This window comes from Schistocerca americana, chromosome 8 (assembly GCF_021461395.2).
Source record: "Schistocerca americana isolate TAMUIC-IGC-003095 chromosome 8, iqSchAmer2.1, whole genome shotgun sequence".
In the NCBI taxonomy this organism is placed as follows: Eukaryota; Metazoa; Arthropoda; class Insecta; order Orthoptera; family Acrididae; genus Schistocerca; species Schistocerca americana.
This window is the reverse complement of record NC_060126.1, coordinates 114187536-114462648: the sequence shown is the minus strand read 5'-3', so window position 1 is coordinate 114462648 and position 275113 is coordinate 114187536. Positions and strand designations below refer to the sequence as shown.

The 275113-nt window shown below is 41.5% G+C and overlaps 1 protein-coding gene across 2 annotated transcripts; it reads left to right on the top strand.

The window, feature by feature from the left end:
* Positions 1-119434: 119434 nt before the first annotated feature.
* Positions 119435-274137, top strand: LOC124544745 (anoctamin-1-like). 2 transcript variants are annotated; one of them, XM_047123405.1, is made up of 17 exons: positions 119435-119851; positions 125139-125271; positions 126185-126306; positions 139949-140020; positions 153320-153480; positions 162987-163155; positions 186048-186280; positions 208464-208624; positions 225501-225733; positions 225851-226030; positions 226257-226460; positions 230506-230603; positions 230851-230996; positions 236177-236382; positions 237222-237397; positions 261002-261107; positions 272829-274137. In XM_047123405.1, the coding sequence occupies exons 1-17, from the start codon at positions 119648-119650 to the stop codon at positions 273165-273167; spliced, it is 2943 nt and encodes a 980-aa protein (XP_046979361.1). In that variant the 5' UTR covers positions 119435-119647; the 3' UTR covers positions 273168-274137. The 2 variants fall into 2 exon arrangements, with proteins under 2 accessions (XP_046979361.1, XP_046979362.1); XM_047123406.1 differs by lacking the exon at positions 139949-140020.
* Positions 274138-275113: the final 976 nt, after the last annotated feature.

Genomic DNA, 275113 nt, shown 5'->3' with positions numbered 1-275113 from the left:
CAAACTGTACATTTGACAGCAAATTATGTGAATTTAAATGCTGCAGTAACCTTGTATATACAACCCTCTCGATAACTTTAGCAAACACCGATGGCATAGAAATAGGTCTATAATTGTCAACATTATCCATGTCTCCCTTTTTATAAAGTGGCTTCACTACCGAGTACTTTAATCGGTCAGGAAACCGACCACTCCTAAAGGAAAAGTTACAGATATGGCTAAGTACTGAGCTAACATACGTGGAACAATACTTCAGTATTCTGCTAGATACCCCATCATATCCATGAGAGTTCTTGGTCTTTAGTGATTTAATAATTAACTCAATCTCCCTCTTGTCAGTATCATGGAGGAGCATTTCAGGTAACAGTCTCGGAACACATTTTTCTAAGAGCGCTATATGATTCCCTGTTGGGACTAGGTTTCTATTTAGTTCACCTGCTATATTCAGAAAGTGATTATTAAGTACTGTACATATATGCGAATTATCAGTAACACGGACATCCCCACTACGCACTGATTCTATATTCTCGACCTGTCTCTGCAGACCAGCCACTTCCTTTGCGACTGACCATATGGTTTTAATTTTATCCTGAGACTTAGCTATTCTATCTGCATACCACATACTTTTTGCCTTCCTAATAACTTTTTTGAGCACCTTACAGTACTGTTTGTAATGAGCTGCTGCATTTAGATTTTGATTGTTTCTAACGTTTTGATATAATTGCCACTTTGTTCTACAAGATAATTTCTTCCTACCCAATACGACATATATTCTTTCTTTTATTTCCAGCCGCATGGGATTAGCCGAGCGGTCTGGGGCGCTGCAGTCATGGACTGTGCGGCTGGTCCCGGCGGAGGTTCGAGTCCTCCCTCGGGCATGGGTGTGTGTGTTTGTCCTTAGGATAATTTAGGTTAAGTAGTGTGTAAGCTTAGGGACTGACGACCCTAGCAGTTAAGTCCCACAAGATTTCACACACATCTGAACATTTTTATTACCATTCTCCTTATTATTTCGGTGTTCCTTATCTTTTGTTTCCTGGAGATTCTTGCCGATCTTCTCCAGAAGTCCATCTCCAGAGCTTGTAATTTTTTAATGTGCTTCAGGTTAGTTGTCCAGGTCTCCGTTCCATACAGAACCACACTCTCTAATAAGGATTTGTATATTAATCTTTTAGTTCTGCTCAGTACATTCCTGCTCCATAAGACTGAGTTAAGCATCCCAATGACCTTCCGTCCGCTACTAATTCTTTTATTGATTTCTGCCTCTGATTTTCCCTCGATTTCTAAAATGGATCCCAAATAACAGAAAGTGTTTATCTTTTTGATTTTATTTCCTTCAATGTATAGCTCATCTGAATCATCAGTCAAGTATTCTGTTTTTTGGTAATTAATCTTCAAACCCCAAGTTTTGTATGCTACTGCTAGTTGATTGCACATGTAGTTAGCATCCTCCCCATCTTGTGCTACTCCTATTTGATCATCAGCAAACAACGGATAATCAAACTAACACTTTCCGAAAAAATTAACTCATATTTAAACTCGTATTAGAAGTTGACATACATTACGTAATAGCAGAATTCAGGAATCACTCACTCGAAGACTCGTAATTGTCTCCCACTGCGACGCAGAAGTTTCAAATGTGGCTTAAACACGTCTGCAAATTTCCTCTGTAATGGTGAAAAAGTATGGCGCCCTGCGATGTCACCCACCGTGTCGCCGACGCTTCAGACAGCAAGATGTCGACACATGAGAAAAAAAGGCCACAGCGCAGAAGTTCATGAGAGGGGAGGTGGGATAATAATGTCACAATGACACCGAATTTCATCATAATTCTGCCCAACGCCGTTGTCGACGTGTCACACTATGGTAAGGTTGCCACACTCCCGCTTTCCAATATATCACACATTCGTTTGACGCCTCTGCAGTGGAGCTCAGAACTGCGACGCACAGCCTTGAGATCACGCGGTTGTGGGCGGCTAAGAAAAATATTTCGTACATACCGCCGCTCAGAATCGACATGAAAAGGCCTTACAGGATGGCATAAACGTTGTCATTGAATGGTTTCGGTACACTGAACAAGCTGTGAAGGAAACGAGAGAGAGTTCTTGGAGCGTTGATTTCCACACATTGCGCCGGCCGTTGTGGCCGAGCGGTTCTAGGCGCTTCAGTCTGGAACCGCGCGCCCGCTACGGTCGCAGGTTCGAATCCTGCCTCGGGCATGGATGAGTGTGATGTTCTTAAGTTAGTTAGGTTTAAGTAGTTCTAAGTTCTACGGGACTGATAACCTCAGATGTTAAGTTCCATAGTGTTTAGAGCCATTTTTTTCCACACATTTCGCCATCGACAACGACAGGTCGCAGTGTGATGAACAACAGGACGAATTCTTGTCAATCTTTGTCACTGATGACACCCTCTAGACGATTAAGCTTTTCTCTGAGGACATGATGGACCAGCAAGCGCAGAGAAAGTGATCACGCCGCTTTGGAGTGCAATGTGACCAAAATTTTTGCTCTGGTGTAAGGGTGAAACCACTAGGGACCGTTCAAACCTTTGGACGCAATCTCAACGCAATAGGAAGCAGAAAAGGGTGGGTCAGACGGTTCAAATAGCTCTGAGCACTGTGGGACTTAACATCTGAGTTCATCAGTCACCTAGAACTTAGAACTATTTAAACCTAACTAAGCTAAGGACATCACACACATCCATGCCCGAGGCAGGATTCGAACCTGCGACCGTAGCAGTCGCGCGGTTCCGGACTGAAGAGCATAGAACTGCTCTGCCACAACGGCCGGTCAGAAAAGGGTGCTTATGCTTTTCAGCACTATTGTAGTGTGATCATGGAGACCTACAACTTTGGCACATGCGTAAATAGAAAGGCAAAGGATCTCTCTGTGATCCTCCCCCTCCCCCCTCCCCCCACTCCCTAGCCTAGTTCGGCAACACCCTTGGTGCCACACGTCTACAATTGCGTCAGGAAGAATTGTGGTGAAATTTGGTGCCAATTTGACATCGTTAACTCACCTTACACCTCACATGAACTTCTAAGCTCCGGCCTTTTCCCGCATGTCTCGACACCTTGCTGTCTGAAGAGTTGCCTAGCCCATGGTTGACGTCGCAGTGCACCACGCTTTTCCACCATTACAGAGGAAGATTGTAGACACCTTTAAACCAGATTTCAAACTTATGCATCTTGACGGTAGAAAGCTACGGGGTTTTGAAAAAGTAATCCTTTAATTGTGTTTCGCAGTGTATTTCTCATTTTCTGATAGAAACTGTCGGCCGTCAACATTTTATATCCTCTTTACTTCTGTCGTTGTTAGTTATTTGGCTCCTCAAATAGCAAAACGTGTTTAGTACTTTGTACATCTCATTTCCTAATCAAAATTCCTGTAGCATCACCTGACATAATTTGATTACCGTCCATTTCCCATGCTTTACGTCCGTTGACGTCCAACTTACATTTTTTCAACATGTTGTCGTCCGCCCCTGGTAACTGAGTGGTCAGCGAGACAGAATGTCAACCCTAAGGGCCCGTGTTCGATTACCGGCTGGGTCAGAGATTTTCTCCGCTCAGGGACCGGGTGTTGTATTGTCCTAATCATCATCATTTCATCCCCATCGACGCGCAAATCGACGAAGTGGCGTCAAATCGAAAGACTTGCACCAGCGAGCGGTCTACCCGAGGGGAGGCCATAGGCACACGACATTTACATTTAACATATTGTCCATTGAAAACGCTGCTTTCTTCTGCTTTGTGTGGTATTGAAATTAGTATGGTCTTTTTGAAATCTTAGGGTGTAGAACAAGTGTTGCCGAAAAAGATACACAGAGCTAATAGTTGACATTTGTACTGTTGCGCAGACATCTTCTGTGCAATGCGGAAACAAAAGTAAATTAGGACAAGAAACCAAACTAAATGCTATTACTATGTAACGAGACACCGAAGATCATGGGTCCCTTACACCAAAATACTCTAAGAATACCCTGAACAACCTCCCAAATTTTATCGGTGCAGCTTTGGTTCATTCTGTATATTAGTTTCACCTTTCAGCCTTCCCTTCTTTGCTTAGTTCCTCCTTGCCATCTCTGCTCCTGGCTGTCATACGGCTGTTTTCTGCAAATATGTCTTTAATCTTCCAGTAAGTAGCATCTACCTTTTCTATAACCGTGAATACTTCTGCAGCATTGGATTTCTCCTCTACTTACTCCTGTTTTGCTTTGTTGCACTTAAGGTCAATCTAATCTTTGATGCGAATGTATTACCTTTTGTCACGTCTCTGCAACACTTTTATATTTTTCGTTCCAGTATATACCAGCAAATAGGATTGAATTGCTTCCATAACAGTGAGGGCACGCGTCACTGTTGATGGTGATCCGTTCGACGGATGCGAACGTTAAGCCCTGCGGCCCCTAGGTATTGTTCGTGAGTAGTACGCCATGTGCCGGAAGCGGCTTTCACCCACTCGCTTTCACCCTCTCCCTTCCCTCACCGTCATACGACACAAATATAAAACCACACGGCACAAAAGCCGATTGCAGTCACACTCAACACACATCTCTCACACTTCGCTAAGTCTTGCCAATCTAGTCCTCGTGATCCCTCAACTAATCTGCTACACGACTTTACTTTACCAGACTGTCATGATAGTTACTGAAAACAATTGTGTTTGTCCAGTATTGATTCATAAATTTTCCGTCCATTGTTCGACTTACTGCGGCAGGCTAAGGGCAGATGAGAGCTATTAACACAAAACAGTATTACGTCATGTCAGCTGCTCATACCATCACGTTCATCATCTCAGTATAGTTGCTCTTGTTGTTCGCTACATTTTAACTTCCCTTTGTAATACGATTTCTCAGCAAATAAAAAATTAGAAAGCAGGATGAAACAAGGGGGCGAACAGCGGGAAAGTTTTCAATTAGGATTATAATTTAAACCCCTATGAAAAACGTGAACCCGATGTTGTCGGCGTATTGATTTTCATACTTTCGGTAGTATTTTGGATGAAGGTAAGCATCATCAAACGCGGTAATCGCATACTTTTGTAGATCAACAGCTTCAAGAGCTGTACTGACAAAACATTTCAGTGGAACTTCGACAAGATTGCGGATAAAAATTTCCGATCATGCTAGTGTAATAAAGGGAAATTTAAAATTGCCAGATATGCAGGGTAGAAATTGTTTAAATCTACAAACTCTGTGATACTGCACAGAAAACCAAAACAAATGTTTTCTCTAATTTCATAATTTCCAGATATCATTACTTAATCCGATAGAGAGCGTATTCACTCTTCAGTTGTAATGACTGGTTTGTTATTATAATGGGTCCTGTTGTACCGATATAGGGCATACTTCGCTCCGTTGTAAAAGCTGTTTCACATTCCCATTTAGTTCCACGTCTTGACCCAGCACAGTAATTGTCTGCTGATGGAACGATACACCTGGAGTGAGTACAATGATATGAATGGTGCTTACTGCACAGCGATGGGGGTCTTCAAAATTCACAGATCACGTGATTGGAGTGAGTTTAATCCGGCTGCCAAATTTACTCGCTCTCATCAAGTGCGGTTCTGTGCGAATGTAAATGCAGGTGTTGCCGGTGACTTTAAATTGGCCATACCTCCTAGCTAGGCCGTTAAATGGCATGTACTGTTACAGTTCCCTCGCTAGAGCATTGCCAGAATTGCTGGATGACGTGCCGCTCGCTACAAGACACCGCATGTGGTTCCAGTATGATGGGATGCCGGCACAAAAAAAAGAAAAAAAATGGAAAATTGTGGTAAGGTCTTATGGGACCAAACTGCTGAGGTCATCGGTCCCTAAGCTTACAAAAAAATGGTTCAAATGGCTCTGAGCGCTATGGGACGTAACATCTATGGTCATCAGTCCCCTATAACTTAGAACTACTTAAACCTAACTAATCTAAGGACAGCACACAACACCCAGTCATCACGAGGCAGAGAGAATCCCCGACCCCGCCGAGAATCGAACCCGGGAACCCGGGCGTGGGAAGCGAGAACGCTACCACACGACCACGCGCTGCGGATCCCTAAGCTTACACACTACTTAATCTAACTTAAACTAACTTACACTAAGGACGAGACACACACACACACCCATGCCCGAGGGAGGACTCGAACCTCCAATGGGGGAGCCGCGATGCCTGCACATTTCAGTTGTCCAGTGCGTAGTTCCTTGAACCGACATTTTCTAGAAAAGTGAAGTGGCAGACGTGGTCCTGTACCAGGGCCGTCTCGGTCCACTGATTTTACCCTTATGAGTGTTTTTATATGGGGAGAGATGCACAACATTGTTTTCAAAACTTTTTAAATCAGAAGAGGGTCTTGTTGCTCCAATATTAGCAGCCGCAGAAGAAATTAATGACAATGTTGCAGTCGTTCTAACCTTTGTTTGCAAGTCAATGGAGGCATTTTTGAATCTCTATTGTGACTGAAGTGATTGGGTTGTGTTAATATTGTTGTCTCTTGGTAATACAGAATTAAAACTTTTTTGTGTTACTTTTTGTCTACTGTAAGTAAGATTTGAGGTCGTCGTAAAATGGTCCCCATAGGAAAACACATTTTTAATGTCCCATGAAACTTTGCAGAGTTTGTTGCTTGATTAATTGTCATCCAGTGAGAAATCGTACCGGCTTAGAAGATCCACACAGGAAAATATCACCTAAGAGAAAAATACTGGTTCGGTGTCCCATGCAAACTCCCAAAGTTTGTGAGCTCAGATAATTTTCACCCTGTAGTAAGAGGATCTCGATATTAAAATTGATGTAAGAGAGCGATATGCTTATGAAATTGTTCTGAACTTTTTTCTGGTAATTAGTTCGAGCAGTTTGCTAAAAAAGCAGTACCTGAAAGCAACGTTTTAATTCCCCAAGACCAGAACTATTCGTATCGTAGAAGACATAACCAGTACCCATAAGTATTTTTTAACGTTAATGACTGTTTTTGTGGTCTTCAGTGCGATGACTGATGTAGCTCTCCATGGTACTCGATCCTGTGCAAGCGTCGTCACACCGAGTAACTACTACAACCTACATCCTTGTGAATCTGCTTTCTGTAGTCGTCTCTTGGTCTCTCTCTACGACTTTTAAAGAATAAATTGGTGAACCCTCGATGTCGCAGAATGTGTCCTGTCAACCGGTCCCTTCTTCCAGTCACGGGGTGCCATAAATTCCTTTTCTTCCCAGTTTGTTCATCCCCCATTAGACGGCTAAACTTCGATATTTTTCTCTAGCCCCTCGTTTTAAACGCTTCTATTCTTTTCCTGTCTAAACTGTTTATCGGCCGGGTTTCACTTCCATACACCACTACGCTCCACCAAATCCATTCAGAAATGGCCCTTAAATCTATACTCGACGTTAACCAATTTCTCATCTTCGGAAACGTGTTTCTTGCCATTGCCAGTCTACATTTTGGATCCTCTCTATTTCGGCCAACGTAAGTTATTTTGCAGCCCAAATAGCAAAACACATCTACTACTTGAAGTGCCTCGCTTCCTAATCTAATTGCCTCAGCATCATCTGATTTAATTCAACTACATTCCATTATCCTTGTTTTGCTTTTGTTGATGTTCATCTTACATTCTCCATTCTGTTCAACTGCTCTTCCAAGTATTTCGCTGCCCCTGATAGAATTACAGTGTCATCAGCAAATCTCCCTGCTCTTTTAATTCCTATTCCAAATTTTGCTTTGGTTTCGTTTGCTGCTTGCTCAACGTACAGTTTGAACAACGTCGGGAATAGGCTACAATGTCTCAATCCCTTCTCAACCACTTCTTCCCTTTCATACCTTTCACCTCTTATAACAGACGTCTGGTTTCTGGACAACTTTAAATAGCCTTTCGCTCCCTGTATTTTACCCCTGCTACCTTTAGAATTTGAAAGAGAATATTTCAGTAACCATTATCAGAAGCATCCTTTAAATATGCAAATTCCATAAACGTAGGTTTGCCTTTTCTTAACCTATCTTCCAAGAGAAATCGTAGTGTCAATATTGCGTCACATGTTCCTTCATTTCTTCGGAATCCAAATTGATCTTCCCCGATGTCCGCTTCTACCAGTTTTTCCAGTCATCTGTAAGGAATTCGTATTAGTATATTGTAAGCACGACTTTTTAAACTGATAGGTCGGTAATATTCACACCTGTCATCACCTGCTTCCTTTGGAATTGAATTTATCATATTCTTCTTGAAGTTTCAGGTATTTCGTCTGTATCACACATGTTGCACACCAGATGAAAGACTTTCGTCATGGTTTGTTCTCCCAAGGCTATCAGTAGTTCTGACGGAATATCATCCACTCGCGTTGCCTTGTTTCGACTTAGGTCTTTCAATGCTTTGTCAAATTCTCCCGGCAGTATCATGTCTCCCATGTCACATTCATCTCTCTTCCATTTCTATAATACTGCCCTCAACTACGTCTCCCTTGTATAGACGCTCTAAATACTCTTTCCACCTTCCATATTTCCCTTCTTTGCTTCAGACTTTCATCTGACCTCTTAACGTTCTTACAGTTGCTTCTCTTTTCTCCAAAGTACTCTGTAATTTTCCTGTAGAGGAGATCTATCTTTCCGCTAGTGATTTACGCTTTTGTGTCGTTACATTGTCCTCAGACATTCCTACTTAGCCATTTTACACTTTTTGTCAATCAGTTCCCTTTCACTCGCTCCACTTACTGCATTATTATATTTTCCTCTTTCATCACTTAAATTCAGTATCTCCTGTGCTATCCAAGGATTTTTACTATGCGTTTTCTTTTTACCCCTTTGATCTTCTGAGTTTACTGTTTCAACTCTCAAAGATACCCATTCGTCTTCTGCTGTTTCCCTTTCCTCGATTCTTGTCAATCGTTGGCTAATGGTCCCTCTGAAACTCTCAACAACCTCTCGTTCTTTCAACTTATCCAGCTCTCATTTCCTTAATTTCCTACCTTTTTGCAGTTCCTTTAGTTTTAATATAAAGTTCATAATCAGTAAACTGTGGTCAGAGTCCACATCTGCCCCTGGAAGTACTTTACTATTTAAAATCTGGTTTCGAAATCTCTTACAAGGGGAGGCCGCCAATTGTGAAATTCAGAATCGATTCATACTGCGCATAATAAAAGCTCATGGCCAGAGGTGTAATGTGGCAAAGCACCAAGATGCACTTCTCAGCCGTTGTCGAGAAAATCGACAGTTAAGATAAACCGTTGTGGTGAAACACTTTCTACAATCAATAGATTTTTGTAGCGTCGTGGCGCAGCGGTAAGCTCCCGGGTTCGTAATCCGAAGGTCGCCGGATCGAATCTCGCGCCATGCAACCTTTTTTTTTTAGTATTTTTTTTTGTAATTCAAATATATATATATATATATATATATATATATATATATATATATATATAATTCCCGACAATCAGTTGCAACAATTATGCATATAATAAGTTGTTGAAAGTCGTTTGTCGTCGAAAAACTGGCGACTTCGAACATCATTATGTTTTCCGCAAACTAAGTTGTATTTCACAAATGTTATTAATTGTCTTCATAATGTTAATCACGTATAGTTAACGGAAGACGTAGAAACGATATTCCGAAACGAATACGTATAGCGTAAGTCAAACGTTCGAATTAGAATAGAAACCCCACGAACACAAATTTGCTGTGGTAGGTATGAAATATAAATTCCGTTACTCGCTCGTTACACTTGAAGGACAGATGTTGAATGGGCTGAAACGAGCCGCCGCATAACAGCGTAGTTGCCTGCTAACTTCGAAAGAAGGTAGATGCGGTCCCTAGCGCAACTTATAACATCGTCGAAAATCAGTGCGGACGTGAGAGCTTTGGTACACCATGTTAAACAAACGGAAAAATGGAGGCGGTACAATTGAAGAGCGATCCGCCTTCACCAACATGCATAAGCAATTCATTAATAGTTTATATATATCTGAATTACAAAAAAGTAATAATAAAAAATATTGCATGGCGCGAGATTCGATCCGGCGACCTTCGGATTACGAACCCGAGCGCTTACCGCTGCGCCATGACGCTATATAAAATTATTAATCGTAGAGAGCATTTCACCGCAACGGTTTCTTTTAACTGTCGATTCTCTCGACAACGGCTGAGAAGTGCATCTTGGTGCTTTGCCACATTACACCTCTGGCCATGAGCTTTTATTATGCGCAGTATGAATCGAATCTGAATTTCACAATTGGCGGCCTCCCCTTGTTAGTGTTATACAAGCAATGTGAAACCTTCTGGTGTCTCCAGGTCTCTTTCACGTGTACAACCATGTCTCATGATTCTTAAATCAAGTGTGAGTGATGATTAAATTATTCCATTAGCAAAATTCTACCAAGTGGCTTCCTCTTTTATTTCTTTTCCCACTTCCATATTCATCTACAGTCTTTCCTTCTCTTCCTTTACCTACTTTCGAATTCCAGTCCCTAAACACTATAAAATTTTCGTCTCCCTTCACTGTTTGAATAATTTCTTCTGCCTCATCAATGACAACAGTTTGTAACATTAATATTAAGAATGGCAAGGAAAAAATTTACTTATCAAATGTGAGGGGAAAATGGTTGCCAATTATCGCAGCAGTCAACATTCGATGATGTAGAGGCTTAATCATAAAATTCAGAACTATTGCAAATTCGCTTTAGACGTATGTACCGGGATACAGAAGGATGGAACAGAACCATTGTGACTCAGTAGCAATGCTAGAAAGTTGGTACGAAAGCAAAGAAAGCATCGTCAATGACTTAAACGATTAGTTGACGAATAAAGGCGTAATATGTCAAAATGAGAGTAAGGAAACCAATGCGAGAAGCATTCAATGAATTCCAAATTAAAATTTTGGCTATCGATCTCATATACTATCCTGTGAAGCTTCGGTGGTACGTAAAATCAGTAAATAGATTAAAAACATTTGTTCCGTCACTCAGTGATCATAGGTCTATTGACACCGAAACGGAAAATTTCGTAGAGAAGTGAGAAATTCAAAATTGGTTCTTGTGAAAATGTTTCATTTCGGAAGATGGTGACATAGTTCCTCGTCGCACAAATGCCGAAATGGCAGATATTTACGTAAGTGTTTGTGGGAACATAAAATCATCTGAAATCGTCCAAGGGAGGAAAGGCAGCAGGATCTGATGATATACCTGCACTTGTCTATACAAACTATGGAAAGAACTGTTTATCGTAGGTCACTGAACCAACAAAGATTTCCAACACCCAAAGTACCGCAAAAGTCGCAGGTCATCCCCGTTTTCAAGAAGCATCGTCGAGACAGATGCACATCGCTGTAGACCTGTAGTGTGAAGACTAGAGCACTCCTTTATACAGCAGAGAGTCATAAATGGCTGATGATGATGATATTGATTATTATTATTATTATTATCATTATTATTGCTGCTGTTGTTACGATCACTGACGTCATTCTACTGTAGAAGTAAGAGTCGCGTCTGATGCACGCGTATTGTTATTTCTAGGGAGAACGAAAGTCTCCATCAACAATCCGTAATGCTATTTCCAAAGTACGCTCTCTTCATCTTTGAGATCGAGAGGATGGTAGAAAACGCCGCCAAAATTGATACTGTGGTCCTTAATTTGTGGAAGACATCCGATACATTTCATTTTAACCATAACAGATATAAAGTTGTGGTTGTCGAAAGGTCGGCTCAACCACGTATTTACAGTGAAAAATAAAAATTCACGCGTTTCTAAGTTCAAGCCCCCATCATCATAATTGTCGTACAAGAACATCTAAAAGCGATCAGAATAAAATATAAATAAAGATAGTAAAATAACGTGGTCACTTCCCTTGCAACCGCATCTTCTTAATATTTACCTCAAAATCGTCATCTACTGATAAAATAGAGTAAAATGATATGGTTGTACTGAGTATTGGTTGTGTCACAGTAATAGGTATCTATGTGCACGGCCCATATATCTCCAAGAAAGCCACACTCGTAAGACAAACACAGAAGTAACGTGAGTGAGCACTTCGTGATAGCAAACACGAAATCAATGACATACAAAAGAACGAAGATGATAGATAACTTTCCCGGGCATCCCGGAAGTTCAAATACCGTTAAGAACAAAACGTCAGCGTTATAACTAATTAAAGTCGCTAAACAGACGGATATTTAAAAAAGAACACAAAGTTTTTACTTCAAATATTTTACTGTTTTCTGCACTGTAAGTAGGTGATTGAGATGACATTTTAACTTTGCGTACGATACAGTTTCGGACTGTCGCATAATGAACAACGTACAAACTTAGGCGCGTTTTCCCGAGCGACTTTCTGGTCAAAATCGACTAGCCGAAGTGCGTGCCCCTTTTCGTGCTAGCGTGTAAATCAGCAACCAATCACTACACGAGTGTTTCTATGACGTCAATGATCTGTAGATTGTGTCGAAGTGTGGAGTTCTATATTTGCGAGTACGCTGCACGCTGCGCATGCGCAAAGACAAGAGACTATGGCGGCGTCTGCTAACATCGTAAGTTACAACCTATTGTGGTCGATCTCGCTCCTGTTATAGAAATGGATTTTGTGCTTTCGGGTCTTCTTAATCTATATTATGATGTTTGCTTTGTTTTCCTGGCACAGTGAAAAGTTACGCAAGGTACTGGTATTTCTTCCTACTAGTATTCTCCTACAAGAAAGGCAAATATCAGAAAGCAAAAAGTATTTGCGTTTTACTGAGAAAAAATTTACAGTACACATTAATAATAACCTAAATAGGTAAACGTGTTTTAATGAAAATTATTCTAACAGGAAAAAACGAGAAAAATAATTTTCGTTTTAAAATAAAGAATAACCAAAATGTAGACTTGTCATGTCCATTATAATTACCCGGGCTGTTATGCCGTGGTCGGTTGATGAATTCTGTGTCAATTCCCAACGTCAGTCAGTAGCGAGCCAGTGGGTGTGTTTGGACCTTCCATCGAGCTACACACCCCCTTGAATATGTCTTCCGCAGACGGGGACGATACGTTGGGAATTGGCACAGAATTCATCAAACGACCACGGCATAACAGCCCGGATAATTATAATGGACATGATAAAAAATAACCACCTTCAGTCACAATCGTGATTTTATTTCATTGCACGATATATTTCGACCTACGGGCCCTCATCTTCAGGTGCTTTAGTACTCTACATCATTTTTTTCTGCTTTCCTCAGATTTAGGTTAATTCTGGTTCTGATAATATTGCGATAATATATTACAAAGTGGTACACAACTAAAACAGAAAATAATAATTAACCTAAATCTGCGAAAAAAACTCCCGAAGCACCTGAAGTCGATCCCCAGGATCCGAAACCCATCGTGCACTGAAATAAAATAACGATTGTGACTAGAGGCTGCTGTTTTTTATTTTACGGAAGTAATACAGTCACTAAAGGAACAATGACTACCTTGGAGCCCGCATCTCGTGGTCGTGCGGTAGCGTTCTCGCTTCCCACGCCCGGGTTCCCGGGTTCGATTCCCGGCGGGGTCAGGGATTTTCTCTGCCTCGTGATGGCTGGGTGTTGTGTGATGTCCTTAGGTTAGTTAGGTTTAAGTAGTTCTAAGTTCTAGGGGACTGATGACCTAAGATGTTAAGTCCCATAGTGCTCAGAGCCATTTTTGAACTACCTTGGACAAAATAAATTTCATTGATATTCGGCTCTTAGTAAGAAGACGAAATGCAAAAGATAAACGAAAAAGACGTTATTTACTACGACCTGATGTGTTTGCAAATATATATTTACTCGATCAAATACACGTATGTGTTCTTAAATGTTTGGATGAGACTTTTTCTATTTACTCAGTTCTCAGGGGTGTAGAGAATTTACCACACGACCTTTGACAAGAACATCTACTATGATTTCAGCATTGATCATTAATAAACACTATTGTCATTGCCTGTTCCTCCTTTTTACACTTTGTTTCGACACTTCGATTTTTTCGTAAAAAGAAAAGTCTATCATAACCTCACTTTCACCATTCAGATGCCAAACTGCAGAGCAAATGGTTCAAACGGCTCTGAGCACTATGGGACTTACTTATGAGGTCATCAGTCCCCTAGAACATAGAACTACTTAAACCTAACTAACCTAAGGACATCACACACATCCATGCCCGAGGCAGGATTCGGACCTGCGATCGTCGCGGTCCCAGACGGTCTATGCTTCATCATAGGTTTAAGAGTAGTCGAATCATAGCTGATAAGGAAAAGCTGAACGAAGCGAAAAAGAGCGTAAAGAGAGCAATGAGAGAAGCATTCAACGAATTCGAACATAAAACATTGGCAAACAATCTAAACAAGAACCCTAAAAAGTTTTGGTCATATGTAAAATCGGTAAGCGGATCTAAATCCCCTATTCAGTCACTCGTTGACCACGATGGCACCGAAACAGAGGACGACCGAAGAAAGGCAGAAATACTGAATTCAGTGTTCCGAAACTGTTTCACTGCGGAAAATCGTAACACGGTCCCTGACTTCAGCCGTCGCACGGACGCCAAAATGGAAAATATTGAAATAAACGATATCGGAATTGAAAAACAACTGCTATCACTTAGTAGCGGAAAAGCATCCGGACCAGACGAGATACCCTTAAGATTCTACAGTGATTATGCTAAAGAACTTGCCCCCTTTCTATCAGCAATTTATCGTAGATCGCTGGAAGAACGTAAAGTACCTAGCGACTGGAAGAAAGCGCAGGTCGTTCCCATTTTCAAGAAGGGTCATAAATCAGATGCGAATAATTATAGGCCTATTTCGCTTACGTCAATCTGTTGTAGAATAATGGAACGTGTTTTGTGTTCTCGTATTATGACGTTCTTAGATAATACAAATCTCCTTCATCATAACCAACATGGATTCCGCAAACAGAGATCATGTGAAACTCAGCTCGCCCTATTTGCCCAAGAAATTCACAGTGCCGTAGACACTGGCGAGCAGATTGATGCCGTATTCCTGGACTTCAGGAAGGCATTTGATACGGTTCCGCACTTACGTTTAGTGAAAAAAATACGAGCTTACGGAATATCGGACCAGGTTTGTGGTTGGATTCAGGATTTCCTAGAAGAAAGAACACAACATGTCATTCTTAACGGTTCAAAATCTGCAGATGTAGAGGTAATTTCGGGAGTACCGCAGGGAAGCGTGATAGGACCTTTATTGTTTACAATATACATAAATGACTTAGTTGACAACATCGGTAGCTCCGTGAGGCTATTTGCAGATGACACGGTTGTCTACAAGAAAGTAGCAACATCAGAAGACTCGTACGTACTCCAGGAGGACCTGCAGAGGATTAATGCATGGTGCGACAGCTGGCAGCTTTCCCTAAACGTAGATAAATGTAATATAATGCGCATACATAGGGGCAGAAATCCATTCCAGTACGATTATGCCATAGGTGGTAAATCATTGGAAGCGGTAACGACCGTAAAATACTTAGGAGTTACTATCCGGAGCGATCTGAAGTGGAATGATCACATAAAACAAATAGTGGGAAAAGCAGGCGCCAGGTTGAGATTCATAGGAAGAATTCTAAGAAAATGTGACTCATCGACGAAAGAAGTAGCTTACAAAACGCTTGTTCGTCCGATTCTTGAGTATTGCTCATCAGTATGGGACCCTTACCAGGTTGGATTAATAGAAGAGATAGACATGATCCAGCGAAAAGCAGCGCGATTCGTCATGGGGACATTTAGTCAGCGCGAGAGCGTTACGGAGATGCTGAACAAGCTCCAGTGGCGGACACTTCAAGAAAGGCGTTACGCAATACGGAGAGGTTTATTATCGAAATTACGAGAGAGCACATTCCGGGAAGAGATGGGCAACATATTACTACCGCCCACATATATCTCGCGTAATGATCACAACGAAAAGATCCGAGAAATTAGAGCAAATACGGAGACTTACAAGCAGTCGTTCTTCCCACGCACAATTCGTGAATGGAACAGGGAAGGGGGATCAGATAGTGGTACAATAAGTACCCTCCGCCACACACCGTAAGGTGGCTCGCGGAGTATAGATGTAGATGTAGATGCCTAGAACCGCTCGACCACACGGCCAGCAAACTGCAGAGCAGACAGCTCTCATACCACCTGCAGTTTTGGAGCTGACGTGTAAAAGAAAATGACTACTCAAGGCAGACAAGACTCAGTAAGGGAATAAAACGCCATGGGCACTTTAGTACACGCACTCGTCTCGAGTAGTGAATTGAGTCGAGAAAGTCGATCGTGTAAAAGGGGCTTCACGGAACATAGGACAGGATTTGTGATTGGATCTGGAATTTTCTCACAGAAAAGACTCAATTCGTAGTTCGTAACGGAAGAAATGGTCAGATGTAAAAGTAATTTCGGAAGTACCCCAACCACTGTTATGGGGCCGTTATTGTTTTCTATCCATGTAAATGATCTAATGGATATCGTAAGTCGTTCAGTGATGCTGTATGCTGATGTTGCGCTTGTATATAGGAACCTGCAACTGCAGGAAACTGTAGCGATTTGTCGGAAGACCTGAGGATAATCGAGACTTGGTGCAGGAACTGGCAGTCGACGCCAACGAAAATAAATTTATTTACTACACATAATTACACATAAAGACCCGTTATTGTTCGATTACACTATTAGAAATCAGCACACTAACAATCGTGAAATGTCTAGGAGTATCCTGCCCGCGTCCAAAGGTGGAACCACCACGTTAAACGAATTGCAAGAAAAGCGAGATATCATACTGAGATTATTCGGAGTTATCCTAAATAAAAGTGCGAGGGTGCTTCAAAAAGTAAGTTACGCATTACTATGGGAGGTCAAGTAACCTTCATTGAAGCCCGCCCAGCTAGCCGTGAAGTCTAATGCACCGCTTTCCGGAGTGGAAAGGAGCGCCTGGTCCCCGGCACGAATCCGCCCGGCGGACTTGTGTCGAGTTCCGGTTACCCGGCCAGTCTGTGGATGGTTTCTAGGCGGTTTTCCATCTGCCTCGGCGAATACGGGCTGGTACCCCTTATTCCGCCTCAGCTACGCTATGTCGGCGATTGCTGCGCAAACAAGTTCTCCACGTATGCGTACACCACCATTAATCTACCACGCAAACATAAGGGTTACACTCGTCTGGTATGAGACGTTCCCAGGGGGATCCACCGGGGGCCGAACAGCACAATAACCCTGAAAGAGTGGTTCGGTGTGGGGCGGCAGAGGGGTGAAATGGACTGCGGTAGTCGTCGCGGGGTTGTGGACCACTGCGGCTGCGACGGGGACGGAGCCTCTCCGTCGTTTTTAGGTCCCCGGTTAACATACAATACAACACAACGTTTATTGAATGCTGTACTACACTTCAAAGTGACACTCATACATGACAATATTTTTCAACATAGTCATCAAGTCGATGAAAACATCTGTCGAAAAATTCTACGAAATGATTAATTCCTCGATGATAGAAATTCACTGCCAGATTACGAAGCCATTCAAGAACCTATGTGTGGGAGCGCGCAATGTTGGAAAACCTCTTCCTTTACAGATGTTCCTCCAACTTGCCGAAAAGATGAAAATTCTATGGTGCAAGAGCTGGACTTCCTGATCAATATCACCCACGTTTTGCCGCCATGGTCAAATTTTTGGCAGTATTTACTGACGCCTGGGCGCGAAATTGCATTTGGTCCACGTTCCGTCAGAATTTCACAGTGAATCTCTGTGCAGCTTAGACGTTTTGCCCACAAGAATCGTAATGTCCAGCGTACTTTAACTTTGGAGTACGTTTCCAGTTACTGTGCCGTTTCAGTCATATGCTGTGATGCACCTGTTATCCGTAGCGCAGCACAACTGTCTCTGCAGGAAACACGAAACATGGACTCTTTTCTGACAATGCGCCAGACCCGTCAAGCAATTGTCTTAGCAGAGGACGAGCTCTGTAACTTATTTTCCGGTGTCCCTGCGTAATTCATTCACGAGAGAAATATACAATACATGCATTCAAACGATTCTTGCGCGTTGTTCGCAAGTCTGGCATCCTTACCACGTATAATTAATAGAGTAGATAATCACGTTTCGTCTCCGGTTAGTTTCATAAGTACGAGAACGTTACTGAGACTCTACAAGAGAGGCGTTGTGAATCAAACAGAGGTTTACTCTTAAAATATCGAGAGCAGAAATTTCAAGAAGAATCAGGCAAAGATATCACTTCCTCCCAGATACATCTTGCCAAATAAAAAAGGCGTGAGCTTCAGAGGTTTACCGACTGTCTTTTTTGCAAGCATTGTTCGCGAATGGGATGTAAAAGTTGGGGATATGGTGGAAGTGCCAGAAATATCTTCTGCCACATACCGTAAGATGATTTGCGAGGTAAAAATGTACATGAAGACATTGCAGATGTTGAGTGCTTGTCCGCGCGCCTGTTTTGAAATGTGAGCGCCAGATACGTCGGTAGCATTTATTGTGCTAAGGTCGGCCGTGCTGACAGCTGTTCGTTTGACACACGTTGAGCTGTCCACTTTGTGACGCCTGTCCTCGTCGTATCTCACTTAACGCGCCTGCGCTCGCCCGTTCTCGGTAAGACAAATGACTCGAAGGTTAACCGCGAGTTGTCCGATTACATCACGTGCCGCTGTGCCAATCTACTGCAGAAGACGGTATGGACCGATCAAAGGCTTATTCTGAGGGGCAATCCTCTTGCAAACTCTCAGCTGCATACAGTGTGCTATTTTCAAAGTTTAGTGACGAAGAATTGGCTAGGAACAATTATCACTCTCTAAGAACATTTCAACCAGTAGCTGTTTTTACTAGTGCAGTAAGCCAGAATTATCTAGCCTTTCCTAAAACTTCCCACCCCCCACCCCCAAAAAAATAGAGAGCGATAGAAAAGTTGCTGCTGTGACACCTGTAACCACTAGCATTTGCCACTGATGACAATGGTGTTTGTCCCTCCCCCTTTGTCAGCCCCTCTCTCCTTTAGGCTTTCTGTGACTAGCCCAGCTCTTTCTTGCTCAGGAGAAGGCCATGCCTAGTATAGTCCCATCTAATGACCAAATAAAAAGGAGCCACACCAACGTGTGACCCTGCATCCTACACAAGCAGACACTCCAACACCGAATTAACACTCCTGGCAGAAGAATTCAAACCAGGTAGGTCATGGCGTGTCAGAACAACTACAAACGTTGTTAGGACTCGATACTGACGCTGTTTTCACTAATTCACTCCCTACATTGCACACAGGATTCCTGTCAGTGCTGTTTTCCGACTCGCCCACTATAACCTCGCCGTCTTCCTTGGTGAAGTCAATACGAAGTGATCATCAATCCTTTCTCACCTGACCCGGACTAGCACCTGGTTTAAAAAAGTTGGTAGCCTGGTAACCTCAACCTAGTACAACCTACAAAAATTGACCTACATCTCTAACGTAAGAACTAACTTTCTTTCTTTTTACCAACTTCGTATATTCTTATTGCTGAAGTTTTGCTGTACCCTGGCTACAACCGCCTGGAGCTCATCGGCTCATTTGTTTCCCACTAAAGCATCAGGTCAAACTCAGTGCTCACATTCACCACAAAGCTTGATGGAATACTGTCTGATTTCTTATATGCTTACTGTTTGATTATTATTCAGTGACAGACGTGCTCCGTTTCCTACTGCGCGTTATGTTCCATGATCCATAGCTCTTCTTTCATTACTTTCATGAAAATGTCCAATAATCTGTCTAGCACACTGCTCAACGTAACGCTAATAGAAACTGCTGTTGAAATCAGTTAAGAATGCAATGAGTAACGCAAGGCTGGCAAGTTACCACGGAACACCAAGTACAGCAAATGGAGCATATACCTCTTCTTTTTATAATCATTAATTAATTCTTTTGCTTTCTGAGACTATCTGATTTCCCTGTTAAAACAGCAGTTACTATGCGGGTCAATTATTGTCTCAGGATTAATATTTAATGGGAAAGTGGCAGTGAAATAGGAACTATTTCATAAAATTTATATTTATTTTGACATAATCAAGAAGAATACATTTACATTAAACTGACAATAAGGCTGAGTGTTCAAATCCACTGCGCCAGTAGTAATGACATGAATGAAATGAACGTTGTTCCCCCACCGCAAAAACTGACATTCTGACACGAACGGGATCTGCTTATTACACCCATCGACACAACACTGCCGTCTTACAGACACTCGCATGCAATTAGCGCGACACTGAGCGGGTACCCAGAAGTAGGCAGTGTCATGAGCAAGTTAAGCGAAATAATGTCCTCTAAGCACCTGTAAGAGACTGAGAAAGCAAACTTCGACTCTCTGTTTTGCTGGTCACAGACTCTGATAACCTGCATACAAATGTGCAACATGGAAATGAGTACATTTAGTTTATCATTTGATGTTAAAGCATACAGAATATTCTTCCGATTAACGAGCCACACACATCATGGGGGTGCATAGCTAATCTTTGGCCAGACGGGTTCATGAATGATACCGCTACAGTGGGAGTAGCCAGCCGAACTATGACAAACTACCTAAAATCATCGTGTGGGTTAGTATTAATTATCCTTCAGATTTTTACAGACAGATACTTCGTGTAAGAGGATTCACAGTAATCGCTCAATTAGTGCCAAGCAGATAACTGAAGGCCAATGGAGGAAATAACTGTTCGTAAAGCACTTACATTGAAAACCCCAAGCTAATAAAAGTTCTTACGTGAGAAGGGGTCACCTTCAGTAATGTTCACAGAATGGAGCTCTCAATGCAGGGAAGCTCAGTCAAACAATTCGTTTGTACTATGAAAGTCTGCCATACGGCAAATAACAAAGAAATCAATAAATTTCCCAAGCAAAATGGTCATAATCTCACTCATATTTACTTAAGCAAACTTGCAATGTAACAAGATCACACGAAAACATAATTTGGACAGAGTTAATCGAATACATGACTAATGGTGGACACAAGTGATTGAAAAATAATTACAAAGAAACCAACATAAATTCACTAAAATTCCCGCTCAAAAATGTTACAAACTCACTGACATTCAACTGAGAAAATTTTATCGTAAGAAAACCACTCGAAAGTAGAATCTGCAATTAATTAAGACAGTACAAAGCGACTGGCGGGGAAAATACGGTTGAGCAACACTACAAAGAAACCTCTATAAATTCATTAAGATTCTCACGGAAAACTGGTTTAGTAGCACTCATATTCAATTAATTAACCCTGCAATGTAATAAAAGTCACCGTAAAATGTGATTTGGATGTAATTAGGCTAAAACTCGACTAATGGCGGACCCATGTGGCCAAGCCTTAATTTTCACAGTGCACAATCAAAATGATACTATCCGAACGACATCATGAGATTTTACACATGATGGAACACTTAGCAAGTCCACTGCAGATGTAATTAGAGCGTAAACTGATGGTTGACAGTCGACTAGGATGCTTACGGCTAAGTCCATATTCTACAGTCTAAACCGCAAAAATAATAATGATTGAGAAATCTCCCGTCGATTTCCTGAATACTGTCCGGCTGAAAGACAAGTTATTAGCGTTTTATACGAATAAACGGCACATTCCAATACCTTCCTTTTTATCCTTATGTGAGGAACCCCGAAGGGACGTCCATTCCCTGCACAGACGGTCGATTAACTCCTGCAATATGACGAAACCATAGGGACGATCTCAATGGAGAAGGCTGGTTTATTATTGACTGTGACCAATCTGACATCTTCTATTCTAGTAACTTAGTTTATCTTCGGTGCTAACTTCCCTCTGCTGAATTTACCCACGTAAGTCAAGTCAGAACAACCTTTATTGTACTTCCATTATCTATGGTTAACGCTAAGCTTCCCTGTTTTCACCTCATCTCTCTCACGTAGAACATGGAAGTGGAAGGAAGGAAGAGGGGTGTGTCACAAAATAAACACAAGTTGGTCATTTTTCTCCCCTAAAGGCGTATTACGTCGGCATAAAGAGAAAATGGTCATTCATACACTCCTGGAAATTGAAATAAGAACACCGTGAATTCATTGTCCCAGGAAGGGGAAACTTTATTGACACATTCCTGGGGTCAGATACATCACATGATCACACTGACAGAACCACAGGCACATAGACACAGGCAACAGAGCATGCACAATGTCGGCACTAGTACAGTGTATATCCACCTTTCGCAGCAATGCAGGCTGCTATTCTCCCATGGAGACGATCGTAGAGATGCTGGATGTAGTCCTGTGGAACGGCTTGCCATGCCATTTCCACCTGGCGCCTGAGTTGGACCAGCGTTCGTGCTGGACGTGCAGACCGCGGGAGACGACGCTTCATCCAGTCCCAAACATGCTCAATGGGGGACAGATCCGGAGATCTTGCTGGCCAGGGTAGTTGACTTACACCTTCTAGAGCACGTTGGGTGGCACGGGATATATGCGGACGTGCATTGTCCTGTTGGAACAGCAAGTTCCCTTGCCGGTCTAGGAATGGTAGAACGATGGGTTCGATGACGGTTTGGATGTACCGTGCACTATTCAGTGTCCCCTCGACGATCACCAGTGGTATACGGCCAGTGTAGGAGATCGCTCCCCACACCATGATGCCGGGTGTTGGCCCTGTGTGCCTCGGTCGTATGCAGTCCTGATTGTGGCGCTCACCTGCACGGCGCCAAACACGCATACGACCATCATTGGCACCAAGGCAGAAGCGACTCTCATCGCTGAAGACGACACGTCTCCATTCGTCCCTCCATTCACGCCTGTCGCGACACCACTGGAGGCGGGCTGCACGATGTTGGGGCGTGAGCGGAAGACGGCCTAACGGTGTGCGGAACCGTAGCCCAGCTTCATGGAGACGGTTGCGAATGGTCCTCGCCGATACCCCAGGAGCAACAGTGTCCCTAATTTGCTGGGAAGTGGCGGTGCGGTCCCCTACGGCACTGCGTAGGATCCTACGGTCTTGGCGTGCATCCGTGCGTCGCTGCGGTCCGATCCCTGGTCGACGGGCACGTGCATCTTCCGCCGACCACTGGCGACAACATCGATGTACTGTGGAGACCTCACGCCCCACGTGTTGAGCAATTCGGCGGTACGTCCACCCGGTCTCCCGCATGCCCACTATACGCCCTCGCTCAAAGTCCGTCAACTGCACATACGGTTCACGTCCACGCTGTCGCGGCATGCTACCAGTGTTAAAGATTGCGATGGAGCTCCGTATGCCACGGCAAACTAGCTGACACTGACGGCGGCGGTGCACAAATGCTGCGCAGCTAGCGCCATTCGACGGCCAACACCGCGGTTCCTGGTGTGTCCGCTGGCCGTGCGTGTGATCATTGTTTGCACAGCCCTCTCGCAGTGTCCGGAGCAAGTATGGTGGGTCCGACACACCGGTGTCAATGTGTTCTTTTTTCCATTTCCAGGAGTGTATATCATCCAACGCCACCAAGCTAGGATCGTGTGAATACAGTAAATGCAGCTGAACTGACAGTGCAGTTTCCAGCCGTTAGAGGAAGTTCTATGCCTGTCCCTTGTATTACTTGTTTCCACCGACAACCTCTTAACCCTCTCTAATTCAGCCTGAAGGGCAGCAATTTTCATCTGCTGTCCCACATCTTCATATCTTTACCGCGTATCGTACAAAGCCACTGAAAAGCCTCTTGTACTTCCCTAGTTTCCACGCCTCTAGAGTCATCCGAATGGAAAAACCACAGCACCCATCACACCACACATCTTAATTAATTATTCTCCGGCAAGTCAGGCACATTTCACTCATGGTAAAGTAATAATTTAGAAGCAATCACCGAAAAATAAAAAAAAAAACGCGCTTGCAATATTTTTCCTATACGCAACCGTTTGTAAAAAAAAACTATTTCTGCAAAATTTCTGGACCACACCCTATAGCTGTCCTTCACAGAAGCCAATCCCTCGAACTTCTAGCAAATGAATTTAGACGACATTTCAAGATGCAGTCTTAAGACTAGTTGCTAACTTTTTGAAAAAGATAACTCGGTATCAACATTCGACTAACTCCCTGGTGTTTTTAATTTTATAACACATTTTCGAAAAATATATCTTTTGGAGCGACTCCGGCTTAGGGCATTCAAGAAAAATCAAGACACATTCATAGAATTTGTCAGCCTAGAAAAAACGTTCGACAGTAGAAAGTAATGTTATGAGGAAGTGACGTTGCAGGAAAATATGTACCAGCACCAAGAGGGAATAATAAGAATCGGAGACCAAGTAAGCAGTGATCGGGTTAGAAAGGGTATACGACAAGGACCCAGCTTTCACATCTGCTGTTCAGTCTATACATCGAAGACGCAATGACGGAAATAAAAGGAAGATTCAAGAGTGCAATTAAAATTCAAGGTGAAAGGATAACAATGATAAGATTCACTGACGATGTTGCCGTCCTCCGTGGAAGCGAGAAAGTATTGCAGGACCAGCTGAATGGAATGAACTGTCTAATCATGGCATGAGATTAAAACAAAAAAGGACCAAAATAATTAGTAGTACCATAAATGAGAAAAGTGATAAATTTTACATCCAAGTTGGGATTCACGAAGTAGATGATGCGCAGGACCTCTGCTGCTTTGGAAGCAAAATAACACATGATGGACGAAGCAAGAAGGACATAAAAGGCGGACTGGCACAGGCATAGAGGCCACTCATGGCTGAGAGAAATCTGCCGTCGTCAGACGTAAACCTTAATTTCTGAGAAGCTACTTTTTAATAAGAGAATTGTGTGATAGTGAACCACAAACTATGGGAAAAAAAGAGAATCAAAGCGCTTGAGATGTGGTGCTACAGGAGGACGTTGAAAATTTGGTGAACTGATAAGGAATGAGGAGGTTCTCCGCAGAATCGGTGACGAAAACACTAACGAGAGAAAAGGACATGTTGATAGATGTGTGAAGACAATAACCGCCGTAGTATTAAAGGGAGCTGTAGAGGGTAAAAACTGTATGGGAAGACAGAGATGAATCCAAACACACAAATGAAAACTTGCAAGTGCTACTCTGAAATGAAGAGACTGACTAGCAGAGAAATTCGTGGAGGGTCGCATCGAACTAGTCAAAAGACTGATGACGGAAACCGAGGGTATTCTCTAAATTCCCAGCTCTGCGATTGGAAGCCTTCTGGACTCACTGAGTAGTTTACTACACTCACGTGACAGAAGAAGCTTCATCTGCAAGTTGCTTAACACAACAGCAAAGCGCTGCTGCTGTGCCAGCAAGTGCTAATTTTAGCGTCCACTTTGTGGGAGAACGCAAGTCATTTCATTCAGGCGAGCGCGTCCGACTCTGCTGCTCACACGCCGCCGCACTGCCTGTTGTACTCTCAACAGCCCCTCTGAGCAGTTTATAAGAATTGCAGACTTCGCTAAATATACTGCCTGACAAAACCTTGAAGGACTCAGAAGGGAACCAGGAAAAGAAATTGAAACCTCACGTGGTGACTGGACACGCGACGTTATTTCAGTGATTACAATATCGAGTGAAATTTACAAATAATTTGGTAATATGGGTCTACTTATCAGTACGACGTTGAGCCTCCTATAGCCTGGATGCATGCAATGATTCGGTTGGGAAAGGTGTCAAAGTCTGGGGCAAGACCAAACAATTTGAATTCAAAATCGGCTGACATCCCAAGACTTAAACTCCATAACATTATTTTTTTTTAATACCAAGGGCCTTACGTGAAACAGTTCTTTAATATGGGCTGAAGGCCTAAAGGATCTTACGCCTCAAGGGCAAAAGAAGCTTAATTTAAAAAAAATCGGCTAGAAGGCATACAAGTACAAACAACAAGAACAAATAAAAAAAAGGCAGTGCACCCAAGGGAGCTCAGTTGTTCAAGGGTCGGCCTGGAATTCAAACACTAGCGCTCGCTTGGGTGAGACAGGCAGTCAGACCAACCATTCACGATCCGACGACAACCCAACCGACCGACAGTCAACGGACCCACTGACAAGATAACTTCCACTTCACCCTACCAAGGCACAACAGGGAGTACAACGGAACAACGTAGATGATATTGTCGCCGACAACCAATCATATATGGAGCTGTCAAACTACGCACCGTGCTCGACAGCAACAACACGATGAGGAAACTGCACTGCCTGAAATTTACGTCAATGGACAGGGCAGGTAACCGGAACATTAACGGCCACAAGGCAGAAAAAAATGGCTCTGAACACTATGGGACTTAACATCTGAGGTCATCAGTCCCCTAGAACTTAGAACTACTTAAACCTAACTAACCTAAGGACATCACACACACCCATGCCCGAGGCAGGATTCGAACCTGCGACCGTAGCACACAAGGCAGAAGATTCCGCTGGTGCACTTCAATTCAGATAACCGAACTCAGTGAAACTCAACTGGAGGATGACTAGAATTTTCCAACTTGAAAACCACGTTGTTGCTCGCGGGAATATCCCAACAGCCGACAACGAACTCCAAACGGCACAATGTGAACAGTCTTGACTTGCTGGTAGATTCAATCAAAACTCAACTTTCGTGTCCAGGGACGGTGAGCCACGGACCTCGTAGTAATGGGAACACATCCGCACACTCCGACACCGCATAGAGACCGCCAGCGGCCCCGACCAAACTACGCGCCGCGGAGATTTCCTCGCTGCTCCACGCCAAGCGACCGACTGCCCAGGCTCGGAAAAGGTGAAATGACCAAATATACATCGGCCGATGAGACGACTAACTGAACGACCAACCAACGGTCGTCCCGCTCCAATCTCCCTCCGTCGGACAGTTCATGTATGTCGCCAGCAGTCAGCGACTTCACTGCTGCTGCGTCCCGACTGGACTGCTGGTCCGTCCCGAACTGCCAGACACACGACGACCCGGAAATACTATCGGTCGCTCCAGCGATGGTACGACAGTGCACTTGTCGATATGCGCTGCTGCTGCCGCTTAGGGGCAAGTGAGGCTGGAAGTTAGTGACGGAAGCAAATGGAATAAGGAAACGAGGCAGCAGTACCGTAATAGAAGATGACAAACAATAAATGGGATAAACGCTAGCCGTGCACGGCTCACACAATTTTTGTAACGCTTGTTGATATCCTGGATACTGGCGCTGGGACGGAATTGACGTCCTAGTTGGTCCCAAACCTGTTTTATAGAGGACACATCTGGAGAGTTGACTGGTCACGGAAGTACTTCAACATAAGGCAGACAGTTCATGAAGGCACGTTCCTTCTGTGGACGAGCACTGTCCTGTTTGAAAATGGCACCACGATACTGCCATAAGAGAGGTAAAACGTCAGGACGCAGGATGTCCGTGACGAAGCGTTGTTTGCTCAATCCTATCAGCCGTCGCCTGAAGTCATCCCCTACGCTTCCCTACACGATAATAACAGGGGTAACACGGCTGTGCATTTCCAAAACATTGCAACTATTGAATCTCTCCGCACGTCACCGTCTTACACGACGGCGATGGTCACCCGGGGTAGCGCAGAACCGCGATTCGCGGTCGTGGCGCCACTCCAAACGCACCCGTTTGTTTTGTGGCGTTAACATCAGCCTATGCATCGGACGGTAATTATCTAGTACGGCTGATGTTCGCCTCCGGTCAATCGTGCGGAATGACACAGAATGTTACAGGGAATCCAGGACTTGTTCCCATACGGCAGGCGAAGATATGAGGGGTTACGATGCTCTTGATGCGCAATACAGCTATCATCCCTTGCGGCAGTCAGACGACAAGTACGCCTACCCTCACGTTCACTCCAGCATCGGGCCACTGGGACATCTGATGTTCCGCAAATCTGGATATCGGACGATCCGTAAGACCGACCAAAAGGAGAGACCAATAATGAGGTCCCTTTCAAACACCGTCAGGAGCCGATAACGCAATCCACATGAGTACGAAACAGTTCAGTGTCCTTCCTAGTGATTCTCAACTTTCACACCCCTTATACAGAGTGGTCCATTGATCGTGACCGGGCCAAATATCTCACGAAATAAGCGTCAAACGAAAAAACTACAAAGAACGAAACTTGTCTAGTCTGAAGGGGGAAACCAGATGGCGCTATAGTTGGCCAGCTCGATGGCGCTGCCATAGGTCAAAAGGATATCAGCTGCGTTTTTTATAATAGGAACCCCCATTTTTTATTACATATTCGTGAAGTACGTAAAGTAATATGAATGTTTTAGTTGGACCACTATTTTCGCTTTGTGATAGATGACGCTGTAATAGTCACAAACGTATGGCTCACTATTTTAGACGAACAGTTGGTAACAGGTAGGTTATTTAAATTAAAACACAGAACGTAGGTACGATTGAACATTTTATTTCGGTTCTTCCAATGTGATACATGTACGTCTGTGAACTTATCATTTCTGAGAACACATGCTGTTACAGTGTGATTACCTGTAAATACCCACATTAATGCAATAAATGCTCAAAATGATGTCCGTCAACCTCAGTGCATTTGGTAATACGTGTAACGACATTCCTCTCAACAGCGAGTATTTCGCCTTCCGTAATCTTCGCACATGCATTGACAATGCGCTGACGCATGTTGTCAGGCGTTGTCGGTGGATCACGTTAGCAAATATCCTTCAACTTTCCCCACAGAAAGAAATCCGGGGACGTCAGATCCGGTGAACGTGCGGGCCATGTTATGGTGCTTCGACGACCAATCCACCTGTCATGAAATATGCTATTCAGTACCGCTTCAACCGCACGCGAGCTATGTGCCGGACATGCATCATGTTGGAAGTACATCGCCATTCTGTCATGCAGTGAAAGATCTTGCAGTAACATCGGTAGAACATTATGTAGGAAATCAGCATACATTGCCCCATTTAGATTGCCATCGATAAAATGGGGGCCAATTATCCTTTCTGCCGGCCGCGGTGGTCTAGCGGTTCTAGGCGCTCAGTCCGGAACCGCGCGACTGCTGCGGTCGCAGGTTCGAATCCTGCCTCGGGCATGGATGTGTGTGATGTCCTTAGGTTAGTTAGGTTTAAGTAGTTCTAGGGGACTGATGACCACAGATGATAAGTCCCATAGTGCTCAGAGCCATATCCTTTCTCCCATAATGCCGCACCATACATTAACCCGCCAAGGTCGCTAATGTTCCACTTGTCGCAGCCATCGTGGATTTTCCGTTGCCCAATAGTGCATATTATGCCGGTTTACGTTACCGCTGTTGGTGAATGACGCTTCATCGCTAAACAGAACCCGCAAAATATCTGTCAACGTCCCGTAATTTTTCTTGTGCCCAGTAGCAGAACTGTACACGACGTTCAAAGTCGTCGCCATGCCTTTCCTGGTGCATAGAAATATGGTACGGGTGCAATCGATGATGATGTTGCATTCTCAACACCGACGTTTTTGAGATTCTCGATTCTCGCGCAATTTGTCTGCTACTGATGTGCGGATTAGCCACGACAGCAGCTAGGACACCTACTTGGGCATCATCATTTGTTGCAGGTCGTGGTTGACGTTTCACATGTGGCTGAACACTTCCTGTTGCCTTAAATAACGTAACTATCCGGCGAACGGTCCGGACACTTGGATAATGTCATCCAGGATACCGAGCAGCATACATAGCACACGCCCGTTGGGCATTTTATCACAATAGCCATACATCAACACGATATCGACCTTTTCCGCAATTGGTAAACGGTCCATTTTAACACGGGTTATGTACCACGAACCAAATACCGTCCGCACTGGTGAAATGTTACGTGATACCACGTACTTATACGTTTGTGACTATTACAGCGCCATCTATCACAAAGCGAAAAAAGTGGTCCAACTAAAACATTCATATTTCTTTACGTACTACCTGAATATGTAATAAAAAAGGGGGTTCCTATTTTAAAAAAAACAGTTGATATCCGTTTGAGCTATGGCAGATCCATATAGCGGGCCAACCATAGCGCCATCTGATTTCCCCCTTCAAGGTAGACAAGTTTCGTTCTTTGTAGTTTTTTCGTTTGACGCTTATTTCGTGAGATATTTGGCCCGGTCACGATCAATGGACCACCCTGTATACCCTACCACACCTGCTAACAACACGAACGACAATAATATACACTGACGGCCGTTCCACCTGTCACAGAGAACTGTAATCATTTACATTCGTGCCGACTACGTGTAGGAATGTACACTGAAATGCGGCCCTGTCCCCTATGTGTTCAAATGGCTCTGAGCACTATGGGACTTAACTTCTGAGGTCATCAGTACCCTAGAACTTAGAACTACTTAAACCTAACTAACCTAAGGACACCACACATCCATGACCGAGGCAGGCTTCGAACCTGCGATCGTAGAGGTCACGCGGTTCCAGACTGTAGCGCCTAGAACCGCTCGGCCACCCAGGCCGGCCCTCTATGTGTTTCACGGTTCTTGTCGGCCAGTGTAATAAAGCGTCTTCGTAATATGAACAGGTCCCAGTGTTCGCCCTAAGTTACTCACGGAATTTGCGGAAAATCTATATGAGGATGGGCTGATGAGAATTTTAACAGCGAACAATCCAAATGCAAGTCGAGCGTCGAAATTCTGCAGCACCTCGTTCCATATTTCACATGAGGGTAGAACGCAGGCGTACTGTGGGATACACGAGGATAACCTCAAGTTCAGTGTTTGACACTATACTAAAAACTGACTGACAAGAGGTCTTGACAATGTATACACCATGACAGCAATAGCTTGGAGTTTTCTTTACGACAGCTTGCTACTCGTAAGAAGTTATTTCTTCTGCAATAGTGATTTAGACATTGTGAAAAACGTTGCAATACATGGTCAGTAGAACGCTTTCCTCCATACGCCAGCCTTTCTACTTCTTCACATTCATCATTGTCTGTCTCTTCGGCAGTGTGAATAAAACCAAAGAGAAGGAATATGATAGAGAAGAAACACTGCAACCAGAGTGAAGCAAATTGAATAACCGCTCGCCACGTTTTCGGATGTCAAAACAAATGGAGGTGGTGATGACAGTCCGTAAGGAAATTACGAAGTCTTGGACAAAATAATAAATCCACATACTAAGGTAAAGTCAAACACCTGAAACTTCTATTTGTGCTGGTATATAAATCAAATAAAAAAAAGACTGAGATATAATATTTTTAAACAGTACACACATGAAATAAGGTGTACTCGTAGTTTTATTGCTTTTGTTCGTGCAATTATAGGCTGCACAAACGTTAAACATGACTTTGAAAAGAAATTCAGCAATAGATAACATGCAAGTTTCTACAAGTACCACTTTGTTTTCAAAACAACCACACAATTACTTCCGAAATTATGGCGCATAGTAACTGGGCGTGGCATCACTAGGAGCGCTAAATAACGTGCCACAGCATCTCTACGTACATTCTATCTCGTTTGGATTGAGCTAATACTCTTGTTTGCATGATGTCACGTTGTATTGCGTCTTGCTCTTTTCTCTGTTCCCCGTCAGAAATTTTTATTTGATTTTTAGTTGCTGCTTTTACGTACAGTCTTCATCCCAGAAGCAACTGCAGACCGTGTACTAAAGTTATTATTATTATTAATGTTATTATTTATGTTTCTGTTGCAATCCAAGGTGCATTTATAAAATTGTTTCGTCTTTTTACAAGTAGTTATGTGTTCAGCACCAAAATACCACATTAAAGTACATAAAAAAGGGGAAATAACAAATGGAAAGACAGTAATGCAGAGAATGAGGAAAGGTAGAGGGAAAGGAGATAAGAAGACTGAGGAAAGTAGGTTCTGGCGGATCTCTTTCCTAAAAATGAGACTTGAATTTACTTAAAAATTAATCAATGTCCTCACATACCAAGCTCTAAAGGTCAATTAAAGTTCATGTTTGTCTCGGATGAACCACTGCTACAAAACGCCTAAAATAAAAATGCCCTGGAAAATTTTAATTACCAGCTTAAGAATCGTAACTATGGAGCTAGGATTAGCATCAGACTGCCAACAATAATGTTGCACCGCCACAGGCGTCGCTAATGAAACCAAAGACCACAAAATGATGACAAAGGGCAAATATTTGTCTCACCTTCATGCAGTGATTTATAAACTTCACACTACACGAAACCAGTGGAAATCAGTAACCACAATGTACTTTGGATCATTAAAATAAATCAGTAATCACTGGACTAAAAACATTTTTATATTACCCTAATAAATTGCGGAGGCTTCGCCTCGTGATATGAACTTTTTAACAGTCTTTAAATAAATGTTATTATTCACTGCAGAACCCCAAGCTTGGCACAACTACAGAAACTTTAGTCTAAAACGAATACATTGCCGAGCGTCATGTTCTCTTCCTGCCTGAATATTAACATACGTGTGATTCTTGAATTTCTCCCGGCGTATTTGATAATCAAAATATCCACGGGTGTACTGCCGGTCTACAGTGTCCAACGGTCACAATATTTCGGCGATCATATATGTCGCCATCATCAGGTGAACTGACGGACTGAGCTCCTGTGAACGTGCCGGCACGGAGATCCGTACGCTATGCCTGCTCAGAGGAAACTGGATTCGGTCGCGGCGGTGTCCGATTTAAATACCCTCCGCCCGCGGCGCGCTCCCTCCGCTGTCCGCGCCCCGCGCCACGGTCGCGCGGTGGAACAGATTGCGACGGCGTCTGAGATGACGTCGGCGTGATGGCTCTGTCCGCCGTGGTCGTCACAACTATACGTTTGCTCGATTTACTCTTGACTAACCCAATCGCTGGCTCCCAAGCCTTGCTAAGATTATAGCCACAGTCACGGCTTATGAGGTCGTCATTGGTGCGAATTTCGATGGCCTCTCTAACAACGCTGTCCCAGTATCTCGACGTCTGTACCAGAATCCTCGTACGTTCGTACTCTATAGCGTGATTTTCCGACAAACAATGTTCAGCGACCGCCGACTTGCTCGGATACATCAGTCGAGTGTGCCTCTGGTGTTCACGGCATTGATCCTCGACGGTACGCATCGTCTGACCAATATACGACTTGCCACATTGTCACGGAATCTTGTACACGCCGGCCTTCCTCAAACCGAGGTCATCTTTGGTGCTCCTCACCAGTGCACGAGGTTTATTCGGAGGACAAAACACAGTTCCGACCGGGTGTTTCTTCAAAATGCAGGCGATTTTCCCCGAGAGTGCGCCTGTATATGGAATAAACGCAGTGCCTACCACTTCCCTCGTGATTTTATCCATCTCCACAGGTTGTGCTGTAGTAGTTGGGCGGAAAGCACGTTGAATCTGCCACTCTGAGTACCCATTTTTTTGGAAATACACTTCTCAGATGTTCCAATTCCTGGGTAGACTCTCTGCGTCAGAGATAGTGCGCGCCCTATGTACTAGAGTTTTAAGTACCCCATTCCTCTGTGAAGGGTGGTGGCAGCTGTCTGCGTGGAAATACAGATCCGTGTGCGTTGTCTTCCGATACACCCCATGACCTAGGGTGCTGTCAGCCCTTCTCTTGACCAAGACGTCAAGGAAAGATAATTTACCCTCCGTTTCAGTCTCCATAGTGAATTTGATGTTGGGGTGTATCGAATTTAGATGTGTAAGGAAGTCAAGTAGTTTATCCATACCATGTGGCCAGATGACGAACGTGTCGTCCACGTAACGGAAAAAGCAAGTAGGTTTCCATTCGGATGACGACAGGGCTTCCTCCTCGAAGTTCTCCAGGTACAAATTCGCTACCACCGGTGAGAGTGGGCTACCCATGGCGACTCCCTCCGTTTGTTCGTAGTATTCTCCATTAAAAAGAAAATACGTGGAAGTCAAGACATGCCTAAAAACAACTTTTGACTAATCAATTCTAGTGACTCTCGTAGGGGTACCGAAGGGTGACGATAAGAAATTGTTACCCCAAGGTCCGGTACCGCTTAGACTATATGGACTCCCGAAGGTTCACAAAGAGGGGGTACCATTACGCCCCATTGTCAGCAACATCTAGGCACCTACATATTTGTTGGCCAAATACCTGACGGGAATATTAAGTCCTTATGTGGGTAAATGCCCTCATCACATCCGTAATTCCGCGGATTTTGTTAAACGGCTGGATAGCTGCAGGGTGGATGAGTCAGATATCATGGTGAGTTTTGACGTCGTTTCCTTGTTTACGAGGGTACCCCTGCGAGAGTCACTAGAATTGATTAGTCAAAAGTTGTTTTTAGGCATGTCTTGACTACCACGTATTTTCTTTTTAATGGAGAATACCACGAACAAACGGAGGGAGTCGCCATGGGTAGCCCACTCTCACCAGTGGTAGCGAATTTGTACGTGGAGGACTTCGAGGAGGAAGCCCTGTCGTCATCCGAATGGAAACCTACTTGCTTTTTCCGTTACGTGGACGACACGTTCGTCATCTGGCTACATGGTATGGATAAACTACTTGACTTCCTTACACATCTAAACTCGATACACCCCAACATCAAATTCACTATGGAGACTGAAACGGAGGGTAAATTATCTTTCCTTGACGTCTTGGTCAAGAGACGGGCTGACGGCACCCTAGGTCATGGGGTGTATCGGAAGACAACGCACACGGATCTGTATTTCCACGCAGACAGCTGCCACCACCCTTCACAGAGGAATGGGGTACTTAAAACTCTAGTACATAGGGCGCGCACTATCTCTGACGCAGAGAGTCTACCCAGGAATTGGAACATCTGAGAAGTGTATTTCGAAAAAATGGGTACTCAGAGTGGCAGATTCAACGTGCTTTCCTCCCAACTACTACAGCACAACCTGTGGAGATGGATAAAATCACGAGGGAAGAGGTAGGCACTGCGTTTATTCCATATACAGGCGCACTCTCGGGGAAAATCGCCCGCATTTTGAAGAAACACCCGGTCGGAACTGTGTTTTGTCCTCCGAATAAACCTCGCGCACTGGTGGGGAGCGCCAAAGATGACCTCGGTTTGAGGAAGGCCGGCGTGTACAAGATTCCGTGACAATGTGGCAAATCGTATATTGGTCAGACGAAGCGTACCGTCGAGGATCGATGCCGTGAACACCAGAGGCACACTCGACCGATGTATCCGAGCAAGCCGGCGGTCGCTGAACATTGTTTGTCGGAAAATCACGCTATGGAGTACGAACGCACGAGGATTCAGGTACAGACGTCGAGATACTGGGACAGCGTTGTTAGAGAGGCCATCGAAATTCGCACCAATGACGACCTCATAAGCCGTGACTGTGGCTATAATCTTAGCAAGGCTTGGGAGCCAGCGATTGGGTTAGTCAAGAGTAAATCGAGCAAACGTATAGTTGTGACGACCACGGCGGACAGAGCCATCACGCCGACGTCATCTCAGACGCCGTCGCAATCTGTTCCACCGCGCGACCGTGGCGCGGGGCGCGGACAGCGGAGGGAGCGCGCCGCGGGCGGAGGGTATTTAAATCGGCCACCGCCGCGACCGAATCCAGTTTCCTCTGAGCAGGCATAGCGTACGGATCTCCGTGCCGGCACGTTCACAGGAGCTGAGTCCGTCAGTTCTCCTGATGATGGCGACTAGTATGATCGCCGAAATATTGTGCCCGTTGGACACTGTAGACCGGCAGTACACCCGTGGATATTTTGATTATCAACATACGTTTTTAGTTCGCTCCCGGGGGATGTATCCGATGGTTTAGTTAGAAGAGAACATTCTTCTCCGTGACGTACACTATCGCATAAACTACGTCTTCTTAAATTGTCTGTCTCTACATCAACTGATGGCCTTTAATCGAGGCACTTTCTCACTATATTTCCTGATGTTCCCGTTTATCCACAATCGCACCTGCGGCTGCTTTTTATATTCAGTCAGTGGAGATAATTTGGGTAAGTGCCATGTTTTGTTAGCAAAATGATCAACCCCTTCGAAGAAATTTCGCACTTCCGTAACGTCTGGTGGAATACATTCTGTTCAACAGGAATGACAAGATTTTCACCTTTAGAACAAAGTGGCATTTGTAGAATATCCTGAAATTTTTGTGGCATATTATATGTAGGTCAATCAAGTAGGATCATAACTATTAGATCGACCAAACCTTAAGGGAATTGGAGACTGAAAAAGAAAGAGGTCACCTTTGATGGACGTGCTCAGAATGAATGTCATACTTTTGGTATTACGAGGGGAAGTTCTCCATAGAGGAAATATAGGCAGAAAACTGTCAATAAACACCACTCACAGAATCCTGGATTATTCCTTAATACTCAAATACAGTTCCGTTACCCTAGCTGTAGAAGCAGCAGCCAATTAATTTTCTCTCACCCTAAGATAATATGCTTGTTGAAACTTCTTGCCATATTATAGCTGTATGCCGGACTGAAACTCGAACTTAGGAGCTTCGTCTTTCGCGGGTAAGAACTCTCTTGATTGAGCTACCCAAACGTGATTCAGGATCCCTGTACCTCGTCTCCTACCTTCCAAACTTCTGGTGGAAGTAAAGCATCGTGCCTGGGCAGCTCAGTCGGTAGAGCAGTTGCCCGCGAAAGTCGAATGTTCTGAGTTCGAGGCTCGGTCCACCACACCTTTCTAATTAGCCAGGAAGTGTCATATGAGCGCACGCTCCGTTGTAGAGATAAAATTTCGGTCTGGAATATGCTGGTTGTAAATAGTGTAACTGTCCCCCACCTACGTTCCATTGACTGCTGCTTCCCCTCTCCCCCTCCTTTTGGCGCACGCTGATCACATTCACTTGTGTACTGTTTTGGCATCTACATTCTTATACTTTTTAACCTTTGGATATAATGTAACATAAGGCTTCCTTGTTCATAGCTTCTTTGGTTGTTTCTGCAGGCTTGTGTTTTTGGTACAGATAAATACTCGTAGAATGTCATATACCTTGAAAAAACAGTCTTTGTACAGCTATAAACTCTCGCTGATGTTGTATGGACTATGTGTTAAGTTTTCTGAGGATGGCCTAGAAATCCGAAAGGCGGGTCGCAACGAAATATAAAATAAACACTGCGGAAAATCAGTACTGTGCACTCATATTTCAGTTTTTCATCATCATTTTCTTGTGCCATGGCCCCGCATAGGCGCAAGGTCGTCATGTTAATTAACGGATATGTCATGGTTAATTTAAGGGGTGCCTTCATGTCCTTCCTGTAACCACCTCGTACGGTATATGTGTTCCCCAATTGTCTGCGTTCAGTGTTATCTACGTGAAAATGAACGAAAGTTTTATAGAAGTTTGCTAATCGTGTAACTGAGGCGGGACTAGGGTACCAGCGCGGTATTCACCCACTGGGATGTGAGAAACCGCCTAAAAGCCACGCCCAGGCTGACCAGCATACTGACCCTCGTCGTTAATCCTGCGGGTGGATCCTGTCCGAGGTCGGCGTATCTCTCCGACCCGAAAGAGCGTATAACATGCACGGCTATGTGGGCAGGTCTTTCCTATAACGGTAGTGACCCAGATTCGCTGACATTCATCATCTGTCTTTCGAGCTCTTTCTTGTCAGTTACTAGTTCACCAGTCATGTGTCAGAAAGCTACGGAGTTTGTTGTATAGAACTGTGCGGCAGAACACAATAAACAAGACATCCAGTCGTCTCGTTTGTCCTTCAGTCGAGTGTGATGAAGCAAGGTTGAGAAGTTACATGAAGGCTTACAGCAGCATCAGCAAACACTCTTCCGGTTGTAGTTCCTTCAAGAGCCCTTCACTCCGGTTACTTCCGCTACTTTAAATTCTTTCACAATGCATTGAAACTGTGTACGATACTTATAGCATAAAGGCCACAGCCTTTTTAATGTTTGTTTCGGTTTCTCCATCAGTTAAGATATCTGTTTGTTATTGATCAGAATCCTCCATTTCACTCAGTACTTAAACTTTCGGCACCTGCCAACAACAACCCGCACAGAAGTGAAAGGACCAAAGTCTGGCTTATGATTGTGTTCTACAAGACAGGTTGACGATAAAGACTCAACAACTCAGTTTACACACAGAATGATCTATAGTAAAGGCCAATTACAACACGTCAGTAATCCACCAGACGCAATGAAAACAAATTCAGAGGGACAGTCGCTCAATAACGCTCTCTGTAAAGCCAGTAATTACATAAACGCAATCCACAACCCAGATTTGCACGAATGACGGGAACCTGACAGATGACATTGTCCACGTTGTACTTTAATTGAGCTTTCATGATTACCCATTCGGTTTCGTGATTCATTTGGAAAAAGTATTTTAGTACAAATTACTTTTTTGGTGCATTACTAATACCCAGTTACATTTCGTGGTTCCCATTTTTAAAGAATCAAGTTGCTTTCTGATCCACTGAGTCCTGGTTTATACCGGGGCGAACACAAGCGGGCATGCACAGCAAACGAGAATTCTGTCTGGCGTAAGCGGTAGGCGAGCGCGAGCAAACTGCATTCAGCCGTTTTCCGTTCGCAATCTCTAGTCTTCGCTCGTCTGCGCTGGTTGTCCGCCTTTTAGAGAAACATCAAAGGAAGTTCACGTCCTCTCAGCTTCGGTGCTAGCAGTGCAGAAAGCTTCTCATCTGCTACCTAGTTTAGTTCTGTTGTTTACATGATTTGCGTGAACGATGGAGTGATTTCAAGCAACTATATTGTTACTGACAGAAAAATGCAGAGATTATAGGTGTCTCTAGGATCCAAGAGGTCCACAGAGAAACTTCCGAAAAAAAAAGAAATATGAGAGGCAGAAAATTGCCGAAACACTCAAAGATCCACTTGAGGACAGGCGAACGACAATAAAATAATTTTATATTGAAAATGAAGAAATTCCTCCATCTGTATTTAAGGTGTCGATTTTATTTTGGCAACTAGTTTCAACGTTGTAACAACGTCATCTTCAGGCCCATACACTTGTTGACGTCAACTGCGTGCGGCTGATACTAGAAGTCAGTGGTGAGATACGGACCTTCCACACGGAGCACAACTGGAGGAATTTCTTAATTTTTAATATAAATTTATACCAGATGACGTCCCACTGTCCTCCATTTCAGCTATGGATGTACGAAGAATAAAATAATTAGATGCATCCATCACGTGAGAACTGAGTGAATAAGCACAAGATTTGAATTTTTTTTATTAAAAAGAAAAAGCGTAAACAAATTCCTTGAAAGTAAAAAGTGTGAATAAGTATCTGTTATATTCATTACAATTAAAATATACGAAAAAGCTAATCATTTGCTTACGTTCATGATAAACGTAATTACATCGAGGATATATCAGCGTTGTGTTGAATATTTTTGTCGATGAAAATGTTGTACCCAGGATCACGCTGTCTATCCTCTAAAGAGCAATGACGCAGTTTTAACAAGCTACACTCCTTATCTCGTATTGCCCTCCCCTCCCTCAAATGCAAACGTTTGTTCGCAGAGACAAGCGAATGTCACTGATCACTAGCGAATTTTCTGTCAATGTACGTTCGCTTGTGTTTGCCCCCATTCTCTACAGTGTCGACTAGGATTGACAAAAGCGCCATAGAGTAGAAAGTGGAAAGTCTCACCTATTACGTTCCCCTTTCTTAGCACGAATTTAGTCTCTACCGTTTTCTTGCCGGATGCATAGTTCTCAAGCCATTTTGAGATCTGAATTTAAATGTTGTTTTTGTTATGGACCATCAAGTCGTCTCCAATTTCTGGTAACATGATGAAAACGTCCCTCCATGCACACCTAGTCGTTGTTTTGGTCTTCAGTTCTCCAAGGTATAGTATGACCATTCAGCATGTATGTATGAGAGAATTTGTTAATTGTGGTAAGTATGTGTATTGGCCAGCAGTAGTCGAGCAACGATTGTATACCTATTCCAAATATAGAAGACTCTCTGTGTACGTTGGTTACTCTACAAATGTTGAATCGCATTGTGGACATGTACGGAAAGTGGTCGATACTGAACTGGGAAGAGAAAAAGCAATAAAATTCGATCTTGTCATCACGATAGCGCTGGTGCGACTCCAGTTCAGTTACACCATCTACTTATTTTATTAATCAGAAAGCGAATTTTGAGGTGGTACTGATTCCATTTAGGACGTTAGATGTTGCGGATGAGCCTGCAGCACGGTCGACGCTATTTCACACCTACGCTACGAAAGCCGTCCAGTTTCACTATCTGCGCCTGAATAGCACACCGCAGAGTCCCTCTGACCATAAATTAGAGTCTGTTTACAGGTTCTGCTGAAGCACCTGCAAATTCTGTGCAGCATTATCGACTGGACTGGAAGCTAAATCTAGTATTCGTAATAACAGGTAACATACTAAGAGGTAATTCACAGAGTCATTCCAGTGCATTCTTTGGTGATCATTATCTATTTTCTTCTTAGTTCTCCTTTACGTCTTTGTTTTTCCGGCATTACAGCTCTCCCTAGTGACATTTTTCTCTCATGATAACTCAAAGTACCTTATTGTCATCTGCAGTATTTTGGCCTCCAAAGATATTTTTGGTTTCATTTGTTCTAGGATTGTTTCATGAGTCCATTAAATCTTCTGGAATGAAAATTTAAATGAGTCGGCTTCATAAATAAAAAAAAGCTCTTCCAAATTATGGTCACACGGGCACAGGAGCAGTACTGGACTTAAATTGTTCTCATCTCGTGCGCGGCGAGTTTCAGATATCTGCTTGCACAACTGACAACACCGGTAATGTACTCACTTAGTGCCGACCTACAGCGACAGCGAGGTACCACAGTCTGGGCTGTAGCTGTGTGTGTTCGTCGCAGAACCAGGTTACGGATTACGACACAGTGACCGTTCAGTATCGCTCCGAATGATCTACAATTCATGTTATGCAGAAAGGAACCGGGGCATGTTTCCTTCAGTAGTTCAGTGGTCTGCAGCTATGGGCCGGTACACAGCTTCCGACATAGTTTCTCAGCTGCACTGAAGATCTCGGTCGTCAATAGAACACTGCACATTCCTTTAGTCTGAAAAAGAAAAAGCTTTGAAAATCCATATGCTGTTAGATTATGGCAAAATTACGCGCGTGCATGGGCCTTAGAGGAACTCTGGTGAGTATACTTAAAATAATTGTTGCTAGCGTGCACGTATTTGTTTAATGAGCTCGCCGAACATTTATTGTTTTTGTTGAGAAGACTGTTACAAACTGCTTCTTCTACAGGGTAGATCTATCTCGCCAGTTTCTATGTCTCTGACCAAAATCATTGATCAGTACATGGGAAGAAACAATTTCAATTCTATGATCATCTAATCCTGTGTATGATTCCCTAGTTAATTTCTGACAAAAATGGATACAGTTCCTTAAGAATCTCTAGGTCACTAACCTAGAGAGAGAGAGAGAAACGAGATAAAACACGATTAATGAAGACATGGGGAATGAAACTAGCGCGACTGAATGAGAAATGAAAAGGTCAAAATGTGTAAATAGGAGAAGGGAGAATATGTCTGACTGCTTGACACAAAGATAACTGACCATATACGTTAATTTTTGGGTAAATTTTATGACGGTGTTGGAAGTGTTTTAGCTTCCAATCTTAAAGGCACCGAGGCATTTAATTGCTTACAGAGTGCAGGACGGCTCATTCCAGAAGTGGAGGGCAACAACAACGAAGGAGTCCGCGAAGATGATTCAAATGGCTCTAAGCACTAAGGGACTTAATATCTGAGGTCATCAGTCCCCTAGACCTACAACTACTTAAACCTAACTAACCTAAGGACATCACACACATCCATGCCAGAGGCAGGATTCAAACCTGCGACCGTAGCAGCAGCGCGGCTCCAGACTGAAGCGCCTAGAACCGCTCAGCCACTGCGGCCGGCTGACTTTCGATCTTTCTTTATACAAAAATCTGAGCATTAGATTTTGTATTACTTTGTTTGTTTAACATTTAACAAATTATACACTATTATTGCAGATACTACAGCGTGGAGTTACAAAAGCTTACCAAAGTTGAAATTCTATCATACAAATTTTCATAAAACAGTTAATGACTAGCAGCAGCACAATAAGCTAACTTTAATAGCAGTGCAGCATATATCGATAAAGTCCTATACATGTGGAATGTTTCTGACTTAATCTGTAATAAACGTAAATTATAAACCTACTTAAAATAACAATAAAGAATGTTTTGTACCTCCTTAGTCCTTAACAACAAATATTCTGAGCAAGTAGGGAGCATCATGACGGATACAGGAATTAGTGATCACAAGGTCGTTGTAGCGAAACTGAATACCATAACATCTAAACTCACCAGAAGTGATTAAAAAAGAGATAGAAACTCGCTTGATGTCTTCCTAAGAGACAGTCTCCATTCCTTCCGAACTAACCATGTAAGCGTAGAGCAGATGTGGTTTTCATTCCAGGATATGCTATAGACGATAACTCAGAGATTTATACCAAATAAATTAATAACAGTCGAAATTGATCCCCATGGTACACAATGCAGGTCAGAGTGCTGTTGCAGAAGCAACGAAAAAAGCATGCCATATTTAAAAGAACGCAAAATTTCCAAGATTGGTGAAGTTTTCCAGAAGCTCGAAATTTAGTGCGCATTTCAATGAGAAATGCTTTTAATGATTCCGCAACAAAACCTTGTCTCAAAATCTGGCAGAAAATCCAAAAAGATTTTGGTCGTATGTAAAGTACACCAGCGGAGAGACACAATCAGTATCTTCGCTGTGTGATACCAGGTATAGTTATTGGTGATAGTGCAACAAAAGCGGAGTTACTAAACACGGTTTTCCGAAATTCTTTCGTCAGAGAAAGCCGCACGGGATGGTCGCGCGGCTTGAGGCGCCTTGTCATGGTCAGCGCGGCTCCCCACGTAGGAGGTTCGAGTCCTCCCTCGGGCAGGGTGTGTGTGTTGTCCATAGCGTAAGTTAGTTTAAGTTAGATCAAGTAGTGTGTAAGCTTAGGGACCGATGACCTCAACAGTTTGGTCGCATAACACCTTACCACAAATTTTCAATTTCATCAAAGAAGAGGAAGTAAATATTCTAGAATTGGAATCGAGAACATCTGCCAACATAAGAGATTTAGAAGGAAAGCAACTCAAATCATTTAATAAACGCAAGTTTTCTGGTCCTGATTTTATACCAATTAGATTCCAGTCGGAGTACGGTGATATAATAGTCCATACATAAGTCATATACAAACGCTCGTTCGACGAAAGATCCGTACCTAGCGATGGAAAGTTTCAAATGTCACACCAGTACTCAAGAAAGGAAATAGAAGTAATCTGATGAATTACAGACCCATATCACTGACGTCGATTTGCACCAGGGTTTCGGAACACGTACTGTTTTCGAGCATTATAAATTACGTCGAAGAAAACTATCTGCCAACACACAGCACGAATTCAAGAAAATATCGCTCTTGTGAACCACAAGCAGCTCTTTATCCTCACGAAGTAATGAGTGTTACCGACAGAGGATCTCAAACTGATTTCATTTGTCTAGATTTCCAGAAAGCTGTTGATACCGTTCCTCACGAGCGACTTCTAATCAAAATGCGTGCCTATAGGGTATCGTCTTAGTCCTGCGATTGGATTCGTGATTTGCTGTAGGAAAGATCACAGTTCGTACTAATTGACGGAAAGTCGTCGAGTAAAACAGAACAGCTGTCTGGCGTTCCCCAAGCTGTTCCAAAGCTGTGTAAAGGATTTAGGAGACAGTCTGAACAGAACTCTTAGATTGTTTGCAGCTGATGTCGTCGGCGTCTCGTAAAGTCATCAGATGATCGAAAACTAATGCAAAATGATCGAAACAAAATATCTGTACGGTACGAAAGGTAGCTATTGACTCCAAATAATGAAAAATGTGAAGTCGTACACACGAGTACTAAACGCAATTCCCTATATTTGGTAACATGATAAATCGCACAGATGTGAAGACTGTGAATCCAACTAAACACTTAAGGATTACAATTACAAATATCTTTAACTGGAACGGTCATATAGATAATGTTGTGGGGAAAGCGAGCCAAAGACAGCTACTTATTGGCAGAACATTGAGAACACGAATTAGGTTTACTGAAGAGACTGTCTACACTACGCTTGTCTGTCCTCTGCTGTAGTACTGCTGTGCGGTATGGGATTCTTACTGGATAAAACTGACGGAGAACATCGAAGAAGTTCAAAGAAGAGCGGCTGTTTTCGTACTATCACGAAACAAGGGAAGGAGTGTCATTAAAACAAAGGAGTTTTCGTGGCGATGATAAGTTTTCGCGAAATTTGAATTATCAAGTTTCTCCTACGAATGCGGAAATGATCTATTGACGACCACCTACATTGGGAGAAACGATCATCAAAATAAAATAGATAAATCAAAGATCGCACGGAAAGATTTAACTATTCGCTTTTCCCTCGCGCTGCTCGAGAGTGGAACGGTAGAGAGTGTGAAAGTATGGTTCGATGAACCCTCATCCAGGCACTTAAGTCTGCTTTCCAGATCAGTCATGTAGAGGAAGGACATCTACATCTACATGTATAGTAAACGTACATATCCTTCATCAGGTGGCACAAAATAGCTGAGGACAACAAATAAATTTGTTTGTCAGCACTTAGAGATCAATATTTTCAAAATATGACGTGAATATACGAATGTGATACTAAACTGTTTCAAACCTTATGACAAATATATACATCTTTAGGTCTGTACATGGGTGGAACACGTGTTTTCGAACATTTTGGGGCAAAAGCATTGCTTATAGTACTGTGTAAAATGTGATAAAAAACACAGTAAAAGTTTTCTCTAATTTGATCTTGATAAAATCTTTACGTAATTTTATTAGTTAGAGAAGACAGTTTCCTATGTTTGGGCTCATTAGAAAATCGTCTGGTAGTCTGGCGTTTCTACACTGTTAGAAGTTAACTGTGTTTGAAGAGACTGATAGTCAAACAACATAAGTTTACTTGCAAGTCTTTTTATATTATTCGTGCTCCTAACACGTCGTAGAAAGATGTAGTTTGGATCTTATTTTACTTGTAGAGCCAATCCTACGGACGTCTTCTTTGAACTTCTAAATTCAATCTTACAACAGCTGTTGTTTTTTTTTTTTTTTTTTTTTGTTGAATGTATTAGTGTGTGACTGCCTTGGAAATCAGATATTCACGGCAGTTGGTTGTCAAGTGCTTGCTTATTTGGAGTATCACACCTTCACAGGGATTTTATCATGTTTAAAAATAGCTTTTCCAGCTGACTGCTTTTCCGTTTCCAGAGATCCCAGTGTCGGTTTATCCACTCATACTTATGATGCTTTCTCTTCATCTAGAACACATCAATAATTACGTCAGTTACTGGATCTGTGTTACGATGGTTTCTAACAATATCTAACGTCCATACGTTATCATATTCTATGACCTGTTACTTCAGTCGTCATCTATGCAAATATCAAGGCTTCTAGTTCGACAACCAGCTTACCTGTCATGCGAGTAGCGTTTTGGTAAGGCTCATAAGCCTTGTCAGTTGCATTTGGGGGCCTATCAGCAGTTAGCGGTGCTAGCACTTGATTTGTATCCATCTGTGAACGCCACACATGCCCAGTTACAGTGAGAATTAAGTTCAACTTCGTTCTTGTTGCTGATCTGCTGAATTTCAACTCTTAAGCTCGTCTTAACGTCGGTTTGCATAGCAGATGTTTCGTATCGTTCACTTATTTCTATGAGAGTAGAGTTCATCATAATTTTTGCCTTAATGTCTTACATCCTCAAGTCGCACTGGTAGAAGCTGCTTATTTACGCAGTATGTTTCAGGCATACAGTAAAATGTCAATTCACTGATGAATTTGTCGCCGTAGTTCACTTTTCTCAAGAAAACTTGGAGTTTATTGCCTCTAACATATCCCCTCGTTGATTTTAAGCAGTCTTCATTTAGTATGCGGGATAGAAGTTCAACATTTACGGAGAAAAAATACATTATTTAAGTAAAACACTATTGGATTCAAGAGTTTCATTTCCGCCACGTCTGAAATACTATGCAGACATGTCCGCTCCGGCAAACGACAGCAAATTGTTGCTCAAGCTAAACCCCTACATGTAAAAATATACGACGAGAAATGTACAATACACAATCGCTTGGTATTTCCTTGTACATTATTTTCGTTGGGCGAAGAGCCGTAAAAAAAATGAAACCTTGAAAGCTGGCACCAGTATACAGCACTGACTTGAAACGTCGCATTATTAGCATATGAATACGTTTAAACTGCACGCGCGGATTGCCGAGCGAGTCTGCCTTTGGCGGGGCAGCAGAGCGGACACGTCAGTGTTTCCGTGTGCGGAGCGCGAGCTCGCCTTATTTACATTCTGACGCCGCTTACGTGCCGCTTTAGCGTCTGAGATACATGGCGAACCGTTACCGTAAGACTACACTCCGGTTTAATTTCTGCAACGATTATGCAAGACCCAAAGCACTCGAGGCAGAGCGTTTTCTGCGAGACGAAGAGAAGATCCCAGCGACCGATATTATCAGATCACATTTGTCTATCGTGAGCAGCACGGTCTATGTTAAAATTGTTAACGACGCGGCGTGCGAACGCATACTACGTGAGACCAAACGGGGGCTTCGTTTCTGTCATGCTGATGGAAATACCGGGCCGGTAACCGTCGACCACGCGGGCTAAGGTATGTGCATGATTCGCATTTTCAAACTGCCACTGGAACTTCCTGCGGAGGAAGTCGTCGCGGCAGTCCGACCATGCGGCACAGTCCATGGTCATATTGCGGAGAAGTGGACACAGTTGCCGACATATCATGTCCTAAACGATGTCCGACGGGTCACTATTGATCTCTGAACCCACGTTCTGTCCTACCTATAGATCGGCGGATGCTGTGCAATAATTATGCATGACTACCAGCCTCGGACCTGTTACAGGAGCGGCAAAAAGGTCAGTTATATCCGAATGCCCACAATGGCGTATTATGCAACTTTCGCCCGCCGACGTACCACCCACGTCGCTCGCAACCTACGGTGGTACCGGTGACTTACGCCGCTGCTCTTGCTTCACCTGCCGTGTCTCAACGCCGTCAGGATACCACAAATGAGCACGACCATACCTCGATCGAGAGCGCCTAGGACAGTCCACCGCCTCGGCCGGTGCCGACGCTGCCGGCCGCTGACCCAACCTTCGGCAACACGATGGAGATCGACTCGACGATTATCGTCTTTGCCGCGGCCTTCTTGCCAGGGAGATTCGACTCCTTTCCGTCGAAACTAGACCACCTGTAGACAAAATGGACGATACGCCAGTGTTCGCCTCCATGGCACAGCACGACGAGTAGGTCGAGGAGCAGGACCCGTTATAGGACGGCCCCGATCCACTAATCGTACTCCCCTCCCCCCCCCCTCCAGGGGGGTGAGGCGTACAGGATGACGTCCCATCTTGACACCTACCCACTCCCGCTGACGCCAGTGGATCAGCCTCAAGTGGTCCACCACCAGTCTTATCCGATAGCAACCATCAACCCCAACAATATCCATTCCAGGGTGAAAATCCGTCTTATGCAGGAAATTTTCTGGCCTTCTTATACTGATTTCACCCTCCTTCAGAAACAATTGACCATTCTTGTGGATGTCATTGTCTATACCACCCACGCCTCTGCGAGTGATCCCATGGGGCGCGGAGTAGCCATACACGTCTGCGACAGGATTCCTGTCCCGTTAGCTCGGGACATGGTACTCACTGCCATGAGGACACACTTCATTAATGTCTACGCCTCTTCAGCCACTGACCAACGACATGAACGGACCCAGTTTTATTCTGAGAACATCGCCCCCCTGTTTTAGGACGATGTGATCACGCCTGCTAGGAGGTGATTTTAACTACGTTCTGCACCCTAAAGATGATGATCCACACTCTACTACATGCAGGAACTACGTATAGTGCAGAACCTTCTGCCTAACGAAACATGGGAAGTTCAACATGGCGCCCCTTCTGGCCACGTCTTTCTTACCAGTCATTCCGCAAGGCGTCTAGACTGGATATATGTCTCACAGAATCCTGGATCTGCGATATAGGACGACGAACGCTGACCACTGGCCCTTTCCGACCATTGCGCTCACATCTGCACTGTCTTCCATCCACCCCAATCTTTATGGCACAGCCATGCGCCATGGAAACTAAATACTTCTCATCTGCATGACCTGACTTGTCGCCAGAAAGTCACGGAGACATGAGAAGCCTGCGAACTATGTCTTCCCAGCTACCGCTCGACATTGATGTTGTGGAAGGACTGCACCAAACCAGCGTTCCGGGGGACACTGGTGGGAGACAGGAAGGACGTGGACGACTGGCATTGCAACGCCATCGACTTCTTCTATGCGATTCTCCGAGATTTGGATACTCAGCCACCAACTCTAGAAAACTAGTTGGAACGCTCTACGACGAGTGCTTTGGGTCGTGCATAATCGTTGCAGAAATTAAACATGAGTGTAGACTTACGGTGACGGTTCGCCATGTATCGCAGACGGTAAGCCGGCACGTAAGCAACGGGCGTCAGAATGCAAATAAGGCGAGGATAACTGCGCCAGGACGCCGCAAATTGCAGGGAGTGGTGATACGGACGCAACTCCACGATCATGCGGGTTTATAAATTCCATCCATGTATCATATAGTGTCCGACGAACGACGGCGTCGTCGACAGCTCGTCCATGCTCTGGTCATGCCTCATGGCCTGCAGGTGACCAATCAGAATGACATTGTTCACGTTCAAACTTTGCCAAATGCCGGGCAATAACGAAATTGTATTCCCATTCAGCTTGAGTCCATGAGGCACCGTCCAACCAATCCCAAGTGAAATCAGACAATTCCGATGCAACCATTAAATGAAAACGTTTTCATCGCGCAGAGTCTGATGTTATATCTCGACGTTCTGTGATAAATCTCACATAGAAATCTTTTGACGACGCAATCTTATCCGTGCTTGGGAAGGGTTTAAATTTTGCGCCCACTCCGAAGAGTTTGCCGGTAGTTGATTTTATTAGATCAAGTGAACAGGCACTTTGTAAAATATCTTCCGACGCTGCAGAGGAGGTTAGGAGGGAGGCATGCCGTGTGTTGACTATGGCTCGTCCACCCAAGAGTAAAGTAACAGCAGCAGTGAGGGATGCTTTACGCTCTCTTAAAGTTGATCCTGAAATTGTTATTTTACCTGCGGACAAGGGCAATGCCACCGTTGTCTTAAATAAACAGGATTATGTACAAAAGCTGCAACGTTTACTGTCTGATTCAGCGTATAGCAGAATCGATGCTGACCCCACAAAAAGTGTTGAGAGAAAGACCTACAGCTTCCCGAAGAAAAGTGTTTGTCGTAGGACACTATCAAGAGTCTTAACACCTATAGTGCTGTTCCCCCTAGGTTATATGGCCTTCCGAAGGTTCATAAGGAAGGGGTTCCTTTCTGTCCTATAGTGAGTAACATCGGCTCTCCGACATATCGTGTAGCCAAGCATCTTGCTTCTCTGTGGAGTCCTCAAATAGGTCGGTGTGAACATCATATCAAGAATTCAGCTGATTTTTTACGTCGTTTGGAGGAACTGCGGTTGAATGACTCTGATATTTTAGTGAGTTTCGATGTGGCCTCTCTCTTCACTCGTGTTCCTCTGTCTGATTCGTTGCGGTTAATTAAGGCTAGGTTTGGTGCTGAATTAACTAATCTCTTTCGGCATGTGTTGACATCCACTTATATTTTATTCAGTGACCAGTATTACGAACGGACAGATGGAGTTGCGATGGATAGTCCGTTGTCTCCTGTGATCGCAAATTTGTTTATCAAAGACTTCGAGGAACGTGCATTGGAATCGGCGCCTTTGAAACCCGCCTGTTTCTTTAGATATGTTGACGATACCTTTGTTGTTTGGCCTCATGGTAGGGAGAATTCACATGCCTTTGTAGAACATCTGAACTCGATCCACCGGAATATTCGTTTTTCAATGGAGGTGGGAGAGGATGGTTGCCTTGCCTTTCTTGACGTGTTGGTTAGGAGGAAGGATGATGGATCATTGGGACATGCAGTCTGCAGGAAACGTACTCACACCGACTTGTACTTATAGGCTAATAGTTGTCACCCCCCGGCTCAGCTTGAATGGGTACTTCGTACCTTGGTAGACAGGGCACATGTCGTTTCTGACGCTGAGACTTTGCCAGCTGAGCTGTCCCATCTTGAAGTTACATTTCGTCAAAATGGTTATAGTGATAGACAGATTGAACATGCGTTGCGCTATCGACCTACTGTACATCGGGTGACCGATGATAATTTTGAGTCGACACCGAAGTCTACTGCCTTTTTGCCTTACGTAGGAAACAGTTCCAACAAGATCGGTCGTATTTTACGGAAATACGATGTGAAATGTGTTTTTCGACCTCCATCTAAAATTAGAGCGCTTTTGAGTTCTGTTAAGGATGATCTTGGTCTGCGTAAGGCTGGTGTATATCGCATTCCTTGTAGCTGCAGCATGGCGTATGTTGGTCAAACTATCAGGACCGCGGAGGACCGATGTACTGAGTATAAACGGCACACACGATTACAGCAGCCAAGTAGATCTGCTATTGCCGAACATTGATTGGATATTGGTCACCGCATGTTATATAATAACACCGAGATATTGGCATGCACATTCAGCTATTGGGATAGTGTTATTAAGGAGGCAGTTGAGATTAAATTAGCAAGCAATCTCGTTAACAGGGATGGAGGTTTTCGTTTAAATTCTGGAATTCGGCTCTCTCTCTTGTCAAAAAAACCGAGGGACAGAGTCAATGCTACCTCACCTGCGAGTTCGTAGTCTCACTATCGATAGCTCTGACTTTGGTCATCTTTGGTGGCACTTGTGTTCAGTGTGTGTCATCTTTCCTGCTTCAGTCCGAGAACCGAGGTTTACATTGGCTTGTACGTCGTCTGTCCGTTGCAGTTTGCCTTGAGAATGGCGGGGTGTTCTCCCGTCGAAATATCGGCGGTCGCTGAAAGTGTTACCTGGCTGAATTCCTGGAAGTTATTTGATGGTAGCAGAAAAGTTATTTATAAGCAAACCCAATGTTTTCGCACTCGCAGGATTTTACAAGACCATTTATACTGGACAAAATCAGAAAAGCGGGACGGAGACCATGGGTGGTGTTGCAATAAATTAAAATGTGTAGTGGTGAAGAACATCTAAGTTATAGAAACACGATTATTACTCTACTTGTGGTGTTTCTTCATTGAGCAGATGGAGAACTCTTTTATCATTTTGTGACTTTCTGGTATTTCGGAAAAGAAGCTTTCCATTGCAATACGAGAAGGGCAACAAGATCATGTGAAAATGAGAGGGAGCAATGAAAACTGAAGAAGCGTCTCATCAACTCACTTGCATCTGAGAGGTATGTGTGCGAAACACACGTATTAAAATTGACACTAGAAACTATCTGGGATCACATAAAAAGCTCCAAAAGTTTCAATAGTTTTAATTCTCGCTTAGGCAATCTTAAGGCCGGCCGCGGTGACCGAGCGGTTGCAGGCGCTTCAGTCTCCAACCGCGCGACCGCTAAGGTCGCAAGATCGAATCCTGCCTCGGGCATGGATGTATGTGATGTCGTCAAAAAAAGAAAAAATATATATATATTCAAATGGCTCTGAGCACTATGGGACTTAACATCTGAGGTCATCAGTCCCCTAGAACTTAGAACTACTTAAACCTAACTAACCTAAGGACATCACACACATCCATGCCCAAGGCAGGATTCGAACCTGCGACCACCGTAGCGATCGCGCGGTTACAGACTGAAGCGCCGAGAACCGCTCGGTCACACCGGCCGGCTAGCAATCCTAACAAAGTGTGTTTAAATATAGCGAAGTCTGTTGTTGGTGAGTATAGGTTATGTGGTGTCACCGCCAGACACCACACTTGCTAGGTGGTAGCTTAAATCGGCCGCGGTCCATTTAGTACATGTCGGACCCGCGTGTCGCCACTGTGAGATCGCAGACCGAGCGCCACCACAAGGCAGGTCTCGAGATACGGGCTAGCACTCGCCCCAGTTGTACGACGACTTTGCTAGCGACTACACTGACGAAGCCTTTCTCTCATTTGCCGAGAGACTGTTAGAATAGCCTTCAGCTAAGTCCGTGGCTACGACCTAGCAAGGCGCCATTAACCGTATCTGAAGAGAGTCTTATTTGTATTATCAACAGCGATGTACCACAACATGGAATAAAGTTAAGTATTTGAGGAGCTGCATACTTTTCTTATTAGAATTCACTACTTATCCTGTTCCAGAATTCACGCCCGTCTGCGTTAGATTTCGGCCTCCTCTATCTACAAGGTGTTGGCACATTTACCAACACATCAGGTTATAATCCATAATAATGAATGATATGGTTCAAATGGCTCTGAGCACTATGGGACTTAACTTCTTAGGTCATCAGTCGCCTAGAACTAGAACTAATTAAACCTAATTAGGGACATGACACACATCCATGCCCGAGGCAGGATTCGAACCTGCGACCGTAGCGGTCGCTCGGCTCCAGACTGTAGCGCCTAGAACCGCACGGCCACTCCGGCCGGCTGAATGCTATGAGTTAGGCTTAAACACTGCTTTGTAGTACTCATGTTTCAAACTCTTCATGCTAGACACAGTTTAGGCTCTCTTGAAAATATTCACATTGGATACAAAAAGTGAAGAGTACAAATACTGTATGCTAATATACAATTTGCAAGTGATTTCCACTCCTACGCTACCAACTGAGTAAACTCTGGTTATACAGTCTTGCCTTTCATGTCTGTGTGATCACAAAGTACAGCATCCAGAAGGTCATTTGAAATGGTATCCTTCGCGTACACAGTATTCTGCATCTATATCTGCGTACATAATTCGCAAGCTACCGTACGATGCATGGCGAAGGGTACATTGTACCACTGTTAGTCATTCTCTTTCCTGTTCCACTCGATAATGAAGCGAGAGAAAAATAACTATCTGTATGCTTCCGCACGATCGCTGGTTTCTCTTATCTTGTGTTTGTGGTCCTCGTGCGTGATGTATGTGCACCACAGTAGGATCGTTGTACAGTATGTCGCGAAGATCGGTTCTCCAAACTAGTGTTTCGCCGAAAGATCGTCTTCTTCCCTCCACTTGAGTTCACTTAGCATTTCCGTAACACTTCTCGCGTTGATCGGACCTACCGGAAACAAATCTAGCAGCACGCCCTCGAAGTACTTTGATGTCTTCCAATAATGTGATCTGGTCGGTTCCCAAACACTACAACAGTACTCAAGAATGGGTCACAAAAGAGTTCTGTACATGATGTCCTTCGTGAATGACCTACATTACAGAGCATAATCAACCAGTCGGCTTCCTCACAGTCGACCTTTCGTGCTCCTTCCATTTCATGTCGCTTTCGTATATTACGTATAGATATTTAACCGACTGACTGTTTGAATCAGCACTGCATTCGAACATTACAGACCTTTTTTTTCCTGCTCATCTGCATAACTCACATTTTCCACTCCCAGAGCAAGCTATCATTTATCATACCAAATATAAATTCCGTCCAAGTCGTCCTGTATCCACCTACAGCCCCTTAAAGCTTAAAGACGACAATGCCCGCTATACCATAACAAAAAAGTAAACTGTCGCAGATTGCAACTCCCTATCTGACAGATAGTTTACGTATGTAGAGAACACTTCCCTGAGACACTCCTGAAGATGCTTCTGCCTCCTATATTGTGTATGTGTGAGTGTGGGGGGAGGGGGGGGGGGGTTAATGATTTATTACTTTTTTATTTGTTTATATTTTTATTCATTGATATTGTTTGTATTCATTTTCCTCAATGACTTATCATCATCATCATTTATTGAATTAATGGGCCTCTAGAACCTACAGCAGAAAATCAAAAGAAATAGCCACACTACAAAAGATGAAAAAGAGCACACTATAAGAAATATAAAAGAACACATTACAAAAAAAACAACAACAAAATTTCAGATGGTCACAACGGAGGAGACGTCACTGCAGACGTAGTCCATCGTTGCTGGTTTCTAGCTTCACTTTCCACCGCTGTCTTCACTTGTTTAAGGATTGTTAATGCTCGATCCTTGCATCGCGCTCTTGGGTGTTTTCTAGTAGACTGAGAATGGAGGAGTTGGTACTGGTGGTATCCATATACTCGAAGAATGTGATCAAAAAGCTATAGCCTCTTGTGCCCTAATATCCGGCCAATGTTTGTCGTTCCATACTGCTGGTACAGATCTACTTTCGTTCTTCGTTCCCGTATACCTTCTATAGCATTGTAGATGGGTCCATACATATTTAGAAGTACCTTCCTCTAGAAAGCACAGGTTGCTTCTTCAGCTGTTGGGCTTGTCGTCCAGGATTGACAACATAAAAATGTATCGGCCGTACTAGTGTCATGTACTGCTGGATCTTATTATTCTGTGATATGAGCCGTTACGTGAATAAATTGTTCAGGCTAAAGAAAATACGATTAGCGTTTATTCTTCGTTTATGCATTTCTTTTGTCACTTCACTTATTAGTCAGTATGGATACCGGGTACCTGAGTTCTTGAACTCGTTCAAAGCTTTTTCAATCCGTATATTGAGCAAGCAGTAAAGGAAACGAAAGAAAAGTTCGGAGTAGGCATTAAAATCCATGGAGAAGAAATAAAAACTTTGGGGTTCGCCGATGAGATTGTAATTCCGTCAGAGACAGCAAAGGACTTGGGAGAGCAGTTGAACGGAATGGACAGTGTCTTGAAAGGAGGGTATAAGATGAACATCAACAAAAGCAAAACGAGGATCATGGAATGTACTCGAATTAAGTCGGGTGATGCTGAGGGAATTAGATTAGGAAATGAGACACTTAAAGTAGTAAAGGAGTTTTGCTATTTGGGGAGCAAAATAACTGATGATGGTCGAAGTAGAGAGGATATAAAATGTAGACTGGCAATAGCAAGGAACGCGTTTCTGAAGAAGAGAAATTTGTTAACATCGAGTATAGATTTAAATGTCAGGAAGTCGTTTCGGACAATATTTGTATGGAGTGTAGCCATGTATGTATGTGAAACGTGGACGATAAATAGTTTAGACAAGAAGAGAATAGAAGCTTTCGAAATGTGGTGCTACAGAAGAACGCTAAAGATTAGATGGGTAGACCGCATAACTAATGAGGAGGTAGGATTAAAAACAGCCGACCAGTTGCAAAGGATAAAGTAATCTTTACCTAGGTTTCGATAGATTTAAATCTATCTTCTTCAGAAAGCGGCAGTATTACATTAACATGGAGTGATATGTCATTGTCGTTTTTACAATGACAATGACAATGTCATTGTCGTTTTTACAATGACAATGACAATGACATATCACTCCATGTTAATGTAATACTGCCGCCTTCTGAAGAAGATAGATTTAAATCTATCGAAACCTAGGTAAAGATTACTTTATCCTTTGCAACTGGTCGGCTGTTTTTAATCCTATTACGTGGAACCGTTGCTGTTGCGCAGCTATGTTTAAAATAATGAGGAGGTGTTGAATAGAATTGGGGAGAAGAGGAATTTGTGGAAAAACTTGACTAGAAGAAGGGATCGATTGGTAGGGCATATTCTGAGGCGTCAAGGGATCACCAATTTAGTATTGGAGGGCAGCGTGAAGGGTAAAAATCATAGAGGGAGACCAAGAGATGTATACATTAAGCAACTTCAGAAGAATGTAGGCTGCAGTAGGTACTGGGAGATGAAGAAGCTTGCACAGGATAGAGTAGCATGGAGAGCTGCATCAAACCAGTCTCAGGACTGAAGACCACAACAACAACATTATAAGAAATTAATAAAAAAAATAAAAGTAAAATCTAAAGAAAGGCACACACGCATAGTCATACCACCAATTCCTACTCTATCTCCACATCAACACCCCATTCCACTCTCATCCTCTACGGCTCACAAGATCCATCTGTGAGCCCTACAACATGTGAGCGAGACCATGTACAGTGTGCAGCAGAATAGGTTATTGTGTAATCTAATGTTTAAATGGATCCTATCAATTGGAAACCTATGTTGTGTGCATCTAGTACCTATAGAAGAACACATTCATACATGAAAAGGACAAAAAAATGAATGTAAGTGAAAAGCAGCAACCATACATTTGTAAATACTTAAATAATGCAAATTATCTGCCAAGAATCATTACAGATCTCTAACAAAACCAGTATAATCAAATGATTTTCTTTTTATTATAAACTACTGCTGCCTAGTGAGAATAGGTGAAAAATTTTTGGTAAACAACATTAAAATAGTTACAAAAGACAGATATTTTTATCTACATGATAAAGGAAAATTATAGAGAGTATTATCATTTGACACTCATACGGATGCTCAACTGTTATATAAAGTCATATTTGGTACTATTTATGACTGTTGCGAAGTAACTAACCTATTTTTGCAATAATGCTGCTCCTCTGTAGTCATCATATGTATGTCCTCTGGCTGCAAATAACCCGAAACGTTTCATCCAGCTTCAACATTGTTTTTGTGACAAATTTCTATACTTATTTTCTACCAAAACTAATCGAGAGCTTCCCTTGTTGCCTGTGAGTGACCTTACGTAACATTGTACTACTTCACAGGCCATCTTTGGAGTTAAATAACGGTATTAACAGGATCATCATCTAAGTCACATATATTTTAGTTGTTGAGTACCTGTCTACTGATACGATATATCATTCATCATAGCCTTAGTTATACTGAAGGTTTTAGACTAATATAGTACTGTTCCTTTAGTGTCTGATACTGTGAATGTGTTGGGATCCATCGAGGTAAGTGGAAGAAAACGTTTTAGTTGATATATTTATTCTCGCACTGTCTCATCTGGAGCAGAAAATTTGACAATGACAAACAGAATTAGAGAGCAGCTCCAAATATCGGAAATGTTGTTTTTGAATAGATGCTACAAAACCTCGGTAATAAATAGGATAAGGAATAAAAATATAGAGTGAATAGTGGAAATATATTTTAACGTTGAGTCAATAGAAAGAAAGAAAGCATCAGGAATCGTATGCCTACATGGGACTTATGGATGGTAATAGTGGAAATATATTTTAACGTTGAGTCAATTGATAGAAAGAAAACAGCAGAAATCATATGGCTACGTTGGACTCATGGATGCTAACAGAACACACTGAGTTGGAAAAAGTCATGGGATACTTCCCGGCCGGCCGTTGTGACAGAGCGGTTCTAGGCGCTTCAGTCCAGAACCGCGCTGCTGCTACGGTCGCATATCCGAATCCTTCCTCGGGCATGGATGTGTGTGATGTCCTTAGGTTAGGTAGGATTAAGTAGTTCTGTCTAGACCACTGATGACCTCAGGTGTTAAGTCCCATAGTGCTTAGAGGTATTTGAACCATTTGACACTTCCCGACATCGTGTCGGATCTCCTTTGTCCGGCGTAATGCAGCAACTCAACATCGCATGAACTCAACACGTCGTTGGAGTTCCCCTGCGGAAATATTGATCCATACAGCCTCTGTAGCAGTCCATAATTGTGAAAGTGTTGCTGGCACAGGAGTTTGTGCACGAACTGACCTCTCAATTACATCCCATAAATTTTCGATGGTATTCATGTCGGGCGATCTTGTTGGCCACACCATTCGCTCTCATTATCCAGAATGTTCTTCAAACCAATCGCGAATAATTGTGTCCCGGTGACGTGGCGCATTCTTATCCATAAAAATCCCACCGTTGCTTGGGGACACGAAATCCATGAACGGCTGTAAATGGTCTCCACGTAGTCGAAGATAACAAAATTCCAACCAATGATCGGTTCCAATGGACCAGAGGTCCCAGTCCATTCCATGTAAACACCGCCCTCATTATTATGGAGCCACCACCAACTTGCACAGTGCCTTATTGACAACTTGGGTCCATGGGTTCGTGGGGTCTCCGCTACACTCGAACCCTACATCAGCCCTTACCAACTGAAATCGGGACTCATCCGACGAGCTACGGTTTTTCAGTCGCCTAGGGCCCAAACGATGTGGTCACGATCCCACTACAAGCGCTGCAGAGCTATTAGCAAAGGCACTAGTGTCGATCGTCCGCTGCCATAGTCCATTACCGCCATAAGATAACGTTCATCTTACGGTCCACATTGATTCCTCCGGTTATTCCGTGCAGTAACGCTTGTCTGTTAGCACTGACAACGCAATCGCCACTGCTGTACGCAAACGCCGCTGCACTCGGTCGTTAAGGGGACCACACTCTGCCTATCTAACCCATGTTAAATTAGGCAAGTATTTGATCCATTTCTGAAAAAAACTATTTTATGCAGGACCTTAATATTTTTACTGTATGTTACATGATGCTAATAGAGTCAACGGTACTAAAATCTACTTTATGCATTTCATAGTTTTAAGAAATACTTTTTTAAATTTATTAAAAAAATATTAAGTTCTTTTCTGCACAAAATATTTTTTGTGAATTTCCTTATGGGGTAATATTAATGAATGTAGTACCAGAGGTGTCTTTTTATGTTATGCAGAGTCCCTGAAAATTTCATTCATTAATCTATGATAGTTTCTGATATAATGGGGCATATGTTCTGAAAATTTTAGTTTGCGGGAAATTTAAAGAAAAAACTTTTGAAATTTGTTACTTACAGTTAATTTAAAACTGTCCTGCTGCATATTATGGCCCTTCTTTGGCCTCTAGCAGGTCTTCCTACCTTTTTTTGCCCTTCCTGGATGTTTGTCTTGCTTTCTTGGCCATATTAGATGCAGACCTGTCTGCGTCAGCTATCCTCATTTTATCGCAATGTTGCAGCCCAGTGATCATATTTTCACCTGGGTTAATTCCCAGCTTTTTCAGTACCCAACACTTTCCAGTATTACCACAATTGAATGTAACAACAGCATCATGAACTCCTAGTTTCACTGCAAACGTACGTATAACAACTACTCGCAATCACACTTGAACAAAACTAACTGCGCGTTTGAAAGCGTGTTGTTTACAAACAGCAGAAACAAAAGAATACCGACCGTTGCATTCTAAGGATAGCCAATACACTCGGGAGTAAAACAAAATCCCTAACGTGCAATGTAGGGGATATAAAGATCTAAAATATATGCAGAAAAGTGAGTGACAGAAAAGTGGCCGTGACACATAAACACATGTGGTAGGAAAATGCTCGAAAAAAAATTTTTTCATCAAAATCCTTCTCAGAGTACTTAAATAAAACCTTGATTTATCGAAATATGATGAAAACCGAAAATCGATTTTTTTCTACCTGAACCACGGTGTGTCCCCTTAAATGAAGACCGTCGGTCACTGCGTTTCCTAGGTGAGAGGCAATGCCTGAAATGTGATATTCTCGGCACAATCTTGACACTGTTGACTTCGGAATATGCATTACCTAACGACTTACGAAATAGAATGTCGCACGCATCTAGATGCAACTACCCTTCCGCCTTCAAAGTCTGTTAATCCCTGTTGTCCGGCCATAATCACGTCGGAAAACTTTTCACGTCAATGTCCTGAGTACAAATGACAGCTCTGCCAATGCACTGTTCTTTTATACCTTGCGTACGCGATACTACTCCATCTGTATATGTGCACATAGCTATCCCATAACTTTTGTCACCTTAGTGTATCTCAGAAAGTGCAGGAGTAGGGACGTTTAGGAAGACAGAAAGGAGGAAGACCTAGGAAGGACTGAAATACAGGAATTGCTGAGGTTATGGTGGGAAGACGGCTGACGAAAGATATTTATGAAGATAAGGGTATAGATTAGGTTACGGTGGACGACCAGCGATGTTTAACCCCTTGGTTTATAACCACGAGTGAAATTCGTAGTAACAAAGTTGGGCCGTAAACAGTGAGCACGAACCTGCCTCTTGGTACTCCTTGCGGACCACACGTAAACAAGACGAGCCTTGCTCGTGCTACATCATTCCGGACAAACGGCAACACGAGTGGGATTCGTGATTTAACTATTCTCTTTCTTCAGTTACGTATACTTCTTCGTTGTGTTCACACGAGTCGGTTATAATTCCATAAAAGAATTAAGCAACTAATGTACCTTCATGGCAGTAAAAAGAAAGTCTGATGCTGATGATAGTTGTGATATGTGTGTTATTATTGAAGGCAGTGATTCAGGAGATACTGCCATAGTGATAGTGATGGTAGCGGTATTGTGTTTTCTGTACGGAAACGTCCAGGAAGATTATTCACTGAAGAGGACACCGATGATGAAGACGTAATCAGTCAGCGAAGCAGTGGACTTGGAAAGAAGAAAATAACAAGTCAGATTCAGGAAGTATACGCAGACTCTGGCATAGAAGCAATTTTAGACTTATAGTGTGTTTAAAATTAGCTGCGATTTTTGACGTTTGGCGACGTGACGCCGTTGCCCAGGTAACATTAATGGCGAGCCGGCTTTTCCTAACACGCCGCCAGCTGATCGGCTGGTAACGAGCCCCTGTTGCCACACCATGAATAAACAGCACGCATTAGATGCATTAACGTTCGTCAGCTCTCTTTGTAACGTCGGATTTTCTGGCGTTGAAGTGCTCTATAGTCGTTTGTTGTCAACAGGCGTTTTGTGTTGGCGGTGCATTAGTAGCAACACTGCAGTGCATCCCAATATGAGATTTTCAATAAAAGTGTCGTCCGAGAACACGTTCATGGGCTGGGCAGATAACGTTCTGCTGCAAAATATTCGACAATAGTAATGGACAAAACGCCTTACTACTCTGTTGTGATGCATAAAGCACCAACAATGCAATGAATGAAAGCGGATATTTTGCAGGTACAAAGAAATGTTCCATGAGATTAAGGTGAACCTAGCATGTGTAAGGCGAAGGTAATGGAACTCGTAGTGCTGTACAAACCAAAACTTCGCGCTTTCAGGTCGACGAACTGGCTGACGGTAAAGTGAATAGTTTAATCAGGCTTTCTCCGTATCATGCTCAGTATATGGGCCTAGGTGAAAAGTAATTTGGCAGGAAACAACAAGAAGTTTACGCTGAGGTTGAAATGCTGACGAAAGGAGACACTCAAAATGTTGCGTGACATGACTGGTCTTGATATGTCGGCCATACCAAGAAGGCAGTTGATAATACACTGATTTATGAAGGACTGTGACGAGTTTTAACGAATACGTAATTTCTCTTGTTCCTGTGTTAAAATCTGCTTCTTTTGTCAAAACACAGCAGTTGAAATTGCGACAGAATCCTGAAATAACGTGTTATTAAACTAACGACTGAATGCTAGTCGGGACAGTGGTTTATAAAACAGCCCATTTTTAGTATAAAAATACACCTGCAACTTCTTCCCTTATATTGTCACAGAAACCACAGCAGTTCTCGTTTCACCAGCTTTCGATGGCTCTCAATAATTACAAGATTTCATGGAGAAAATCTGCTTCCTTTGAACATCGCGGTAGATATAGAAGTTTCGCGTATTAATCTCATGGCAAAACACTCTCGTCTTTGCACGCTATCATTTACCAAAATCTTATTTGGATACCTCAAACCATTTATGAGATACTAGGAAATTATGAAAATTTTATTCTAGTTTTTTCACTGAAGCGTACGAGTTCGTTACGGTGCGCTTTATACAGGGTGTTACAAAAAGGTAAGGCTAAACTTTCAGGAAACATTCCTCACACACAAATAAAGAAAAGATGTTATGTGGGAATGTGTAAGGAAACGCTTAATTTCCATGTTAGAGCTCACTTTAGTTTCGTCAGTATGTACTGTACTTCCTCGATTCACCGCCAGTTGGCACAATTGGAGGAAGGTAATGTTGACTTCGGTGCTTGTGTTGACATGCGACTCATTGCTCTACAGTACTAGCATCAAGCACATCAGTACGTAGCATCAACAAGTTAGTGTTCATCACGAACGTGGTTTTGCAGTCAGGGGAATGTTTACAAATGCGGAGTTGGCAGATGCCCATTTGATGTATGGATTAGCACGGGGCAATAGCCGTGTCGCGGCACGTTTGTATCGAGACAGATTTCGAGAACGAAGGTGTCCCGACAGGTAGAAGTTAGAAGCAATTGATCGGCGTCTTAGGGAGCACGGAACATTCCAGCCTATGACTCGCACTGGGGAAGACCTAGAACGAAGAGGACACCTGCAATGGACGAGGCAATTCTTCGTGCAGTTGACGATAACCCTAATGTCAGCGTCAGAGAAGTTGCTGCTGTACAAGGTAACGTTGACCACGTCACTGTATGGAGAGTGCTACGGGAGAACCAGTTGCTTCCGTACCATGTACAGCGTGTGCAGGCACTATCAGCTGCTGATTGGCCTCCACGGGTACACTTCTGCGAATGGTTCATCCAACAATGTACCAATCCTCATTTCAGTGCAAATGTTCTCTTTACGGATGAGGCTTCATTCCAACGTGATCAAATTGTAAATTTTCACAATCAACATGTGTGGGCTGACGAGAATCCGCACGCAATTGTGCAATCACGTCATCAACACAGATTTTCTGTGAATTTTTGGGCAGGCATTGTTGGTGATGTCTTGATTGGGCTCCATGTTCCTCCACCTACGCTCAATGGAGCACGTTATCATGATTTCATACGGGATACTCTACCTGTGCTGCTAGAACATGTGCCCTTACAAGTACGACACAACATGTGGTTCATGCAAGATGGAGCTCCTGCACATTTCAGTCGAAGTGTTCTTACGCTTCTCAACAACAGATTCGGTGACCGATGGATTGGTAGAGGCGGACGAATTCCATGGCCTCCACGCTCTCCTGACCTCAACCCTCTTGACTTTCATTTATGGGGGCATTTGAAAGCTCTTGTCTACGCAACCCCGGTACCAAATGTAGAGACTCTTCGTGCTCGTATTGTGGACGGCTGTGATACAATACGCCATTCTCCAGGACTGCGTCAGCGCATCAGGGATTCCATGCGGCGGGGGGTGGATGCACGTATCCTCGCTAACGGAGGACATTTTGAACATTTCCTGTAGCAAAGTGTTTGAAGTCACGCTGGTACGTTCTGTTGCTGTGTGTTTCCATTCCATGATTAATGTGATTTGAAGAGAATTAATAAAATGAGCTCTAACATGGAAAATAAGCGTTTCCGGACACATGTCCACATAACATATTTTCTTTCTTTGTGTGTGAGGAATGTTTCCTGAAAGTTTGGCCGTACCTTTTTGTGGCACCCTGTATACATTAAATTTTCTCCAAATTGGAAACAGCTGGCGATATCCTTACGAGTTTAGAGAGTCATTCAATATATTGTCTGCATTTAATACATAGTTACATGTAATCTGTCACGCACCCAACACAAATTCATAGCAATCGACACCTATTTCTCACTGAAAACTAGCCATTTCTTTTCTATCGAAATATCACAGTAACTATGACCATTAAAGAAATGATAGCTGGTTCAAAAACTTTTGAGAAAGATGGAAGATCGGCCGGCTTGCGCGGCTTGCTGTGCAGGCAGTCAAGCGAGCCCGACAGGTTCCACGCCGAATACACCTGGCATGTGCTGCGGTCACCTGTTGACGAGCCCAGCACACGCCGGCAACTACGCTTCCCTCCACTCGCTCCCTACTGAAATGTCAAATGTCGCAACATATTTTAAACGCACTGTTACTAGAAGTACAAAAAAGTTACGGCTTTTTTATGTAATGTTCGACGGTGTGTTTTGGGATAATACTGTCACAGAAACGAAAGCGTACGCAGACCAAGCAATGATCAATGAAAATTCAAGAAAGAAAACTGATGAGAACTGGATTATTGTCAAGTGTAACGAAATTAAAATGTACTCTGCATTATGCATAAGAATTGCTCAAATAAAAAAAGAGTTATTATAGGAACGCTGGTATTCAGGAAAACTACGCCACTGAAAAGATTATCCACACATCAAAAATTTTGCATCACCTTTGTTCCGAGAGTTCCGAACCTGGACAAAAAATTGGAATAGAAACCAACATAAACACCATTTATGCTCTTTTTATTGCTCATGAAAACCGCACATTATATGTTGTACCACCAAACAGTGAGACCTTTAGAGGTGGTGGTCCAGATTGCTGTACACATCGGTACCTCTAATACCCAGTAGCACGTTCTCTTGCATTGATGCATGACTGTATTCGTCGTGGCATACTGTCCACAAGTTCATCAAGGCACTGTTGGTCCAGTGTCCCACTTCTCAACGGCGATTCGGCTTAGACCCCTCAGAGTGGTTGGTGGGTCACGTCGTACATAAACAGCCATTTTCAATCTAACACAGGCATGTTCGATAGAGTTCACGTTTGAAGAATATGCTGGCCACTCTAGTCGAGCGATGCAGTTATCCTGAAGGAAGTCATTCACAGGATGTGCACGATGGAGGCGCGAACGGTCATCCATGAAGACGAATGCCTCGTCAATATGGTTGCATTATCGGTCGGAGGATGGCATTCACGTATCGTACAGCCGATAGGGCGTCTTCCATGACCACCAGTGGCGTACTTCGGCCCCGCATAATGCCACCCCAAAACAGCAGGGAACCTCCACCTAGCTGCATTCGCTGAACAGTGTGTCTAAGTCTTTCAGCTTGTCTGGGTTGCCTCCAAGCACGTCTCCGACGATTATCTGGTTGAAAGCGTATGCGACGCTCATTGTTGAAGAGAACGTGATGCCAATCCTGAGCGGTCCCTTCGGCATGTTGTTGGGCCCATCTGTACGCTGCATGGTGTCATGGTTGAAAAAGTGGACCTCGCCATGGACGTTGCGAATGAAATTGCATATAATGCAGCCTACTGCGCACAGTTAGAGTCGTAAAACTTCGTCCTGTGGCTGCACGAAAAGCATTATTCAACATGATGACGTTGCTGTCAAGGATCCTCCGAGCCACAATCCGTAGGTAGCGGTCATACACTGCAGTAGTAGCCCTTGGGCGGCCTGAGCGAGGCATGTCATCGACAGCTCCTGCCTCTCTGTATCTCCTCCATATCCGAACAACATCGCTTTGGTTCACTCTGTGCCGCCTCGATACACTTCCCTTGTCGAGAACCCTTCCTGGTACAAAGTAACAATGCGGACGCAATTTAACCGCAGTATTGACCGTCTAGGCATGGTTGAACTACAGACAACACGAGCCGCGGACCTCCTTCCTGGTGGAATGACTGGAACTGATCGGCCGTCGGACTCCCTCCGTCTAATAGGCGCTGCTCATCCAAGGTTGTTTACATCTTTGGGCGGGTTTAGAGACATCTCTGAACAGTCAAAGGGACTGTGTCTGTGTAACAATATCCACAGTCAACGTCTATCTTCAGGAGCTCTGGGAACCGGGGTAATGCAAAACTATTTTTGATGTGTGTATTTTTCACTTAACGATGTGACTCACAAGATATATAAATTACGTAAAGTAACATCTGTGGTAAACTATTTTAATAAAAAATTTAAAGAGGTACATGTAATGGAACATAACATCGCCATCAGTGACTTGTAAATAAAATTTAAGGGCCACATGACTTATAAACAATTTAATCCCTCGAAGAGGGCGAGATCTGGGATAACATTTTATAAGCTTCGTGATTCAGCATCGGGCTGTTTCTGTATGACCTTGACGTACAGTTGTGCCTTCAGGGTCCCCTCAATCACTACCATCTGTGACCTGAAGTCATATCCGATGGCTCTCTCTCTCTCTACACCATGATGCCAGGAGTAATATCGCCGTACCTCTTTAAAACATTTGCAGAATGGGACCAACTCCCAGGTCGCCGCCATAACGCCAACGATGGCTATCCAGAGTAGTGCAGAACCGCGAATCATCGTTGAACCTAATGCCATGCCAGTCATCAGCAGTCCATATTTCCCGGTCATAGAACCATTCCAAACGTAGACGTTTGAGTGTGGTGCTAACGGCAGCATACGCATGGGACTGTAATTCCCTATTCCGGCTGCTGCTAACCTTCTGCCAACGGAGCCGGAATGACACAGAATGTTGCAGGGAAGCTACTACTTGTTCTTGGATGGCAGGCGAAGATATCAGTTCCTTCAGAATGTTTCCCAGATCACCTTTTCTATCGAGAATTGAAGTTTCACTGGCATACGGAGTTTTAGGCGCAATAATAGTGCTGTAGTGTTTAACCTTTGAATATGTGTACATGCACTTTTTCGTTGAATGCATTCTTGTGTTCTGTAATCGGCTCTTTGTGCTTTCTTTTCCAGGCTTGTTGATTTTATCATCTCACCGAGACATTTGAAGTGACTCACTTCTTCATTTGCCGTACTTCGTGTCTAGCTTCTGAATGTTAACTTGCACGCAAATGAATTGACGGTGCGTTAAACACAGATGGGTTGGTGGGTCCTCCCACGACAAGCACAGCTTCTCTGAGGTTCTGCTCAGAGCCCACAACATTCGTTGCGTCGACACTGTTTGCTACTGTGTCCGAACCTCAAACAATCACAGCAATGTAAAACAGTTGGTACATAGACTTCCGCTGGGCAGCAAACTGCCTGAATATAAACGAACTGGGGCAGCCGCTGTGACCTGAACGCCAAAACACAAGCTGGTAACAGCGCCATTTATAAACAAAACTCCGCTCTGCGATGTTGGAAAGGAAAAGCGTTTACACACGAATACTTGCGTAGCCGTTGCGAAAACTAGCCGCTCAAACTAACTTGGTAACAGTTTTTATGCATCTTCCCGATTCATATTTTATTAAATCGCCAAAATTAAAATGACAGTGTCGTTGCTTCTGTTGTTTTCACTTGGAACTGGTTTGAAACAGCTCTCCACGCTTCTCAGTTCTGTGCAAACCACTTTACCCTTGCATAGCTACTCCAACTTCCATTTATTTGAAGTTGCTAACTGCAGTCAGGGCTTCGTCCACCACTACAATTTGTACCCTCCAGATTGACGATTCTTTGTTGTGACAGGTTGTATCCTCTCAACCGATCTCTTCTTCTAGTCAAATTGTACAATACCCTTCTTTTCTCCCCAGTTCGTTTCAGTACCTTCTCTTTCGTTATTCGATCTACCCATGTATATTCAGCATTCTTCTGTATTACTGCATTTCAAAACCTTCTATTCTCTTTTTGTTTGAACTGCTTATCGTTCACGTTTCACTTGCGTACAAGGCTATACAAATACCAACAGAAAAGACGCTCAACACTTAAAATTTATATTACGTATTAAGAAATTTCTCTTTTTCAGAAACGTTTTGTTGCTAATCCCATTCAACATTTCATATCTTTTCTACTTCGGTTATCACTACTTATTTTGCCGACCAAAAACAAAAAGTCTTCTACTACTTTTAGTATCTCATTTCCAAATCTAATTTCCTTAACAACGCCTTATGAAGGTCGACTACATTCCATTAACAATGCTTAACTTTTGTTTGTGCTTTTCCAAGTATACATTACTATGACATTGTTTAACTTTTGTTTATGCTCATCTCATAACCTGTTTCCAAGGCACTATCCATTCCATTCATCCGTTCTTCCGAGTATTTGTCGAGTCTGACAGAACTACAATGTCATCGGCAAACCCAAAAGCTATTATTTCTTCTCTCTGAGCTTTAATTTCTTTTCAAAATTTCTCTTTGGGTCCCTTTACTAATTTTTCAATGTACAGCTTGAATAACATCTGGAACAGGCAGCAATCTTGTCTCACTCCCTTCTCAACTCTCACTTTCCTTTTATGTCCTCCAACTCTTATAACTGCTGTCTAGTTTTCCTAGAACTTGCAAGTAACCTTTCACTTCCACTGTTTTATTCATACTATCTTCAGAATTTCAAAGTGTGAGTTCCAGTCAACACAAATTTTCTCTGATTCTACAAATGCTGTAAGCGTAGGTTTGACTTTTTTCAGTCTGTCTTTTAAGATAATTCATGGGATCAGTATTACCTGTCTTGTTCATACATTTCTGCGGAACCCAGATGGCCTTCTCTGAGGTCGGCAACATAATATTTTACTATTTTAGAGCTCTTTTCCGTACTGTGGCTTCCATCAATTGGTTGTTTTGTATACTATAGACGTTACCCAAATTAAGACCGTAATTTTACTACTATTACTATGTCTTCTAATTATTCCACTAAAACAAATGCAATTATCGATTTCCAGGTGCTGATGATCCAGATGTTACGCTCTAAAAAACTAATAACAGAGACAACAATCATAGTTTTCCACAAATGGCAGCGAGCGTCTTTAAATTAAGTAGAGTATATATGATTTATTACATCAGTACAAATAAAATATTGCAAACGATTGATGATAATATCGAGATTCCACCAGTTTCAAATAGAATTGCTTGTACATAAGAAGAAATTTTTAAAAGTTAAAGACTTACAGCTTGAGATTTTCTTGATTTCCAATGCGAATCACTAATATTTTCGTGCAGTTTGTGTTATATCAAGTCAGAAACAGCACATTTAAAGTCGGACTGTAAGCAGAAAAAAGGGATTAGCAATATCGTTCTACACGACTCGATCATTCGCTTGCAAAATCGCGAATATTGCACACAGGAATTTTCGCGCACAGTTCTAAATTCGGTACCAGCCGTCTGTGTGTTACGGGAACGTCCTCGGGCATTTTTTTTTTTTTTTTTTTTTACCTCGGTTATTCTACTATGAAAGAAACGCCCGTGGAAGAGAGCGAGTTATCTCGTAATTAGTGTTTGAAGAGGAGTTATCTAGACTTGCAGATAGCACGGCAGATTACTGTAGCATGTACAAAGGACCTCTCTGCCATTCCCATGCCTCCAAATAACCGCACAGCCATTCCTCGAGCGTATACATTTTGCCAGCTTACATGCTCAGTATTAGATATTATTTCACATCTGTAGAAGTCTGATATAAGTTAATCAAATACCGACTTCCTTCTCGTTTTCGTCCGTTAATTCACAGCTTCACCAGAGTATTCGTTGAAGCCAGATTTGCGAAAGTTCGAAATAAGTTTACTTTGCTATTTTATGAAGATTCTTATCCTTTTAGCACAGCCCTTCTGCGTAACGCTGAATAAATTAAGCAAAAGTGGGTTACTTAACTTCGGTTTATTATATCTCCGTTTTAGTTAACAATGATTCGTCGATTCTTAGTAAGATTCGAAAAGAAAGTGCCAGTAGGTTTCTTCATTCGAAAAAGTGGTAGAAATGACATTATGGCGGTGCCGTGACTGTATCATAAAATATGTTACAAAAGCCAGCCACTAACTTGACGAAATTTTTCTTCGGCACATTTTATGTTTCTTGCCGTTACTGATTTCGAATATTTTCTTCATCAGATAGCTGCATTGCATTTACAGGCAAACGGTTAATCAGTTGAATGCTGCGAATGCCATTGTGACATTGAATTTGTCTTAATTGCTTTGAAGGATTGCATTTATTTTGTGTTGCGTGAAATGTTCTATTGATAAACTTATCATTGCGTTGCGTGTTTTTGTAATCGCTATCACGAGTGTACATAGTTAAAAGAGGGTGCGCATTTGCACTTTTATACAACTTGATCGATCTTCGCCGGCCGGTGTGGCCGAGCGGTTCTATGCGCTTCAATCTGGAACCGCGCGACCGCTATTGTCGCAGGTTCGAATCCTGCCTCGGGCATGGATGTGTGTGATGTCCTTAGGTTAGTAAGGTTTAATTAGTTCCAAGTTCTAGGGGACTGATGACCTCAAATGGTAAGTCCCATAGTGTTTAGAGCCATTTGAACCATTTGATCGATCTTCAAAACGACTAGGGCGCGTTCGCTTGCACCCTGGCATTCAGAGCATTCAACAGCTGATTAAAAATTCGCCTGAAAATAAAATGCTGCCATCTGGTGAGAACAAAATGTTCGAAACCGGTATTGACAAAAAACAAAAATGGTTCAAATGGCTCTGAGCGCTATGGGACAACAAAACGTGTTAAAGAAAAAGGACATTAAGTTAGTGGTTGGCATAGTTCTTATAACATATTCTTTCAACGATAATACATCGCACAGTCCATAAGGGGTTTCTCAAACGAAAATGAGAAAGATGAGGAAAAAGTAAATAACCTGTTTCTTATTTTTTTTAACTATTCATTATTTCAAAAATAATCACCACAATTGTTAATACATTTATCCCATTGTGATACAAGACGGTCAGTGCCGTCATGGAAAACGTTTAGTGTTGTCTACGGAACCATGATATGCTCATGCGTGCACCTCTTCGTCCGAAGCACATCGACAGCCACCATTGTCTTTCTTCAGGGCTTCAAAAATATTCAAGTCGCATGGAGAGAGATCGGGACAGTATGGAGGATGTATAAGTTTTTCCAGAGACACTTCTGCAGGATAGTCGAAACAACCTTGGCAGCATATGGACTGGCATTAATCTGCAACATTCGATCACCATTCCTGGACGTTTGAACGTAATGGTGACCGCAGCTGTATTACGTGGATACTTTACAAAAATTGAAGCACACCGTTAAGTCCGAACGACCAGGAATGTTTATAGACGGCATCATTCTGTTGCAACATAATTTCATCCAAATGTTACCAAGGTTGTTTCGACTACGCTTTATAGATTCCGCTGCATTCTCCATCCACCATACAGTCCCGATCTCTCCCCATGCGATTTCCATATTTTTGGAGACTTGAAGAAAGACATGCGTGACCGACCATTTGCCTCGGACGAAGAGGTGAAGGCCTGGGTACAATCATCATTCCGTAAGCAACGAAAACATTTCCCATGACGGCATTGATCTCCTTGTATCACAGTTGGATAAATCAGTAACAATTATGGCGAATTATTTTGAAACAATAAACAGTTTACTGACTTTCTACCCATCTGTCTCGTTTTTATTTCACGGCCCCTAGTAGTTGCTCTGTGTACAGTATTCCGTATTTCTTGTTACGAGATCCATGTGATTACATGATAACAGTCTACGATATTTCGCTGTGTTCCTGACGTTCTCCCAGCGTGACTACCATTTTTATTTATCCATTTTTGAGTTTTAGGGGAAGCAGGATTGGGAGAGGGTAATTTAGTCACTAAGAACAAACCACCAGGTGTCAGACACTCACATCGTTACCAACTGCTGTATGTCGATAGAGTATCAACCAGAACTCCGATTTAGCTCGTACTATGCGCTGTCGTCCAGCAGAACCGGTGTAAACTTTAATTAATAGTAATACCAGAACTGCGGAGCACATGAAAAGCATGACTGTAAGTACCAAGTATAGCTTTCGTGGGGAAGTTTGTAGAGTGTTAGAGGGTCCTGGGTTTAAAACCCAATGATGACGATATTTTTTACTGTTTTATACGAAAAAGTGTTATATGGGACTTATAATACTTCCGCACGTGTGGTGCAGCTGTTTCTTTATTCTACTGTTCTGGTTGTTTGTGTTTATTCTGTTAAACTGCAAATGCACTAGCTGCTTCGTCACGACTGGTGTTTTTCCTGTCGCACATATCCGACAGAACACCACATCTGTCTATACAAATGTACTCTATACATTTGCCACTTTCAATTAAAGAAGTGCAAGTGGACTGCCGGAAGAACATTGCTGCAAACTCCGAAAAGTTGTTTCACACGTCAGGAAAATGCTCTCCCATACAACAGTTTCACCCGTAAACAGTTAAAAAAAGTTGTCATGGGTGGGGTTCGAACGCAGGTCCTCATCCTCCACGAACTCACCCACGCGAGATCAACAAAGCAATTATTCATAGATGCGCTTTCCCTTTCCTCCGTCGTTCTGTTGTTACTTTTAATTGCCGTTTCAGCATGTTGTTCTGGACGACGGCACGTAGCACGAACTAAACTGATGTTCTGGTTGATACTCTATCGACATAAAACGTTTGGTACCGATTTGAGCATCTCATATCTGGAGGTTTAGGTGTGAGCCATCACTCAAATTTTGAAATCTATCTGTCTTCAAATGCACAACATAGACAAGCACACAAAAACACACATTGTCACACACATTATGACAATTTATTTCCTTGTTTTTTATTTGTGTTCCATATCTCACTCGACGCTCAACACCATTGTGTATTCTGAATAATAGTTTGATAGGTACACGGGATTCACACACGGATCGAATCCGTCCGGCAGATTAACGACGAGGGACGGTGTGCCGGCCAGCCTGGATGTGGTTTTTAGGCGGTTTTCCACATCCCACTAGGTGAATACAGGGCTGGTCCCCACGTTCCGCTTCCGTTACACTTCCCGATTTACACTAGACGCAGACACAGTTGGGGTACACTGATTCTGTCCGGGGGGGGGGGGGGGGGTTCGGGGTGGCGGCAGGAAGGGTATCTGGCCATCCCTAAAACTAACATTGCCAAATCCGTTGTAACCACGCGGACCCTGCTATCGTTGCGGGACTATGGCGTAAGCGAAAGAAAGAAGAAAAGAAAGGTACACGGGATTCACACAGCAACACCACATTTAAATCCCACGTCTTTGCTCGAGGGGACTCAAACCTATGTTCACCACTTCAAAAAGCTGTTGAGGTACCCTGAGATCAATTAAGCCGTCATGTGTAAATAAGTTAGACTGACGTTAAACTACCCGTCGACGATGAAGTCTTTACAGACGGAACAAAATCTCGAATTAGAGAAAAGTAGAAAAGGTCATTGAGACCAGGTAATTAAGGAATGCAGGATTTACGATTGTGGAAGGGGCCCGAATCAATTACTATTGGTTTGCTTTAAAATTGAACTCATTTATTTTAATAAATAATTTTTGAAAACAAGCCAATGAGATCGAAATCAGACTTTTAAGGCCCGTAACCACAATCACGGCTGAAGGTCTTTAACGCCCAAAATGGCAATTATTAAAAAATTTAGCAAACATACATAAAATACAGACAACAAGCAGTTTTGGAAAACAATCCAATGGGGCCGCAATCAAATTTCAAAGCAAGTAACCACAATCCCGGCTAAAGGCCTTTAACGCCAAAATGGCAATTATATATGAAAAAAAATTTTGCCGGCCAGTGTGGCCAAGCGGTTCTAGGCGCTTCAGTCTGGAACCGCGCGACCGCTACGGTCGCAGGTTCGAATCGTGCCTCGGGCATGGTGTGTGTGATGTCCTTAGGTTTGTTAGGTTTAAGTAGTTCTAAGTTCTAAGGGACTGATGACCTCAGATGTTAAGTCCCATAGTGCTCAGAGCCACTTAAACCATAAAAAATTTAACAAATATACTGTCAAACGGCGAATGGCATAGCAAAAGTTAATTAAAAAAAAACAACAGATCACCAAACGGACGAGACAAATAATGTTAACTTAATAATGCAATAATAAAATAAAACTCAAGGGCCAGTGACAGACGGTGCTCCAGGAATCGACCTCTCAGTAGGTCACACCGAAAACACTTTCGCGGGCAAAGAGAAAGGCAGCCAAGAGTTGCATTCTGATCACAAGATGGTAACTCGGACTAGTGGCAGTCTAACGAGCGACTGACATCCAACATCCTGACATCCAACAAAACAAATGCAAGATGTAAAATTACCCCAAAGCCAGAACCGGCGGTCTGGGCTCTGCCCGCATAATACTGTGCTTAGAGCGCCCGGAACGAAAAGGAATGACAAAGGTAGAAGAACGCCACCCAACCTACAATCAAGAAGCTGTCAAACTTACACGCCTCACCGAACAGTGGCGGCAAGGCGAGGAAATGTTCACTGCCGTTACATACACTAACCCCCAGGGCACTTAACTGGGGCGTCAGCGGCCACAAGACAGAAAAATACCGCTGGTTGAACTTAACAAAGTAGTTGAAAATAGTAAATATTAATTAGAAGCTCAGGGAGGCTAATCAGATCCGCCTTCCCCAGGTACTCCACTCGCTGCTTTTCGCTTAGCCGACACTACGAGCAGCAACACTAATCCATGTCACTGGAGAATCGCGAGATTTCACAGTGGTGGAGGTTTCTCTACGCAAATCGCAGTGCACTCAACTTAAACATGCAGGATCCGGTTTCGACGAGGACCTGCACCCTCGTGACCACTGCCCTTCAATCCGGCAGTCCATACACCCCGCCAGCGGTCCCGGCGTGTTGTCGCTCTGTGCGGACCTCGCTGCTCCTCGTCCCCAACCAAACTCCCTACTCACACCACATGGAAGAAGAACGAGGTCGCCCCAAAGATAGGGCAACAGAACTACATATCGATAAGCGCCGCTGCTGCCACTAGCGGACGGGAAACGCTTACGAAACCGAGTGGCTCCAGTGAACACGAGAAGAAGACAAAACAACGCAACCATGCCAACTAAACGATACGGTCTGGCAGAAACCGACACACGGCCTCAACGCGAGCCGCAGCACAGCTCAGTCATGTGCTTTTCAAAGGAGATGAGCAGTGAATCGTTCTAGGGATGCTACAGTCCACAAATGGGGAAATCTACTGAGATAAACGACTTTAACAAAGGGCAGACTGTGATGGCTTAGCGTCTGGGAACGAGCGCCTTGGAAACGGCATAGTTGCTCGACGGTTCGCGACCTACTGTCGAGAGCAATTACGGAAAATGAACGTCCACGGCTCGTCACAAAACGTAGAGTTCGGAGGCTGCCCACTCTGTGAAACGGCATAAGCAACGGTCTGTGTCAGATTTGATGACAGGATGAAATGCTGGTGCAGGCACAAGTGTTACGGAACACACCGTTCAGCACAAGTTGTTGAATGTTGGGCTCTATAACAGACGACCCCGAAGTGGTCCCATGTTGACCCAACGACATCATCAGTTATGACTGACGGGTAAGGGATCGTCTAGATTGGCCCGTGGATCAATGGAAACGTGTCATCTTGTTGAATGAATCTCTTGTTACGCCAGGTCGTGTCTGCATATGGTGTGACCCAGGTGAAAGACTGTTCAAAGCACGCCTGGCACTTCTGACGCAGGCCAGTGGGAGTAGCATGACGCTGTGAGGCCATTCACCTGGGATTCCACGGGACCTGCGATAGTAACAGAAGGCACCAATGACAGCTGCGTACTATGTGAACATTATTGCATCCCCTCATGTTGGCTCTTCCCCGACGGCGATGGCGTCTTCCACCATCCTAACCGTGTCACCTAGCCAGATTTAAGCTAAAGTCCTTTGAAGAGCATGCCAGTGTACTCATGTTGATGTCTTCCCCACGGAATTCGCCTAATCTAAACACGATAGTGTAAATCTGAGACACTGTATGGCGCCAGCATCGTGCCCACGCATCACAGCCCGTCATTTACGGGAATCGCGCGACCTGTCCGTAGAATTTGGTGCCACATACGTGCGGTAGTGTACCAAGGACTTGACGAATACACATCTCCCAGAAACGCTGCTGTATAGCATTCCACAGGCGTACCTACATCCTATTAATCAGGTGGCCATCATATTTTGGCCCATCAATGTAGGAGATGCAGGTACAAAGCTACGTACTGAGCGTTCATAGTCGAATGTCAGCAGCAACTGTGATAGTATGAAGCCAGGGCGAAGCAGATTTACGTTCTTTCAGTTACCTCTACACCTCGTCCTCTTGATGCGACCGAGATAAACTTCTCAAAGTTTCCTCTCTATGGGTAATTTCTATATTATCTTTCCTAAAGACCCAAGTACACGATCAAACTTGTTTGTCAAATTCATTTTTATCCACAGGTTTGTCAAAGAAGACCATACACGTACCACCAAAGTTTGTCAGTTTAAATCTCACATTTGAAGTAGACGCCATTCCTGTCGTGAAGTATGTTGACACATGTGGGAATGAATACCAATGTAGATAGAGCATTTCTTGCATTGACCTTAGTGCTATGTTTAAGAAGAAAAATAAAAAACAAGACGCTGGTCCAGGGAATGGATGAAAACAGACAGAAATATACCGGTAAGAATCTGCTGAAGGAAAGATTACTCTCAGAATCCGATGATTACATCAACTTTCTCTGTATGGACAGTCAAACTTTTAATAAATTCGCACACACATTAAAAAATTAGACACAAGTATGCGAAAATTTATACTCTTATACTTGGCCCTCTACATAGGCATCTACACCAATACCTCGCAGACCAACTGACCATGTGTGGCGGGGGATACTTCTGGTACCATTAACTGATCCCATCTTCCCCGTTCCACTCGCGAATGGCGTGTGGGAAAAGCGATTGTCTGCAAGCCTCTATATTAGCTCTAATTTCTCTCATTTTCTCGTCGTGGTCATTTCACGAAACGCGTGAGGGAGGACGTAATATGTTGCCCGACTATTCCCGGAACGTACTCCCTCTGAAGTCCAACAATAAGCCTCTCCTTGATGCATAACGCTCATTTTGTAGCGTCAGCCGCTAGAGTTTGTTGAGCATTTCTGTAACGCCCTCGCCCCGACTAGACGATTCCTTGCCGTCCGCTGTGGCCGAGCGGTTCTAGGCGCTTCGGTCCGGAACCACTCGGATGCTACGGTCGCAGGTTCGAATTCTGCCTCGGGCATGGATGTGTGTGATGTCCTTAGGTTAGTTCGGTTTAAGCAGTTCTAAGTCTAGGGGGCTGACCACCTCAGATGTTAAGTCCCATAGTGCTTAGAGCCATTTGAACCATTTTAGACGGTCCCCCAACGAGACGCCCTGCATTTCGTTGGATCTTCTCTATACCTTCTGGCAGTCCTACCTGGTAAGGGTCGCAGAGTGGTGAACAAGAGAATCGGTCGAACAAGTACCTTGTAAGCCACTTCTTTCGTGGATGAGTTAAATTTCCTTAAGATCATTCCTGTGACTCTCAGTCTGGCATCTTCTTTTCTTAGCACTTGTTTTATGTTGCCATTCTGCTTACGGTCACTAAGAATGGTTGTTCCCAGATATTTTATGGTAGATGCTGTTTCCAGCAATTTGTCATCAATAGTGTAGTTGTACAGTAGTGTATTTCTTTTCCCTTGTATGCTCAATATGTTACGTATATTTACGTTCAGGGTCAACTACCGTAGCCTGCACCATTCGTCAATCGTCTGCAGGTGATTCTACAAATAGATACTGTCTTCCGTCGTTGCTACTTTCTTATAGACTGCTGCACCATCTACGATCAATCTAAAACGCCTTAAGACGTGTTCTGCTGGATAATTTCTGTACATTATAATAGTAACGGCCCTATCACACTTCCTTGGCGTACTACTGAAATTATCTTTACGTAACAACATTTCATTAAAATTCCACAACATAGGAACGTATATATCGTCCATGGAAGAACCGGAGAGCTTCGATTATTTTTATTTTACCGCTTGTCTGTTGTGCGTGGACTATTTATTTTCTTCTAAGGCTTTCCCAGCGTAATATATGGCTGGAAAACATGCTACATAACTAACATTGTGGTAACAGGCAGTTTTATTTTGTTTTCATACTTGGTCGCAGTTTCCACAGTTGTGAAAACCTACGATGCGGTAAGATACATTGCAATAAAACTTTTCTTCGATTACCATGAACGGACAAACAACAACAACAACTGTGTCCACCATCTTGTCAACTCAGATGTAATCAAAATTTCTCTCAAGCACGCCAACACTTCTATGCTTCAGAAACACGCCAAATCAGCGCCATCAACTGTAAAATATTTCACAAAACTAGAGAAGTTTGACAAATTGTTTGATTGCGTTGCTGTTGCATTTCACGACGAACGGTACGTGTGCAATGTTCTCAATACGTTTCAAGTGTCAATAGTGGTCAGAATAGCGTTCAGTGTAGTTGTGAGTGCATTACGTCGGATCTAATGGCAGATTGTTGGTGCTAGTGTGGTTGGTACGCCGAAGTGTTTGGCGTTTCAAGAAATACCGTATCGACAGGGAAAGCTGAAAAACATCATCGACTAAACATCCTGGCAGATTAAAACTGTGTGCCGGACCGAGACTCGAACTCGGGACCTTTGCCTTTTGCGGGCAAGTGCTCCCCTAGGCTGTGGCAAAGCCTTGTATCCGCATATCCTTTCTTCCAGGAGTGCTAGTTCTGCAAGTTTCGCAGGAGAGCTTCTGTGGAGTTTGGAAAGTAGCAGACGAGGTACTGGTGGAAGTAAAGCTGTGAGGCCGAGGCGTGAGTCGTGCTTGGGTAGCTCAGATGGTAGAGCACTTGCCTGCGAAAGGCAAAGGTCCCGATTTCGAGTCTCGGTCCTGCACACAGTTTTAATCTGCCATGAAGTTTCATATTAGCGCACACCCCGCTGCAGAGTGAAAATCTCATTCTGGATCTTCCACTAAGTCACAACAGGAGCGAAAGTGTCGAATATGTGTGCTGAGTGACCGTGACGGACGGTCAATGAAGGAGACTGCGACAGAAAACAAGAGAACGGCAGCTGCAAAAGTAATTGAAGAAGTGAATGTCGCACTCGCGAACATTTCATCGTCAAGAATGTCATGTGCTCGGGTGACTCTTGTTTCACATTGTTTCCAACTTCTGGCTGAGTTTACGTCCGAAGAGTGGAACATGATGGGGTTCGGTGATAATTTTGGCAACCATATCGCGGTATTCCATGGGGCCCATAGTTACTCTGCAAGTCTGCATTACTGTCAAGGATTGCGTGACTATTTTGGATGGTCAGGTCCTTCCCATATTACAGTCTTCGTGTGGTGCTGTGTTCAAAAACGACAGGGCCACCGTTCGTACAGGTCGCATCGTCCAGGACTGTTTTTTTGTGTACGAGAATGAATTTTCACATCTACTCTGGCCATCACAGTCACCAGATCTGAATATTATTGAGACTTTGTGGTCTACTTTGAAGAGAATGGTGCGTGGTCTCCAACCATATCCATCACCGCTACCTGATCTTGCCACTATTTTACAGGAAGAACGGTGCAAGACTGCCTTTGAAACCACACAGGACCTGTACCAATCCATTCAGACGATCGGAAGCTGTTTTGAATGGCGACGGGTCTGCTACACCTTATTAGGCATAGAAATAAATTGTATCTCCATATTTTTGTCCACCCCCTGTTTTAAGGATGTACATGGAAAACTCCAAGACCCTACTTTCAGCACACAGACCAGGAATGTTCTTCAACTCTACCCTGTAGAGATCGTCCAGAAAAAATTATGTGAATGGTAGCTTGCACACAGGCGCAGAAGCATTCATTATTGCCATGGTCGATACTTGAGTGGAGCAAGAACTGACTTTAGTGAAGTAACAATTATCTCTTGCCATGCAGATTACAATGAACCGCTAAATACAGATGAAGATGCGGATATGGTAGATATTCTGCGATCACAGGCCTTGCAGACCACACGCTGCTTCAACAAACTGCCTCCGTTTCTTCCTGTTTTTTGCCCGGTTCCTCCAGGTGTCTTCAATTCCCAGGGCTGCTAGGTCCTTCGTCAGGTCGTCCATCTAGCGCTGCCTTCGTCGTCCAATGGGGCGTTTGGTGTTTGGTTTCCCCGCTAGTGTTATCTTCGCCTGCCTTCCATCTGGCATACGGGCTACATGGCCCACCCATTGTATTCTTTTGCTCTTTATCTTCTGTAGGATAGTTGGTTGTCGCATCAGAAGGTAGATTTCCTCGTTTTTCCTCCTCCTCCATTCTCCGTTATCTAAAACTGGTCCCCATATCTTTCTCAGTACTCTTCTTTCAAAAATTAATAGTTTTTCCCTTTCTCACTTAGTCATGTTCCATGGTTCTGAACCGTACATTAATGCTGGGCATATCACTGTGTTGTAGATTTTCATCTTAATGTTCACTGAGATCGATTTAGAGCTGAGCGTCTCTCTGAGGGAATGCATGCATTTCATTCCCACTGCTATTCTTTCCTTGATGTCCATTTTTATGTTGTTGTCCGTGGCAAACCAAGATCCTAAGTATTTGAATTGGTGTACTCTCTTGAAGCTCTTGCCATCTATCTCAAGAAATTCTTCTTGCTTTTGTCTTCTTCGTAATTGCATGAACTCTGTTTTGTCTCGATTCACTTTGAGCCCTACCTTCTGTACATAATTGTCCATTTTCTGGTACATTTCTTTCAACTCGTGCTTTGATTCGCTTAGTAGTACTATGTCATCTACATATGCGAGATAACTGAAGTTACCGTCCATATCTACTCCAGCTCACTCCTGTTGCCTACACTCTTTTATTACTTTCTCTAAGATGACATTGAACAGAACTCATGAGAGAGCATCGCCTTGTCTGAGGCCTGTCTCAATCTCAAATGTTCCTGATGTGGCTCCTCGTAAACATACTGCTGCCTTTGACCCTTCCATACAAGCTTGCACCATTCTCACTAGCTTCTCAGGGATTCTGAAGTCAGGCATTGCATTGTATAGGCTATTCCTGTGGATGCTGTCATATGCACGCTGAAAATCGACGATAGATAGATATCTTTATCATATTCCCAGTGTTTTTCAAACATTTGTCTTAGTGTGATGCAGATATATGAAAACTAAATATTGATTTTTCTAGAATAATGGACCTAACTGCGTATATAACAACATCAATAAACAATTTCAGTAAGAAGAATTTAGATCACTGAGCAAATACATTCGTCAGCCATTTACATTTTTACGTGAATATTAAAACTTCAGTCCTTCTTTGAAATTGTTTATTTATTCCTTTTTGTCTTGCTGTACAGTATTAGGTATTAACACTTTTATGACATTCTTCAGTTTTTAATTAATTAGTTTTTTATATTTTTATTCTGTGCGTAAGAAAATTGTTTTACAAACTGCAAAATATTCTCATGCAAAAGAATTTTTTTTAATTAAAATATACTATGCATAGTGTTCAGTATTTGATATGTGTAATGGTAAAAGAATTTCACGTAAGGATAAATCGAGAAGGAGACATAAATCGAGAAGGAGACTGACTCGGGCAATGTGTACTGTAGTGTGGCTGGCTGAAAAGGACGACGTGTGATTGGCGTTACGTTGAGTTTGGAATGGGGTGAAGCCGATGTGTGAAGGGGATGGGTTCACCGCCCTCGTCTCTACACACCTGCCCCGATGCCCATAAGATCGCATTTACTCCTCTGTCTTAGCTAGCGATTAAACTTTCCGCAAGTTTTTAGCCTTCTCATTCTAACTTTCAGCTGCAAACCCATTTTGGTGTGTACTTTTCAGCTCGTAGTACAAGATGCTTAACCACTTCAGTAGCTCTCTGCGAAAGTTTAGAACTATCAGCATAACGAAGTTTGCTGTAAATGTTTCCTTGTGTCTTTACCTCCGTTTCTTCGTCGTACATCCCAACTTCTCCGACAATCTGTTCAGCACACACACACACACACACACACACACACACACACACACACACACACACTGAGAAGACAAAGTTAAAACAACTATACCCGTGTCGAACTTATTTTCCAGTCTCAAGTCATTCTTTATTCACTTATTCTGTTCACATATTTGTTTCTTGAACAATAGAAAAAAAATCTACGTAAAGAATGAAAGGCGCTATGACGACACCATAGTCATTAATAATTCTCGAAGTTTTTCGTGAATTACGCAAACGTAGCTTTCATTACAATCTGCGAAGCTTTTAGACCTTTCTAGCAACCCCCCTGCTAAGACATTTCTCATCCCTGTGCCTACCCTGAAGCCTGCCTAAAGATTAATCTTCCCTATTTCTATGTATAAGTGCAGTCTACACTAAATAGTTTGGAGTAGCAAAGTTATTTTATCAACAGATGACATGCCTTGAGAGTACCGCGGTCGCAATTTAAAATGACTAATCAAACAGCTTCCAGCCTCTAACTAGATTGTGTATTTAAATAATTTTTACTATTCCTTGCCATTTCAGGTTCAGAACTGAACGTTCATCACCAGATGGTTGCAGTATATTAATAAGACGAATTACCATGCAAATGTTGCATATTTTGAATGCAATTATTCTCTACAGTGACAAACTTACATGGATAGCATACACACTTATGTTGAAATCCACTTTTCTTCAGAATTTTACTTTTATCGTAGCACAAGACATCACCGAATCATCCGTCCTTTATTCCGCTAACTTAGTAACAGCGTGTTTCCTGTAGCTCTACAGCTGTATGTGAATCCTGTAGCAAATCACTTTTGGGTTTTTGTCAATTACTGATATTTTCATAGCTCTTTTAACTACTTGTTTAGTCATAAATGATTTCTGCTCAAAGTTAAACTGCCTTATCTCTCTCCTGCCACCAGCTGCTTTATGTTCTGAGCGTTCCTATTCTGCGTTGAAATTTACTCAGTAGTATATCGTATCACATTCTTATCTTCCTTTTCTCTTTCCCACCTTTGTTTCTATCATTTATTTTTGTTACATGTTCTTCCATGCAGCACACGAAAGTGGACGTGTCGTGTACGACTACTGTTTGTAGCAATGCTTACGACTAACGAATATATCCATACGGATACGTAACATGGGAATGTTCTCCAGAAGAACTGTATTTCCTCCACGTACCCATGTGTTGTCATAAATGACTAATCCTCCTTACGAGTATTTATAATTATTTTTGCCTTCAGACTGGTAGTACGTTACTAAAGTTCGTCAATGAATGGTGGCTAACCGAGTGATTCTGAGACTTTATAGCAACACGAAAATCGTCATAGATTGATTATCGCTTCTCGTCAGAGAAAGACACAAAGCAAGGAAATTTCCTTGTGGACTAAAACTGCGTACCGGACTGGAACCCGAACTCAGAATCTCACAGACAATGATCTTACCGATTGAGCAACACAGGCACGATTCACGACACACTCCCATACCTTCAATTGCGTCATGCCTCTCTCCCACATTCCATTACAAACCAAGGGTAGTGATCTAAGAGTGTGAAATAATATACTGCACTTTGCAGCTGCACAGTATGCCGATGGTATCATGTGTGCATGGTGATGAGAGAGCTTAGAAATCGGTTGAGATTAATAAACAATATTTAATACAGCTACGTCAAGTGGGTACCATAATAAATAGAATAATTAGTTCATCAAAAAGGAAAAGGAATTCAGCAATCACCCGCAGATTAACTCTTTATTCTCCACAACAAATGTATCTCAGTTGACGTCCTATATTCAGCAATCAGTCACAAATAAGTTCATTATTCTCCACAACGAGAGTACATCAGCTGTCGTTCCAGATTTCTTCCATCTAGATGGAAAGAAGAGAATAAACCAAAGAGGTATATGGGGATGCAGTAGGTCTTCGTCGCTATTTGTCATTCACAGATATGACTTGATAAGAACCTGGAAAAACAACGGTTTCTAATACACAGAAGGTTGCGATAAGTGAATACACAGAAAAACAGCACACCGCTCTTCACGCAGAGAAATCTTCGCACCTAAAAGTAGCTCCGGATGAGTCCAAAGGAAGCACCTTTTTTTTCCTTTGAGTCATTAGTCTACTGACTGGTTTGATGCGGCCCGTCACGAATTCCTCATTCCTCTCCTGTGTCAACCTAAGTGATCAACTATTTGCTGGATGTATTCCAGTCTTCCCCTACGGTCTTTGCCCTCCATAGCTGCTTCTAGTATCGTGGAAATAATTCCCCGATTTTTTTAATAGATGTCCTATCATCCTGTCCCTTCCCCTTGTCAGAGTTTTCCATATATTTCTTTCCTCTCCGATTCTGCCCAGAACCTCCTCATTCCCTACCCTATCAGTACACCTAATTTTCAACATTCGACTGTGGCACCACACCTCAAATGCTTCGATTCTCTTCTGCTCCGGTTTTCCCATAGTCCACGGTCCACTACCATACAATGTCGTGCTCCGGACGTACATTCTCAGAAATTTCTTACTCAAATTAAGGCCTATGCTTGATACTAGTAGCCGTTTATCGGCCAGGAATGCCCTTTTTGCCAGTGCTAGTCTGCTTTAGATGTCGTCCTTGCTCCGTGTGTCATGGGTTATTTTGCTGCCTAGGTAGTAGAATTCCTTAACTTCATCTACTTAGTGATCTCCAGTGCTGATGTTAAGTTTCTTGCTGTTCTCATTTCGGCTACTTCTCATTACTCTCGTCTTTCTTCGATTTACTCTGAGTCCATGTTCTCTACTCATTCATCGATTCAGCACATCCTGTATTCTTCTTCACTTTTACGCAGTATAGCAATGTCATCAGCGAATCGTACCATTGGTATTCTTTCACCTTGAATTTTAATTCTACTCCTGGACCTTTCTTTTATTTCTGTCATTGCTTCTTCGATGTACAGGTTGAACGAAAGAGTACGTCCTTGTCTTACACCCTTTTTAATCCGAGCACGTCGTTCTTGGTCGTCTGCTCTTATTATTCCTTCTTAGCTCTTGTACATATTGTGCATTACCCGTCTCTCCATATAGCTTATCCTTATTTTTCTCAGAATTTCGAACATCTTGCACCATTTTACATTGTCGAACGCTTTTTTCTGGTCGACAAATCGTATGAATGTGTCTTTGTGTGTTTTTCCTTAGTCTTGCTTTCATTATCAACCACAACGTCAGAATTGCCTCTCTTGTGCCTTTACCTTACCTAAAGCCAAACTGATCGTCATCTAACAAATCCTCAATTTTCTTTTCCATTCTTCATTATATATAATTCTTGTCAGCATCATGGATGCATGAGCTGTTAAGCTGACTACGCGATAATTATCGCACCTGTCGGCTCTTGCAGTCTTCGGAATTGTGTGGATGACATTTTTTCGAAAGTCAGATGATATGTTCCCAGATTCATACATTCTACACACCAACGTGTATACTGGTTTTGTTGTCACTTCTCCCATTAACTTTAGAAATTCTGACAGAATATTAGCGATCCCTTCTACCTTATTTATTCCTAAGTCCTCCAAAGCTGTCTTAAACACTGATTCTAATACTGGATCCCCTGTCTCCTCTGAATCGACTCCTGTATTTTCTTCTATCACATCAGGCAAATCTTTTCCCTCATAGAGCTCTTCAATGTATTCTTTCCACCTGTTCTTCTCTCCTCTGCATTTCACAGTGGAATTCTCGTTGCACTCTTAATGTTACCACCTTTGCTTTTAATTTCACCGAAGGCTGTTTTGACTTTCCTATATGCTGAGTCAGTCCTTCCGACAATCATTTCGTTTTCGATTTCTTCGCATTTTTCATGCAGCTTAGCCTCCCTGCATTTTCTATTAATTTCATTCCTCAGCGAATTGTATTTCTGAATTCCTGAATGTTCCTTCTGTTATGCATGTTTTTTCGCAGTTACCTTTTCTGTACCAACTTCTGTGATTGCTCTTCTTAGAGATGTCCATTCCTCTTCAAGTCTACAGCCAACTGAGCTATTCCTCATTGCTGTATCCATAGCCTTAGAGAACTTCAAATGTACCTCGTCATTCCTTAGTGCTTCTGTGTCCCACCTCATCGCGTATTGATTCTTCCTGACTAATCTCTTCAGTCTACTCTTCATCACTACTACATTGCGATCTGAGTCTATATCTGCTCCTGCTGCCTAAGTGCTACAGGACCACTAATTACTATTCACACACATACAGGCCGGCCGGAGTGTCGAGCGGTTCTAGGTGCTACAGTCTGGAACCGCGCGACCGCCATCGCCATTTCTTAAGTGGTTATCCCCCTTTGCCGTCTGAGATAGGCCATTTTAGCGAACGACGCCCGGACTGCCGGCCCGTTTTACTTTTTATCCGTCGTAGCAATATGGCGAAGGTCATTTAATCTTTAGTTCAGGATCTCTGTCGTGTCTATGGCGTATTTTATGGACTTTTCTACAAGTCGCTGTTTTTAGCTGTCTTTCTGTCTTTCGATTGGGCTTAACGTCTAGTCATTGTAACTCATTTTTCGTCTTCTTGTTCTACGGTTCTGACATGGGCGCTAATGACCCTAGTTGTTTCGCGCCCTAAAACAAATGTAAGTAGTCTGTTTAGGTTTTCTTGTTGGTAACGCCACGCAGCGCCCTGTATGAAAATCACTGGCTGTGCTGTGTGCAGTCTGTGGCTAGTTTTCATTGTTGTCTGCCATTGTAGTGTTGGGTAGCTGGATGTTAACAGCGCGTAGCGTTGCGCAGTTGGAGGTGAGCCGCCAGCAGTGGTGGATGTGGCGAAGTGAGATGGCAGATTTTTGAGAATGGATAATCTGGAGGTGTGTCCATCAGAAACAGTACATTTGTAAGAATGGATGTCATGAACTGCTATATATATTGTGACTATTAAGGTAAATACATTGTTATAGTGAACAGAGGACATGGTGTTATTGTGTGTGTACATTCTTGCTTGTTAATTGCACTATTACGTAATGACTATAAGGCTTACATACTTAGAACATATACTGCTAATGAGATTTTAATGCGACATTTTGGTTTACTTGAAAAGACATTCTTTATTTGAAATACTTTCTGTGAGATTAAAGATTACTTAGGATTTGGTTTCTTTGACAGTTACACGATTATATCACGATGCTACTAATGAGTGACACAATTTATATTATTGGTTTTGCACTGCATCTGTTTTATATCTGCACAGTTTTTCTGTATTATTCTGGAAAGTAAAACATGTTTTAGTAGTAACTTTTGTGGTATAGCTACAATGAGACAGCCTTTTCCGTAGCACAACAACACGTTGCATTATAGTACTTTCTTGATCATGGTAAGGTACGTAATAACTACAATATCTATACACAAAGCATTTCAATTTCGTTTATGATGAGGTAAGTACATTGATTTCAGCAGAACTTTGCTTACAGAGGACAATAACTACGACACTTCCACAGAATTATCTTACAACCAGACGCTCAATTTGGCGCTACAGTACACGTATTTGAGTGATTAACTTTGTACTTAAAACATTTATTTTTAAAGATTTTTAAATTACAAAGATACAAAGGTTTTCTGTGATACATTTCATTACATTTCTGTAATCTGTAACACCTGAGGGTATAATTACATTAATCCTCAGGGGGGTACACGCTTACTTTGTGTACCATGTGTTTGGCAAGCACAAGGAGCCCTAGCTAATATGGTATTTGCTTATACAACTTTACACACCGGTACCATATTTCTCTAACACATAAATTACACAGCTATCTGATCATTTAACTGGGAGAGACAAACATTTATTTTACTACATCAGTGACAGATGTTTACGTAATTACACAGTTGAATAACTACACACTTATGAAACTGTATTTTGTCTGTACTTTGTGAATTGTTCATATTTTTTCAGAACCATTGTGACACTATGAGAGCTTTGAATGATATATTTGGTATGGGATCACGATTTTTAAAGTACAATTGAGGTAGATGACACTATTGAAATGAGCAGAGAATTTTTTTAGGTTTTGAAATTATTGCAGAAAGCTACGACGTTTTTTAGATTTGGCTGAGTTTTTATGATGTTATTATTATGATGACAATGTGTATTATGCTGTTGAGGTATGTTTATGATCAATAAGCTGATGCTGTATGAGGAATTTGATTATGCTACGTATTTATTATGATGAAATATTGAAGTAGTGTCGACGAAGATGTATGTGTATAATAAGGTAAGGAATAATGAGTAGTGGTTAGGGACTCTGACTTGTGAAAAAGGATGTTGGAATCTAAGAATCGTACTTTAAGAGTTATGAAATGTGTGTAAATGCGTGAATGTATCACAATGCAGGCGAAAGTTTTTTGCACACTGTTATATTCATAGGATTTTGTTTCTACACATTTGCAACGCAAATTCTCGACCTGTGAAATTTTTTATATGAGACTGTCACTGTAGTGCAAACTGGTGTCGTAAATATTTCGGTAAGGAGGGTAGGTCACTGTAAGTACCCAGCTGCATGGCAGTCGCCTGGAAAAAAGCCATTACTGTGCGCCTTTCAGAGGCACAGGTGGAAAAAAAAGGCCATTATCCTCGCTATTGACATTTTTTTGTGGAAAGCATCGCAAAATATGACACTCCCAGACTTGAAAACATAAGATTACACTGTGGAGCTCTTAATTTATGACATTTGCTGAAATGCCTAATGAAATGACGAGAAATATTTTATGTCTTTACACCTGATTATGACTACTGTCTTTCTAGTTGAGAGATTGTTTTTACTACCTTATGAAATGCCATATGGCTAATGAATGATGTTTCATGCCTTCCTTTGTACATATTTCCTCATTTTGTTTAATATCTAGTTTCTAGCTGCACTGCAGCATTGGTTAAAATAAAATTTAATAGATGTACTAATATCACTATTTTCTGTCTACAGACCCAGTAAAGAATAATTTTATGATGTACTTTCGTAGAAAAGAGAGCACAAATAGACATTTCCCTTGACAGGAATTGCATAAATAATTTTTTTAATGACTTGGTAACTTTCTTGCAGAGTAAGTTTTTGTGATGCATCACTCTAGTGTTAAGATGTGACATAGGTATTAGACATGGCCATTTTTAGTGTAATATTTTTTCTGCTCGAGCTTTGTCATGTTTAGGTATAAGTTACTGCATTTGTTGCTGTGCTGCGGTGGTCTTGCGGTTCTAGGCGCTGCTGTCCGGAACGGCGGGACTGCTATAGTCGCAGGTTCAAATCCTGCCTTGGGCATGGATGTGTGTGATGTCTTTAGGTTAGTTAGGTTTAAGTAGTTCTAAGTTCTAGGGGACTGATGACCTAAGATGTTAAGTCCCATAGTGCTCAGAGCCATTTGAACCATTTGCTGCTGCTGTTTGTCAAGCATAGTGTTACTGATTTTGACTTTGTATTATTCTGTTAAGCCAGTTTTACTAATGATTTATTTTTATTGTTTGCTGCGCATTGCCTTATATTAGTTGTAATATTGCTGCTTGCTTTGCCAATTTGAATTTCTTGTCATTGCTGTTTGTGTTAATTGTTTTGTGCTGCTGCATTGCCTCGTCCCTTAGTTTAGCATCTGAGCTCAGTAGGTTTAAGTTAGCTAAGATGGGCTAGGCTATATGTGAGAACGAGTTGTGACGAATTGGAAGAAATGCATTCAGAAGGTGTAAGAAAATGGTTTGGCCAAAAAACAATTTTGAAAGAGGATGTGAACAGAATACAGAAAGCATGCTCGGATAGGATTTTTTTTGGTGGAAACAAATGTTGAAATAAGAGGAAAGATCTACAGAACAAAGTTTTGGGTTGGACTGCAGTACCAAATGTCACACTGAAAACGAACCCTGTCTTTCCTTTTGTATTATTCTGCTATGTGTTTATGTATCCTTGTGTATTTGTCTTTTTCCTGTCTTTATGTGTTTAGCTAATAAGATTTATGTTGTAGAATTTTTCAAATACTGTGTTATTTTCTTTGTAAAGATGTTTAGACATTATTTATTCTGTTCTGTTTTAATGCTCATGTGTGAAATTAATGTTTCGAAAACTATTCTCATCATTTTATATATTTACTTATGTCATAATTCCTGTAACACTGATGTATATGTTATTGCGATTCTTTTGTAAAGCCTGCATTACCACAAATGTTATCTTTATTGTTATGTTCTTCAATGATGTATTTTGTACCTTTGTTATTCTATTCTTATGTTATAAAATTATAATTGACACCAGTTCATCAAATTAAGTAACTTTCACTGCACACGTTTCTGTTGGTCGTAGTATATGGACAATATGTGAGAAGTAGGGACTGTTAGTGTTTGCACGTGTGTTAATAATTCAGCAATGGACTGGATAACAGCATTGCTGGTTCTAAGGACAATTCCAAAAACTTTGTGAGTGCACAAGTGGTGATTTATGGACTTGCTATATTGTCCGCAAGACTCTTCGATGGTGATTGTGCACCTGCACAGTCGCAACAGATGGCTGCTGGCCGTCTCTACAAGGACTGCAGTGGGTCTGCACCTTTGATGGCCCAGCAATACCATTATCTCTGCAATGACTGCAGTGGGTCTGCACCTTTGATGACCCACCAATACCATTACTTATACAAGGACTGCAGTGGGTCTGACCCTATGGTGGCCCACCAATACCATAATCTCTACCAGGACTACAGTGGGTCTACTCTGTGACGACCTACCTACCAATATTCTTCAAACCTTCGACTGACTCTGCAGTGGGTTTGCTCTGTTGTGGACCATTACCTGTCTGCATGTCAAGAGTCAGCACTGTCTATCCGTTGGAAGGACAACACTACTTCTTCAAGACTGCATGGAAATCCACTACTTCCGTGTGCATTTTCTTTTACTGCTCAGACTTTGAGAAAAACACTGCTATTTTACTGTGATGAACGATCAGGACTGTCTTTATGTACTGTGAGAAAATTTTAGCTTTTGACCAACATTGTATCAATAAGTGCGTTCATTTGATTTCTTTCTTATTGTAATTGTAAAAAAATTTTAACGAATATGTATTGGCCAGTGCCCAAAACAATTTGTAAAATTTTTTGTGGGGGGCATGGGGGCTATGTAAGTAGGCTCTTTTGGTTTTCTTGTTGGTAACGCCACGTAGCGCTCTGTATAGGCGGGTCCACACTGAGCGCGCCGCACCGCGCCGCGCTGCGCAAAACGGCTGTGCGCGGCTCTGCGCACTCAGTGTGGACGGCGAACCGCGCTGCGCCGCGTCGTGCCGCTCCGCGCCGCGCAGTTTTCCGGCTGTTGTCGGTGCATCAAAGGAAGTGGCGCGTTTGCGCGCGCTCAGGTTAGACGGGCCTTCGGCTCGCTCCGTCTTCACACCGTGCGCGCGCTCCAAGTGGAACACAGTGCGCGCCTCGGAGCGGCGAGGCGGGCCGCGGACTGCGCACTCCTCTCTGTTACAGCTGTGCGCGGGCTGCAGCAGCGCGGCGCAGCACTGCGCGGCGCGGCGCGCTCAGTGTGGACCCGCCTGATGAAAATCACTGGCTGTGCTGTGTGCAGTCTGTGGCTAGTTTTCATTGTTGTCTGCCATTGTAGTGTTGGGCAGCTGGATGTTAACAGCGCGTAGCGTTGCGCAGTTGGAGGCGAGCCGCCAGCAGTGGTGGATGTGGGGAAGTGAGATGGCGGATTTTTGAGAGCGGATGATCTGGATGTGTGTCCATCAGAAACAGTACATTTGTAAGAATGGATGCCATGAACTGCTATATATATTATGACTATTAAGGCAAATACATTGTTTGTTCTCTATTAAAATCTTTCATTTGCCAGCTATGCCTATCAGTAGTTAGTGCCTTCGGTAGTTTGAATCTTTTATTTAGCTGGCAGTAGTGGCGCTCACTGTATTGCAGTAGTTCGAGTAACGAAGATTTTTGTGAGGTAAGTGATTTGTGAAACGTATAGGTTAATTTAGTCAGGGCTATTCTCTTGTAGGGATTACTGAAAGTCGGATTGCGCTGCGCTAAAAAAATATTGTGTGTCAGTTTAAGCACAGTCATGTATAATTTTTCTAAGGGGACGTTTCACAAAATAAACATACAAACAGCGGCAAGGCCATTGGCAACATAATATCAGGATCACTAGGTTATCAGATATGTCGTTAAAGTAAGTGTAAAAGGAAAAAACATAAATATTGTGAATTACAGTGGTTCCAAAGAAAACTTCTTTTACATGCTGCACATTAAGTTTCTTTTTAGTTATCTTGTGTTCCCAGAAGTGTTTCAACTTAATTACAAGGCACCTTCAGTCGATGTCAGATCAGCGACTAATTCATTATTTCTAAGTCAAACAGCTTTCCCTCTAGTGGCAAACTCGTTGAAAGTTTGGTCTTTTCCTTTTTGTCATTGTTTTCAACACACAGCAATTTACCTGCCATGGTAGAAATCTATCTAACAGCACACAAAAGTAAATACAGTAATGAAGCAGAATGTCTTTATGGCTCAGAAACACTAATTTTGAACAGGAAAACAGACACTAAAAGGAACGCAAAATCTAAAGTAAAGTTGTAGACCCAAAACTTATAGACGAACAGTACCGCTTCAGGAACAATTAGGAAAACTGACAATACACAAACATCCATAGTGACCTCAGAAAACGCAGGATGAGATTCTGGGGACACATTAAAAGAATGTAACAAGACAGACTTACAACCGGCCGGAGTGGCCGAGCGGTTCTAGGCGCTTCAGTCTGGAACCGCGTGACCACTACGGTCGAAGGTTCGAATCCTCCCTCGAGCATGGATGTTTGTGATGTCCTAAGGTTAGTTAGGTTTAAGTTGTTCTAGGGGACTGATGACCTCAGATGTTAAGTCCCGTAGCGCTCAGAGCCATTTGAACCAACAGACTTACAAAACAAACAGTGCATTTTTATTGACAACATGAGCAAACACGAAAGAGACACGATGAAATGAGTTGGCGAATCAAAACTCATCTGAAATTGGCAAGAATTACTCCATTCCAACGGATGTCCACAACCGTTAAATCTTCAGGTCCAAAATTCACAAATGGCAAGTTGCCAGGAAGAGAAACCAAAGAATAAGACTGGAGCAACTTGGTCTGGCGAGAAAGGAAGGCCACAGCAAAAGAATGAAAGAAATATAGCCACAAAGGAAGAGAGGCAAGTGCCCCCTCTAAGTATTTTGAGTAGTCTTAAGGGGGTTATTTGCAAATAATAATGAGGATTAATTTATTTGAATCCTTTCAACATTGTTCTCAGTGGTCCTGTAGCCGTTTATAGACGAAAATAACGTTAATAATAACATTATTTCACTAGGGCGGTTTTCTACAAACGCCGACGAACCTCTGTGGCGTGCGGTTTCTTTGTAATTCTTCCGGGAAACTTCGCTAGTGGCTCACCGCCTCGCAGATATCTGACTCATCATCGCCAGGTGCTCCTACACATTGCTCCACAGACCTGGTAAACAGCTGTCATGCCTCGCAGCAAGAACTGCACACACCCGGCAGCTTTTATCACACTCAGATACGTTAAGAGCGCGACGCAACAGAGAAGTAAGACACTCAACCAACGCTACCAGGAACGTCACAAAGTATCTTCTAGGTCATGCGAATTCCTCTCTGGCCTCCGAAATTTCTCCAAGGCATCATTTTTTTTCCACCGTCCCATTAAAGCAATAATTCCGTGCCGCTCGACGGCCTGCCGCAAGTCTTTCTTTTGGACGCACTTCCTCTACCGGCGTTGGTCCACTGCTCCTTTTAAGTCCCTCTGTGTTCTTCTCACTGACTTCCTGCAGCACAATCTCTGTTCCGTAGGTTATCCGTAGAACAAGAAACTGTGTGTTGGGTCGCAAAGTGATTCTAAATTGCAACTATCCCCGAATCCACAACGAGATATGTTTACACTTTCTCATCCTGAATTTTACCTTACACCCGCTTATCTGATTCGCTGCTTATGTAGCGAAATAACAGATGACGGCAGAAGTAAATAGGATATAATACGTATACCAGAAGTAAGGACAACGGCTTCTCTTAGAAAAGATCCATATAAGCATCGAATATAAAATTCAGTGTGACGAAGCTATTAATGAAAGCGTTTAGCTTCAGTGTAGCCCTGTAGACTGAAATGTACAGAATAAGAACTACAACTAAGAAGCTTTACAAATGTGCTGTTACAGACTAACGCTGATGGTTATTACCTCGAAGAGGACGGTCTATTGACAACATAGTCAACAGGGATTTAGAAAACACGTCCTTGTGAAGCAGAGCAAGCTCTTTACTCACACGAAGAGTCTAGTGCTATTAACAAAGGATTTCCAATTGATTCCATATTTCTAGATTTCCATAAGGCTTTTGGCAACGTCCCTCACAAGCGGCTTGTAACCAAATTGCGTGCTTGTGGCATATCGTCTCACTTATGCGACTGGATTCGTCATTTCCTGTCAGAGAGGTCACAATTCGTAGTGACTGACGAAAGTCATCGAGTGAAACAGCAGTGATTTCTGGCTTTCCTCAGTGTAATGTTTAGGCATTCTGCTGTTCCTTATCTATATAAACGATTCAGGAGACAATCTGAGCAATCGTTGTTTGCAGATGATACTGTCGTTTGTCGTCAAGCAAAGTCATCAGAAGTTCAAAACAAATAGCATAACTATTTAGAAAATATGTCTGTGTGGTGCGAAAATTGGCAATTGACTCTAAATAATCAAAAATTTGAGGTCATCCTCATGAGAGCTAAAAGGAATACGTTAAATTTCGGTTACACGACAAATCAATCCAATCTAAAGGCCGTAAATTCATTTAAATATCTAGTAATTACAATTACGAACTACTTGCATTGGAAAGATCACATAGCAAATGTTGGGGGAAGGCGAACCAAAGACTGCTTTTTATAGGCAGAACACTTAGAAGATGCAACAGGTTTACTTAAGACACTGCCTACCCTACGCTTGTCCGTCCTCTTTCGGAGTACTGATGCGCGGAGTGGAATCCTTACCAGATATGATTAACAGATTACATCGAGAAAGTTCAAAGAAGGGCTGCACATTGTGTGTTATCGAGAAATAGGGGAGAGAGTATCACGGACGTGATACAGGATTTGGAGTGGACATCATTAAAACAAAGGCGTTTCTCGTTGCGGCGGGATCTTCTGATGAAATTTCAACCACCAACTATCTTCTCCGAATGCGAAGATATTTTTGTTGACGCCGATCTACATAGGGAGAAACGATCATCATAATAAAATAAGGGAAATCAGAGCTCAGACGGAAAGATGCGCGCTGTTCGACAGTTGAACAATATAGAATTATTGTAAAGGTGGTTCTGCCTCTGCCAGGCACGTAAGTGTGAATTACAGAGTAGCCATGCAGATATAGATGTAGACTTGCATACCTAATGAAGAGATTGTGAATGGAGTCGGGGAAGGAAGAACTTTATAAGAAAAAATAGGACACATACTGGAACATCAAGGAATAGTTTACTTGGTAATGAAAGAAAGTATGGAGTGAGGTGAAATATTGCACTGTTTCAGAATTGTGTAAAATATTTCACTGGTACTGTTGGCAGTACTACTGTGTTTTCTGCCTGGGCGACGACGGGTGCATTTGCAGAGATGACGAAACTTGCATAAGATGGACTAGCATTGAGAACAGCACAAACCAGCGTTGGTGCTGAGGACTGTAATAATAACACTTGAAGCAAAAGTGGTCGAATTTTTTGGATTATTTTAGCGTGATTAGCAGTCGTTGATGGTAACTCGAGATCCACAGGTTCGAGTCTTCTCGCGGCAACTGCGCTCATTGCTAACTCTATTGTCACAGAGAGAACAAAATTCCATTCGATGATATCTAAATGGACAACACACCAGACAAGAGAGGGAAAAATGAGATATATCGAACACAGGGATCTCCTCCATTCCCACCAGCCGGTTTCCGAAAACATCGGCCATGTGAAACCCAACTTGCACTTTTCTCACTTGACATTGTGAAAGCCGCGGATCGAAGAAGTCAGGAAGTGGCAGTATTTCTTGACTTCCCAAAACCATTTGACTCTGTGCGAGTTGGCTTACCAGGAATCCGGCTTTTTATGATCGTGCCTGGCAAAATATATAAAAGTCTCGCCTGCTCAGCTTTTATGGATGAAGCAGAGAACCCACAGCTGAGGCCTGTTCCAAGCTAATGAACTAAGCGCGAGAAATAAGGACGAATTAGGAGATATACCGCAATGAAATATAGATATACAAGCCAAGCTATTCTTATGCCTCTGCCCTATATTTTTCTTTGTGAACCGGAAGAGGCTAACACACAATGTCAGAACCACGCCACATGCAGAGCGGGAGAGGCAAAGTACAGTCGGTGTCAACCTGCCCTGTCCTACCACGTAAAAAGTGATCTCTGTTAATTGTAAATAAATGATATTGTCCTGATGTGTGTCCGCAGCTCGTGGTCGTGCGGTAGCGTTCTCGCTTCCCACGCCCGGGTTCCCGGGTTCGATTCCCGGCGGGGTCAGGGATTTTCTCTGCCTCGTGATGACTGGGTGTTGTGTGATGTCCTTAGGTTAGTTAGGTTTAAGTAGTTCTAAGTTCTAGGGGACTGATGACCATAGCTGTTAAGTCCCATAGTGCTCAGAGCCATTTGAACCATTTGTCCTGATGTGATTTTTTTTTTTTTAATCTAAATTCGAAGGATATTGCTCGAGTTGTGTAGTGCAAATAAATTTAACTTTATACTCGAGTATCAGTGTGACCAAAGCCTATCACAAACTGCACACTCATCAATGCTGAAACTGTCGTAACATTGGTTTAACTTCAGTCTTTGTGCCTTTCAATGGATTTATTATATTCTATTCGTAATGATTCTAATAAAATAACAGCAAGCGATCTTATGTAGTGTCAGCGTAGTTATTCTGCAGCGAATCTGAAATGAGCTAGTAGCAGAACATTAGTTTTGAGCACTTGCACTTAATTCAGCAGAGGGGAGTCCACACGTATACTAGTGCGACTCACTGCAAGGAGGTGGAAAGGGTAGCTGTAGTCAGTACTTAAAACTGAAATTCTAGTTAATTCATGATTTGACCAAGAGGGCAATGTCCGTGCTGCGGGTTCGATCTACCCGGTCATGCTGCACACATCCACACGACTTATAAAGACACTGATCATAACACATGAAATATTGAGGATCAGGTTAGTCAAATTAATTAGTTGAAATGTATTTTAATATAAATCCATATACTTTCTTCATTAATCAATATAAGTACTTTCTATCATTTGTAACAAGAATCTTTATCAAGCTCTTCCACAGGCGGACATGAAATTTGTTACTCACAAAATTAATACAATGTCCGTCGCAACAGCGAACGATTATGGCGGATCAAGACATCTAACGTATTTACAGATTTACGACTCGAACAAAAAGTGCATCACAAGGCTGTCTCATGCATTGAAAGTTTGAAACACGAAAAGTTCTGTCTGTCAGAGAGCGCATAGCGCTATTGCTTTCAATTCAGTGTTGTATCACACTGGCGCTTCGCCCGTACGCAACGTAATATGACGTTATTTAAAATTGTTTTCAAGTTTGTAGTAAAACGTACAATCTCATTCTTTCCTTAAAAACACACACAAGGGTATCAGAAGGTGATAATATACACTCCTGGAAATTTAAATAAGAACACCGTGAATTCATTGTCCCAGGAAGGGGAAACTTTATTGACACATTCCTGGGGTCAGATACATCACATGATCACACTGACAGAACCACAGGCACATAGACACAGGCAACAGAGCATGCACAATGTCGGCACTAGTACAGTGTATATCCACCTTTCGCAGCAATGCAGGCTGCTATTCTCCCATGGAGACGATCGTAGAGATGCTGGATGTAGTCCTGTGGAACGGCTTGCCATGCCATTTCCACCTGGCGCCTCAGTTGGACCAGCGTTCGTGCTGGACGTGCAGACCGCGTGAGACGACGCTTCATCGAGTCCCAAACATGCTCAATGGGGGACAGATCCGGAGATCTTGCGGGCCAGGGTAGTTGACTTATACCTTCTAGAGCACGTTGGGTGGCACGGGATACATGCGGACGTGCATTGTCCTGTTGGAACAGCAAGTTCCCTTGCCGGTCTAGGAATGGTAGAACGATGGGTTCGATGACGGTTTGGATGTACCGTGCACTATTCAGTGTCCCCTCGACGATCACCAGTGGTGTACGGCCAGTGTAGGAGATCGCTCCCCACACCATGATGCCGGGTGTTGGCCCTGTGTGCCTCGGTCGTATGCAGTCCTGATTGTGGCGCTCACCTGCACGGCGCCAAACACGCATACGACCATCATTGGCACCAAGGCAGAAGCGACTCTCATCGCTGAAGACGACACGTCTCGATTCGTCCCTCCATTCACGCCTGTCGCGACACCACTGGAGGCGGGCTGCACGATGTTGGGGCGTGAGCGGAAGACGGCCTAACGGTGTGCGGGACCGTAGCCCAGATTCATGGAGACGGTTGCGAATGGTCCTCGCCGATACCCCAGGAGCGACAGTGTCCCTAATTTGCTGGGAAGTGGCGGTGCGGTCCCCTACGGCACTGCGTAGGATCCTACGGTCTTGGCGTGCATCCGTGCGTCGCTGCGGTCCGGTCCCAGGTCGACGGGCACGTGCACCTTCCGCCGACCACTGGCGACAACATCGATGTACTGTGGAGACCTCACGCCCCACGTGTTGAGCAATTCGGCGGTACGTCCACCCGGCCTCCCGCATGCCCACTATACGCCCTCGCTCAAAGTCCGTCAACTGCACATACGGTTCACGTCCACGCTGTCGCGGCATGCTACCAGTGTTAAAGACTGCGATGGAGCTCCGTATGCCACGGCAAACTGGCTGACACTGACGGCGGCGGTGCACAAATGCTGCGCAGCTAGCGCCATTCGACGGCCAACACCGCGGTTCCTGGTGTGTCCGCTGGCCGTGCGTGTGATCATTGCTTGTACAGCCCTCTCGCAGTGTCCGGAGCAAGTATGGTGGGTCTGACACACCGGTGTCAATGTGTTCTTTTTTCCATTTCCAGGAGTGTATACAGTTAACGTCCTCCTACCACTGTTGTAGCATGCAAGTGCAAACAAGATTTAGTCTGCGATATTTCTTTGTGAGTGTGATTGAAATCACCTAAATTATTGAATATCTTTCCGTTTCTCGTCTAAGAAGAATTTAGTTTAACGAAGAACTATTAGTTTAATTTGACATAAGATTATCTTAAGCAGAAGACAGCAGTTCAACACACTGAGCACATAGTTGCTGTCATAAATGCCAAATTATAGGGGTGTTTACTGAGAGTTTTATATTAAGCATGTTTACGATTGATCTCACAAAAACTGCCTGTAATTGAGTATTAATAGAAAACTGCAAATACGCAACGGACTCTATTTCTGTTTAAAAGAGTAAGTTCGCATTGTGGGGCAAAATTTTTGGTTAAATATAGCGCCGAGTCCGGCTTTTTATTTTTAGACTTGATAGCTCTTGGTATGAGACCAACGTTTATCAACCAAAGTGCAATTATACAAGGTGTCAATCAAAACTGACTGAGTTCAGGATTTTTTGGTAGGCGGGACGCAGCACGTCATCTTGGATGAGGACTCATCGACAGAAGCAGAAGTAACTTTAGGCATACACCACGGAAGTGAGTTGAGACCGTAGTTGCTCGTCTTGTGTAGTTATGTCCTTGCAGACGGAATTAATACCAACCTCAGACTTTTCTTAGGTGATGCAGTTATCTACAATGAAGCACTGCCTGAAAAACCTGAATAAACATTCTATCAGAACTTGATAAGATTTCAAAATTGCGAAAAGTTTGGCAACTTGCTCCCCTAAATGTGCACAAATGAAAAATAACGCTCTTCACAAAGCGAAAAAACTTATTATCATAAGACTACAACGTTAGTCATTCACGATGAGAATTAATAGCCTGGGTACAACAATTTGTAGGGCTATAAAAGTGAATAATCGCCTAGGCTCCATTCTACGTAAGGCAAGTGATAAACTTCAGTTCCTACGCAGAGCATTGGGGAAATGAAGTTAGTCTACGAAGCAGACTACTTACAAATGAAAGTATATGGTACCAGAGACCTTTGCAAGTCGAAACAACTATCATGCTAATATGCAGACTGAAGCAGCGAATGAAAATCTATACCAAGGCAATATACGAACATAGGTCTCCTGTTCAGTAGGCAGATAAGCTAACCACTACTCCACTTTGGCACAGTGGTTTTACATAACTGCATGGACACCCAGGCACGCCTACCTCCTCAATCAAAATTTCCACTCACGTCTCAGCCCATTTGGTACTCCCCCTAAATTCGAACAGCGTAGCAGAGGCTCTCCAACTGTATTGGAACAGCATCTCAGCATCGAATGCCTACTTACAAGTCACCGGTGCATTCTACCATAGAATAATGTTCAAATGTGTGAGACCCATACCAGTTAGGACTAACGGGAGATACTGAACATGTACACAGAAGGTGGCGCGAATGATCGTAGGTTTGTTTGACTCAAGGGACAGTGTTACTGAAACGTTGAAACACCTCGGTTGACAGTCTCTTGAAGATAGGCGCAAAAAATCCCGCGAAAGACCTACTTACTAATTGCTAAAAACCTGGAGTAAGGGAAGAATGTAAAAGTATTCTCTCGTCCCACATTTATAGCTCCCGGAGGGATCGCGAAGACAAAATTAGGCTGATTACAATACGCACAGTTATTTAAACAGTCGTTCTTCCCGCGCATTGTATGAGACTGGAACAGAAAGAAACCCTAAAATTACCCTGCCATGCGCTACCTAGAGTATGTATGCAGCTGAGGATGTAGAAAATAGTTTTTGTGTGCATAATTGCGTTCACTGTCTGCATGGACCGATGAGAAGAGGATAAATCTGCGATGTCACGGGCAGCAGAAACGGTGCCAAGACTCCGATACCAGCAGCTATTTTTATTGGTTTAGCAGAATCACTGGCTCCGTCGAGCGGTAGATCCGGCTCACATTACACACTTTTTGTATTCTCGCCTTGCTCCGCTGCTGCCGGATTTCTGAATCTCGAATCCGCAAATTTTTCTCCCAATTGTTTTGTTGACGGTATATACAAACAGAGTTCAAAAAGTTTTGCACAGTCGTCTCTAATTGTTTTAATTTTTTGCAGGAGGAGAATGAATTTTTTGTGAACATACTTGGAACATTTAGCTGTACATTGAGCCTACTCAATGTTGCCCCCATCACCTGTGACGCATCTGGCCCAACGTTCTTTCCGTGATATACTTTCTGAATATAGCAGGTGAACTAAATAGAAACCTAGTCCCAACAGGGAATCATATAGCGCTCTTAGAAAAAAGTGTTCCGAGACTGTTACCTGAAATGCTCCTCCATGATACTGACAAGAGGGAGATTGAGTTAATAATTAAATCACTAAAGACCAAGAACTCTCATGGATATGACGGGGTATCTAGCAGAATAGTGAAGTATTGTTCTATGTATGTTAGCCGAGTTCTCAGCCATATCTGTAACTTTTCCTTTAGGAGTGGTCGGTTTCCTGACCGATTAAAGTACTCGGTAGTGATGCCACTTTATAAAAAGGGAGACATTGATAATGTTGACAATTTTAGACCTATTTCTATGCCATCGGTGTTTGCTAAAGTTATCGAGAAGGTTGTATATACAAGGTTACTGGAGCATTTAAATTCACATAATTTGCTGTCAAATGTTCAGTTTGGTTTTAGAAATGGCTTAACAACTGAAAATGCTATATTGTCTTTTCTCTGTGAGGTTTTGGACGGATTAAATAAAAGGTTGCGAACGCTAGGTGTTTTCTTTGATTTAACGAAAGCTTTTGACTGTGTTGACCACAAAATATTACTGCAGAAGTTGGACCATTATGGAGTAAGGGGAGTAGCTTACAATTGGTTCTCCTCTTACTTTAAGAACAGAAAGCAGAGGGTAATCCTCCGCAATATTGAGAGTGGTAGTGGTGTTCAGTCCCAATGGGGCACTGTTAAGTGAGGCGTTCCCCAAAGGTCGGTGCTGGGGCCACTGCTGTTTCTTATTTATATAAATGATATGCCTTCTAGTATTACAGGTGATTCAAAAATATTTCTGTTTGCTGATGACACCAGCTTGATAGTGAAGGATCTTCAAAATGGTTCAAATGGCTCTGAGCACTATGGGACTCAACTGCTGAGGTCATTAGTCCCCTAGAACTTAGAACTAGTTAAACCTAACTAACCTAAGGACATCACAAACATCCATGCCCGAGGCAGGATTCGAACCTGCGACCGTAGCGGTCTCGCGGTTCCAGACTGCAGCGCCAGAACCGCGCGGCCACTTCGGCCGGCTAGTGAAGGATCTTGTGTGTAATATTGAAACAGTAACAAATAATGTAGTTCATGAAATAAGTTTGTGGCATGTGGAAAATAATTTGATGCTAAATCACAGTAAGACTCAGTTTTTACAGTTCCTAACTCACAATTCAACAAGAACCGATATTTTGATCAGACAGAATAGGCATATTATAAGCGAGACGGAACAGTTCAAGTTCCTAGGTGTTCGGATAGATAGTAAGCTGTTGTGGAAAGCCCAAGTCCAGGATCTTGTTCAGAAGCTAAATGCTGCTTTATTTACCATTAAAACAGTATCTGAAATAAGTGACACTTCAACACGAAAAGTAGTCTACTTCGCATATTTTCATACGCTTATGTCGTATGGTATTATTTTTTGGGGTAAGTCTTCTGATTCAAAAAGGGTATTTTTGGCTCAAAAACGGGCTGTTCGAGCTATATGTGGTGTAAGTTCGAGAACGTCTTGTCGACCCCTATTCAAAAATCTGGGAATTCTGACATTGCCCTCACAGTATATATTTTCTTTAATGTCGTTTGTTGTTAGCAATATTAGCCTGTTCCCAAGAGTTAGCAGCTTTCACTCAGTTAATACTAGGCAGAAATCAAATCTGCATGTAGAATGCACTTCCTTGACTCTTGTGCAGAAAGGAGTGCGGTATTATGCTGCATCCATTTTCAATAAGCTACCACAAGAACTCAAAAATCTTAGCAGTAGCCCAAACTCTTTTAAGTCTAAACTGAAGAGTTTCCTCATGGCTCACTCCTTCTGTTCTGTCGAGGAGCTCCTGGAAGAGCTTAAAAATTTAGCAAATTCCAGTGTTACATTGTTGATTTTCTTCATTTAAACTTACGACTTGTCACCTGAATATGTTTTTTTATATTTCATTTTATCTGTTTCTAATATCGTGTTATAATTTCATGTATTGACTCGTTCCATGACCATGGAGACTTCTCCTTAATTTGGTCCCACGGAACAATAAATAAATAAATAAATAAATAAATATAAATTCACTTTGGTAAAACTCTGGGGATTGACTTTTACACCGTCGCTTGACACAGGAAACAAGGTCTTCCTCACTAGCAAATGTTTTACCGCGCATGTGGGCCTTCAGACGACCAAAGAGGTAAAAAGCAGACGGAGCCAAGTCCGTACTGTAGGGAGGATGAGGAACAATTTTCCAACCCATTTTACTGATTTTTCCTGCGTCATAAGGGCTGTATAGGGTTTGGCATTGTCATGGTGTAGCCTGACGAAATGACCCTGAAGCTTTGGTCTCTGGGTCTTGATCGCACGTCGCAGCTTGTCCAATGACAAACGGTCCCAGTTAATTGTGGAGCCAGGTTCCAAAAAGTCAATAAAAATGACAACATACTGATTCCAGAAGAAGAAGCACATCACTTTTCCACCTGCTGTTCGTGAAAATCTTGGTTTCTTCTTCCGAGGAGAACCCAGATGACGCCACACCATGGATTGTGTTTTGATCTCAGGTTCGGACAAAAACAACCATGTTTCATCCTGGGTAATGACGCCGTCAAAACACTGTTTCCACTCTTCGGTAAAGGTCTTCATGAGACCCTCGCACACATTCTTCCTCGTCGTTTTATTTCTCTTGCCGGCCGGAGTGGCCGAGTGGTTCTGGGCGCTACAGTCTGGAACCGAGCGACCGCTACGGTCGCAGGTTCGAATCCTGCCTCGGGCATGGATGTGTGTGATGTCCTTAGGTTAGTTAGGTTTAATTAGTTCTAAGTTCCAGGCGACTGATGACCTCAGACGTTAAGTCGCATAGCGCTCAGAGCCATTTGAACCATTTATTTCTCTTGTCAATAATCTACGCACCCAACGTCCACAGATTTTTCTGTACCCTAGTGAATGTACCAGTGATGAAACACTACCCAATGACAAACGAGTCATTTCAGCAAGCTGTCGTGTCTTCACACGTCTGTCATTTTGGATGATTTGTTCAATGGTCTCCTTATTCACTCCACTCACTGCCGTCGATGGTCTACTGCATCGTGGATTGTCCAGTAGAGAGAAATGACCTTCTTTAAACCTCTGCAACCACCGCTGGATACTGCTGCGATCCGCTGTCCCCTCCCCATAAACAGGGAGGAACTTCCTGTGAATTGATGTGGCAGAGTCATCGCCGGTCTTGAAGAGGAACTCCATCACTGACCGTTGTCGCAACCTGACATCTACTTCATGGTCCATTATGGCTCACCCGTAAATAAAAGAAAACCAATACACCAACTTATAGCTAAATGTTTCAAGTATGTTCACAAAAAACTTCATTCTCGTCCTGCAAAAAATAAAACAATTACAGACAACTTTGCAAAATTTTTTGAAGGCTGTTTTATCGATGTATGTCTTCTTAAAGATAGTCTTCGACCGCCGTAGCACATAATTTTATAGCAGATATTTATCCTTCTCTTTGGAAGGTTTTGGATTGGTGATGGTGTGCTCAGGTTTTACTACTTGTATCTGTATTCTGAATGAAAGAACGAATTAGTTACTTCTCAACTACTCCTATAGCCACATTTGAAGCGTGGCTTTTAAACTTTTACATCCAACTTCAAAGTAGGTCAAATGTTCGCCATAAGAATCAGCACTCCATTTTTTTCTTTGAACGGGTAACAGAAAATTTATGTGACGTTCTTGTGATAAACAGTTTACGAAACTCCAACACCAGTATGGGCAATTTAGTGTTGAACTGATACTAATAACTACGTTCCTTGGTTTGTCATCCACCTGCACTTATTGTCCTTGACAATGTCTTCTAGCACTGGATTGTTTTCTGGAGTCAGCAAAACATGTGTCAACCATGGCCACAAGGCTTGTGCTACAGAAGCTACATCCAAAACTATTCGCTCAACGGCTTCAAGACCAGGCATTGATTGCCATATTCTACTTTCATACCGTTGCGGCTTCCAGCTGGTTTTGTGCCATTTTTTAAAAGCGCCACAAGACATAGCATCAACGAATTGATCATCTTAGTGCAGTGTCTGCTTCTTTGAGTAGTGTTACTGTGTCCTGCTACAACCTGTACTATAGGTCATTCTTCAGATAATTAATCAGTGTCACTGTTGCCAAGTATCCAAAGTATTATGAGTATTCTTAAGATTTTAATTTGACTCAGCGTGCTAGAAAATTAACAAAAATTGACAGTCTAGGACAACGAACGTAAGTAGTTATAGACACAGAACTATTTGTGCCAGCAATAGCGAAGTCTAAATGATCCGGTATGAAGGACGTAGTACTAGTTGACTTGAGAATGAGCTGGGATAGAAATATTTGGATTAAATCAGCTATCATATAAACAACGGAAAGTGAATTAACGAATAACGTGTTAATACCATCTACCTCAATGATAAATTACATGTGATGAAATCTACGCATTGTCTATCACAGATAGGAAAAAAAGTGATTACTTTCCAATTAAAAATAAGAAAGACGAGGAAAATTGAGATAGGTATGAACAAACGCGTCAGTTAGTTCGACAAACGAACAATATTGTAATGGTAGTAAGGGACTTTAAATACTGTAGCAGATAGGCATTAGAATCTAAAATTGCGAGGTAAATTTAGACTTAGAATTATATGTAGCCGAAGTGAACTCTCATAGTCCTAAAATTCTATGAGTCTCTACAGCGCAGTATGGGTGTGAGTGCCAGGCTTCCTCTCAAAAGAAAAAAGTCAAATAGTCGGGCAACTGTAACGAAGGTTCTGCGGAAAGTCAAAAGATGCACTGCACTAGCAGACAGATAAATGAATACTGAAGACAAGAGCTGAGTTTACAGGCTTTAATTGCAAAAAAAAAAAAAATAAATAAATAAATAAATAAAAATCCAATATAGACAGATTACTTGAGTAAGACAATATCATCCAGCAGTCAAAAGCAACGTAAAAAAACCAAGTGGGAGGAGATGGTCCAAAGTGCCAAGTTGAAATAGGCAGCTGGCCAATCTCTGAGCTACAGCAGATAATGGAGGTTTCTTGAGTACTGTAAGGTTGAGTATGACTTTTACAGTCAGTAAACATTGGAGGAGAACCACGTCTCTAAAGCTGCCAGGCACAGCTCGGGGTGAAACGTAAGGGACGACATGTAGATTTACTCAGCGGCAGCTTATCACTATAATAAGCATCACATACAAAATTTTCTGTTTCCTGATTAAAATTATTCTACAACAGCAAGAGTTAACGTCTGCATATAAGAACTCAGCTCGTTTCTTTTTCTATTTTGTAATGTCTGTGTTTGATGACATACTATGCAATGTCGACAGACATAAATGTCTGAAGGTTTGAATGCCTCACCATCTTCGCGTGATATACATCCTTTTGACGAAGAATGGCATACTCTTACAGTAAACCGTCATTGGAGATCAGTTTTCCCAGTGAATATGCGCTCTTCAAAGTTCGTGAAATAGAGCAATTTCTTCAAGATGTTGTTAAGACTGACTATAACGATCTTGTTGGTGTACACCTATCAATAGTGAGTAGTGTGGTATATGTAAAGTTAGTGAACGACACAGCGTGTGACAAGATTTTAAATGGCACTAGGAATGGTCTGAAGTTCTGTCATTTGGATGGCAATATTGGAGAGACGTCTGTAGACCATGAGGGACTTGGATTGTTGACGAGACATGTTTTTGAACTCCCATTTGAAACACCATCGGAGATGGTGATTTCTGTGTTCCACCCATAGGGGAAGGTGATAGACCATATGGCTGAAAAGTGGGCCCACTTTACCACGTACCCAGTCCTCAGTGGAATGAGGCAGGTCCATAGGGGACTGACCAAACATGTACTATTGTATTTATACACTGATCAGCCAGAACATTATGAACACCTACCTAATAGCCGGTATGCCCACCTTTGGCACAGATAACAGCGGCGATGCATCGTGGCATGGAAACAGTGAGGCCTTGGTAGGTCTCTGGAGGGAGTTGACATGATATCTGCACATACAGGTCGTCTAATTCCCTTAAATTATGGGGAGGAGGGCCATGAGCTCTGGTGCCACATTCAGTCACATTCCAGGTGTGTCCGATTGGGTTCAGGTCTGGGTAGTTGGGGGGCCAGCAAATCAACTGGAAGTAGCCACTGTGTTCATTGTGCCCGTGCTCTAGTGGCTAGCGTTGCTGCCTCTGGATCATGGGGTCCCGGGGTCCATTCCCAGCTGGGTGGGGGATTTTCTCTGCCCAGGGATTGGGTGTTTGTGTTGTGCTCATTATTTCACCATCATCATCATCATCGTGTCAGTGGCTAGATTGGACTATGTAAAAATTGGACTGCGTAAAAATTGGGACTTAGAAAGGGCGCTGACGACCATGTAGTTGAGCATCCTACAAACAAAACGTCAACATCATCAGCCACTGTGCCCTTCAGACCATCGCACTCCTGGCCTTGTGACATGGCGCGTTATCTTGTTGAAAAATACCACTGCCATTGGGAAACACGATTGTCATGAAGGGGTGTATGTGGTCTACAAATAATGATACTCTTTGGCCATCATGATGCCTTCCATGAACTCCATAAGACCTATGGACGCCCACGTTAATGCTCTTCAGAGCATAGTGGTGCTGCCACCAGCTTTTCTCTGTCCTGCACTACAGATGTCAAGGCGCTGTTCCCCTGGAAGACGATGGATTTGCGCCCTCACATTGGCATGATGAAGAAGGAATCAGGATTCATCAGATAATGCAATGTTCTGCCACTGCGCCAGTTCCCAGTGCCGATTGTCACATGCCCATTTCAATCATAGTTGCTGAAGTCGTGGCACATGCATGGGTCGTCTGCAGGGGCCCATTGTTACGAGTGTTCTGTGCACTGTGTGTTCAGACACACTTGTACTCTGTCCAGCATTAAAGTCTGATGATATTAGCCACATTTCACCGCCTATCCTGTTTTACTATTCTGCCCATCCCAAAACGTCAATTTTGGTTGATGGGTATGCTCAAATATTTGGGAATTACCTTCACTTGCAATATTTCGAGAACGATCACAGCTAACTTTAAATGCCTCCTTTAAATGACCTGCATGAATGCCTGTAGTGACCTGCTTCGAGTTTGGACATGTTAAAATGGATTGATTTTGACAACCCTCATCTGGTGTCTAGGATACTGCATGTGGCTCACATCTTACCAGTGCTGAAGACAATGGCGAACAGGTTGCTGAGAGCATTTGGCTATGTACAAATGCATGCTTTTGCAACAATATCTGTTAGTAAAACATTCTTGGGTTTCAAGCTGCATAAAGTGGTTAACTGCCCACGAGCTTTCGGCAGAGATCTCCTCTGCCATTGTCAAGTGGATTGTGTCATCCACTTAACTATGGCAGAGGAGATCTCTACCGAAAGCTCATGGGCAGTTAACGACTTGATGCGGCTTGAAACCCGAGAATGTTTTATTAACATTTGGCTATTTTGTGACTGTGGGTCTCATCTTCAACTTAACTCTTCCTTCTTGGGAAGAGGCCTTGGCCTGCTCAGTATCCACGTTTGAGTGGCTGCACCCTATGTCTGCACAGTGGTTAAGTTGTGGACTCATCATCGGGCTACTTTGTCAGAAGCCGTGACTGATGAACTTTCTGCCCGTTCCAGAGTGCCATCCATTACAGTATTGCATATTTCTACTTATCTCTCTCATCTCAAGACCTTTTCCATCCAATACAGTTATGTCCATGTAGACTTGCCTCATACCAGGACTCCTATAGCATGTGACATTTATCAGCTATTGATAAGACTTCACACCCAGAAGATGGTGGACAGCCAGCATCCTGGAATTGCATGCCCCATGGTGTCGAGTGCCCTCCTCACCATGGAGGCTCATGTGACATGGTATTTGATTGTCAGTGACAAAAATATGATTTGGCTCTGGCTTCATGCCATTAACAGGGCAAATTCTGCGCTTTGTCCTCAGAGTCAAACGTTTGACACTGGTGTGAGGACCTTCTGCTGAGGTGTGGTTGCTGGTATGTAAAACACATGCTTTACTACTTCATCCTGCTCCACATACTTTGTGCCACAGTCGCTTCTGTTCCCAGATGAGACCTTTTCCCCTCACATGAAACAAAAACAATGAATTGGATCAAAGGACTGTCCATTCATTACTTTTTTTTCAAGATGGCAGGAAGGGTGTCCTTGAATTTTGAGCTTTTCTACAAGATCATCACAATACTTTAATGTGTCATTCAAGATATCGTCAGTATTATCCCTTTTTTTAAATGCAGCTGGGGTGCGCCAATCTAAGAAGGTGAATTCTTGTTTAGTGTTCCTCCAGAACGTGGATCTTGTAGTAGGACTATGCAATAGTTATCGAGACGACGTGTCTGAATCATGCCTGCTGGGACTTGGAGATCACCATGAACTGACTCATCTTTCGTTGGTATGTGATCGTTGTTTTGTCTTATTTCACCAGGAATGCATTCCTATTGTAATTATTTTTGTTTGCTATTTTGGTAATGTTCCTAGTTCTTTAATGAACCTATTGTACGTTGATACACTGACAATAAAAAGGCTAAAAAAAGTTGTATTACTTAAGAAGCTTCCTGATATATTAAAACTGTGTGTCGGACTGAAAGTCGAACTCGCAACTTTTGTCTTTCACAGTCAAGTGTTCTACTAACTTAGCTACCCTAGCACGACTCATTAGCCTTTACCACTGCTTTACCTCCACCAGTACCGTTAATGGCATTGTAAGAAATTCAATAGTATCAATCATTTGCAGCATGTTATTGCCTAAATATTAGAAAATAATATTTATTTTGCGTAATTCACGTTATTGAACTGTACTGCTCCATTGTATAAACAAAAGGAAGTGGTTACTGCCACCACTTGTTTGGAGTGAGAGATCCATTTTTGAGTCACTGTCTGTCACAAATTTCCTTCTGTCACTAATAAACTGTGCAGCTGTAGTCAAATCATGTTCACTGTTGCGAATACATTTCTTTATTTTTATTCTGTTTACTTACTTCTACATAGGATATACACTATCTGGGAAAAAAGTGAAGCATCCACAAGTCACAGTCGGATGCCATGTAACTTTGTAAGGCTACATCGTCGTTGCCACTGTTGAGTCTTGTACTATGGGAAGCAAGGAGAGGATATTGTTTGGTGGCCGGTATCCTCGTGCTACAATACAACTGCAAACATGTATTAACAGGTTTCTTCATTAAAAAGAACAAGAAGCTACTTATCTTTAAGAAAGTTGTTGCGGTACAAGCTCTTCCATAATAGTATACATTAGCCTCACTGCTGGTGAAGTACAAGTCCCACTATAAACGCTACACTCTCGTAGCCGGTGATGTGAACTGACAGAAGCCAACTAGAACAGTAACTGAGCTGATTGCGACTGTGACTGGACTGACTGACTGTAAATGACTGGGACCTCTGGTCTAAATTCTGGCAGTCAGGAGTGTGTTGGCGGCGTGTTGCTGAGAGTCTGTCTTTGGCCTCTCTCCTGATAGGCGCGTTTGATTCAGCGCCTATTATCGATCTTCTTGCAATCTCTTTGCCGACCGTCCACAGCTTGTGGTCTCGTGGTCGCGTTCTCCCTTCCTGAGCACGGGGTCCTTGGTTCGATTCCCAGTGGGATCAAAGATTTTCACCTGCCTCAAGATGACTGGGTGTTTGTGTTGTCCTTGTCGTTAAATAATCATTCATGAAAGTGGCGAGTTTGGACTGAGCAAAGTTTGGGAATTTGTATGGCGCTTAGAACTGCGCAGTTGAGCGCCCCACAAACCTAACATCATCATCATCATCATTATCATCTTTGGTGACAGGTGTGCTGGCGACAGCTTACGTCAGCACATTCCTCCTCACCAACATGCTGCACCATTGCCATGTAAGTAAGCTGTGAACGACAATGAGGAGGGAGGCAGGATGCTGGCCATAGAGATGAGCTGGGAGCCGTGACTGTGGAGGATGACTTACTCCTGACAGTACCCCGCCATCTGGCTTGCGCCACAACAGGAACATCCTCTGGGGAACTGTTGCCAGGGCACATGTCCAAGCCTGAGACCGTGTCCTGAGGCGATGACGGCGACAGGGACCGCGATGGTGGGTCTAGGTCCATGGGGTCAGCGAGCAGGGATGGCAGGGGTGAGGGTGCATCGTCCATCCACTCCTCCTGGGGTGCGCTGGTGGTACCAGTGGGCGGCTGTGAAGGCTGTGCGGTCCTGTGAGGCCGTGAACCTGGGAGGAGGAAAGCAGCAGAACCAAGGGGCAAATGACATGCACATTTGGTTCTGATGCCAGCGCTGCAAACCATCGGGACCTACAATCAAATACATAAAAGAGCCAATGTATTCCTGCATTCCACCTCTTTCCCAGCGTCCACAGTTGGCATAAACCCTGGAAATAATAAGATCGCGCAGTGCAAAGCTATTGGTGGAGCCGAATGCTACGGTTGGTGTAGAAAGTGTAGCAGCGTCCAATGGTGGTGGCCATGCAGAAGTTCGGCCGGTGATGGTCTGTCTCGTGGATGAAACCGACGGGAGGCGAGAAAGAGTTGCAGCAGCTGTTCTCATGTGTGGATGGTGCAAAGCTTGGTCATCTGTTGGTTAAAAGTGTGTACGGAACGTTCTGCTTGTCCGTTGGACTGTGGGTGAAACGGAGCACTTGATAGATGACAAATGCCTCTTCGTTCACAAAACTGTTCAAAATCACGTGAAGTGAACTGTGGTCCGTTGTCCGACATAAGTACTTCTGGCAAACATTCGATGCAAAATATGGAAGACAACGCCTGAACGGTGCTGTGTGATGTGGTAGAAGCCATAGGCACCGCAAATGGAAACTTGCTAAAACACTCTATCACTATAAGGCAACGAGTAATGCAAAACGGACCTGCAAAGTCAATGTGCACTCGTTGCCATGGCGATTGAGTCTTAGGCCAAGCTGATAGGGTCTGTGGCGGAGCGGATTGGTTTTCCGCACATGCGCGACACTGTGATGTCATCTGTTCAATATGGGCGCCCATGCTCTGCCAAGTACAGTGTCGTCGTGCTAACTGTTTAGTGCTAACAATTCCCCATTGTCCTTGGTGGAGCAATCGCAACACAGCCTTGTGCAACATTTCGGGAATAAGCACACGTGAGTGTTCACTATCATTTTGAACTACAATCACACACTGCAGAATTGAAAGGTTACGTCCAATTGCAAAATATCGACACACAACTGAGTTCTGGATACTGTTCAATGAACGAGGCAAGGACGTGTGAATGTAATGCAACAAAATCTTGGGATATAGGTCTGCTTCCGGTGGCCTGTGCAATTATTCTGGAGTGCAAGGGAAAAGATTGCAGCAATTCAGAGTCCTGCGCATCGGTTTGGCAACAAGATGCGGCAGATGCATCAAAATCAGAGTATGGGTCAATCGGAAGGCGAGATAGGGCGTCTCCATTGCCACGCTTTGCCGTAGGTCTGTACACAATTTCATACTGATACTGCGAAAGCAACAAAGCCCAACGTTGCAGTTTTTTGAGCAGTGCGTGTAGAACCGGCTTTGACGGATGAAACAAGGATTGCAAAGGCTTGTGATCTGTCACTAAATAGAACTTGCGACCATACAAATAGTGATGGAATTTTGTCACACCATACACAATAGCGAGAGTCTCTTTTTTTAATTTGATACTAATTGCACTGAATCTGAGTTAACAACTTTGAAGCAGAAGCAATAGGTCTGTCTTGTGCGCCAATTCTGTGCGAAATCACAACGCCGATTCCGTAGGAAGAAGCTTCGACTTTCAAAACTACCAGCTTGGCAGGCTCAGAATGCACTAAACATGTCACTAAGCAAGGCATTTTTGAGTTTCTGAATTGCACCTTGACACTCTTTGGTCCACACAAAAGGTACACTCTTGTGGTGCAATGGAGCCGCGATCTGAGCGGCATACGCTGTGAACCGATTGCAGTATGTCATCTTGCCTGGTACTGACTGCAGTTCAGACACATTGCGAACAGGCAGGTCACAGATTGCAAGCAAATGAGATTGGAGGGGGCTGCACACCCTGACTGTTTACCACATGACCTAAGTACTGTAGCTCAGTTTGAAAAAAAGAAAGTCATACTTTTCGAGACGACATTCGAGCCCGCCTTTGACAACACTCGAAAACGAGTACACAAATTGGCAATGTGTTCCCCTGGTGTACGATCTGAGATGACAACATCATCAAGGTAGTTTGAACAAAATGGCATTTTTGCGCTCAGCTGTTCCAAGTAATGTTGAAAAATGGCGGGTGCGGAAGCGCTGCCAAAGGGCAAACGCAAATACTTAAACAGTCCTAAGTGTATATTTACAACAAACACTTTATGTGATTCTTCATCCAATACAATTTGCAAGTAGGCATCAGGCAAATCTATCTTATAACAGTAACGTCCTGCGCCAAGCCTGTCCACAAGATCCTCAGGACGAGGTAACGGATAAGTGTCAACTACCGTCTGTGGGTTGACTGCAGATTAAGTCAACACAAATGCGAATGTAGCCACAAGGCTTATGCAGCAAAACGAGTGGACTTGCCCATTGAGTAACCTGAATGGGAGCAATTACACAATTATCTTGTAATTCTTTCAGTTCACTGGCTGTTTTGTCTCTTAAAGCAGTTGAAACTGGGCGAGCCCCGAAAAACTTAGGTTCTGCATTGTCTTTCAATGCAACAAAGCTTTTCCGATTCCTTTTGAAAATGGTTCAGTAAATTCTTTAAGCAAGCTAGCAACACTGTCGTTTGGTGCAAATATAGAGACTGACAGTACATTATCGTGGATGCTAAGGACGAACAAACCGAATATGTTTTCACTGTCTCTTGATTTCAGAACAGTAAAATCCACTGTCCTAGTCTGAGATTTGTAAGTGGCGTGCAAACTACACCGTCCAAGCACTGGAATTTCTTGTCCGTTGTAAACAATGACGTGCTTGCTAGATTTAGAAAGGCTTCGTGAGCCTAAGTGTTCCTGAGGCACCTGTGTCTAACTGAAAGTTCACATGACGGCCAGCAATACGTAATAAGAGGAATAGTTTGTTAGAACGTCGTTGCACAATCTTAATCTTACTTTTGTCAGAACCTGCTGTAGAGAAACTTCCTGGCAGATTAAAACTGTGTACCGGGCCGAGACTCAAACTCGGGACCTTTCCCTTTCGCGGGCAAGTGCTCTACCAACAGACCTACCCAAGCACGACTCACGCCCCATCCTCACAGCTTTACTTCTGCCAGTACCATTCTTTCAGGAGTGCTAGTTCTGCAAGGTTCGCAGGAGAGCTTCTGTAAAGTTTGGAAGGTAGGAGACGAGGTACTGGCAAGAGTAAAGCTGTGAGGATGGGGCGTGAGTCGTGCTCGGGTAGCTCAGTTGGTAGAGCACTTGTTCGCGAAAGGCAAAGGTCCCGAGTTAGAGTCTCGTTCCGGCACACAGTTTTAATCTGCCAGGAAGTTTCATATCAGCGCACACTCCGCTGCAGAGTGAAAATCTCATTCTGGAAACATCCCCCAGGCTGTGACGAAGCCATGTCTCTGCAATATCCTTTCTTTCAGGAGTGCCAGTTCTCCAAGGTTCGCAGGAGAGCTTCTGTAGAGTTTGGAAGGTAGGAGATGGTTGGTTGGTTGTTTCGGGGAAGGAGACCAGACAGCGAGGTCATCGGTCTCATCGGATTAGAGAAGGACGGGGAAGGAAGTCGGCCGTGCCCTTTGAAAGGAACCATCCCGGCATTTGCCTGGAGCGATTTAGGGAAATCACGGAAAACCTAAATAAGGATGGCCGGACGCGGGATTGAACCGTCGTCCTCCCGAATGCGAGTCCAGTGTCTAACCACTGCGCCACCTCGCTCGGTGGAAGGTAGGAGACGAGGTACTGGAAAAAGTAAAGCTGTGAGGACGGGGTGTGAGTCGTGCTTGGGCAGCTCACTTCATGCCCGCACGGTAGCTCAGCGCATTCGGTCAGAGGCCTGCATGCTCTCTGTAATAAAAAAAAAAACTGAGTCAAAGAATCAACGGTCAACTTGAACGGCGGCGTGAGTCATGCTTGAGTAGCTCAGTTAGTAGACCACTTGCCTGCGAGAGGCAAAGGTCTCAAGTTCGAGTCTCGGTCCGGCACACAGTTTTATTCTCCCAGGAAGTTTCATACTGTAACCCCTTCATATCTATCTGCCATCTGGGAACAAGTAATCGACCCCTTACAGCGTTCTGTGTCATTCCACACCATTGGTCAGAAACACCAGCAGTCAGATTGGTGACAACGTAAATGGCTGTATCTGAAATGGAGCCATGACAATGAAGCATGAACTGCTGATGAATGGCATCGCATTGTGTTCAGTGATGAACTGTGATTCTGCACTACCCTGGATGACCATCGTTGGCGAGTATGGTGGCGACCTGGAGAGAGGTCCCAGTCTTCCAATGTTTTGAAGAGGCATGGCAGTGTTACTCTTGGCATCATGGCATGAGGAGCCATCAAGCATGACTTCAGGTCATGACTGGCAGCTTTTGGGGGAATTCTATTGCCACAATGGTGTCACAAGAACATCTCATTTCATCAAGAGTAACCTCTAACGTGGCAATATTGTGGTGTCATTTTTCTAAAGGACAATGCTCATCATCACATGACACATGTCTCTATGAACTGTCTGCATCATGTTGAGTTAGTCTAAAGTAAAGAACAATCCAAAGCACTGGACACAATAGTTGCAATTCAGATTCAAAAACTATATAATTTCATTGTAAAAAAATAATTTTTATTCTTACAGTGCAAAAGCGCTATGGACAAAATAAACAGTGTTATCAGAAAAATCAGCAAAACCTTAAATTAGAAGAGTAAAGCAACAGAAATCTTCCGAGATCTTTCGTAGCTCTTTGAAAAATCTATACCGTGGATTGCTCATCTAGAAGTTAGATAAATGTGAAGTTATGGATAGTAATCTGTATTTACTTGCATCACAGTTCCAAAATGAAGGCTTTTACAATGAATTATCACGTCAAATCGAATGTAACGTCATAAGGGTTGCCTCAGGTCTGAGTTCAAGAGTCAGTTCTTTTTTTTCTGTTTCAAGTAACTAATCTACGTGTAAATATTTTCCAGTAGTTCTGTTTCTTCAATATGCTAGACACATAATCCATTTTGAAAGGGTTGACACTAAATTGTGCAACCATTCAGACTGTCAGAAGATTGAATTGGGTTATAACAATCCAATGGTTGAAAATCTGAATTTAATTTAGATAGAAATGAAGCTGGAAAATACACACACACACACACACACACACACACACACACACACACACACACACACACACATATATATATATATTTTGAATTCCTAGCAAACAATCAGTTTTGCACATTAAATGCAAAAGAAAGTGTCATGACTTCTGTCTCTAAGCTGGTCATAGGTTGTGTTCCAAAAATGAACAGCATAGAGACAGAAGTGATGGCACTTTCTGCGGAACCTGACCATCATTTTGCAGGACAATTCTCAAGCACGTACAGTGCAAGCTGTTACTGAATTTGTTTGACTGATTGGGCTGCTAAGTGCTATACTACCTACATCACTCCGCTCTCATAAGTTTAACTCGATTTCTAAACTGAAGAACACTCTTCATGGCATTCGATTCATAACTCCTACAAATTCGCTGGGCCATTGACCATGCCACTCGAACTGTCAACACAACTGGCACTGCTATGAGTATCCTACGACTTCCACATCGCTGGCAACAGGTTATACACAATGCTGGTGACTACTTTGAAGGTCAGTAAAACTTTGAAACACGTATCTATTTTGTAAGAACTGTAAATAAATAATTACCACTATTAAAATTGTAACCCTCCTATTATTAGATATGATTTTGTACTTTTGGGAGTTTCAAGTGTCATTTCATTGATACTGAAATCACTTATAAGAACTGTTAGACACATTTGTACAAATTGTATTGTCATCAACGCATAGAAAATAGTTTCTCATAGCTAGTCACAACCTGTTGTTAAATATGGTTTTGTTCTTTGGGCAAATGCCAGAATGGTTCTTTTGAAAGGGCATGGCCAGCTTCCTTCCTCATCCTTCCCTCATTCGATGGGACTGAAGACCTCACCGTTTGGTCCCCTCCCTCCAAATCAACCAACCAGTCATTTCCTGGATACTGAAAGTCTCTACAAGAAATGTTAGAGGGATTTGTACTATGTGTGCAAAAGTCTTGTTGTCGATCGTATGGAAGATTACAACTTACAAATCGCGCCTCTCTAATCGTTTACAAAATTCAAATATTCTTGTATAACAAATTTATTTGAGAAAAATCTTTCTGACACGTACAATATACGAAATACTCACGATTCAGTGCTCCCCATATTATGAAAATGTATGCGTGGATTCTACAGGATTGAAAATCTATAATAAATGAAGAGTCAGAACATATTCCCTATCAGACTAGAATACCTAAAGTGTAGGAAACAGAATATTTGATAGGTAAAATGCTACCATACGGTGGAAGACTTATTAAGTAATTGTTTTCCATAGCAAAAACTTTATTCCCATTGGGCTACCATTATTAACTCTTACTTTATTTTAATTGTGGTGTAGCTTCATCATACGTTTTTGACATGCTTCCTGGATGGAATAATATAGGAATGCACATGACATTTTTGATATAGAAATCGTTCTGTAATATTGTAGGTAAATAAAATCTACATTCACTTCTCGAAGATCTATAGAATGTAGTTCATGTAATATATTGTAATGATCTACATCCTTCTTCCAAAAAGACCATCATTCTTCTTTACATCTTATTTTTCTGTGAAAATTTGAAAGTTTTCTGTATTAAACTGCTTAACTTCACTATCAATTATCTTCACAATTCAATTTAGTAAACATTTTACCTTAGTGTACCACATTCATGCTGGTTCATTTCTTTTTTGTACCCAATTGTAACTTACTTTCATAAAAGCCCTAGTTTCAGTTTTGGTCACAGCTTTTTTTTTTTTTTTTGTCTCGAAGCTTCTTTTGTTCGATTCCATTCTGTGTGTACCTGAAGTCGTTGTTGTCTGCCTTGTATTATACAAACGTGAAGGTCCTTTACCTTTTCTCAATTTTATGTGGTCCTTTGTCGCTGAATCTGCTTCACTGCCTGAAGAAGAATCTCCTCAAAAGAAGCACCGCCAGCCACAGTTTGATTAGGTGACTGGAGAACAGGTGTTCCACATTCACTTGGGCCAGCGCGGTTTTCTCTGTTGCTGGGAACATCTTCAGCTCCTTTGGTCGCCCTTCTCTTCATTCCTATGAAAAAGATTAATTCTAGCTTTCTTGAATCCACTGATGATAAGGTCAGGCCGAACATTTAAGCAGGTTTCTCCCACGAGTTGTGGGGACACACCCACAGGAATTTTGATTCCATGGTGATTACATTGCCATTGAATAAGTTTTGCATCCCAAGTGTTCTTCAAGTAACGAAGGATGCAATGATATAGTGGCAGAAGAAGATGGGGGTCTTAGAATGATGACATCCACAAGTGTTTCCACTAATCTATTGTCAAAATGGCATTTGTGGCCATAATACATCAAAAGCACAGGCCTGTTTTGCCTAATGCTGGCAAAACAGAATTTTTAAAATATGATAGGAAGATGTCACTCAGCATCCATCCATTGTTACTAGCAACACAAACTGTTCCAGGATATACACTAGGGGCAATCTATTGGTCCCAAACGTATTTACCCTTGAATATAATAAGTGGAGAGGCTTTTCCTGCAGTGGCATTGCAGGCTCCTAAGATGTTAGTGTTCTCCTTTCCTGGTCCACTTGTTGTTCAACTAGAAGGTGCATTCTTTTGTCCAACAACTTTAGTTTTGGATGAATGCATACAGAGACTAGTTTTGGCGAGATTTCATATATTCTCTGGCTTAGAATGAAGATGCAGTTCACCCAAGAATGTTAACAATGAGTCGAAGTAGTGACTGATGGCAAATGGATCGGTCATTTTCGTCCAGGAATATTCCACACTTTGCAGTTTCTTCACAGACGAATTGTAGTGCTTCTTAAATCCCAGGAACCAATCCTCACCTGGAATCCCATTCCTGAAATGAGTTACCATTCTTTGCCACATATTCGGCCACAATGTTAATAACCTCATTCAGTTTCAGCCGAACGGGCGCTTTTCCATTATTTTTAAGCAAGGCGACCACTGTCTCATGCTCTGCAGGAATTACTGTGTTGCGCTTCAGAGTTTTGCTTTTAACCCCTCTCTTACCTTACAGATGGCTATATGGAGTAATTTTCGGACTTCAAAATTGCTTAGAAGCCCTATAATTGTAAGAGGCCCTCGTCTGCTATTGTTTAATGCTTCATCCAATGTCTCTTTGGAATAAGAACTGCCATTATAGGATATTCCAAATAGATGGCACCATTGGGTGAAGAATAAATATAAACCTAGTTTACACTTCCCCCACTTATACACTTACCCCATACTACCTAAAATGAGGCAGTTCTGTAACAGATAATAGCCTGTAGCTCACATCGAAAATAGTAGATAGCTTTAAAAGAAATGGGTAGATACACTTTAGGAAACATTAGGTGATAGTGGACAATCATAGAAGTTTTCTTCTTGTTAATCTTTACTTGAATCGTCATGGAGAATGGATATGAAGAACTGTGACTATTTTTTTACACTTATTGGCCGATTATAAGACTGGAAGGAAAAGGAAAAAAAACCTAGGTGAAAGCAACATATCATTCAATGCTATAAAACTTGTCTAGTAGATCTTCCTATCATATGACTGTTAACTCGAAATCTTACAACAAAAGTGAACTTACAGAACAATACAATTAAGGTTTAGTTGTTAACGAGACGATACAAGACCGAAAAGATTTCGGATTAGTATTTAAGTAGGCCGACTTTTATTCCACGCTAAATCATCATCGGCGCAATGTTAGCATTATATTAAATTCAACTGCAACATTTTATTATTATTATTATTATTGGCGCCTTTTAGAATTTATTCCATGTCAATTACTAATTGCATCAACACTATACGTAATTTTTAACGTGAAAAACAACGGAACAGTGATCTGATTTCACAAATTTATTCTGTTAAGTAATCTGTAGACACTGCAGAGATTTAAAAAGAAGGTATATCAATCAAGTCGTGAACTACAGGAGGTATTTGATAAGTATCGCTGATCTGGCTTGTGCTGCGTTATCTGTGTGTAACATCTATGTCAGCAAACTGCTTTGGCAAACACTGTGGGGTGAGAGTGGTGATGGGTGCTGGCGTGGGGGGGTTGGGAAATGTATCGTACGGGAAGCCGGTTGAAACTGTTATAATTAACTGAGAATCATGATACGTGAAAGTGCAGTGACATGACCGTTCCTAATGAACTACTAGTCTTATTCTTCGTGTGGTGTTTCTTGAATATCAGTATGCTGACTAATACATATTATACTTTGTGATTCGTTGTAATGTGGGGTGACCATGGCCCATATCAAAATGTCAGGACGTAAGAGCGAGCATTTTACGCCTGAAGAGTTTCCAATGACTGTGAGGACAGAAGGCAGTGCACAACTCATTACGGAAGAAGGAAGAAGAAACACTCACTGTGGTGTGGACGCACTAGCGGAGGATGAGCAGCACGCGCATAAGACTGAAACAACGGGACTCCTGAATACACAAACAAAGGTTTTATTTACTATTTCTCTCTACAGATACGTCAACCACTCTCACTGTCCTTCGCGTCCCCGACTCCTATTCTTTTCAAACAAGTACACATGAGTTTGTTTGGATATTTCCTATTGTGGTCAAGCCCTTTTTTTCGATTCCTTCATGTTACACCAGAAGAGTAAATTACAGTAATAGCAATTATTTACGTCAAATTTATTTTTAGCCCCAGTTCATTGATAACTAAAGTGATTAATTTGTCCCACTGTCATTACGATACTTGAGTCGAAAGGTAGGCGTAATACAAGAACAACTCAAAGTGAACACAAATTTGAGTAGTTATATACGGATTATCTTATGAATTTCCCAGCATTGTTGTTTTTCATAGTCGCCCAATGTTAGTGTGTGAGTAGGCCACCACTGTTTTATCTGTTGCAGCCCAGCCTGAATTGATGTTAAGCACTTCCATTATATCATTGCCACAATGGTTGTAGCTCTTAATTGGAACACAAGTAATAGTGTTTAATAGCTGTGATATATTGCTGATGACTTGTAATTTTATAAATTAATTTAATGTGTGTGTAATTATGAAAACATGGTTACCTTCTTAATAATTTTCATGACCTAAACATCAAGTTACAACTGCCAAATGATTAACGTTACACAAATACCAGATAGGGTTCTGCATGCAGAGGAAGGAAATGTGAAAGTTAAGTTGGGTGTTGACAGCTGTGACTAACATTGGAAATAAACTTTCTGTCATCTGCAGTGACATTTTGATGTTGTTCAGAAAGCTTGTCAACTTTTATTGAGCGAAGCGGCACAGGGATAAGCCATTGGACTCCCATTTAGGACAGCGATTCAGATGCCCACCTGCTCATCCGTATTTAACTTTTCTGGGATTTTCCAAAATCATTTGAAGTGAATGCTGGACTGGTTCCTTTCAAAGGGCATGGCTGACTGTATTCCCCAGCTCGACTTTTGATCCGTCTCCAATAAACTCATCACTGAGTGGTCATTAAAGATAATATTTCACTGTTTCCTCCCTCCTAGTTGACAGTTTTCTTCTGTGGTGCAAATTGTGTATGTGATAAGTTTCTACAAGAATATAGTTATTTTGCGAAGACTCTAGGTCACAGCACGAAGAAATGCTAGACTTAGAGTTAATCTGCCATAAACCTATACATGATATGGAACAAAAAAGTGAAATGGCCAGCAAATCAGAAGATTGATTTGAATATCACAGAGTTTTATTAGGGATGCGCCTGAAGGACGATTTGTATCTGCTTCACAGTCAGTTAAAGGGGGATGTACAGTTCAGTATTGAATTGAAACTGCAGTGTGACTGGACGATTTTTCATCTATGTAGGGCATCGAAAGCACGATATGATATGTGCATACATTTTGTGAGTCTTTCTTCCAACAGCAGCACAGGTACTACCCTCTCCGTGTGTTTCTACTGTACTCAGTATGCCTGATAATCCCAAGTGACAGAACTGGTTATGAACCTTCATTATATTATAAACCTGCTTACGAGACGAAGACCCTTAGCTTGACCATTGCCTGTTGAGGACAGTGCCTTTACTGACAGCCATCCAGGCATGCATCATGGGTTGAATCAGTGTTTCAACATGTGAATATCGTTCTCCTATTTCCTAACTCCGTCTCTTGGAGACCCCTTAATTCATGCACTTGTTCTTTACTCTGGTTCAGTTCAAAGTGCTGTTGAGATTTTTAAGATATTTTGTGGTCTAAGAATATACATTACCCTAGGAAAATAGTCATTTGCACAAGTTGCATTTAGGTACCCTTTTTTAATGTTTTTAGATTCACAGTGTGGCCCTGATTGATGTAGTGACTAGAGGGTCAGCTAATAGTGTGCCCTCTTAATTGAGAAGTCCTATGTCTTTTTTACTTGTAGCATGTGTGCACATTTTAGTTGTGCATTGATTTCTCATTTTTTTGTCTACTTCTGTTGACACTCACTGCCCAATAATTGTGGATAAAGCTCTGTGTCTCAATGACAACTGCTCATGTTGGGCCCATTTGCTATATAATGTGGCCTTCAAAACAAGGCCACCAAAATGGAATTTCAGCCAGATAAGCCAGATTCTGTTCATGCAGTTGGCTATATATGTCCACTACACAGTGAACTATGTTGCTATTGGGGGTCACCAAGTTAACCCCAAAAGTTGATGACATGACCTTTCTCTTGTTAGAGTGAAACACACAGCTCTGCAATTGTAGATGAGTGAGAGCATGGGAATGGCTAAAGTGCAAGCGATATTACCATAAATCAGGGATTCTGTACAGTAATAATACATGAAAAGGTTGCTTGAGCATCTATGCTCACTTGAACAACAGCAAAATTAGTCTGACAGGTGGAGGTACAAAATGAATGAATTGTCTTTTTAACAAAATTAAATTTCAGCCCACTTAAACAAGGCATCGGTGTTCAGAATACATAAGCCTACATCTGGTCTGAGTGAGGTGTTACAGTGGCAAGGCACAGAGCTTGCATTCAGAAGGGCAGTGTTTCAAATCTCCATTTGGCCCTCGAGATTTAGGTTTCGCATGATTTTCCTAAATTGCTAGGGGATAAATGTCAGAAAAGTTTCTTTGGAACTGCGCAGTTGGTTTCCTATCCCAATGTGAACTGATGGTCCATTTCTAATGAACTTGATATCAATGATTCATGTAGAGCTTAACCTTCCTTTTATGGAATTATAGACCTAGGGGATGCAGATTATATTGATAAATAGGGCATATAGTACACACACACATTTTATTATGCATAATGCATGAAGTAGCGCGTTCTTTTCCATCTGTGAGCAGCTATTTATTAACTCTCACCCATCACAAGGTCATGATGAATTTCGTCCCAACATAGTGCTGTAGGACCTACTAGTTTGGTGGCATTGACTATGTGTTTCACTGCAGAGTGGAAATTTTCTGATTTTGAGGTGATGCATTTGGTGGCTGAGCTGACATACACATTTTTTGTTCAGTAGTGCTGCTCCAAAACTGTATTGAGAACGTGTTGCAAGCAATAGTTTCCCAGAAGCAGAAGATGCCCGATGTAGTAAGCACCTCCATTTACTTGTTGGTATTCTACAAGCAATGTCACCTTCTGCTCTAGGCCTACACTCAAAGGACACATCCTTTCCTTACAATATATTGTAACAAGTGTGTGGTTTCTGCCACATGGGGGATGAATTCTTCGTAGTAAAAGGATCCCCTATGTTCTATGGATTTGTTTGATTGTCAGAAGCATCAAAGTGTCATTGAGTTTTTTTTAAGACTTTTGTGATCTAAGAATATACATTACCCTAGAAAAAAGTCATTTTCACAAATTGCATTTAGGTACCCTTGTTTAATGTTTTTAGATCCACAGTGTGGCCCTGATTGGTTCTACCCATTACTGTGGCCTCATGAAGGTAATTTGAGCCAACAGCTTACCCAATACTGGGTGTCTGCTTCATCACGTAACATAATGGTGCTGTGGCATTTTGGGTCTTATGTGTGTAAACAGAAGGAGAACAGGATACTGACAATATTTTTGCATCTATATTATTTTTTCTGGTAACGAACTGATCTGTAGTGTTGCCCAAGGTCTAGGTTAGATTGAAAGGGGGAGAAGGGAGAGAGACTGTGAATCTGCGAAGTGGTATCGAAGGCTTCAGTTAATCTGACAGTGTGCACAGACCAGAACAAAGCAAATAACTCATGCTAAATATCTTTGAAGGATTTCTTGTGAGCTAGCAACATCAGATGGCAGCCTCTCATTGCTATAAAGGCTGGCACGCATACTTTCTTCATTATGTTTTGCCAAGCTTCATTGAGCTGTATTAGTAAATGTGCATCAGCCAGATCTGGTTTGGAGAAAAACTTGCGTTCATATAGCAACCCAATGGCCTGTGGTATACAATGAAAATCAATGATAGATTATGCAATTTTTGGTGTTACTGAAGTGTCTGATGATTCCACCCCTCTGTTGGGGCACACGATATCATCAGTATGGCGTAAACTGCTCGTTCCAGTGTATACAATACACCAACAATGACGTCACTACATACACATACCAGCAAGCGTGAACAAAAATTAAAATGTCACAATAACATCTCACTCTAAAAATAAAATGAAACCAATGGGACAATCACAGGGCAGAGCAGCAAAAAAAAAAAACACTGCACCATCCTAATACAAATAGTATAAAAAAATGTAAATTGCAACATTCTGTTATACCAACAAAACCACAGGAACAGAACATTTCCCTTGACCTATATAGCTCAACCATAGCTATCAATATCGAAAAACCATCACCTGAAAAGTGGAACCAAAACCCTAACTACTCAAAAACCCAAGTACCCTCTATTTACTGCATGACTACAGCTGACCTACCATAAATATACAACAGACAAAAATATCACAATTACTATAGGATAAAACCAAAACAAAAAGTACTTACCAACAAAAGCATTCGGCAATACCAAATAGGTTGGCCACTAGAAGCGCTGGTGTGCGCATACGCGCGCGTGCCCACACACACACACACACACACACACACACACGTTACCACTCCAACTATCTAAACTCAAAACCACAATAGCACAATGACAACCAAAACTCAAATAGGCCCAGTACCGCACGTTGAACTCAGTACATACACCTCAAATACAACATGACATCTAGAAACACAACCAACTCAAGAACACCACACCATAGTGATGCCACACACAACGCCATTATGTCAAGGGTCAAAGCAGACGGGTGGAATCGGACACTTCCGTTGACCTCAGTTTTTTGTATTAAGGTGCATCATATTTGAAACCTTGCACCATAATAAATGTGCATAATTACTAAGGAGTGAAAGAACTGAGTACCATATTTATTTGAAGCAGCCTTAGTTTGAACAGAGTGGCTTGAAGAAGAAGAATTTTTTGTGATGTTAAATATAAATGTATGTTTCACAGTGCAAGTATGTCTCTCCATGGAGCTCCATGATTTCATTTTCATCGGCCACTTCGTAGCTGGAGCAGGGCATACACTTGGCCATCTGTCATATGTGAACTCTGTGATAAAAGTCTCTGTTAATGTTGTATTACCATTACATGGAGAAAAAAACAGGTGTTGTAATAACCAAGGTTCTCACTCCTATTTATTCTGGTAGGTGTCAAATGCTCAGTTTTGTTGGTGTGTTATTTTTATCATCATCTATACTATGTAGTGACATTGTTCATCATATTTCAGAAGAAATATTCTGTAATTTATATATTTCCAATGAAAACAGCTGACTTTCTTGTTTCAGGCATCACTCTACTTCAGGGATAAAAAACGCAGTATTGACTTTGTGATTGTATGGGATGAGCACAATGAAAAAGCAGTAACACATGAATCCCGTGAGAGGCGACGTATATTTGAAAAGAATCTAATTCAAGAAGGTGTTGTAACTAGTTTATCTTCATTAATATTACTAAGATCAGCTTCTAAATATGACAATTATGTACACAAATTAACTCATATTGTTAACTTCTAATGTTTTTGGATCACAATCATGTAGAACATTTTAAAGGACTTCATATTCGACATTGACTGTAGAAAGTATTTATGTTAGCTAGCGGAAAATTTTTGTTGCAGTGTGTGTTGGAACTGCACCAGAGTTCCCACTATGAGAAGTTAATCAGTTCTGTTTCAAGGTAGCTGTGTGGAGTTTGTTGCAGTTCCAGCATACATTGCAGCAAAAATTTTCCCCAAGCTAAAATAAATATTTTCCAGTCATTGGCAAATATGATATCTTTTAAAAAATAAGTCATACTTGTTTTTAAATGCTGTTATGTTCTACCACAAGTAACTACACAATGTTTACAAGAAATTACAAGTGACATTTTAAATTGTATGTGTATTGCATCCTATATCAGTATTTGATAACACTATCAGTTAATCCATTTCAGAGGAATCAGGTGTCTATTAAAGTTTTTCATGCCTTACCATTTGATTTAGGTTTGGATCCTGCAGATTATTTAATTTGAATGTGTCCATTATAATTATCCGGGCTGTTATGCCGTGGTCGGTTGATGAATTCTGTGTCGATTCCCAACGTTTCGTCTCCGACTGCGGGAGACATCTTCAAGGGGGTCCATAGCTCGATGGAAGGTCCAAGACACCCACTGGCTCGCAGTCAGTAGCGAGCCCCTTGAAGATGTCTCCCGCAGTCGGAGACGAAACGTTGGCAATCGACACAGAATTCATCAACCGACCATGGCATAACAGCCCGCATAATAATAATGGACATGATATTTCCGGCCGTGAAAGTCTACATTTAAGTATTAATTTGAACATGTTACTTTTACACAGGACTTGAACTTGAATATGAAAAGCCAGAACCAAATGGATTGGTTTTTATTAAGATCCATGCACCGATGGAGGTGCTGCGACGGTATGGTGAGATTCTCAAGCTCCGTATGCCAATGAAAGAGGTATTTTCTTTACACGATAGGTGACAGCTTCTTAGACCCTGTCCCACTTCTGTATACTGCTGTGTGTTCTGATGTCACCTAACCTGGGCTAAAATGTCACATCCATTTAGCAGATTACTAACATTTTTGCATATAAATTACCTCTGACTATGGCAGATTGTGTTAATGAATTGATGCTCATTGATTAAATTTATCTGCTCCTTTCAAGGGTTTTATATTTGGCTAATTTTATATTAATATGTGTAGAGTACCTCCTTCATAGACTTGGAATCAAAAGTGGGAAATGTATAATAAGTGGTAAACTTTTTCTGTAATGCAGTAGTTCTGAAGCTGCGGAATTTTACCGGAAAAGACAAAATGATGATATTGCTCATTCTTTCACATGTAGATAATTATGCCCAAGGGGAACCTGCTTGGCTAATGCAGCACTGTGCCTTAGCACAGAGACTGGGAGGCATGCCGTACCCATTCAGATTTTTAGATTAGTTCTTTGAAGAGGCCACCCATCAGAAAGCTAGAACTCAAGCTTGCTGAACTACCAGTTGCAAGCAGCACACTTAATGTTGACAGAGGAAACATAACTAGAGTAAAAAAGAACTAATGTGTCAGATAGCTTGAGCACATTACTCTAGTGGCAACTATCCCATCAGTTAGTAATTCCCCACTTTTACTTTTACATATATTAATATGTGGCTTTAATGTTCTTCTTTCACTATTAATTTTCAGGTAGATTTCTGACATTTGTTTTTCCAATTGCCTCCAATTCTTCAACCTGCTTCCTTTCCCATTCCCTTTTATTCTTCCAATGAAGTGTCATCTCTTCTTTTCCTTTTATCCTGATAATTTCTTATCGCTAAACTTGTATATGATTTCTCGAGCATTTTCCTGTGAGCCAAGTTTTTCTCGGAACTTACTCAGTTACAATCTTCATCAAACCAGGAATTCCATAGTTGTTTTCCCTCTTTCCATAGCAGCTCTTCTGCTGCCTTAACAACTGCATTCCTGGACTCACTCTATTCCTGATCCAAAGTGTCACTTACACTAGGAGTGTATAGTGCAAGATTCTCAATAACCTTCTCAGAGTACATTTTAGCAATCTCTTAATTTTGTGGCTTTGATGCCATATACTTTTTTTGAGATGTTCCTTTCACTCTCCTTGCATTAGTTTTTTAAGGTATGCTGATCAGGGCTGCACCATGTTGCTTTGTGGATCCATTTGTGTGGGAACATAGTGCTGCTACCTATAGTGATATTGCAAACTGAACAACTCTGTGTTTTCTTTATCATTTGTGTATTCATGGAGGCTATGCTTTCCTATTGCTGGATGGTAATAATCTTCTTTTCCACTCTGTGCTTTGAGGTCTCCAATAATTATTTTAACATCATGCCCAAGGCCTCGGTCATAGGCTGCCTCGAGGTTCTCTCTCTCTTTTTTTTTTTTTGTCTACTGACTGGTTTGATGTGGCCCGCCACGAATTCCTTTCCTGTGCTAACCTCTTCACCTCAGAGTAGCACTTGCAACCTACGTCCTCAATTATTTGCTTGACGTATTCCAATCTCTGTCTTCCTCTACAGTTTTTGCCCTCTACAGCTCCCTCTAGTACCATGGAAGTCATTCCCTCATGTCTTAGCAGATGTCCTATCATCCTGTCCCTTCTCATTATCAGTGTTTTCCACATATTCATCTCCTCTCCGATTCTGCATAGAACCTCCTCATTCCTTACCTTATCAGTCCACCTAATTTTCAACATTCGTCTATAGCACCACATCTCAAATGCTTCGATTCTCTTCTGTTCCGGTTTTCCCACAGTCCATGTTTCACTACCATACAATGCGGTACTCCAGACGTACATCCTCAGAAATTTCTTCCTCAAATTAAGGCTGGTATTTGATATTAGACTTCTCTTGGCCAGAAATGCCTTTTTTGCCATAGCGAGTCTGCTTTTGATGTCTTCCTTGCTCCGTCCGTCATTGGTTATTTTACTGCCTAGGTAGCAGAATTCCTTAACTTCATTGACTTCATGACCATCAATCCTGATGTTAATTTTCTCGCTGTTCTCATTTCTACTACTTCTCATTACCTTCGTCTTTCTCCGATTTACTCTCAAACCATACTGTGTACTCATTAGACTGTTCATTCCATTCAGCAGATCATTTAATTCTTCTTCACTTTCACTCAGGATAGCAATGTCATCAGTGAATCGTATCATTGATATCCTTTCACCTTGTATTTCAATTCCACTCCTGAACCTTTCTTTTATTTCCATCATTGCTTCCTCAATGTACAGATTGAAGAGTAGGAGCAAAAGGCTACAGCCTTGTCTTACACCCTTCTTAATACGAGCACTTCGTTCTTGATCATCCGCTCTTATTATTCCCTCTTGGTTGTTGTACATATTGTATATGACCCGTCTCTCCCTATAGCTTACGCCTACTTTCTTCAGAATCTCGAACAGCTTGCACCATTTTATATTGTCGAACGCTTTTTCCAGGTCGACAAATCCTATGAAAGTGTCTTGATTTTTCTTTAGCCTTGCTTCAATTATTAGCCGTAACGTCAGAATTGCCTCTCTCGTCCCTTTACTTTTCCTAAAGCCAAACTGATCTTCACCTAGCGCATTCTCAATTTTCTTTTCCATTCTTCTGTATATTATTCTTGTAAGCAGCTTCGATGCATGGGCTGTTAAGCTGATTGTGTGATAATTCTCGCACTTGTCAGCTCTTGCCATCTTCGGAATTGTGTGGATGATGCTTTTCCGAAAGTCAGATGGTATATCGCCAGACTCATATATTCTACACACCAATGTGAATAGTTGTTTTGTTGCCACTTCCCCCCAATGATTTTAGAAGTTCTGATGGAATGTTATCTATCCCTTCTGCCTTATTTGACCGTAAGTCCTCCAAAGCTCTTTTAAATTCCGATTCTAATACTGGATCCCCTATCTCTTCTAAATCGATTTCTGTTTCTTCTTCTATCACATCAGACAAATCTTCACCCTCATAGAGGCTTTCAATGTATTCTTTCCACCTATTTGCTCTCTCCCCTGCATTTAACAGTGGAATTCCCGTTGCACTCTTAATGTTACCACCGTTGCTTTTAATGTCACCAAAGGTTGTTTTGACTTTCCTGTATGCTGAGTCTGTCCTTCCGACAATCATATCTTTTTTGATGTCTTCACATTTTTCCTGCAGCCATTTCGTCTTAGCTTCCCTGCACTTCCTATTTATTTGATTCCTCAGCGACTTGTATTTCTGTATTCCTGATTTTCCCGGAACATGTTTGTACTTCCTCCTTTCATCAATCAACTGAAGTATTTCTTCTGTTACCCATGGTTTCTTCGCAGCTACCTTCTTTGTACCTATGTTTTCCTTCCCAACTTCTGTGATGGCCCTTTTTGGAGATGTCCATTCCTCTTCAACTGTACTGCCTACTGCACTATTCCTTATTGCTGTATCTATAGCGTTAGAGAACTTTAAACGTATCTCGTCATTCCTTAGTACTTCCGTATCCCACTTCTTTGCGTATTGATTCTTCCTGGCTAATGTCTTGAACTTCAGCCTACTCTTCATCACTACTGTATTGTGATCTGAGTCTATATCTGCTCCTGGGTACGCCTCACAATCCAGTATCTGAGTTCGGAATCTCTGTCTGACCATTATGTAATCTGATTGAAATCTTCCCGTATCTCCCGGCCTTTTCCAAGTATACCGCCTCCTTTTGTGATTCTTGAACAGGGTATTCGCTATTACTAGCTGAAACTTGTTACAGAACTCAATTAGTCTTTCTCCTCCTTCATTCCTTGTCCCAAGCCCATATTCTCCTGTAACCTTTTCTTCTACTCCTCCCCCTACAACTGCATTCCAGTCGCCCATGACTATTAGGTTTTCGTCCCCCTTTACATACTGCATTACCCTTTCAATATCCTCATACACTTTCTCTTATCTGTTCACCTTCAGCTTGCGACGTCGGCATGTATACCTGAACTATCGTTGTCGGTGTTGGTCTGCTGTCGCTTCTGATTAGAACAAACCGGTCACTGAACTGTTCACAGTAACACACCCTCTGCTCTACCTTCCTATTCATAATGAATCCTACACCTGTTATACCATTTTCTGCTGCTGTTGATATTACCCGATACTCATCTGACCAGAAATCCTTGTCTTCCTTCCACTTCACTTCACTGACCCCCACTATATCTAGATTGAGTCTTTGCATTTCCCTTTTCAGATTTTCTAGTTTCCCTACCACGTTCAAGCTTCTGACATTCCACGCCCCGACTCGTAGAACGTTATCCCTTCGTTGATTATTCAATCTTTTTCTCATGGTAACCTCCCCCTTGGCAGTCTCCTCCCGGAGATCCGAATGGGGGACTATTCCGAAATCTTTTGCCAACGGAGAGATCATCATGACACTTCTTCAATTACAGGCCACATGTCCTGTGGATACACGTTACGTGTCTTTAATGCAGTGGTTTCCATTGCCTTCTGCATCCTCATGTCGTTGATCATTGCTGATTCTTCCGCCTTTAGGGGCAATTTCCCACCCCTAGGACAAGAGAGTGCCCTGAACCTCTATCCGCTCCTCCGCCCTCTTTGACAAGGCCGTTGGCAGAATGAGGTTCTCATAGAAGGTGTCTTTATCCTGGTCATGTGCATTGATAAATGAATAGTTTCCCCCCAGGGGGTCCACAACTCTTTTGTGGATATGTGCGTAGCGAGCACGGGACCCCGAGCTAATGTGGCCCTCCTTCCTTTCGGGCTGCATACCTTCCTTTTCCACATCCTTCCCTATCCCCCATCTTCACCCCCCCCCTCCCCTCACCTCTGGCTCTTTCCTTCCCTTTCTCCCCCTCTGGGAGTATGGTTTGTGCCTACGTCCGGAGACGGACTCGTAAATTTAACACATTCTTCGCCTTCTCTGCTTGTATGTCTTCATCCTTCCTTTGTCCTTCTCTTTTCCTTACCTCTTCTCTTTACCCTTTTCTCCGCTGCGGTGTTTGAGACCTGTCTTCTTTCCTTTCCCTTTCTTTGTTTTTCCCTTTCTTTGTTTTTCCCTTTCTCTTTCTTCCTCCCTGTGCATGTCTGAAGGCTGACCCACGCATTTTCGTGTGTAGCCTGTGACAGGGTAACGCGTAATTCCCCGCCCCGGGTAGACAGGTAGGACACGTACGTACCCCCTGGTAACGGCCAGGCCCAGGGAGGGGTGATTACCCGAGCTGATACCTTCCGAAAGTGCCGATTGGTCCCTCCGTCCGTTTGTCGGGAGGTGTGACCTGAGGTTTGAACAATCACCTAAGGCGAGAGTGCCCTCAGAGAGGGCCCCCACAAGGGAGGAGCGCACCATCGGAGACGCCGGTAATCATTGGGGATTCTTCCGCAATGGTTTCCTCATCTTCCACTATGTCTGCTCACAAGCGTAAGTTCACCGAGTCTCAGCCACAGACAGTTCTTCCGTCGTTGCCACAGTTCCTTGTTGTTTCTCGGTCTGATGAATGTCACTTCTCTACGGTCAACCCTTTCATTATTCAGAAAGGTGTCGACGCAATTGCAGGTCCTGTAAAGTCTTGTTCCAGATTACGGAATGGCACCTTGTTGTTAGAAACAGTCAGTGCCCTCCAGCCACAAAAATTGCTGCGTACTTCACTTCTCCACACCTTCCCTGTCCGGGTGGAACCGCACCGTAGTTTAAATTCCTCGCGTGGAGTTCTTTATACACGCTCCCTCGATGGATTGTCTGACAACGAAATTCAGCACTACCTGTCTGACCAGGGCGTAACGGCTGCTCAGAGTGTGGTGTCACCGCCAGACACCACACTTGCTAGGTGGTAGCCTTTAAATCGGCCGCGGTCCATTAGTATATGCCGGACCCGCGTGTCGCCACTGTCAGTAATTGCAGACCGAGCGCCACCACACGGCAGGTCTAGAGAGACGTCCTGGCACTCGCCCCAGTTGTACAGCCGACGTTCATAGCAATGGTTCACTGACAAAGACGCTCTCATTTGCCGAGACGATAGTTAGCATAGCCTTCAGCTACGTCATTTGCTACGACCTAGCAAGGCGCCGTATTCAATTGGTATTTATTATGTGAAGCATGTATCATCAAGAGAGATGTTCTACAATTGTGGATTAAAGTTAAGTATTATATCAGCTACTTACTTTATTTGCAATTCTTAAGATATTGTCCTGTTCCAGACCTCACGCCAGTCAGCGTGTAATTAAACGCGTGCATTTCGGCCTCCTCTAGAAAAACAGTGTTGGGTCTTCTGCCAACACTACACATGGAGTAATGAAAAGGGTTGACACGAACATCATTCCAACCCGCACTGTCTTCTTGACATTTGACAAATTTCAACTCCCATCCAAAATCAAAGCAGGCTATGAGATAATTTCTGTTCGCCCTTATGTCCCAAACTCTACGTGTTGCTATCGGTGTTAGCGGTTCAATCACACTAGCCAGTCCTGTTCCAATCCGGCCAAATGTGTTACGTGTGGCAAGGATGCCCATGAGGGTGCTTGTCCACCTCCATCCCCTCGCTGCATCAACTGTATGGGTGACCACACTGCTTCCTCTCGAGATTGCCCCATTTTTAAAGACGAAAAGCTCATCCAGGAAATCAGAGTGAAGGAAAAGGTGTCGACCTTTGCTGCTCGAAAATTATTCGCCATTCGACAGCCCACCGTGCCTCAGACAGGTAAATACAGCACTGTCCTTGCTTCTCCTCGGCCAACAAAGGAGGCGGCCACGCAGACTTGCGACCTCACCTTTAGTGCCACGGTCGTCAGATCGGCCAGCGCAAAGATCGCCCGTTCAACCTCACCACTTTCGCCTGCCCGTTCTACGGCTCACCCTTCATCGGGTTCTGCTAAATCTCGAGCCCAAAAGTCAGACACCAAGACTTCGAAAAAAGAGCATACTCGTGAAGATTTTTTACGTACCCCAACTTCACAACCATCGGTTCCTCCTTCATCTAAACATCATATTTCCAAGAAGGCTAATAAGAAACCCAGTTCATCTCCTTCTCCGCCAAGGCGTGTCTCATCTACAGCACCACCTGGCGGAAATCGCCCTCGGCCGTCTTCTGTGTCGCTGAGGCACACTGCTGGCGGCCGATCAACCGGCCGATCGCTGGTGGCAGGAGCTGCTCCTGACCAACCTATGGATCAGGATCTTCTGCCTTCGGCTGAATGCCATCCCATGCTGTCGGTCGCAAGCTCTGAGCAGTCGTTGAGTTGACGGCAACCTTGGTCACATTCCTCCATTTTCTGTTCACCCTATGTCCATTATCCACTGGAATATCCGCGGCATTCGAGCCAATCGGGATGAATTGTCGATCCTCTTACGATCCTACTCACCGGTCATCTTCTGTCTTAAGGAAACAAAGCTGCATCCCCATGACCACTTTGTTCTTCCCCATTTTCAGTCCATCCGATTTGATCTCCCCTCTGTTGAAGGCACTCCAGCACATGGAGGACTTATGATTCTTCTCCATGATACTCTCCATTATCACCCAATCCACTTAAACACTTCCTTCCAAGCTGTCACTGTCCGTCTTTCCCTTTCTGGATATACCTTTTTTCTCTTTGTACTGTATACATTCCATCGTCCACACCAATGGCATGAGCTGATCTCCTTCATCTTCTTGGTCAGCTTCCACCCCCCTATTTGCTGGTTGGGGACTTCAATGCCCACCACCCGCTTTGGGGAACTCCACATACTTGTCCATGTGGTTCACTATTGCTAGACATCTTCCACCAAGCGGATCTAGTTTGCCTCAACACTCTCTGTCTCCATGACAAATTTCTCTCATTTGGACCTTTCGGTCGGTACTGTTCCGCTAGCTCGGCGCTTCGAATGGTTCGCCCTTGATGATACACACTCGAGTGATCACTTTCCATGTGTCCTTAGACTGCAGCCTCAACTGCCCTATATGCGCCTGCGACGCTGGAAGTTTGCCCAAGCCGATTGGACACTTTTTTCGTCTCTAGTGACATTCGATGACCATCACTTTCCTAGCGTCGACGATGAGGTCACACATATTACCGACGTTATTCTTACAGCTGCGGAACGTTCAATACCACGCACCTCTGAATTGCCCCGGTGTCCCCCAGTTCCTTGGTGGAACGAGGCATGCTGTGACGCAATACGTGAGCGGCGACATGCTCTTCGCGTTTTCCGCCACCGTCCTACTTTGGCCAACTGTATCCGCTATAAGCAGTTCCGTGCGCGATGCCGTTGCGTCATCCACGACAGCAAGAAGGCAAGCTGGAAATTCTTTATTAGCTCATTTAACACCTTCACTCCCTCCTCGGATGTTTGGAGTCGGATTCGACGGTTATCAGGCGCACCAAGTTTCTCCCCGGTCTCTGGGCTCACTGTCGCGCGTGATACTTTAGTGGACCCTGTCGCAATTTCTAACTCACTGGGTCAACACTTTGCTGAGATTTCGAGCTCTTCAAATTACCCGCCAGCATTTCTCCTGTAGAAACGTGCAGCGGAAGTGCAACTTCTTGCTTTCTCCTCTCAAAATCGCTAGAGCTATAATACTGTTTTCTGCAAGCGGTAACTCCAATATGCACTCTCTTCTTCTCGTTCCTCCGCCCCAGGACCGGATGGTATCCACATCCAAATGTTGCTGCATTTACCAACCCATAGTCTGCGTTACCTCCTTCGCCTTTATAATCGAATTTGGACTGACAGTCTTTTCCCAGACGATGGCGGGAAGCTATCGTCGTTCCTGTTCCGAAACCTGGAAAGGACAAACATCTCCCCTCTTGCTATCGCCCCATTTCTCTCACGAGTAGTGTATATAGGGTTTTGGAGCATATGGTGAATTGCCGTTTAGCTTGGTGGCTGGAGTCCCGCAGTCTTTTAACACCTTCCCAATGCGGTTTCCGAAAGCATCGTTCTGCAGTTGACCATCTTGTTGCTCTCTCCACTTATATCATGAGCAATTTCCTCCGGAAACGCCAAACAGTAGCAATATTTTTTGATCTGGAGAGAGCATACGATACCTGTTGGAGGACAGGCATCCTCCGCATACTGTTCTCTTGGGGCTTTTGAGGTCGGCTGCCCCTTTTTCTTCGCGAATTTATGGCAGAGCGCACATTTCGAGTGCGGGTGAACACTACTCTCTCCCGTACTTCCTCCCAAGAAAATGGGGTACCCCAGGGCCCCGTGCTAAGTGTTGTACTGTTTATTATTGCTGTAAATCCAATTATGGATTGTCTCCTTCCTGATGTCTCGGGCTCCCTCTTTGTGGACGATTTTGCGATCTACTACAGCTCTCAACGGACCAGCCTTCTTGAACGACGTCTTCAAGGATGTCTCGATCGCCTCTACTCTTGGAGCACCGAAACTGGCTTCCGTTTTTCTCCCAGTAAGACCGTTTGTGTTAATTTTTGGCGACGTAAGGAGTTTCTTCCACCCTCCTTGCATCTAGTACCTGTCAACCTTCCGTTTTTGGACGTCGTTAAATTCTTGGGTCTTATGTTTGACAGAAAACTGTGCTGGTTCTCCCACGTTTCCTATCTTTCGGCTCGCTGTCTGCGATCGCTCAACACCCTCTGTGTCCTGAATGGTACCTCCTGGGGAGCGGACCAAGTGGTCCTTCTCCGCCTCTATCGCACCTTAGTGCGCTTGAAATTGGACTATGGAAGCATAGTTTACTCGTCTGCTCGGCCGTCTATTCTTCGTCGTCTCAACTCTATCCACCACCGTGGATTACGTTTAGTGTCTGGAGCTTTTTACACCAGCCCTGTGGAAAGCCTTTATGCTGAGACTGCTGAACCTCCGCTGTCCAATTGGCGAGCAGTCCTTCTGAGTCGTTATGCTAGCCATCTGTCTTCCATGCCTGCTAATCCACCCCATGACATTTTTTTCGACGCCTCCTTTGATGTAGGGTATGCAGGCCGCCCCTCCTCCCTGCTACCAACGGGAGTCTGCTTCCGTCAACTGCTCCATTCTCTTTCCTTCCGCTTTCCTAAAACCTTCTTGACAATTTGGGGTACAGCACCGCCTTGGCTCCGTCCCCGGATCTGCCTGCTCCGTGACCTTTGTCAATTTCCCAAGGATGGTACCCCTTCACTTGTTTATCGTCGGGCATTTGCTGCTCTATGTGCTCAAATGAAGGAAGCCACATTTATTTACACTGATGGCTCGAAAACATCGTTAGGTGTAGGGAGTGCCTATATTGTTGGCGACACCCCAAATCAATTTCGGCTTCCCGACCAGTGTTCGGTTTATACTGCGGAGCTTTACGCTGTTCTCCAGGCTGTCCACTACATCCGCCGCCATCAGTGGATACAGTATGTTATCTGCTCAGATTCTCTCAGCTCTCTCCTCAGTCTCCAAGCTCTTTATCCTGTGCACCCTCTGGCCCACCAGGTTCAGGACTGTCTGCGCTTGCTCCATCTGGGGGCGTCTTGGTGGCGTTCCTCTGGCTCCCGGGACACGTTGGTATCGGTAGAAATGAGGCGGCCAATATTGCGGCCAAGGCTGCAGTCTCTTTTCTTCGGCCAGCTATTCAATCGATTCCCTTCGCCGATCTACGGGGCGTTTTATGTCGTCGTGTTGTTCTTTTATGGCGCGCACATTGGTCGACACTTCCCCATAATAAATTGCGGGACGTGAAAGCTCTTCCTTGTGCTTGGACCTCTTCCTCCCGAACGCGTCGTTGGGAGGAGGTAATTTTAACTAGACTCCGGATAGGGCACTGTCTTTTTAGACATCGACATCTTTTAAGTGGCGATCCTCCCCCACTCTGTCCCCACTGCTCTCAGCTTTGGACGGTAAGACACCTTTTAATTGAGTGCCCCTATTTTACTCCGTTACACGGCCGTCTACAGCTGTCGCCTGATATATCGTCAATTTTAGCAGATGACACGCGCTCGGCCGATCGCGTTCTCGAGTTCATTAGTGCCAGTGAAATGACGTCAGTCATTTGAAGCTTTTTTTTTGGGGACAACCAACCCCTTTCTGTAGTGGATTTTTAAGCCTTCCTTCTGCTTTTAGTTTCTCCAATTTTTTGAGTTTCGTTCCCATTTCTGCTGGTTTCCATTTTTGGTTTTTACTGTTTCCTAAGTCACGGACCGGGCGCTAATGACCATAGCAATTTTGCGGCCTAAAACCAAAACAAAGAAAAACAAAAAAATTGAATAGTTTGCCTATCAAGTCTTCAATCTCATTTGTGAGATTGTAGATGTTATGCCAGTAAATCCACCCACTATATGTTTAAATTTTTGTCTTGCTGTGAACCCTATGACAAATTCATGGTTGCTCTCTGGAGCATGGTGGAAAATTATCTAGCTTCCCATATAAAGCACTCAGTGTCCATTCCCTCATATTTGCTGTAGTGCAACTATGCCTGGCTTGGTTTTATTGAGCTGTTCTAGCAGTGACCTCAGGTCCTCCCCTCATCCACCCCATCCTGTATAATGATCTAACATTCCAGGTTCCAGTGAACACATCATTTTTCATTTGCCTTTGCCTTCCCTTTAACAGTGCTACAGTGCTTTGTCATTGTTCATATATCAGTCCAGCTTCTTTCCTTTGAAGTTTTTAAACATTTTTTGAAAGGAAGGGATTGTTAGGCCCTTGCCCAACCCCCAACTTGCAGGGCCAGGATTTGTCTTGGATTTACTCCTTTAGGGAAGTTGGCTTCACTATGTCTTTACAGCTTTTCCTGCTCTGTGTTGTGGACCCACTTTATGTGACCACTTCAACCTGGGTGACCCTGCCAGTAGCTTTGCTACTGCCGATACAGCTCATGACTTCGACAGAACACACAAGCTTTCCCACCTGACATTTAATATGCCTTCAACAACACGGCGTCCCCTGGGAGGGGTCATTATTATTATCATAATCAGCATCATTATCATTATTCATTAAAGAAACATCTGATGAGTTACAGAGCACCTGTCAGTGCCCAAATTAGGCAATGGTATCATCTTGCACTGCCACAGAAGGTTTTTTTGCCATTGATATGAGGAAGGGATGCAGTGTAATATTCACATTTAATTTATGTTATCTGAAATATCACAAAATGGTGCACCAAGGAACAAACTTTAATTTAGTAAACGGGTATAGAGATAGACAAGAACGCCAGCATTCTGATCGGCCTCAAACCTGCCATTTTAAGCATCAGTGTAGTGGAACACTGTAATACATGAAAAAGTCTAGAGGGGCCATTTATCCAGCAAGGTATCTCAAATGTGTTCTGTTAGTGAGAGTGATGTGTTGCAGAGCAGGCATAAGGCTAGCTGCAATTGTCAGAAAGTAAAAAGATATGCCACAAGGCTCAAAATCTGAATGGGTTTCACAATTGAATCAAGTAGTAGACCTCTCATTCCAGAGTTTGATGTGACTCATCTTGACACTGTGGGTTTTCTTTTTGTTATTGGTATGTTATCTCAGGGCTTTTCCACACTACCCAGTATGTTTATTGAATTAAGCTTAACATGCTGGCATACCACTGCTTACTTAAAATACATTGAAAACACAATGGATGTATGCTCTCTTCTCAGTGAAAGAACAAGAGGAAATAATATGTTCCATCACTGAATGATCAATTATCTAGGTCAAAGAGTGAACAGCAGCAAGTATAAGTTGCCTTCCTTATTATTTGTATATCTGTTTTGCTTTGCATGAGGGTCTTTTGTTTTGGATGTGTTAGAGTCTCTCTTCATTTGATGATAATTATGTGGAATTAAGCCTGTGGTACCTTTTTTTTTTTTTTTTTTTTTTAGTTATATCCAGACTTAAAATGTCATATATTTTTTGTAGATGCTGCCCAATAACTCGTAAATATTTAAAGAAAACCGTATTTCTGTACCACTGAGATCTGCTGGTAAAATAAATCCTTATTGCTACCAGTTTTGCTCGAAATGATGATCATCAGGCGCAAAATTATTGCAGCAGCCTACACGTTATCTGTCGCAATGTATCACCAATATAAAAAATATTTAAAAAAAATCCTGTTTCAAAAGTAAAAAGCTTTTATATGATTAAGCAATGCTAATATGCTGTCATTATTCATATTCCCCACTTCTATGTCACTGTTGTGGGACTCATTATAACTGGTAATCGTAGCTAGTTTGTGAGAGAACATTAGCTTGAGAGGTCTTAGCCTATGTGCGTTCGTGCATTGGATATTATGTGGCTGTTCAGCACATTGAGCTAGCAAAAGTTAAATGTCAAAGTGGCATCTATTAGTAATTATTTCATTGCTGTTTAGTGGTATCTATGAACTGCATTTTTCTTTCATTTATAGCATATTGGAAACAACTGCTAATAATCATCAGTTGTATTTATGTCTGGACTTTATAATTTTAGACAGTAGTAACGTGAAGTCCATATGAATAGTTAATTAGCCCCTCTGTGTGACACATGCATTAGCCACATAAACAGCATTGTTATCTCACAAACTCTTGGTGGCACATAAATTTGACTTTCTTTAAATATGATAGTGTGACCCACATTGCTTTATTAGTATTCATTGATCAACTTTGTAGACGTCATGCAACCAAAATGTTTGTTTGCAGGCTGTTGTTTAATTATTATTCCTGTGTATGTGAAGTTGCTTGTTCCATATAGTAATTAGATTCTTCTGTGTACTTAACTTTCTTTCTTTTTTGTTGTATGTAGGATCTATGCCAGGTCCACAAGATCGTTAGAATGAATCCCTTGTTGCATGCAACATTTTTCCTGTCAAAAAAGGTACAGATCAGACATTTTATTTATATGTTTGAGTGTTCTTATGTTGCCACTAATAAAGGTGTACAACACTAATATTGTCCCGTGATATAACTTTTTTACATTTTTTAAGTAGGAGTCTGCATATTCGTAAATGGTCATGTTTGTGTCAAAACAGATTGGCTTGCATTCTTACTCAAATTATTTTATTTTGCATGATGAATACTTTGTAAAGGAGCAGAACAACTGTTTATGGCTGCAGCACTGGCCATGAAATTGAATTTTGAGAAGGGCAGGGGGTTGAAAGGGTAAATGCTAGTAAGTAGGCACGCATCTGTTATGTTGTTAGAGATTTTGTTGTTAATAATTAGTATTTTTGGAGGGAGCAAGTGTTGCATACATCATATATGATACATACCAGCATTTTAATATGTCACACAGGGAATAGGCAAAATAATGTGAAAAGTGGTAGTAATGGGATGGTTGTGTTTGACGGTCAACAACACAGGTAAGGCACATTTCGCACAGACTGCTCATATTTAGTATGGACAAGGCATCCATGCAGGTTGTTTACAAGTAGTGCACACTTCATATTTGCATTCAGAGGCCGAGGTCAGCATGCAATGAAAGACCAAAAAGAATTCCAAAAGGGGGCAGATTGTGGGGGCCCAATTAGCTGGACCATCAGTAATCAAGATGGCTAACTTATTGAATGTTTCAAGAGCGACTGTTTTAACAGTCATGACAGCCTACACAAAACATGGAAAGACATCATCGTATAAATGTAATAGTGGGCACAAAGCAGAACTGAATGACAGATCGTAGTACACTAGCATGAATTGTGTCAAAACATCACAAAACTACAACACCTAAAGTGACTGCAGAGCTCAACAGCCATCTTTGAGACCACATACCAATCGACACTGTCTGCCAAGAACTCCATAAAGCGAATATTCATGGACAAGCTTCTATACTGAAACCATTAGTGACAACAACCAATGCAAAGAAGTGTAAAAATTGGGTCAGGAGCATAAATCCTGGGAAGCTGATCAGTTGAAACACATCATGTGGTCCGACAAGTCAACATTTTCATTATTTCCAATGTCTGGCAGGGTTTATGTCTGGAGGAAACCAAAGGAAGCCTGCAATTCTGATTGCTTGATTCCAACAGTTAAGCATGGAAGTGGAAGTTTGATGTTACAGGCAGCCATTCGTGGTATTTTGTTGTTCCCAGAATTACTCTCAAAGGCTGTATTACAGCCAATGATTATGTGAACTTTTTAGGTGATCAGGTGCACTCCATGATTCAAATGTTGTTCCCCAGCAATGATGCCATATTTCAGGACGATAATGCCCCCATTCACACAGCTAGGACACTACAATTGGGGTATGAGGAGCATGCGACTGAACTGCAGTGTCTTCCCTGCCAGCACAGTCCCCGGACTTGAACACCATTGAACCCTTGTGGACGGTATTGGAGCACAGACTCCGGAGCAGATTTCCGCCTCCCTCGTCACTACAGGAGTTAGAAGAGGTTGTGATCGAAGAGTGGCATAACATTCCACAGGGGACTATAAATCATTATATGCCAGTATTCCCAGAAGAATCGCAGCTGTATTATGGGCAAATGGGGTTCCAACCCCTTATTAATAAACCATTCCCAAGTAAGTACGGGTGTTCATGCTATTTTGCCTACCCCCTGTACATGGGCTGTTCACAATACTAGCAACTAACTTTTATTCATTTTAGACAACTTATGGTAGCCAAACTGGATATTCAGCAAGCATAATGATTATGATATGTGCATAATTACTTGTAATACTAACAAGGATGTATAGTCATAAACTGCTAATGTTCATTTTGCATGGGGTGTGCATCAGGAGATATATCTTTTTAATGGAATTCTCAGTTTCCTGCCTTAAACTAGTATGTAACTTGTAAAAATATATGCCATAATGAAAGTATCCAAAGTAACATAACCCCCTGTCAGAAGTCTGGTAGAAATGTGTAATATTAGATTCCTCTCGTGAGGTGGAAGACTGAAGTGTCAGAAAAGAAAGGAAACCCCTGTGGTATTGATATTCTCAAAATGCGTTGTTATGTGGTTTCCAGCAGAATCACTTAGTGGAAATTACGGAGTAAAATCGTTCTTTACGTGAAAGTGGAGGAAAAATATAGCTTTCGAGAAAAAATGACATTTAGCTAAGGAACCATTAATTGACTTTTTATAAAGCATTATTTGTTTTTCAACACAGTCACAGTTTTATGGCACAATCATCCAGTCCCTAGCGAACGAGACAGGAACTGAAATTGAGGGTAGGAAAGCAAAAGCTGAAATGCTGAACTCCATTTTTAAGTGTTTCTTTACAAAGGACAATCCAGGAGAATTTCTCCAATTTTATCCTCATACCACTGAAAAGATGAATGAAATAATGTTAGTGTTAGTGGTGTTGACAAACAGCTAAAATCGTTAAAACTGAACAAACGTCCAGGGCCGTATGGAACTGCTGAATCTATCATAGACCCCTCAAACAAAAAACCATGCCCAGTTATTGGAAAAAAGAACAGATCACACCTATGTACAAGAAGGGTAGTAGAAGTGATCCACAAAACTACCATTTAATATCCTTGACATCAATTTGTTGTAGAATCTTAGAATGTATTCTGAGCTCAAATGTAATGAGGTTTTTTGGACAGTGTGATCTGTTTAATGCCAACCAGTATGGATTCCAGAAACGTTGATCGTGTGAAACCCAACTCGCACTTTTGTGACATAGCATGCTGGAAGCTTTAGACCAAGGCGGACAGGTAGATGCAGTATTTTTTTATTTCCAAAAAGCATTTTACTCAGTACTACACCTACGCTTATTGTCAAAAGCATGATCATATGGGGTATGCAGTGATATTTATGACTAGATTGAGGACTTCATGGTAGGGATGACCCTTCATGTTATCTTTGATGGAGAATCAACATCACACAGTAACTTCATGTGTGGCCTGGAGAGGGCTTTGAGAGTCTTGTTGTTCATGATTTACATTAATAAACTTGCAGACAGTATTAACGGTTACCTCAGGCATTTTGCAGATGGTTCAGTTTTCTGTAATGAAGCACTGTCTGAAAGAAGCTGCATAAATATTCAGTCAGATCTTGATAAGATTTCGAAGGGGTGCAGAGGTTGACAACTTGCTTTAAATGTTTGGAAATGTAAAATTCTGCACTTCACAAAATGAACAAATGCAGTATATTATGTCTATAATATCAGAGAATCAATGTTGTAATCGGCCAACTTGTACCAGGGTGTAACATTTTCTAGGGATATGAAATGGAATGATCACATAGGCTCACTGACGGGTACAGAAGGTGGTAACTTCAGTTTATTGGTAGAATACTGGGGAAGTGCAATCAGTCTCCAAAGGAGATTACTACAAATCACTCATGAAATCGGTTCTAGAATATTTCTCAAGTGTATAGGACCCATACCAGATAGGACTAACAGGGGATATTGAGTATATACAGAGAAGGGCAGCACAAATGATCACAGGTTTGTTTAATTCGTGGGAGAGTGTCACAGGGATACTGAAGGGGCTGACACTTGAAGATAGACGTAAACTATCCGGAGAAAGGCTATTAACAAAGTTTCAAAAACTGGCTTTAATTGATTGCTCTAGAAATATACTACAACTCCTACATATTGCTAACATAGGCATCGTGGGGATAAGATTAGAATAATTATTTCACACACAGTGACACTGAGACAGTCATTCTTCCCCTACTGCATATATGAATGGAACAGGAAGAAACCCTAGTAACTGGTACCCTCTGTTATGCATCTCGCAGTGTTTTGCAGAATGCAGATGTAGCTGTAGATAACCAGCTTTGGCCATGATGGCCATCTTCAGATGCTACAAATTTATATGAAAGCCTTAAAACAAATAACAGTATTTTTATTAGGTCTGCTTGTGAGCCGCATTGATTTAAAGGGCACCCCTCTACAATAAGACAGCATTAGACCTGCACATACAAAAGGAGGGACATAATGCTAGTAACAATGACTAACATCTACATATTTTACATAAAGCTGGAATAAGTAAATGGTTAGACATTTTAGAAGTTGTATAACAGAACGACAGGAACCAGACAAACTCCTCACTGATTAGAATGAGTGTGCAACAGATGTGTATTGTATTATTTATTACGTGCAAATTGATGATATGAATATAATAGAGGGAAACATTTCACGTGGGAAAAATATATCTAAAAACAAATATGATGTAACTTACCAAACGAAAGCGTTGGTATGTTGATAGACACACAAATAAACACAAACACACACACACAAAATTCAAGTTTTCACAACCCATGGTTGCTTCATCAGAAAGAGGGAAAGATGAAAGGATGTGGGTTTTAAGGGAGAGGGTAAGGAGTCATTCCAATCCCGGGCGCGGAAAGACTTACCTTAGGGGGAAAAAAGGACAGGTATACACTCACTTGCGCGCGCGCGCGCGCGCGCGCGCCCACACACACACACACACACACACACACACACACACACACACACACACAAGCAGACATTTGTAAAGGTGAAGAGTTTGGGCAGAGATGTCATCTCTGCCCAAACTCTTTGCCTTTAAAAATGTCTGCTTGTGTCTGTATATGTGCGGATGGATGTGTGTGTGTGTGTGTGTGGGCGCGCGAGTGTATACCTGTCCTTTTTTTCCCCCTAAGGTAAGTCTTTCCGCTCCTGGGATTGGAATGACTCCTTACCCTCTCACTTAAAACCCACATCCTTTCGTCTTTCCCTCTCCTTCCCTCTTTCCTGATGAAGCAACCGTGGGTTGTGAAAGCTTGAATTTTGTGTGTGTGTTTGTGTTTATTTGTGGTCTATCAACATACCAACGCTTTCGTTTGGTGAGTTACATCATCTTTGTTTTTAGATATATTTATTATTTATTACAATTTATTCAGTTGAGGGAGTCATTGCATCCACATGACATGATGATGGGACCTGCTTAAGTACCATCTGGGCTGCAGTGTCTCTTGCTATTGGCTGCCCAGCTAGTGTAATTGCATTACAGTCAGAAGAAGAGTGCTAGCAAGCTGCAAAAGAATGTTGCCTTTGTTGTCCAGTCTGTATCATCTCTTCTAAGCTTATGAGCAGTGGCATAACCATTTAGCAGCCAGAAGTACTATAAAGATTGGTCCTTTCATTCTTTTATTGTAAAAATTATATACTGTATTCTTAAATGTGGTTTTATTGGTTTATCAACCTGTACTCCAGTTTTATTTTTTACAAATAAGTGATTGAAATATTATTGTTATATTTGTAACATTTTAAAAAGTAAATCAGTTGACAATCTGAAGATTGTTTTGATGAGCATAGTGCTTTACTAGGTATGGTCCTGTTGGCAGTGGTATGCTGTTGCCTTGCTCTGTCTGTGAACTGACTTACTCAGCAGTTATAGAGGAACCTACAGTTTCATGAGCCATGGTGCAACTTGTCATATTTTATAATGACTGTTATGAAAAGGATGGGTTGCTACTCGCCATACAGGGGAGACGTTGAGTCACAGACAGGCCCAACAAAAAGCCTGCTACACATTTAAGTTTTCGACCAAAAGGCGTCATTTTTAAGTAGAAAACAAACACACAAGCACAACTCGCACACACATTACCACCGTCTTTGGCCACTGAGACTGAATTGTGCACGCACGGACGTACTGGGGACAGGGTAGGGCTGCTAGGTGCAGTTGGGAGGTTTAGGTGTGGAGGGAGGGAGGGAGGGAGGTAATAGGAAAGGAAGCAAGTAGAGGAGGGGGAAAGGACTAGTTGGTGATGGAATGAGAACACATAGGTGGGTGAAGGAGAGGGACTAGCAAAAGTTGAAGGCCATGATGGTTATGGGAATGAAGGATATATTCCAGCGAGAGTTCCCACGTGCACAATTCAGAAAAACTAGTGTTGGTAGGAAGGATCCAGATGGCACAGGCTGTGAATCAGTCATTGAAGAGCTTTGTTTTGGGCAGCATGTTCAACAACTGGGTGACTCAGCTGTCTCTTGGCCACAGTTTCTCAGAGACTTTTCAAGCATGCTTGTTGTTTTGCCCACATGGAAAGCAGCACAATGATTGCAGTTTAGTTAGTAGATCACATCACTGCTTTCACAGGTAACCTTGCCTTTAATGATATAGATGATGCCTATGACTGGACTGGTTGTGGTGGGAGGATGTATGGGACAGGTCTTGCATCTAGGCCTGCTGCAGGGATATGAGCCATGAGACAAGGGGTTGGGAGCAGGGTGGTGAAGAGATGGACAGGGATACTGCATAGCTTCAGTGAGCAGTGGAATGCCACTGTATGAGGGGGATAAGAATGGTGGGTAGGATATTCCTCATTTCAGGCTTGACGAGACATAGTCAAAGCTCTAGCAGAGAATGTGATTTTCTTAGTGCAGTCCTGGGTGGTACTGAGCCATAAGGGGAGTGCTTCTTGCTGGCCAGATGGAGGGGAGTGTCGGAGATGGTAAGAGACTGCGACCCAGCATTTCCTCTGTGTGATGAGTATGTGGGAGCACATAAAGTTGAACATTAAGAATAGGAACGAATCAGTCATTAATATAATGGAGCTACGTAGTGGCTACGAAGTGGTGACCCCAAAGTCAAAAGAACACGTACGGCAAGAGGCAGAGGAGAAGGACAACGAACGTACACTAGAACATACGCCAGACGGCAGAAGCTCTACAGCACGATCAGTACACCGGCAGGGTACGCTGCGCGGTCAGGTTTGGGAGTTATGGAACTACGTTCGACACCACGGAATGGATTCAGTGGAGTGGGACAGTGATATTACCAGGACAAAATCTGCGGCCAGAACACACATACGAGAGGAGGATTCGCTGGGACAATGCATGAAAGTACGCCTGCCGCCGTTCCTGGCCGATAAACCGGAACTTTGGTTCTCCATGTTAGAACTGGCATTCATACATAATCGGGTAACTGACGACTGGGAATAGTTCATGATAGCGGCAGTCTGGAAGCCAGGCAGCGATACTGGTTGAAGAGATAATTATACGGCCACCAGAAACGCAGCAGTATACAACGTTGAAGGGCTTTTAAATAAGCCGGCTTACTAAACCGCTAGATCAAAGAATCTGCCAGGTGTTGCAAGGTGAACATAGAGGTGACAAAACTCCCTCCGAATATTGGAGGCATTTGCGTGGAATTGTGACGGAAAATGAATTTTCGAACACTACACTTCATTCCGTTTGGGCAGCACAGCTTCCATCTGCAGTAAGAGCAGCTGTGGCAGCGAATGACGGATACAATATACAAGCACTACTTCAACTCGCCGACAGGGTTCATTTGACGGTTGAACCAACAAATTCTCTCAGTATAGCAAAGGTGGAGGCGGCAACGGAAGAATACGAAGTGGAAGCGATTAATAAGCAGTGGCGCGCTGTTACTGGTACACAACTTCAAAAACTCAAGGAGCAGCTAGACGGGCTGCAGAGGCAGATGGAAGCATTGAGAGCTACCGGTTCGGAGGTCCTGCCGACACATAAGGACAGCGGAGATGCTGGGAAGGAGCAGTTGTGTTGGTATCATCAATGATTTGGGGAGCAAGCCTCAAAGTGCATTCTACCGTGCAGTCACGCTCGCCGCGTAAATAACATGGAGACTGTAAGTACAGATGTTTCTTTTTTAACGGTATCTCGGCAACTTTATGTTCAGGATGTGACAGCTTCATGTTATTATTTGATAGACATGGGATCTGATGTCAGCACGTGGCCCAAGGGGAAATGTACTTCCCTCAGTGACAGCACATCGCTTTGCCTCAGGGCTGCAAATAAACAGCCCATAATGACGTATGGCAGTCGTGTCAAAGAAGTGAATTTAGGACCTAGTATTATTTGTCATTGCAGATGTGGCAGAGTGCATATTAGGAGCAGATTTTCTATATGCATTTGGTATTGCGGTGGACATTCGGTTATCACAGCTTAGAAGGGGCAAAGAAGTGGTGCATGGTCATGTAGCTATAATCACAGAGAAGGTACACGGTTCAGTTGGAGTGACAGAAGTATGCCGACTTAGAGAACCGTCAGTGCAGCCGATAGCCATGGTGGCCCATCATACAGATCACCACGTAAACACCGTGCCCGGGCCTCCGGTCTCCCTCAGACCGAGAAGGTTGGCCCCAGACAGATTTGCAGACACAAAAGCGGAGTTCGAAGAGATGTTGGAAATGGGAGTGATACGAAGGTCTGATAGTGCATGGGCCTCGTCTTTACATTTAGTGCGGAAGAAAGACGGAAGTTGGAGACCTTGTGGAGATTATAGGTTGTTGAATGCCCGTACGATACCTGATCGGTATCCGGTTCCCAACATTCGCGACTTTACAAATAAATTCGCTGGAGCTGAATGTTTCAGAGTAGTCGACTGTGAAAAAGCATACCACCAAATACCGGTGGCTGACAGTGACATACCGAAGACAACAGTCACTACACATTTCGGTCTTTTCGAGTTTTTACGCATGCCATTTGGTTTAAAAAATGCTGCACAGACATGGCAACATTTCATCGATGAGGTGCTGTGAGGACTAGATTTCACTTTCGTCTATTTAGACGATATACTGGTCTTCTCAGCAACAGCAGCCCTCCACAAAGAGCACCTCAGGACAGTATTCGAGAGGCTATGTACGTGTAGTGGTAAATGACACCAAATGCAGTTGGCGTAAAGATCGGGTGACTAACCTGGGTCACACAGTCTCAGCAGCTGGCATCCGTCCTTTGGAGGGAAGGTCGAGGTTATACAGCAGATGCCTCGTCCGTTAGATTTGCAACAGTTGCGGAGGTTCCTAAGTGTTCCAAATTTTTACCATAGACATCTGCCAGGATGCCTTACAAGCACCACTCACGGATGCTTTGGCGGGCACGAACACCGGGAAAAATCAGAAGCTACAATGGACAGCAAGCATGCAGTGCGCTTTCGAGCTGATCAAGGAAAGCCTAAAGCAAGCAGTTTTACTAGCTCACCCAGAGAAAGATGCGAAGCTAGCTATTTTTGTTGACGCAAGTCAGGTGGCGATTGGGGCAGCGTTGCATCAGTGGACTGCTGGTCACTGGCAGCCTTTAGGATTCTTCTCCAAGAAACTCACAGACCCACAGCGGAATTGGAGTGCGTATGATAGAGAGCTGCTGGCTGCTTATGAAGTCATAAGGTATTTCCAGCCTTACTTGGAAGCGAGACCATTTACATTGTTTACAGATCACTAACCGCACACTTTCGCATTCTGCAAACATACGGATACTTTGTCACCTAAACAATTCAGGCAACTGGAATATATAAGCCAGTTCACTTCTGATTTACGACATATTAACGGGGCAGAGAATATAGTGGCAGATTACTTCTCATGAGTTGTGGCAGTAAAGTATTCAGTGAACTATGCTACAATGGCGAGAGAGCAGAAGGATGATGCACAACTGCAAGTTTTTCGGCAGAGCGTGCCCACCAGGTTGAAGTTAAAAAAATTGTGTCCGGAAGGTGAGACAATACAGTTATGGTGCGATACCTCACAGGGACGGCCTAGACCTTTTGTGCCGGAGAGTTTGCACCGGGAAGTATTCGAAGGGTTACATGGTTTGGCTCTTCCGGGACCCAGAGCGAGTGTAAAATTAATGACAGAGCATTTTGTGTGGTCAGGAATTAAGAGAGACTGTCGGAAGTGGGCGCAGACGTGTCTGGATTGTCAGCGATGTAAAGTGGAATGCCATGTGAAGAAGCCAGAGGGTAAAGTTGACAGGCCAGGTCGTTTAGAACATGTGCATCTGAATATTGTTGGACCACTGCCAATGTCTGAAGGCTATCGGTACTATTGACAGCAATTGACAGATTTACGAGGCGGGCAGAAGCAATCCCCATTTCAGACATATCAGCAGAGACTGTCAGTCGGGCATTCTTGACAATGTGGATAGCACGGCTCGGATGTCCGGTGCATGTCACGACGGACCAAGGACGTCAGTCCGAATCCTCCTTGTTCCTGGAGCTGCCAAATGTGCGGGTTCCGCCGTCACCGTACCACAAGTTGTTATCCGGAAAGCAATGTTAATGTGCCATGGCGAGAATTGGTCAGCAGCTTTGCCACTAGTGTTACTAGGCTTACGCACTGTTTTCAAACCTGACCTTGGAGCATCTACAGTGGAATTAGTATGCGGCGAAACCTTACACCTACCTGGAGAGTTTTTTCAGAAGAGTACAAGTGAGACGAACCTACCGTACTTGTTAACGAGAGTAAGGGCTCAACTGGCCGAGCTTAGGCCACAACCAGTGACATGGCGTGGCATTAGGCCACCATTTGTACATTGAGAATTGAGCAAATACTCGCATGTAATGTTGCCAACCGACACAGTCAGAACTCCATTGCAGCCGCCATACACGGGACCTTATAAAGTACTACACCGTACGGACCAGGCCATGACTATCCTAGTTTGCGATAAGAGTGTTACTGTGTCAATAGACCGGGTGAAGCCAGCTCACTTACTGCTAGAAGATGTAAGATAAGAAGAGGAGGCGGGCCTGCAGCAAGACGAGGGGCCCCTGCAGGGTGCAACGAATGGTAGGACAGCGAGCCGGATGAAGCCGTGAGAGGATACGACGATGGAGGAAGTACAGACAGAAATTCGCACAAGAGCCGGGCGAAGGGTCCAGTACAAGTTTCCGCACATTCCTGGAGCTCCACTCTTCAGGGAGGGGGATGTGTGGGAGCACGCAGATGAATAGTTGCATGTGCACAGTACAGGGGCAGCAGCAAAGACTCTAGTGTGCACACAGTCATTTACTATTTGCTTTTTGTTTGCTTTGTCTTTGAGGTTCCATGTTAATGTCTGGCTTTGCCTGAGAATAAAGTTGAACGTTAAGAATAGGAACGAATCAATCATTAATATAATGGAGCTACGTAGTGGCTACAAGTAGTAAACTGTCGTATTTGTTGTATTGTCATTATTCCATACTGGATATTCCATTGTTTGATTTGGTCATATTTTATGGTTTTCAGAAGTAAGGATTGTCATGTAGAGGACAGTTGCATCTACTGCAGAGAGTTGGGAAATGAAAGTACACTTAGGTGTACCTATATAATTCCCAGATTTTTGGTTTTACAGCAGTTTGACAATGCATAAACATATGTTCACCAAATGCTGCTTTTACATATGGTACATATGTATTTTAATAGCACTTTAATTAGCTCACAACCTTTATAAAATTTTAGGTGTTAGAAATGAAGTGTGTAATAAATTGAAGAAATAATTGCAGAATAAGTAAATCTTGGTTATCATGGCAGTGGTAACGAAGTGTTGGGAACAGGTGGAGTTGTTTGTTGTGTGAGAGACTTTGCCTTTGCCAACAGAAACTTAATTGCGAAAGAATAAGGTAATTCTGTGGCACTCATTCACTTGCAACCACTAATACTGTCCACATGAATAACTGAGAAGGTGGTATACCTGCAAAATGCAAGGAAATAGAGACTGGTTTCAGCCAGCTATTGATCCTTAAACTCACAGAATTTTTAGTATAAACTCTGATATGGAGTGAAAAATACATTTTGGAAACAACCCCTATAATGTGGCCAAGCCACCCTCTATAGTGCTAATCCTGCAAGGCATGAAAGGGGCCATCTACAGCATTTGGAAAGTAGAGGGGAATTATTGATGAATTTAAGGCTCTGAACATGGCTGCTAAATTCGTAAAAGCATTAGCTGTGATAGTCTAGGGTCTGGGTTTGAGTCCTGATCAAACACACAGTTTTAATATTCATTCACAAAATACTTACCACTACCACTCCAGATGTGTAGCTTTATTTTTCTGTTTGTAGTGAAAGGACTTCAGTTTATTATTTTTGATCATCCATTGAATCACCTAAAGACTGAAAAGAAGAGCAATGAAAGATCCTGTTCTTTTGTCCTTGACACAATTTTTCAATGAAATATATCTAATACAGGAATTGTAGAATGCCTGTAAATGTAACATAAATTTAGTCTGTCTGAAAGCAAAAGAATGTTCTTGACTGAATGGGCGAGTTAAATAAAAATGGGCATCCTGCTACTATTTAGCTTAAAAGTCTTCAGTTCACTGCTATTTCCAGTTGTTGCTCTGCTCTTAACAGTGAGGTAGTGAAATCTGCTTATGTGACTGTCAGATGAAGCAAATAGTGGACCATTGAAAACCATCATAGAATGTTGACTGACTTGTGAAAACAATCTGAACCTTAGGTTGGTTTATCAGGATATAAAATAAACAATAATGCTAATGTAAAAGGGAAGTTAAACGTAAATATAGTAAATATACAGGATGTTCTGAAATTCCCGTTACAGACGTCTAGAGGGGAGCAAGTAAAAAATATTTTGTATTGGAATCCATGTCTGCAAACGTAACATTTCTGTGCTAGACAGTCATTTAAAAACATTTTTTCTAGTTATGTATGCAACAGGGTAGTTATGGTGGGGTTTGCTTACATTGAATAGGCTAGTATCATTTGACATCTGTCCTATATTTTTGACCTAGTTCGAGCCTTGTTAACATGTCTGTGAGTGTTAGAGCAGCATGTTTGTGTACACATTTGCAGAATATACCAACATGATCCTTCTGTATGGTGAAGCTCCTGGTAATGGAGGAGCTGCTCGTCACCTTTATCAAGATTGTTATTCACAACATCTGACTCCATTGCACATTGCATACCCTTTTTGCCTCAATTACACAACAGCTTTGAGAAAGGGGTACCTTCACTGTCACCAGGAGTGACTGTGGTGCTACAAGTAAACACTGCGAACCCGAATTGGAAGTGTGTTTGTGATAACTGATTAAGTTTCTTTTTTGTTTCTTTGGTTAACAATGAGTGGACTTGTAAAACAAGTGGTGTACGACAGTGTCTTTTCTGTAGCATCAACAAGAAAGTAACCCAAAATATTAGGTCTTCAGACTAACTTACCTTTGACGTTTTCTGAGTATCTCTTTCTTACTTGCTCAATGCTATTAAAGAAATATTTTTGCTCAATCTCATTTACAATTTAAAGAGTTCATGAAAAGAAGTTCTATCACATTTTAATACTTAATAGATAGCATCGTTATGTTACAGTGACAGTGAAATAAAAGTATTCATGTAACACTGTGGCCCCAGAAAACCTATTATCTCTCGTGCTGCCTCCAAGTTCATAGTGCCAAGAGAATGTGTAATTCTTGTTTTATTAATTTGAAGAAATTAGTTTGTTTATAGCATTCAATGAATCTTACACCTGTATGGGAAAAAAATTAATTTGTCATTGTACTATCCAACAGATCCCAGCACTGCAAGAAGTTCATCAGAAAACGCACAACATTTTGGACGGAGTCACTTCGTTAGCTGCTCGTGCTACAGCTCCTCTTAAAGTGGATCCAACACTTTTTCCTAAATCCAACCAGCGTTATACAGCTGTTTACAGCAGAGACCGGGAGTACTTGTGAGTATGTACTACTCTGTGCACATTGTTTTTCCTTTGTTTATGTGTCTTAGCATTATCCTAATAGAGAAATAATAAATACTCCTTCTTTGTATAGTCTCAACCAACTCTTAACCTCTTTTCCTAGCCAGCCACACCCACCCACGTATGGCGCGTGCATGCAGACGCGTGCCCCCCCCCCCCCCCCCCCACACACACACACACACACACACAGTAATATAGCATTTTGTTTGTCATCATTGTGAAGCTTTTTTCACACATTATCTCCAGATAAAGATCCTCTTAAAATGTTCATCACAGTTGTATCCTAGTACACTCTTGTATACTAGCTGACATGCAGTGTTAATGGTAATGGCTAATGCCGATGTGCTAAGGCACTTTACCAGAATTCTTCATATTGGCACACTATCACTCATTCAATGATTAACCGATTGAGGATTGTACTCATCCATTAAGCAGACAAGGATAGATCCATGTAATAAATTTGTGCTTCTTAAACCAAAAGATGATGATTGGCAGAGGATGAAAATTGTACCACTGTTGATAATAATACCTCCAATGCCAACCAGAAATAGTATGTTGGAGGAACAGCTGCTCTGTAGTAATATATTCCTTGAAATAGTTTCCAATCAGTGGAGCAGAATGGTTAAGATACTACACTCAGATTCAAAATCTTAACGTCTTTGTCTTGCCATCACCACCATCACTATCAGCAACATCAAAACAAAGCCAACAGCACATCATACACCATCCAGCCAGAAAATTCTGAGACTGGTTTTATTCCTGGCATATAAATGACTTCAGTATAGTAACTACTGTTGCACCTTGAACTAATAACTGTAAATAACGTATGTGCATTCAGTCAGTCAGTTGTGAGATGTGAGTGGTATGTAATGGACATGCAGCTGCAGTATGTCAACATTGTTGTCACAAATAATGGTGCAACATCTTTAAATCAAGTGTTCAACATTCTCCAGAATTTTTGAAGAAGGGAAAAGTGTGTGCAATGTTTTGTCCCACACCTTGACTCCCCAACAGAAATGACGGCACTTGGATGCCTGTTGTAAATCAATTACAATACAAAAGGCGAGCAATTCTTTTCTGGAAAAAAAATCATTGCAGGTGATGAGAGTGTATGTTATCAATGCAAAGCTACCAGAAAATGATGAAAGTGCAGAAATTCACTTAAAGGGTCAATTCTTTGACAACTTAATTGACATTAAAGCAATGTTTGAAAAAGTAATTGGACACATAAAAAATACACTCGCCAAGTGATAACAGGAGAACACACACGTGTTGTTGTGTTGTTGTGGTCTTCAGTCCTGAGACTGGTTTGATGCAGCTCTCCATGCTACTCTATCCTGTGTAAGCTTCTTCATCTCCCAGTACTTACTGCAACCTACATCCATCTGAATCTGCTTAGTGTATTGATCTCTTGGTCTCCCTCTACGATTTTTACCCTCCACGCTGCCCTCGAATGCTAAACTTGTGATCCCTTGATGCCTCAAAACATGTCCTACCAACCAATCCCTTCTTCTAGTCAAGTTGTGCCACAAACTTCTCTTCTCCCCAATCCTATTCAATACCTCCTCATTAGTTACGTGATCTACCCACCTTATCTTCAGCATTCTTCTGTAGCACCACATTTCGAAAGCTTCTAATCTCTTCTTGTCCAAACTGGTTATCGTCCATGTTTCACTTCCATACATGGCTACACTCCATACAAATACTTTCAGAAATGACTTCCTGACACTTAAATCTATACTCGATGTTAACAAATTTCTCTTCTTAAGAAACGATTTCCTTGCCATTGCCAGTCTACATTTTAAATCCTCTCTACTTTGACCATCATCAGTTATTTTACTCCCTAAATAGCAAAACTCCTTTACTACTTTAAGTGTCTCATTTCCTAATCTAATCCCCTCAGCATCACCTGATTTAATTTGACTACATTCCATTATCCTCGATTTGCTTTTGTTGATGTTCATCTTATATCCTCCTTTCAAGACACTGTCCATTCCGTTCAACTGCTCTTCCAAGTCCTTTGCTGTCTCTGACAGAATTGCAATGTCATCGGCAAACCTCAAAGTTTTTACTTCTTCTCCATGAATTTTAATACCTACTCCGAATTTTTCTTTTGTTTCCTTTACTGCTTGCTCAATATACAGATTGAATAACATCGGGGAGAGGCTACAACCCTGTCTCACTCCTTTCCCAACCACTGCTTCCCTTTCATGCCCCTCGACTATTATAACTGCCATCTGGTTTCTGTACAAATTGTAAATAGCCTTTCGCTCCCTGTATTTTACCCCTGCCGCCTTCAGAATTTGAAAGAGAGTATTCCAGTTAACGTTGTCAAAAGCTTTCTCTAAGTCTACAAATGCTAGAAACGTAGGTTTACCTTTTCTTAATCTTTCTTCTAAGATAAGTCGTAAGGTTAGTATTGCCTCACGTGTTCCAACATTTCTACGGAATCCAAACTGATCCTCCCCGAGGTCCGCTTCTACCAGTTTTTCCATTCGTCTGTAAAGAATTCGCGTTAGTATTTTGCAGCTGTGACTTATTAAACTGATAGTTCTGTAATTTTCACATCTGTCAACACCTGCTTTCTTTGGGATTGGAATTATTATATTCTTCTTGAAGTCTGTGGGTATTTCGCCTGTCTCGTACATCTTGCTCACCAGATGGTAGAGTTTTGTCATGACTGGCTCTCCCAAGGCCATCAGTAGTTCTAATGGAATGTTGTCTACTCCCGGGGCCTTGTTTCGACTCAGGTCTTTCAGTGCTCTGTCAAACTCTTCATGCAGTATCTTATCTCCCATTTCATCTTTGTCTACATCCTCTTCCATTTCCATAATATTGTCCTCAAGTACATCGCCCTTGTATAAACCCTCTATATGCTCCTTCCACCTTTCTGCCTTCCTTTCTTTGCTTAGAACTGGGTTGCCATCTGAGCTCTTGATATTCATACAAGTGGTTCTCTTCTCTCCAAAGGCCTCTTTAATTTTCCTGTAGGCAGTATCTATCTTACCCCTAGTGAGACAAGCCTCTACATCCTTACATTTGTACTCTAGCCATCCCTGCTTAGCCATTTTGCACTTCCTGTCAATCTCATTTTTGAGACGTTTGTATTCCTTTGTGCCTGCTTCATTTACTGCATTTTTATATTTTCTCCTTTCATCAATTAAATTCAATATTTCTTCTGGTACCCAAGGATTTCTATTAGCCCTCTTCTTTTTACCTACTTGATCATCTGCTGCCTTCACTACTTCATTCCTCAGAGCTACCCATTCTTCTTCTACTGTATTTCTTTCCCCCATTCCTGTCAATTGTTCCCTTATGCTCTCCCTGAAACTCTCTACAACCTCTGGTTCTTTCAGTTTATCCAAGTCCCATCTCCTTAAATTCCCGCCTTTTTGCAGTTTCTTCAGTTTCAATCTGCAGTTCATAACCAATAGATTGTGGTCAGAATCCACATCTGCCCCTGGAAATGTCTTACAATTTAAAACCTGGTTCCTAAATCTCTGTCTTACCATTATGTAATCTATCTGATACCTTTTAGTATCTCCAGGATTCTTCCAGGTATACAACCTTCTTTCATGATTCTTGAACCAAGTGTTAGCTATGATTAAGTTATGCTGTGTGCAAAATTCTACAAGGCGGCTTCCTCTTTCATTTCTTCCCCCCCAATCCATATTCACCTACTATGTTTCCTTCTCTCCCTTTTCCTACTGACGAATTCCAGTCACCCATGACTATTAAATTTTCGTCTCCCTTCACTACCTGAATAATTTATTTTATCTCGTCATGCATTTCATCAATTTCTTCATCATCTGCAGAGCTAGTTGGCATATAAACTTGTACTACTGTAGTAGGCGTGGGCTTTGTGTCTATCTTGGCCACAATAATGCGTTCACTATGCTGTTTGTAGTAGCTAACCCGCACTCCTATTTTTTTATTCATTATTAAACCTACTCCTGCATTACCCTTATTTGATTTTGTATTTATAACCCTGTAATCACCTGACCAAAAATCTTGTTCCTCCTGCCACCGAACTTCACTAATTCCCACTATATCTAACTTTAACCTATCCATTTCCATTTTTAAATTTTCTAACCTACCTGCCCAATTAAGGGATCTGACATTCCACGCTCCGATCCGTAGAATGCCAGTTTTCTTTCTCCTGATAACGACGTCCTTTTGAGTAGTCCCCGCCCAGAGATCCGAATGGGGGACTATTTTACCTCCGGAATATTTTACCCAAGAGGACGCCATCATCATTTAATCATACAGTAAAGCTGCATGTCCTCCGGAAAAATTACGGCTGTAGTTTCCCCTTGCTTTCAGCTGTTCGCAGTACCAGCATAGCAAGTGGTTAATGTTACAAGGCCAGATCAGTCAATCATCCAAACTGTTGCCCTTGCAACTACTGAAAAGGCTGCTGCCCCTCTTCAGGAACCACATGTTTGTCTGGCCTCTCAACAGATACCCCTCTGTTGTGGTTGCACCTATGGTACGGCCATCTGTATCGCTGAGGCACGCAAGCCTCCCCACCAACGGCAAGGTCCATGGTTCATGGCTCACACATAAGGATATGGATATTTACAAGCTTTCGGGACCAGTGGCTTCTTCTTCTGGCAGAGGGGTTGAAGGGGAAGAAAGAGGAGTGAAGGAAAAGGGCTGGTGAGGTTGAAGTTTTTTTTTTTTTCCGTGGGGACCCGACTCATCAGTCTTCCGACTGGTTTAACGTGGCCCATCACAAATTCCTCTCTTGTGCCAATCTCTTCATCTCAGAGTAGCACTTGCAACCTACATCCTCAATTATTTGCTGTATTTATTCCAATCTCTGCCTTCCTCTACAGTTTTTGCCCTCCACAGCTCCCTCTAGTACTTCAGACGTTGTTCCCTGGTGTCTTAACAGATGTCCTATCATCCTGTCCCTTCTCCTTGTCAGTGTTTTCCACATATTCCTTTCCTCTTCGATTCTGCGCAGAACCTCCTCATTCCTTACCTTATCATCCACCTAATTTTCACAATTCGCTTGTAGCAACACATCTCCAATTATTTAATTCTCTTCTGTTCTGGTTTTACCACAGTCCATGCTTACTACCATACAATGTTGTGCTCCAGATGTACATTATCAGAAATTTCTTCCTCAAATGAAGGTTTATGTGTGCTACTAGTAGACTTCTCTTGGCCAGAAATGCTCTTTCTGCCAGGGCTAGTCTTCTTTTGATGTCCTCCGTGCTCCATCCGTCATTGGTTATTTTGCTGCCTAGTTAGCAGAATTCCATAACTTCATCTACTGCACCACCATCAATCCTGATGTTAATTTTCTTGCTGTTCTCATTTCTGCTACTTCTCATTACTTTAGTCTTTCTTCAATTTACTCTCAATCGGTATTTTGTACTCATTATACTTTTCATTCCATTCAGCATATCACTTAATTCTTCTTCATACTGAGCAACAAACTTTGTAAATAGCTTTACTATTCATTTCAGGCCCTCATACATAAACAACATTTCAGTCAAATGTAAACGAAATATGTATAATATGCATATTTGAACCATCAGTTCTTTTTATTTTAAACCCAGATATCAACCAGTTTTGGTCTTGGACCATCTTCATGGAAGAGGGTTAAATTGGCTTAAGCCACCATATGGCATTTCCCATTACTTAGAATATGTCATGCATGATATGGATGTAAATATATGACACGAGACTTTAAAAGCAAACATATGAATACTAAATGTATACAGAGCAGTACTGCTCTGTATACATTTAGTTTTCGTATGCTTGCTTTGATACTCATATATTTACATTCATGGCCTGCACTACATATTTTAAGTAATGACTAATGCAAAATGCGGCTTAAACCATTTTAAACCTCATCCATGAAAATGGTCAAAGACCAAAACCAGTTCAAATATGCATTTTATACATTACTTAATGGCTGTTGACAGTCATCTCCTAAAAGTGTTTAAACCTTATATTGGCGTTTCAGAATATATGACGTGATGATGTAATATGTAAGATTTGCTGACTGATTCCAGTTTCGTTTAAGTTGGCATTTTACAGAACACCTCAATTGCACTATTGGTGTTAAATTTTAGTAATTGTGTGAAAGCATTAAGAATTTGTATGGAAAGTACAGCTTTGCTTTGCAAATATTGATGCTGATGCTAACTTTCCTGTGTTTGACCAGCAAAGAAAATAACCAACTGAATTTTCCCCATGATGAATAGCACAATTAATATTACCCAATATAGGATGTCTGTTGTGTGTGACCTTATTGCTTAATGTAGATTCATTGTGTGGAATTTACGGTACCAACATTTAAGGGATTCTGTAGTTGACCTCAGTTATTATTTATAGTTGACTTCAGTTTTTATTTATTTATTTTAATATAAGGAAAGAAAGAAATTTTTTGTCTTGATAGGAGTGTGTGAATTTCTGAAGTACATTTCACTTTATTGGACTAACCAAAATGGTTATTTTCTTTAAGGACAGTTCATTGTGCTACATGAAATGCAGTTATCCAATCTCAGGTAGTACATATGTCATTGTTCGACAAGTCGCAAGATTGCTAGAGAACTGAATGCCATGACATCACCTTTAAGATTACAATCACATATTCGTGTTGGATCATGTTGGCAGTTTAGCTCTCCAGTCTTGTCATTCTAGTGAATGGACAGCAATTACCACTTCACTTACCTGTGGTTACAACACCACCACAGCAGCAGCAATAACAACATCAACAACAACGGAAAATCCAGGATGGAATGCAACAGTATAATGAAGAGGGTAGTTGCTACTACCCTTATAGCAGACATACTGAGTTACAGTAAGACACAACAAAAGGACTGTCAGAAAGTTAGCTTTCGGCCAACAAGATATTTGTCAAAAATAGACAACACCCACACCCACATGCATACATTATCATGCGCGCCCACGCACACTCACGCAAATGCAACTCACACACACACACATGAGCACAGTCTCTGGAAACTGGAGCCAGACAGCAAGCAGTAGCAACGGGAGAGGCAAACAGGTGGGGGTAAGGAGGAGGCTGGAGCAGGGAGGGGAGGGATAGCAGGGTGGGGTGAGGGACAGTAAAGTGTTGCTGGGAGTGTGAGGAGACGAAATGGAGAGTAGCGCAGTTAGGTGCAGTCAGGAGGCTAGACGTAAGATGGGAAGAAAGGGTGGAGGGAGGGAGATAGTAGCGGAAAAGGAGAGAAGTAAAAAGACTGGGTGCGTTGGTGGAATATAGGGTCTTGTAGTACTGGAACGGGAACAAGAAAGGGGCTAGTTGGTAAGGACAATGACTAACAAAGGTAGAAGCTAGGAGGGTTACGGGAATGTAAGATGTAATGCAGGGAGAGTTCCCACCTGCATCCAACTACCTCTCATTGTGCCCTGAAATGAGAGATGTCCTACCCTCTATACTTCCCACCCCTCCCATAGGAGTATTCAGCCACCCACCGAACCTACACAATATCCCCATCCATCCCTACACAACCTCTACTCCCAACCCTTCGCCTCATGGCTTATATCCCTGCAATAGACCTACATCATGACTTGTCCCATACATCTTCACACCACCACCAGTCTGATCACAAACATCACCTATCCCACCAAAGACAGGGCTACCTGTGAAACCAGGTGATCTACAAGCTAAGCTGCAACCATTGTGCTGCATTCTATGTGGGCTTGACAACCAACAAGCTGTCTGTCCACATGAATGGCCAGTGACAAACTGTGGCCAAGAAACAAGTGGACCACCTTGTTGCTGAGCATGCCTACATTCCTGTAACCCTTCTGGTCTCAGCCTTTGTTAGTCATTGTCCTTACCTACCGAGCCCCATCCCTGTTCTCATTCCAGCACTACACAGTCCTCTGTTCCACCGATGCAGTCTTTCTACTTCTCTACTTTTCCGCGAACCTCCCCTTCTCCCATCTTCTGTCCAGCCTCCTGATTGCACCTACCTACCCTCCTCTCCACTTCGTCCCTGCATGCTCCCAGCAATACTTTACCATCCCCCACCCCACCCTGCTATCCCCCCTCCTCCCCCTCCTCAACACAAATCTCACCACGTTTAAAGCGCCCAAACCACTTGAAAATCTGTGTGTGGCTCATAGCGTCCTCCTGGAAAGCTTCCTGAAGCATTTGATGTGTCTCCATTGCAGTTATTTTTAAGCAGGAAACAAAATTTCACACACAGTCTTTGTTCTTTTAAAGTTGCCATAACGACTTCGCAGAGGTAACCCGCCAACTGTCAGAGAAACACAATACCACACTTCCACATTCAGCTCTACACTGACACCGTCTGCACAGCTGTTTCATGAAGGTCTTTACTAACACCATCTAGCGTGAGAACCCTGCACTATGCCTACGAGTGGCACCGCCCTCGGAGTCCGGTTTCTTTTGGGTCCCCCCTAGTACATTTTCTATTACCATCCTAGACAGTAGATCATAATGTAATGCTCTCAGTGCTAGCTGTGTACATACTTCTTCACAGGGAACAATGGAGATTAGGATTTTTCTGACAGGCAGATTTTCCAGTAGTGAGCTGTTGTAATGAAGTGCAGTTTCTGGTTGAGTTGTTTCTGCTGATGAACCTGTATGAAACTGGGGGAACACAGATGTCTACTGAGAAACCTGGCATCTGCTGAACATGCCATTTTGAGATATATTGTCATCAAATACTTATTGCCCAGTTCATTGTTGTATTGCTGCTCTACTGTGTTGCACCTCTTGACACATCCAGTCACCAAATCCAGTTCATAATGTCCTCTTCCCCAATGATTGTACAGGCTTGTTGTGTGCTGTGGTCCTATGGTGTTTCATTGCAAACCTTATACACACCCACAGCCAAGGTTAGTGTAATTCAGTGACTGCTTAAGAGAGGCACATGTGTCAGCTAGGATCAGTTTATTTTGTTTGGACTGAGGCACTACAGATGCAATATTCAAATGCAGTAATTGCCTTCAGTATAAATTAATTGTATGATTGTATCTGTATTAATATTCCTTTGAATTTTTTACCAAGTGCTTTGTCAGCTTCAGATTTAAGCCGAAGAGTCAGTATAGTAATCCTCTGATTTTACATGTTTCATGAAATTTTAAACGAATTTTAAACATACATGCTCAAGATTCAGCCTCAGTGCAATCATTTCAGAGAATTCGTTCACTAATAAACTGTTCCAACCATAATTTGTGAGGGTATTTAGCCCTTTTTAACCTAGTACATTACAGATTCCAAAAAAGGGCAAAGTGATTTGATAAAATGTGATAATTTCATCCATTTCTCTTTACTTTCTAAATATGTTTCTTTTATAGCAGTCAGTCTTTGTAGGAATCAAAATATGAATGTTAGAAAACTGAGATGTTTTACACTTCTTACACATTTTAGTCATCAGTTTTACTGTGTCAAAATTAATATTACAAGATTATGCAACTGAATGTTATAGGTCAGTGTAATGTTTTATGGTTCTTTGTTTTTGCAGGTTTGATATAAAGGCACCTGGGTTTTTTACACCAGCCATCCATTCACGTATTGTGCAGTTCATACTTGATCGCAACCGTTTCTCAGAAGCTGAACATGATGACTTCGCATTTGGTATTGAAAGACTCATTGCAGAAGCAGCTTACGTTGCAGCATATCCTCTGCATGATGTGAGTTGCTCTTCTGTGTAACATTTGTTGACAGTTCTACTGATTAAAGCAAAAATATGTGATGAGTACACCTGAAGAACAAAGTAAAAGTGAGAGAGTGAGAGTGAGAGGGGGCTTGAGTGTGAGTGTGTGTGAGTGAGTGAGTGAGTGAGTGCCTCGCTCTCCACACATCCTTGTCCAAATATTCCATTTTTTTACTGTAATATGGTGGTGTGAAAACTTTCCATTTTTGCTTCCAACTGCCAGTATAATATTCATTGCTTTCACAATCTTAAGACTGAGTGTGTGTTTAAACGCTTGTACACATCTGTTTGGAACTCCAACAACTGTAGTATCAGCAGGTGAAAACTAGGCATTTTCATACATTCACATTTTATGTTATTTAATAAAAAAAATTTCAATTAGAAATGGCTTTTGATAGAATTAAAGTGCAGATAAATCTCTTTATTTTCTCTCTTTGCTTTATATAGTAGTCATAACAGTTACAACAGGAAAGAGATTTACACAGGAGGATAAAGTTCATATACAGTATAACATAATTACATGGATGATCTCTAATGCTTCAAAAACCAACTGTGGCTTTTGGCTTCCATGCTGAGGATGGCTGTGACATTTATTCGACAAAACTAACCTAGAGCTAAGGCTACACTGCAGATCAATCTGTCACCAAGATCAAGATTTCAGGGGGCAGTGGGCAATATAGCCAAAAGTTTACTTACTGTATCTTCTTCCTGTTCTATAAGCAACTACGAAATAACACTAAAAGCTAACTCCAAGATAATATCTACAGTTAGCAAGCATATTTATGCACCGACGTCAAATTTCTTGACACTATATCGCAACAAATTATACTAATAGAAATATTGTGGAGACATCTTTAATGCAGTGTATGTTAGCTTTGCTGCTTGCTTAATGTTTTTTGTGTTTTCATTTCTAAACTTCAGGTGTTAAATATTTTGTGTATGTTCAGTCTGCAACATTTCTGTGACATTGCAGGTCTTGTTCCGTGATTAGCTGACAAAAGAAAACCAGGAAACTATGATGCTGATTAAAATGTCTGTGAAGTTAACTGTCTTGTTGGTTTTCATATTTAATACTTGCATGTTATGAACATATCCACTTTAAGTGATACAGATTATTAAAGATCTCTCCAGAACACAATTTTTTGCATGGTTTGTGGTCTAAAGTGTTGGAAAATGGGACATCAGTGGATAAACATGTTATCACCCTTTTTTATGCACTTCATTTAGTAGGCTAAATATGTAGTTACAACAAAGAAATTGGTTTTCATCAGCTGTTAATGCATGGTTTGCGTAACTTAATTCGTTTGTTTATAGAGTAAATCAGTTTGTCTCCCCTTCTGTGCTGCAAAATGGTCTATGACCATTTTGTTGAAATTTGGACAGTTCAGTAACGTTCTCGTTCCTCTTCTTCAACAGAATGCATCAAAAGCACACAAGGCCTGTCCTCACTTATAGTATTTCACATGAAGGAAGTACAGGGAAGCTAAGACAAAATGGGTGCATGAAAAATCGAAAAAGAAATGATAGTTGGAAGGACTAACTCAGTGTATAGGAAACTCAAAACAATCTTCGTTGAAATTAAAAGCAAAGGTGGTAACATTAAGAGTACAATCGGAATTCCATTGCTAAATGCAGGGGAGAGAGCAGATAGGTGGAAAGAGAATATTGAAGGGCTCTATGGGGGGGCAGATTTGTATGATATGATAGAAGAAGAAACAGGAGTCGATTTAGAAGAGAGAGGGGATCCAGTATGATAATCAGAATTTAAGAGAGCTTTGGAGGACTCAAGATCAAATAAGGCAGAAGGGATCGATAACATTCCATCAGAATTTCTAAAATCATTAGGAGAAGTGGTATCAAAATGACTATTCATGTTGGTGTGTAGAATGTATGACTCTGGGAATATACCATTTGACATCCAGAAAAATATCATCCACACAATTCCGAAGACTGCAAGAGCTGATAAGTATGAGATCTACCACACAATCAGCTTAACAGCTCATGCATCCAAGTTGCTGACGAAAATAATGTACAGAAAAATGGAAAATAAAATTGAGGATGTGTTAGATGACGACCAGTTTGGTTTTAGGAAAGGTAAAGGCACCAGAGAGGCAATTCTGACATTGCAGTTGATAATGGAAGCAAGACTAAAGAAAACTCAAAACACGTTCATAGGATTTGTTGACCTAGAAAAAGCAGTTGACAATATTAAATGGTGCAAGGTGTTCTAAATTCTGAGAAAAATAGGAGTAAGCTTTAGGGAGAGGTGGGTAATATACAATATGTACAAGAACCAAAAGGGAATAATAAGAGTGGAAGACCAAGAACAAAATCCTCAGATTAAAAAGGGTGTTTATCTGTACATCAAAGAAACAGTGATGGAAATAAAAGAAAGATTCAGGAGTGGAATTAAAGTTCCAGGTGAAAGTGATCAATGACATGATCCACTGGAAATGAAAGTGAAGAAGAATTACATGATCTACTGAATGGAGTGGGCAGTCTAATGAGTACAGAATATGGATGAGAGTAAATTGAAGAAATATGAAAGTAATGAGAAGTAGCAGAAACGAGAACAGCAAAAAACTTATCAGGATTGATGGTTGTGAAGTAGATGAAGTTATGGAATTCTGCTACTTAGGCAGCAAAATAACCAATGATGGATGGAGCACAGAGGACATCAAAAGAAGACTAGCCCTGGCAAAAAGGGAATTTCTGGCCAAGAGAAGTCTACTAGTAGCAAACATAGACCTTAATTTGAGGAAGAAATTTTTGAGAATGAGAATTTACATCTGGAGCACAGCATTGTACGGTAGTGAAATGTGGACTGTGGGGAAACCAGAACAGAAGAGAATCAAAGCATTTGAGATGTGTTGCTACAGGCGAATGTTGAAAATTAGGTGGATGGTAAGGTAAGGAATGAGGAGGTTCTGTGCAGAATTGGAGAGGAAAGAAATATGTGGAAAACACTGACAAGGAGAAGGCACAGGATGATAGGACTTCTGTTATGACATCAGGGATTGACTTCCATGGTACTGGAGAGAGCTGTAGAAGGGAAAAACTGTATAGAGAGGCAGAGATTGGAATACATCCAGCAGATAATTGAGGACGTAGGTTGCAAGTGCTACTCTGAGATGAAGAGGTTGGCACAGGAGGGAAATTCATGACGGGCTGCATCAAACCAGTCAGAAGACTAATGAGCCTTGGGGGGGAATGAATATTTTCATCCTCTGTAGCACAGAGAAGCATTGATCTGTCTGTCTAGTCATCGTTGGCAGGGTCACAATTATCTGCAGAAATTTAACTCTTTCAGGAAAAACTTTTGCCAGGTTGCCTCCATATAGGAAGTTCAATAAGATCAGAGCATCTGGTGCTTTTGTGACATCATTTTGGCTGTATAACACATGTCGTCCGTAGTGTAAGTCGGATTACTTTATTTTAAACAAATTAACAGCTGATTCCAGTTCTTTTTCTGGGAAAATTTGATGTTTCATTAATGATAGTGGTTCAAACAGCTGTGAAACTGACAAGTCACCATTAAAACTGAATGATCACTGACATGAGCTATGATGCAGTTGCAGATGTCTTATGCACGCACCATTCTCGATTCCATGAGAAATTTCTGTTTTGCAGTTGATTCTTTTTGTCCCCAGTGATTGTCAGTGTCAAGTGAGATGTTAACATGTTGCACAGTAGCTTCAAAGTGAGACACGCATTCAGTATTTTTCACCATATCAGTATTCCTTGTACAGAATGATAAAACGAGGCTTGATTGTATTTGAAAAACGTAACCGAAAAAGGAAATTTGCATCTTGCAGGAAACCCTTCTGTCCTGTAGCCTGGTTTCTTGTCCTGCAATCATTAGTATCATCATCAGTAATTCTGTCCATGTGCTCAACAATTTAATTTCAATATTTGTATATAGTCTTTATGCTCCGCAGTTTGAAATTCCGTCTGATGGACTGAGGACATGTAGGAATACATTTCTTCACAATCTCTCAAAAATGGTTGTGTTGTTAGAAGACTGGGAAAATGGGTGGAAAATCTTTCCAAGTTTCTAAAGAAGATTAACACATGCTTGTTGCCTGTCACACAACATTCAGCATTTAAATTCAACTGACATGAAAAGCATTGAATAAAGTGATCATTTTTATACTACTCTATAATTCTCACTTGAACTCCACCATTTGTGGCCACACACAACAGGAGCCTATCTTAAAACCAGGCTTAGGATTCTTAGGTACAAATTTCAGATGGAAAAAGGAAGGGAAAAGGTGCTTAAATACGGTAAAAAAGGGATGAAAGGTGCTGGTTTATTCAACTATTTCAATGATTTCTCTTTCCTCTATCCTAGTTTATTGAATTACAAACAAGTACATCAAATTGTCACTCATCAAAAGAAGGAAAAAACATGAAGCTGTTGTACTTAAAGACGTTAAGCATATCTACATTTTTAAAAGTAAGTCTGTTTCTATTAGGAGATAAAACATCTTTGTAGATGCTAATGCTTCTTTCGACATCCACAGAAACCAGGAGCAAACCTTGTATTCACTCGAAATAGCATCTCTACAGATGTGGTGAATTCGTCAATGTCTGGTTTCTTCAGAAGACTAGACTCAAATATGTCTTTGTCAAAGCCATGTAACTGTTCCCTCATGGAAGTAAAAATAGTCCATTGTTCTTCCTATTGTAGACCTTGTTCTTCTAATTGCTTGATAGCTGTAGTCAGGTACTTGTAACTGTGAACACAATATAGTTGTGTCTGCAAATTATGTATTTTTTCCAGTAACAGAAGTTGCTGTGCCTTGGAAATTGCACCTGCATTGGCTGGACCCAAAGAAAACACAAACTCTCTAATTTGTCAAAATTCTCACACAACATGGCAGCACATTCAATCCGAGATCCTCGACAATAATAACTGGGAAATTTGTAAGGGGTAGGCCAGTGGTTTCCCTGCAGGGAACATGACTCGGAGCTTTCAGTAGAATCTTCTTCAGGTCAGAGATGAATTGATTTGCGATGTCGTATTCGTTCCTTGGGGATTCACAAACCCTTTTAAGTGTGTGAACCAAGCATGTCACATTCGTCAATTGGTTAACAGCTGAAACCATGTATGGACTCCGGTCCATAATCACAAGAAGAAATTTTTCAAACTTGATACCAGTAGGCCAGAGTTTTTGGCAGAATTCCACAAATGATTGCGTTACTGTACTGGCATTGTCTTTCTGAAATTCATACATTTCTTACAACATGGGCTCAACTTTCTTCTCTTGTAAGGGATAAACTAAAATGTTCAAAACATATCGTTCCGTCGAGTCTAAGGTTTCATTCACAATGATTCACAAATCGCAGTCACACACACTCTCCTTGATTTTTTGTGTGGTTTGTTGGTAAACAGGACCCATGTAGTTTTTTTCCTAAAGTTCTCTCATCGCGTATTGACATCTATGTGTATTTTTAAAGACATCCCTTGAAGGCTGGAATGTTCATCTTATTGAGTGGAATTTCTGTCTGTGTAAGAGCTGCACACAAATAGATGTTTAATTCCGTCAAATTTTGGCTTTTTGAAGAATTCTGTTGGAATGCATTTTGTAATAGTGGCTGCAGCCGTGATATGTTTTCTGGAAGAGTCTTATGCTTTTGATGCTTTGAACTGGAAATGTGTTTGATGTGATCTCGTTGGCATTTTTCATCTAACTTAATTCCTGAATTGCAAGTAGTGCATCACATAACAATTGCTTCAATGTCTATGAAATCCTGTTTGAATTCCTGAGCCAGAACAATAAATCCGGCACTGTGGACACCTTGGGCGCAGTAAAGTTTAGTAGTACACTCATTTAGTAGCATACAACAAAGAGCTAACACCAGTTCAGTTGCTAATTCAATACGACTGTCTCACAAAACTCTTGTGCTCATACGCTTACTTGCTGTCCGCACTCTCTTTTATAACACAAAGGCAATTATCAGAGTGTTGTCATTCATGCTGGATCTGAAGTGTCAGCAATTTCTAGTAGCTTTGAGCAGAACTCAGTCTCTATTCTCAGAACTACATGCGTGCATTTACTGCCATCTCTGCGTGACCAGCCTCCAACATCATGTGAACAGATGATGTCTCTCACAGCACCAAATTCAGACTGATTCTGGCGTTGTAGAATCACCCATTGTTAATTGCATAATAATGCAGTCTACTTGACAGCGGTGAAGCGAGAGAAAGAGGTTTTGTTGAACACACAATTATTTTCTGTTAATGCAGGTGTGCTTTCAAGTCACACATCTGCCTTTTACTGAAAGAGGTAGACTTACTATTAACACATACAAAGCAAGCTGAGGAGACATTAATTGAAAGTTAAATATTTCATATTGATTAAAAATCTTACAGAATAAACTGAAATGAAAAAAGGGGGAATGTGCGGATGGTTGGGGGAAAAGGGTAAAGGTCAAAAAAAAAAGAGGAAAAGGACGTGTGAAAAACTGCCTCTTTTCGCAACTAGAAACAAAATTTCACACAGTGATAGCTTTCTGAACAGCTTTAATTTATCATAAGAGAAAAGACGCACCTAAAAATCCTAACCCTGGTCATAACAATGTGCTAACAGTTTTTCAGGTGTTTCATTTACTTTCATTTTGTCTAGCCTGTTGAAAACAGCTGCAGTTAGACTATCTGTAGTGTGGCTTTTTGGTCATACAAAGACAGTAAATCTTTCATTTATTTTCTCCAGTAGTACTGTACTAAATTAGTAGGAGCAGTTGTGATAAATTTGCAGTCAGTGGTTCCATCATCTTTGATTGCGAGGAAAGTTATCTTTGACAGTTTCTGATTTTTCAGTGTGCTGCTTCAGTTCTGGCATTAGACCAACTAGCCCATGAAAAATTCCTCAGTTCTTGGAATATCTGTTTCGTCATGGCCTCTTACACATAAGACAAGCTGAAATTTGCTGCAAAATTTAATGCAGTCTTATTGGTTTATCCTCTATAAACTGGTTCTTTGATGCATTTTCACTGCTTGTGTTTACATTAAGGTGGTAAGCACTATGTAGGTGGCATTTAATGTCCATTTTACCTAGAACTGAAAATTCAGTAAAACAATATAAATATTTTTCACTATAATTGTTTTTTTTTTCTTTTTTTCCCAGCTTTTATGGTCTGTGGTACTGTTCTCAGTCCAGACCCTATCACAAACAACATTATCACTACAATTTGTAATGAGATAGATGAAACAGATAAATGTATTTTTCACTTCACAACTACTCAGTTGCATTGCAGATTGCTCTGTTGTAATTGCATGTATACCGTATTTACTCGAATCTAATCCACACTTTTTTCCGGTTTTTGTAAGCCGAAAAACCACCTGCGGCTTAGAATCGAGTGAAAAGTAAGTGGAAGTTCTGAAAAATGTTGGTAAGTGCCATCACAACTAACTTCTGCCGTTGAATATATGTAGCGCTACACAGGCATGCTTTGCAGGCACAAAGATAAATACTGGCACCGAAACCTCTGCGTCAGTAAATAAATTTAAAAAAAAAGGTAGAAGACGAGCTTTTTTTTCTCCGCCCCGAGTTTTGACCACTGCATTTTCATGCATTATCCAACGAAGTAAATAGAAATTCCGTATTGTTCATCTTCGAATGTAGCAGCCTTTCAAATATTCATAGCAACAAAAATACATTTCTTAACTCAAAAACCATGGACCTTGCCGTTGGTGGGGAGGCTTGCGTGCCTCAGCGATACAGATAGCCGTACCGTAGGTGCAACCACAACGGAGGGGTATCTGTTGAGAGGCCAGACAAACGTGTGGTTCCTGAAGAGGGGCAGCAGCCTTTTCAGTAGTTGCAAGGGCAACAGTCTGGATGATTGACTGATCTGGCCTTGTAACAATAACCAAAACGGCCTTGCTGTGCTGGTACTGCGAACGGCTGAAAGCAAGGGGAAACTACAGCCGTAATTTTTCCCGAGGGCATGCAGCTTTACTGTATGATTACATGATGATGGCGTCCTCTTGGGTAAAATATTCCGGAGGTAAAATAGTCCCCCATTCGGACCTCCGGGCGGGGACTACTCAGGAGGATGTCGTTATCAGGAGAAAGAAAACTGGCATTCTACTGATCGGAGCGTGGAATGTCAGATCCCTTAATCGGGCAGGTAGGTTAGAAAATTTAAAAAGGGAAATGGATAGGTTGAAGTTAGATATAGTGGGAATTAGTGAAGTTCGGTGGCAGGAGGAACAAGACTTCTGGTCAGGTGACTACAGGGTTATAAACACAAAATCAAATAGGGGTAATGCAGGAGTAGGTTTAATAATGAATAGGAAAATAGGAATGCGGGTAAGCTACTACAAACAGCATAGTGAACGCATTATTGTGGCCAAGATAGATACAAAGCCCACACCTACTACAGTAGTACAAGTTTATATGCCAACTAGCTCTGCAGATGACGAAGAAATTGAAGAAATGTATGATGAAATAAAAGAAATTATTCAGATTGTGAAGGGAGACGAAAATTTAATCATGGGTGACTGGAATTCGAGTGTAGGAAAAGGGAGAGAAGGAAACATAGTAGGTGAATATGGATTGGGGGACAGAAATGAAAGAGGAAGCCGCCTGGTAGAATTTTGCACAGAGCACAACATAATCATAACTAACACTTGGTTTAAGAATCATGAAAGAAGGTTGTATACATGGAAGAACCCTGGAGATACTAAAAGGTATCAGATAGATTATATAATGGTAAGACAGAGATTTAGGAACCAGGTTTTAAATTGTAAGACATTTCCAGGGGCAGATGTGGACTCTGACCACAATCTATTGGTTATGACCTGTAGATTAAAACTGAAGAAACTGCAAAAAGGTGGGAATTTAAGGAGATGGGACCTGGATAAACTAAAAGAACCAGAGGTTGTACAGAGATTCAGGGTGAGCATAAGGGAGCAATTGACAGGAATGGGGGAAATAAATACAGTAGAAGAAGAATGGGTAGCTTTGAGGGATGAAGTAGTGAAGGCAGCAGAGGATCAAGTAGGTATAAAGACGAGGGCTAGTAGAAATCCTTGGGTAACAGAAGAAATATTGAATTTAATTGATGAAAGGAGAAAATATAAAAATGCAGGAAGTGAAACAGGCAAAGAGGAATACAAACGTCTCAAAAATGAGATCGACAGGAAGTGCAAAATGGCTAAGCAGGAATGGCTAGAGGACAAATGTAAGGATGTAGAGGCCTATCTCACTAGGGGTAAGATAGATACCGCCTACAGGAAAATTAAAGAGACCTTTGGAGGTAAGAGAACGACTTGTATGAATGTCAAGAGTTCAGATGGAAACCCAGTTCTATGCAAAGAAGGGAAAGCAGAAAGGTGGAAGGAGTATATAGAGGGTCTATACAAGGGCGATGTACTTGAGGACAATATTATGGAAATGGAAAAGGATGTAGATGAAGATGAAATTGGAGATACGATACTGCGTGAAGAGTTTGACAGAGCACTGAAAGACCTGAGTCGAAACAAGGCCCCCGGAGTAGACAATATTCCATTGGAACTACTGATGGCCGTGGGAGAGCCAGTCCTGACAAAACTCTACCATCTGGTGAGCAAGATGTATGAAACAGGCGAAATACCCTCAGACTTCAAGAAGAATATAATAATTCCAATCCCAAAGAAAGCAGGTGTTGACAGATGTGAAAATTACCGAACTATCAGCTTAATAAGTCACAGCTGCAAAATACTAACACGAATTCTTTACAGACGAATGGAAAAACTAGTAGAAGCCAACCTCGGGGAAGATCAGTTTGGATTCCGTAGAAACACTGGAACACGTGAGGCAATACTGACCTTACGACTTATCTTAGAAGAAAGATTAAGGAAAGGCAAACCTACGTTTCTAGCATTTGTAGACTTAGAGAAAGCTTTTGACAATGTTGACTGGAATACTCTCTTTCAAATTCTAAAGGTGGCAGGGGTAAAATACAGGGAGCGAAAGGCTATTTACAATTTGTACAGAAACCAGATGGCAGTTATAAGAGTCGAGGGACATGAAAGGGAAGCAGTGGTTGGGAAGGGAGTAAGACAGGGCTGTAGCCTGTCCCCGATGTTGTTCAATCTGTATATTGAGCAAGCAGTAAAGGAAACAAAAGAAAAATTCGGAGTAGGTATTAAAATTCATGGAGAAGAAATAAAAACTTTGAGGTTCGCCGATGACATTGTAATTCTGTCAGAGACAGCAAAGGACTTGGAAGAGCAGTTGAATGGAATGGACAGTGTCTTGAAAGGAGGATATAAGATGAACATCAACAAAAGCAAAACAAGGATAATGGAATGTAGTCTAATTAAGTCGGGTGATGCTGAGGGAATTAGATTAGGAAATGAGGCACTTAAAGTAGTAAAGGAGTTTTGCTATTTGGGGAGCAAAATAACTGATGATGGTCGAAGTAGAGAGGATATAAAATGTAGGCTGGCAATGGCAAGGAAAGCGTTTCTGAAGAAGAGAAATTTGTTAACATCCAGTATTGATTTAAGTGTCAGGAAGTCATTTCTGAAAGTATTCGTATGGAGTGTAGCCATGTATGGAAGTGAAACATGGACGATAAATAGTTTGGACAAGAAGAGAATAGAAGCTTTCGAAATGTGGTGCTACAGAAGAATGCTGAAGATTAGATGGGTAGATCACATAACTAATGAGGAAGTATTGAATAGGATTGGGGAGAAGAGAAGTTTGTGGCACAACTTGACCAGAAGAAGGAATCGGTTGGTAGGACATGTTCTGAGGCATCAAGGGATCACAAATTTAGTATTGGAGGGCAGCGTGGAGGGTAAAAATCGTAGGGGGAGACCAAGAGATGAATACACTAAGCAGATTCAGAAGGATGTAGGTTGCAGTAGGTATTGGGAGATGAAAAAGCTTGCACAGGATAGAGTAGCATGGAGAGCTGCATCAAACCAGTCTCAGGACTGAAGACCACAACAACAACAACAACTCAAAAATACCAACAATGCACAAGGCTTTAAGACTGTTGCACAAGTTGATACGCTGGGGCTCATGAAGATTTCATGTAGCATACCTATTGCTTCGTGGAATTTTCTGAAGTGCTTGTTGGTGTTAGTGACCCATAATAAAGCGCTTTCATTATAGTGCCAAATTCAAGAGGGGAGTTATTTCTTTTGTGGAACAAAGTTCTAATTGTGCTGCAGATCTGCGATACGGGATTGATGAGAGCAACGTCAGGCGATAGCGACTGCAGAGAGACAAATTATTTGAGCTCTCAATTAGCAGGAAAGCATTTAGTGGGCCAAAGTGTGGCCGATATCATGCACTAGAAGTGATTTTAAATGAATTTGTTAAGGAACAGTGTCAGAAATTCCTGCCTGTGAACGCCGAAATTTTAAAAATTAAGGCACCTGAAATTCCTAGAGAGCAAAAAGTCAAAAATTTTAAGGCTTGTTGCAGCTGATTTGATCTGTTTATGAAGCGCTGGGTTTTTCACTTCGGAGGCAAACTTCAGTTGCACAGAAGCTGCCGAAAAATTATGAAGAAAAACTTGTGGAATTTCAGCACTTCATAATTAGGCGGCCCACAGAAAAGCAATACCTTCTTGGTCAGATAGGAAATGCTGACCAAACTCCCGTATATTTTGATAATCCATCAAATTATATTGACGCCAAAGGAAAGAAAGACATAAGTGTTCTTACATCAGGGGATGAAAAACAGCGGATGTCTGTCATGCTTGCTTACACAGCAGATGGACATAAATTACCCCCATTCATAGTTTTTGAGCGAAAGACTTTATCGAAATTGGAAGTGTTTCCAAGAACTGTAATTGTATGAGCAAATGGAACTGGGTAGTTTTCAGAGGACATGGTGTTTGAATGGATTAGGCATGTGTGGTATCATCGTCCTGGCGCAATGCTTGGTTTACCCAGTCTGTTGGTATTAGATGCGTACCCAGGCCATTCAACACCTGCAGTAAAACGAAAATTAGAGGAAAGCAAAACGGACTTGGCAGTAATTCCAGGCGGGATGACGTCAATTCTGCAACCACTTGATGTCTGTTTGAATAAACCATTTAAGGACAAGCTTAAATGCATGTACACAGACTGGCTTTTGAAAAGTGACAGACAACTGACACCAACAGGACATTGTAAAATGCGAAAGTTTGTCGCAAGTGTACCAATGGATTGATGATGTATCGAAGTGTGTTCCAAATCAGACTGGGCAACAAGCATTTAAAAAATGTTCGGTATCCAATACACTAGATGGTACAGAGGACAATGCTCTGTATGAAGAAATGAGCAACAAAGAATCGAGTGATAGTGATTCAGGATCATGACAGATATTTTAAACATCTCGTATAAGATGTATTACAAACCTAATAAAATTTTGTTTTAAATTTCAGTGTTTAATTTCTAATTTATTTTCATTCTTATAAAATAAGTGTTGCTACTCTGCATTGCACAGGATACAAAAGCATGGAGAGCTGCATCAAATCAGTCCACGGACTGAAAACAACAACAACAACAACACACTCTGCATTTGAAGTCATCACTAAAAATCTACTATGAAAATCTGACTGACAGGACTGTTTGGGATATGTGTCAATATGGCCAACTCTACGTTCTGAATTTTTTCCTACCTGTGACAAGAGGTGGTTGCTAATAGGAACTTTTATGAATCATGAATCACATGCAGTATTCTCTTCACCATAAGAATAGTAGGAATGTAAACATTATGCCATGTATTCTTTCGTGTTTGCTGCTATTTCATTTAAATCCTGTCTGCCTAATAAACTGCGAAACTAGAGTGAGACAACAACAAATGCGGAAGAATATACATATCATGTCAAGTTTATATTCATATTATTCTTATGCTGAATAGTGATACAGTCAGAAATGAAGCACGGCAACTGACTAAATTTTTGTATCTAAGATGACTACTTTCTGTGCAGAATATAATGTACTAAAGAGGTGTCTTCAAAGATTTTCAAACGGAGAAAAATTTTCTATCATACACAGTCTATTATTTGGTTCTAGTTGATCATTGTCAAAGAAAGTAGTAGTGTAAGTAACAACAAATAGCAGTCTCTTGCCATTGTTTCGCTAATGAGACAATTCCTCTCCTTTTTTTAATTGTAAGCGGCGGTAGCGCGCACAAAAGCAAGCCATGCCGCGAGCGGTGACAGGTCATAAACACTCATTATCAGAATGCAACAAACAATGCATGACACAGTACAAAAATACATTTTCAGCTCAGAGTGATGTAAACACCTATAACAAAGAGAATGGCACTTATCAGATCAAAGCTAAATAAGCAATCGATTCAAACCAGATGAAGCACATGAAAAAAGAAGGGTACCCGTATAAATACGGACGGAGCGCCTGACGTACAGCTATGGCTACCTGGTAAAGCTTAACTGCTAAGCTTACGACTCGAACCAAATACTGTAGCTGTATCTTCATCCATTCAACCTAAATTGTCTCTCATGTTACAATGGACCTACTTTGTTTCGATTTGGAGGTGCATTCTAAAACTTTTCTCTCCCCTTAAATTTCGAGTCTCATATTTCATGTGTTGCTTAGATTCGGGAAAATTTTTTTTACATGATTTAGAGTTTCATTTTTCAGGTGCGGCTTAGATTCGAGTAAATACGGTACCCTTGTGTGCATTTATGCTGTTTTTGTTCTTGATTAATGTTTAGATCAGTTCTGAACAGACTTACCGTATTTACTCAAATCTAAGCCGCACTTGAAAAATGAGACTCGAAATAAAGGAAAAAAAAATTTCCGAATCTAAGCCGCACCTGAAATTTGAGACTCGAAATTCAAGGGGAGAGAAAAGTTTTAGGCCGCACGTCCAAATCGAATCAAAGTTGGTCCATTGTAATATGAGAGACAATTTAGGTCGAATGAATGACGATACAGCTACAGTAGTTTGGGTCTGAGTCGTAAGCTTAGCATGCGGGGAAGACGCATGCTTAGCACGCGTCAGGCGCTCCGTCCGTATTTATACGGGTACCCTTACTTTTTCACGTACGTCGTCTGGTTTGAATCTATTGCTTATTTTGCTTTGATCTGATAAGTGCTGCTTTCTTTGTTATAGGTGTTTACGTCACTCTAAGCTGAAAATGCATTACTGTACTGTGTCATGCATTGTTTGTCGCATTCTGATAGTGCGTGTTTACGGACTGTAGCCGCTCGCGGCATGGCTTGCTTTTGTGCGCGCTAGTGCCGCTAACAATATAAAAAAAGAGGGAGGAATCGTCTCATTAGCGAAACAATGGCAAGAGACTGCTATTTGTTGTTGCTTACACTGCTGCTTTCTTTGACAATGATCAACAAGAACCAAATAATAGACTGTGTATAATAGAACGTGTTCTGAACGAGAGTTAGGCGAAAATTTTTCTCCGTTTGAAAATCTTTGCGGCCGCTTCTTTAGTACATCAAATTCTGCACAGAAATTAGAGTCATCTTAGATTTGAAAATCTACTCAGTTGCCGTGCTTCATTTCTGACTGTGTCACGTAATACGAATATAAACATGATACGTATATTCTTCCGCGTTTGCTGTTGTCTCACTCTAGTTTCGTAGTTTATTAGGCAGGCAGGATTTAAATGAGATAGCAGCAAACACGAAAGAAAACATGGCAAAATGTTTATATTCATATTATTCTTATGGTGAAGAGAATACTGCATGTGATTCACAATTCATAAAAGTTCCTATTAGCAACCATCTCTTGTCACAGGTAGGAAAAATTTCAGAACCTAGAGTTGACCATATTGACAAACATCCCAAACAGTCTTGCCAGGTGGATTTTCGGAGTACATTGAAATTCTGCTACATTCGAAGATGAACAATACGGAGTTTGTATTTACTTCGTTGGATAATGTATGAAAATGCAGAGGTCGAAACTCGGGGCGGAGAAAAAAAAGCTCGTCTTCCACCTTTTTTTTAAAAAAAATTTATTTACTGATGCAGAGGTTTTGGCGCCAGTACTTATCTTTGAGCCTACAAACCATGCCTGTGTAGCGCTACATATATTCGATGGCAGAAGTTAGTTGTGGCGGGCGGCGGCACCTACCGACATTTTTCAGAACTTCCGCTTGCTTTGCACTCGGTTCTAAGCCGCAGACGGTTTTTTGGATTACAAACACCGGAAAAAAAGTGCGGCTTAGATTCGAGTAAATACGGTAGTTCCTTCACTTTCACCCTAAGCTCACGTTCCAAATTTTTACCTTATAAATTACACACTGAATTCATATCATCCTGTTTTCGGAATTGCAATCTGCTGCAGTTATTCACAAGAAAATAAAACTCACAAGAACTCGAGCACAAAAAGGAACTTTTTAATAACACACTGTAACCCACAAAACGCCGCCAGAAAACAAAGAAACTAAAAGGAACAGGACATGTTTCTTGTACTAATTTCCTCTAATCATTCATGAATCTCTCATTAGGGTGTCTAGACATTTTCAAACTTATTCCTACAAGGGATAAAACTGCCCAAGTCAGAAACAAAACATTAATAATAAATGTCAATTTGTGTAGCATCGAAGTGTGAGATGATGCAATGGCTGGCACACTGGACTTGCGTTCACGAGGATGATGGTTCAAACGTGCGTCCAACCATCCTGATTAAGGTTTTCTATGGTTCCCTAAATTGCTCCAGGCAAATGCCAGGATGGTTCCTTTGAAAGGACATGGCCCATCCCTGACACAGTCGTAGCTTGTGATATGTTTGTAATGACCTATATGTCAACGGGATGTTAAACACAAGCATTCTTCCTTACTTAGTAAGGAACAATAGAGATAGGGAATTAATAGCGAAGCCTCAGCCATTCTCATCATTCCGTCTTGATGTGAGCAGTGGAACATGAAAATAATGTGGAGGTTGGCAGGACTACCATAGGCCGAATGATCAGTGCCTTTTGGAGAGCCATTACTGCTGCACTCTGCACTCTGTAGAAGCTAGGAACCCCCTCCCCCCCCCCCCCCCCCCCCACCCCTACTCCTGACCTCCACTACATAGATCTGATGGGTATTTCAAGGTGTAGCCATCAGATTAGCTACTATCTGTATCAACAGTTCCAAAAACGTTGACTGTCATTGTTTAAATCCACATGGGAAATATGTGAAATGTGTCCCAATAATTCACATTCTGTAATACGTTACTGAGAAATATATTGTAAAATATATTTTGGGGCAGCTATACCTCAGAGCCTTTAACTACAAGCCCTTTTGTTTGCCTGTTAACACGTGTATTTTCACTTCTGCTGTAATAATGCTAACCTCACCAACATGAGGTTGTACTATCAATCTGCTGTATGGTGTGTGGCAGAAGGTACATGGTGTACCAATATCATTTAGTAGTCTTTGGTTTATTGGCAGAATGCTGGGGAACTGCAATCAATTTGCAAAGGAAATTATTTACGATTCACTCTTCAGGGTGTACCGTATTTACTCGAATTTAAGCCGCACTCAAATCTAAGCCGCACCTGAAAAATGAGACTCGAAATCGAGGGAAAAAAAATTTCCGAATCTAAGCCGCACCTGAAATCTGAGACTCGAAATTCAAGGGGAGAGAAAGGTTTTAGGCCGCACTTCCAAATCGAAACAAAGTTGGTCCATTGTAATATGAGACACAATTTAGGTTGAATGAATGACAATACAGCTGTAGTAGTTTGGTTCGAGTCGTAAGCTTAGCAGTTAAGCTTTACCAGGTAGCCGTTGTTATGCGTCAGGCGCTCCGTCCGTATTTATACGGGTATTCTTCCTTTTTCACGTGCTTCATCTGATTTGAATTGATTGCTTATTTTTCTTTGATCTGACAAGTGCAGTTCTCTTTGTTATAGGTGTTTCCGTCACTCAAAGCTGAAAATGCATTACTGTACTGTGTCATTCATTGTTTGTCGCATTCTGAAAATGAGGGTTTACGGCCTGTCGCCGCTCGCGGCATGGCTTGCTTTTGTGCACGCTACCGCCGCTTACAATTAAAAAAAACAGAGAGAGGAATCGTCTCATTAGCAAAACAATGGCAAGAGACTTATATCTGTTGTTACTTACACTGCTGCTTTCTTTGATAATGATCAACAAGAACCAAATAATAGACTGCGTATGATAGAAGATGTTCTGAACGAGAATTTAGCGAAAAATTTTTCCGTTTGAAAATCTTTGCAGACGCCTCTTTTGTACATTACATTATGCACAGAAATTAGAGTCATCTTAGATTTAAAAATCTAGTCAATTGCCGTGCTTCATATCTGACTGTATCACTATTAGGCATAAGAATAATACGAATATAAATATGACATGGTATGTATATTCTTCCGCGTCTGCTGTTGTCTCACTCTAGTTTCGTAGTTTATTAGGCGGACAGGATTTAAATGAGATAGCAGCAAACACGAAAGAATACATGGCAAAATGTTTATATTTGTATTATTCTTATGGTGAAGAGAATACTGCATGTGATTCACAATTCATAAAAGTTCCTATTAGCATCCATTTCTTCTCACAGTTAGGAAAAAATTCAGAAAGCAGAGTTGGCCATATTGACAAATATCCCAAACAGTCTTGCTAGTCGGATTTTCGTAGTACATTGAAATGCTGCTACGTTTGAAGAGGAACCAATACGGAATTTGTATTTACTTCGTTGGATAATGTATGAAAATGCAGTGGTCGAAACTCGGGGCGGAGGAAAAAAAAGCTCGTCTTCCACCTCTCCTTTTTTTTTTTTTTTTTTTATTAACTAACGCAGAGGTTTTGGTGCCAGTATTTGTCTTTGTGCCTGCGAAGCATGCCTGCCTGGCGCTACATATATTCGACGACAGAAGTTAGTTGTGACGGCACCTACCAACATTTTTTTCAGAACTTTCGCTTAACTTTGCACTCGATTCTAAGCCGCAGGCGGTTTTTTGGATTACAAAAACCGGAAAAAATGTGCGGCTTAGATTCGAATAAATATGGTATATGCTCCAGAAAACCCCTGGAGAAAACCAGGAGGAACCCAGGAGTTTTTTTAGAATTCCAGGAATTTTTTAGTCTTAGATTTTTGTAAATCTGGCTGGAAGGAACTGATAGTCTAACAAAGAATTTTACTGTATCCTGCTACTGCAGAATAACACTGCAGCAGAAAAATGTAAACGAGGGAATAAATAAAACTTAATAAATAAATAAAACTTAAGTTTCAAAGGAAATGTGCCATTTACAACAACAAAACATAGTGCACACACAAGCACCTGCCAAAAGTGAAATGTGTCAAAGGTTTTAGGACAGAGACTAGGGAATACTTCCTAACAGCAAACTGCTTCCATTGAGCATGATGTCACAACTGTTTAAATTAAGTTTGTTTTGAGCAGTTGCTAAAGGGCTTCTGCACAGTTGAATTGCATATGAGCAGTACCTTTTTCCACTTCTGGCTACTTGAAATGTGGCTGCAGCAGTACCAAAAATTTTTATAGTGCGCCCAAGCTGCCAGATGTGTGCATGCACAGAGCAGTCTGGATTGTAGTGGGGAGGAGGACAGTGATCCGTGTTTACATTTAGTGATTTTGCTGCTTCCTCTTCTTTTACAGTTCACACATCAAATGAAAACAAAATGGATTTCTGTGGCCGGCAGCTATCAAGTGAATTAAAATACATTCACATAATTACGGAAGGTTAAAATATGTTATTAGTTTCAGTTTTCTGATTTTCCTTTATTTCAACATTTTTGGCAGTGAAGCATTAATTGTATTGTACTACAACGAAGTTATTTTTGTCGATTTGTAAGTAAATGTGGCTTTTGTTAACCTTTTTCAGAGTTGAAGTCATTTTATAAGAAACGAAGTGTTTCATTCCACACAATTGGCTAGTTTCAAATCTTCCCTGAATTTCAAGTGCACATTTGTATCTTCTGGCACATATGACATTATGCAGTAATAAAGAATCAAACAATAGACTATACAGTACAGGCACTCAAAGAAAATTTGCACCCTGAAAAGTGCACTGAAAAGCTTAATATCAGGTTGGGGCCTACTTCATTGTGAATCTGGACATATGAATGTTTCCTTTAAGCTGAATTATGCATGTCAGTATGATTTACAAAATTTCTGTGCTCAGGGAGTATGCTTTGATGTCTTGTTTCTTTTATGATGTCATGTAAGATCTCTTAATGCTACACAACAATGGACTTCCTATGTCACCATAGTTGCACATGCACAGTAATTCCTGTTTTCTGGCACTCTCTAGCAGCCCCAATCCATGTCTAAGAGGTCGCGGGAAAATATTGCGAATAGTTCTTTGAAAAGCGTTATTTTGAAAGAAAATTTCCTTTTATGCAAGATGAATTATGTTACATGTAAGAATGTGCAATGAATTTCTTAAATCACAGAACATTTGACTCCATTTAAAACTTAACACTTTGAGAACCGGCCACTTAGAATAAGTTTGGCTGGCGAGATCATGTGATATGAGTTATGATTGGCTTACAAAAGAGCATTGCAATTTCTGTTTCAATGCTTTGGAAACTAATGTCATGTGTTGGTTGAATTCGAACTTATATTTTCATAAAGCGAAAATATGCAGTGTATCATAATATGAAGAAATGCAGTGCACATGTTGCTGCACATCAAAGATCTTTCCAAAACATGTTTTGTATTCGATAGTCCCAGGAAGTACTATGCTGAGGTATAAAACATTTACCATTCAAAGGATTGATATTTTTACAGCTTGAGGGAAGGTACACTGTGCCTTATCATGGAAAAAGTGTATTTTCACCATGCAAGAAGTGTATTTTCATGTGGGGGAAAAAGTGCATTTTTAACTAGGAGATTCAGGAATTTTTTTTCTTTTCTCGTCCGCTTACTCACAGTGCTCTTGCAACCAGTCCTAGAATATTTCTCAAATGTGTGAGACCCATACTAAATTGGATTAACAGGAGATATTGGACGTATACAGAGAAGGGCAGCACAAATGGTCACAGGCTTGTTTAGTCTGTGGGAGAGTGTCACAGAGATGCTGAAGGAACTGAACTGGAAGACTCTTGAAGATAGTCGTTAACTGTCCCAAGAAAGACTGTTAATAAAGTTTCAAGAACTGGCCTTAAATGATTACTCTACAAATATATTACGTCCCCCTACATACAAGAGCAATTACTGCATGCACAGAGACATTCAATCAATCATTCTTCCCGAGCACCATAAGTGAATGAACAAGAAGAAATCCTAGCAACTGGTACATTGCGACATTCCTTCTGCCATGCACCTCATTTTGGTTTCCAGAGTACAGATGTAGCTTTAGACTTTTTATTTAAATCTTGTTACTGGACCGTGGCTAATTGGCATATATCCACAAATGCTGCACTGAAATACACACACTGAGTAGACCAGAACATTATTGGGAGTCTCTTGCCTGAACTCTTCATATATATTTCAACACAAAAGTTTTGTAGTTTTCATCATTTTTCAAATAATATCGTTGCGTGACTGTTTTATTTTTGTTGTGACATTGGCTGTTTTGTCTTTGTTGTGACATCTGATTTTCCTCCACCCTGAGGAGCTGCCTTCAACTAGCTTACGTTAGTTTCTACGCTGTATCATTCATTACAACTGTGTTGTTATCTGACAGTATTTGAGGGGGGGGGGGGGGTGTTCACTTGTGTTAATGTGCCTCAGCAATGCCTCTGCGACGTGCATGGCGTCGTCGCTGGCGGCGCAGTGTACCTGTGTATTGAAGCTTAAAAGCAATTGATATTGACTTGGCAGAGCAGTTTAATGAACACCAATTAATTGGATGTCCCAATGTGTTTCATGGACTGTGCCTTAATTTCACTTGTGATGTGCAAGCTGTGTTTGGAGGCTCAGCATGGCTTACCTTGGCTGTTGTTTGGGGCAATAATGCAGACTATGGTAGCCTTGAAGCATTTCCAGATGACAGTATTATTGCTTGGAAGACTTGGAGTATTGCTGAGTCTACAGGACTTTTGGCTAAAGTTCCTTATGGTACTTTGGTTCCCAGCATTGCTATCAGTGTTATTCTTTGAAGGTGAAAATAGTTTTATTTTAATGCTTACCAGTATATTCACAGCAATCCCTGGACTCCACCTGTAATATAACACTAATAGCATATCCTACTGGAGGTTCCTTAGCATGTGTACAAGACAATCATGCTAGTAATTAAGAAACCTATAATAAATCATGCAAGTCTTACCTCAAGAATCTCTATTTCTGCACTTAATCCAGTTTGGTAAGGGTCCCAGGTTGACAAACGGTATTAAAAAGTCAGCTAGACAAGGTTTTTTAAACTAGCTCCTTAACAGATCAGTTAGACTCCCCATGTATTCTTCTATTCGATTTCATATTGACATCTACCTTCCCAGATATGCCAGGAGACCGTCTGAAATTCAGAACAACGTGAGAGGAGCATTGACGTATTGCAGCTATGAATTGGCCTGTAAGGTGTAGTGATATGGTGGAACATTGCCAATGGAAGGCAAAGATCTGTATGACCCTTACCATTTGATGGTTGTAATTGATTGCTAATGGTGTAATGAAACAGCAGGTTATGTGAGCACTCACTTGTCCAGTTAGCTGATATATGAGAGTTGACTCAAAAGTAATACTTCCACCTTCAGCACTCTTCAACAGTTGGCAGCATTGGCATGCGGCAGGTACTGGCTTATTCCGTAGCCTCTTCTCTACAGCTTCAGTTGGCAGGAAGCCTTAACAGTTCTGTTACAGTGTTAAGTATGGAACCCTGCAAACGGTCGATCAATGCGATTTAAGCAGCATGCAGTCATTGAATTCTTGACACAGAAGGTGTCACCCCAAGATAGATTCATCAGAGAATGAGAGCAGTTTATGGTGATTGTGTTGATGTGAGTACTGTGCGACATTGGACGAGTAAGTTTAACGATGTTGAGGTGGGGACATCTGACCTGGGTGACAAACAGAAGTTGGACATCCTGTGGCAGCAGCTACGGAGTTTCACAAGTAAAAGGTTGACAGGTTGATTCAGGATGATTGTCGTATCACTCGGAGAGAAATTGCAAGCACAATCGGCATTTCACAAGAATGTGTGGGTCACGTTATCGCTTTGCTTGACTATCGTAAGATCTGGTTGCAGAAACAGTGTGTCAACTTCTTCCGTGACGGCTTCAGAAAACTTGTTCATCGTTGGCAGAAATGTATCCAATTGGCTGGTGATTATGTGGAAAAGTGAATATTGGTGATTAAAGATAACATTCTAAGGATTATTTATGCGTTTGGTTTATTAAAATATTCCCATTCAAACCCAGTTAACAAAGGTGGAGGCATTACTTTTCATTCAACCCTTGTACAACATTGTCAGATTCGGTAACAATACTCAGCCCATATCCTGTTTGATATGTAAGTGACCATTACTCATGCAAGACCTGCTTTCCCTCACAAGTTTTCTTTGAGATTACTGACATGATTACTGAGCAGCTCCTGTTAAAAAAAAAGAAAAGAAAAACTATTATGCTGAGTCTTCCATCAGACATGGAACAGTGTCATCTACATTGTGCTTGAATTAAAAACTTAAGTGGGAGATAGCTGTCAGCGTGACACTGATTGCGTAGATGTCAATGGAGTTTTGAATTTGGTATTTTGGTCAGTGTTGCTTAATTTTGTACGCCATGTGTCAGCTGGTAACTGCTAGTGCCCTGCTCATGAAAGGCAAGTATTTTGAACTTGTCACATATAATCAAGCTTCAACTTTATCAGAATAGCTTTGTAATATTTGTCTGAGCTTTCATTGTCACACTTTGAAAACTGCATAAACATCATTATTTGTTAAGATTCTTCACTGGAATATAACTGTAAATTCATCTTTTCTGTACATGAATTACATCTATGTGTAGGAAAGTCACCTTTTAACTTGTGTTCATGTCTGTTTTCAAGGGTGATCTCAAAACAACTGGCAGTATGCGCTACAAGCTGTACACGGAGTGGGCTTCCGTCTCCAAGTGCTTCCACTACCAGCCACTGGATTACATCAAGGAATATTTTGGTGTCAAAATTGCCTTGTATTTTGCGTGGTTGGGCTTCTATACACACATGCTGTTACCTGCCTCTGTTGTTGGAATAATCTGTTTCATATACAGCTGTGTTACGCTTTATGACAATCAACCAAGGTATGTCCATCATTTAAATTTACCAAAATTTGAAGTAAAATTTTAACAGAGAGATATAACAATAACATAATATTTGCAGAGCATTAGCTATGAGAGTTTTGAAAGTCCACTTTGTGTAGTATTATACATATTAGAATGCTAGTACAACTCATGCCAAGTGCAAATCATTTGGTCACTAATTCATTGTGCTGTAAATGACTTCTGCTGTATTGCAACAGTTGACATAATTACTTGAAAATAACAAACAAAACCACTGTATGGTAATGGTAGCCACTTCGGACTTATCTTTAATTTAGTAAAACTTATTCTGTCCCATACTTTTAGAAAAAGTTTGTGTACTTCTTTTTACGAAACGTTATGTTGCTGCTGCTGCTTCTGCTGCCTCTGTTGTCATTGTCATCTTCAGTCCAAATACTGGTTTGTTGTAGCTCTCTGCACCACTCTTCCCTGTGTGAACTGCATCATCTCGGAATAAGTTTTGCAATGTACATGCACTTCTGTATGCTTCCTGTGGTCAATTCTTGACCTCACTCTATGATTTTCAATCCCCTTCACCTCCCTGCCGCAATTACCAAACTGACTATTCGTTGATGTCTCAGGATGTGTCCCATCAACCCGATCCCTTTGTTTAGTTACGTTGTGCCATAAATTTTTGCTTTGCTCAGTTTGACTCAGTACCTCCTCATTAGTTATTCAATCTACCCATATGATCCCTATCATTCTTCTCTGTTGCCACATTTCAAAACCTTATTGCTCAAATTTCACTTCCACACTAGGAAGGCTGCATTCAAGGAAAATTCTTGCAAAAAGGACTTGATAATGCTTATATTTATACTCAGTGTTCATGCTGCTGCTAATGTGCATTTTATGTGCTCTTTACTTCTTGCATCATCAGGTATTCGCTACTAAAATACTAAAACTCAACTGTTACTTTCTGTGACTCCTTTCCCAATCTAACTCAGCATAACCAGATTTAATTTCACACATTCCATTACTCTTGTTTTATTTTTGTTGATGTTCAGCTGATAACCACTTTTCAAGACACTGTCCATTTCATTTAACTGATGTTCCAAGTTCTTTGCCTAGTGTAACAGAATTACACCATCTTAAGCAAACTTTAAAGTTTATATTTGTTCTCCCTGAACTTTTAATTCCCTTCCAAATTTCTCTTTGTTTTCCTTTACTGCTTTTTAAGATTGGCAATAGCCTACAACCCTGTCTTACTCTGTTACAAATTACAGTTACTTTTTATGCAATTTGGGTTATGGAGAAATTGTAGATAACTTTTAACTTCTTGTTATTATCTCTGTGACCTTCAGAATATCAAACATTGTATTCCTGTTAACATTGTCAAAAACTTTCTCTAAATTTAGTAATTATGTAAGCATAAGTTGGTCTTTCTTCAGTATATCTTCTCAAGTAAGTCATCAGGTCAGCATTGCTTCACATATTCATCCATTTCTCCAGAACCCACACTGATCTTCCTTGAGGTCAGCTTGTCTCTGCCTTCCCATTCTGTTGTGTATAATTTTTTTCAGTATTTTGCAGCCATGACTTTGTAAACTAATAATTCGGTAATAACAATACAGAAAGCATAGACTACTGCTTGGCACATAGAGTAGGTGTTGAATTGTAGACAGCCACATGAAAAAGACTGCTAAAATATTTAAGCTTTTATACAAAGTCCATCTACTGAAGTAGAAAACACACACAAGTACACTGAGGCAGTGGCCATGTGGTACAGACTAGGAGAAAAGTAGAAGAGCTGCAAGAATGTTAGTGATACTCTCCTAAAAAAACAGAAAGAAACACAGCCAGCAAGTCCAGCCGTTCGTGACCAAGTAAAACGGACAATATTCCAAATCTTATTTTCTGGACATGTTTATAGCAGCACTTTTTTTTGACAAGAACTCTGTACTGTCAGGGGTTTTACGGTTCTTTCAGGAGTATGTGCATGGCGAGCATGGGGCCCCAAGCTATTCCAGCACCTACTTCCTTTCCATTGCTGCAGTCTTTCATCTCTATATGTCCTTCTTTCTCATTCTCTGTTTCTCATGGTGGCAGCCTTTAATGTGGACCTGGCTATTGTCTAGGTTCTGCATTCCATTCTCAGAATATTCATTCATTCATTCATTCGTCATCTTCAGGCTGAAGTAATTTTTGGTCCCTTTCTGGGTTTGATCTTCATTTACCCTTTTATTTTCTGTAAGGTGGACTGACTGGGGAAGAACACCCTAAATAGTGCCTACTGAATACGGTGTTAAAGATTACCTGCATACAATACCTGCATAGTCTTTTACATGGGCTTCGGAGCCAACTCGGTAGCCAATCCAATATGGTGCTGTCATTATATACCCTGTCAGTTAAGCCCCCTGACAATTCAAGGGTCACATTGCTGATGCCTAAGCTGCTAGCTCCCTGCATATGCCAAGTAGTGCCTGTCTTCCTGGGACATCAGGTTTCCCGGCAACAGTCATCATGCCAGATGGCCTTTGCTGTGGCTTGCTGGTGCCTGTGAGGAGAGCCCTTGATGATTAGAGTAAGTGGTATCAGGGTAGACATTTTGCATATGAAACACATTAAATTACACCAAAAAATGCCCGCTCTGATCCAATTGGCTCAGAAGAGAGGTATAGAAATTTCAATGTGGGCAATTATCATCCACTCCATGGGAAGAGGGACAGCCAGACATTTGAGAGAAAAACAATTTATCCACTACTTAGTCCATATACAAACTGATAGGGCAGCTTTTACTGCAATAAGCCCTTCTTTTTTTTGTTGTAAATATTGAAGATAACTTCGGAGATGTTGAGTCATTCAGAAAAATGTGTAATGGATTGTTGTTGATTAAAGCCTCCTTTTCTGAGCAATCTACAGCTCTTCGGGCATGTGAATGCCTGGGTGTCATGGGTGGTATTGCCCCAAACAAAACTCCTAATATGGTCCAAGAAATCATCTTCAACTGAGACCTTATGTTCACTTGTTGAGCTAATCCTGAGTGGCAAGGCATTCACTTTGTCTGAAGTGTCCAAAAAGGTCCCAAGGATAATCAAATGGATACAGGTAACTTTATCTTAGCATTTGAAGGCAGTGTCGTTATGGAAAAAGTCATTGTATGCAACATGAAACCTTAGGTCTCGCCACCAGTGAGGTGCTTCCCATCTTTACACTTTGGTTATACTCCATCCAACTGCACAGCAGGCTGTGGACAATCACTCCATGGAGGTAGCCCCTGTGAACAACCACTTTCAGTGTGTCAACTGCACAGAACACTATCCTCCACATTCACCGGTTTGCCCTGTTTTCAAGAAAGAAAAGAAAATACAGGAATATAAATCTACTGACCACCTATCATGTACTGGGGTGTGCAAAAAATATGAGTGCCTATATCCTCTTGATACGATAACCAATTATGCAAAAATCACATCCATCACTCCTACTATCCCTATTTTTTCCAGACCAATTCTCCCACCACCCTCCTCTCTCTCCTGTGGTTTCCACAGCATCAACTTTGGGAACTGTTTCCTGCTCATGGCTGGAGAAGTAGCTTTCACCTCTGGCGTTTAACAGGGACTAGGCCCCTCTTCCTAAAAACCAACAATCAGAGGCCCGGCACCCATCAGTAACTAAAGGAACTGTGACCTGTGGGTCCCAGGGCTGCTCACTCTTCATCTGTCTCCACATTCAATGCAAATAGTCCATCTCTAGAGCCCAAACCGCCAAAGCCTGCAGAAGAAGAGGAAGAGGAGGAGGAGGAGAATCAGAACCAGGACCAGAACACGGGTACTCCAGTGATCCTGGAGCATGACTGGTCTCTTGGCTCCTTCACAACTAACCTAGACACCCATAATGTAATTATTCAGTGGAACTGGAAGGGATATTACCGTCACTTGCTGGAACTACAACAACAACTTAGTTTCTCCTTTTCTGCAATTAGCATTGCTCTATAACATTCACACTTTACTGATGACTAGGTACAGGAAAAAGTCATTTCATTTTATGGTAGTTATTGGTGTTGGTTTTCTTCCGGTGTCATTTTCTTAATGCATGTTTTAAAAATTTCTTCTTTATTTTTGTCTTATTTATTTGTTTTCAGTGCTATGTTATAAATGAAAATATACGTCTCAGTTAAATTATATTTGTTAGACATTAAACATCAAACATATTTCAGTTTTTGAACAGAAAGAAGAATTTTGTTTATAGTTGTTGTTTTGGCTTATTTAATTGTAATTCAGTATGTTGTTGAGAATGAATCTCTCCATTATATTGTATTTATTAGACATTAAAAAAATGCTTAAGTGCATACCAAGGATAGTTTTTCATATGAAATCATTGTCATTGGTTGTAATTTCTCTTATGAGAGATTGTGCTGCTGGTGTGTTAGCACTTCATTATATAGTGAAAATAACTGCTCCAAGTCTACGTTTGAACATGTAACCGTCAGTGCAACTGCAGCAAGTTGTTGCTTGTCAAGTTTTGTTGCCTGCAGGCATTTGACTATGTCCACAGTTCTTGCTGAAAGCTGCTGTTCAGTTAAATTCTGAATAGATTTGTATCCCTTCAGAATATCTGTGCTGCTATGAGTTGCCATGCCAGGTACAAACGAGACACTTTGCCATGTCAGCATTAACAGAGTTTGTGATTACTGTCCTATGGTTGAAACACAATCCTTGGACTGAGAATAGAGACTTATATGGATCTGTAGCCATGAGCATTGCCATTGTTGTTTGGAGATGCAGTCTGATGCGTTTAAGCGTTTCTCCTATCTCTGCCGGAAGAGAATGCCTCTTTACTGTATTCACAAGCTTGCTGGTTTCGCACCAAAAATTCCATCTGCCATAGTAACAAAGCCATTGTTCAGCTTCTTTAACTTTAAGTATAATTTATTTGAGGTAGGATGGTTTATAGACTCTAAGAAGACACTGATGTTCATCAAATCATTTGTGCATGCTACTTAATGAACAGTTCCTCCAGAAGAATTGAACTTACATCGCTAGACAGTGGATTAATGTAATCAATGCTTGCAGTAGATAATACCTGTGTATCATTGCTACAGAAGAATTCCACCATCTCTTCAAAATATTGTGCTGCATAACTGGCTATGGAAAGCCAAGAGCTCCTATGTGTCAACACCAGAAGAGGAAATGACTTCAGATCCCTCTTCTCCTCCTTTAAAGACTATAGATATAAATGTTTTCGCCTCCTGGTATTCAGAACAGTGCTCTTTAAGTTGGTTGTAGCTGAGTTCAGTTTCAAACGTTCCTTGGAAAAAACGTTTGCGACCAGATTCAGCATGTGTGCTCAACACTGAACATGGCTGAAATGGTCTCCTATGACTGTTCTCAATGAATTGGCACACTTATTCGTATACCTAGCACTGTTGATTACAATTACATTATCATACTGAATCACTAAAAAACAAATTTGAAGTGAAAGTGTGTGAATTGCATGATTTTGAGTTAGTTATGTTTGTGTATCATTTTATACTGAAATAATCATCATCTTCATAAATATTTAGCTCTAGTTTTTTTAAAAAAGTAATCTGCATTTTTGTATAAATAACTCACTAACTGAATATACATTCATGTTCCAAGATTCAGCATGACAAATTTTAAGTGAATAATTACTTGAATTATGTTATATGTGTTAGGTATTGATAAATTTCGGTGCCTTTCTGGAAGAACAAAAGTAAAATGTTAAGAAAAAAATGAAGATGATATTACATGAATGAAAATGCTTTGTAAATCTACTTTTTACCAGAACTATGTAAAGCACAAAAGAAAATATATAAATTAACTGGTCACAAATGTATATAAAGGATTACAAATGTTAAATGTCCATATGTACAGTATATACAGTTCAGAGAGAAATTCAGAAGATGACGGTTTTTGCTTGGCTTGACATTTATACACATACCCAGGAACATCCCATATGACAGTCCAGCGGTAATCTGCTAAAATAGTAAGCTCCTCTTTCTGGCATACCTCTTTTCAAATGTGTCTGCAGCTCGTGGTCTCGCGGTCGCGTTCTCGCTTCCCGAGCACGGGGTCCTGGGTTCAGCTCCCGGCGGTGGCTGGGATTTTCACCTGCCTCAAGATGAGTGAGTGTGTTGTCTTCATCATTTCATCATCACTCATAAAAATGGCATGACTGGACTGAGCAAAGGTTGGGAATTTGTGTGGGTGCTGATAACCGCACAGTTGAGTGCCCCACAAACCAAACATCATCATCATCATCATCATCATCTTCTTCTTCTTCTTCTTTTCAAATATGGCAAAATCTAGATGAAATCACTCTCCATGTTCATCACTTACTGCACCACAATCTTTGGGGAAGAAGTCAAGATGACTATGTAAGAAATGCATTTTCAGTGACATGCTGCAACCAAGTTTTTCATAAGATGACAACATGTTATCTACAATCTCCTTGTAATTTATTGCTCATTTGTTCCCTAAGAACTGTAAACAGACTGTCTTAAAACATTCCCATGCATGCTTCTCATCAGCTTGTATGATTGCATCAAAAGTATGGTCTCCAAAAAGCACTCGAATCTGTGGGCCTACAAAGATGCCCTCCTTTACTTTGTCATCACTTAAGGGAATTTTTGCCTTAAGTAATTAAATGCTTCACCATCTTTGTTCATTCCCTTAACAAAGTTTTTCATGAGACTCAACTTGATATGCAAGGGCGGGAGAAGAATCTTTTAAGGGTCTACTAGAGGTTCACTCGTAATGTTCTTTATACCTGGTTGAAGAGATTTCCTGGTGTGCCATTCATGTTTACTGTAATGAGATGGAGGATACTCTAACTGCATACCTAGTAGCAGTGCAACCACTTCCAAGTCACCACAAATCTGCCATTGAGAGTCATTATTCTTGATGGCTTCTAGTAAAATTTTCATATTTTGGTATGACTCTTTCATATTTTGAGATCCTTCATTAGACCATTTATGTCCACACATGCTACAAGAGTATTTTGCATGTTAAAAAAAGGAGTGAATTGCTGCTCTCTTCTGCGGTAGAATGAAACATTTACATCACTTTCCAGAAAATTGCACTACTGCAACCTTGAGGCTAAAATCATAGCCTTAGCTATAGAGAGCTCCAAATCTCTAATGAGATCACTTAACTCATTTGGAGACAATTTTTGTGGATCATCAGTTGATGATATATTTGGAAGAAACTCTGGATCTTGTGATTTACATGGTTCAGGACATTCAGGCTCCCTATGAGAAGTAATCTCGTACTCTGTCAGTGTTTCAGGTATTGGCAATCCTTCCCCGTGTAGAACTGGACGTATGGCAGATGGAATGCTAGGATAGATCACTGTCTGCTTCTTCTTCTTCTTCTTAGATATTCCCTTCTTGATAGGAGGAACCATACAAAAGTAGCAGTCACTCACATGGTTAGTTGGCTCACGCCAGATCATGGGCATTGCAAAGGGCATTGAACGTCCTTTCCCATGCATCCAGCTCCTGAGGTTGCTGGCACAAGTATTCCAGATCACATGTGTAGCCCAGGATTTATCTTGATCACCTATTTTGCACCCAAAATAACAGCTTTTTTAATCAATGGAGTTATTTGCTTTTTTGTGAAGCAAATTTCACTTCTTGACACACATAGCAAAATTTGTCAGCACTATTAACACAAACTCTTAACATTTTTGTTCACTTCAGAAGCAGTCAACTTGAACAACTGGTAGTTAATCTGGAAACAAATATGCAAAAATTATTACATACGTTAATAAATTCACTGAAAATGAAGAGGAGGGAGACAAAAAAAAATCACTAAAATTGGTATCAAAATGTTTATATCCAAAATATTGCACACAAGTAAGGCCACAGACAATAATGTAATCCATTGTTGATAGTTATTTTGACTTTGATGAACCATTATAATATTTGATTTTAAACTTAACATAAAAATCTGTGTATAATTATCTCACTGTAATAAAACAGTGTAAAATGAAAACTAGAGCTAATTTTGAATTGTCTTTGTGATATTCATGATCAGCACATTAGAATTGATAGGAATTGGCTATTTTCATTTGATTTACATTTCATTGTTGCATAGTGCTATTATAGTCTTGCAGAACACCCAACATTGCATGAGCACACTGAGTAGAGTTTGCTGTGCCAATAACTTGCACTCTCCAACAAAAAGTTTTTGTTCACTCAAGCCTCAGCCATTTTTATTATCACAGCAGTAACACAATGACCTCTTCTGTCAGTGGTCTCGTCTGCTAAGACTACAACAGCCTTCTGCCAGCTAGTTCCTGAATCACCTCATTCTTTTGTTTTTTTTTCCTGAAGGTACAACAGTTTCCCTCATTGTCTTGATGCATTGAATGTCACCAGCACCTTAAACAAAAGTAACCCTGCTGTTAACATTCAGTTTAAAAACAATCTAAATCAGTGCAAACAAAATTTATTGCTTCATTAAATGTACGGTTGCAAGCTGAAAACTACAATTTGATTTTCATGCTTTTTAGTATTGGTAACCACTGCTTGCCTTTGAGAAATTCATTCATCCACTGCCAAAAATCTTTATTTTCCAGTTTGTAAAGAGGAATGTTCACTTTCAAAAAAGTTTTGGCAGTCCTTTGAGCCAGATATTTGCAGTCGTTTTTCTTTTTCTTGGAAACTTGAAACCTGCCGCTGATCAAAGCTTGCCGCTTTATTTGCAAATTGGAATTCTTGGCTTTATTTCCTTTGTGCTTCTCATTGTGCACGTGTTTCAGTACAGTATCTTTTCTGTCCAAACATATCCTACTGTTGCAGTATTTACAGAATACTGTATATTTATCAGGAACATACAGATTATCAGCTTCAAACTCCAGTGCTATTTCATTGGCAGTAACTGCATGCTTTGGCATTTTTTACAATTACAGAACTGCTTCTGTGAATGAGATCCAGGTAAACAGCAAGCACAACATAACATGGACAGTACTGCACTCTTTGGACAGAGATGTGAAACAACAACCACTCTGCACAGCCCAAGATCTTGCAGCAAGACAAATTTTGACTTGATAAATACAACTGTAAATAATTATCTTTTGACACAGAAAATCTTCAAACTACTTTCGATGGCAATATTCATTGTCAGTGAGTGGATTCCCTTCAGAAAATCTTCAAACTACTTTCAATGGCAATATTCATTGTCAGTGAGTGGATTCCCTTTCAGATGCATTGGAAGCAATTGTGGTGCAGGAGCAAATGATCTCAACGCTCACCACTTGCAACATTTACAACATGTACTTACCTCAAGGCAGGACAGGTACTTACACTGAGTTACCACCTTATTCCAACAACTTTCATCCCCTTTTCTCCTACTTGAGGATTTTAATACGAACACCTCCCCTCTCCCTCCTCCTGTGGGGATGTACCACTTCATCTGGTAGGGGCCATCTACTTAAGCAGCTTTTTATCAACCAATGATGGTACTCCTACCCACTTCAGTGCCACCCATGGCACCTTTACAGCTGTAAATCTAACATTCTCTTCCCCCGTCTCACGACTTTGCTACTTCGGTCACTTCGTAGTGGCCTTTGTGACAGTGATCACTTTCCGCTGATGTTATCACTTCCTTGTTACTGATCCTGTCGCCTTCATGCTGCTGCCAGGTGGTCAGACTACTACTGCTGTGTTGCACTCCTCATTCCATTCCTCCTGGAAGGAACTCACTGTTGTATGGCCCCTCCACATTGATCATACCAGACTGACCCACAGTTTTATTTTAAGTAACAAGCCACAGTTGTGGAGCCGTACTGACAATTACTCATCTCCTGGAGTAATGCTCCCTCCTTCTGGTCCTCCTTGCCAAGCCTGGCCGCCTGAGTTCCTTCCCTTTAATGTTGGTGGGCGACTCATAGACAATTGAACTGATTCTTCGCTTCCTCTGTGACAGTGGTTTTTATTCTCAAGTATAATGTTTTAATTGGAGGAGGAAGGGGGTGATGGTTGCATCTCTTGCCACATGCTGGGCCAGGGGGACCCCTAACTCCTCCTCATTTGCTTGCTGCCTGTGCCATTCGTCCTTTCTCCTGCTATAATTTCTTTTAGGAGGACTGCCTTTTGTTCTGCCGCATCTTGTTTACCATTTTAGAAGCAGCACTTTGTTGATTAGTAGATCTATCCTCCTCTTTATGCTTTGCCTGTGATGGATTGGGAGCGGTACAGATTTTCATGCAAGGGTCCTGGCTGATGCCCGAGTGTGGACTTAATTATTTCATCTCAATTTATTGTTGACTTTCCAGCTGATTTCCATTACATTTTTAGCCGTTCTGCTTTTACTGTTCCGGGTCACTTGAATAGAAGACATTCTTTGCTGTATACCTCTCTTCGCCCTTACTCAGGTTGATGAGGGCAAATGCTGGAGAGATTTCTCGCTTCATTACTCTAACCAATGTACCAATCCAATTCGTATACCTCAACTTCCCCGTAAATCATTTTTCAGTTCTGGCATTAGTATTGCCTACAGTACCTCACTTTTACCACTCCTACGTTGTTTTCTCATCAAAGTACATTACTGGTTCTGTCATATATATGGACGAGTGAACCCTTGACTGAGGGACTGATGACCTCACTGTTTAGTCCCTCATTCCAATCAACGAGCCAACCTAATAGAAGGTGTATGAAGAATAAAATCTCGAGGGATGCATGTTGACTTACAACTGAAGTAGACTGAGAGTATTACTGCCTACAGGAAGTGATTAGCTTCAGCATTCTGTGCACTTAGAGTAATGAATTCAGTCTCCAGCAGCTTAAGTGTGTATTTCATATATTTTAATTCTATAATTGGTTACAGCATAACATTGTGTGGAACAAATGATCAGAATGTACAGTTTTTGAGCTACAAAAAAGAGCTGTGTGAATTATAACAAAACATGGCAAGAGAACTTGCTGTACTAAGTTGTTTAAATCTATGGGAATCTTGACTGTTCCATGTGAACACATCTTGCAAACAGTGACCCACATAAAGAAAGGCATCAAATGTCACTCTTTGAACAGGTCTCTACATGAACATGGAACTAAAATCAGCCACCACTCACATGAAATACAAGCCTTCAGGAATACTAGAAAAATTATGTTAGAAAAGTTATTTTATACTTCCAAGGATAATCTCATGATATACATAGTAAAATATGATGTACAATCATGTAACATAGAAAGTCAAGCTATATATCTTCGTATGTATCTGTATTTCCACGTATTTAAGTATTTATGTGTCTAAGGTGTGAAACGTAGTCAACCCATGATCATTGCACAATGAAGCTAAACGTTGCAAGTTGTGTTGGCAACGCCAATTGTGGATTATATCAGCATTTCCACTCTCGCGTCTCCCCTCTGTTCAATGGCCTAAATATTCCTTTAACTCTGCCGCCTCATAGGGTGCAAACCGCCTTTCTTTCCTGTTACTTATAACTCGTTCAGTCACATTAAATGTCAGTAGGAAGAAAATGGGATGAGTAGTATACTCAGGTAAATCTTACTAAGAAGAAGCATAACATCAGGGAATTCTTAGCATTGATCTTATGGGTTTTTCACCGGGGCTATGTATTTGTGACATAGAATTGTGAAAGACATGTAGTCTGAGAACATAAAATCGTAGTTCAACTGCAAATGCTCATTTCATCTCTTCCAGTCTTCCTAACATTTTACTATATATTCCTGTTCCATTCTTACACTTACTGCAAAAATATTTCTTTAATGTATTTCTAACAAGTCATATTATTATTATTATTATTATTATTATTATTATTAACAATATTATGAAAAGGAAAGTTGCTACTCACCATATAGTGGAGATGCTGAGTTGCAGATAGGCACAACAAAAAGACTGTCACAAATAAAGCTTTCGGCCAGTAAGTCCTTCATCAAAAATAGACCACACACACACACACACACACACACACACACACACACACACACACACGGCTGCAGTCTCAGGCAACTGTAGCTACACTGCGAGAAGCAACACCAGCGCTTGATGGGAGTGCCAACTAGGTGGGAGGCTGGGGAGGGGACGGGGAGGGATAGTAAGCTAGGGGTGGTGGACAGTGAAGTGCAGCAGGTTAGACGGAGGGCAGGGGATAGGAGGGGAGAACTAGCAGAAAAGGAGAGAGGTAAAAAGACTTGGTGCGATGGTGGAATGAGGGTTGTGTAGTGCTGGAATGGGAACAGCGAAGGAGCTGGATGGGTGAGGACAATGATTAATGAAGGTTGAGGCCAAGAGGGTTATGGGAACATAGGATGTATTACAGAGAAAGTTCCCACCTGCGCAATTCAGAAAAGCTGGTGTTGGTGGAAAGGATCCTTATGGCACAGGCTGTGAAGCATTCATTGAAATGAAGGATTTCATATTTGGCAGCGTGCTCAGCTACAGGATGATACACTTGTTTCTTGGTTACAGTTTGTCAGTGGTTATTCATGCGGACAGCCAGGTTGTTAGTTGTCATACCCACAAAGAATACAGCACAGTGGTTACAGCTTAACTTCTAGATCACATGACTGGTTTCACAGGTAGTCGTACCTTTGATAGGATACATGATGTTTGTGACTGGACTGAAGCAGGTGGTGGTGGGAGAATGTATGGGACAGGTCTTGCATCTAGATCTATTACAGGAGTATGAGCCAAGGTAAGGTATTGGGAGCAGGGGTTGTGTAGGGATGGACGAGTATATTGTGTAGGTTCGGTGGACCTTGGAATACCACTGTAGAAGGGGTGGAATACCACTGTGGAAGGGGTGGGAAGGGTAGTTGGCAGGACATTTCTCATTTCAGGTCACGATGAGAGGTAGTTGAAACACCGGCAGATAAGTTAATTCACTCCCTCCAATCCTGGGTGGTACTGAGTTACGAGGGGAATGCTCCTCTGTGGCCAGACAGTGGGACTTTGGGAGGTGGTGGGGGACTGGAAAGATCAGGCACAGAAGATTTGTTTTTGTACAAGGTTGGGTGCATAATTATGGTCTGTGAAGGCTTCAATAAGACCCTCGGTATATTTCAAGAAGGACTGCTCGCCACTCTAGATGCTATGACCATGAGTGGCTAGACTGTATGGAAGGGACTTCTTTGTATGGAACGGGTGGCAGCTGTCGAAGTGGAGGTATTGCTGGTGGTTAGTAGGTTTGATATGGACGGAGGTACTGAAATAGCCATCTTTCAGGTGGAGGTCAACATCTAAGAACATGGCTTGTTGCGTTGAATAGGACTAGATGAATCAAATGGGGGAGGAGTTGTTGATGTTCTGGAGGAATGCGGATAGGGTGTCCACACCCTCAGTCCAGATCGCAAAGATGTTATCTAGGAATCTAAGTATTTATGAAAGATTCCTCTAGATTGCCCATGAATAGGTTGGCATAGAATGGTGCCATGCGGTTGCCTATAGCCATACCCAAGATTTGTTTGTAGGTAATGCCTTCAAAGGAGAAATAATTGTGCATGAGGATATAGTCGAGTATGGCGACTAGGAAGGAGATCGTTGGTTTGGAATTTGTTGGGTGTTTGGAAAGGTATTGTTCAATAGCAGTAAAGCCATGGGCATTAGGGGTGTTAGTGTAAAGGGAGATGGCATCAATAGTGACAAACAGGGCACTGTTTGGTAAAGGGACAGGAACTGTGGAGAGTCGGTGGATGAAATGGTTGGTATGTTTTATATAGGGGTGTAAGTTCTGGCTAATAAGTTGAGGGTGTTGGTCTATGAGAGCAGAGATTCTCTCAGTGGGGGCACAGTAACCGGCCACAATGGGGTGTCCTGGGTGACTGGGTTTATGAACTTTAGGAAGCATGTAGAAGGTGGGAGTACAGGGAGTGGTAGGGGTGAACAGAGAGATGGACTCCGAGGAGGGATTCTGGCATGGGCCTAAGGATTTGAGGAGTGACTGGAGATCCTTTTGGATTTCTGGAATGGGGTCACTGTGGCAAAGTTTGTAGGAGGAAGTATCCAACAGCTGGTGGAGGAGTCCTTCTGCCAGGTAATCCTTGCGGTTCAAAAGAACAGTGGTGTGGAGCCTTTGCCCACAGGTCGGATTATAAGGTCAGGATCACTTTTTAGATGGTGGACTGCGGTTCTTTCTGAGGATGTAGAATTTGTTTGCATGTTGAGGGATTTGTGGAATGATGGTGGGGCAAGGTTCGAAGTTAAGAAATTCTGGGAAGTTAACTGGTTGTGATTTGGAGGCAATGGGGGGTGGATCATGGTTGGATGGAAGAGTGAACTGAGTTAGGCAGGTTGAGTCTGATTGGTAGGGTTGGTGGTGAAAAAGTGTTTCCACTGTAGGGACCGGGAGAAGGAGAGAACGTCTTCAAAAAGTCCTGCATGTTTGAATTTGGAAGTGGGGCGAAAGGTGAGGCCTTTTGAAGGGGCTGATATTTCTGTGGGGCTGAGGCTTCTGGAGGAAAGGTTCATGACTGTGTTACAGGTCTGATTAGGTTCTGGATTCTTTGTGGTGGTGGGAGGAAGTTTCAGAGGGTGGGGTAAGTATACTAAGCCTGGAAGACAGGGTGTGTCAGCTATGAGGTGACGGTGGTCGGGGGGGGGGGGGGGGGTAAGTTTGGAGGTTTTGTAGAGGTGATGGACAATGGTACGTCAAGGCAGGAGTAGGAAGTGAACAAGGTGGAGAACATTTTGAGGCGGTGGCGTGCATCTTGCATGGTTCCAGGAGGGCAAGAGTTTCAGTGTGTGTTATGGGTTCCAGAAATTTGGAACTGCATAGCAGGAGAATTTTGTGGATGGAGAGAATGAACTCCAAGGAAGTTTGGGCTTGGTTGATATGGTTTTGCAGCACTGTGTTGGTGAGGGCTAAGGATTGGTGGAATCTGAACAGGTGGAGGTCATTGTGGAAGGAGGGGTGGTAGCCATAGACAGGTAGTATGATGGTAAGGCCATTTGGGGGGATTGCATGAGCCAAGCAACAATGCAGGAACAGTATGTAGGACTGGGTTCTGGTTAGGGACAAGGAAGTTCTTATGCATTGATGCAGATGGAAGGAGCAAGGCTCCATGGTGGTGGAAAAAAAATGAAAAAATGTCTTCACCGACTGCAATTATTCTGCCAAGCTTGTACAAAAACAAATCTCCTGGACCTTATCTTTCCAGTCTCCCACCACCTCCCAAAATCCCACCATCCGGCCACAGAGGAGCACTCCACGTGTAGCTCAGTACCACCCAGCACTGGAGCAACTGAATTACACTCTCCACCAGCGTTTCGACTATCTCACGTCGTACCCTGTTGAGAAATGTCCTGGCCACTATCCTTCCCACCCCTCCCACAGTGGTGTTCCACCATCCACCGAACCTACACAATATACTTGTCTACTCTTCCACAACCCCTGCTACCATCCCCTTACCTCATGGGATACACCCGTAATAGACCTAGATGCAAGATCTGTCCTATACATCCTTCCACCAACACCTACTCCAGTCCAGTCACATCATCACCCATCCCATCCAAGGAAGGGCTACCTGTGAAACCAGTCGTGTGATCTACAAGCTAAGCTGTTAACCACAGTGCTGCATTCTATATGGGCATGACAACCAATACGCTGTCTGTCTGCATGAATGGCCACCAATAAACTGTGGCCAAGAAACAAGTGGACCACCCTGTTGCTGAGCACGCTGCCAAAAATGACGTCCTTCATTTTAATGACTTCTTCACAGCCTATGCCATATGGATCCTTCCCAACAAAACAAGCTTTACGCAACTGCACAGGTGGGAACTTTCCCTGTAATACAGGTTGATTCAAAAAGAATACCACAACTTTAAAAATGTGTATTTAATGAAAGAAACATAATATAACCTTCTGCTATACATCGTTACAAAGAGTATTTAAAAAGGTTTTTTTTTCACTCAAAAACAAGTTCAGAGATGTTCAATATGGCCCCCTCCAGACACACAAGCAATATCAACCTGATACTCCAACTCGTTCCACACTCTCTGTAGCATATCAGGCGTAACAGTTTGGATAGCTGCTGTTATTTCTCGTTTCAAATTATCAATGGTGGCTGGGAGAGGTGGCCGAAACACCATATCCTTAACATACCCCCATAAGAAAAAATCGCAGGGGGTAAGATCAGGGCTTCTTGGAGGCCAGTGATGAAGTGCTCTGTCACGGGCTGCCTGGCGGCCGATCCATTGCCTCGGGTCGTTGACGTTCAGGTAGTTACGGACAGATAAGTGCCAATGTGGTGGCGCTCCATCCTGCTGAAATATGAATTGTTGTGCTTCTTGTTCGAGCTGAGGGAACAGCCAATTCTCTAACATCTCCCGATACTGTAGTCCAGTTACAGTAGCACCTTCGAAGAAAAAGGGACCACAAACTTTATTGGCTGAAATGGCGAACAAATGTACAACTAAATGAAACTTTATAGCTCCCTTAATTCGCCGACAGATAGTGCTTAGCTCTGCCTTTTGTCGTTGCAGAGTTTTAAATTCCTAAAGTTGTGGTATTCTTTTTGAATCACCCTGTATATCCTATGTTACCGTAACCCTCTTCTCCTCAAACTTCGTTAATCATCGTCCTCACCCATCCAGCCCCTTCCCTGTTCTCATTCCAAAACTACACAGTCTTGAATGAAAAACAACCCACAGTTGCACTAAATTATGTTTATTTTAAACCTTGACCATGGTTTCAGCTATAATAATATATACTCCTTCAGAAGTCATACACAGTAATAAATGAAAAATGTCTTAGCCCAGCGGCATTTTTCATTTATTATTGTGTATGACTTCTGAAGAAGGCTATATTATTATAGCTGAAACCATGGCCAATGTTTAAAATAATTTAGTGCAACTGTGGGCTATTTTTCATTCTAGACAATTCTCAAAACTCAAAGTAAAATCGTCTAGTGGCTGGGATGACATATCGTTCCACACTACTTAAAGAATGCAAAAATGAGTTAATAAAACCAATAACATATCTAATTAACAGTTCAGTTGGCCAGGGGATCTTTCCAGAGCTTTTAAAAATCACTGAGATACAACCAGTGTGTAAAAATGGGGCTCTCACTGACATAAATAATTACCGGCCAATCTCTTTGACTTCAACACTTGGCAAGCTGCTTGAAAGAATAATTCTAGATCAAATGGAACCCTTCTTCTGTTAATACAAACTATTAAACAAAACACAACATGGGTTTCGAAAAGGACAATCTACAATAACAGCATTAGCAACTTTTTTCCACGAACTACTGAACAGGCTGGATGAAGGAAACAAAGTTATAGGGACTTTCCTTGATCTGTCTAAAGCATTCGATTCTGTGAATCGTGCAGTACTGTTATCCAAGTTAGAAAATTACGGAATAAGAGCAGTAGCTCTAAAATTACTAAGTTCTTATCTCCGTGATAGAAGACAGTGCACAAAACTAAATTATAAGAATGAAAGTAAGATCCAAACAGTAAAGTCAGCATACAGAACTCTCAACTGTGGAGTTCCCCAAGGAAGTATACTTGGACCATTCTTCTTTATAGTATATATTAATGATATAACATGGCCGCAAAACTCCAAACTAGTGAACGATGCTGATGATACATCTTTTATTAGCTGGGGCTGTACAGAGTGGGCAGCATTCCAAAGCAACAAAGAGAACTTAGAAATGATCACAGAATATCTAATAGTGAATAAGCTTACACTGAATAAGGACAAGGCTGTAGTAATAAAGTTCTTGCTACATTTTAATAATACTCATACTGAATCACTTTCTACAGTTGAAACATCTGACAAACATCAGTTTTTAGCCATATTGATTGATGAACATCTCACTTGGAAAGAGCATATTAGCACCACCTGCAAAAAGGTTTCTAGTAATATTTACTTACTAAAACATCTTACAAATATAGTAGCTCCCCTTGTCCTTAAACAAGTGTATTATGGGTTAATACACTCTCATCTGCAATATGGGATCGAGGTCTGGGGTGGGGCACCCACTGTCTATATGGATCGCATTTTCAGGCTTCAAAATAGAGCAGTTAGGATAATTGCTAATATAAGCAAATGCCAGTCCTCTAGGGACTATTTCAATAATTATAAATTACTGACTGTGTAGTCATTGTATGTATTTAAGACCATGTTGTTGTTGTTGTGGTCTTCAGTCCTGAGACTGGTTTGATGCAGCTCTCCATTGTTTGTAAAAGAGAATGAGGAAAATAGTGTAAAGAACAGTGACACCAATAATTACAGTACCCGAGCCAAAAGTGACTATCATAGGATTCGGACTAACAAGAAAGCTACAGACCACAGTCCATATTTAACTGGGAGACAATTCTATAATTGTTCTTGTTGTGGTCTTCAGTCCTGAGACTGGTTTGATGCAGCTCTCCATGCTACTGTATCCTGTGCAATCTTCTTCATCTCCCAGTACCTACTGCAGCCTACATCCTTCTGAATCTGCTTAGTGTATTCATCTCTTGGTCTCCCTCTACGATTTTTACCCTCCACACTGCCCTCCAATGCTAAATTTGTGACCCCTTGATGCCTCAAAACATGTCCTACCAACCGATTCCTTCTTCTAGTCAAGTTGTGCCACAAACTTCTCCTCTCCCCAATCCTATTCAATACCTCCTCATTAGTTACGTGATCTACCCACCTTATCTTCAGCATTCTTCCGTAGCACCACATTTCGAAAGCTTCTATTCTCCTCTTGTCCAAACTAGTTATCGTCCATGTTTCACTTCCGTACATGGCTACACTCCATACAAATACTTTCAGAAATGACTTCCTGACACTTAAATCTATACCCGATGTTAACAAATTTCTCTTCTTCAGAAACGATTTCCTTGCCATTGCCAGTCTACATTTTATATCCTCTCTACTTCGACCATCATCAGTTATTTTACTCCCTAAATAGCAAAACTCCTTTACTACTTTAAGTGTCTCATTTCCTAATCTAATTCCCTCAGCATCACCCGATTTAATTTGACTACATTCCATTATCCTCGTTTTGCTTTTGTTGATGTTCATCTTATATCCTCCTTTCAAGACACTGTCCATTCCATTCAACTGCTCTTCCAAGTCCTTTGCTGTCTCTGACAGAATTACAATGTCATCAGCGAACCTCAAAGTTTTTACTTCTTCTCCATGAATTTTAATACCTACTCCGAATTTTCCTTTTGTTTCCTTTACTGCTGCTCAATATACAGATTGAATAACATCGGGGAGAGGCTACAACCCTGTCTCACTCCTTTCCCAACCACTGCTTCCCTTTCATGCCCCTTGGCTCTTATAACTGCCATCTGGTTTCTGTACAAATTGTAAATAGCCTTTTGCTCCCTGTATTTTACTCCTGCCACCTTCAGAATTTGAAAGAGAGTATTCCAGTTAACATTGTCAAAAGCTTTCTCTAAGTCTACAAATGCTAGTAACGTATGTTTGCCTTTTCTTAATCTTTCTTCTAAGATAAGTCGTAAGGTTAGTATTGCCTCACGTGTTCCAACATTTCTACGGAATCCAAACTGATCTTCCCCGAGGTCCGCTTCTACCAGTTTTGTCTGTAAAGAATTCGCGTTAGTATTTTGCAGCTGTGACTTATTGAACTGATAGTTCGGTAATTTTCACATCTGTCAACATGTGCTTTCTTTGGGATTGGAATTATTGTATTCTTCTTGAAGTCTGAGGGTATTTCGCCTGTCTCGTACATCTTGCTCACCAGATGGTAGAGTTTTGTCATGACTGGCTCTGCCAAGGCCATCAGTAGTTCTAATGGAATGTTGTCTACTCCCGAGGCCTTGTTTCAACTCAGGTCTTTCAGTGCTCTGTCAAACTCTTCATGCAGTATCTTATCTCCCATTTCATCTTCGTCTACATCCTCTTCCATTTCCATAATATTGTCCCCAAGTACATCGCCCTTGTATAAACCCTCTATATACTCCTTCCACCTTTCTGCCTTCCCTTCTTTGGTTAGAACTGGGTTGCCATCTGAGCTCTTGATATTCATACAAGTGGTTCTCTTCTCTCCAAAGGTCTCTTTAATTTTCCTGTAGGCAGTATCTATCTTACCCCTAGTGACAAGCCTCTATATCCTTACATTTGTCCTCTAGCCATCCCTGCTTAGCCATTTTGCACTTCCTGTCAATCTCATTTTTGAGACGTTTGTATTCCTTTTTGCCTGCTTCATTCACTGCATTTTTATATTTTCTCCTTTCATCAATTAAATTCAATATTTCTTCTGTTACCCAAGGATTTCTACTAGCCCTCTTCTTTTTACCTACTTGATCATCTGCTGCCTTCACTACTTCATTCCTCAGAGCTACCCATTCTTCTTCTACTGTATTTCTTTCCCCCATTCCTGTCAATTGTTCCCTTATGCTCTCCCTGAAACTCTCTACAACCTCTGGTTCTTTCAGTTTATCCAGGTCCCATCTTCTTAAATTCCCACCTTTTTGCAGTTTCTTCAGTTTCAATCTGCAGTTCATAACCAATAGATTGTGGTCAGAATCCACATCTGCCCCTGGAAATGTCTTACAATTTAAAACCTGGTTCCTAAATCTCTGTCTTACCATTAAATAATCTATCTGATACCTTTTAGTATCTCCAGGATTCTTCCAGGTATACAACCTTCTTTTATGATTCTTGAACCAAGTGTTAGCTATGATTAAGTTATGCTCCATGCAAAATTCTACAAGGCGGCTTCCTCTTCCATTTCTTCCCCCCAATCCATATTTACCTACTATGTTTCCTTCTCTCCCTTTCCCTACTGACGAATTCCAGTCACCCATGACTATTAAATTTTCGTCTCCCTTCACTACCTGAATGATTTCTTTTATCTCTTCATACATTTCTTCAATTTCTTCATCATCTGCAAAGCTAGTTGGCATATAAACTTGTACTACTGTAGTAGGCATGGGCTTTGTGTCTGTCTTGGCCACAATAATGCGTTTACTATGCTGCTTGTAGTAGCTAACCCGCAGTCCTATTTTTTTATTCATCATGAAACCTACTCCTCCATTACCCCTATTTGATTTTGTATTTATAACCCTGTAATCACCTGACCAAAAGTCTTGTTCCTCCTGCCACCGAACTTCACTAATTCCCACTATATCTAACTTTAACCTATCCATTTCCATTTTTAAATTTTCTAACCTACCTGCCCGATTAAGGGATCTGACATTCCACACTCCGATCCATAGAATGCCAGTTTTCTTTCTCCTGATAATGACGTCCCCTTGAGTAGTCCCCGCCCGGAGATCCGAATGGGGGACTATTTTACCTCCGGAATATTTTACCCAAGAGGACGCCATCATCATTTAATCATACAGTAAAGCTGCATGTCCTCGGGAAAAATTACGGCTGTAGTTTCCCCTTGCTTTCAGCCGTTCTCAGTACCAGCACAGCAAGGCCGTTTTGGTTAATGTTTCAAGGCCAGATCATTCAATCATCCAGACTGTTGCCCCTGCAACTACTGAAAAGGCTGCTGCCCCTCTTCAGGACCCACATGTTTGTCTGGCCTCTCAACAGATACCCCTCCGTTGTGGTTGCACCTACGGTACGGCCATCTGTATCGCTGAGGCACGCAAGCCTCCCCACCGACGGCAAGGTCCGTGGTTCGTGGGGGGGAATTCTATAATAAGTTGCCAAAAAAAATATAAAGCAACTCCAAGGCAATCTTTTCAAGGGCAAGTTGAAAAATTTGTCAATAGATAGATGTTTATACTCATTAAAAGAATTTTGAGCTGCAGTACTGTTAGTTTATTCTTTTACGTACTGCAGTATATTAGTGGTGGTGTTGTTATAATTGACTAATTGATGTATATAATCATTATATGTATGGAGTGATATATAATGTGCTAATGTGTTTATAACATTATTGCATGGAATGATATACAATGTGCTACTTGATGTAAATATTCATTCTTGGAATGACATGATATTGATATAATTGTGCAAAAAATTGAAGATGTCCAAGACTGTAAAATTATCATGGACAAATAAACATTATTATTATTATTATTATTATTATGCATCATTTCAGAGCACTTCATGTATCTTGCATGCTTTTGCATCATTTTAAAAAATTTGGAAGTGAAAGCAAATCATTGTTAATCTCTGAGGTGTATTAAAACAACTACTGAATAGCTGGTGTCATTCAGAAGTAAAATTTAATATTCATACAGAGAAAATGAAAAGTGAGTTGCACTAAGTTTGTTGTAACATGGTAACTGTTAAGAAACATTTGTGGTTCTTTTTCCAGTGAAGACATCTGTAACAGTCAACTAAACATCACCATGTGTCCTCTGTGTGACTACTTCTGTAGTTTCTGGAATCTTACAGAAACATGTCTTCATGCACGAATAACGTATCTTTTTGACAATCCTACAACAGTCTTCTTTGCCGTATTCATGTCATTTTGGGGTGAGTACAAATTGTCCCTAAACTTGCATTCGCTATTATTATTTTCTTGTGAAGCAATTAAATATAATTAAGTGTACAAAATTTTTTTGATCATAAATAATATAGTACTTTTTGTCCCTTTTTTCCCCACCATTACCCATTGTCGCCACTGTGTGAGAAATACGGTATGAAAAATCATTGCTCCAGATAACAATAATAATAATAATAATAATAATAATAATAATAATAGCCGGCTGGTGTGGCCGTGCGGTCCTAGGCGCGTCAGTCTGGAACCGCGTGACCGCTACGGTCGCAGGTTCGAATCCTGCCTCGGGCATGGATGTGTGTGATGTCCTTAGGTTAGTTAGGTTTAAGTAGTTCTAAGTTTTAGGGGACTGATGACCACAGATGTTGAGTCCCATAGTGCTCAGAGCCAATAATAAGATTTTCAGGATGAAAGGAAATGACTCAGCACAGACATTGACTCTTTTTTTTTTTTTTTTTTTTATTATATATATATATATATATATATATATATATATATATATATATATATATATATAAACAAAGATGAGGTGACTTACCGAACAAAAGCGCTGGCAGGTCGATAGACACACAAACAAACACAAACATACACAAAAAAAATAGTGACCATATTTTCAACTTGTTGAAATATGCCTTCCCGGCTATTACACAAGTTGAAACTTAAATTTGCCATATTTCGTGACAGTACCTTTTCCATTAGACGTTTGCAAGCAAATATAAGTCTTGGCTTCAGTTGTCTAAGTATGATTCCACAATGCATCGTTGTCGGCTGCAGAAAATGACATGGTTCAACGTGTTTCTCTCATTTTGGTGTTTCAAATACAGTTTCTTCCAATGTAGTTTCTTCTTTTCAGATAATACAAAATTAATAGTTAACATAATTCAAAATTATTTATGACTGCGACCTTCACATAACTCTTTGTCTCTAAATATGTCTGCTTGTGTCTGTATATGTGTGGATGGATGTGTGTGTGTGTGCGCGAGTGTATACCCGTCCTTTTTTCCCCCTAAGGTAAGTCTTTCCGCTCCCGGGATTGGAATGACTCCTTACCCTCTCCCTTAAAACCCACATCCTTTCGTCTTTCCCTCTCCTTCCCTCTTTCCTGATGAGGCAACAGTTTGTTGCGAAAGCTTGAATTTTGTGTGTATGTTTGTGGTTGTTTGTGTGTCTGTCGACCTGCCAGCACTTACATCTTTGTTTTTAGATATATATATATAAACGCATTTCAGAAATTTGTTGTTATATGTATTGCTCGAACAGAAAAGGTGAAATATGTAAGAAATATAATTCAACTAAGAAAAATCTGCTATAGAGGAGAGAATACAGAACTTTGGAAAAAATAAAGTATGTTTTCGCAAGGAGTATTTGCAACAACAGAAATGCTTAACCTTAACATACAGCACTGTAATACAAGGCTGAAACCAGAATGTCTGTATGCAAGTGAACACATAATATTAAATTATTAGTTGATTAAAATATGATTATTGGAAAGAAGAATTATGAGGAAAAAATTGACAAAATGTTGAAGTAAGGTTAAAATATATATGAGAAAATATAAAGTACTTCAGAAGCAATGAGAAAGATACGATGCTATTCTTTGGCTGTTTGTGTAGAATAGACAGCAGTTTAACCAAACATACCTTACAAGTACTTACAGCAAAAGTACTCAACCAGTTGGAGCCTAGAGGTCAGTGAAGATGTACCAAGTAACAGCATAAAAGTAGTGGGAACAATACGAGGAGGAGTAGAAACATTGAAAGAGAAGTGGAAACAATGTGAGAGAGGTAAGAACAATGCGAGAGAAGTTCTAGGGAAAAAGTTTTTGCAGATGAAAGGATTTCAGAATAGAAAGGAAGAGGAAACATGTACAAAGTAGACTGAGGAGAGGAAAGGAAAACAAGAGAAAGTATGAAAAATACCAGAGTGAAAAGGAAAAAAAGAACTTAACATAAGTAGGACAAAGAATAAAAATGAGCTGCATTGAATGTTTTGTGTAATGTTGACTTTGTAGGGATATGAAATGGAATAAGTACATAGGCTCAGTTGTAGGCAAAGCCAGTGGCAGATTTCAGTTCACTCCCAGGACACTTGGAAATTGCTGTCGGTGTACAAAGAAGATTATTTACAGATCATTTGTGTGTCACATCTTAGAACATTGCTCGAGTGTATGGAACACATACTAAACAGGGCTAATAGGGGAGACTGAAGATATACAAAGAAGGGTAGTACAAATTTTCAAATGTTTATTTGATTAATTGGAGAGTATCATGGAAATGTAGAAAACTTGAATTGGCAGACTCTTGAAGATAGACGAAATTATCCATTGAAAGCCCACTTACGAAATTTAAAAAATTGTTATTCAGCCCCCTGCATATCACTCACATAGGGAACTTGAAGATGAGATTAGACTGATTACAACTTACACAGAGACATTTAATCAGTCATTCTTTCCTTAGTCCATATGTAACTGGAGCAAGAAGGTGCCCTGACATGTGTACCATGCTAAGTACACTCTGCCATGCACTTCACAATTGTTTACAGATTGTGGCTGTAGAGGTAGAATTGTTTAACTACATTTTTCTGCACTGTCTTTTCTGTACTTTCATTAATTCGCTAACTGCTCATTGCAGATTGAAAACAATCTGAAGATAACTAACATTTCATGCAGAAATCAACATTTTTTAATTAACAACATTCTTTGCAAATTGTTCAGAACTATAAGCAATAAACAAAATACTTTTAAAGCATTTATAGTTAGTCCTTTTGATTGTCAAAGAAAGGGAAAATATTCATATAGTGTTGCAAATATACATGTATATTTTTGTGCCGCATACAATGTAAGAGCAACTATGTAAGGTGCTAAGTCTTGTGCTGATTGAAGTGCGATGAGTACACAGACCAGGTAAACAATTTAATACAGTTTTAGTGAAAAATAGATAAACCAAAATACTACTCCTTTGGAAAAAAGTTAACCATTGCAAGTGTGATAGTTCGTGATTAGCAGTAGATTTATAAAAATCCAACTTAGGCTAAAGGCTAAAATAATGAAACATTCAAAATCAGTGTTCACTTGAAGTAGCACAAAATAACGTACTGAAGGTTGATGGCAGATAACAAGTTTTGGCCATCTCCCAGTAATGGTGAAAGCAGAGACGGTGACGACTCCATCAGTCAATATTAGCTAGTGCAGCATGGCGTTGTTTGTAGTAATGGTTCAAATCGAGGCTCTGATTGAACTGTGGGCACAGTAAGCACCTGGCCCAAAGCTTGGAGCAACTTTGCCCCACCCTAAATACTCAAGCCATATAGTATACTGGAAGACCTACATGAAGTCATATGCCCCATGAAGACAAATAGGTCCGGAGGGCATGAGACCTCTGGCGGTGCTTGCACATCAGATATCAGCATAGGCAGGATGCGTAGTTGAGTTCTGCCATCTACTGTTAGAAGTCTTTCGAGATTAGGCCATTTAGTAGACCACTGCTGTGAGAAGAGTTTCTGGTCTGCAGGAACCCATACATAGCATCCCCACTCCCCTCAAAGGACGAAAGACTATTGCAGTTCTTGACAGCTGAGAAACCTTCTGATTCTTCGCTGGTCACCTGTGGAACTGGTGACCCTGACATGCTCAGTTTGATGTCCATCAAAGTTGGTATCTGTACCGGGGAAGAGGTGACTTTGGCAACGGCTGGATGGTATGGACCCTGTGGCTGCAACAGTTGGGCTGTATCGTCCAAAGTTCCGGGTGGGAGAACATCTGATCCAGGAACAAAGATCATGATAATCCATTGCTAGGAGCCATCGCTGTTTTTCTTGGGCTTACCTGCAACAAATGGAGCCACATGTAGTCATACTTCCACCGTGGCCTGTCCCAATAAATATGTTACTACTGCCGGGACACATTGGTGACTATTTTTGGAGAAAACCAGTGTCCAGGCATCATTTTTGACAGAATAATGGTGGCGTTGAGACTGTAGAGAGGGAGATGGATTTATCATAGAGTGGAGGATGGGGAGCTTGAACCCGTGGTGCTGTCCCCGTGGAGTTTTTCAGCAGGGCTGATGCCATCTTGAGGGGTGGAGCAATAAGACATCAAAAACACAGGGATGGTTGCTAATTTTTCCTTGAACGTGTGAATAAAGCTTTCCCCTTATCCATTGGTTGTGAGATGAAAATGCTCTGTATGTATTAGGGAGGTGCCATTGGAAGAACAAAAAGAGGTAAATTCAGAAGTTGTGAACTGAGGCCTGTTGTCTGTAACTATGGTTTTCAGAAGTCATTTTTTAGATAAGATCCAGGCCAGTGCCTTTGTCTCGAGGACTCTGAAGACATCCGAGAAACATACGGGAATCTGGCTCCTGCATCAACCATGATCAACCAAGAATATCCCAGTGAGGGGCTTGCAAAGTCTAAATGGAGTCACGACCAGGACGCTGAGGCATCCAACCACGGGAAGTATCTGCTAGAGGGTGCTGTCTGTTTGCTTATACCAGTTTCACATGGTGCCACCATGTTGGCAATAGCTGCATCAATCTCTCGCAAATACGTACATTGACGGCCCAGCTTCTTGGAGAGCGCAACTCCCTTATGGCCCTGATGTAGGAGGGGCAGGGTGCATTGCTGCAAGGCAGATGGGATCATTACATGGGTGCAACGATTTTCTTCTTGCAACAAAAAGAATCCATTGATGGGGGTGAACTTGTGGTACCTGTGCCAGAATGCCTGAACTTACAGATGAGTCCAATGTTTCAGATCCATCGACATCCCTAGGCGCACGAGATGGAGTAGTTTCTAAATAATCACATTGCTACAGCTTCTTCTACTCCTTTGTCCATGTTGTGACAGCCCTTTGATTCTGAATCAAGTTGCTTACCATGTCCCACTGGTAACCTCGAGAGAATGTCAGCATTGGCATGTTGAGTGATACCTGAAGTCATATGAGTAGCTAGGGGGAAAAAAAAGAAAGCAAACAATGCCCAGCTGTGGAGGCAATGTGTGGCTTATGTTGGAATACAGGAGTCTGTCTTGAATAATGGTAAAACAGGTTTGTGCCCAGTCAGTAACTTGAAACATTGACTGTACGCATAATTGTGGAATTTCTTGACTATGAACACAGCAACCTTTTCTATTTTGTGGTAATTGCATTGCATCTGTGTCAGAGTCTTGTATATGAACACACGGATGTTCCACACCCTCTACTTCATAAGATAACACCACACCCGAGCCGTTATCACAAGCATCAGCTGTTACAATTAAAGGTCTCGGTGGGTTGTAGACCATAGTACTATGGTCTTCAGGACTTGCTTGAGATCTTAGAAAGGTTTTTTATAGGTACGAGTTCAATCCCACTTCATGTTTTTGCATCATAACTGATGGAGCAATTCTGTCTGCTATGGCTATGGCGTGTACTTTCAATAATTATTAAGTTGGCTGAATTGCTTGAACATACACTGAGGAGACAAAAGTCATGGGATAGCAACATTCACATATACAGAAGGTGGTAGTATCGCATACACAAGATATAAAAGGGCAGTACATTGGTGGAGCAGTAATTTTTATTCAGGTGATTCATGTGAAAAGGTGTCCGGCGTGATTATGGCCACACAACAGGAGTTCAAAGACTTCTAACGTGGAATGGTGGAGCCAGATGCATGGGACATTCCATTTTGGAAATCATTAGTGAATTCAGTGTTCCGAGGTCTGCAGTGTCAAGAGTGTCCAGAGAACACCACATTTCGGGCATTACCTCTCAACTCGGACAACACAGTGCCTGATGGCGTTCACGTAAGGATCGAGAGCAGCAGCACTTCTGTAGTGTTGTCAGTGCCAACAGACAAGCAACACTGTGTGAAATAACTGCGGGAATCAATGTGAGACATTTGATGAAGGTATTCATTAGGACAGTGTGACGAAATCTGGCATTTATGGGCTATGGCAGCAGGCAACTGATGTGAGTGCCTTTGCTAACAGCACACATTCACCTGCAGTGCCTGTCCTAGGCTTGTGACCATATCAGTTGGGTACTAGACACCTGATAAACTGTGGTTTAGTCAGATGAGTCCCGATTTCAGTTGGTAGGGTTCAAGTGTGTTTTGCAGACTCCATGTAGCCATGGACTCAAATTGTCAATAAGGCGCTGTGCAAGCTGGTGTTGGCTTCATAATGGTGTGGCCTGTGTTTACGTGGAATGGACTGAGTCCTCTGGTCCAGTGGAACCAATCATTGACTGTAAATGGTTATGTCTGGCTACTTGGAGACTATTTGCAGCCATTCATGGACTTCATGTTTCCAAACAACGATGGAATTTTTATGGATTAAAGTGCACCATGTCACCAGGCCACAGTTGTTCATGATTTAGTTTGAAGAACATCCTGCACGATTTGGGCAAATGATTTGGCCACCCAGATTGTCCAACATGGGACATAATTGAGAGGTCAGTTCATGCACAAAATCATGTACCGACAACACTTTCACAATTATGGATGGCTATAGAGGTAGACTGGCTCAGTATTTCTGCAGAGGGCTGCCAGTGACTTGTGGAGTCCATGCCATACGGAGTTGCTGCACCACCAAGCAAGAGGAGGTCCGACACAATATTAGGAAGATCCCATGACTGTTTTACCTCAGTGTATTGTGATGCAGGTTGTATTCCTGAATCACTGAGAACACAACCAAGTTATTCCACCTGAGGGACAAAAAAATGGCATTTGTTCATTTTACATTTGAGACTGAGTTGTTGTACAACAGTAAAAAAGAGCATCATTGGTAGCCACCAACTGCATAGCATGTTTACCAGTGATGAGAATACTGTCCACACAGTTTGCTGTACTGGGTACATCCTGCATCACCCCTTCCAAGTATCATTGAAAAATAGCTAAGACACTGACAATGCCAAAAATAAGCCTGTTATGGCAGTATAGTTCAGAGTGTTAATAGCTAGAATGTTCCATGATGCCTCGTCTAGAGCTGAAGGTAATCATCCAGAAAATGAGTCTCAGCAAAAATCTTGCCTTCTAAGAATAATACCATAATGTCATCTACTTTTGGAATCAAGTAGGCATCAATGACAGACTATGCATCGATCGTTAACTTTGAAGTAACAACAGATCCAAAGTGACTCATTCAGGTCCACAGTACCGATGAGGGTAGCCCATTAACTGTTGGTGACTGTGGTGAGAATGCTTTCCTCTTGGAGTCGCTAGAGATCCAGTTGTAGCTTATCTCTGAACATTATTAGAACATTCTGGGCCTTGAAGAAGCAGAATGTAGCTATTGAAAGGAATGTGATATGAGCTTCAAAACCAATTATGCTGGTGTTGGGATGAGAAGAAACTGGCTCATACATGGAGCAGAGTTCCCTTGAATGGGAGCTAGCTCCTGATGGCTGAATGCTGTAGATGGAGTCGCGCACTCCCTAGTTCAAAGCATTAAAAAGCTCCAAACCAAGGCTGTAGGTGGCTCATTCAGTGTTTACCACAAAGGTGCATGCCATGAAGACAGTTGAGTGATACTGAATGTGAGTCATGAATTGTCCTTTCTTGTTGTGTAGGTGAGCCCAAATGTTGATAAGGGTCCAAAATTGCAATATTTATGGAGGAACTCGTATCAACTTGGAACTCCTCTGGAATGGAGTTAACTTCCACTGTGAGCATTAAGACTATCAATTATGCAGTTGTAACCTTCATTCATCGTGAGGAAAGATTGTGGCAAACTTCCAACAAGTGTCCTGTCTTGCTGCAGAAATAACATTTAGCCCAACAATAATAACATTGCTGCAATGTTTAGGTGATAAAACAGTTGCTGGATGAGGATAACTGCTGTGGGCAAAACACACTGGTTGAGGGCTGGCAGCCACAGGGAAATCGGAATGTAGTGCAGGCTGTGGCTGGGATTGGGACCATGTAAGTGGGGCAGTCTACAAACATTGGCGAAAGGTTGTGTAATGTTGCTGATGAGTCTGCGTATTGCTTGAAAGCCCTAATGATGGGGAGGCAAGTCTCTGGCATGGGATCCTTGAGGTTCAGGTATGTCAGTACAAAGCCCTTCATCTGGTGAATGTACAAGAACCATGTGTTTGACAAGGGAAGTTGTAAAGCACTGTTTACGTTGAGACTTAACACACCAGAACTGACAGTCAAGGGATAAACCCTCCAATTTTGATGTCCACTTTGTGTAAGATTGTCTGCTAAACTTGCGATAGCTAAAAGACTTATGGAAGGCCACCACAAAGTGCACGTATGAGTCAAAATATTGTAGTTAAAAACTCTCAAAGTGATTGTGAGCAGGGCATGGGGCTGCACTTCAGGCTTGAGTTGCTGTAGTAAATTGTAAATTTCCAGACCTGCATAGGCCAGGAAGAAGCATGTGCTGCTGGGTGTCCCTGTGACACCTGTGCCAATAAGCATCGTTCCAGTTTGGCCACACAGTTTGCTCAGGATTTGATATTCTGGCCATACACCTATAACAGCAACAATACCCCTCTGAATCTTTTTGCCGGGGAGTCAGTGCACAGCAGCCAGTTGAACAGCTCTGGGTTGGATATGGTGATGACTTGTTGCATGTTCTGGAGTAGGAGCAACACCTGGACACACATACACACACACACAGTCACCTGGGTTATAAAACATATTTGAAAGTTTTGGTTCGTAGAAAAATTCCTCATCACCATTTGCTAAGTCTTGCACCAGTTGATGCGCAATGAGAACACCGCTTAGTAAACAGTGTACAATAGTTTTATTAAAAAGTGCTCAAACCAAAATACTCTTCCTCCTTTAGAAAAAAGTTAACCACTACAAGTTTGGATAGTTCATGACTAGCACTGGAGTTATAAAAGTCTAACTTAGGCTGAAGGCCAAAATGATGAAACAATCAAAGCCATGTTCACTTGGAAGTAGGACAAAATAATGTAGTGAAGGTCAGTGGCTAGGATGAAGTTCTCAGACATCTCCAATGCATAGGGCAAGTGCGGGCAGTAGTGAAGGCAGGCTGTGGCACTTCCGTCGGTCAGAGTCGCGCGCACACGCACGCGCACGCACACACACACACACACACACACACACACACACACACACACACACCTACACCTGTGCCCCTACCTTGTGTCGGCTGGACACTCAATCTTGGTCCAGCCTGCGCAATGTAGAGGCAAAGGTGGCTTTGTGTGTGTGTGTGTGTGTGTGTGTGTGTGTGTGTGTGTGTGTGTGTGTACTCCAGTTCAACAAATTTTCTTTCTCTGTAGTGTGTGCCTATCAATGACTCCGATGCCTCTGCTGTTACCGTATTTACTCGAATGTAAGCAGCACCTGAAATTTGAGACTCGAAATTCAAGGGGAGAGAAAAGTTTTAGGCCGCATCTCCAAATCAAAACAAAGTTGGTCCATTGTAATATGAGACACAATTTAGGTCGAATGCCAGGTAAAATAAATTGCATAAATAAATAAAATAAATATAGTACTTTGGTTCGAGTTGTAAGCTTAAGCAGTTGAGCTTTACCAGATAGCCATTGCTATGCGTCAGGCGCTCCGTCCATATTTATATGGGTACCCTGCCTTTTTCACGTGCTTCATCTGGTTTGAATTGATTGCTTATTTTTCTTTGATCTGATAAGTGTTGTTGTCTTTGTTATAGGGGTTTATGTCACTCTAAGCTGAAAATGCATTACTGTACTGTGTCGTGCATTGTTTGTCGCATTCTGATAATGAGTGTTTAAGGCCTGTCACTGCTCGCGGCATGGCTCGCTTTTGTGCACGCTACCACCGCTTACAATTTATATATAAAACCAAAAAACAAAAGGATGAATCATCTCTTTAGTGAAACAGTGGCAAGAGACTGCTATTTGTTGTTACTTACACTTCTGCTTTCTTTGATAATGATCAACAAGAACCAAATAATAGACTGCGTATGATAGATGTTCTGAATGAGAATTTAGCGAAAAGTTTGCTCCGTTTGAAAATCTTTGCAGACGCCCCTTTAGTACATTACATTCTGCACAGAAATTAGTTATCTTAGATTTAAAAAGCTAGTCAATTGCCATGCTTCATTTCTGACTGTATCACTATTAGGCATAAGAATAATACGAATATAAACATGACATGATATGTATATTCTTCTGCGTTTGCTGTTGTCTCACTCTAGTTTCGTAGTTTATTAGGCAGACAGGATTTAAATGAGATAGCAACAAACATGAAAGAATACGTGGCAAAATGTTTATATTCGTATTATTCTTATGGTGAAGAGAATAATGCATGTGATTCACAATTCATAAAAGCTCCTATTAGGAACCATATCTGGTCACAGGTAGGAAAGAATTCACAATGTAGAGTTTGCCATATTGACAAACATCCCAAACAGTCTTGCCAGTCGTATTTTCATAGTACATTGAAATTCTGCTACATTCGAAGATGAACAATACGGAATTTGTGTTTACTTCGTTGGACAGTGTATGAAAACGCAGTGGCGGCACCTACCAACATTTCTCATAACTTCCGCTTACTTTGCACTCGATTCTAAGCCGCAGGTGGTCTTTTGGATTACAAAAACCGGAAAAAAAGTGCGACTTAGACTCGAGTAAATACGGTAGGTGAATGGTCCCCTTTACCCTTAGCATTTACAATAAAAAAAACAACTTTTGACAGCTTCAAACAAGCACAAATGATGTCCAGGTGGTGGTGGTGGTGGTGGTGGTGGTGGTGATAAACTGATACACACAAAACCTTGACAGTAATATGCTCATACTCTCTTTCTCATACTGTCCCACATGACAGCTGGATTATGAAGTACAAAGACAACATCAAACTTCCTTTATGTTTGGAATAGTGTCTGTATTTAGGCCTGTGTGCGTATTTACATTTACGGTATTTGCCTGAAAATTACAAGTGCTCAAAATTGCAAATCACAAGAAATAAGTTTTGACAGCCGTAAGTGGTAATTACCATGTTTAACAATGACTTATTAAACTACTATTCTGTAAATGTATTTCACAGATGGAAAAAAATTACTCTTTCAGTTGCAGTACAAATATTTTGGGATCTTTAAAGGTTATGTCTTTGTGATACAGAATTTGAAATGCCCGTATCAGTGATTCAGAATTTTTTAAGTCTAGACACTCACCTAGAAGGACAGAGGATGTTTTCCCACAACGCAATGTGGGAGTGCTATAAACTGAAAAAGTAACATTTTCCTTTTGATTTTTCCAGACTTGGGTGTGGTGTAAGATTTCTTGCATAGAACATCAATCTATAGTCGTGCGTTGAAAAATTTCTAGACTGTTGACTCTTAAGTCTGATAGATGAAACATTTCAATTGCTTCCTCATGTATCTTATTATTTCAGTGCCTGTCTTTAAGTTAAATCAACAATTTGTACATCAGATAATCTACACTGATGTTTTTTAATAATGGTTTCAACCAATGGCCACTTCAGATTTCCACAACTAGTAGCAAAGCATTCACAGTGCTCTCGATTACCTGCTGTACGAGACTGAAAGTAAAGAATATATTTGGAGCTGAAATATTTGTTGGGATGAGGAGTTTCAGATACCCACAAAAAATTAAAAGCAAGGAGGTTCTAAATAAATTAATGTGCACTTACTTCTTTAACATACCCTTGAAGCTATACACTTTTCAGTGAGCATTACACTGAAAGGCAGTCAAACTGCCTTATTTGTGTGCACCTAACTTACTGGAACTTCAACTAGTTGTCAACATTCAGAGCCATAGACCCCTTTGTTACATGCACCAAGCTAATAAATAATGGTTTCAATTGTACTTATTGTTAACTGTTAGTGATGAAGAAAGTTCCAGTTTGTCATAGAACATTGAATGAGTAAGTATTAAAAAAAAATACTGTACACTATTAAAAAAATCATTCTCCCCCCCAGACCCAGTTGCAGATCAGTAAATTAGATGACAGCCTGTGTCATTCTCTTTCTGTCCTTCAGTGTGCATAGTAAATTTTGTCTACCTCAAGTTTGCCTATTTAAGGAGCAGTAATAGTGACTGGTTGAAATGCTGTAGTTACTCTCTCGTGTTGAGTGTGATATGTTCTTGGTTTTCAAAATAGACTCTCAACCATTAATGGCTACTGTAATCCTTGTTGAGCTTGCAAAAGTTTGAACATGTTCTCTACTGTTTGCTTTGTATTATGGAGTGATTCATCTGCTAAAAACTTCCCAATAATTTTCTGTTGTTTATAACGAGCATCAGTATATTTTCGTTACTGATAGCATTTGAGAGATTCTGATACTTTTTTGCTTTTGTAGGTTCCTTTTCTAACTATTATTGGCTCGACATTTGCTGTAATCATAGCTACATTCAATCATTTTATCCCGTTATTGACTGGTTTTAAAAGTTTCATAACTGAAAGGATTAGTACCATGAGATACTCAGTAACCTCTTGGTGTTGGCGGAGAAACATGGACTCATAATTTAAAAGTGTCAATCTGGCAACATTCACATCTACTTATATACACTGAAAAGCATACTGAAGTGTATGGCAGAAGGTACTTCCCATTCTACCAGTTTTTAGAGCTTCTTCCTTTTACATTTGGTATGAAGTTCAGGAAGAATGATTGGTTAAATGCCTCTGTGCATGCTGTAATTAGTCTGTTCTTATCTCCACAATCCCTACTGGAGCAATATCTGTGGGTTTGTAGTGTATTGCTGGATTCCTCATTTAAAGCTGATTCTTGAAACTTCATTAAATGTGCTTTCATGGGATACTTCCGTGTTTATGTTCTTGCTAATTCAGCACTTCTGTGACACCATCCCATGGGCAAAAAAAAAAAAAAAAAAAAAAAAAAAAAAAAAAAAAAAAAAAAAAAAAAAAAAAAAAAAAAAAATTGCTAGTGACCATTTGTGCTACACTTCTTTCTGTAAGTTCAATATCCTCTATTAGTCATATCTGGTTTGGGTCCCACACATTTGGGCAGTATTTAGAGATTGATCATACAACTGTTTTGTAAGCAGTCTCCTTTGTAGACTGATTGCATTTTCCTAGCATCCCATCAGCAGATACTAGTTATCTGAAAACTAACCTTAATGATGACAATAAATTGTTTATGTGGGAACTCAATATATCTGTTAACATAGAAACTAACCTTATATCTAGAGAAAGAACCACAATCCACTCCCAAAAAGTTATCCCGGCCTTATAATCCTACCTGCTGACAAAAGCTCCATCACTTTGGTTATGAACTACAGGAATTGCCTGGAAAAGGGACTCCACCATCTGTCAGATATGTCCACCTACAAACTGCCACAGTGACCCCATTCAGAAATCCAACAGTAACTCCAGTTCCCCCCTTGTGGTGTCACCGCCAGACACCACACTTGCTAGGTGGTAGCCTTTAAATTGGCCGCGGTCCGTTAGAATATGTCGGACCCGCGTGTCGCCACTATCAGTGATTGCAGACCGAGCGCTGCCACACGGCAGGTCTAGAGAGACTTCCTAGCACTCGCCCCAGTTGTTCAGCCGACTTTGCTAGCGATGGTTCACTGACAAATTACACTCTCATTTGCCGAGACGATAGTTAGCATAGCCTTCAGCTACGTCATTTGCTACGACCTAGCAAGGCGCCATTACCAGTTACTATTGATGCTGTAAAACATGTGCCGTCAAGAGCGATGTTCACCAATTATGGATTAAAGTTAAGTATTCCAACAGATACGTACTATTTTTGCTAGTCTCATATCCCTGACCTGTTCCAGACCTCACCCCAGCCTGCGTGAGCTTAAACGCGTGCCTTTCGGCTTCCTCCTAGTGGATTGGCTGTCTTGCCAGTCCACAACACCCCTCATATCTTTAAGTCGATCCCAGAACCCTCTGCTGAATCTCTCTTTCTCCTAATGCCCACACTTCTGCGTATTACATGCTTCCTAAACTCTATAAATGTAACCACCCAATATTCCCCAATGTGGCGTGTTACTGTAAGTCCACAGGAAGAATCTCTGCTCTCATGTGCCAACATCTTCAGCCTATTGCCTGTAACCTACTCTGCTATATATAAGATGCGATCAAAAAATTTCTGTTTTACTGCAGTGTGTATGCAATATAGCACAACTTGTGTTGGTATATAAGCACTGACATATAGGGGATAAGTGTGGCATTCATGTTTTTCCGACTGGTATGCAATAAACCGGAACAGAAGAGAATCGAAGTATTTGAGATGTGGTGATATAGACGAATGTTGAAAATTAGGTGGACTGATAAGGTAAGGAATGAGGAGGTTCTATGCAGAGTCGGAGAGGAAAGGAATATGTGGAAAACACTGATAAGGAGAAGGGACAGGATGATCGGACATCTGCTAAGACATGAGGGAATGACTTCCATGGTACTAGAGGGAGCTGTGGAGGGCAAAAACTGTAGAGGAAGACAGAGATTGGAATACGTCAAGCAAATAATTGAGGACGTAGGTTGCAAGTGCTACTCTGAGATGAAGAGGTTAGCACAGGAAAGGAATTCGTGGCGGGCTGCATCAAACCAGTCAGTAGACTTATGACCAAAAAAAAAAAAAATGCAATAAATGTGAAAAAGTGAACTTTGGCAATGTTATTACCCAAGTGCATCCAAACAGGACCAGCATGCTATTATTCTTTTCATGGCTGCCAAAGGACAAACACTGGTTGCAGCCATCAGAAAATGAAGAATGTGTGTGTGGCAGCATTTCTGTCAGAAACTGCGATTGTGGAATGGTGCGCAAAGTTCCCTGCTGGTTACGATTCAACATAGGATGCTGGTCGATTTGGGAGGCCAGCGTCATCCAACTCACAAGGGAGACATTAGTCCTGATCACTCCCCATGTGATTATCATACCTTTGGTCTCTTAAGAAAATGCCTTGAAGTGTTGATGGTTGCTGTTGGATGAGGATTTGCAGTGGGTAGTTATGGTCTTCTTCATGCAGCAGACACATTGTTTCACAGAATGGGTGTCTTTAACCTGGTGTGTCAGTGGGATCGTTGCCTCAATGATCATGGTGATTTTGTGCGATTGGCATACCAGTTGTGGACTGTACGGCCTTTGGAAAAAAAACTTTTCAATTGCCCTTTATACAGGCTGGAACAGATGAAAGTGTCCCGATGAGTAGATACCATTTGTGGCAGCTTTTCTGAATTGTGCATGTGGGAACTCTCTCTACAACATATCCTTCGTATTTGTAACCCTCCTGGCCTCAACCTTCACTGATCACTGTCCTCCACCCTCTACCTTAACTACCGGTAATCATGTCCGGCCACCTATCCCCTTCCTGGCTCCCACTCTAGCGCTACACGCCTTCTATTCCACCAACGCTCCTGCTAGTCTTTTCCCCTTCTATACCTCTCCCCCCACCCCCAGCTACACCCCCTCTCCTGTTTTCAGCACAGCCTTCTGACATGGCACCTAGCAGCCCCATCCTGTCCACACCATGATTCTGCATACTCCCACAGGTAGCGCAGCATCTTCCCCTACCCTGCTATCCCTCCACTTACTGACAACATGCCTCTCCCGTACCCTACCACCCATTCCAGCTGATTGCTGCTCACGTCAGACACAGTAACTGTCGGGCTCCAGTACTCGGAGACAGTGGTTTTGTGTGTGTGTGTGTGTGTGTGTGTGTGTGTGTGTGTGTGTTTTGTATTTTGGAAGAAGGGCTCTGCCTGTAAGCTTAATATTTTAGCAGTCTTTTTCATAGTGCCTGGCTGTGACTCAGCTCCTCCTCCATATGGTGAGTAGCAGCATAGTAGTTTCATATTGCTGAAACATCATTATTATTCAGTCAAAAAGACCAAAGCCAATATCCTTCCCTGATCGCGGTCTAATATGAGATTATGCTCAGTTTCAACTGGCCTTTGAAAGGATGTTGAAACTTAATTTTTGTGCTTACATGTTTGCCATCTGACAAGCAAAAGCATTTGGTCTAATTAAAATGTAAGGTAATTACTTTGTTGTTTACTTGATGTTACTTGGTTATTCTGTGTTTACAGATTTAACTTCACAAGTTTAGAAACAGCATCTGATAAGAAAATCTGAATAAGTAAAATGATTATTCAGTTGCTCTACATTAAAAAACGTGGCTCATATTTATTACCAAACAGCACAGTATTTTGTAATATGTAAGATCAGAAGAAAGATTCTTCATCAGAAGAAATTGTAAAAGAAACAGTAGAAATGTGTTGTTAGAAATGTTTCTAGGGGCATACATTGTGCCCTTACATTTTTCTGCCTCTAGTACAAGTCATTTGGTGACCGTGTACCTCTTGTTGTATTCTTTCTGGTAGTGATACACTGAGGTATGCAATTCCACTGCAGTCATGAACATTTGCCATGTTAGTATACTTCCTTCAGCAGACGCAGCTGCTGGGAAAACTGATACAAACCCATAAAAATAAATATGTGCTGCAGTCTGAGCTTGGGACACCTGTGGTCCAAGCAGTTAGGATGACTGTATTTATTTTGTGTCTGAGTATCAGCCATGCTACAAGTTGTAGCTCCCATAGCAAGTTTAGTGTACTTTAATCTTCATATCAGAAAATTTCCTTTTTACTGTGGACATTTAGAGGTTGGCGATATTTGAAAAAATGTGTTTCATGAATGAATAAATAAGTCTGCACAGAGTAAGCCAGAACAGAATAACTACAAAGAAATGTTTACGTATGTGTTAACAAGGGTATTGTTTATCTGTAGAAACAATCAGTCAATTGTGGTAGGTATAAACCTTGCATTCTTAACAATACCTTCTTCCTCATTCTTTTTTCCAATTGTTCAAGCTCCTTTTCTGGACATAGATTAGAGGATGTACTATTACACTCTGTAAGTACTACTTCCATTTCATGATATTTCATCCCCACTGAAACTGGTGTGGTTAACCTCTTCCAGCTGCAACATTCTTATGTCTATGGAAGCGCTACTCTGCTGAAATCACACATCGCTGGGACCTCACTGCATTCGATATCCGAGAGGAACACCCCAGGCCGCAGTATTTGGCCAGGCTTGCGCACGTAAAGCGCAAGCAGATCAACATTGTTACCAACACCATGGAACCATGTGTGCCCTTTTGGAAAGTCCGCCTGCCAGCTACAATTCTCAGTTTTTCTGTCGTCATGCTTTTGGTATGATAACTAACAGTGAAGTGAGCTTAGAGCTACCTGTGATAATACTAGTTAAAAGTTTCGGAGAGAAATTGCAGTTTGCTATATTTGGAGCCACTATTACCTTTTTTCCCATAGGTAGCACTAGCAGTTGCTGCTGTTCTGGGTGTTGTGTTGTATCGGATGTCTCTTATGGCTGCACTATCAGTTTGTAATGAAAAACTGGATGCAAGCTGTGCATTCAAAAGTTATGCCATGATTTTTACAACTGCAACAGCTGCTTCCATTAATCTTTGTTGCATCATGGTCTTCAATTATGTGAGTCATAATACTGTATCTGTAAATGCATAATTTTAGTCTTAGATGGTTTCTTTCTTTTTAGCAGAATTAAGATTAGTTAAAATGGAACTCTTGTGATGAGAACAATGTCACAATTTGTATATTCCATGTAGCTGCATTTAACTCTTTCATTTTACTATTATTAAGCTAATTTCCAGCACCAGTAGTTGTAATATTCCACATTCAGTTAATTTTGTGATTCCAGGTTTACCAGTGGCTTGCAGAACTTTTAACAGAGTTGGAACTTCTACGTACACAGACCGAATTTGATGATAGTCTCACACTTAAAATCTATCTTCTTCAGTTTGTAAATTATTATGCTTCTATATTCTACATAGCATTTTTCAAAGGCAAATTTGTGGGATATCCAAAAGAGTACAATCGTCTCTTCTCATACAGGCAGGAAGAGGTAAGTAAAATAAATGCTAAACATTGTAACACAAATGTGGACGAGATCTTCGGGACCATGTTGTGTGCATGTGTATAGGAAGGTGATGGTGGACTTATTTGTCATTTCACTTGCCAAGATCTTCATATACATCTGTACTCTCCAAACAACTGTGAAGTAAATGTCAGAGGATATCTCCCATTATATCACTTATTAGGGTTTCTTCGCATTCCATTTGCGTATGGAGTATGAGAAGTTTAGTCCTGGCAACATTCCCCAATGTGATGTTGTTAGAAGACAGTTAGTTTCCCCATAAGTAGGTAGTAGGTGGCAAGCAGCGTAAAGTTCATCGTGTGAAGACCATCATCTTGAGTACATCTTCACCTAGTTCATAGACTGTGCTTTAATATCTAGGACATAGATTCACTACAGTGTTGTAATCATAGTGTTTAGTGCTATTGCTGTGAATGCCATCAATCCCAATGGTCAACTCACCATGAAAGGTGGAACGCTGGAGTATTTAAAGGGAGCTAGTGTGAGGCTATGACATAAGGCTCAGTTCGTAATGATCCCATGTGTCCTCCTTATTCTGCTGTATTCACTTAAAAGGCTGTTAACTACAGTGTAAGTTCCTCACTACATGCTCTTGTGTAAAAGTTAAGAGTTCCTTGCAACATGTCTGATGGGCTAATGAATATGCTTGCCTCACTTCCTCTGGTTTTCTGTCACAGTCTCATTTCTGCTGAATGTGTATCCTCATTTGGCTGATGAATCGTAATGTGTTGATGATCCAACCTACCTGTAACATACTGGCTCAGTTCTTTCTTCTGCCTCTGTCTCTGGCTTGACTTGAGTTTGCCTGTGGCAGCATGAATGAGTTCTAATATTATTTTCTACTTTCTTTCCCCAAACTATTCAGTGCTGTAACATTTCTTAGCATGTCCAGTGGATTAGGCAGACCTGTGACAGGGGGACTGATGACCTTAGCTGTTTAGTCCCCCTTAAACAACTCAACAACCACCACCACCACCACCACCACCTGTGACATTCTGTGCTGCCCTTTTTTGTATATTTTTAGCCTCCCTGTTACTGATACTTGCTATGGGCCCCACACATTTCCACGGTAGTCTAGGATGTGGTTTTTTTTTCCCCCCTGCAAGCAATTTCATTTGTAGACTGACAGAATTTTCCCAGTATTCTACCAATGAACCAATCTGCCAGCTGCTTTATCTACAACTGAAGGCATGATGTGATCATTTCATTTCATGTCTCTTCAAGTTGTTGTACCCAGGCACTTTTATGAGTTGACTGAGTCCTGTTGTGAGTTACTGTAGTCATAGCATGGTCTGGAAAAGTCAAGGATATCTCAGGGAATTCTGAGATGTAATCACTTGTGGCACCATGTAAAAACTTGAAGTAGTACATTGAATTGTTATAATGTTTGTCCCTCAGTGGCAGCTTGAGGAATCTTTGTTATTGTCCACATTATCTTAAGTTCCACTTATGTTTCCCATAACGTGTTCATGAGTGCAGCTTTGTATGATTTGCATAAGGGAACTTGTCATTTGGTTGTGAATTTGTCATCGGCACAAATTTCATAAAAAATATAAATGTGGCTCTGTATTTGAACGTGGATGTTTTGTAAATGACATTGAGTATCCAGGCTTCAGTTTTTTTCTTTTCTCAATGCAAAGCAGTAATTTCCTGAATTTGTCGTCATGCCATACTTCCAAGTTAACAATGACCGTATAAATTTCAAGAAGTTTCCAGTTTGAAACGACAAAACAGTAGAATTTGGAGGCAGGGCAAGAGCCTGTAACTTACAGAATTTTAAATAAAACTTTAAATTATTATTTCTTTTTCATAGTTTTTGTCGTCTAGCTATTGATTCACCTAAAAACCTCTCCATATGTAGAAAATCTGTGTCATAATTTTTTCTTCTCTGTTGCTTTTATGTAACATTAACATGCAAAATATGTACTTATTTCTGTAATGAATAACACATAAGAGGAAATGTGTAATATCACAAAATTATTTAACATAAAACAGTAATTACAGCTAGAATCTACTTTTCAATTACATTGTAGACTACTGTATTATCTTAATATCCAGTTAAATGAACCAGAAGCATGAAAAATTCATTAATAATGTATGTTTCACATTAATTAATTGTTTGTTCTGAAAGTCTGTGCTATGCTAATGAAATAAAACAATTTTCCATCACATCTGTTTACTAAAATGTTCACCTTCCCTAAAATTGCCTTTTATTTTGAAGTGGAATAAGCAGTCACATATTTCTCCAAATTCTCTGCAGTCATAGTTTAAGCCAATGGCTGTTGATGGTGTAAATATTAGGAGATGAAATATTCTTGATCAGATTCCCACTAGAGTCTTGTAAATAGCAACAAAAGTCGATTAGCATCAGTTTCTTGCCAAAACAGTGGCAAACATATTCACTACCCTCTGCCCAGTATCACTTCTAATGTTGGTCAGCAAGCATTTGACATTCTCAACAATTTTTAACAATTTCTGTAAAAGTAATCTGATAGTCTAATTGTTTAATGCTGCCAGCAAGTAAGTCAGAGTGGTTCTGGATGTATACCAGAGCATTTTCAATTTTAGGTTCAGTGAAAACATTGTGTGCTTCCCATACTGAAGCTGAAGGTTTTCTGAAAAAAGAATAAGTCACAGATTTCAAGGCTTCAAAATTTTCATTTTAAAAACTGACAGCTTCAAATCAGTACACTCCACCTTGTCAGGAAAGGCTCAGACACTTACTAGGTTTGGCAGCAGTTCTCTATGTAGCAACAGATGTAAATATGTAAATGTTGTGTGGCTAGGGCCTCCCGTCAGGTAGACCTTTCACTGGGTGCAAGTCTTTCGATTTGACGCCACTTTGGTGTCTTGCATGTCAATGGGGGTGAAATGAAGATGATTAGAACAACACAATACTCAGTCCCTGAGTGGAGAAAATCTCTGACCCAGCTGGGAATCGAACCCGGGCCCTTAGGACTGACATTCTGTCGCACTGACCACTCAGCTACCAGGTACGGACAAGCAACAGATGATTCAATGCTGTGAGAAACACTTACTTGGTGTTTTAAATTATTTTATTCCCTTCTGGATAGCTGTCATTCACATCTTTGGTGATATGTTGCAGTGCATAGGCCAGACAGGTGAAGCAGATTAAATACATATAGAATATACACAGGATAGTTGATACCAAATGTAGACTGCAGCATCGGAATACATGAAAAGAAGTGGTTTTCTTCTTGAATTCCCTCAAGCTACAGCACTTTGAGACTGTCACTCATAAAATAAGCTGCTGTTGAATGATTTGTGTCTTTCAAGACTTGCAGAAAATCGTTAATGGTTTTGACGGTTCTCCTCTCTTGACTTTGCCATCAATGAGATTGCCAGTGAAACCTCCACAAACACGTGTTGTTTCATCAGTGGCATTCCATATGCGATGGTCACCTATATATTACTGTACATGGTCTGTCCTAGGATTTTTATTTGTCATTTCCTTTTCCTTAACCTTTGGTTGTGTTTGTTAATACGAAAAATGCCAGGTTGCATGATGGCTCGAAATACATGTTGAACTGGATGAATGAGCTCAGTGTTCAGAGGAAGGCAATAGCATACCACCTCCAACAGGACTATGCCTAGTAAAGCACGGTCGTGTTCAAAATAATAATAATAACTGTTGTACTTTACACTTTCCAGAGCCTCTCGGTAACAGTAATTTAAGTACAGTAGTTTTTCCTTGAAGTCGATTTGTTAGGAATCTGTTGTTCACGGTGCTTTCATAGAAACACATAATATTCAGGCACAGTTTCCTTCCCCATCCTTGAAACATTCTAAATTTGTGATCCGTCTCTAATGACCTCGACATCAATGGGACATTAAGCCCCACTCTTCCTTCCTTTTGTTAATGTTTAGATTCTTCACTGACATTAATATTATGCTATTTGTTACAACATTTTTAAATGGCTCTTAAATGTATTGTGGTTTCTGCTGTAAGTGTGACACGCTATTTAAACGTGTTCTTTTTATTTATTTACAGTGCAGTCCTGGAGGATGTCTAATGGAGTTATGCATTCAGCTTGGAATTATAATGATTGGCAAACAAGCTGTGAACACACTGCTTGAAATGTTATTTCCGTAAGTATAATAGTGGTTTAGAGTAATGCCAATATTTTTACACAAATCAAGATTAATGTCTTAAGAGTGCAGAGATTGTGGCATTTGTTAATTTTTTTCTTTATTTTCAAAGGAAAATTGTTGCTGAGAAATTGTTTCTGTGATTTTTCGCATTTAACCCCTTTTTGGCTATTTTTGACAGATTTTTGTGCAGGCAAAGAACTGTTGTTTGTAATTGATATGAATTTGAGTCTTCTCATTTGTACAGATTATTCTTCAAATGGCTGAATACACTGAAAGTGAAGACAGGATTTAGGAAGAAAGGACTGGAATCATGCCGGTCAAGGTGGATGAAAGACTTTAAACTGGTGGAATGGGGCCCACGTGGACTCTTTCCAGAATATCTTGAGATGGGCAAGTGTCTTTTTAGAGTGTGTCAGACCTTGTAAGGTAACATAACTAAATGGGCTTTTAACATTTGTGAAAAGTTAAACCTGTGTTTGAAACCAGGACTCAAACTCTGACAGCTGTCACTCATCGGCAATTCTGTTGTCTATTACATTACATTACATTAGTCATAACATATTGAGCCTAATTCCTACACGCATTACAGAATGACGTAAGGTGCCATTTTGTGCTTGTTCTTCGACTAAAGCCGCCTAGTGTGACTGAGTGGTTCTAGCCACTTCAGTCTGGAACCGCGCGACCGCTTTGGTCGTAGGTTCGAATCCTGCCTCGGGCATGGATGTGTGTGATGTCCTTAAGTTTAAGTAGTTCTAAGTTCTAGGGGACTGATGACCTCAGATGTTAAGTCCCATACTGCTCAGAGCCATTTGAATCTTTGACTAAAAAGTGTGTGTACGTGAGTGCATGCATGCATGCATGCATGGGTGTGTGTGTGTGAAGGGGGGGTGATTTATTCTATATGTTGAATAGTTTGTCACAGTGGAAAAGCTGTAATAATTGTGTACAATTGGGTGTCTGTTACTATGTTACATTATTCCAGTGTGTGACTCGATTTTCAGAAAATTTAAGCTTTGACTATAAGTGTTTTGTGATTGTCATCTTTTTTGTATAAAGACAATTATATTTTCATCAGGGTATATTTATTGTCATTGGACCGTGCTGTTTGCTTTGACTGAAAAATGTATGTGTGGTTGAGTGTATGTAAATGTGAATACTAGGAGAAAATACAGGCATTTTTGTTTGTTTTTATTGATTAACTGAATTAGTAATTGACCACACTTATTGGTTATGAACTGTAGATTAAAACTGAAGAAACTGCAAAAAGGTGGAAATTTAAGGAGATGGGACCTGGATAAACTGACTAAACCAGAGGTTTTACAGAGCTTCAGGGAGAGCATAAGGGAACAATTGACAAGAATGGGGGGAAAAAAATACAGTATAAGAAGAATGGGTAGCTTTGAGGAATGAAGTAGTGAAGGCAGCAGAGGATCAAGTAGGTAAAAAGAAGAGGGCTAGTAGAAATCATTGGGTAACAGAAGAAATATTGAATTTAATTGATGAAAGGAGAAAATATAAAAATGCAGTACATGAAGCAGGCAAAAAGGAATATAAATGTCTCAAAAATGAGATCGACAGGAAGTGCAAAATGGCTAAGCAGGGATGGCTAGAGGACAAATGTAAGGATGTAGAGGCTTATCTCACTAGGGAAAAGATAGATACTGCCTACAGGAGATACTGCCTACAGGAAAATTAGAGAGACCTTTGGAGAAAAGAGAACCACTTGTATGAATATCAAGAGCTCAGATGGAAACCCAGTTCTAAGCAAAGAAGGGAAAGCAGAAAGGTGGGAGGAGTATATAGAGGGTCTGTACTTGAGGACAATATTATGGAAATGGAAGAGGATGTAGATCAAGATGAAATAGGAGATACGATACTGCGTGAAGAGTTCGACAGAGCACTGAAAGACCTCAGTCGAAACAAGGCCGCGGGAGTAGACAACATTCCATTAAAACTACTGACGGCCTTGGGAGAGCCAGTCCTGACTAAACTCTACCATCTGGTGAGCAAGATGTATGAGACAGGCGAAATACCCTCAGACTTCAAGAAGAATATAATAATTCCAATCCCAAAGAAAGCAGGTGTTGACAGATGTGAAAATTACTGAACTATCAGTTTAATAAGTCACAGATGCAAAATACTAACGCGAATTCTTTACAGACAAATGGAAAAACTGGTAGAAGCCAACCTCGGGGAAGATCGGTTTGGATTCCGTAGAAATGTTGGAACACGTGAGGCAATACTGACCCTACGACTTATCTTAGAAGAAAGATTAACGAAAGGCAAACCTACGTTTCTAGCATTTGTAGACTTAGAGAAAGCTTTTGACAATGTTGACTGGAATACTCTCTTTCAAATTCTGAAGGTGGCAGGAGTAAAATACAGGGAACGAAAAGCTATTTACAATTTGTACAGAAACCAGACTGCAGTTACAAGAGTCGGTGGACATCAAAGGGAAGCAGTGGTTGGGAAGGGAGTGAGACAGGGTTGTAGCCTCTCCCCGATGTTATTTAATCTCTATATTGAGCAAGCAGTGAAGGAAACAAAAGATAAATTCGGAGTAGGTATTAAAATCCATGGAGAAGAAATAAAAACTTTGAGGTTCGCTGATGATATTGTAATTCTGTCAGAGACAGCAAAGGACTTGGAAGAGCAGTTGAACGGAATGGACAGTGTCTTGAAAGGAGGGTATAAAATGAACATCAACAAAAGCAAAACGAGGATAATGGAATGTAGTCAAATTAAGTTAGGTGATGCTGAGGGAATTAGATTAGGAAATGAGACACTTAAAGTAGTAAAGGAGTTTTGCTATTTGGGGAGCAAAATAACTGATGATGGTCAAAGTAGAGAGGATATAAAATGTAGACTGGCAATGGCAAGGAAAGTGTTTTTGAAGAAGAGAAATTTGTTAACATCGAGTATTGATTTAAGTGTCAGGAAGTCATTTCTGAAAGTATTTGTATGGAGTGTAGCCATGTATGGAAGTGAAACATGGACAATAAATAGTTTGGACAAGAAGAGAATAGAAGCTTTCGAAATGTGGTGCTACAGAAGAATGCTGAAGATTAGATGGGTAGATCACATAACTAATGAGGAGGTATTGAATAGGATTGGGGAGAAGAGAAGTTTGTGGTACAACTTAACTAGAAGAAGGGATCAGTTGGTAGGACATGTTCTGAGGCATCAAGGGATCACCAGTTTAGTATTGGAGGGCAGCGTGGAGGGTAAAAATCGTAGAGGGAGACCAAGAGATGAATACACTAAGCAGATTCAGAAGGATGTGGGTTGCAGTAGTACTGGGAGATGAAGGATCTTGCACAGGATAGAGTAGCATGGAGAGCTGCATCAAACCAGTCTCAGGACTGAAGACCACAACAACAACAACAACAACAACAATAATGGTAGCTTGAAATTTAAAAGTTAGAAATATAAGGAAGTACAGGGTAGTTGGGCCCAGTAGGTAACTGGGTGATGGTGTTCCCACAAATAATGGGTGGATATTTAATTCTTATAGGGTTGCCAGAACCAGCTAAATTGTTTTATCTTGTAAAGCAACATACAGAATCTCATTCACGAGCATTTGTTAGGCAGATTGTTTTCTTTAATAATGAGATGGTGTAGTGGGAGAAATTTGATTGATTCTCGTGTAATTCTCCCATGACCAGTGGTTCTGGGTCACTTTTCTGACCTTTCAGGTCCGTTTCCTTCACCCCTCTTCCTCCCCTTCAACCTTTGTGCCTGAAGAAGGGGCCACTGGCTCCAAAAGCTTGCCCAATTACAACCTTCTTTTATGTGTATGTTCTGCCACCATTTGGTGAGTAGATTTTATATCTGTCCAATTATAAAAAATGTGCTTGGGACAGTTGGACCATATGGGACCAGCTACCCTGGAAAGCATTCAATTACCCAATATTTTTTACAAAATAACAACCTTGTTGCAAAGGTTAAATATGGATTAAAAATAAATTTATAGTTAACCTTAGTAATAAAATTAACACAACTTTTAATCTGCATAGGTCATGGTGTGGACATACAGGAGAAAAACACAAAAAAGACTTCATTTGCTTACAGTACTGAAGACCAGAACCAAGTGTTAGATGATCCCTTTCTTTGCACCAAAACATTTTGTTAGTGAATTGTGAGAGAATGAACAAATCTCAAATAGGTTGTGAGAACGGTGGTGTCATGTTTTCTATTGCTAAAAGATGAACAACAACTGGCAAATGTAATTCAAACAGTTGACAGTTAGACAGACTTGGGCTGTCACCAGAGGATATTGTGCAGTGTTACATTTAACAAAACAAACTATGATCATGATTCAAACTATTCAAGTGTCCCAGGAGGAATCGTCAATATTCAGGGGGAAAAATAGAGTCTGGTAAACATGGGTTCTAAAATGTATAGCATAAAAACTATAAGCACCTGTTCGTCTGTGCTACTGTGGAACCCATCTCTTATGCTGAACAGGTGCTTATGGCTCCCAACCCATAAGTAATTTATGATTTTCCTAAAAGCTCACTAGCACTGTGAAAGAACTAAATCTGTGGGAAAGCTAGGAAAAATATAAAACTGTGATGAAACCTCATTTCATCGTGATCTTTCAAAAAACTGTAATCGACATCAAAATCAAATTTAAAACTAATTCTTGTGAGTGAGAAAACATTACAGTTTTATTGCATTTATCAGCTGATAGCAAAATGATTCCAGTGCTTTGTGTATTTAAAAGAAAGTTTGTAATGGAAAACCAGCTCGTCAGAGAGATGCCTACATTGACTGTAATGTCAGCAAAGAACAAGGTTGGATGCTGTCCACAATATTTTTCAGCTGTTTCAGAGATGTCTTTTTAAAGAATGTGGGTTCATAGAGACCAACATGCAACCCACATTTCAAGTAAATTGATCCAGAAGATGGTGTTTCTATCATGAAGATACCACCCTTGTTTTACTGTCCCTTGATGTTTTATTGCTACAAACACCTGCCTGTAATGTAACTCCTCTGGCATTTGTAATAATGGAACTATTAAGTAAGTGTGATTTTTCTATGAACTATATTATACATCACCAGGCACAGATACTCCAAATCAGACTAATTCAGCTAGTGGGGAGTATAGACAGGCTGTGGCCAGTTACCTTAAAATCTTAACATAACTGTGTCCATGTGAGAGAGAATTTCATTTCTCTTTTTTTTAACTCCAACATTCAGAGAAATTTTCAAATAGAAAGTTTCATTATATAATAAAAGACTACTTTAAAGATTATCTTGAATAAAACGTAAGAAACAGCAGGCTTTAAAGTAAAATGGATTATGTTTTTCTTGTAAAATTGTGGCCCATTTACATTGTGCTTCCATAATTTTAACATTCCATCTAAGAAAAACAATGTATGTTAGACATGTACGAAGCCAAATAAAAATTAAATCACCACCAACAGCATAAAATCTTATTATCACCATGAAAGTGCTCCATCTTGACTTTCTTAAGATGTCAATAGAAAGCAACTTATTTTCAGTATTTTTCATAATTATTGTATTCAGTTTAAATAAATTGACAGTATACTTTTCCTTCTGTGTAGTGCTGCAGTATGGTTTTGTTACCATTTTTGTGGCTGCTTTCCCATTGGCACCATTCTTCGCATTACTGAACAATATTCTTGAGATGCGTCTGGATGCCAAAAAGTTGCTAACTTTTTACCGGAGGCCAGTAACACAGCGTGTCAGAGATATTGGTGTCTGGTTTCGTATCTTGGACTCAATTGGAAAATTGTCTGTAATTAGTAATGTAAGTATAGTAACAAATGAAGTTGATTTTTGTATTTTGACAGCATTAAACTGAATCCTTGAACTGGTATTTAATAATAAATCTGAAAATGTCTAGTTTTTTAATTTGGGTAGGGAATAGCACTTATACTTGAATATGTAGCAAGTCCACAACAAACTGTGGATCAGAAGAGAAACTGCGTGCAGGAAAAGTCCAAAATTATTGAAGAGGAGGAGAACAAGAAAAATTGTAAAAAGTTAATACTGAAAGTGAAGTGAGTTTGGCAAAGATGGAGAATGCAGCATGTAAATAGGAGAGAGACAGATTGTGGAAGAGAATGCAGGGGAGATAGGATGGAAAAAGAGAATTTGAATGCTAAGAACAAGTATGTCATAGACACAGTTCCTATCTTCAGAACTTTTTATTTCCATAGGTGCTCTTTGATAGGTTTACATAGCTTTGGTTATTATCTTTTGCCTAATGATTGCCAGCAACTCATAAAATTTTATAGACGTGTTTCCCATACTTGCCTCCTGATTCATTACATTGAGACATTTGGCCTTTTCTCCAGAATTTAACCATTTTATCTCTTCTTTTTCTTTTTCTTTCCAGTTTTCACTGTGGAAAACTGCTGATAAGTTCTGAAGTTAGAAATTCATTGTAAATTTGTATATTTATGTGTGTGTCAGACAGGATACAGTGATTTCTATTCCAGTTAGTTCTAGGTAAAAGTTCCACTCTTGTTGTTAGTATCTAGTTTCAGCTTTTTGTTATGAATTGTATTGCTCCATCTTAGATAAATTTCTTTTGTATAATACAATTATGATGTTTTGATGTCCATTTTGTTCTGTTTCTTGTAGGGATTCATCATTGCCTTCACATCAGACTTCGTACCCCGTATGGTGTACAGATTGACTGTCTCACCTGACCATACTTTAAAGGGATACCTGAATCATTCATTATCATACTTCAATACAAGTGATTTTGAGCCAGGTTCGGAGCCACAAGTTGGCAATGGAGATGTGACTATATGCAGGTACAACAAAAGAAAACTTGTTTATTCCTTGTTTTGTATATTTCATGAAAGGTCTAAGAATATGCTTTGTTTAGTAGCAGAACACAAACTTAGTTTAGTGAATGTCAACATAATGTAACTCTGTGGTATAGCAAGAAGTTTGATTTTTTTCTCTGGCCTCAAAGGCTTTCATAAACTGTCTAGTGAATTCTCAATTGCTGTGAGCAGTCTTGTCTTGATTGCTCTGTGTAACACCAAACAGACTAAGCAGGTCAAGAATGATTCCAAATATATCATGTCATACAATGAGTGCAAGGTATATTAAAAAATTAACAGAAACTAGATGTAAACAGTGAGAATACAGTATCTGAAGATGTTGCATTCAGTATCTCTCTCTCTCTCTCTCTCTCTCTCTCTCTCTCTCTCTCTCTCTCTCGCACACACACACACACACACACACACACACACACACACACACACACACCACCCCTCCCACACACAACCCCTCGTTACTGAAATGACTAACCAGTTGTTGCAGTAGTCATACGTAATCTGTTGAAATTTAAAAATTAAGACTATCATAAGCTTGTGTGGTTCCAACACCATAGTACTTCACTAGGCATGACATTGTTGGCATTGGTTGAATGTCACTGCTTATTTTGACCTGAGGAACATCTGATGCAATTAGTTGTCGTGGAACCTGTGGATTATCACATAATCAGTCATGGTGTAACAAGGTCTTCTTTGTTTATACAGTGTATCACAGAGCTAAAAGTTAGAATATGTACTGTGTTTTGGTTGCAAGAATCTCTCTCTTAAACATAATCAGACAAACTTATATCAGTGATTGAGGTGTATATTTACTAATGAAAACCAGAGTACAGCTCAAAAATAAAATATTTATGAACACATCCCCTTATGGTGATACCCATCAAAAAATATTCTTGAGTTTTGAGCCGTGTCAAGTGGTTAGCTGCCCCTGAGCTTTCGGCAGAGATCTCCTCTGCCATTGTCAAGTGGTTGACTGTCTTGTGGATGCTGCTGATGTACTTATATAACGGCACTATTGCCAGTGACACTGTTGGTGCTCAATCCCGCACCATATATGGTAATGTTTTGGTGGTGTGATCGCTGCAACTCTCAATCGCAGGGACCCAGGCTACTGTTGTTGTTGTTGTTGTTGTGGTGGTGGTGGTGGTGGTCTTCAATCCAAAGACTTCAGTTGCAGCGTCTCTCCATGCTGCTCTATTCTGTGCAAGCCTCTTCATCTCTGAATAACTACTGCAACCTACATCCTTCTGAATCTGCTTATTGTATTCATCTCTTGGTCTCCCTCTATGATTTTTACCCCTCAGACTTCCCTACACTGTCAAATTGGTGACCTCTTGATGCCTCAGAATGTTTCCTACCAACTGATCCCTTCTTCTAGTCAGGTTGTGCCACAAACTTCTCCCAAATTCTGTTCAGTACCTCATCATTAGTTACATGATCTACTTATATAATCTTCAGCATTCTTCTGTAGCACCTTGTTTCAAAAACTTATATTCTCTTCTTGTCTAAACTATTTATTTTCCATGTTTCACTTTCATACATGGCTACACTCTATAATGAATTCTACTCTGCTTTTGTAAATGATGAAAGTCTATGTGAATGCAGCTTGCCGCTAACTTGGTGTAATGTTTTGTCTGTACAGAAGTGTATCTGTCGCCTTTATCGCTCTTTCCCTCTCACACATAAATCGGTACAATAAAGTCAGGGCTTCGTGTTTTCTAGTTAGGCTGATCCGTGAAAAGACAGAGAAACAATTATGCTAATGGAGGATTCTCTCACACTCCTCTCTCTCTCTCTCTCTCTCTCTCTCTCTCTCTCTCTCTGTCCTTTATCTGTGTACAGTTTAAATATATTATTTACGTGAAATCAGCCTAGTAGAATCTCTGGTGGAGCCCTTCGTCGTAATATTCAGCGGCTGGCTTGCTAGAAAAGATCTTTACATTTGTTATTATTATTAAGCGCTGCATTCAGTTGGGAAAATCGATCGTTTGAACAATTTGTTCAGTTTACGACAGATCTAAAATTTCAGATGTGGACGAAGCCTTTTTGGACGATTTCAAAAAACTCAGAGATTGCAGGCTCTCTTCGTCACAGCTGAAACTTCGCAATTAATTACAGGGCCCAGACAATCATCAATGGTTCAGACAGAGAACTCATTCGTCATTCACTCTAGAATAAAATGGTCACAAACCTTATTTCTGAGGAAAATTGTATATTGAATCCATTTCCGTACATGTTCCATTTTCTGTTGGTTCCAAGTCTCATGTAATTTTCTTTTACAGGTTTTTCTTTCTCTTTATCTATCACGCTAGCGGCACAAACTTTCCTAGCTCGCTTTAGTGCGAAGAAGAGTAAATAAATCTCCTTTAGCAATCCGACAATCTTCCAACCGATACTTCCGAAGCTGTTCCTCTCTCTCTCTATAATAATCATGGAGCATACATTTCTGTACCTCTGTTGTTCCAAAGAATAAACGTACTAGAAAAATACCTTGGCGTCGACGAGCTGTCGGCGCATATATTACTAGAAAATCTGATCAGATACTTTTCAAACGTAAATACATGTGGATGATTTGGTTGACCATTATTAATTATTGCGTGGTAGAGGGTAATTTTCCGTGGGGAGATTACAATGCCCCTCGCAGCGAGCGAAGTTTGTGAGCTCAATTTTGATTCACCGAACACACTTCGGGAGCTATCTATTAGCGTGGATAACCCGGAAGTGATGATTGTCAGTCTTCCGACTGAAAAAGAATATTATATTTGAGACAGACGAAGAAAAGAAATGTGAAGAGACCGGTACCGCGGCTGTATTGCTTTTACGTGCATCTAGGTGTTATATTTGCTGTGCACAACCAAGGAAGATGATCTTTCATGAACTGATGTCAGGGTCTACTCATTCGGGAACTTTCTTAAGCAGGGAAACCTTGGAAAACCTCTTAAGCCTAGACCCCCAGCCTACGGTACATAGAAGATAGGAAAGCCTATAGAAGAAAAAAAATATATAATTTTGAAATAGATCTCTAAAGGAAAGACAGGGATCAATTTGTATCACGATTTGGAGAAGAGTGGTTTGTGCCTCTAGCAAAAAAAACGTTTTACAATAAATAACGTGAATTCTCGTTTTACAATCTTGCTCCTGGTACAATATCTTGCGGTGCTAAACTCCCCCGGGTCTTGCATGTCCCCGACGTCCACATTTGTAGTCGGTCTTCTACGCGGCCCCCTCTGTAGTTGATCTTCTACGCGGCCCGCAATGGGAAGAGTAGAAGGAACAGGGATACTCGAATTCACATGCAACATTCATTCCAAAAGAATTAGCAATGACCAATAGGAAAACTCTTCCTGTAAGAGAACTGATTAGGTTGCACCGTCCAAGATTCTCCTTTTTGAAAGCAAAATCCTTATGGCTTCATGGATCCTTTTTGTTACGACGTACTTCAAGGAATTCAACCATTAACTAATGATGTTGCCAAAAGCATCATCCGATTTACTCCCTTTTGAATACTCCTTTTGACTTTGCCTCCCCACTTGTGCTTATAAGTCCAAAAGTTCTAACACATTTTCTATCAGTGATTTGTTCTTCGTAATTTAAAGGATTCATGTAACTTACTATAGATTTTGGATTCAAATCATCGAATAATGGAAAGTGTAGTTCATTTTATACCAAGACATCATCCATATTTCCTTGATAAGTCATATAATTTAGCTATACTCAAAACTTTTTATTCTAAATACATATATTTCTTCGCTTGAGTGCTGAAATGTAAAAGTTATTAGCATTGAGGAATGCGGATTCGCTTCTTTCAATTACTCTCTGATTCATACGGTGTTCATCCATGCGCATATATGGAAATGGATTTTTCACACAAAATTCCCAAACGAACACAAATCATTAAATTACTACTGAATCTATGAATATTGCTTTCTTTAATCATTCATTAATAAATTAAAAACTCTTAACTTCTAATTATAACAACTATTCCTTTTAGAGCTCAACATGAATCAGTTTATCCTCGCGTTTGGTGCGAGTCTCTTACAAAGCATATCTGTATCGTCTATATCGATTTTAATTCTCGCGCCGACGTCAACTGTTTTGCGCGGGGAATTATCTTTGCGGCGTTAACCGTCACTCACGATTCACTACCACAACACATCCCTTCACACGTTTACACATGTAAGCGTTCACATGAGATTATATATGAATATTCACTCGGAACCTCTTTTGATTATTCCGCGTCATTTGCGGGAAACATTTCATTCTTCTTGAAGGTCAGTTAGATCCTTAATCATTCTTGATGACATTAGCAATGCTAAAGTTCTGTGTTCACCCAAACCACAGGTGAAGCCTATCTCCACTATCTTCTTTACAACACTTGATAATAATAGTTAGTCACTATTTCTATACTCTATGTCACTGATTAACTATTTCAATTTAAAGGTTTCTATCACTACACACACAGTTTATTGTTATGTTTTTTACGAGCGTTCATTTCTGTCACTGGGAACACCATTCCTCCCTATCTTCTAATCTTCATTATACTTTTTTAAGTCGTTATGAGAAAATAACCCTTTTATTTTGTTCGATCCCGGGTATGCTAACAGATAAGCCCCCGGATTCGGAATTTGTAGGATAATGTATGGTCCAGTATATAGTAACTCCCATTTCTTTATACTTTTCTTTGTTACGGATGATTTGGTATGTCTTTTAACTAGTACCTTCTCTCCGACATGGTATGTCTGTACTCTTTTAATTAATTTGTCATATCGTTGTTTTCTTTGATCAGCCCTTTTCGTCATATTTATGATAGCTTGTCTTATTTTTTCTTCCCAAGGCATCTCAGTTTCCTGAGTTTTGGGGATATGGTCAGTCCAGAAGTTTTCCTCTTTTGCTCCGAACATCAATTCACAAGGTGTATATCCAGTTGAGGAGTGGGGCATGTTATTGTATATCTGCTCAAACTCTTCCACATAATTTGCCCACGCAGTTTGCTTATTATGGCAATACGTCCTCATAAATCGATTGAATTCTCTAAAAATCCTCTCAACCAAATTGCCTTGTGGGTGGTAAAATGATGTTAGTATATGTTTCACACCGACTTGAGACAAAGTCTGCTTCCATCGGAGTCCCGTGAATATTTTAGCATTGTCTGTTATGATCGCCTTAGGTGTACCAACATGTGGAAGATAATCCCTTATCAATCTTAATACAATTACTTTGGCTGTAGCCGCCTTTATCGGGTATAGCTTTACGTATTTCGTACACACATCGAGAAATGCCAACACATATTTAACACCACCTCTTGAAGTAGGTAACGGTCCACACAGATCGCATGAAATTAATTCTTTTGGTTCTTGTGCTAATATTGAGCATAATGGGTGCTTAGTCCCTTTTGAATCCGGCTTTGTTTTTTGACATATTATGCATCTCTTTAAGACCTCATGCACTCTGCGCTTTATGTTAGGAAAATAACAGTACCCACTTATTTTGTCTGCACATTTTGTCGCACCGAAATGTCCCCAGGTTAAATGAGTGAACCATACAAGTTTCTCTATTTGGGCCTCAGGTATACAAACACACCAACGGACTTTGTTTGGCCTTCCACAGCGGAAAAATAATACGCCATTTACCAGCTTGTAATAGTTTGCCATCTGATCCGAAGGTTGCTGTTGTAACCTTTGAATGACACTTCCCCATTGAGCATCCTTTTTCTGTAACTGGGCCATATGCACACACAAATTGACGTAGTACGTCTTAAATGGATTTTCCTGCAGCAGCAATACAGGGAATTGAGGAATTATTTACTTCAATCTCTTTTGTTAAACCCTGCGGTGACCTTGATAGAGCGTCAGCAATAATGTTTTGCTGCCCTGAGACATGTACGATCTTAAACTGGTATTGTTGCAGAGCGAGCGTCCATCTAGCCAGCCTGGGGTGTAACAGTTTACACGTTTGTAAAAACGTTAATGATTGGTGATCCCAATATACGATAGTCTTCGACCCATATAAATAATAATGAAATTTTTTAAATCCCCAGACGACCGCAAGAGCCTCTAATTCTGTCGTCGTGTACGTTCGTTCACAGGTGGACAAAACACGAATAGCAAACGCAATAGGACAAAAGGTAAGCTGTCCATTTATCTTGCGTACTTGGAAAAGGCACACTCCAAGACCCACATTTGACGAATCTGTTGACAAGTAGAATTCCTCTTGCATGTCCGGATGGTACAAAAGCGGTGCATTTACTAATTGCTTCTTTATCTCTTCAAATGCTTCTTGACACTCTAATGTCCAGAGCCAGGGCACATTCTTCTTCAGCAAACTATTTAGAGCTGCTGCATTCATGGCCTGATTCGTTATAAATCTTCTAAAAAATGAGGCAAGACCCATAAACCCTTTTAATTGCCTCCTATTTCTCGGTGTTGGAAACTTACTAATCGCAATTAGCTTCTCCTTCACGTCAACTATATGCCCCAGGAACTTGATTCTGTTTAGTGCAAAATGGGATTTCTGTAGGTTAGCAGTTATTCCCATGGTTTTGAACACGTCCAACACCCGACTCAGTAAGGTAATATGCTCCTCCTAGGTCTTCGATGCAATAAGCATATCATCAACAAATACTGTTATCCTGCTTCTTAGTTCTGGGCCTAGAGCATAATCTAGAGCTGCTATAAAGATTCCAGCACTAATGTTGAGTCCGAAAGGAACTACAGTAAATTGGTAATTCTTCCGGCATAAATGAAAGCTGTATATTTCCTTGATAACTCATCCAGCTTGACCTGCCAATACGAACTCCGCAAATCGATGCTCGTCAAATATTGGACATCCTGGAACCGTTATATCAGTTCGTCTATGTTTTCCGGATGTGTTCTCACTGGAATTATGATTTTATTTATTTCCCTGGCGTCGAGTACCAGTCTCTCAGTTCCATTTGCTTTTGGCACGACCAACAATGGGGAGCAGTATGGGCTTGTAGAGGGTTCGATCAAACCCCATTTCAACATGTGATCTATTTCTTTTTGAACTTGAGCCTTTAACCTCCAGGGAACAGGATAGAAAGTTCTACAATACGTTTCGTGTGGCTTAACGTAGAGATGGCATATGTATCCCTTAATAACTCCTGGCCTTTCGTCAAACACGTTTTCATACACTAATAATAATTCTATGAGCTGCTTCTTCTGCTCTTCAATAATGCAGTCGGATTCATTTAACTTCTCATACACTAATTGACCGAAGTCTCCTTTGACTTGGAATTCATTATTTACGTGCTGTTTAGAATTTTGTGCAGTCCTGATTACTTGCACACTGATCCCACTATTATATTTTCTGGTAAGGCTTTCCTTTTTCAACAAGTCCAACTCATCATAGCGTGTAGGCTTTCACGGCCGGCGTCTTCAGTAATTAAAACTTCCGGGCTAAGAGGCCGTGGTCCAATAGTAGAATTACTTCTCCCTGACGTTTCGTTGCCAGCTGCGGGCAACATCATCTGAGGTGAGTCTACGACTGGCTGCTAGGCCGTGGAGGTCCTGTTTATATAGAGCGCGTAGAGGGCGCCACCACTCGTCACGTGTTGTCAACAGTAAAACTATCTCTGGCTGGCGTCATTACTCTCGATCGAAGGTAATCGATTGTCACATCTTTGGTACAGAGTCGATCGCCATATCTTATCTAGCTTCAAGCCTTCTTCTTTCCTGTTAAAATTATTGTGGTGTTTAAAAATCTCTACAGCCTCTCTATACATACGTGCATAATAATGCGGTGTCTTAGCTAGCACGCTCGTCTCACTAAATTTAATTTCATGGTCACCCGTTTCAAAAACATGTTCCGCTACAGCCGATTTGTCCGTGTGTCCCAGTCGACAGTTCCTTTTGTGTTCAGTTAGGCGAGTATTGATACTTCTTTTCGTGGTTCCAATGTAAACCTTCCCACAACTACAGGGAGTCCCTGTAGTTGTGGGAAGGTTTACATTGGAACCACGAAAAGAAGTATCAATACTCGCCTAACTGAACACAAAAGGAACTGTCGACTGGGACACACGGACAAATCGGCTGTAGCGGAACATGTTTTTGAAACGGGTGACCATGAAATTAAATTTAGTGAGACGAGCGTGCTAGCTAAGACACCGCATTATTATGCACGTATGTATAGAGAGGCTGTAGAGATTTTTAAACACCACAATAATTTTAACAGGAAAGAAGAAGGCTTGAAGCTAGATAAGATATGGCGATCGACTCTGTACCAAAGATGTGACAATCGATTACCTTCGATCGAGAGTAATGACGCCAGCCAGAGATAGTTTTACTGTTGACAACACGTGACGAGTGGTGGCGCCCTCTACGCGCTCTATATAAACAGGACCTCCACGGCCTAGCAGCCAGTCGTAGACTCACCTCAGATGATGTTGCCCGCAGCTGGCAACGAAACGTCAGGGAGAAGTAATTCTACTATTGGACCACGGCCTCTTAGCCCGGAAGTTTTAATTACTGAAGTCCAACTCAATTTCTTGTTTATTTACATTTAACCAAATTTTTCCTGTTTTAAAATCTATTCTGCATCCGTATTGACGTAGGCTGTCGACTCCTATGATGCAGTCTACCACCAAATTTTTTACAACAAGGAATGTGCTTAATATTGCTACATTTCCGACTTCTACACTAAGTAGTGACTGCACTTTTATATTAGCCGATCTAGCCCCAACGGCGCCTATTATTCTGCAATTTTGAACTGGAAAAATTGGTACTCGTCTTATATTTCTGATCTTGTTGAATAGAGCCTCCGAAATAACATTCGTGGTTGCAGCTGTGTCCAAAACCGCCACTATAGGTACAGTCTCCAAAATGACTTGCACTTCGGCTACTGCCACCTGTTCCTTCTCCTCATCTTGGAGTTCTAAGTCCTCGGTCAATTCATCTGCCAGTAATCGTCCATCATTATACGTTAGCATGGGTACGCATATCCTGTTGCCCCTCAACCAATTGTTGACCGCTCCTCCGGGGCACGAGTGGATCCTTACAAGTTTGTTGGATTTTGATTCGCCTGGTGGTTGACATCGTCCGTCACTTCGGTAATTACCGGTTGATTCGTAGATGTCCGTCCCCACTGATGTTGGTTATTTGAATCTATTCCCCCCGGTTGATTCCACTTTCTATTACTGTTATTGTTCCAGGCTTGCGGTCTGAAATTCCTTTCGTTCCCCCATACGGGATTGTATCGTTTCCCATTCCTGTTGTTCTTTGGATAGCCCCTCGCAAGACTATTGCCGGTATTATTATTGAGATTTTGAGGGGTTTCTCCACTATTTATCAATCTCTGTGCGTTCCCTTGCCTACCATTTGGCGGAGGTTCTATCTCCCTATATTGGAATCTGTTGTTACGTGCTTTCTGGTTGCTCTCTTCTATAATGTCTATATGATCTAACGTCGTGAGGAACGACTCCAAGTCTTTATCGTTCCCGTAAATTAATTGATTCCGGATGTTAGTTGGTAATCTTGCCTTAAGTATGTTTATTATGTCTGGCAAAGGCATAGGTCTGTCCCAATATCTAGTTTTGTTTATATATTTTTCAAAATACTTCCTAAGGCTTCCTTTTGAAAGAAGGAAAGGCTCTGGGTAGAGCACCTCCTGCCTTAGGCGTTCCTGTACCCCTTCTGACCAGAATTTTGCTAAAAACGCTTTCTCAAAATCGTCATATGTCGAGCAAACAGAAGTCATGTCCGAGGCCCAGATCGCCCCCGAACCTTGTATATACCCAGTCACGAAACTGATTTTCTGCCACTCCGACCAATTTCTGGGTAGCACTCCTCTAAAACTTCGGATAAAAACAATCGGATGGACCCCCCTTTTGTCAGTGTTAAAAATCTGGAATTGCCGATTCTTTATCTTTTTTTCTTCGGCATGGCAAAGGCTTTCGTAATCTCCGTCAGATAAAACTTCACGCGAACAACTAGCTCGTGGCAATTTAATATTCGAGTTACTCACACAAGTCGGTATCGTGTGCGAATGTGCAGTAACTGGCTCTACAGACGCTGCCAACTTCTGCTGCTGGCCGGTATTCATTTGTTCTGAGCCTTGTTGTGAAACGCGTATCGACTCTTCTATCATTTGTTTCCAATGCTCGAAATCAGCACCTAACTGCTGTCGCACTTCCTCAAGTCCTTTCGCAAACAAATTCTCTTCCTGTTTGCCGCATGGACTCTGGAATGCTGCTTTAACATTTTGCTCAACGTTTTCACACATTAGCCTTTTGTTTTCTAATGTGATTTCGGATAATTTACCAGTTAATACATTAATTTGGTGGTCTATAACGTCTTGACGTTCGGTCAGATGTTCAACACTTTCCTTTAGGTTCGTCTGCGTACGTACCAATTCAGGAAGTTGCGCAATTGCACATGACATGGCATCTTGCTTTTGTACTAATTGCGGAACCATTTCCACCTGTTCCCGTACGGTATCTATCTTAATAGCCACATACTCCTTCATTTCTACACGTATGCGTTGAGTAGATTCCCCACATTGAGCTTTAACCAATTCTATTTGTGCAGTTAATTTTCGTTCCGTCTCTTCGGCCTGATCTTTAAGTTCCTTTGTCTTCGCCTCTATCCGCTGCTCTAATTCGGAAAAACTGTCATGTAACTGCTGCTTAATCTCAGCTTTCAGATTTTCCTGCCCCTCAGTAACTGAGGCTAATTTCGCATTCAAATCATTTTGCCCCTCGGTAACTGAGGCTAACTTCGCATTAATGTCGGTTTTCATATTATTCATGCTCTCAGTTATCATCTGCATCTGTCTCATGATAATTACTAATGGATCTAATCCATGTTGCATACTTGCTGTTACATCTCCAGCCGTGTCTACCGGGCGTTCTATTGCACTATCTGTAGCGATCGGTTCTACAACACTTCTTACTACATCACTATTATCCGTGCTCACAGCTGAAGGCTGTTGCGTGTTGCTCTGCTCTGCTTGACTCATCTTAAACATTGCCCTAGTTAATACCATATAAATGTTCTACAGTCAATATGTATATATCTCCCTTCACACAAGAATACTTCTGTGGCTACTTTCTTATAGTACTTATACAGGAAAATGCAACTAGGGCAGGTCAGTCAAACTACGTCTGGCATGAACACAATTAGTAAATGTTCAAATCTACGTCTACTTCCTCAATACTAGCAAGCTTTAATAAAAAATTATAGATCTGGCCTTTTTTCTGCACCCAGCGTGCTGCTTTTATTTGTAGATCCACTTAATTTGCCTGCGAGTATTTCTCCTCTTTTCCAAGTTAAGTTGTCCCATCGTAGTTCACATGAAACAGAGAACAAAATTATTTTAACAACGTCCAAAAACGTGTCCTGTCACGGATTGGCCATTATAATGAATTCTACTCTGCTTTTGTAAATGATGAAAGTCTATGTGAATGCAGCTTGCCGCTAACTTGGTGTAATGTTTTGTCTGTACAGAAGTGTATCTGTCGCCTTTATCGCTCTTTCCCTCTCACACATAAATCGGTACAATAAAGTCAGGGCTTCGTGTTTTCTAGTTAGGCTGATCCGTGAAAAGACAGAGAAACAATTATGCTAATGGAGGATTCTCTCACACTCCTCTCTCTCTCTCTCTCTCTCTCTCTCTCTCTCTCTCTCTCTCTCTCTGTCCTTTATCTGTGTACAGTTTAAATATATTATTTACGTGAAATCAGCCTAGTAGAATCTCTGGTGGAGCCCTTCGTCGTAATATTCAGCGGCTGGCTTGCTAGAAAAGATCTTTACATTTGTTATTATTATTAAGCGCTGCATTCAGTTGGGAAAATCGATCGTTTGAACAATTTGTTCAGTTTACGACAGATCTAAAATTTCAGATGTGGACGAAGCCTTTTTGGACGATTTCAAAAAACTCAGAGATTGCAGGCTCTCTTCGTCACAGCTGAAACTTCGCAATTAATTACAGGGCCCAGACAATCATCAATGGTTCAGACAGAGAACTCATTCGTCATTCACTCTAGAATAAAATGGTCACAAACCTTATTTCTGAGGAAAATTGTATATTGAATCCATTTCCGTACATGTTCCATTTTCTGTTGGTTCCAAGTCTCATGTAATTTTCTTTTACAGGTTTTTCTTTCTCTTTATCTATCACGCTAGCGGCACAAACTTTCCTAGCTCGCTTTAGTGCAAAGAAGAGTAAATAAATCTCCTTTAGCAATCCGACAATCTTCCAACCGATACTTCCGAAGCTGTTCCTCTCTCTCTCTATAATAACCATGGAGCATACATTTCTGTACCTCTGTTGTTCCAAAGAATAAACGTACTAGAAAAATACCTTGGCGTCGACGAGCTGTTGGCGCATATATTACTAGAAATCTGATCAGATACTTTTCAAACGTAAATACATGTGGATGATTTGGTTGACCATTATTAATTATTGCGTGGTAGAGGGTAATTTTTCGTGGGGAGATTACAACTCCATACAAATACTTTCAGAAAAGACTTCATGGCTCTAAAATCTATACTCGAAGTTAACAAATTTCTTGTCTTTAAAAACGCTTTCCTTGCCATCACCAGTCTACATTTTATATCCTCTCCACTTCGACCATCATCAGTTATTTTGCTCCCCAAATAGCAAAACTCATCTACTACTTTGAGTGTCTCATTTCCTAATGTAATTCCCTCACCAATCACCTGATTTAATTCAACTACATTCCGTTATCCCCAATTTGCTTTTGTTGATGTTTGTCTATATTCTGCTTTCAAGGCACTGCTCATTCCGTTCAATTGCTCTTCCAGGTCCTTTACTGTGTCTGACAAAATTACAATGTCATCGGCAAATCTCAAGGTTTTTATTACTTCTTGCTGGACCTTAATTCCTACTCCAAATTTTTCTTTTGTTTCCTTTACTGCTTGCTCAATATACAGATTGAATAACATTGGGAATAGGCTACAACCCTTCTCAACCACTGCTTGCCTATCATGCCCCTCATCTCTTATAACAGCCTTTTGCTCCCTGCATTTTACCTCCACCACCTTCAGAATTTGAAGAGAGTATCCCAGTCAATATTGTCAAAAGCTTTCTCTAAGTCTACAAGTACTATAAACATAGGTTTGCCTTTGCTTAACCTGTCTTCTATGAGAAGTTGTAGGATCAGTATTGCCTCACATGTTCCTACATTTCTCTGGAATCCAGATTGATCTTCCCAGAGGTTGGCTTCTTTCAGTTTTTCCGTTCTTCTATAAAGAATTCGTGTTAGTATTTTGCAACTGTGACATATTAATCAGATATTAGTTAAAACCTCTGGGCTGAGAGGCCGTGGTCGATCAGTAAAAACTACTTCTTCCTGACGTTTCGTTGCCAACTGCGGGCAACATCTTCCGAGGTCATCAGTTGTTGACGCACCTCTGAAGTTGTTGCCTGTAGTTGGCAATGAAATGTCAGGAAGTAGTAGTTTTACTGATCGACCGTAGCCTCTCAGCCCGAATGTTTTAACTAATGAAGATGCCAGCCGAGGAAACCTACATGTTGTATTAAACAGATAGTTTTGTAATTTTCACACCTGTAAGCACCTGCTTTCTTTTGAATTGAAATGATTACATTCTTCTTCTGAGGGTATTTCGCCTGCCTCATACATCTTGCTTATCAGATGGAGGAGATTTTTCATGGCTGGCTCTCCCAAGGCTATCAGTAGTTGTAACAGAATGTTGTCTACTCCCGGGGCATTGTTTTAACTTAAATCTTTCAGTAGTTTGTCAAATTCCTCATGCAGTATCATATCTCCCATATTATCTTCATCTAAATCCTCTTCCATTTCCATAATATTGCCCGCAAGTACATCTCCCTCACATAGACCTTCTATATACTCCTTCCACCTTTCTGCTTTCCCTTTTTTGCTTAGGACTGGTTTTCTATCTGAGCACCTGATATGCATACAGGTGGTTCTCTTTTCTCCAAAGGTCTCTTAATTTTCCTGTAGGCAGCATCTATCTTTTCCCTAGTGATTAATTATGATTCATAACAAGTGTCCTGTAGTCATTCCTGCTTAGCCATTTTGCACGTCCTGTCAATCTTATGTTTTAGACATTACTATTCCTTTTCGCCTGCATCATTTACTGCATTTTTGTATCTATGTTCCCTCTGACACTCTCTACATCTCTGTTTCTTTCAGTTTATCCAGGTCCCATCTCCTTAAATTCCTACCTATTTGCAGTTGCCTCAGATTTAATCTGGAGTTCATAACCAGTAAATTATGGTCAGAGTAGACATATACTACTGGAATTCTCTTACAATTTAAAAACTGGTCCCTAGATCTCTGTCTTATCGTTATACAATCAATCTGAAACCTTCCAGTGTCTCCAGGTCTTGTTCCATGATTCTTAAAGGAAGTGTTAGCTATGATTAAATTATGCTCTGTGGCAAAATTCTACCAGGCAGCTTCATCTTTCATTCCTTTCCCCCAGTCCATATTCACCTACTACTTTTCCTTCTCTTCCTACTATCAATTTCTAATCCCCCATGAATATTAAATTTTCATCTCACTTAACTATCTGAATAATTTCTTTTATCTCATCATACCTTTCTTCAATATTTTTTACATCTGCAGAGCTAGTTAACATATTAACTTGTACTGCTTGGGTAAGTATAGGCTTCATGTCTATCTTGGCTACAAAATGTGTTCACTATGCTGTTCATAGTTGCTTATCTTCTCCTGCATTACCCCTATTTGATTTTGTATTTATAATCCTGTATTCACGTGACCAGAAGTCCTGTTCCTCCTGCCACTGAACTTCACTAATTCCCACTATATCTAGCTTTAATCTATCCAGTTCCCTTTTTAAATTTTCAGACCTACCTGCCCGATTAAGGGATCTGATGTTCCACACTCCAATCCATAGAATGCCAGTTTTCCATTTCTCCTGATAATGACATCCTCCTGAGTAGTTCCCACACAGAGATCCGAATGGGAGACTATTTTACCTGAAGAATATTTTACCCGGGAGGATCCCATCATCATTTAACCATAAAGTATAGCCGCATGCGCCTTGCTTTCAGACATTTGCGGTACCAGACCAGCAAGGCCATTTTGATTTATGTTAAAAGGCCAGATCAGTCAGTCATCCAAGACTGTTGCCCCTGCAGCTACTGAAAAGGCTGCATCTCCTCTGCAGGAACCACATGTGTGTGTGGCCTCTCAACAGGTACTCCTCCATTGTGATTGCATGTATGGTACAATTATCTGTATCGCTGAGGCACGCAAGCCTCCCCACTAATGGCAAGGTCAATGGTACAAAGGAGGGCTGTACTCAGCTGCAATCCACCATTGTTACTGAGAGTGTTGTCAGATTTTTTTGATCTCTGTTGCTTTGTTTATTATGCTGTTCTAAAAGCCATTGCTCCATTTAGTAATAGAAGTATTAGCAAAAGTAATTTGGTGTCTATTGTCTACTGCATGTTCTGCTACAGCTGATTTTTCGGGATAACACAGGCAGAAACACCTTTCATGTTTTATGTGGCGCTGTTCTATAGTGTGAACAGTCTGACCAACATAAGACTGCCCACACCCACATGATATGTTGTGTATTCCATGTGTTCTGAGGTCTACATTGTCTTTCACAGGCTTCATTAGTTGCCAGATATTTGCTGGGGACACAAAGACTCTGTCGATTTTTATGTCTCTTCAAGAGCTGGCTAATCTTCTTTGTTATTGAATCACAAAGTGGTAAAAATACTATCTTCTTTGTATCCCTTCCGAAGGCCTTCTGCTTTCATGGCTTGGATGAAACTGCTTGTAAAATGTGTTTATTGTTGTAACAATTTTCTTTGAAAACTTTACATTAGTGGCTCAATTCCCTCAATAGGTTTTCAGCACCTGAGACGGTTTCAGCTTGATGGTCCAAGATACTCAAAACAGACCGTTTGTTTTCTGTGTAGTGGTAGCTGATGGTGTGCAGATACTAATCTGTGTGGATGGGCATGTGGTAAATGTTGTGACCATGACACCCATTGGGTCTGCAGTCGATGACGTCATCCAGGAATGGCAAGGAAGCATCCTTCCCTTCCATCATGAATTTTATGTGGTCGTGGGTGTTGTTGATGTGTTCCAGGAACTCTTCCAGCTTTTCATTTCCATGAGGCCATATGACGAAGATATTGTCAACATAGTGATAAAAACAACTAGGCTTTACAGGAGCCATGTCTATGGTGGTGTCCTTGAAATGCCCGATAAGGAGGTTGGCTACAGCTGGAGCTAATGGGCTCTCCGTCGCAATACCACTCATCTGGTAGAAATATCTCCACCATGTAAAAAATGTAATGTCATCAGGTTATGTTTAAATAAATTCATGATTGTGTCATCAAAGAGTCTGACCAGCAAGTCTACCGAGTCTGTGATGGGCACACATGTGAATAGGGAAACCACATCAAAACTAACCATAGTATCTTTTTCACCAAAGCATAGATGTTTAATTTGATCGATGACATCTGCTGTATTCCTGATATGATGTGCACAGTGTCCAATGTGTGACACGAGGAGGGTGGCCAAATGCTTTGCAAGTCTATTGGATAACAATCTGATGGTGTTCAATACAGGCCTTCAAAGTGTATCCATCTTATGTACCTTTGGCATACTGTAGAACGCGGGTGGTCTGGGTGCCTGAGGGAGGAGGTTCTTAATAACAATCTCTTCCGGCAATGACTGACTGAGGAGCTCCGAAGTCTTCCTCACTATTGTGGATGTTGGGTTCCATGGCAGTTTCAGGTATGCCAATCAGACTGTCCTCACTATTGAACAGTGCCGAATAAAACACAAGTGTTTCCACCTACACTATCCCGAAAAATCAGCTATAGTGGGACATGCACAAGAAAATGGACACTGAATTGCATTTGATAAGACTTATATTATTGAAAGAACCAACAGCTTCTGGGTTAGTGTAATAAACGAAGCAAAAGAGGGCAAAACATCTAACAACATCCTCTGTAAAGATGGTTAATTGCAACTGAATTGGGCTTGGGATCTTGTGATTCCGGAGTTGAAGCAGACATCATGGCCATGCCACCAAAACATTACCATGTAAGGTGCGACACTGAGCACCAGTGACATAACTGATGACCTTGCGGTTAGATAAGCACAGTTTGATTGATTGATCTGGTCTTGTAACATCATCCAAAGCGGACTTGCCGTACTGGTAACATGAACATCTGAAAGCAAGGGGAAACTACAGCTGTAATTTTTCATGGGAGCATGCAACTCTATTTTATGGCTCTTCTTGAGTAAAATAGTCCCCCATTCGGATCTCCAGGCAGGGACTACTTAGGAGGATGTCATTATCAGGATAAACAGAACTGGCAATCTATCAATTGGAGTGTGGAATGTTAGATCCCTTAATTGGGCATGTAGCTTAGAAAATTTAGAAAGTGAACTGGATAGGTTAAAGTTAGATATAGTGGTGATTAGTGAAGTTTGGTAACAGGAGGAACAGGACTTCTGGTCAAGTGAATACAGGGTTATAAGCACAAAATCAAATAGGGGCAATGAACGAGTAGGTTTAACAATTAATAATATAAAAAAGGAATGTGGACAAAGCTACTATGAACAGCATAGTGAGTGCATTATTGTAGACAGACATGAAGCACACACCCACCACAGTAGTAAAAGTTTATTTGCCAACTAGCTTCTCTGATGAAGAGGAGTTTGAAGAAATGTACGAAGAGGTAAAAGAAATTATTCAGATAGTTAATGGTTAGAAGAAATGTATGATGAAATAAAAGAAATTATTCAGATAGTGAAGGGAGACAAAAATTTAATAGTCATGGGTGACTGAATTCGTCAGTAGGGAAAGGGAGAGAAGGAAATGTAGTAGGTGAATATGGATTGGAGGTAAGAAACGAAAGAGGAAGCCGTCTGGTTGAATTTTGCACAGAGAACAACTTAGCCATAGCTAACACTTGGTTCAAGAATCATAAAAGAAGATTGTATACATGGAAGAAGCCTGGAGATACTGACAGGTTTCAGATAGATTATATAATGGTAAGGCAGAGATTTAGGAACCAGGTTTTAAATTGTAAGACATTTCCAGGGGCAGATGTGGACTCTGACCACAATCTATTGGTTATGAACTGTAGATTAAAACTGAAGAAACTGCAAAAAGGTGGGAATTTAAGGAGATGGGACCTGGATAAACTGACTAAACCAGAGGTTTTACAGAGTTTCAGGGAGAGCATAAGGGAACAATTGACAAGAATGGGGGGAAAAAAATACAGCATAAGAAGAATGGGTAGCTTTGAGGGATGAAGTAGTGAAGGCAGCAGATGATCAAGTAGGTAAAAAGAAGAGGGCTAGTAGAAATCCTTGGGTAACAGAAGAAATATTGAATTTAATTGATGAAAGGAGAAAATATAAAAATGCAGTACATGAAGCAGGCAAAAAGGAATACAAATGTCTCAAAAATGATATCGACAGGAAGTGCAAAATGGCTAAGCAGGGATGGCTAGAGGACAAATGTAAGAATGTAGAGGCGTGTATCACTAGGGGTAAGATAGACACTGCCTACAGGAAAATTAGAGAGACCTTTGGAGAAAAGAGAACCACTTATATGAATATCAAGAGCTCAGATGGAAACCCAGTTCTAAGCAAAGAAGGGAAAGCAGAAAGGTGGAAGGAGTATATAGAGGGTCTATACAAGGGCGATGTACTTGAGGACAATATTATGGAAATGGAAGAGGATGTAGATCAAGATGAAATAGGAGATATAGAAAGGTGGAAGGAGTATATAGAGGGTCTATACAAGGGCGATGTACTTGAGGACAATATTATGGAAATGGAAGAGGATGTAGATCAAGATGAAATAGGAGATATAGAAAGGTGGAAGGAGTATATAGAGGGTCTATACAAGGGCGATGTACTTGAGGACAATATTATGGAAATGGAAGAGGATGTAGATCAAGATGAAATAGGAGATACGATACTGCGTGAAGAGTTTGACAGAGCACTGAAAGACCTCAGTCGAAACAAGCCCGCGGGAGTAGACAACATTCCATTAGAACTACTGACGGCCTTGAGAGAGCCAGCCCTGACTAAACTCTACCATCTGGTGAGCAAGATGTAAGAGACAGGCGAAATACCCTCAGACTTCAAGACGAATATAATAATTCCAATCCCAAAGAAAGCAGGTGTTGACAGATGTGAAAATTACCGAACTATCAGTTTAATAAGTCACAGATGCAAAATACTAACGCGAATTCTTTACAGACAAATGGAAAAACTGGTAGAAGCCAACCTCGGGGAAGATCAGTTTGGATTCCGTAGAAATGTTGGAACACGTGAGGCAATACTGACCCTACGACTTATCTTAGAAGAAAGATTAAGGAAAGGCAAACCTACGTTTCTAGCATTTGTAGCCTTAGAGAAAGCTTTTGACAATGTTGACTGGAATACTCTCTTCCAAATTCTGAAGGTGGCAGGAGTAAAATACAGGGAGCGAAAAGCTATTTACAATTTGTACAGAAACCAGACTGCAGTTACAAGAGTCGGTGGACATCAAAGGGAAGCAGTGGTTGGGAAGGGAGTGAGACAGGGTTGTAGCCTCTCCCCGATGTTATTCATCTCTATATTGAGCAATCAGTGAAGGAAACAAAAGATAAATTCGGAGTAGGTATTAAAATTCATGGAGAAGAAATAAAAACTTTGAGGTTCGCTGATGACATTGTAATCCTGTCAGAGACAGCAAAGGACTTGGAAGAGCAGTTGAACGGAATGGACAGTGTCTTGAAAGGAGGATATAAGATGAAAATCAACAAAAGCAAAACGAGGATCAGGGAATGTAGTCGAATTAAGTCGGGTGATGCTGAGGGAATTAGATTAGGAAATGAGACACTTAAAGTAGTAAAGGTGTTTTGCTATTTGGGGAGCAAAATAACTGATGATGGTCGAAGTAGAGAGGATATAAAATGTAGACTGGCAACGGCAAGGAAAGCGATTCTGAAGAAGAGAAATTTGTTAACATTGAGTATTGATTTAAGTGTCAGGAAGTCGTTTCTGAAAGTATTTGCATGGAGTGTAGCCATGTATGGAAGTGAAACATGGACGATAAATAGTTTGGACAAGAAGAGAATAGAAGCTTTTGAAATGTGGTGCTACAGAAGAATGCTGAAGATTAGATGGGTAGATCACATAACTAATGAGGAAGTATTGAATAGGATTGGGGAGAAGAGAAGTTTGTGGTACAACTTAACTAGAAGAAGGGATCAGTTGGTAGGACATGTTCTGAGGCATCAAGGGATCACCAGTTTAGTATTGGAGGGCAGCGTGGAGGGTAAAAATCATAGAGGGAGACCAAGAGATGAATACACTAAGCAGATTCAGAAGGATGTGGGTTGCAGTAGGTACTGGGAGATGAAGGATCTTGCACAGGATAGAGTAGCTTGGAGAGCTGCATCAAACCAGTCTCAGGACTGAAGACCACAACAACAACAACAACAACAACAACAACAACAGTTAATGGAGTCAGTCAGCCACTTGACAGTGGTAAAGGAGATCTTTGCCAAAAGCTCTTTGGCAGTTTTAACCCCTTGACACAGCTTGAAACCTGAGAATATTGTATCATTAAAGAATATTTGTCAGAAAAATATGAGTTTGTTCAGCATACTCAGATCCTCCTCATATGAGTAGCACCAAGTTCTGCATATTGTTGTTACATCTCTTTGTGTGACAGTGAGTTATGATATCTGCAAGAATAAACAAGCCACAACTGCATTTTTGGACTGATACTTCTAATAAACATTGATGGGCCAAAACTTTATGACTCCTGCTTAATATTGTATTGGTACACCTTTGGAACAAAATATAGCAACATTTCTGCATGGTAAGGGTTAAACAAGTCCTTGATAGGTTTCGAGAGGTATATTGCACCAGGTGCCTACACACAGGTCGTGTAATTCTTTTATGTTATGGTCATTTGTAGAGGTGGAGTTGATGTCATATAGTGCCCCAGGGGTGTTCAGTTTGGTTCAGATCAGGTGAATTTGGCGCGCAAAATATCAATGTGAGTTCACTATCAGCTTTACAGACCTCTGTAGCACCATTCTGGCTGTACAATACGGTGAGTTATCTCACTGGAAGATGCCATCACCACCAGGGATGAGACGAAACTGGGAGCAGAAAAGGAGAGAGAGAGAGAGAGAGAGAGAGAGAGAGAGAGAGAGAAGGGATGGAAACTGTTTGACAGAGGGTGTGGAGACAGTAGGTTACTGTAGATTGAGAACGGAATGATTTCTGCAGCTGAGAAGATATTATAAGGACAACACTCATCTGTGCAGTTCAGTAAAGCTGGTGGTGGAGAGGAGGATCCAGATGGCCTGGGTTCTGAAACAGCCATTGAAATTGAGCATGTTATGTTTTGTCTTGCAGCCATCTAGGCACTGCACACTCCATCATCCAGCATTCACTTCTGTCCCTTCATCCATAACCTGCCCCCCTCTGGATTGCTGCTTCTGTCCGACACAGTTGCATTCTGTCTGGAGCAGCCAGAGATGGTGGTCATGCGTGCACGAGTTGTGCTTGCTTGTGTGAATATATATATATATATATATATATATATATATATATATATATATATATATATATATATATATATATAATGGAAGGAAACATTCCACGTGGGAAAAATTATATATAAAAACAAAGACGAGGTGACTTACCGAACAAAAGCGCTGGCAGGTCGATAGACACACAAACAAACACAAACATACACACAAAATTCAAGCTTTCGCAACAAACTGTTGCCTCATCAGGAAAGAGGGAAGGAGAGGGGAAGACGAAAGGAAGTGGGTTTTAAGGGAGAGGGTAAGGAGTCATTCCAATCCCGGGAGCGGAAAGACTTACCTTAGGGGGAAAAAAGGACAGGTATACACTCGCACACACGCACATATCCATCCACACATACAGACACAAGCAGACATATTTCTTTTGTGGGGGTGTTGTGAGGGTGACATGGTATTAGAAGGTGGAAAGTGTAACATGAGGTGAAATGAAAATGAAAATAAAAATAAAAATATATGGGGAGAGATAAAGGTGAACCGGAAAGAAACTGGCGATCTGGAATGAAAAAAGGCGAAAAGGTGTTGGTTACAGCTGGGCTATGTTGGACTTGGGTTGGTAGACAACGATGTGCATAAAGGTTAGGTGGTTGTGTTGCCGCCAAAACACGTTAAAGGACGGAGAAATTCGGGAAAATTTCGAAAAAACTGCGTGTAGTATATTAAAAGGAGTGGTATTGTGGTGGCAGATTATGAAAATGAGGCTAACAATTGTCTGACGAAGAAATAATGGCGTTAAAACCTGTGGGAAGCGGCTAAAAATGATCAGTGATGTGGGAAAAACGGAAATGGAAATAAAGCGAAAGTTATTAGAACTGGCCGAAATGGTTGTTTAAAAGGTGAAAGGAGCTGTTTGTGAACTAGAAACGGTGGATATTATATCGGCGGTAGTGCTGAAAGCCGCAAAAAAAAAAAAAAATATATATATTTTTTTGGTTATGGTTTGGAAGTGGGTTACGTATTATTGGGTATATATATAGGCGGGATAAAATAGTATAGCAGATTACGGTAAAAAGGAGAAGGTGAATACAAAGTGAAACTACTGGCAAAAACAGAAAGAGGAAAATAAGACGACAGAAAAGATTTCGAAATGCAACAGTGAGAATAACAAACGTAATTGTTGGATTCAAATTAATGATATCAATGTAATGGAAGGAAACATTCCACGTGGGAAAAATTATATATAAAAACAAAGACGAGGTGACTTACCAAACAAAAGCGCTGGCAGGTCGATAGACACACAAACAAACACAAACATACACACAAAATTCAAGCTTTCGCAACAAACTGTTGCCTCATCAGGAAAGAGGGAAGGAGAGGGGAAGACGAAAGGAAGTGGGTTTTAAGGGAGAGGGTAAGGAGTCATTCCAATCCCGGGAGCGGAAAGACTTACCTTAGGGGGAAAAAAGGACAGGTATACACTCGCACACACGCACATATCCATCCACACATACAGACACAAGCAGACTGCTTGTGTCTGTATGTGTGGATGGATATGTGCGTGTGTGCGAGTGTATACCTGTCCTTTTTTCCCCCTAAGGTAAGTCTTTCCGCTCCCGGGATTGGAATGACTCCTTACCCTCTCCCTTAAAACCCACTTCCTTTCGTCTTCCCCTCTCCTTCCCTCTTTCCTGATGAGGCAACAGTTTGTTGCGAAAGCTTGAATTTTGTGTGTATGTTTGTGTTTGTTTGTGTGTCTATCGACCTGCCAGCGCTTTTGTTCGGTAAGTCACCTCGTCTTTGTTTTTTTATATATATATGTGTGTGTGTGTGTGTGTGTTTCCTTTCTGTTCTGAAGAAGGCTTTGGCCAAAAGCTGAATTGTGACAATCTCTTTGTTGTGCCTGTCAGTATGTAGTCTTTACTATGTGTCACAATCTGTCCTCCTCATAATATTCTCGATATTCCAACAGGGGTATTGTAATGCATAGATTTTAGTTTTTAGGTTTCATTTGTTCTGATATTATTGTTATTATATATCATGGTTTTTGAATTTCAGGTATCCTGATTTCCGCGAGCCTCCTTGGTCACCCAACAAGTATGAAAAAACAGCAATGTTCTGGCATGTCCTAGCTGCCAGACTTGCTTTTGTTGTTGTGTTTGAGGTTAGTTTAACCATAAATCTTATGTTATTAAGACAGGAATAGTCACGAGGAAAGCATACCGTATTTACTAGAATCTAAGCCGCACTTTTTTTTCCAGTTTTTGTAATCCAAAAAGCCGCCTGCAGCTTAGAATCGAGTGCAAAGCAAGCGGAAGTTCTGAAAAATGTTGGTAGGTGCCGCCACAACTAACTTCTGCCATCGAATATATGTAGCGACACAGGCATGCTTTGTAGGCACAAAGATGAATACTGGTGCCAGAACCTCTGCGTTAGTAAATAAATTTAAAAAAAAGGTGGAAGACGAGTTTTTTTTCTCCGCCCCAAGTTTCGACCACTGCATTTTTATATATTATCCAACGAGGTAAATACAAATTCCGTATTGTTCATCTTCGAATGTAGCAGAATTTCAATGTACTACGAAAATCCGACTGGCAAGACTGGGATGTTTGTCAATATGGCAAACTCTACTTTCTGAATTTTTTCCTACCTGTGAGAAGAGATGGTTGCTAATAGGAACCTGATGAAATGTGAATCACATGCAGTATTCTCTTCACCATGAGAATAATACGAATATCAACATTTTGCCATGTATTCTTTCGTGTTTGCTGCTATCTCATTTAAATCCTGTTTGCCTAATAAACTACGAAACTAGAGTGAGACAACAGCAAACGCGGAAGAATATACGTATTGTGTCATGTTTATATTCGTATTATACTTATGCCTAATAGTGATACAGTCAGAAATGAAGCACGGCAACTGACTAGATGTTTAATTCTAAGATGACTCTAATTTCTGTGCAGAATTTGACGTACTAAAGAAGCGGCCGCAAAGATGTTCAAATGGAGAAACATTTTCGCCTAACTCTTGTTCAGAACATGTTCTATCATACGCAGTATATTATTTGGTTCTTGTTGATCATTACCAAAGAAAGCAGCAGTGTAAGTAACAACAAATAGCAGTCTCGTGCCATTGTTTCGCCAATGAAACGATTCCTCTCTCTCTTTTTTTAATTGTAAGCGGCGGTAGCGCGCTCAAAAGCAAGCCATGCCGCGAGCGGCGACAGGCCGTAAACACGCAGTATCAGAATGCGACAAACAATGCATGACACAGTACAGTAATGCATTTTTTGCTTAGAGTGACGTAAACACCTATAACAAACAAAACGGCTCGTATCAGATCAAAGCAAAATAAGCAATCAATTCAAACCAAACGAAGCACGTGAAAAAGGAAGGGTACCCGTATAAATACGGATGGAGCGCCTGACGCATAGCAATGGCTACCTGGTAAAGCTTAACTGCTAAGCTTACGACTCAAGCCAAACTACTGTAGCTGTATCGTCATTCATTCGACCTAAATTGTGTCTCGTATTACAATGGACCAACTTTGTTTCGATTTGGAGGTGTGGCCTAAAACTTTTCTCTCCCCTTGAATTTCGAGTCTCAAATTTCAGGTGCGGCCTAGATACGGGAATTTTTTTTCCTTTATTTCGAGTCTCATTTTTCAGGTGCGGCTTAGATTCGAGTAAATACGGTACACTTTGAGGGGATGGAAGTATTAGTAATTCTGAACAAAAAACTTCCTGTGGACATATACCGTATTCTGACTGGTTTCTGAGACAGAACACAGTAATTTACATTGTTATTTATTCTCTGTATTATTCAAACATTGGTATTGTTCATGATCTGTAGTGTAGAGGAAGCTGAGGCGAACAGTTTGATACGGCACACACGTGATCTGTCAAGTCGATAAACTACCTTTAATTGGTCAAGAACAACAACCTAAGCTACAGCGCACGTGCTTCATGCAAGATTTTCAATATGTTTGTGCTCTCTCACACAAACTATTAACCCTGGAGAAAAAAGGAATAGGGCCTTTTTTGTAGGAAACTTAATATAGTTTAATTTTGAATTGAGATATGTTTTCACTGGAGCTTTTGGGTTTTGAGTTATTCAAGAAATACATACAAAATTCAACATCTCTTGCTTTTAACACATTCCAGTTGGGCCACAGTGACTTCTGCTGTCCCTAGAAGTAGTAAATATTTATTGTGTGGCTTCTGCTTATAACATGAAGGAGAAAACCAGATTACCACCTGTTTCAGGAACAGTGTCATCAGTTTCAAAACAGTTGTTGCTAATTTTGGAACTAGATTCTTCATGTTGCCCCAGAATTTCTTCATCCTGCAATCTGTCCCCAATTTTATGACAAACTTTTGTAATCAAGACAACTATGGAAGCACACAGTAACAACAAATGTGTGGAAACTGATCACACCTATAATATGTGCTTCAAGTCACATAGCACCATCTGAAAGCAGGAACATCCTTGTAGCGGCTCTCCGAACTAGTAAAAGAGTGTGAACAACTGATTTCCAACTGTCACTGCTTGGAAGTATTGCATTGTGAAGGAACAATTGGGAAAGGCACACTCGGAGATCCTTTGAACGCTTATTGTGTAGGAAAATCACAGCACACCCATAATTTTTATGGGCAACAACTGGAGTGTGTCGATCAGTGTTCATGCAAATGATTACCTGCTTTGGTAGATAATGTATTGTAAGGGTTCCATCTGTTATATGGTTTACTTTTTAAATTATTTGGTTGAGATATAAATAAAAATAAGTTTATTATAGGATAAACCTGAACTCCACCAACAAAAATTTAAGTAGGTAGTTCAGGGCTGGGGCTGTTTTTTGAGTATTTTGGTATATGGGACCTGTGATCTCCTGAGGCTCTTTATAGCATAATAATGTAGTTATGATTTACTCAATTTGTTACCCCAAATACCTTTAAAACAGTGAGAAAGCATGTGATATGCAGTCACCAAAATCTACAACATAGAACATAGTTTCTTTTGGGTGCCTAATGTACAGGTGCAAAAGTACTGTGATAAGGTTGCTTTCCCTGCGGAAACAGTGGAACATAAAAATGTTGTGCCATTCTTCCATTGCATTCAGTAAACCCATATGTGAGGTGTATAGACCTACCCATACTGCTTTGTATCACTGATGACATACAACTAACATTGCCGAAAAAAGAAACCTGAGAAAGAATCGAGTAGTATTTCAGGGTTAAGAGTAAAGTGAGCATTACTGTTTTCAACAGCAAGTGAATAGAACAGCTTTGTTTCAAAACATGATGCGTAATTCATATTGTCAATGTCAGCACGGTTGTGCCTGTCTTTTCAGTGCAATATGATATGAAGGTAAAGGGGTGGTAAGGTATCAAACAAAATGTAATTACTCTGTAATAAGCCACCAGAGACCAGGGGTTCCTTATACCAAAATACTCAGAAACTATCCATGAACAATCTCAAAATTTTTTTCGGTGGAGCTCAGTTTTACTTTGTGTATGTTAAGTGACTGTATTGTACACTACTAGCCATTAAAATTGCCACACTACGAAGATGACGTGCTACAGACGCAAAATTTAACCAACAGGAAGAAGATGCTGAGATATGCAAATGATTAGCTTTTCAGAGCATTCACGCAAGGTTGGCGCTGGTGGCGACACCTACAACGTGCTGACATGAGTAAAGTTTCCAATCGATTTCTTATACACAAACAACAGTTGACCAGCGTTGCTTGGTGAAACGTTGATGTGATGCGTCGTGTAAGGAGGAGAAATGCCTACCATCCTGTTCGACTTTCATAAAGGTCGGATTGTAGCCTATCGCGATTGGGGTTTATCGTATCGCAACATTGCTGCTCGCGTTGGTCGAGATCCAGTGACTGTTAGCAGAATACGGAATTGGTGGGTTCGGGAGGGTAATACGGAACGCCGTGCTAGATCTCAATGGCCTCGTATCACTAGCAGTTGGGCTAACAGGCATCTTATCCGCATGGCTGTAACGGATCGTGCAGGCACGTCTCGATCCCTGAGTCAACAGATGGGGAAGTTTGCAAGACGACGACAATCTGCATGAACAGTTCAATGACGTTTGCAGCAGCATGGACTATCAGCTCGGAAATCATGGCTCCGGTTACCCTTGACGCTGCATAACAGACAGGAGCGCCTGTGATGGTGTACTCAACGGCGAACCTGGATTCACGAATGGCAAAACGTCATTTTTTCGGACGAATCCAGGTGCTGTTTACAGCATCATGATGGTCACATCCGTGTTTCGCGACATCACGGTGAACACACATTGGAAGTGTGTATTCGTCATTGCCATACTGGCATATCACCCGACGTGATGTTATGGGGTGCCATTGGTTACAGGTCTCGGTCACCTCTTGTTTGCATTGACGGCACTTTGAACAGTGGACGTTACATTTCAGACGTATTATGACTCGTGGCTCTACCCTTCATTTGATCCCTGCGAAACCCTACATTTCAGCAGGATAATGCACGACCGCATGTTGCAAGTCCTGTACGGGCCTTCCTGGATACAGAAAATGTTCGACTGCTGCCCTGGCCAGCACATTATCTAGATCTCTCACCAATTAAAAAGTCTGGTCAATGGTGGCTGAGCAACTGGCTCGTCACAATACGGCAGTCACTACTCTTGCTGAACTGTGGTATTGTGTTGAAGCTGCATGGGCAGCTGTACCTGTACACGCCATCCAAGCTCTGTTTGACTCATCGCCCAGGTGTATGAAGGTTGTTATTACGGCCAGAGGTGGTTGTTCTGGGTACTGATTTCTCAGGATCTATGCACCCGAATTGGGTGAAAATTTAATCACATGTCAGTTCTAGTATAATATATTTGTCCATTGAATACCCGTTTATCATCTGCATTTCTTCTTGGTGTAGCAATTTTAATGGCCAATAGTGTATCTTAAGGAGCTCATAATTTCCTTGTTATTGTTTCTTTTGTTAGTGAATTGTGTTTATTTGCAGTTGACGCCTGAAAGAGTTCTTTGTATTTCCTCTCTTTATACATATTCCCAACTTGTGTGTAACTTTAAGTTACACACATTTAGGATTTTAAAATATTACACAGCATGTAGACAGTCACTTTCAGGTGGTGGAGTTTTAGTGTGTTCCTGTTATTGGTTTGAAGAAGAAACTCTTATTAATCATCCAGCCCAAGACATAATTGCAAAATATATATATATATATATATATATATATATATATATATATATATATATATATATACACACACACACACACACACACACACACACACACACACACACAAAGATGATGTGACTTACCAAATGAAAGTGCTGGCAGGTCGACACACACACAAACATACACACAAAATTCAAGCTTTCGCAACAAACTGTTGCCTCATCAGGAAAGAGGGAAGGAGAGGGAAAGACGAAAGGATGTGGGTTTTAAGGGAGAGGGTAAGGAGTCATTCCAATCCCGGGAGCGGAAAGACTTACCTTAGGGGGAAAAAAGGACGGGTATACACTCGCACACACACACATATCCATCCACACATATACAGACACAAGCAGACATATTTAAAGACAAAGAGTTTGGGCAGAGATGTCAGTCGAGGCAGAAGTGCAGAGGCAAAGATGTTGTTGAATGACAGGTGAGGTATGAGTGGCGGCAACTTGAAATTAGCGGAGATTGAGGCGTGGTGGATAACGGGAAGAGAGGATATATTGAAGAGCAAGTTCCCATCTCCGGAGTTCGGATAGGTTGGTGTTGGTGGGAAGTATCCAGATAACCCGGACGGTGTAACACTGTGCCAAGATGTGCTGGCCGTGCACCAAGGCATGTTTAGCCACAGGGTGATCCTCATTACCAACAAACACTGTCTGCCTGTGTCCATTCATGCGAATGGACAGTTTGTTGCTGGTCATTCCCACATAGAAAGCTTCACAGTGTAGGCAGGTCAGTTGGTAAATCACGTGGGTGCTTTCACACATGGCTCTGCCTTTGATCTTGTACACCTTCCGGGTTACAGGACTGGAGTAGGTGGTGGTGGGAGGGTGCATGGGACAGGTTTTACACCGGTGGCGGTTACAAGGGTAGGAGCCAGAGGGTAGGGAAGGTGGTTTGGGGATTTCATAGGGATGAACTTAGAGGTTACGAAGGTTAGGTGGACGGCGGAAAGACACTCTTGGTGGAGTGGGGACTATTTATGAAGGATGGATCTCATTTCAGGGCAAGATTTGAGGAAGTCGTAACCCTGCTGGAGAGCCACATTCAGAATCTGATCCAGTCCCGGAAAGTATCCTGTCACAAGTGGGGCACTTTTGTGGTTCTTCTGTGGGAGGTTCTGGGTTTGAGAGGATGAGGAAGTGGCTCTGGTTATTTGCTTCTGTACCAGGTCGGGAGGGTAGTTGCGGGATGCGAAAGCTGTTGTCAGGTTGTTGGTGTAATGCTTCAGGGATTCCGGACTGGAGCAGATTCGTTTGCCACGAAGACCTAGGCTGTAGGGAAGGGACCGTTTGATGTGGAATGGGTGGCAGCTGTCGTAATGGAGGAACTGTTGCTTGTTGGTGGGTTTGATGTGGGCGGACGTGTGAAGCTGGCCATTGGACAGGTGGAGGTCAACATCAAGGAAAGTGGCATGGGATTTGGAGTAGGACCAGGTGAATCTGATGGAACCAAAGGAGTTGAGGTTGGAGAGGAAATTCTGGAGTTCTTCTTCACTGTGAGTCCAGATCATGAAGATGTCATCAATAAATCTGTACCAAACTTTGGGTTGGCAGGCCTGGGTAACCAAGAAGGCTTCCTCTAAGCAACCCATGAATAGGTTGGCGTACGAAGGGGCCATCCTGGTACCCATTGCTGTTCCCTTTAATTGTTGGTATGTCTGGCCTTCAAAAGTGAAGAAGTTGTGGGTCAGGATGAAGCTGGCTAAGGTAATGAGGAGAAAGAGGTTTTAGGTAGGGTGGCAGGTGATCGGCGTGAAAGGAAGTGCTCCATCGCAGCGAGGCCCTGGATGTGCGGGATATTTGTGTATAAGGAAGTGGCATCAATGGTTACAAGGATGGTTTCTGGGGGTAACGGATTGGGTAAGGATTCCAGGCGTTTGAGAAAGTGGTTGGTGTCTTTGATGAAGGATGGGAGACTGCACGTAATGGGTTGAAGGTGTTGATCTACGTAGCCAGAGATACGTTCTGTGGGGGCTTGGTAACCAGCTACAATGGGGCGGCAGGGATGATACTTCTGGATACTTTCCGGAAGGTGTACACGATCAAAGGCAGAGCCATGTGTGAAAGCACCCATGTGATCTACCAACTGACCTGCCTACACTGTGACGCATTCTATGTGGGAATGACAAGCAACAAACTGTCCATTCGCATGAATGGACACAGGCAGACAGTGTTTGTTGGTAATGAGGATCACCCTGTGGCTAAACATGCCTTGGTGCACGGCCAGCACATCTTGGCACAGTGTTACACCGTCCGGGTTATCTGGATACTTCCCACTAACAACAACATATCCGAACTCCGGAGATGGGAACTTGCTCTTCAATATATCCTCTCTTCCCGTTATCCACCAGGCCTCAATCTCCGCTAATTTCAAGTTGCTGCCACTCATACCTCACCTGTCATTCAACATCATCTTTGCTTCTGCACTTCTGCCTCGACTGACATCTCTGCCCAAACTCTTTGTCTTCAAATATGTCTGCTTGTGTCTGTATATGTGTGGATGGATATGTGTGTGTGTGTGCGAGTGTATACCTGTCCTTTTTTCCCCCTAAGGTAAGTCTTTCCGCTCCCGGGATTGGAATGACTCCTTACCCTCTCCCTTAAAACCCACATCCTTTCGTCTTTCCCTCTCCTTCCCTCTTTCCTGATGAGGCAACAGTTTGTTGCGAAAGCTTGAATTTTGTGTGTATGTTTGTGTGTCTGTCGACCTGCCAGCACTTTCATTTGGTAAGTCACATCATCTTTGTTTTTATATATATATAGGAAATGTACTTCACTATTTTTCAGAAGTATGTGCAATAAGCTGCAGCATTCAGCTTTAAAATTCTCGTAATGAAATAAAAAGCCATGATGGCCAACAGACATCAGGAACCAAATTGAAAATGTCTCTCATAACCAATTAATCTGATACTCCCTGCCTTTTTAATCATAATGCACCATTATTGGTAGAGCATAAATTTTGGCAACACTGCTATAGTGTTGTTGTTGTTGTTGTGGTCTTCAGTCCAGAGACTGATTTGATGCAGCTCTCCATGCTACTCTACCCAGTGCAAGCTTCATCATCTCCCAGTACCTACTGCAACCTACAGCCTTCTGAATCTGCTGAGTGTATTCACCTCTTGGTCTCCCTCTACGATTTTTACCCTCCACGCTGCCCTCCAATACTAAATTGGGTATCCCTTGATGCCTCAGAACATGCCCTACCAACCAATCCCTTCTTCTAGTCAAGTTTTGCCACAAATTTGTTTCTTCTCAGTTCTATTCAACACCTCCTCATTAGTTATATGATCTACCCATCTAATCTGCAGCATTCTTCTGTAGCACCACATTTCTAAAGCTATTATTCTCTTCTTGTCCAAACTATTTATCGTCCACATTTCACTTTCATCCATGGCTGCACTCCATACTAATACTTTCAGAAACGACTTCCTGACATTTAGATCTATACTCGATGTTAACAAATTTCTCATCTTCAGAAATGCTTTTCTTGCCATTGCCAGTCTACATTTGGTATCCTCTCTACTTTGACCATCATCAGTTATTTTGCTCCCCAAAGAGCAGAACTCATTTACTACTTTAAGTGTCTCATTTCCTAATCTAATACCCTCAGCATCACCCGATTTAATTTGACTACATTCCATTATCCTTGTTTTGCTTTTGTTGATGTTCATCTTATATCCTGCTTTCAAGACACTGTCCATTCCATTCAACTGCTCTTCCATGCCCTTTGCTGTCTCTGACAGAATTGCAGTGTCGTCGGCGAACCTCAAAGTTTTTATTTCTTCTCCATGGATTTTAATTCCTACTCCAAAGTTTTGCTTTGTTTCCTTTATTGCTTGCTCAATATAGAGATTGAATAACATTGGGGAGAGGCTACAACCCTGTCTCACTCCCTTCCCAACAACTGCTTCCCTTTCATGCCCCTCAACTCTTATAACTGCTGTCTGGTTTCTGTACAAATTGCAAACAGTCTTTTGCTCCCTGTATTTGACCCTTGCCACCTTCAGAATTTGAAAGAGAGTATTCCAGTCAACAATGTGTTCTAACATTTGTACAGAATCCAAACTGATCTTCCCCGAGGTCGGCTTCTACTAGTTTTTCCATTTGTCTGTAAAGAATTCGTGTTAGTATTTACCAGCTGTGGCTTATTAAACTGGTAGTTCGGTAATTTTCACATCTGTCAACGCCTGCTTTCTTTGGGATTGGAATTACTATATTTTTCTTGACGTCTGAGGGTATTTTGCCTGTCTATATATCTTGCTCACCAGATGGTAGAGTTTTGTCAGGGCTGGCTCTCCCGAAGCTGTCAGTAGTTCTAATGAAATGTTGTGTACTCCCGGGGCCTTGTTTCGACTTAGGTCTTTCAGAGCTCTGTTAAACTCTTCACACAGTATCATATCTCCCAATTCATCTTCATCTACGTCCCCTTTCATTTCCATAATATTGTCCTCAAATACAAATAGACCCTCTATATACTCCTTCCACCTTTCTGCTTTCTCTTCTTTGCTTAGAACTGGGTTTCCATCTGAGCTCTTGATATTCATACAAATGGTCATTTACTGTATCTTTATATTTTCTCCTTTCATCAATAGATGGTAGTTAATGAAATCACTTCACAAATTACGTGAGCAGTGTATGTACTATATTTTCATTACTTTTGTGTTTTCTTGCATGATGCTAAAAGGTTATTCTGACTTGAAGGATGACATCACTGCCAGGATTGTACCGGGTGATCAAAAAGTCAGTATAAATTTGAAAACTGAATAAATCACGGAATAATGTAGATAGAGGTACAAATTGACACACATGCTTGGAATGACATGGGGTTTTATTAGAACCAAAAAAATACAAAAGTTAAAAAAATGTCAGACAGTTGGCACTTCAGCTGATCAGAATAGCAATAATTAGCATAACAAAGTAAGACAAAGCAAAGATGATGTTCTTTACAGGAAATGCTCAATATTTCCACAATCATTCCTCAACAATAGCTGTAGTCGAGGGATAATGTTCTGAACAGCACTCTAAAGCATGTCCGGAATTATGGTGAGGCATTGGCATCAGATGTTGTCTTTCAGCATCCCTAGCGATGTCGGTCGATCACGATACACTTGCGACTTCAGGTAACCCCAAAGGCAATAATCGCACGGACTGAGGTCTTGGGTACCTGGGAGGCCAAGCATGACGAAAGTAGTGGCTGAGCACACGATCATCACCAAACGGTGCGCGCAAGAGATCTTTCACACATCTAGCAGTATGGGGTGGAGCGCCATCCTGCATACACATAGTATGTTCCAGCAGGTGTTTATCAGCCTCTCTTTTAACTAATAAAACCCCATGTCATTCCAAGCATGTGTGTCAATTTTTACCTCTATCTACATTATTCCGTGGTTTATTAAGTTTTCAAATTTATTCTGACTTTTTGATCACCCGGTATATTTGCTAAAAATAGTGTTTATTTGCGTCAGCTACAGCTGCTGAGCCATTTTTAAGTGAAGCCTCTACAACTAATTACATTGAACAGCAACTGGTTTTATAGAATTGAATGTGGAATTTCTTCATACAAATACTGTCAATGAATCAAATGTTTCCTGAAATTTGTGTCTTTGTGGTGACCATAATGACAGGAAAACCCATCTTTTTAAGCAATTTGTTATTACTGCAAAAGTTCAAGTGTGTATCTTTTGTAGCTACAGTAAAGTGAGCAGTTTCACATTACAGTGCACCTGTGAACAGTGCAAAGTGAGAAGCTGTTGTGTAAGCCATGCTTTGCCCCCTCCCCAAGATGCTGCCACATAACGAACACTTCTGGGAGACCTGCCATGTATGCTTGGATATGAAATAAATCCCATCTGCAAAAAGCAAAAACAAAACTGAGTAGGTTAATGAATATACAGGCAAATGGAAAAATCAAACAGTGGAAAATCCAAGATGATATAATGACAATATTATGAAAAGGATAGACTGCCATTCACCACATACAGCATATGTTGAGTCACAGACAGCCACAATTAAGACTGCTATACATGTGACCTTACAGCCAAAAGGCCTTCTTATAAAGTAGAAAACACACACACATTCTTGCACCCCCCCCCCCCCTCATTCCAATACTCTCTCTCTCTCTCTCTCTCTCTCTCTCTCTCTCTCTCTCTCTCTCCCTCTCTCCCCCCCCCCCCCCCTCATGTGCGCCCGCGCGTGCATATGCACACACACACACACACACACACACGCACACACACTGTGTCTGGCCACTGAACCCATGCTTGATAGTTTTGCTTGTGTGACTGTCTGTGTGTTGTGCCTGTCTGCATCTCAGCGTCTCCTCCAAAATAGTAAACGCAACAGCATTCATTATTCTTACAAAATTCCCAAACCACACTATGGTAGGATAAGTCATTTAAATGCACTGTTCGTATATTTTATAGTCCATATATTATGTACATATGAGAAAAACAAAAAAATCTGAGGACTTGCATTTGTCGCTGCAACAAATTTAGTGCCATCACAAAAAGTTTCTTTATGTACTGAATATGCAGCAGAGTGTGCTTGTGATGACAACAACTTTAGGTATAATTTAGTAACATTATAAAATCACTGATTGCTGTTATCCCATAAGACATTATGTCTATTTTTGCAAAACTTTAGGTATTTTTATTTACAGAATGTGGTAGCCCTTGTGATGATACTTGTCCGATGGGGAATACCTGATATGCCAGGTGATTTGCGTGACCAGATCCGCCGTGAGACATACATAACTAATGAGATCATCATAAGACAAGAGGCGATGAGGGCACGGGGTGACATACCAGAAGAGGGTGACTTGTTGTTGGGAGGAGGAACAGAAAATGATGATGATTCTGATGATGGGGACGGGCCAGCAACTGTTTTTTGGCACAAGATGACAGGTTCTGAATTGGACTTAGCAGGAGTTGGTTTGCCTACAGAGAACAGTATTGGAGTCGGTCGGGGAACGTCGCAGTCGGGGCCTGTTGCTGTTTGAAGCCAGCTCCTGTGCACACACACTGCCTTTTTCGCATTGCTACCTATTAAAGAATATAATATATTCACATAATGAAACTTTTGAAAGGTAATGTAACCAAATTGTGGTAAATAAACCACTCAGTGAGTACAGTGACCAAAAAAGAGAATATATTTCATTTGTAAAGTTGTTAAAAGTTATAATGTATTGAAGGTGTTTTATGTGTTTTGATGTCTAAATTTGTATGTATTCCTGCCATAATATTTACTCCAAGTATAGAAGGTATTACAACATATTGCCCATATTTTAAATTTAAGTGTTTTTTGTAATAAATATCATCAACAATATTGTGATGAGAAGCTGCTATGCAGAAACAATTCCATTCATATTTAATGTACAATATTTTATTAATGAGTTCATGCAATATTTTCAATCTCTGCATGAAATTTCAATTGCATTGGAAGGCTGTGACAGGTTGTGCAATATAGATGGAAAACTATTTTATCTCTTAACAGTTAAATATCCAGCTTTGTGTAGGATTGTTGTGCTAGTATTTTAAAAATAATGACACATTGTTTGGAACACTAGTGACAAATCACAAAGTGATATTAGTTCCTACTACACTAAGTGTAGTCAATTTTAACTCTTTGAATTTCTTAATAGTCTAACATAATACCAAGTATATTGTAATGTTAAAGCTTTACAGATGTTTTGACATTATTGGTGTTACATATCATACTTCATTTTGTATATTAGACTTGATCATATCAAGCAAAGGAAATTAAGCAGTTATGGCATGTTGTCAAGAATATTTTGTGCTTCCATGTCAATTATTGGTTGGTCAGAGCTTTTAATAGTATCATTTTGTATCACCAAGTACAGAAAAAAATACAGCACAGCCATAGGGAAAGTCCCATGGGTTGTATGTGCCACTGCCTTAGTTTTTGACATTGTGGCATACAAAATTGTATTACAGTATTACATCTCAGAACAGATTTGCACTTACTTATCTGTTCAGTCTTTGTTTGGCACACAATACATGCTATCAAAACAACTAAAAGAGATGTACCACACCAAACTGGTATGAAAAGAAATGGAATAAGAGGAAATTGCATTAGCTAGCACTGTTTGCACTGTTGCCCTTCTGTGCTATCAGCATAATCTATTATTGTGTGACACATTCTCTATGAGGTGCTTGACTGTTGTCCTCGAGGCTGTTGCATTGTACTGTGTTTATGTGTGAGTTGCCCTAAGTGCTGTTCTGTGCCATGTGCTTCATGCATCATCTGATGCCATCAGGTTCCTGTCAGCATTCAGTATAGACTGATTCAGTTTTAGAAGAATATTCTTTGAAAAGAGCACTGTTTGTGTGGCCATTACCACAATGAAAATGAGTGTGTTACCTGTTTTTGTTCATCCGCCTTCTGTTCTTCCACTTAAACCTGTGTGTCATGATTGCCATTTCAGTAGATCTTGCCATACTATAATCCAAATGCTATTACTCACATGTACATGGACAAACACAGTTTTGTGTGTGTGTGTGTGTGTGTGTGTGTGTGTGTGGTGTGTGTGTGTGTGTGTGTGTGTGTGTGTGAGTGCGTGTGCGCGCGCGCGTGTCCTCAGAAACCAATATGAAAACCAGAAATATCGTGATATGTCTTGATTGAGATTGACACAATTCTAGTTGTCTACTGTAGGGACTCTTAATTTCTGCATGCACCACAATTCTAAGCATGTGGGAAAAGAATAGATTTCCTTGCCACGAATCAGCAGAAATCTACATACTTTGGAAACATAGTATTTCTGTCAACCTTTACCACCAAGAAACTGTTAAACTGCTGATCTCGAATGCTGTTTTTATTGTGTGTTTCATAACTGTGCACAATAATACATGGTTCCCTGGTTCCCTGTCCGTTATAGGTGCTGGCTACACTACCTCTTTTTCAGTGCATGAAACATTATGTGCT

Bases quoted from the DNA above. Each gene is read 5' to 3' on its own strand.
- LOC124544745 (XM_047123405.1), top strand. From the start codon at position 119,648: ATGGCCCATATCAAAATGTCAGGACGTAAGAGCGAGCATTTTACGCCT. The intron at 236,383-237,221 runs GTAAGTATAGTA...TGTTTCTTGTAG, and splicing joins AATTGTCTGTAATTAGTAAT to GGATTCATCATTGCCTTCAC. The intron at 237,398-261,001 runs GTACAACAAAAG...TTTGAATTTCAG, and splicing joins GGAGATGTGACTATATGCAG to GTATCCTGATTTCCGCGAGC.